The sequence below is a fragment of the Clavelina lepadiformis genome, chromosome 2 (genome assembly GCF_947623445.1).
Source record: "Clavelina lepadiformis chromosome 2, kaClaLepa1.1, whole genome shotgun sequence".
NCBI lineage: Eukaryota > Metazoa > Chordata > Ascidiacea > Aplousobranchia > Clavelinidae > Clavelina > Clavelina lepadiformis.
Genome location: NC_135241.1, coordinates 25,923,750 through 26,168,982, shown reverse-complemented (window position 1 = coordinate 26,168,982; position 245,233 = coordinate 25,923,750). Strand labels below are relative to the sequence as shown.

The window sequence follows — 245,233 nt, the reverse complement described above, 5'->3', positions numbered from 1 at the left end:
GTCCTATCTATGACGTAATGTTCTCTTTGCTTCGCAAAATTGCTGTTTGTTTTATTTGAAAAATGAATTGTGAAATAAGAAACTTTGACCGTTTAACGGTTTATAACTTTATATCATGTTGAGAAGAAAATGCTTTTCTGAAAATAACAAAGTGAAGTTAAAGCAAAAGATCTAAATATTTTGGTATAAATGTTATTTGGACACAACCACTTTAAAGGAAACTCCGATTCTTCTTTTCATCAACTGCAAATGATATTTTTCAAAGCTGCCTGATTGGACTTTGAAATGGTCTTAAAACTTTCTCCTTTAAACGTGAAAAAACTAGAAACAGTTTATCACGTTTTTATCAACCACTTTCGATTAAGAGTGGATGTGACGTCACTTTTACTTTGCTTCCGTCGTGTGCAATAATGCTTTGAACTTGCGCTACGTCATATTTTTATCAGGCCATTGTCCAGCATGTTAGAATAGACACGGCTTTGACCGCCTCTCAAAAATCCCCTTCAAACTGTCATTAGCAGAATATTTGTTCAATTAAACATAAACTCGGATAATTATACCTGATGCCCACACAGAGATTTTCCGCTTCTTAAATTTTTGGTTTCACTTTCTCTTTTAAAACGAACGGAAATTCCAACAAAAGCGATAAAACGTCAGAATGGAATAGAAATAGTCATAGTGACGTAAACATTCCTTGAGAAAATTCAAGCGAAACCAAACTCCGCAAAAATAACTCATTCTGCCCGCCTATAAGGACGGCGCCTTGCAGGTTATTCGAAGAATGGATTGATTGACTCAAATTTATAAAAATAGCTTCATGTCCGAGGTTCAAACCAAACCGATTCGGTCTGAGAGTAAATTTACTGGATATTTTGAACAAGTTTTTAAAGTTGGTGGCGGCTGAACCGTGTAAAACCAGTGCCCAATACAGATAAACGTTATATTATCTTATTATCTGTTATATATTATATAAGCTACAGATAAACGATATTGCCCGGGGTAGGCGAGCTGTGTTGAAAGCAAAGTATTAGCGAGTTTTGACCGAAGCCAAACGAAATGTTGGAATTTATTGGCTCCCTTGCTCGTCTGATATAAATAAGCGGAAATTCTCCCAGTAGCGGTATAACGTCACAATGGAATGGAAATTGACGTAATGACTTACAGATACATGGAGAAAGTTCAACCTAATGCAAATTTGTTGAAAAAATAACTCAGCTTGGACAAATGCGCACTCATCGAAGCTGGCAATTTGCAAGTTGTTTAAGGCTTCGATTGCACAATTCAGGCAACACGCTGTCATCAAAGTTGCTGGTGACTGGAAATCCCAATATGACGTAACAAAGTAAACAAGAAAAAAGCCATTTATTGACTTTTTAACGGGTGTTATGACAGGAGGTTGCTTAAACTACTTCTTTTGAAGTACAGTAGTTACTTTCTTCTTGTGACGTAATAATGGTATTTTTAGTTATAACAATATAGTGATATAATCATTTTTAGTTTTCCTACACAAGCTTTTACAAACATCAACTTGCTTCATTAAGTATGTGAAAGTGTGCTTTGCATGCGTTTTACTGGTAACTATTTTAAGCCATCAGTAAAAACTTTTATTGGTTTGAAAGCTGTAAACGGATTTAAATAAAAGAATTTGTCCTACCGTGGTTTACCGTGATCAATCAAGCATGGAGGTAAATTGAAGCAAGTCTCATTTTTATTTGCTTAGAATACCAATTATGATGTAATAGAGAAACAAGAACAAGGCCGCTTTGTTTGCCTTTTAATGAGGGGATGTTATGACAAGGAGATTTGTGACCTACTTAATTGCGGTGAAGTAACTACTTTCTTCTTGTGATGTAACAATGGTTATCGCATCACACTTATCTCTCCACGATAACGGTGGAAAGGAGAAAATACATGACGTCACTCAAACATCTTTATTAAATTCCGGTAATCGATTCAACATAATTTGATCAATTAGTTCACATAAGTTTAATGAAACAAGAGTAATAGAAAGTTACTATTTTAGAAGTGAAACCAACCAGATGGCGACAAAGAGCAGTTACGTATTCATTTTGCTTGGAATATTTCACCATATGTAGGTCATGCAGCCTGTTGTTTAAAGTAGGCGGTTGGGTTAGAATAAAAATAATGTAAAACATTTATTTTGGTTGTTTAGTGTTGTATTGAACTCAAATAAAGATATTACAGGGAAAATAATATTAAATATTCTTGCATCGATGGACCAAAAAAGACTAAGCAATTGCAACAAAATATGCAGCTCAAGTTTTAGTTTATGTCTCAGTGATTTAAAACAACAGTCATCTTATCAGTCAAAGTTCAGGTCAGGTCAGGTATGTGTACTGACACATTCGACCTCACACAAATAAGTCCCTTGAAAGTTCCATTCATATATGAGCCAGCCAGGCCGTAAGAAATGACTTAAAACTTAGTTTCGGTGAAACATTGACAACTTTTTGTTTTTCTTCTCATGTTGAAGGTTTAAATGTCAACGCAATCTTAGAATTTGTTGTGTTTTCAACATTGAGCTTCTTTCGTTACAGACGACCCTTCGTTTCAGCAACAAGCCAAACTAGGTGATACGATTTGTGTTATACCACCTTAGTGTGTTTTAGTAATAAATTTGGGTTTGCTCCCTTGGGCACTTGTGTTTGCTAATAACGTGTACACGCCTCTAGTAGTAATTAACGTTTTTCTGTTTCGATTTTGTCCATTGCGCAAGGAACGTGTCTGAGTTGTGTGAGTTCGAGATCAGTTTTAGTTTTTGCATGTTGGCGATAACATTGTTTTACAGTGACCAAGCAATTCCATTACACGCGTTGCTTCAAGAAGACAGCTAAATTCAAGTGTTCTGAAGCCTGTGAAATTGCCTTACGACGGCTCAAAGAGGATGTCATAGTTGCGACTAAGCTGAGTCACTATGATGAAAGCAAGCCTCTTATCCTGGCTGCGGATGCCTCGCAATGTGGAATTGGAGCAGCGCTGATGCAAGAACACGACGGTGTAGAACAGGCATGCACAACATACGGCCCGCGAAACCTTTTCATGCGGCCCGCGAGATATTCCGTGATTTCGCTCATTCAGGCATTTTCTCCACGGTTACAGTTACATAATCAACGAATCCGATGCTTTACCGCCGCTAAGCGTTCAAAACAACTAGATACTGTAGTGCGAGAGGCAACCGTCTCTTGACAGTAACCATCTTCTCAACGATATCTCTTATTCAACGGTTAATCGGTCACATTATATAAAGTAGGCTACACGTTAGTTACAACAACGTTAGCACGCGGCCCGCGAAAAATATTTTTTCGCTAAAACGGCCCGTGTACTGTTTTGAGTTGTGCATGCCTGGTGTAGAACAACCGATTGCACACGTTTCCAAAACACTGACTGAAACGCAAAAAAGATATTCGCCGATTAAAAAGGAAGCGCTGTCAATTATTTACGAGGTAAGCAAGTTTCATCAATATCTATATGGTAGAAAATTCATCTTAGTCACAGATCACAAGCCGCTGGTGTCAACATTCTCACCCACAAAGAAGCCTCCTGTGTTGACTGCACATCGATTACAACGGTGGCCGATCACACCGATGGCGTACCAGTTCGAAATTCAGTACAAGCCAACATCAAAACATGGTAACGCAGATGGACTTTCCAGGGTACCAGTCGGTTTCGACCCATCGTTTGATGGAATCGAGCAACAGGAGAATGCCAAAACTTCGCACGCTGTAGAAGAGGCATTCGATGGATTACCGTTAACGTCACAACAAATCCGAGCGCAAACTTCACGAGATACAGCGTTGAAGACGATTACTGCGTACGTTGAGCAGACTGGTTGGCCGAAGAAGCCCACGACAGATGAGCTGGCATATATTGGCACCATATTGGAACCACAGGGACTCATCCTGGATGGAGAAGGGTATTCTGCTACTACAACGTGATGGGTATTGTCGTGTTTTAATACCAAGTGTTTGCAGCCTCGTGGTTTAAAGATATTTCACGAAGCGCACTGGGGAATCACCCGAATGACGTAGATGCTACGAAGATACGTATGGTGGCCTGGCGTCAACAAGGATATCGAAGCTGTTGTCAAATTATGTAAGGCCTGCCGCGAAGAGGCAAAAGCACCTGACCAGAAATACCAGGCCAGGCCGAAAACAACGATACCTTGGCAACGCCTTCATTTAGATTATGCTGGTCCGTTTTTTGGATGAGATGTGGATGATTTGTGCTGATGCACACTCGAAATATCCTCACGTTCCAAAGCAGGGTGTCGATAACACGACTTCCAGTGCAACAATCCTTGCACTGAGGCAGATTTTCGCAATTGAAGGTCTTTCGGACACAACAGTCACAGACAACGGAACCCAGTTAATGTCAAAACAGTTTAAAGAATTCCGAAAGCAGCTAATTATCAGTCACATTACGTCACCCGTGTTACACCCAGCCTCAAACGGAGAAGCTGAGAGATTCGTACAAACCTTTAAACGAGGCATGGAAAAAACTACAGAGGGATCGTGGAAATACAAGAGGCAGTTACCAAATTTTCCCGCATCCATGTTTAGACTGGAAAACACAGGCTGAGATTTTGCATGGGCGTCAACCCGGAAGTTTATTGTCATTATTTTCAACTGGAGTCAAACCTTTACAAGTTCAGAATCCTCACACACCCAAAGGTACGACCTAGGTTGTATGTTCTATGCTCGCAATTACGCATTGGGGCCGAAATGGATTTTATAAAAAGTTACACACAAATTGGGGTCAATGGTGAACCTAATTCGAACTGACCGAGAAATTTGGCGACGACACCAAAATCAACTCCAGCCACGCTTCACAAAGGCACTTAGTGAAGCGAATGACTTTGGGAAGCCAAGCCCCATCAGGCAACCTGACCGCAACGAACTTCTGCGGACTCGAGAAGAACAGGAACAACGTTCATTTCCTGCTACTCACGCGTCGTTTGCTCCACAAAGACGATACCCGGTGCGAAACTGGAGACCGCCCGATTTTTATCAAGCGTAGTGTACTATTGCTAAAACTTAACCTTTGAACTTACCAGGGAAGAGTGATACGATTTGTGTTATACCACCTTAATGTGTTTTCGTAATTTGTGTTGGCTCCCTCGGGCATTTGTGTTTGCTAATAACGTGTACACGCCTCTAGTATAGTGATTCACGTTTTCCTGTTTGGATTTTGTCCATTGCGCAAGGAACTTGTCAGAGTTGTGTGAGTTCGAGATCAGTTTTAGCTTTTCCATGTTGGCGATAACATTGTTTTACAGTCTTCTCTATCAGCAGAAATACAACACTGGGGAACACGTTTCTGTCGGAACGGTCTTATAACGACCTTTGTGTAGCTAGTGCTTGTTTACTTAAGCCGGGCTTGATGCGACACAAAGACACGGTGGAAGCCAACCATGGGCAGCAACAAAAGTTAACAAAAGCTAAACGGACAAAAGGGGGCTTTAAAGGGATCGCTTTCTGCAAAGTCCGATTTGTGGTCATAGCGCAACCTTCGTGAATAAATATCCATAAGAGCAAAGAACATCAATGTTCCTGAAGAACAAACATCACTGCTCCATCAAAAATCCTCTAATTGTGAAGTTTATTATGGATAACAATAATACATTGGTAATAACAAAATAAAATTTGAAGAATATGAACTTAAATAAAATCGCAGCTTGGAACAACAGAAGAAGAACGGAACAACGAAACGATGACGGACGACGCCACTGTGATGTCATTTTTGATGACGTACTAAAAGTACTTGCTAGTATTTAGCCTACAACGCCCTCGATCTGCTGCAGCCAATCTTTCGACGGCATAACAAGCAAAGATCTGAAATAATACAGGTAGAAGATGATTCATAGTTGTCATATGTTAACTATAATTTCATAAAATAAATATAAATTAAAAATATTGATAAAAGATGAACGCAAAGTGGACATTGGTTGCAGATCAAACAAGACAACTGCGCTCAGCGGTAAGCAACAAGCTGGCAAGTCAGCCCTGATACGAATTGACTGACTGGTCTGTGAATTATTGTTTAACCAGCCTCTGCCTCCCAGGCTACATCGCTTGCTTTGATCAGAACAATGTAAAAGATTTTAAAACTTACATTTTTGAAGAAACTTGGAACACGGTATTTGTGTTCTCGATATGACGTCATAGTGACAATAAAGTGACTTGGGGCAGAAGTTTTGGAAATCCTAGAATACAAAAACGGTCCGTTAAATTTTCAACCGTTTTTGTGAGAAGATAAGACGTCATAGGTTAGATACAAGATGGAATAAAATTGAATGTTTTTTTCAAGATCTTACGCAGTTTTCTTTGAACCATTTATTTGAAACTTGTTGAGAAAATATTCCTTGAATAAAATTCATAATTTGTATTCAATTGCACTTTCCTATCTAAAATTTTAAGTCTAACCCCCTTCTACTATTTAGTCATATACTTTTGTCTTTCAGAACAAGTGTCTGTGACTTAATAAAGCTTCTATTGACCTAAATTTTAAGCGTTAAACATTTGACGTACGCTAATTTACCATAAAACTGATTTTTTTTCTTCCGTGACGTAACATCCGTTTCCTTGAAACTCGTCGATCGGAGAAACAAGCACAAGCTAAGAAAGTAGAAAATCTTGTAATGAAATTTACAAATAAATTCATAAACGAGGATAAATTTAGCTAAATTAACAATCTACACTTCTACATCGACGTTATTTTAACTTATTTCCATTCATTTTCCACCAAAACGTAGAAGAAATCAGCAGAAGCACTCACCAAGGCAAGCGAGCAGGACAAGCATTAATACGAGCTTCATTTTTATCCAAAACCTTCTCCAATCTAACACCTTCTAATAGAATCAACTTGTCTGTATGAAGAACTCACCTGGCCACCGTTGCTTATATACAGCCCTGCTCTCTCATAAAGAGAGAAGTCGTAATCTCGTTGACAAAACCACAGGAATTTGTGCATTGTGACGACAGCTTTATGACAGCTACTCCTTGGCCTCACCAAGTGGTCATCTACATGAGTCACCAATTAAATGAATCCGTTTCAATTTCAGTCACAAATCGAAAAGTCTAGAAGTAATTCCATCACCGTCTAGTTTTGAATCTATTATCTGTTATCTATTACTGGCGCTTATCCAAAATTTTGCTGAGGCATCAGGCCTACATCTTAACAAGCAAAAAACGCGTGGCTTAACGATAAACAGCCCCATACCACCCCACCCCCTTACGGAAATAGAATGGAATGTTAAATCACTTGACCTACTGGGCGCAAAAATAGGCAACATAAATGTAACACAATACTGGAAAAATACCGTTGACAGAATTAAAGATGAAATAAAAATCATTAATCAAGCGTATGCCTCCTATGACGCGAAGGAGACCCTCATAAAAGCTAAGCTTCTACCAATAACCAATTTCGCGGCCCAAACCTACCCCGCCTCACGATGTGAAATAAAAATAATCAACGACCAAATAACAAAATATGTTGTTGGCAACAACACTCATATAACGATTAACGAACTGCAGCAACCGAAGCTTGAGGGAGGACATAAAATCCCCAATTTCGAAATATACGCTGATCTTATGTATGTAAGAGTAATAAAGAATTACTGCCGTGCAAGGATATTTAACGAACCTCTCTCTACACATGACTGCTATGTAGAATATCAAATTGGCCTTGCGATGTCAGACATTCTGGGAGTAATAAGATTAAACAATCTGCCACACGCGCAAAAACGTTCTCCGTTTTATGAAAGCATAATAGAAATTATAAAGAAATACCACCTAAAGCCAAACGAGTTGGCTGGTGGTAAAATAAGAAAAGCATATGACCGCATAATAGCAGAAAAGAAGTCAGTTAACAACAACATGATTCATCAATGGAAAAGAGTACACTCGCGTTCTTTGCCCAGCTATTTAAGAACCTTTAATTATGGGTGCGTTCGGAACATCTTACCCTGCCACGTAAACGTGGGAACCTACGCACCTAACACAGATACCAGTTGCCCTTTTTGCAAAATTGGTCCCAATGTACCAGATCACTTTTTCTACAAATGTAAACACATCACGCATCAATGGCGTCAGGTGCAAAATTTTGTTAAAACTGTCTTAAATTGCGACTTATCGCCGTATCCGATAATTGACATAGGAAACCTGAGAATGAATGCAAACCTTAACGAAATACAAGACAAAACTCTAACAGAAATTATAACAACAACTAGACACCAAATATGGAAATTTAGAAACAGCTGCTTATATGAAAAAAAAAATTTTCCCCAGACACCTTGACTAAAAACATAAAAAGAGCATTAGACTATCGACTCAAACAAAACCCAGGCCCCACCCCTGCGCATACTTCCAGTTGAGACACGTCGTGCAATTTGTTTTTGAGCATGTTTCGCAATATGTTATCAATTTTATGACCTTTTCCACCTCGTAGTGTTTGTTATCTTGTTCTCTGGAAACTTGAAAATGACTTGGACGTATTGTAATTCTCTGTCTCAACGCAAAAGACCGCTTTCACATTTTCGATGGAGTTGTCCAATGTATTAAGTTTACATGTTGTTGTCCGCTAATTTTTTGTTTGAATGATGCAGTGATTTTCTTATTGAGAAATACTCTTTTCATCGTGTTCATCGAAGTCAACTTTGGAATTTTCGTACTATCAAAGTGTGTATTTTTTTGGCATTTGCGTTTTTTTTTGGTTTTTTTGTTTTGTTGTTTTTCTTATTTGTATGATTAGCTTCATGCAATAAAAAAATCAAGTCATTAATGTGCCGGATTTCAAATAATTATTCTTCTTCATACTTTAATGGGTTTTTATAATCCAAACACCATCGCAGCCCTATTTCTTTTTACTTTCAACATTTTTGAAAGATGTCGTGTCTCGGTGCGTTGCTTTTGTGGTTTTGAATTAACCTGCGTTTTAGAAGTGTTGTGCTTTGCGTAGACGTTTGAAACAGAATAGCGAAATAAACACTGGACCCACTGTAACGAATTATACGTCATCGCAAGAGAAATTAGCTTTCTTGAAAATAGCAAAGATTAAACCTAAGGAAAACATATAAAGCCTTAGTTGTAATGAAATATAAGCGCTTTGAAAAGTCAATTTCTGTCACGGATTTTAGCATTCAACTGATTTAAGCTTCTGAAAGAGACGACGTCGTGAATTCAGAAGCATTCATCATAGTCTGGGTTTGTCGATGCTGTGTCTAAAGACATATAGAAAAACAATTTTATTGTCTTTCTTTGAACGAGGTTTGTTTTACTTGAGCGGTCTATTGGTCTGTTCAGTTAACCGTGAATCACAAAGGAACTTAAAATTCAGCCGGCTTGGCTGCAAAGCAAACACATGTTTGTGAAGTTTAACGCCGCGACCATGAGCTGGCGCGAGAATGGCGGAATAGCGCGAAGCGGTCGCGAGTGTGCTCTGTTGGAATTCCAGCAACAAATTGACCTGTTGGTTCAAGTGTCGCATCAATCACTTGTAAAGGTCGCACTAACATTCTTGGCTGCACGCAACTGCACAAAATATATAGGCTAGGTTTTATGTGAACGAATAATGCTCAATATTATAGGTGTTGCGCAATATGTAACAACTTGATGATGACGCAGGAAGGTTCAGTTCTAAACGTTTTTCCTTTCCACAACTTTTGTTTCCAGTGAAGACTTATTTCTAATCGAAACAAATGCGCAATATTGATTCAATAAAATATGAAAACGTCAATCCTGGTAAACACAAAAACATGGATACATCTTAACTCGACCATCTACCACAGGTAGACAGGAAGTCACCTGCTACAGTTCCACAGAGAACCGGCAAAGTTATCCAAGCAATGCCAGTAAATAAGAAAATAGTAAAAAGTTGTATGTGACCTTTGTAATATTGTTTTCACTGCACGGGCTCATGCACGGACACGTGTTCGCGTTTGTTCCAAGTTTGATGGTTCAGTGTCATTGTTGCGTCATTGTCATTGTTGCGTCAACCGAACGAACCTGAAAAACATAACGGAGTGTATTTTTTAAGTTTTGAATTTTGCGGTAAGGCAATGACGTCAGAGTTCATTCGCAGCTTAACCGTGCGCGGAAATGACGTCAGGTGGTGATTCTTATTTTTGTTGAGAGAAGGGGTGGAACAGCTCATGCCCGAACATTTCCAACGACGCTGCGTCGACTGCATGAGTTCAGAAATCATCGCCACTTACCGATGCTTTGTGGGTAGGAGCTCATGACCCAAATGACAAATTCTAATAATAACCATGAAACGTCCGGTTGCAGAAGGGGGCAGCAGAAATATGCCGATTTCAACGAGTAGATATTTAGCTTTGTGTGCTATAACTCATCGTTTGCTGCAACTCTGAAATGTTTCAAGTTGGCGATGGTTCAACCATTCCATCGTAGGGTTGGCGCCGACCTTGACCTTTTTCTGACCTTACCAAGGTCATTTTCTAACGCTGCTTCAAACAATAAACCCACTTAAGGATAAAAAAAATGTGATAAAATGTTCAGCAATTTTGCCGTTCAACTTTCATAACTCGGTCCTTGCATAATTGCAAAGAATTCGATTTCATTCTAGATAAATGACTGCGGTAAGTTAAAAAGGTTTTCAATATTCATAAAACGTTTTGCTTTCAAAAGCTTATAACACTGTAACACGTCTGTTACGTCATCTTATTTATGACTTCTAAATGCTGACGCCTAGTCCATTCCCTACTTTAAAGGTTACTCCGACCAGTACTTCTTTTTGGTCCAATTACATTAAACATCTTATAATACTGTAGCATTCAAATTACGTCTTTCGAAAACAACTTTCTCGGATATGGCTAAACCTGGACTCCTTTGCTCCCTCTGACGGCAATAATCACTCATCATATTTATATATTTATGCTTCGATAAGACAAACTGTGGGCTCAGGCTGGAGCTGCCACATTTCGTACATTAGCTCTAATGGAAGTCAACTCCACTCTTGAGTACTGGTGCTGGGCGCCGGCCTGGTGTCACACACCCACGTCATTGGCGGCGTCATAAACGGCGTTTTGTGACTAGATGTCTGCATTCTACTTCCTTACTGTTAATATCGCTACTCTAGTGATATTATTTGTTAATCTAAGTTGATAAGACGTTCGGCAGAATCTCTTGTATTTGAGACAGTCTTGAACATGAACGTAATGCTCCACACATGAATCACAATGCACATCAAGAAAGCACATGGCGATAGCATGGCCAACATAGAAATCTTAACAAGTACTTTATACCTATCAACACTTACAATTGGAAATATATGGGGATAAAAATGTAATGAGCTTTCCGAAATAGTTCCGCTCTCTCTCTCACTCATCGGAGATTCTCTTTCTCTCTCTTTTAAAAGAGAAGATTTCTATGAAAAGTTTAATGTTTTAAACGTTTGCTGGATGGCAACGGAAATAATTATCTGTTGTTAAATGTTATATTGAAAATTATTTTATGATATGTTGCGGTTTTTATTTTAGGTAGTAGCCTACATTTCATTGAAAATCCAGCAGTGGTAGCGAGAGGCTTGTTTACGACTTGGTGTTGACCAGAAGTAGTTGAGGTTTCATTCTACACTGATGACTCATTGCTGTCGTCACAATGCCCATTTCCCGCCATTGTGTGAACGTAATGACGACTTGAGAGAGCAGGGCTGTATATAACCAACGGTGGCCAGGTGTGTTCTTCATACAGACAAGTTGATTCTATTAGAAGGTGTTAGATTGGAGAAGGTTTTGGATAAAAATGAAGCTCGTATTAATGCTTGTCCTGCTCGCTTGCCTTGGTGAGTGCTTCTGCTGATTTCTTCTACGTTTTGGTGGAAAATGAATGGAAATAAGTTAAAATAACGTCGATGTAGAAGTGTGGATTGTTAATTCAGCTAAATTTATCCTCGTTTATGAATTTATTTGTAAATTTCATAACAAGATTTTCTACTTTCTTAGCTTGTGCTTGTTTCTCCGATCGACGAATTTCAAGGAAACGGATGTTACGTTACGGAAGAAAGAAAATCAGTTTTATGGTAAATTAGCTTTCGTCTTAAATTAGATTGCTTAGCACTTAAGTTACTCAGGAGCTTACTTGCGTCACACACACTTGTTCCAAAATAAAATCTTGGGCTGGAGTAGAGGCGACGATAGATTTGAAGTAGTGTACAGGCAAAGTGTAATTGAATTCCACTAATGGATTTCTTTCAGGCAAGTTTGAAATAAGTGGATCAACGAAGACTTTGAAAGATTAAAATAAACTTTAAAGCTTTAATTCTTTTGATTTATTCTAGGATTTCAAGTATTACTGTTCCAAGTCAAAATATTGTCATTATGACGTCAGAACGAGAACACAAAAACCGTGTTCCAAGTTTTCCAGAAAATGTAAGTATTAAAATCTTCCACATTGTTTTGATCAAAGCGAGCGATGTAGGGTGGGAGGCAGACGCTGGTTAAACAATAATTAACAGACCAGTCAGTCAATTCATATCGGGGCTGACTTGCCAGCTTGTTGCTTACCGCTGAGCGCAGTAGTTTTGTTTAATCTGCAGCCACTGTCCATATTGCGTTCATATTTTGTCAATATTTTCAATTTATTTTTATTCTTTGGAATTATATTCAACATTTGACAACTATGAATCATCTTCTACCTGTATTATTTCAGATCTTTGCTTGGTATGTCGTCGAGAGATCGGCTGCAGTGGTAGATCAAAACCGTTTTGAACATGACAAGATGACCACAACGCCAATAACATTAAGCTACCAAGTATTGTGGTTGTATCAGTTGATGGCTGCGGAAAAAGTTTTGCCTTTTACACAAGAAGCTAGATGCGATCGATGGTGTCAATTTTATCGCAGCAAAACATTCTGAATAGAAAACCGATAATGGCGGTCGTTTTCGTCACGCATCAGTTAACGTCGCTCGAATTTTGTCAGTAATATAAAATTTTCGAATCTGAGCGGCATATTTTCTTGTTCAATTGCGCAAAGTTCTATGAACTACATGAAATTACAATGGTAATGTTTTACTTTCAATATTTCACAAATTTATTTGAAAGATTTAATGTTGGAACAGGTTTGCTTTGTATTAACTTATTTTTCACAAATGTGTGTGTTTTTCGCTTATTTTGAAACAGAAACATGAAATGAATAAATTACTACACCCCCATCTCAACCATTTCAACCACGTAAAAGCCGTCGAAAAGAACAGGTTTTTTAGGATATAACAAAGTTTAAGTCATAGCAACAGATTTGAAGGTTTTGGCATAATTATCAATCACTGAGACTAGTTTAAGGCGCTGAATTTTTCACAAATTTCTGTTATGTCAGTATTTATTACCATAACGACTCTTGTAAACATTTAAAATTTTGAGTTGCCGCAGAAGAATTTTTCACTTGATCGTATATATACTTGCAGCCTAAACAAAAATCACTTTGTGCGACAATTATTTTCCGAGTAAAACATTATAACAATCCAGATTTCATCCGGTTGTCGCTGTCTTAAAAAGCACCGTCCATGTTTGATTAATGACGTCATTGTATTGGTATGTTCCTGGCTCACAATCATTCACAAGACCATCTTGAATCAGATGCAACGATGCGGAAAAGCAAACATGTTGTGCGAATGCGCTGGCGTTCCACATTCCAGCTCATTGTTTACACAGAGGCGCGCGTCATTGCAGCTTAAGCCGCCGCAAGTCTCATGTGAACCGCATCAGGCGCTGAGGCACCTAAATTAAATCTTCACGCCATGAAGGGTTGAAAATGGGTTAAAGTTGGATCCTCAACCTGCAGGTCGTGACTTGGGTCAAAGAAACTCGGAAGCAAGATCAGTTTTCACCGCTCTGGGTAATTGATCTGTTAAACTTTACGACGAGGTACGAAGCTGGCAATCCCGTATCACCAACAAGCTTTTAATTTAAATACAAATCTGGAATAAAACGCTTAAACGAACGTGTTTTCAAAGTTATGATGATCAAAGAAATTATTTACAAATATATTTGCATTGCCGAAGGTAAAGAATAAAGCATATAAGCTAAAGAAATAGTTAAACACGCGCTAAGTAACAGCAGATAGGCTAAAGCGACTGGTTGAGTACCAATTGAATTTTTTTCGTAAATTTGGGCCAAACCTCCACAGCAGCTGACATTTTTACCAAACTCAAAATATGAGAGTCTCGCAACAAATCTGAAAAATTTAAAATAAAAAGTTCGGTTGTTCGTGGAACATTTTTTAAAAAAGACATTTTTGTTTTGAGTTAAGAACGCTTGGCAAGAGGTCGCTCTTGTACATAGTTTTCAATCTCTAATATAGCGCCTGTCCCGACGTCATCAAAATTTACATCACTATTTTATGACGACACAATTTTATTAAAATTTATTTTTTTTAACTTTTTTGCTGATTGCCGATATGCTATTGTTGTCCATAATAAACGTCACAAACGATATTATGATGAAAGCACATTTCTAGATTGAGGCAGTTCTCGCAGCGATGTTTGTTCTTCAGCAACAATGAAATCCTCTCGCATGTTGGTTGTAAGGTAGAATCTGACCAGCAATTTATTTAAACAATCTTAAGAAAGAAGGTCGCGGTCTCTTGAAAAAATGTTGAGATTAAATTTCTCTCGTCGTCGATTGATCTTTTACTGGTGGTGGATCCGGTTGTCTTGACTTGACTGAACAAACATTTTGGTTGAACGGTCACCAAAAGTCGCTTCAGCTCCAATATTTTCCATTTTCATACAAGGCGAGTTGATTTTCGTCATTATATAACACAAGTTGAATGTTGTAAATAATAACAATTAGACAACAATTAAAATATTATTGGAAGTTTGCTTTGTTCGTTTCATTGAAAACAATTCATCAATATACGTCAAAAAGAGTAATAGTTTTAACAAATCGAGGATTGTCAAACACACATTAGATCAGTTGTTACGTGCTCGGTCCAGAAAACAATCAATTACTGCAGAGCAAACATTCTCAATTTCAGCTTTAAGTGAAAGTAAGTCTGCACAACATTAGACAATAAATCTCTGTTGCCAACATTGCCATTTCTTTGTGTTTATTTTGCTTTGGAGTTGATTTAAAGCAACTCAACAACTCTGTTTACAAAGAATTTAACCAGCAGCAGAAATTAAGCTTTCCTAAGTCATGACGTCACCATGATTTGTGAATCATTCCCACAGGGTGTATTGTTGGCGCTATGATAGAAGATAGCAAGCTACGTTGCTTGGCTTCAAAGCTATTTCGGCCGAATCTCTGAACCGTGAATTTCAACAGCGAGGAGAAATAGCTGACTGCAAACACAAATTCCTTTCAATGAAAGACGAACAACGCATATCTCAAACTGACCGATAGTTGACGGAAAATAAATTAAAGAATAATTGCTTGAAATTCCAGCAAAATCCTAAACCATTGTTTAAGGTTCATTTTAATCATAATTCAGTGATTTAAAGCCAAGCAACCGCTCAAAATTGCTCAAAAATGACGTGGCCATGCGCGACATCACCCGGATAATGACGGGGGTGGTCGAAGCAAAGTTGAAACTCAACGTTACTGCCAGATAAAAGGGTGCAGACGTTGGGTGGCCGATGAAGTCAGCTGCTGATTTGTCGTGAAGTTAGACAAATCCACCGATGCTGCATCCTTTGCATAACTTCTTGCAATTGCGCGTTACCAACTTCACAAACGAAGTTTAGAACCACCCATTTGTCAAAGATCTTGTGACTTCTAGAAAAAGAAGGCGAAAACTTCTTTGGGGCCACTTTAAAAACAACCCGCCTATTATATGCGCACGGGTTGAGAACAGAGTTTATGACCTTGGGCCCTTCTCTGCCGCACGCCTGAAATTCCTGTGCTCATGACGTAAGGAAGGGTTGGCCACTTCTAATTGGACAGGTGGTTTTGGTAGCATGTAGGTGATAAGGTTTTAGTCTCTGGCAAACGATCTCCATCTCACCATCTCTATTTCACCACGATTATATCTTCATCGTATGTTTCGTTCCACCTCCACGGCTCGCCATCAACTTTATCTCGAAGTCGGATTTTTATCCTAAAACTTTCATAACAACTTTGTATTCGCAATGAAAGCCAAAGTAGCCAAAAGCCTGAAAAAACGCAGGAGACTGAAAGAGTTATCGTTTCACAGCTTTATGAATTTACCATCGACATCTTTGGCGCCTGATTTATGTCCGCGTCGAACGTATAATCAGCTCCCGCCACTTCTATCCGGGCAAGTTGGTTTCCGACGGGAAGTCAACCGTAGACTAAGTGTTATCACTGAGACATCGAAAAGACACAATATACATCGCAAACAATTTCAAGATCAACCAAAATTCCGGCGCTTTGTATTTTTTAAACCTTGCAGCTGTCGGCGACACAGTATATTGCAGCGGCCGAGCTTGCGAGCTCTCAGACAATTGCGCTGGGTTAGAGATGTCAGAGAGATTGTCCGTGACTGGAATTTTACCTTCACCGCCGGTCACGGTCAGCAAAGCAGGCTACAACGCTTTAAAAATGCTTTACAAAAGCAAGTCCTCGTCGTCCACGATTCAACATTTAAAACCATTCAAACCGAACGCGATATAGTTCACGAATGCAGGCGACCATGTACCCGGCAATAAAATGGAAAACAGCGGAGGACGCTCTTTGTCTGGACGTAGCTAGTCTATCGATTTAGCTCCGGAAATAGACGAAGAAACTGAGCAAAAAATAGGCGCTCAACCTTCCACGTCAACAGTAAAACTGTCATTCCTGAGCTTATTTTCGTCATCAATTAGGGGTTTTTCCTTCTTTTCAGCCACTGTGCGCGCTTGTCAGTTTGTGCCATTACACAAAAAAATATTCCGGGTCGCCTTGATAACACGAGCTGGGACGCTTGAATGGCTGGGCCCTTATCTCGCAGCTCTACAGCGCTTGCAGTGACAAAACTACCTATGGGAACATCAACCGGGCAATGGAGCTAGAGGTTATCTACGTCACTAATGCATTTTGTCCCGGAAAATAAGCAAAGGACGACGACTATACAATCTACCAGTTGGTTTCAATCGCCCTGCCATTGTTAGAAGAAAACTCAAAGTGTAAGGGCGACTGTTTACAGCTTTTTATAACCAAAAACATTAAGAAAGGAAAGTTCTGCGAGGTTTTACCATTTCCTCCCCGACATCAGTAAGAGTCAGTAAGAGTCAGTAATAGTCAGTAAGAGTTCAGCTATTTTTGCATATTGTGGTGAATTAACCAAAGCAGAATGTCGTTGATCTTGCGTCGATTTTCCGGTGATTTTAAAAGAAAATTTTAATACGCGTTCTTCGACTCTTTCAAAATGGCGCCGGCTTGCAGGACCAACATCTTCAGTTGATCGCTGAAAATATGATATTTGGAAAAACCATTGTCTGTGGTCGTTTGATGACTGACACCTCACTTACTTTTCTCTAAACTGACCACTTGAAAATATCGAATCTTCAGAAATAAATTTACTGTTTTATTAAAATAATAAAATAAATTTGGTTTTAGTTAAAATTCCATTTCCCGATTTGTGTGAACGTGACTTAAAAGTTTGGTCAATTGTCACCACAAAAATTATCAATACAGATTATCGGAAAATTACCGAACTACTTGTTTTTAAACGTGGAAATTATCGGAACCACGGACACATTTTTTCTAAACGTTACCAAGGTTGCATTCAAATTATTGACCGCCCGATTCGTTTCAAAACAGAAACCAATGCGGCCACCAAAGCACAATAAAATCGATGCTGATGTGTCCAGATGCAGGGGTCCAGACACTGCCCGTTGATACGTCACAATGCTAGTGATAAACAAATCTGGCAGATTGAATCGAACAATCTCAATTATGCTGGAACAATCAAACCCGAATTCAAACACGTCATAGGAATATCAGTACGTAACAGGGTCCTGCTGTGGGGAAGACATCTGCTAACTAATCTAACATGACGGAGAAACCGTGTTTGAATTAAATAGTTCAAATTATTTTACTTCCGTGAAACATGTTGCGCAACATTTCGAATAACTCTCCAGCTAATTATACCTACAATTACAACACTGGGAAGTTTAAACTGTTTGAAACTTGTTCAAGTGAAGTGCTGGCGTCAGTGCTATAATTACAACCTGCTGCTTGTTGTTCTTCCAATTTAGCCCGGAAGGCGACAGTTATTTCTATGGAGTAGCTCGTGCTGCAACTTCAAATGACATCCAGCACCGAGCATGACGTAGGCTCACATGACGTAGGCTCACATGATGAAGTGCAAAAATTACGCTGCTTGTTCATCTGTGGTTGGTGTTCGAAGTATATTTGTTATTCAGTATTTACTTCGTTCAAAGTAGCGAGAAACTCTTCATAAACACTTGACAGGAAATTTGCTGCTGACATTGTCTGTATCTCTTCTTGTTTTCATTTTTTCTTTATTGTTAAAGCTAGAAATTGTTTTTAGAAAATCTAGAAAACTCTTGTATTGGACCAGCTTAAAGTTTATGTTTTCATAAATTAGGAAGTTTTGTTGAAAACTTCTGTTATAAAAATGTCTGCCCAAAGTGTTTACTAATATTTTAATAAAATATATTTTGTAAGAAACAGCAGGAGATTCACGGGAAAAGTATGAAACGCTTTTGTCAGGCCAACTCATAGTTTCCTCTGTGTTACGTGCACAAATGTTTTGATTGTGATGTAACTTGTATCAAATTGTATTACTGCGTATGAACAGATGTTTGCAGTAAACTCCAATCAAATTATTTTCTAAACTGAAAACGGCTACTTTGGTTTTTGCTCGGTTGAAAATAATTTTATATTTACATGATATTTATTTCTGCTTCTGGATAATAATTTAAATAACTTAATACCTTTTCAAGAAAATTATTTTACTGAAAAACCGTTGTTCAACCTTGAAAAACTGAAGTTTGACGAGTTTGCGATGGTTTTAACCAAAACGTTTTAATTTTTTAGCAAACAGACAAAGCAAAGTTTTGATCGACAAGTTTCTTTTACACTGATGTATCATTAACCAATGATGCGGCCACGCGGGTTTCTTTCGCTTTTCTTACTTTTTCTTCTTATTATTTTTTGACGAATCATACATCGCGGTTTTAAGCGCACCTCGCGCACAAATTCGACATCGCCACCAACTTACAAGTAACAATTATTTCATTTTAACGTCCATGACGTAAATATAAGTGGGCGGTGGAAAATTAGAAATACCTGTTAAGTATTAATTTGTCTGCTTGGTGACTGAATAATTCAATTTAACTGCAGGCCAATTATTTCAATTACAACCAGAAAAAAATCTGTGTTTTCTTTAATGTTCCTTCTAATTTTGTCCGCGTCACGTGAACAAATGTTGAGCTTTGTGCGTTAGTTTGCTTTCGTTGTTCTCATCTCAACCTGGCTAAACATGATAGAATTAATCAACTGCAAATATTCCACCTCCCAGGTTGACTCCGTCATGGTCAAACGCACACAAGGATAAAACGGTAACGCTCCATCAAAATTGTTCTGGTGGATTTGGAAGAAGTAATTTACAAAAAATATAAAGTAAAGAACATAGATGTGTCAAAATTATTTTGGTTCTTTCAACTGGAAAATCTTCTGAATGTTTGGAAGCCATTATAAACAACAATTGTTGCAACCGCGGAAACGTAATAGACGAGGCCGCTATTACTTTTGTCTCATGCGGGTTTGGTTTCAGGAAATGTCTATTGCGTCACTTAAGTCATTTTAATCGCAAAAATGTTTCTTTGTTTTTTCTTTATTGCATAACTATAAGATTTAAAACAAGAAAGTTAAAGATGTTTGGAAAAGTTACACGCAATAGGTTAAAAACATTCGCACTTTCGTGGACAACCAAGTTGCAGACATGTAGCAAGCCTATCTATTATTATCAACGGTGAACTCGGCAAGATTATTATTCTTCAAAACTTCTTTTTGTTGCTTCTGTAACATAAAATTCTGAACCATCTAACGCTGCCGGCTGTTTTCCCACATTCGCGGTGAAGCGCGACACCATCAGTTAAATTCAAGAAAGCAATTTATTTTGTTGAACAGCGCATGACCAAAACACAACCGATGTTAAATTATTTACAGCAACGACGGCTTTCATAGCAAAATGTGGTGCAGGTATAGTTATGGGTGTCAAGATATTGACGAGATAAGGAGCGCACAGAACGTGACATAAACAATGATAATTGCAATTAATCAACTAAAACCGAAATGCGGGGAATCAACCATCGCACCAAATAGAAAATTAACGCATTGTAAAACTGGTAGAATATAAGATACTAAGTAGCATGTGACGTATTTTCAACACACTTGGAACAAACGTTTATTCTTTTCGGTTCCAACCCCAGTTCAAACCGACAAGGATAAAATGATAACGCTTCAACAAAATTGTTTTATTCTATTATTTTTATTTTTATTTTAAGTTATAAACGTTATGGATCCTATCTTCATGTTATTAATATTCGGATACTTTATCATCCTCACAAAATAAAAGTACAAGCAAGCTCAGTGATAATCGGGCGACAAATGAAGTAAAAGTGGGGATAATGATGCATGTGAGTACGATGTGTGAGCGATATATAGCACTCGTACACAAGCTTTGTCTAACCATTGGAGAAAGATTAAAGACACAACACATAGAAGCTTTCTTGTAATGATTTATGACCAGTTAATCTAAATGAATCGAGTAATAATGAAAAATGTATTTATCTCTTTTCTCATGTTTTCTATCGCTAATGAAACAACCTCAGCAGCCACATATGATGCGATTCACGACATGCGCGAGCGACCGCAAGAACATGCGCGGGCGAGTACAGGCGCAACACTTATTGGAAGCGCGGGTTTGGTTGTAATTTCTGTTAATACAGCGTTTCATCAGATGCAACGCACAATTATCTTGAAATATTTCGGAACGCCCGATTAATTACTTCTGATGCTCTGCCGCCTTCTACGTTCTAAATCATAATTTAAGTTTAAAATCCATTAACTTGATTAACTTTGGTTCAGGGAACTACTGCCACGAAACCACAGATACTAATATTTTGTATTGAACGCTCTGGTTGAACAAATATTAATAATAAACAAAAGGAAACCAGCAATAGACGGCAATAAACAACTTTCATTTTACTGGAAGTTTCATGGCCGAATTAAACTTGATTGACAGCGCTTGACAAGTTCGAGTCGACAACTTCAAGTTACGCTTCTTCGATGTGAAGTAAATTCACTTGCATCGACATCTTACGTAACCATGGCCATGTAATCATCATTTCAATAAACGTCACAAGGGTGGTTTTCATGGAGATCTAACGGTGTGCTTTTTTGTGTCAATTAACGAGATGACGACTTCTCTCTTTACGAGAGAGCAGAGCCGTATATAAGCAACGGTGGCCAGGTGTGTTCTTCATACAGACAAGTTGATTCTATTAGAAGGTGTTAGATTGGTGAAGGTTTTGGATAAAAATGAAGCTCGTGTTAATACTTGTCCTGCTCGCTTGCCTTGGTGAGTGCTTCTGGTGATTTCTTCAATGTTATGATGGAAAATGAATGGAAATAAGTTAAAATAACGTCGATGTAGAAGTGTGGATTGTTAATTTAGCTAAATTTATCGTCGTTTATGAAAGTATTTGTAAATTTCATAACAAGATTTTCTACTTTCTTAGCTTGTGCTTGTTTCTCCGATCGACGAATTTCAGGGAAACAGATGTTACGTCACGGAAGAAAGAAAATCAGTTTGAAGGTAAGATACGTCATAGAGTGACAGTCACAAAATGTAAGGAACTCCGAGTTATTCAAAGTTGGTCGAATCACAGATAGTCAGGGCTTCTCCGATCTCATTGAAAATGAGTGAAGATTTAACGCAAAACTTTTGCTAAACAGAATGTTATCCTGTTGCGGGTTTTCGGTTTTAGTTTAATTTCAGAATACGGTAAATTTCGAAACTTCGAATCATCTAACCTGTAGCGTATAAAATCTTATCTTTTAACATCATCCGTTAATAACTATGTTCTATTTCATATTGCAGGATTTCAAGTATTACTGTTCTAAGTCAGCTTATTGTCTCTATGACGTCAGAACGAGAACACAAAAACCGTGTTCCAAGTTTTCTGGAAAATGTAAGTATTAAAATTTTCACATTGTTCCGATCAAAGCAAGCGATGTAGCCTGGGAGGCAGACGCTGGTTAAACAATAATTCACAGACCAGTCAGTCAATTCGTATCAGGGCTGACTTGCCAGCTTGTTGCTTACCGCTGAGCACAGTTGTCTTGTTTGATCTGCAACCAATGTCCACTTTTTGTCAATATATTTAATTTATTTTTATTTTGTGAAATTATATTGAACATTTAACAACTATGAATCATCTTCTACCTGTATTATTTCAGATCTTTGCTTATTCTGTCGTCGAGAGATTGGTTGCAACGGCAGATCAAGCGGCCCTTTGTAAACATCAGACCGGCCTCCAGTGTGTTGCAGATTCTTCTCGAGCGTCATCAAAAATTACCTCGCAGTCGCATCGCTCGTCATCGTTTCACTCTTCCATTTATTCTTCTATCACTCCAAGACGCGATTTTATTTAAGTTCATTTCCTGTGAATATTTTTGATTATTGTTGATGTGTTATTGTTGTCGATAATAAACGTTACAAAGGACTTTGTGATGAAAGCACATTTCTAGATTGAGGCAATTCTCGCAGCGATCTTTGGTCTTGAGCAACAATGAAATCCTCTCGCATGTTGATTATTTATTAGACTAGGATATGACCAGAAAGCTGTTTGAAGAATCTTTGATAGAAAGGAGATCGCGATCTTTCTCTCATCGCTGTTTGAGCTTTTAATTTATTTTCCGATCCATCCAGCGACTTCCATTAAATGCCTGACTTTAGCAAACTAAGTCCAGACACACAAAGGTCACCACAGGTCGTTTAGATTTCTGTTTTCGAGTCAATCCGGTTGACAAGAAAGTAAATTATCTTTTAAAACGACTGTGTTACATCTCATAGCTGCAACATATTTTGTGCAAACGGCAAGTTGATGTTCTTCATTTAATGAAACCATTTGAATGTTGTTATAAACACAACAAACTTGACCTCAATCAGTTTTGCTTTGTTCTTATCAATGAAAGCTTTAACATGAGAAGAAAAACAAAATGTTGTCGATGAAACAAAACTTGAAGTCATTTTTTCGTTTATTCATTTTGTTGTAAAAAGTAACCAATGCGATAAATAACAAAAATCAACATTTTAAATATTCTTGTTTCCAGCTTAACAATCTGTCTTCAACAACAGGACATCTGGCCACCTGTCAGATGAAATGAATATGTTATTGCTCCTTTGCGTCATCTTGTGGCTTTAAATTTGAAAAGAAAATTGCTATTCTTCTTGTTTGGTTGAACTTGTAATTTATCTACCTGCATAGAACAAAGTATATTACGATAAACATTGCTGGAATTTTGAACAATGAGCATTTGTTGGGTCATTGTACACAATAAAGCGTAATCATTCTAATAATGCCGGTAGAAACCTTTGCCAGCTGAAACTGATAAAACGAACCAAAAACTTTTCATTGATTTGCTCCGATTACTCAGTGTTATAAAAAATTTGCTTAAAATTTTTTAACACCTTGACCTTAATTTCACTTCTTAAGTTAACAAAAAAGTTTCATCGCTGCGAATTGGATACTTGAGATTTTAATTCTTTTGAAAAAACTTCGACGGACTTTGTTTCAAAATTAAAACAAGTTTTTTATTGTTTAGCAGTTACGTCATATATTAATTGAGTATATAATTGATAATTAATTGAATGAATTTTGCTGAATTTTTGGTCATTCGTTTTCAAAAAGCGCGACAGAATTTTGCATCGAAAAACTGTTTTAAAGCGCAAAGCTGTGTCTGGGCGTGCGTCACGCGCAACGAGACGTAATTCTGCAAATAAGCGATGATCCGCTAAAGTTGACTGTTCGAGCGGCTTTTACGCTTTGTTTGAGCAGCGCGCGCTTATTCACTCGGTTAAGTTGAACAAACATTCCGCTATCGAATACGTCACAATGGGAGATGGAGCTAGGGGGCGCAGAAATATTTAAGGTATGTAGAATATTTAAGGTATCTAGAAGTTTGAATAATAAGTTAATTGAGTGGGAGAAATGGACATTCTTATGTAATAATGCATTGAAAAGGAACAAAGAAAAACAACTTTCCGGGCGTTGATAAATCATAATAAACTCAAGCCCAATGGTATTTAGGGAGGTATTTTACATCAAAATTAAATAAGTTCTGTCGTTATAAGCAAGAGGCGTAGGCAGAAAAATAGACGTGGGCAAAATTCAATGTTTGAATGCAAACTTGCAACCTTCGCAAATGCCTTTCATTTATTCTTCCTGCCAATGCTGCGAAGCAAGATTGCTTCATATTCCAGACATGTGGAAGGATTCCTTGAATTGTATTTTGTATATTCGTGATAAATACTTGACACTGGAATTAACCAAATTGAATCATCCAAACCAGAAATGTTATGGAATATGTACAACCCATGTAGAATGAAGCTAGACATGCAGAAAATGTCGAAAAACCAAACTTATTTTTGATAATAAACAAAACCTCAGACAACACCTGGTTTGCCCAGTTTTTGTAAAGTTAAAATCACAGACGATCGAGAATCGGCCGAATCTACAATTTCCAGACATGATAAAATTTCGAATTAACAACATCACGATTTTCAAAGGATGTGTTATTGACAATGCGTTGGAAACTAAAGGAGAGTTTTTATTGGCAAATATACATGTACTTTATATTCTCAGTGCAAAGTTGTTTAAAAATTAAAAAAACGTTTGCCAGTTTTTTCCTGCAAATTGTATATTTATTAACTTTGCCAACAGAGGAACGCTTAAAAATATGCAAAATACAATCAATTGTAAAAAATGTTACAAAAAACCTTGTTCGTTTAAGCAAAATGTCCCTCCTCTCAATTTTGTGACTAAATATTTTGTGATTAAATGTAGGCATGTTGTGGCGTTCGTGGAAGATCCTGGGAAAAACACTGGATAGCATTTTGGTCATTTATGATAATGACCCATTAACTATTTTATCCGGTCGAAATTTTGATTCTGATGTTTGTGAGCTCGGAATATTGCAGATTTTGGCTTTATGGAAAAAAAGGGATTTCGTTCAAATCAAATTTCTATTCTATCGGGCAAGTATATTTCCGGATTGTGTTTTGCGGAAAGTGGTAGATTTTTGGGAAATGCGAGCGGACATTTTAGGAAAAACCTTACAGATTTCGTAAAGACTTTCTAATACATTTGAAAAATGAAACCCACCATTAGCATCGATACTTTATAGGTGGTGGATTGGATTCAAAAAAGTTCAATTTCTTTGTTTATTTGTTTATGTAGGAAAATTATTATAAATGCAATTACTCGAAAATCGCTCCATGAAATCCCTGAAATTGTGCATGTCAACTATTTTGCTTGCCTGATACTATCTCATACTGGAATATTACAGAAATCACGCATCTTTAGCTCCCTTACATAAGCCTAAAAGCCAAAAGTAGATTTTTATGCTTAACAACACACACAGTTCCTAGTCATGCCAATTACTATCTATGTTCTGCGTACGACCTGGAACTTTGAAACGAGCCAACTGCTAGGGGAACTCCCAGACTGAACAACAACACCAACCATGCTGCCCTTTGGTTGGTTTAAACATTTTTTAAAGCGTTACGTAAGACGTCTAACGAAATCAGAGAAACCTTATTTTTTCTGGCATACACCTTCTTACGGCACCATATTTTTCTCTCTAACATAAGTAGTGACCAAACAAAATGTAATTAAGGTGGTTTATTGGTGACTAACTCGCAGTTGAATAGAAATTGATCAATTAATTAAGGCTAGTTTTCAGATGGATGTGCTGTTTACAACGGGCCACCCGATATGCTGCTGCAACCGATAACTCGACGACATCCAAAGCAAAGATCTGAAATAATACAAGTGGAAGATAATTCATAGTTGTCAGATGTAGACTATGATTTAAAAACACGAAGTTTACGAAATATGGATGCGAAGTGGGCATTGGCTGCAAATAAAACAACCGTCGTTCTTTGGTCATAACGATGTAAAAAAACTTACAAATTCCAGCAAACTTGGAACACGGCACTTGACGTCTTGTTATGACGTCATAATGGCAATAAACAGACTTGGAACAAAAATTTCGGAAACCCTGGAACGCAAAACTGAAAACGTCATTTTGCGTCATTATTACGCTGATATGAGCGTAAAGAGAGAAGATAAAATAAGTTAAATGAAGTTACTTAAAGTTAACCAGTGAAGAAAACTAAATAAAGTTTAAATCTTTAAATGAATTTTTAAGTCTGTCGTCTATCGATTTAATTGAAATAGTTTCTATAATATTTCAGAAAATGGTTTCATCGTTGATATTCAGAAGCACATTTTTATTTCAAATGTATTTTAAAATTTTCTTCGCTTCTAATCTAATGATTGTTTAATATTTCAGAATAGGTGTTTGTGACGGAACAAAGCGCCCATATTTGACCTATTTTATGACGTATCTTACCATTAAATTGATTTTCTTTCTTCCGTAACGTAACATCTGTTTCCTTGAAATTCGTCGATCGGAGAAACAAGCACAAGCTAAAAAAGTAGAATATCTTGTTATGAAATTTACAAATAAACTCATAAACGAGGATAAATTTAGCTAAATTAACAATTCACACTTCTACATCGACGTTATTTTAACTTATTTCCATTCATTTTCCACCAAAACGTAGAAGAAATCAGCAGAAGCACTCACCAAGGCAAGCGAGCAGGACAAGCATTAATACGAGCTTCATTTTTATCCAAAACCTTCACCAATCTAACACCTTCTGATAGAATCAACTTGTCTGTATGAAGAACACACCTGGCCACCGTTGCTTATATACAGCTCTGCTCTCTCGTAAAGAGAGAAGTCGTCATCTCGTTGACACAAAAATTAGGCAAAAAAATAACAACACTGGAGTGTAGTGCAGAGCAGAATGCCCGTTGCTTCCAATGTTTTGTTCACCCTTGCAAGTTAATTTCATCAACGGGTTTTTGTTAAACTGTTTCGTATTACGTCAATCTTTTATATGAGCTTCTGTTACACTGTGCATTTAATTTCCTAGGTTTGAAAATAGATCTTAAACAAAGTTTTTATATAACAACCAAAATATAAGTTGCTTAAATGCAAGACACAAACATATTTTAAATACAGAATTAGTCTATTTTTATGAAGAAACACAAAAGAATAATTTTGAATGCTGTCCAGCAATTTTTATCATGTTACTTTTAAAATGAACGCAGCAAACAAAAACTGTGCACGTCATAAAGGAAAGACGTTCTTAACTTTAAGTTGGCCGAATACGAAAGTTTAGTCGCCAGACTTTGACCCACTCAGAGGTTTCTCATCACAAAATGTTTCGTCTGTTCGAGTTTTTCGCGCTGAATTCCACGCAAAAACGTCACAATAGGAAAAATTACGAGACCAAGAATTATTTAAGCCACATTGAAGTTTGCAAACAACCAAATTGATTGGTAAGAATGAAGAAATAGAACAAAAAAAAGTTTCGAAAGTTGATAGTTGTAATGGACGGACACATTGGCATTTACCCGTGGACTTACAGGAAATAGTTTCTTATCTTATTAGCAGGAGAGTAGAATCGATGGCATTGGACGAATTTTTTAGCAGTTACTGTTCACCACACAGCATGGTTCAACCACTTGATCTTTTTCAATCTTTTTCAGATGTATTTTACATTTGCACTTAAGCGTGGGTGGACAGGTGTCAACTCACTTAACCAAGATCAGACTAACTCGGTCATGGTACAGAACATACCAGTGGTGTACAACGCAGTGTTTATTATTTTCTGTTTCCTAACCTAACCGCTTAAGCGTGACAAAGGGCTTTGTGACGAACTTGCGGTGAAATAATAACTTCTCTATTTTATTGTGATGTAACAACAGACATAAAATAGACATATAATAACGTAAAATAAGTGATACGCAACCGAAGAAAATCATTTACTGACAATAGTCAATCATTTACAGACATATAGTAAATGATTGAACAGAGATTAACTAATTAGCAATTGCAGGTAAAGTGACCGAACAAGGCAAGTTAGAATCCTATTTTAAAATCGAAAACCCACAAGATGGCGCAAATATATCAATAACGTTTGTTCATTATTTTATATATAAATGAAGATTAAATGTGGGCGACTACTACGTCATAATATTTAAGTTTGGCAAATAAAGGAATAGGGAAAGTTCGCTTAAACGCTTCATATATTTTGCAATAGCTGCAGCGATTTCCTTTTTTTGTTTGTTACACAATAATGGATAAGAATAAAGCATACATTGTTCGAATGACATCATTGTTCTATTAATTTATTAATTGCTGTCTTTGCAATTCACAACAATCAAATTCTGTTACAGTATAAAGTGAAGAAAGTAAATATGAAGATCCTTATACGAGCCGCGGTGACTTTTTATCGCTGAAACATATTTGTTCAACTCAACTATTTGTTTAATGAACAAACACTTATTGTGAGTTGGCTAAAGGGACATGAAATACTTCCAAAGCGCTCAAACAAAAAGAGAAAAAGATTTAGGAGCGTTTCTGCCACACTTTCAAAGATGTTTTCCAGACATTTCTCGTCACTTATTAGTAAATAAATACTTAAAGCCTAATAAGATGTCATTGTTACTGAAAGCAAAAAATTGCTGCGAGAGTCACCTTGATATAGAAACGAGATTTCATCACAAATTCTTTTGTGACGTTTGTTTATTTAAAACCAAAACAATGATTATTATCATAAACTATGGCGGAGGCAGAATATAAATAGAAGTAGGCAAATTTAAATGCTTGAAAGCAAATTTGAAACCTCCGCAAATTCATTTTCAAATTATCTGTCAGCAAGCTGGCCAGCAGATTTGCTTTATATTTCAAACGTCTGACAGTTTAGCAAAAGTTGTTTGCAAATTACATCGCATCCCTGTTTCTATGGCGACGGGGCAAGGCTCTGCATTGTACTTTGGCAGCCACAGTTAGAAGCAAAAACAAACAATAAATAACAAAATACCGAACATTGTTTGATATCTTGCTAACTTTTGACGAGAAATGACTTACTGAGACAATCTAACGTCAACATAAGTTTAACGAAAAAAAGAGAATAAAAAATTTTTATAAATTAAAATCCACAAGATGACGCAAAGGAGCAATAATATGGTGAGATATCGTGCTGTTAAACATAGGCTGGCAAAGCCGGAAACAAAATTATACAAATAGTTGATTTTACTTGTTTAAGATTCGACAGGAGTCAGATATGAGTAAGAATAGAGATTTATGTTGGGGTGTTAGTGCATGTTATATCATATAATTAAAAAATAAAATCGAAAATAAATAATAAAAAAATCGATAAAAATCGAAGTGTAAAAAAAAGTTTAATCATACCGGAAATTTTGATCCGGCAAAACATTGACAACAATTTGTTTTCCTTCTCATGTTGAAGCTTTCATTGATAAGAACAAAGTAAAAGCTGATTGAGGTCAAGTTTGTTGAGTTTATAACAACATTCAAATGGTTTCATTAAATGAAGAACATCAACTTGCTGCTTGTACAAAATATTTTGCAGTTATGAGACGTAACACAATCGTTTTAAAAGATAATTTACTTTCTTGTCAAACGGATTGACTCGAAAACAGAAATCTTAACGACCTGTGGTGACCTTTGTGTGTTTGGACTTAGTTTGCTAAAGTCAGGCATTAATGAGACGAACAAACATTTAACGGAAGTCGCTGGATGGATCGGAAAATAAATTAAAAGCTCAAACAGCGATGAGAGAAAGATCGCGATCTCATTTCTACCAAAGATTCTTCAAACAGCTTTCTGGTCATATCCTATTCTAATAAATAACCAACATGCGAGAGGATTTCATTGTTGCTGATGACCAAAGATCGATGTGAGAATTGCCTCAATGTAGAAATGTGCTTCCATCACAAAGTCCTTTGTAACGTTAATTATCGACAACAATAACACATCAACAATAATCAAAAATATTCACAGGAAATGAACTTAAATAAAATCGCGTCTTGGAGCGATAGAAGAACAAGTTGAAGAATAAAACGATTAGTCATATTTGATGACGTCGTTAAAGGTAGCTGCTGCGTCATGGAGCAAGTCGAATCTTTACAAAGGGCCGCCTGATCTGCCGCCGCAACCGACTTCTCCACGACATAATAAGCAAAGATCTGAAATAATACAAGTGAAAAATAATTCATAGTTGTTAAATGTTGATTATGGTTTTGCAAAATAAATGAATTGAAATTATTAATAAAATATGAATACGAAGTGGAAAATGGACAAAGATCTTAAAACTTACATTTTCGAAGAAAATTTGAGCACGGCGTTCGGCGTCTAGTTATGACGTTACGCTGACAATAATGTGACTCGGGACAAAAGTTCTTGAAATCCTGCGACACAAAAAATAACGTCATTTCAAGCTGATGACGCGAGAAAATAATTTGCAACGTAATAAGTCACAGATAAGATGATTTGAAGCGTTGAAGTTCATTTAAATCTTCCAAAGCTTTCTTTGATGAATTTTGTTGGGATTCTTTCAGACATTTGGCAGATAATAAATTTATCACCGACGTTCAATTACACTTTCCCAGCCCAATATTTTAAGTCTATGCTACATTTAAAGATTTTATTTGGGAACAAATGTTTGTGACGCAACAAAGCCTTGGAATAACTTAATTTTTAAGCGTTTTATTTTATGACGTATCTTACCATTAAACTGATTTTCTTTCTTCTGTGACGTAACATCCGTTTTCTTGAAATTCGTCGATCGGAGAAACAAGCACAAGCTAAAAAAGTAGAATATCTTGTTATGAAATTTACAATATTTTTTTAAACGAGGATAAATTTAGCTGAATTAACAATCTACACTTCTACATCGACGTTATTTTAACTTATTTCCATTCATTTTCCACCAAAACGTAGAAGAAATCAGCAGAAGCACTCACCAAGGCAAGCGAGCAGGACAAGCGTTAATACGAGCTTCATTTTTATCCAAAACCAATCTAACACCTTCTAATAGAATCAACTTGTCTGTATGAAGAACTCACCTGGCCACCGTTGCTTATATACAGCCCTGCTCTCTCGTAAAGAGAGAAGTCGTCATCTCGTTGACACAAAAATTAGGCAAAAAAATAACAACACTGGAGTGTAGTGCAGAGCAGAATGCCCGTTGCTTCCAATGTTTTGTTCACCCTTGCAAGTTAATTTCATCAACGGGTTTTTGTTAAACTGTTCCCAATTACGTCAATATTTTATATGAGCTTCTGTTGCAGGACGGAAATAGTTTCTTTTCTTATTAGCAGGAGAGTAGAATCGATGGCATTGAACGAATTTTTTAGCAGTTACTGTTCACCACACAGCATGGTTCAACCACTTGAATATTTTTCAGATGTATTTTACATTTGCACTTAAGCGTGGGTGGACAGACTAACCAAGAACAGACTAACCCGGTCGTGCTAGAGAACATACCGGTGGTATACATCGCAGTGTTTATTATTTTCTGTCTCCTAACCTAACCGCTTAACCGTGACAAAGAGCTTTGTGACCTACTTGCGGTGAAATAATAACTTCCCCATTTTATTGTGATGTAACAATGGACATAGCATCATGCTTTTGACTTCCCCGGTTAATAACATAAAATAAATGATACGCAACCGAAGAAAATCATTTACCGACAATAGTCAATCATTTACCGACATTTAGTAAATGATGGAACAGAGATTCAATAACTAGCAATTGCAGGTAAAGTGACCGAACAAGGCAAGTTAGAATTCTATTTTAAAATCGAAAACCCACAAGATGGCGCAAATATATCGATAAAGTTTGTTCATTATTTTATATATAAATGAAGATTGAATGTGGGCGATTACTACGTCATAATATTTAAGTTTTGCGAAATAAAGGAACAGGGAAAGTCCTCTTAAAGTCTTAAACGCTTCATATATTTTGCAATAGCTGCAGCGATTTCCTTTTTTTGTTTGTTACACAATAATGGATAAGAATAAAGCATACATTGTTCGAATGACGTTCGAAATTTAAATGTTTGAAAGCAAACTTGTAACCTCCGCAAATTCATTTTAAAATTATCTCTCAGCGAGCTTGCCAGCAGATTTGCTTTATATTTCAAACGCCTGACAGTTCAGCAAAAGTTGTTTGCAAATTACATCGCATCACTGTTTCTATGGCGACGAGACAAGGCTCTGTTTTGTGCATTGGCAGCCACAGTTAGTAGCAAAAACAAACAATAAATAGTAAAATACCAATCATTCTTTGATATCTTGCTAACTTTTGACGAGAAATGACTTACTGAGACAATCCAACGTCAGCATAAGTTTAACGAAACAAAGAGAATAAAAAATTTTTTTTAAATTAAAATCCACAAGATGACGCAAAGGAGCAATAATATGGTGAGATATCGTGTTGTCAAACATAGGCTGGCAAAGCTGGAAACAAAATTATACAAATAGTTGATTTTAGTTGTTTAAGATTCGACAGGAGTCAGATATGAGTAAGAATAGAGATTTATGTTGGGGTGTTAGTGCATGTTATATCATATTATTGGGGTAAAAATAAAAATATAAGAAGTGTAAAAAGTAATTTTAATCATACAGGAAGTTTTGTTCCGGTGAAACATTGACAACATTTTGTTTTTCTTCTCATGTTGAAGCTTTCATTGATAAGAACAAAACAAAAACTGATTGAGGTCAAGTTTGTTGTGTTTATGACAACATTCAAATGGTTTCATTAAATGAAGAACATCAACTTGCTGCTTGTACAAAATATTTTGCAGTTATGAGATGTAACACAATCGGTTTAAAAGATAATTTATTTTCTTGTCAACTCGAAACTTGTTGACTCGAAAACAGAAATCTTAACGACCTGTGGTGACCTTTGTGTGTTTGGACTTAGTTTGCTAAAGTCAGGCATTAATGAGACGAACAAACATTTAACGGAAGTCGCTGGATGGATCGGAAAATAAATTAAAAGCTCAAACAGCGATGAGAGAAAGATCGCGATCTCATTTCTACCAAAGATTCTTCAAACAGCTTTCTGGTCATATCCTATTCTAATAAACAACCAATACGCGAGAGGATTTCATTGTTGCTGATGACCAAAGATCGATGTGAGAATTGCCTCAATGTAGAAATGTGCTTCCATCACAAAGTCCTTTGTAACGTTTATTATCGACAACAATAACACATCAACAATAATCAAAAATATTCACAGGAAATGAACTTAAATAAAATCGCGTCTTGGAGCGATAGAAGAACAAGTTGAAGAATAAAACGATTAGTCATTTTTGATGACGTCGTTAAAGGTAGCTGCTGCGTCATGGAGCAAGTCGAGTCTTTACAAAGGGCCGCCTGATCTGCCGCCGCAACCGACTTCTCCACGACATAATAAGCAAAGATCTGAAATAATACAAGTGAAAAATAATTCATAGTTGTTAAATGTTGATTATGGTTTTGCAAAATAAATGAAATGAAATTATTAATAAAATATGAATACGAAGTGGACAATGGACAAAGATCTTAAAACTTACATTTTCGAAGAAAATTTGAGCACGGCGTTCGGCGTCTAGTTATGACGTTACGCTGACAATAAAGTGACACTGGACAAAAGTTCTTGAAATCCTGCGACACAAAAAATAACGTCATTTCAAGCTGATGACGCGAGAAAATAATTTGCAACGTAATAAGTCACAGATAAGATGATTTGAAGCGTTGAAGTTCATTTAAATCTTCCAAAGCTTTCTTTGATGAATTTTGTTGGGATTCTTTCAGACATTTGGCAGATAATAAATTTATCACCGACGTTCAATTACACTTTCCCAGCCCAATATTTTAAGTCTATGCTACATTTAAAGATTTTATTTGGGAACAAATGTTTGTGACGCAACAAAGCTTTGGAATAACTTAATTTTTAAGCGTTTTATTTTATGACGTATCTTACCATTAAATTGATTTTCTTTCTTCCGTGACCTAACATCTGTTTTCTTGAAATTCGTCGATCGGAGAAACAAGCACAAGCTAAGAAAGTAAAATATCTTGTTATGAAATTTACAAATACTTTCATAAACGAGGATAAATTTAGCTGAATTAACAATCCACACTTCTACATCGACGTTATTTTAACTTATTTCCATTCATTTTCCACCAAAACGTAGAAGAAATCAGCAGAAGCACTCACCAAGGCAAGCGAGCAGGACAAGCATTAATACGAGCTTCATTTTTATCCAAAACCTTCACCAATCTAACACCTTCTGATAGAATTAACTTGTCTGTATGAAGAACTCACCTGGCCACCGTTGCTTATATACAGCTCTGCTCTCTCGTAAAGAGAGAAGTCGTCATCTCGTTCACACAAAAAAGCACACCGTTAGATCTCCATGACAACCACATTCGTGACGTTATAATGGAATGGTGGTAACATGGCCATTGTTAAGTAAGATGTCGATGCAAGTAAATTGCTTCACATTGAAGAAGAGTAATCTGACATTAAAAAGATGGATTTGAACTTGTCGGTGACGAGTGAAAGCCCGTGTTCCGTTTTATAATGTTGCGCGATTCACTTATCCCTGATAATTATCTCTGTTAGACGGTGTCGGTTTTGCCGAGTTAAACAATAACAATGGTTAAGATCTTCATATCATCAGACATTCTGAGCATATCTTAAGGTGTTAGTATTCTGTATTATAATACCTGAAGCGGGTTTTTACTGCTCCAGAGACGTCAATACATTAGCGGAATAAAACAATTTTGTTGAAGCGATATCATTTTATCCTTGTCGGTTTGAACTGGGCTTGGAACCGAAAAGAATAAACGTTTGTTCCAAGTGTGACGAAAATACGTCACATGCTATTTAGTATCTTATATTCTACTGTTTTTACAATGCGTTAACTCTCTATTTGGTGCGATGGTTGCTTGCCCGCATTTTGGTTTTAGTTGATTAATTGCAATTATCATTGTTTATGTCCCGTTTTGTGCGCTCCTTATCTCGTCAATATCTTGATACCCATAACTATACCTGCAACAACTTTTGCTATAAAAGCCGTCGTTGCTGTAAGTAGTTTAACATCGGTTGTGTTTTGGTCGTGTGCTGTTTAATAAAATAAATTGCTTTCTTGGATTTAACTGATGGTGTCGCGCTTCACCGCGAATGTGGGAAAACATCCAACAGCGTTAGAAGCTTCAGAATTTTATGTTACAGAAGCAACAAAAAGAAGTTTTGAAAAATAATAATCTTGCCGAGTTCACCGTTGATAATAATAGATAGGCTAATTGCTACATGTCTGCAACTTGGTTGTCCACGAAAGTGCGAATGTTTTTAACCTATTACGTGTAACTTTTCCAAACATCTTTAACTTTCTTGTTTAAAATCTTGTAGTTATGCAATAATACAAGAAACAAAGGAACATTTTTGCGATTAAAATGACTTAAGTGACGTAATAGAAATTTGCTGAAACCAAACCCGCATGAGACAAAAGTAATAGCGGCCTCGTCTATTACGTTTCCGCGGTTGCAACAATTGTCGCCTATAATGGCTTCCGAACATTCAGAAGATTTTTCAGTTGAAAAAACCGAAATAATTTTGACACATCTATGTTCTTTACTTTATATTTTTTGCAAATTACTTCTTCCAAATCCACCAGAACAATTTTGATGGAGCGTTACCGTTTTATCCTTGTGTGCGTTTGACCATGACGGAGTCAACCTGGTTGGTGGAATCTTTGCAGTTGATTGATTCTATCATGTATTGACGACGATTATCGACGTTTGTTCACGTGACGCGGACAAAATTAGAAGGAACATTAAAGAAAACACAGATTTTTTTCTGGTTTTACTTGAAATAATTGGCCTGCAGTTAAATTAAATTATTTAGTCACCGAGCAGACAAATCATCAGTCAAACGCACACACGCTGTTTGAAGGTGTTTTAACTGAAACGGTCTCTTGAAATGAGTCTATAATATAGACTATAGACATATAGACTCTATATGGTCTCTCAAAATATATATTTTTGCAACCGTAGCAGAAATTTAGCAGTTAGTTGTTGTTAAAATTCGCGGTTTCTTGAACTTTGTGAGCGGTCGCAAAAACCAAACTTTAAGAATCCTGCTTGCACGCATTTCTAATTTTCCACCACCCACTTATATTTACGTCATGGACGTTAAAATGAAATAATTCCTACTTGTAAGTTGGTGGCGATGTCGGATTTGTGCGCGAGATGCGCTTAAAACCGCGATGTATGATTCGTCATTTGCTCCCACCAGCGGAGTAGGAGAAGGAAAGAGAATAAGAAGAGAGGCAAGAGAGGAAAAAGTGAAAGAAATTCAGCTCAAATCGGTAATTTTTGATCGTGACTTGATATTTTTTCTTTCATGGAGCTTGGAAAAGTTTTCAAACATCAATGCACTGATGCGAATCAACTTTTCCGAATATCATCTTTTATCCGTCAAATAGCGGCCTTCGTTAATTGTTTTATAACAAACTTGGCTGGAGTTTCTGACAACTTGACTTTAATCTTTTAACTTTGGGCAGAAATTTTTATAACACAAGTTTTCAACAAAACTTCTTAATTTATGAAGACATAAATTTTAAGCTGGTCCAATAAAAGAGTTTTCTAGATTTTCCAAAAAAATTGTAGCTTCGACAATAAAGAAAAAGTGAAAACAAGAAGAGATACAGACAATGTCAGCAGCAAATTTCCTGTCAAAGGTTTATGAAGAGTTTCTCGCTACTTTGAACGAAGTAAATACGTCATGTTCGGTGCTGGATGTCATTTGAAGCTGCAGCACGAGATACTCTGTAGAAATAACGGTCGCCTTCCGGGCTAAATTGGAAGAACAACAAGCAGCAGGTTGTAATTATAGCACGGTCGCCAGCACTTCACTTAAACAGGTTTCAACCAGTTTAAACTTCCCAGTGTTGTAATTATAGGTATAATTAGCTGGAGAGTTATTTGAAATGTTGCGCAACATGATTCACGAAAGCACACATTAATTTGAACTATTTAATTCAAAAACAGTTTCTTCATCATGTTAGAAGATGTCTTCCCCACAGCAGGACCCTGTCACGTGGTATTCCGGGTTCGATTGTTCCAGCATAACTGAGATTGTTCGATTCAATCTGCCAGAATTGTTTATCACTAGACTTGTGACGTATCATTAGCCAGCGGCTAGACTGGCCAGGCAGTGACCTTGTTGTGACAAAACACACGACTGACGTCCATCTGTGGTCCAAGCTTTGATGTCAAGTGGACAGCAACGACCGATTATGACTCACGCCAAGGTCATTGTCATCAATAATCTCCGTGCTCGTCGCCGTCTTGCAGCTCAAGATAAATCACGTGAACGATTGTTTTGTTTGTATCTTGCTAGGAAGGTTTCGGCGCTATTTGGGGGGCAATATACGAACTTGATATTTATGGCGTCACAACAAACCTAGCCGTAGTTCGTGAGAAAATCGACGAATTAATTAATCCAGATTGTCCATCGCTTCCGCAATGAGCTGAATGGATTTTAATTTCAACGCAGTCTGACCTAATTTGAGCGAATCCCGCTAAAAAGCGCCCCCGCTTCGACCTTCCATCATTTCGACTCTGGTCCAGCAGGAAGTTGCTTGCCAGTCAGATTTATCAACCTGAGTGGAAATTTAGTTTAAAAACTGTTCAAAAACGAAGCATACATAGACTGAAGTTGAATCCTTCAGCGCCATGGGAGGAAGATTCTTTCGCTTCATCTTTGTCGTCCACATTTTGATCCAAGGTGAGTTCTTGCTTTTATCTTTGTTGCTCTCCTCCCAGACAACATTGGTCACAAGTTACGTCACGCATCAGTGGCTCAGGTTGCGTTTAACAAAGTAAACAATCTATGGAAAGGATTTTATTAAAAATTTAATCGAAAGTTCATCGACCATGAATTTAAATTAAATTTATTAATTAAAAATTTTTCGACCGTGAGATAAATCTTTAGAGGAAATTCCCGAAACCCTGTGTCCTATGACGTAACTACATTCTTCAGTTCACGAGATTTCCATCGAATAAAATAAAACAAAATCTTCACACGATGTGGCAATGTGATTTTTCATCAATTTTGTTCATAAATTCCAGCATTTTGCGGTGAAAATTGACCAAACTTTTAAGTCACGTTCACACAAATCGAGAAATGGAATTTTAACTAAAACCAAGTGTGCTTTATTATTTTATTCAAACAGTAAATTTATTTTTGCAGATTCGATATTTTCAAGTGGTCAGCTTGGAGAAAAGTAAGTGAGGTGTCAGTCATCAAACGACCACAGACAATGGTTTTTCCAAATATCATATTTTTAGCGATCAACTGAAGATGTTGGTCCTGCAAGCCGGCGCCATTTTGAAAGAGTCGAAGAACGCCAGCGACGAACTGAGCGATTTTGTCCAATCAACTCAACTCGAAGAATTAAGCGGGAAAAGAGGCGAGTTTTGTTTATAAGATGTTTATCGCTAATTAGCTAAACGTCACAACAATGCGATTATGATCTCACAAACACGAGGCTATCTCGCCGAGTTTTATCGAATGAGGATCTGAGCAGCTTGTACGGTTGCAGCCTTGTGTAGGTCGCCCTGCAAGAACGGCGGGAGATGTGTGAGCCCGGATACCTGCCTCTGCCTCAACGACTGGTTCGGCGTCGACTGCTCTCAGTGTGAGTTGGCATTGAGGCGTGTGTGGGCACTAACACGTCATTACTAATCTTATATTTCGTCATAATTGCAGTTGTCTGCGCCGACCCTTGCCTGCACGGGAAATGCACGGGTCCAAACACTTGCTATTGTGACGTAGGATGGAAGGGGCCGCGATGCCAATCACGTGAGCATGCTTGTGCATATTGTAGCTGTGTTATCACGTGATTGTACGTTTGTCTGTTTGCGTCGACGTAAACCCGATCATTGCCTGTCAGTCAAAAGCACTCTTCAACTCTTGAAAGAAAAATTCCCCCAAATCGAAACTAATCATTTGACAGGAGACGTGATTGGTTGGAACCGACATAACAATTATATAACAAAGACCTTGTTTACCGCCCAAAATATTTCCTTCTTGGTTATGTAAAGCCAAGTTTAATAAAATCAGCATAAACTGGTGTTGGGCAGAAGAATTGGGCTGCAAAAAGACCAACCGCTCACTTTATTGTCGCGTTCGAGTCGATTTGGCGTCTGTGGTTCCGCCAATCGCCCGATGATGTGTGAATTGCGCGCGTGGTTTCCTGAGCCTCCCCCCCAGCTTGTAAACTAATTGATTTGATTTTTCGCCAGCTATTTGCAATCCTGCCTGTATGAATGGCGGCGTGTGCACTCAGCCGAATCGATGCCACTGCCAGGATGGCTTCACCGGTGACAAGTGCCAGACAGGTTAGACGCCGCGTCACATATTCCTGCACAACTTGGTGTTATGATCTGATCACAGCATGACATTGATTGATTGATTGATTGATCGTAACAGGACGTTTGTTCATTCATCGATTTCACCGATGTATTTTCAATATTATTTCTAGCATTGTGCGATCCGCCATGTGTAAATGGCATCTGCGCCAGACGTGATGAGTGCCAGTGCATGTCAGGATGGAGTGGCGCCGTATGTGACACACGTAAGTCAAGCCACGTGTTGTCATATTTCCATAAATGAACAATACTTTCTCTTCACAAAACCCTCTTCTGAACAGAGATTCCAGAAATAGTTTTGTCGAATTAAGTCCGATTGTGTAAACAAGGTTCACCTAATCGCGTTCCATAACTGATGTTCCAATAAGCTGCAAAGCGCGAAAATATTCCTCAGATCGTCGAAATGAGGTCACGCGATATCGCGACCCAAATCTCGAAATATTTCTGTCAAAGCGATCGAAAAGTGGCGCAAGCCCAAAGTCAACATGAAACTAAGCAAGGGAATTATTTTTGCTTTTAAAGTCTCCTTCGATTTATGAAAGTCAAATACTCGAATCTTAGTGATCTTAAGCTCAGATCGTTTGTCTTTGTCCGCGATCTTGCTTTTAAATGCGCATGCGCCAATTAATCAACGTCAGTGAAAACTGTTTTATTAAACAGCAATTCTACAGCAATGTTGGGTGTAAGATTGATGCAAACCACAAAACTTTGGAATATATAAACTGCACAATAAAGTGTTGGATTCCACCATTTCGTGCGTCTACTGTTATTCATTGCTTTGACGACTTCATTGTTTGCTTTCAGTAGCTCATAAATCTTACGCTAAATGATGCCATAGACTGACAATAATCATTGTCTCTCGCATTGTGTTGTCCATGGCACGCTTGTAGCATAATTACTCGTGTTGTTTCTCTGCCCGGATTATTGTGTCACAATACTTAGATTTAAATCAGATTACCAGAACTAACTGTTTAATTCGCTTTGATAAAGAAGAAATGTTGTTGAAAGTGGGTCGCATTCTTATTTAACAAAATATTGCAGCTGCATTTGCGGCAGTCATGAAAAGTAGTCGTTATGTAAACCGCAGCTCAAACCGGTCAAAGGTTAAAATTTCGTTGTCACCAAATACAGCGGCCTGGGGTCGTGTTTTACCCGACCATAGTTTTCAGACAAAAACAAAAAACAAACATTTTTCGGTTCTGGTCCGATGTTGAGAGATTGTCGCAAAGTATTGTAGCGTCATAAGTCATACCTTTCTACGTCACAAAGGTGTGCGAGGCAACTATTCTGTTTTGTGTAAACGTCTTGATCCGGGTGGACTTTGTCACCTTCATATTATATCTTGGGTACGAGCGGTTGTGGCCGCATCGCTTATGTTTGTGACGACAACTTCGTGACAAATCATGTCGCGAAACAGGCCGCTCGATCCATCGCGCTTAATATGGAGATTAGACTATTCGTGCCGGAATTTTTCGTGTTTATTGTCAATTTATCAACTTTCCAAGTGACATTTTTTCCTCTACAGCGATTTGTGTGCCTCCCTGTCAACATGGCGGCTTATGTTCACAACCATTCGTGTGCTCGTGCCAGGGGTCATGGGGAGGTCATTTGTGCGAATCACGTGAGTAGGTTTGATATTTTTGTTTTTATTGAACCTGACACGTTGTTAATGAACGAGGTTAAATGCACTGCGGCTGCCACCAGGCGTAATAATCGTCAAATATAAGGCACAGCAGGTGAATACAGAACTTTATAGTCTGCCGACGTTTCATTGACCCATTCGAGTTAACTTCATCAGGGTGAATGTATTCTCCAGTTGTGCCTGATATTTGTTGATGAACGAAGTTGGTAAAGTAAAGTAAAAAATTCTTCAACTTTCCGTAATGAAAGCGGGAAATCACTTCAAAGCAAATTGAATTTGACCGAATTACACGAGATTCTTGATGTCTGTTTTACCGTTATATGATTGGTAAATAGATTTATGAATTATGCCACCAGAAACTAACACGAAAGCTCACCATACCTATGTGCTACGTGTCGTTGTTGACATTTGTTTGTGTTTTGCAGCGGTGTGCACCAAGCGTTGTCAAAATGGCGGAAAATGTGTGGCGCCTGACACTTGTTCTTGTGCGCCAGGCTACGAAGGGCCTCAATGCCAGTTTGGTGAGTGCGACCTTCATGAAAATAACTTATGAGTCTATTAACAGCGGCGCGCCATCATGATCGTGTTGGCGCTATCTCAAAGTGAAGGGAAGGTCCAAAAACAAGTTGGTCTTAAAACCAATATGCTTGATCACTAGGATTTGACTTAGGCATATTGTAGTAGTCTCGGTACAGGGTAGGCCACCCAACGCGTTTTGAATAAACTGCTTCCCCGTAAATGGATGATTGTGAGCAGGCAATGTTCATTCTCAGCATAGGAATGTCGCAAATGGCAGCACATAAATTGGTAAATCATTCTTATTTTTACCGCAGTTACCGGTATCGGACTAGGCTAAAGCCTGCAGCCAAGACGGAGCTGCAATTTAACATTTTGCCTGCTTGGCAGTGTAGTGGTTCGAGAGCTGGCCTCGCAACAAATAAGGATCGTGTTCCACAATCGATACCCAGTGATGCCGCCATGTTGTTATGACCCACTCGCTCCTGTGCAACGGACGTGTTGGTCAGTTCCAAATTTGGGCAAGACGATAAAAAAATAAAATAAAAAATAAATAATGTAATGTGTAAGAATCGGAATTTGCACGAAGCCAAACTTGGTAACCGGGACTCAAGCGATGAGGAATCGTCGGCGTGGTTAAGTCATGTTAAGCCCGACGAAAAAGATTATGTCATATTATACGTTCACCAGTAGGCTAAAATACATCGACAGCAAGCTAAACTAGGCTTATTAACGCAAAATAGTCCTATTATACCCTTTAGCTTTAGCACCTTCTTGCCGGCAACAGGAAATATTCTATTCATACTAGATCCAATTAAATGAGTCATCGTTTTTACATGGTGACCTCATAATGGCCGCTATATCCGTCATACTCAAGCGATTAATTTGCACTTTCTGCTTATTTATTGGCAAAAACTGTTTAACTACTACATATCATTTAAAATCCTACTCCAGTTTACTTTCCAACAAATACTTTGTTTATTTAAAAACAACTTGTTTTTAGACTTGCCCCTCACTTGAAGTAAACTAAGTAATGACGTAACGTTAAATTCAGCAAAAACTTGCAACCCATGATGTCGACTGTTTACGATAAATCTCAATCGATGAAGTTTATAAATTGCTGTAAACAGCAAAAAACATTCTTAGTCACTTTCGCCGATTTAAACTCGGTTGAACGCAAACAGGCGGCGATTGAACTTGTCACCGCAAATGTATGTGAATGCTTTTTAATTGACTTTGCTGCATTTCTTCAGCCGTGACCGCACACTGACGAAGTCCGAAGCATCTAAACAAAGTAAAATACTTTCACCCGCATTTGTGGTAATTAAGCTCAACTGCAGCGTTTTAAAACCAACTTGTCCTCAATTTATAATACTCGGTTCACTCGTTAACGTCATCTAGTGTATGGCTTGATATGTAATTGAATGAAACCAGTACAACATCGATGTCTTATGCGAGCAGCAGAGCCTCTTAAATTAGGCTCCAAGGTGTGCTCAAACCAGTCGAATTATTAGATTTGGTGCAAAATTTGTTCCAACTTTTTTTTGTTCAATCTTACCTTGTAAGTGCAAACTTCCAGCGGTACATCGTCCAACCCCGGGCAGCACATGCACAATCTGGAGCTCCCGACACTTCCGGACTTTCGATGGAACGGCGTTCGACTTCCCTGGTAAATGTCGCTACACTCTACTCAGCGATTGTGACGTCCACACTTTTGCACTGGAGCTCGTCAAAGACCCCAATGACATCATCACTCGTCATGTGACGAAGGAAAGCTCATCCAATCAGACAGCTTTTAATACGGTGATCTCTTAAACTCATTTCATTTGAAAAAAAAAAAATTTATATAAACATCTCATATTTCTTACTCTCGATCAGTTACGTCAAAAAATCGAGTCGTTTGCGAACACGACGCGCGACTTCTTCGCTTTGGTTTTCACCATCCACGGAGAAGAGAAGTTGATTCTGCTTCCGGATCAAATCATTTTTTCAGAAGGAAAAATGTAAGATTTTCAAAATAAGGTTGAGTTGAAAGGTCTAAATCTAATCTCCATTCCATCCATAGACTAAGCAATCGCCCCTTGTCCAATCACCTTCTCTCTACGAGTCACGTGGGTCGGTACCTACGTGTAGCCACAAAGGTAGGGATCGGTGTTCTATGGGATGGCGGCGGATTCGCCGAAATTGAGATCGACCGGGAAGTTTTAAGCGGCTCAGTGTGCGGACTGTGCGGAAATGCGGACGGAGATTCATCAAACGACTTGCTGCTCCCAGACAGTGAGTTGAAGCGGATCTTGACGATAACAGCCGCTGCTTGGACGCTCGCGGTTTGAACTTTCACGTCATTTTCTTGTTTTAGGAACAACAGCTTCCAGCACTCTCTGGCTCGCTCGTGGTTGGCGCGTGTTTGAGCTTCATGAAAGTTGCCAGGAAGTGACGTCGGTTCCGGTCGACTGCGCTGGAGTCTCGGCCGATGTAGTAGAAGTGAGTTGTTGTGACTTTGTTTGACCAAACACCTGGAACTCTCAACTAACTAACTGATGCTGGATCTATCCAGACCATGCGAGCAGTTTGTCAAGTTTTCATCACAAACAACGACGCGTTCTCCGGATGCGTATCGGCCGGGGTCGACCCGGTTCCAATGGTGGACAGCTGCGTATCCGATCTTTGCTACTGTCAAGTAAGTTCTCTATCATAACCAAATATGGCAAGAAAAGTGGGGTAGCTTCAGTTAAAATTACAATTTTCTGCCGAAGACAATCGCTATTTATTCATCACAAAGGGAATTTTTCAGAACAAACATCAGCCAGATTGTCACTGTAGCTCGGTGGCCCAATACGCGAGCATGTGCAATAGACAGACCGACATAACAGCCCACTGGAGAAAAGGAAACTTCTGTGGTGGGTAAACCGCATCGTTATCACACAATGAGCATTCTATTGAGTAACAATGAGACTGTACTCATCCTCAGAGCTGCGTTGCCCTGGTAACATGGTCTTCGCGGAATGTGCTTCTTCTTGCCCAAAGACCTGCCATAGCCTCATCACGACAGACTCAGAGTGTCGGGAGGGATGCATAGACGGATGCGCATGCCCCGAAGGCACCTTGCTGCATGACGGGAACTGTGTGGACGAAAGTTCCTGCCCCTGTCTCCACAACGGAGTCGAGTACCCTCCCGGTCACGTGCTCACTCAAGAGTGCAGCAAGTGGTGAGTTTAACAAGTTCTAGAATTTCCTAAAGATGCTGTAGGAATATTTCAAGCTCCCTCTCTGCGTGCGTTGATGTGTTGAACGAGCTGATGTCCTTGTATAATGAGGCCTTGTGCTTTGATGCCAGCGTGTGCACGAGCGCGGTGTGGAACTGCACAGAGCAGCAATGCGCATCGGAATGCTCGGTTACGGGGGATCCCCACTACAAGACATTCGACAACCTGATGTACAGGATGCAGGGAGAGTGCGAGTACATGCTGACCAAGGACTGCAGCGGGACCAACCTATTCAGGTAAATCCATCTCACCCAAATATACTGGACGGTGCTGTTTGGTGTCTAGATAGAATTTACCTGATTCCGACTTGAAATTAGAGTCGTCGTCGACAACTCTCTATGCGGGAGCGATTCAACTGCAAGCTGCACCAAAGACGTCACAATAGGACTTCGAATTTCCCCAACTATGACCAGCAGATACGGCACTAACGCAACGAGAAGGGGTGTGGTGACGATCAGGCTCAGTCAAGATGACGTCATTACCATCAATGGGAAAACCGTCATTCCGCCGTTTATAAGACGTAAGAAATATTTAGATCAAAATCAGCTCTTAGCTCTTTCTGCTTTTAAATAAACCATTTCGCTTGAAACCCAAATTATACTTCAAAACATTTGTTGATATTTGTAGAAAGATTCCAAATACAGAAGCTATCGTCGACCTTCATCCGGTTGCAAACTGACATCGGGATCACAGCGGACTGGGACGGAAGTTCGCGGCTCTACGTCAAAGCTGAGGCCAGGTGGGCGGCTGCACGTCTTTAGATTATGACGAAATAACGCTCACTAGGTTAATAACAACCCAGACCCGCTTGCAATGGCAAGTATTTGTCAGTGCCCTAATGCTCTTAAGTTTAATCTCCATTTTGTAAGAAATCGCGTCGCCACATTTTAGTTGAGCAGAATGCGGTCAATCAACCTGGCAACAAATTTGATGTAAAGACAACATACCAGCCATAACAATTCAGGCAACAGCGCAATGAAAGGCGACAAATTCACAAGAGAGGAAACGACGTGCTCTGGAGGCTGTTAATGCAATCAGTATTCTTTCTATAAAGCGCATAAAAACAACCATTGCGGAACGATTATTACATCATAAGAGGAAGCAACTTTTCGTTCAAGTCCAACTTAGAAACATGATCTGACATGTCGGAGCGTCCCGTCCCCACAAATAGTTGAAAACTTCCAGTTTTTAAGGTCAGATTGTCAATTAAGTGGTCCATAGAGCGGATGCAATAATCGCCTATTAAGTGAATTAGAGTTCAGAGGCAGGCCAAATAACGTGTAAGCGCCTCATCAGATTTCGTTTCAACCCTTGGCTTCGATTACGTCATAAGAACAGCGTGGTGGTTTTGTCGGCAGACATGTTTTCACAAATATATTTATTTTTGCCTGCAGCGCATCGCTATGTAATGTTATTGTTGTTTATTGTAGTGCTTAGCATCTAATTCTAATGCATTGTGACAACACCGTAGCTTTACTTAAACAAACACATGTTAGTAATGGATGGAATTCACACGATCTGGCATGTTATCGTCTGTTGTTTATGATTCAAGTTGCAAAGTTTATGCCACAGCACCTATGTTTATGGATGGTGCATTTTATAATTTTATGCGGCAGATGGAAGGGAAAGTTATGCGGGATGTGCGGAAATTACAACGGAAACCAGAGAGACGACTTGAAGAACAACAATGGTTATTATTCTTTATATTGTTCTTAATAATTAAATTTCGTCACAATGGGGTCGTTTTTGCTCAGGTTTGGTCGAACATAACCCAGTCTCGTTCGGCAACTCTTGGAGAGTGGATGCAAGTTGCGTGGATGCAGGTTCCGAGCAATCCGCGCAGTCACCGTGTGAGATCAATCAACAGCGAGGTATGGATTGTGATGTCGTGATATTCTCATTATGACGTATCAAAAACGATGTTGTAAGATTGCAAAGATAAATGAGATTGACCAATCACTTTATGTTGAAGCTGGTTTCGCCGAGACAGAGTGTTTTTTCATAATGGGCGAAACCTTTCGAGAATGCCACAAGGAGGTTGACCCTTCTCCCTATTATGACAATTGCCTTTATGACGTATGCAAGTGCGAGGACGGCCAGAAGTGCCTCTGTGGCGCCATCGCCGATTACGCGCGGACATGTGCCGCTGCCGGTCACGTGACTGAATGGCGATCGGAAAACTTTTGCGGTGGGTTTCACTTGTATTACGTCATAATTAAATAAATAAATAACAATGGTCGCGTTCTGAGACATGATTGGCAGAGAGCAGAATACGTTCAACCATGAATAACAAAGATATATCCTTGCATCCAGGGGTGTCGTGCGCAGGAGGGCAGGTGTACAGGGAATGTGCGAGCTCCTGCAACCGCACGTGCAGGTCCATCTCTGACCAGTCTGTGAGATGCGAGGAGAGATGTGTCCAAGGGTGCAACTGCCCGGATGGGAAGTTCCTCGACGAGCAGGGAAGCTGCGTCGAGAAGCCTCAGTGCCATTGTCATCACCGTGGACGCGTTTACCGACCTTTTGAAATGCTCCACCGGGAAACGACCACCTGGTGGGTTAAGATCTTGTTATTCTTTTAGTGAAAATGCCAAGTTGCTTTTGTTAAAGGTGATCAATTATTAATAACTGAGATTTTTGTTTTCATGCAGTCACTGTCTGGGGGGGAGGTTTACTTGCGTCAACATCAACGAAAAGCTCGAAGTTCTATCAAGTTCATTGCGATCTTACAGTGAGTGAACGGGTAGGCCAATATCGACATATAACGTCGACTGCTGGTAAAAAAATTTTAAAACTATTTCAGGGTCAACGGTATGTCCACGTGGTCAGATCTACAAGAGTTGTAACTCGAGCGAAGCGGACCCGGTTGGAATCGAATGCCAGGAGACTTGCCGGAACCTCGGCGAAGATTGTTACGCGAGTGAGTATTTGAACAAGCGCATCAGTCTCAGTTAAATAGCCGGTAAGCTGCAGTGGAAGCAAGACACGTGATAGAAATGTGTTCCAGACGAGTGCATAGAAGGTTGTGGCTGCCCTGATGGCCAGATCTATGACCCTGAGAGAACAGTTTGCATCCAAGCTTCTGACTGCCCTTGCTACTACAGCGGGATGGCCTACCTGCCTGGGGACAGCTTGAATGTGGACTGCAATACTTGGTGGGCATCGACATCTTCTATATTATATTTATCAAACAAAACATAGAAACAACAGGTCTAATTATAACTGCAATCTTGTTAAAGCGAGTGCGCCAACCGGGAATGGGTTTGCACAAACAAACCATGCATCGGGTCCTGCCTGACTTACGGTGATGGACATCACATGACCTTTGACGGATATACTTATGATTTTGTCGGCTCCTGCTCCTATATACTGGCTCAGGTATGTTGTCAGGGTCACTGCTTTAAACTCAAAGTTGTCCTCCATCACAGCAACGCTTGTCATTTCATTGATCTTCCAGGATTACTGTGACAACCAACACGGCTCTTTCCGCATTAACATTGAGAACAAGTTGTGTGAGGTTGACGTCACTGCCTGCACTAAGTCTGTCACCATTTACCTGGAAGATAAACTCGCCATCACCCTGGAACACGAGGCGTTTGGATACGGTATGGTCGCTAGTCATGCTTTTGTCAGTGTGTCGTCACAAACGAGATGACGCGTTTCGTCAGGACCTAAACTGTTCACTTAACCTTCAGAAACAAAACCACTTGTGACGTGGCGTCCGGCGCCAGGTTCTGAAACAAACGTGACCAGTGCCGTGTGGAATTACCACGAGGTGGGGCTGTATGTCGTGGTCACCATCGATATTGGGCTCACCGTGGTGTGGGACAAGAAAACGACGGTCATCGTGAAACTGGAGCCGAAGTACAAGGTAAATTCCGCATTTGCTGATGATTTTCTTTGGTGGTTGCAACCACCAGAGTGTAACGCGCCACACCAGGTCAATTCAGCAAAATATTTTACATTTAACCAGGGTCAAGTTTGCGGATTGTGCGGCAATTTTGATGACAATCAAAATAATGACGTAATAAAAAGTGACAAAATCCAGGCTGTGACACCATCGGAGTTCGGCAACAGCTGGAAGGTGAGAGGTTGCAACTGCCTTGTTGTGCCGTTTACATGAGACGCTAAAACTTCTCTGACTCTCTGACCTTCTCGGTTTTGTTGTTAGCTGCAAATTCTGGTCCTGATCATCTTCTTTTGATGAATTGTGAAGAAGAGATAAACTTCCCTGCTCCTTCAAGATTTTAATTTTAAAAATGTTCGATTTCTTTCTGCAGACTTCATCGACGTGCGAAGACGCCTCTGGATCGGGGAACTCCTGCAATCTGCATCCGAGCAGGAAGCCGTGGGCTCAGCGAAGTTGCCGCATCCTGTACAGCTCTGTGTTCGAGCCTTGTCATTCATTGGTGGGAATTCATCTTTATTTTTCTGAACTTTTGCGACGACGCGTATTAAACATGCGCAGGGCGTTGGCATCTTGTCCTCACCGCAGTCCGCCTGAACAGAGCTTCGATGCTTTGCGTGGAGTTCATTTTAGTTTTTCTTCCACCATCCAGACGTGAGCGCCTCACAATAATGCAAGTTTCTTGTTCCAAGTCCCGAATTCGATACTCAGTGGCGTTATACCATCGTAATGCTCTTGAGCAAGCCTGTACCGACACCAGCTCCTTTTCAGTGGACCTGGTGGACAGTTCTAAATTCTGGCAAATATATACAAAAAAAACAATAAAAAAAATATAAAATGATCGAAAATCGGAACTTGCACAAGAAACAAGTTCAAGGTAAACGGACTCGAGCGATGAGAAATCATCGTCGGCTTTAAGTCGAGCAAAGACTTTCCTCAGCCAGAGTATAAGCACCATCATACCTTACTTAACTGGAAAGTTTTTACAAATTTGCTTGTCGAATACTTGTTTCGTCTTCTTTATTACGTGTGTTTAAGGTTTTTACAACTTACAATATTGTTGAATCATTTTACGACTTTACTTAAACCAAAAAGTCACATGTGTTGTAATTCCGGCTCGCAATTTAGGTCGATGTCACCTGGTATCATCACAATTGCATCTATGACGCTTGTGCTTGCGACACTGGCGGTGATTGTGAATGCTTCTGCACAGCGATAGCAGCTTACGCGAGGCAGTGCGCCGAAGCTGGAATGCCCATCAAGTGGAGAACGCCGACAATTTGCCGTAAGCTATTTGAGGATAATCTTGCCCGCTTGCTAATTTTATCCTAACTCGAAACTCTTTCTTTTTCTAGCGCTGATGTGTGAGGCGTTTGACACCGCCACAGGCGAGTGCACCTGGCACTACAATGAATGCAGCTCGCCCTGTCCCAACACGTGTCGACATAGATATCTTATAAATGGTTCAGACTGCACTCTGCCATTCCAGTGCGCAGAAGGTTGCTTTCCGAACTGCCCTGAAGGTATGGACAAACGTTATCTGTAGAAATTGAATCATTTTTTACGGTAATGCCAAGAGTTCTTGTCTCTCGTTTAAATATTTCGCTTTGTTATCACAGGAATGTTTTTCGACGAAGATTTAAAGCAATGCGTGATTGAATGCATGGAAGTTTGCAACGCTCATGGTCGTATTTACTCCAGCGGTGACGTTGTTAGCACTGACACCTGCAACGTGTGGTATGTCAGAAGAACTTTGCTAATCGCGACTTGAAATAATCTACTTTATAATCTAAGACATCGACTTACTGATTTCAATTTACTGATACTCACAGTTGATTTAATGTTGAATCTTTACATCTTACTTGAAAATTCTAAACTTATTTGTGTTGATACAAACAATGACACAAATATTTTATAAAACTTGAAATATTTATGTTTTCTTTCCACAGCAAGTGCTTGGAGGGTGGCAACTTGGGATGCGAGACTCCTCCTGAATGTGTCCAACTGTCTTCCACTCCTCTTACGCCGTCCATTCCACCTGGTGCATCCACAACCAGATCTACCACAACCACGACTCCTTTTGAGCACGCCCTGGATCTCACTGGAGTCCAGAGGTTCTGTGAAGGTCAAGTCAACCTTCTTTTCCTCGTGCACAGCGCCAACTTGCTCACTCCCCGCAACTTCCAGGACTTGAAGAAGATCATCCACACTTACGTGCTCGCCATCGCTCCCGAAGACTACGGAAGAAACACTTCTGAATTCCATGTCGGCATCAAGCAGTTCGGAGACAGCGTCGAAGACGATTTGTCGCTCCTGGGGGAGCAGGACTTCTCGATTGTAACAAACACGATTCAAAACCTGGAGTTGCAGAGAAGCAAGAGCGCTCGTCTCACCGACGCCTTGTTGTCTGCGAGCCAAGTCTTCAATAGGAGCGAATCCACAACTAAAGGGAACGTTTTGTTTGTCATTCTCTTCTCCGAGCCGGAAGATGATGTCGGGGAAACTTTGAGAATGCTGGAAAAACGCAACATCAAGACGCTGATGCTGACGATATGGGATCACGAAGATAACGACAATTTTCATCATCTCAATTACAGCGCTCCCATCCAGCGGTATCATCTTCAACACATCGATGATATCTTCTCTTCAACAACTGTGTCGATGGGTATCCTGGAGCAGCTCTGCGAGGGTGAGACAAAGCCAAAAGCGACAACAACTGTCCTCTACCCCACAACACCGGTGCCCACCACCGCGACATACACCACTGTGGAACCAACTGGCGATCTGTGCACAATGAAGTCCGACTTGGTGGTGCTTGTGGATTTGCAGCTGCTGAGGTCAGAAGATGGAGGCGCGGCCAGGCAGAAGCGCGAGAGAGTTTTATCCTACTTGGGTTCGATTTTAAGGAACATCACCATATCTGAGCCTCGAACCAGAGTAGCGATGGCCCTGGTCGACCATAGAGTGTGGAGAGTGACGAGTTTTGTCCATTCTAAGGATGATTTGCTGAGAAATCTTGAATCGTTAACAGACAGCGCCTTAAGCAGAACGGGAACTTCAACCCCAGACAACTTCGATCTCAATTTCGCATTGAACGAAATTCTTGTCGATTACTTCGAATCACGTGATAAAGGGGCTAGAACCGATGATTTGAGCGTGCATAAGAGCGTCCTAATCTTGCAAGAAAGGCAGCCAATGGAAAGCCAACACGCTTCACTGCACACAACTATCGCTGAATTGAAAAGTAATGACGTCGTATTGACCTTTATCACCAATCCGAGCTCGTACTCTAACCGCGTTGACAAGACCACCTGGCAACGGTTAACTGGCGTAGAAAACATCAATTTCGTTGACGTCATGAGTGTTGACGCGGTTGCAGAAGTTGACAGAGTAATCGCGAAAGTTTGTCGGACGCCCCCCTCACTTCCGTTAACTCCCATCTACTGCGATCATGCGACTGATGTTTATTTTCTATGGGATGAAACTTTTCGCACTTCCGTTGAAGATCTGATCAACATGGCCGAAGCGACCAGAAAGATTTCCAGCGCTCTCAGCCCCCTCAACTTCAAGCTGGGAGAGGACAACATGAACAGGGTCCGGGTCTCTTTGATTCAGTTCAGCGATTCCTTTGATTACATCATAACACCGGAAGATGATGACGCTCTTCAGGCGTTCCTCCGGAATCCGTCTCCTGACACTCTCTACTGGAGCTCAGGAAATGTTTCCGATCTGAACACAGTGCTGCAAGAGATAAACGACGTTTATGATATCTTCATCCATCCGCGTAACATCTCTGTCGTCATCTTCACCGCATCTCCTCCAAAGCAGTCAGATGAAAACTGGGTTTTGAGTGAGATCCGAGAGAAAGGAATCCGACTTGTTCCGGTCAACTTTGGTGCAGAAGCATCCCCTGAACTTTTGGGGAAGATCGCCGGACCAGGAGGATTTTATCGCAAACTTGCTTCCTCCAGGGAGTTGCGGGATAATGACATCGGTGTGGCGATTGCGGAGCGGTTATGCGCACGCGCAGTGATACCCGTGGAAGGCACAACTCCTCGACCGACCACATCAACTACCACGGTTGCTACAACACAGACAACGCCGGGAGTAACCTTTGTTCCATCCTGCCTGCGTGCCATGGATATCCACGTCATAGTCGACAGCTTAATTGCAAGCGAACCTTCCAGAAGAGATGAAGTGGCCGACATTTTGTATCACACGTTGAGCGATTTTGAGATTGACAATGGCGACAACTACTCAAGAGTTTCACTTGTGATGACCGGATCTTCTACTAACACTAAGATCCGCTTCACTGGGGACGGGAGCAGCAAAATGAAGTTACTGAGGAGATTCACTCCTGATGCAAGCAAACCTGCGATAACGAAAGTGCGTCATAATGTTCCGTTTAACTTGGGTAGGGCTCTCACCAGTGGAGAGCTATTGCTCTTTGAACCGAACTTGCGTTTATCCTCGGAATACCTCAAGACCTATCTCCTCATCCTGACAAGACTTCCTCCGGCAAACAGCGAACTCCCGGTCGGGGACAGGGTCCTAGAAACCATAAAGCAGCTTCAGCGTCGCGGGTACGGCTTCATGCTGGTTTACTACAGCACCGCGTTTCTTGGTGTTCCGCCTGAACGAAGGGATGCTTGGATGAAGGTATTTGAGGGATCCTCTCTCCTCATCACGCCGGATAGCAATCCAGCGGATTTGGGAAGAGAAATAGCAGATTTACTTTGTTATGTAAACGTACCAACCACTCCGGTGTTATCCACCACAACGGCTGTCCTCTCAAGCACGGAACCTATCGAAACATATTGTAAGAGGATTTATATTACTATTAACTAACAAACTAATGTAATGTCATCAGTACAATGAAAGCTGATTTCTGTTCAGTTTGCGATGGTGAACACATCGATATTGTTTTCATGCTCGAGAACTCGGTGTCCGTTGGAAGATCGAGCAATAACTTTGCAGCGATGAAGAAGTTCGTTGAGGAAGTTATCAGCACTTTCCAACTCTCACAAGATGCAGTCAGGGTAGCTCTCAGGTGGAAGTATCAAGCACTTAACAGATAAAAAGGTCAAATCTTTCTGCTTGTTAGGTTGCGGTCGTCCAGTACGGCAGCAGGGAGCATGCGCAGAAGCCATACGGGTTTCTCATGGGCGACCACAGCGATCGTGAATCGTTGATCAAGGCTGTGCAGGATCTGGAAGAAGCCGCAGACCAACCTTATAAACCTGCCCTGGCACCAGCTCTTGAGATTGTGACCAACTATCTATTTACCAGTGAGACGCTCTTAGTAGATATCGCGGAGAAAAGCGCGATTTGCTTTCACAGTCAAATTATAAACGCGAGTTTGTTGACAGGACAAGCAACCGAAGCATCGAGGGTTGTCGTCATCGTTTCGTCAACTCGCGATGACGTGTCATCAACACAGCTTCCTGAAGTCATTCGCCATTCCATAGCTTCACACATATCGGTTGTCATGGTAACCGCTCCCGTCGTCTTCAACCATATATCATCCGCCTCTCCTGATGCGAGGTTCCAGAATTACACCGCCTACCTCAGGGACTGGCCTGGTGGTGCTCTAAGTGACGACCGCTTGCTCTCGGTACCACAAGGTCCAACGTACCTACATGAACACGTTGAAGACGTTAAAAATCTCATCTGCAGTGGTGAGTACAACTAGGAACAAGTTTAGCGAATCAGAGCCTTTTCTCGGATATGGAGGAAAGTATTTGCAAGATCGGTTGAAGAACTTGTAAAGTGTGATGCTCTGTAAAGTTGTTATGGCTCGGACGTTCTTAACCTGAATATGTGCAGTTGACTTTCTCCACCCGCGGATCCCAATTTTGCCGAAACCAAGCACAACACCATCCAGCACATCCATAATTGTTGAGACAACTACAACGCAATCCGCAACAAATTCTACCACTCTGGCAGGTGCTTGCTTCGTTCCACTCTTCGCGGTTCTCACTTTAAAGTCCAGTTTACGATTTATTACATTTGTTCATGCGCTCTATACGTGGTTCACATTCATTTTAAGTGTTTTGTATTTTAAAAAGCTGAAGAATGCAGGATTGATCTGATGTTGGTCGTTGATTCATCATACAGCATCAGCCCATCCGACTACATCGCCCTGAAGGAATTTCTCTCCCAACACATCGGACACTTTGACGTTAACAAAGACACGGCCAGGGTGAGCAACAGTGGAAATTGATCGGATAAATTATTGAGCCAAAAATGCTGCTCTTTCTACGTCATGATTTACATGAACCTGATTATTTTCTGCGTACAGGTGAGTCTGATCCAGTATGCTGGCACCTCTGAGATTGCCTGGAAGATGTCGGATCACATCGGGGACCTCCCCGGGATGTTGGAGAAAATCAATCGTATGAGGAAGATTCAGGGAATCACAAACACCTACTCGGTCATGATCAGAGCTCTGGACATTGAACTGAAAGAGGAGGATGCTGGGAGGAGGGAAGATGTTCCTCTTGTTATCCTGCTCATCACCGATGGAAGAACAAAGGTGTCTGTTGTGTTTTTCTGGGAAGTGACATTTACCAAAAATTACAATTGTAATGCAATTTCTTTTAGCTCCAAGGGAACATTCTACAATTACCTACTTGTAGAAATCAAATAAATAAACAAGATATTTCCTTTCCAGGATATTCACAAGTTTGAGGAAATGAAGCGAAAAATATCTCTGGCTTCGAACAAGGCGAGCAGAGCTGGTTATTCGTTCCGCATTGTGACCATGGGCATTGGATCGGTTGACAGACATGAGCTTGACAAGATAGCGACCAGGGATGAGAACATTTACGTCGTTCATGCAATGAGTGAGCTCCATGAGATCGGAGACATGGTGCTGGAGAGGGCTTGCTCGTCCGAAGGTGACTCACTGATGGTCGACTTATGAGAATATAGACAATTAGACATCTTATATCAATGCTGGTGATTAATTTTTTTTTTATTTTTCAGCTCCTCCGCCGTTGATTCCATTGAAAGAACCAGGTGAACAGATATTTACTTCCCATCTTATGCTAAATATTTCATTATGAATCTTAATTCCAATACCTGTGTTTTAGAATGCGCCTTCATGCCACCCACTGACTTACTTTTCATCTTGGACGGGTCAGAAACCTTTTCCGGCCCGAGCCCGATCGAACACTGTAAAGAACTACTTGACACATTAGTCAGAAAGCTGAAGATCAGTCCGCGAGATACCCAAGTAAATAAATCGAGAATGCGTCGAGCAACTTGCTTTTGAGCACCAGCAACAAGCATAAGACTAAGATTTAATCCTGTAACATGCTCAATAGTGCATTGAAGGTGGCTTAAGCCAAAGCATTTATTTCGCTCATTATCTACAGGTTGGCGCCTATTTCTACGACGACTCACTTCACGAAAACTTCCCAAGCGGTTTCTCACTGGATGCTTACAGAGATGAGGAGGATCTCCTAGATGCGATCTCTCATCTCCAGTCTTCCAACCAAATGAAGATAAGAGGAGCACCAGCCATACAGGAGGCAATCAGTCAGAAGTTTGCCGGTGAGTAGAATAACAAAAACTAATTTGCTTCTTGGATAGACACATTTCTTGATTCCATTTTTCCATAACTGTTTTTCACTTACAGCAAATAATGGCGGACGCTCACATGCGCGCAAAGTCGCCGTTGTCTTTATTACGTCAGAAGATTTTCCGCCTACCGACAAGAGTGTTCCCACTGTGGAAGAAGTGATAACCCACGCCATCGACAACGGCACTGAAGTCATAATTATGGTTGTTCCGTCAGTTCCGGATTTACCAGGCGTTAGAGAAAGTCTCGTCGGTTCTGTAGGTTCAAGGATACCTTCATCGAATGTAGTCTGGGTAGGCGGGAGTTTCATCGAAATGAATGACCACGTCGATGAACTGCGCCAATTAATTTGCGGTGGTGAGTGGAATTCACTTCGCAAGAGCACTAAGTTGCTCATACTTAGCACACTTAGCTGTGAAGCATTTCCTGCTTTTGCAGCAATTTCTGGCGTGGTCTCATCACAAAAAATTGATTGAAGTCGTTTAATCTTAGCTTTGACTCGATATTTATCAACAGATGTTACCATAACTGTGACGTGTTATGACCGTTTATTGCTGATAATTGTTTTCGATTTTTAGTTCCTCCAACAACTACGACTGGCGAAACAACCATTCTCATTACAACGTCTACAAGTCAATATCCTGGTATATAAAAAATTTAAATAAGGCCAGCATTTAGTTGTGTGTCTTTTACTGTGGCGTTGTTCTTGTCTAGAAGGAGCCCAACCACCCACAACTTCGCCGACCTTCACCGGTTCAAGTACAGAAGCCACAACAAGCGCTTTTGCCGGTCAGCTTATTAAGAATTTTATAGTAAGAACCATCGTTGGTTGATTGGTTTCAAGTTTTAGTCTTGCATAAAGTTGAAGAATGTCGGATTGATCTGATGTTGGTCGTCGATTCATCATACAGCATCAGCCCATCCGACTACATCGCCCTGAAGGAATTTCTCTCCGAGCACATCGAGCACTTGGACGTAAACAACGACATGGATAGGGTAAGACAGATGAGACATAAACAAGTCAATGAGGAAATAAAATCAGCCGATTGTGGACAAAGTGTCGTGAAAGTGTAATAATGTCGATCAAAGTTAGAACGGTAACACCTGATTATCTTCTGCGTACAGGTGAGTCTGATCCAGTATGCTGGCACCTCTGAGATTGCCTGGAAGATGTCGGATCACATCGGGGACCTCCCCGGGATGTTGGAGAAAATCAATGGTATGAGGAAGATTCAGGGAATCACAAACACCTACTCGGTCATGATCAGAGCTCTGGACATTGAACTGAAAGAGGAGGATGCTGGGAGGAGGGAAGATGTTCCTCTTGTTATCCTGCTCATCACCGATGGAAGAACAAAGGTGTCTTTTTGTGACGTACTTTATCTTGGACGTTGCAAAAGCTTAAAACCCGACAACTTTTCCGCATTGTTTTTAAAATGATTCTACTGCAGGTCGGTCGTAATACTTAGATTTATCTCAAGTTTAAATTTGATTTTTAGGACGATTACAAGTTTGAGGAAATGAAGCGAAAAATATCTCTGGCTTCAAACAAGGCGAGCAGAGCTGGTTATTCGTTCCGCATTGTGACCATGGGCATTGGATCGGTTGACAGACATGAGCTTGACAGGATAGCGACCAGGGATGAGAACACTTACATCGTTCATGCAATGAGTGAACTCCATGGGATTAGGGACATGCTGATGAGGAGTATCTGCTTGCCCGAAGGTAGGTTGGTTAGGATTTGTCTTGAAAAGATATCTTTTGGTTAAGTTGCATATTTTTCAATTCTTTGTTATTTTTCTCCAGCTCCGCCTCCACCAATTCCTTTGGACCAGCCGGGTTAGTTAATGTTCTGATCTATCGTTTGCAGCCGAAGAAAGCAATAAAATACAGACACAAAACAGCTGTCTTTGTAGTAATATATGTGATCTGTGATTACAGAATCAAAAAACTTAATTTTAAGAATATCTTACTCGTCGTTTTTAGAGTGTTCTTTTATGTCACCCACTGACTTACTTTTTATCTTGGACGGGTCACAAACATTTTCCGGACCAAATTCCACCGAACACTACAGAAACTTACTTGATTCCATGGCCAGAAAGTTGAAAATCGGAGTCAATGATACTCAGGTAAGGGGTCAGCAAAGTCTGTACAACTTGTACTTCATGACGTCTGTCTTTCCTTAAGTTCATTTGGATGGCAGGTTGGCGCCTACTTCTACGACGACTCACTTCATGAAAACTTCCCAAACGGTTTCTCACTGGATGTTTACAGAGATGAGGAGGATCTCCTAGATGCGATCTCTCATCTTCAGTCTTCCAACCAAATGAAGATGAGAGGAGCCCCAGCCATACAGGAGGCAATCAGTCAGAAATTTGCAGGTACCGGGATTGACAGAGGTGGTGTGAGATATGTTCAGGAGATGTGAAACCATCACAAGGACCATACAAAACTTTACTATCTTCCTCTTTTTTTTAGCTGACTTTGGAGGAAGACCGGGCGCTAGAAAAGTCGCTGTAGTGGTAGTGACGTCACTTGATGTCCCTTCGTTTGAAGGCAATATTCCTTCCGTCTCAGACGCCATCAGTACTGGCGTAATCGGCGGTATTGACGTAATAGTCATGATTGTTCCCTTATTGCCAGACAGTTCAGGTATAAAGGAGGAGCTTATAAGCTCGGTTGGTGGAGCAATATCCCCAAGCAAGGTGATTTGGGTTCCAGGCAGCTTCCCTCAAATGAGTAGTAATACGGAACATTTGAAGGATTTGGTTTGTGGAGGTGAGTATGGTTTGTGTGGTTTATTGTGTGTCTATTGTGTGTTTATAGTGTTAAATTGTTGAAATAGAACCTCCATCAACCACTCCAGCCACACCTCAATTTGCAACAGAAATAAGAACAACTCAGATTGCGACAACTAACGGTAAGTGAAGAACAATTTATTTTTAGGAAAGCAAAAAAACGAAAATAAAGCGAGTTATGCGAAGGAAAAAGACGAAAGAACCAAAGAAGATGCAGAAACTATAACTGCGCCTATTTTCATTTCTTACCATTTTCATTCTCAGTCTCATCTTGCTCTGAGAATTAACAGATTTTCTTCCCGAAACGTTAAAAGGAGGAATATGAAGCAAATAAATGTTTGCGTCCACTCTTGCTCCTGCTTCATATTCCTCCTTCACACCTCCTCCTCCTTCACCTCTTTTTAACGTTTTTCTCCTACATTTTATTTTTGTTACTCCAACAAAATACTTTTCACACATATTACTCACCTCGGTTAAACCTTGCTGTAAGTCTTAGCTTTGGCAGTTGTTGCTTTTACAGAATACACCTTCTGTGATTACATTTCCAACGATTTGGTCGTTCTCACTGATGGATCGCTTGATATTGGAATGAAGACGAATGACGAAGTTGAAAAGTTGAATGAGTTTATTCTGGAATTTTCTTCTAAGTTCCAATTATCTCAAAACAAAACCAGAGTAACTGAATTTTTTCCATCTTTGAAATGAGTGGAACGTATATTTCAAAACTCTGTCAAAGCAATCCAACCTTTTGCTTTACTTGATGTTTCTCAGGTGAGCGTTTTAGCTTATGACGATGTTGTTTACGCTTCCGCTCCCTACCACATGTCCCCCGATCAATATGATGGCAGCTACGAATCTCTTCATCAGGCCATAAGCTTTTTGGCTATACCTGGAAACAAACTTCGAAATGCGGGACGGGCCTTGGATGATTTCGTTTCCAAATACCAAGGTAAGTTACCTGCGAAAAACTGGTGGCGTCAAATTGATATGGCACTGGCCAAAACTCAAAAAAAAGAACTTGTTATTGTTGTTGCGTTTGTTACTATTATATATGGTCGTGAATAATGGTTTCTCAACTGCAACTGCTCTAGTTATTCCCGACAATTGATTAGTGAAATTGGTCTTCGGTCGAAGTCGAAATCGGTCAAAAGTCTTCCAACTTGATCCATTGCGTGTGATAATTTACAGTGATGATGATTTTCAGATCAAAGCATCCCCGGCTTGAAGAGGAATTCTAACGCGAGTATAGTGATGCTGCTGGACGTGGACGAAGCGGACAGGCTGAAGTCGCTACAGGATGGACTCGGAAGACTTGCCGCATCTAATTTCCATTCTTACGTCATAATTATTAATTCGGAAGGTGAGGAAGAACACGAAGCGAGTGTAAATGGATTCTACAACAACAAAGTAAACGGAAAGTCGTCCTTAAATGGGATAAATGGACACGGCGGAGAGAGGCTTAACGGTTTAAACGGACACGGAACCGGCATTGGTTTAAACGGACACGGAATCGGAACTGGTTTAAACGGACACGGAACCGGCACAGGTTTAAACGGACACGGAACCGGCACAGGTTTAAACGGACACGGAGCAGATGCTAATCATGAGAAAAGCAACATCCAACCTCCCAATAAAAACCTGGAACGTTTAAAAGAAACTGTGGACGCTTTCCCTTCAGTGCATTATTATGAGGTTGCCGGGTACGGAGGCTTAGTAAACGACGACTTTCAGGATCAGTTACGGAAAGCAGTATGTGATGGTGAGTAGGAACTTGGATGTAAAACTCAGTTCTACAACAAGTATTATATTATAAAGAAATATTTTGTTAACAAACCAATAACCAGGACTAAGAACTGGTGTTCCGAAATTTTCTTCATCGACCGCTGAAACGGCATCAAGTTCAACAAAACCTACGTCCAGTTCTTATGCTACGTCGCCAGGTGGGATGGTAAAGCAAGTGGTAGAAATATTTAAGTAAAAAAGATACGGTATGAAACTTGGCTTCGTTCTTAACAGGGATATCGGGAATTTATCCATCTGCAACCACACCCTTGCCCATAGATATCACATGCCAACCAAATGACGTCATCTTCGTAATCGATGCCTCCTTACTGACGTCTAGCGATCGACGAAACGTGATCAGATTTATGCAAAGTATGGTCGATCTGGTCGGATTTGCTTCGTCTTCTGCGAATTCCACAAGATTTGCAGCGATGAGTTATGGAGAAAATCCCCAACTCCTCTTCAACTTATCTGCACATCCAAGCTCGTCCGGAGTGAAAGAAGCGCTTCAAAGCAGGCGTCATGAAGGAAGAAGTGATGTGGCCAACGTTGGGAAAGCTCTTTGGTTCGCTTATGACGAACTGGCATCAAATGAAAGAGAATCCGATGAAGATTCTGCTCATCGTCAGATCCTTCTACTGATGGGAAGATCAAGTGATGACGACATCTTACTTCCGGTTGATAGAGCTCGCGATGAATCCATAGACATCATAACATTCATGATAGGTGATCTTCAGATGGAGAACAGCGATCGACTCACCACCATCCCTCACGGTGATGTCGATGTCCAAGAAACAAGTGATTTAGAAAATTTACGATACGAGATCTTAGAACTGATTTGTACTGTCTACCCGACACCGACAACAAAAATTCCTCCAACGACAACCACACTTCGTGTACCTTCAGTTCCCTGTAAAGTTGACGTCATAATCATGATCGATGACGCGCTCACATCAAACGAGAAATCGATTTATGCGATTCGGAAATACCTTGATGTGGTTGCAAGCAATCTGGTGTTTGGTGAAGACCATTTTATGCTTGGAGTTTATCGAGTTGGTTCAACAGCAGATGGTGTTGTTTCTGGACTTAGTCATAATCGACATGAGTTTGATGAAGAGATAGATCATCACTTGACTTCATCGCCATCATCCGGACCTCTTTCGATGCTTGAGGGAGTCAATGAAGGTGTAAAAGTGTTGGAACGATTCGGAAGACAAGACGATGAAGACTCGAAGCAAATGATTGTTTTCATCCTGAGTCGACAACCTGATCAATTTATTCCAAGTTCAAAGATGAGAGAACTGGATTCGAATAATATTTTGGTTGTATCGGTTGTGATGGACGATGCTGTAAATGCACCAAAGAACCTGCTCACTAATCGAGATGCTTATGTCAACGCTTACAAGTAAGTGGAATTTATCCAAACATCAAACAAACAAACAACAATATATTTTCAAAATTACATGTAGAGTTTACTTATTGTTGTAAGTAGACAAATTTGATGTCGCAAAGGTCGTACTTAAATCAAAGTGTTTCACATTGTTAAACAAGTCTTTTTAACTATATGTTGATGGTAATATGCAGAACGCAAATTGTTGGATTATTGTTGGATTATTGTTGGCTAATTTTCTTTATTGTTCAAGATGTTTTGTAATTTTATATTTCCTTGTTACACAAATGAACTTTAAAACTTATTTGTTTTATATTTGTAATTTAATTGTTATCATATCTGGCTGTTTTGCGGGATTTCTTAAACTTTATTAACTTGATTAACTTCATTTTGCTGGACGTTTCTTAGTGAAATGATCAAATCAATTATATTTACTTTCATTAACTTTACTTGTTTTCCAGATCAAAGTTCCTTCATTACTTTGCAATGCCAGTTGTTTACATGATGTGGGACAACCAATGCACGGGACTATATCGACCTCTGCCCACGACAACGACGACAACGACAACAACGGCGACGACACAACAATCACCTGTCACTGCCCTCCCCACTACTCGTCTTCCAATCGACATCACATGCCAACAAAATGACGTCATCTTTGTAATCGATGCCTTCCTACTGACGTCTAGCGACCGACGAAACGTGATCAGATTTATGCAAAGTATCGTCGATCTGGTCGGATTTGCTTCGTCTTCTGCGAATTCCACAAGATTTGCAGCGATGAGTTATGGAGAAAATCCCCAACTCCTCTTCAACTTATCTGCACATCCAAGCTCGTCTGGAGTGAAAGAAGCGATTCAAAGCAGGCGTCATTATGGAAGAAGTGATGTGGCCAATGTTGGGAAAGCTCTTTGGTTCGCATTTGACGAAATGGAATCAAATGAACGAGGATTCGATGAAGATTCTGCTCATCGTCAGATCCTTCTACTGATGGGAAGATCAAGTGATGACGACATCTTACTTCCGGTTGATAGAGCTCGCGATGAATCCATAGACATCATAACATTCATGATAGGTGATCTTCAGATGGAGAACAGCGATCGACTCACCACCATCCCTCACGGTGATGTCGATGTCCAAGAAACAAGTGATCTGGAAAATTTGAGATACGAGATTTTAGAACTGATTTGTACTGTCTATCCGACACCGACAACAATAATTCCTCCAACGACAACCACACTTCGTGTACCTTCAGTTCCCTGTAAAGTTGACGTCATAATCATGATCGATGACGCGCTCACATCGAACGAGAAATCGATTCATTCGATTCGGAAATACCTTGATGTGGTTGCAAGCAATCTGGTGTTTGGTGAAGACCATTTTATGCTTGGAGTTTATCGAGTTGGTTCAACAGCAGATGGTGTTGTTTCTGGACTTATTCATAATCGACATGAGTTTGATGAAGAGATAGATCATCACTTGACTTCATCGCCATCATCCGGACCTCTTTCGATGCTTGAGGGAGTCAATGAAGGTGTAAAAGTGTTGGAACGATTCGGAAGACAAGACGATGAAGACTCGAAGCAAATGATTGTTTTCATCCTGAGTCGACAACCTGATCAATTTATTCCAAGTTCAAAGATGAGAGAACTGGATTCGAATAATATTTTGGTTGTATCGGTTGTGATGGACGATGCTGTAAATGCACCAAAGAACCTGCTCACTAATCGAGATGCTTATGTCAATGCTTACAAGTAAGTGGAATTTATCCAAACATCAAACAAACAAACAACAATATATTTTCAAAAAAACTACAAAAAGAATTGACTACTGCATATAGACTAATTGGATGTTGCAAAGAACATGTACATAGATAAAAGCCATTTCACGATTTTTATACATGTATTTTTCCGTTGAAATGTTTAATGATGAAATACAGAAACTAAGTGTTAGATTGTTGTTTGCTAATTTTCTTTTCTGTTTAAGAAATTTTGTAACTTTTTTTATTTTTTTTACAACACTGCACTTAAAAACTTACAATATTCATTTGTAATAATTTAGTTGAATTTTTTTCATTTACAAATGTTTGGATCTTCTGAACTCTAAGTATTTAAATTTGTTGAGCTTTTAAGTTAAATGATAAAATTACTTTAATTTAGTTGTTTATTTTCCTGTGATTTGTTTTCCAGATCAAATTTTCTTCATTACTTTGCCATGCCAGTTGTTTACATGATGTGGGACAACCAATGCACGGGACTATATCGACCTCTGCCCACGACAACGACAACGACAACAACGACGACGACGACACAAGCACCTGTCACTGCCCTCCCCACTACTCGTCTTCCAATCGACATCACATGCCAACAAAATGACGTCATCTTTGTTATCGACGCCTCCTTACTGACTTCTAGCGATCGACGAAACGTGATCAGATTTATGCAAAGTATCGTCGATCTGGTCGGATTTGCTTCGTCTTCTGCGAATTCCACAAGATTTGCAGCGATGAGTTATGGAGAAAATCCCCAACTCCTCTTCAACTTATCTGCACATCCGAGCTCGTCTGGAGTGAAAGAAGCGCTTCAAAGCAGGCGTCATTATGGAAGAAGTGATGTGGCCAAAGTTGGGAAAGCTCTTTGGTTCGCTTTTGACGAACTGGCATCAAATGAACGAGGATCCGATGAAGATTCTGCTCATCGTCAGATCCTTCTACTGATGGGAAGATCAAGTGATGACGACATCTTACTTCCGGTTGATAGAGCTCGCCATGAATCCATAGACATCATAACATTCTTGATAGGTGATCTTCAGATGGAGAACAGCGATCGACTCACCACCATCCCTCACGGTGATGTCGATGTCCAAGAAACAAGTGATCTGGAAAATTTACGATACGAGATCTTAGAACTGATTTGTACTGTCTATCCGACACCGACAACAATAATTCCTCCAACTACAACCACACTTCGTGTACCTTCAGTTCCCTGTAAAGTTGACGTCATAATCATGATCGATGACGCGCTCACATCGAACGAGAAATCGATTCATTCGATTCGGAAATACCTTGATGTGGTTGCAAGCAATCTGGTGTTTGGTGAAGACCATTTTATGCTTGGAGTTTATCGAGTTGGTTCAACAGCAGATGGTGTTGTTTCTGGACTTAGTCATAATCGACATGAGTTTGATGAAGAGATAGATCATCACTTGACTTCATCGCCATCATCCGGACCTCTTTCGATGCTTGAGGGAGTCAATGAAGGTGTAAAAGTGTTGGAACGATTCGGAAGACAAGACGATGAAGACTCGAAGCAAATGATTGTTTTCATCCTGAGTCGACAACCTGATCAATTTATTCCAAGTTCAAAGATGAGAGAACTGGAGTCGAATAATATTTTGGTTGTATCGGTTGTGATGGATGATGCTGTAAATGCACCAAAGGATCTGCTCACTAATAGAGATGCTTATGTCAATGCTTACAAGTAAGTGGAATTTATTCAAACATCAAACAAACAAACAACAATATATTTTCAAAAAAACTACAAAAAGAATAGACTACTGCATGTAGACTAATTGGATGTTGCAAAGAACATGTACATAGATAAAAGCCATTTCACGATTTTTATACATGTGTTTTTCCGTTGAAATGTTTAATGATGGAATAAAGAAACTAAGTGTTAGATTGTTGTTTGCTAATTTTCTTTTCTGTTTAAGAAATTTTGTAACTTTTTTTATTTTTTTTACAAAACTGCACTTAAAAACTTACAATATTCATTTGTAATAATTTAGTTGAATTTTTTTCATTAACAAATGTTTGGATCTTCTGAACTCTAAGTATTTAAATTTGTTGAGCTTTTAAGTTAAATGATAAAATTACTTTAATTTAGTTGTTTATTTTCCTGTGATTTGTTTTCCAGATCAAATTTTCTTCATTACTTTGCCATGCCAGTTGTTTACATGATGTGGGACAACCAATGCACGGGACTATATCGACCTCTGCCCACGACAACGACAACAACGACGACGACGACACAAGCACCTGTCACTGCCCTCCCCACTACTCGTCTTCCAATCGACATCACATGCCAACAAAATGACGTCATCTTTGTAATCGACGCCTCCTTACTGACTTCTAGCGACCGACGAAACGTGATCAGATTTATGCAAAGTATCGTCGATCTGGTCGGATTTGCTTCGTCTTCTGCGAATTCCACAAGATTTGCAGCGATGAGTTATGGAGAAAATGCCCAACTCCTCTTCAATTTATCTGCACATCCGAGCTCGTCTGGAGTGAAAGAAGCGCTTCAAAGCAGCCGTCATGATGGAAGAAGTGATGTGGCCAACGTTGGGAAAGCTCTTTGGTTCGCTTTTGACGAAATGGAATCAAATGAACGAGGGTCCGATGAAGATTCTGCTCATCGTCAGATCCTTCTACTGATGGGAAGATCAAGTGATGACGACATCTTACTTCCGGTTGATAGAGCTCGCCATGAATCCATAGACATCATAACATTCATGATAGGTGATCTTCAGATGGAGAACAGCGGTCGACTCACCACCATCCCTCACGGTGATGTCGATGTCCAAGAAACAAGTGATCTGGAAAGTTTACGATACGAAATCTTAGAACTGATTTGTACTGTTTATCCGACACCGACAACAATAATTCCTCCAACTACAACCACACCTCCTGTACCTGCAGTTCCCTGTAAAGTTGACGTCATAATCATGATCGATGACGCGCTCACATCGAACGAGAAATCGATTTATGCGATTCGGAAATACCTTGATGTGGTTGCAAGCAATCTGGTGTTTGGTGAAGATCATTTTATGCTTGGAGTTTATCGAGTTGGTTCAACAGCAGATGGTGTTGTTTCTGGACTTAGTCATAATCGACATGAGTTTGGTGAAGAGATAGATCATCACTTGACTTCATCGCCATCATCCGGACCTCTTTCGATGCTTGAGGGAGTCAATGAAGGTGTAAAAGTGTTGGAACGATTCGGAAGACAAGACGATGAAGATTCGAAGCAAATGATTGTTTTCATCCTGAGTCGACAACCTGATCAATTTATTCCAAGTTCAAAGATGAGAGAACTGGAGTCGAATAATATTTTGGTTGTATCGGTTGTGATGGACGATGCTGTAAATGCACCAAAGAACCTGCTCACTAATAGAGATGCTTATGTCAATGCTTACAAGTAAGTGGAATTTATCCAAACATCAAACAAACAAACAACAATATATTTTCAAAAATACATGTAGAGTTTACTTACTGTTGTAAGTAGACAAATTTGATGTCGCAAAGGTCGTATTTAGATCAAAACGTTTCACATTTTTAAACAAGTCTTTTTCACTAATATGTTATTGGTAATATACAGAACGCAAATTGTTAGATTGTTGTCGCCTAATTTTCTTTATTGTTTAAAATGATTTGTAACTTTATGTTTCCTTGCTACACAACTACACTTTAAAACTTATTTGTTTTAATTTTGGATTTGAATTGTTTTCATATCTGGCTGTTTTGCGGGATTTTTTAAACTTTTATATGTTTATTTTGTTGGACGTTTCTTAGTGAAATGATCAAATTAATTATATTTACTTTCATTAACTTTACTTCTTTTCCAGATCAAATTTTCTTCATTACTTTGCAATGCCAGTTGTTTACATGATGTGGGACAACCAATGCACGGGACTATATCGACCTCTGCCCACGACAACGACAACAACGACGACGACGACGACGACACAACAATCACCTGTCACTGCCCTCCCCACTACTCGTCTTCCAATCTCCGCACCGCCTTACGCACCACCTCCCACTTTCACAACAGCTGGTATCGTTACTCGGATGGAAAGAATTGCAGATATCATAAATATATCAGACTTTATGGTGACCTCACCTCACCTCTTTTACTTGTTTTGCAGAGTTCACTTCAACTTCTCCCACCTCCACCAAAGCAACCTCCGGCTTCAAGTGTGACATAGATGACGTCATCTTTTTATTAGACTCTGCGCTCTTGATTCCTGCTCGAAACGCGAGAAGAGTGATCGGTTTCATGCGGAATGTTGCGGAGTTGGCCGAAGCCTCCGTAACCGAGCATCAACCAAGATATTCCGTGGTTAGCTACGGTGTCAAACCCGAGGAGCAGTTTGACTTGAATCGATACAAGAACGTGAACGAAGTTAAGGAAGCGATCGATGAGATTGGTTATAGGGGCATCGCCACCCCAGCCAATGTTGGAAACGCGTTGAGGTTTGTATTAAATTCTTCGACCAATAACGTCGCTGGCAATGGCCACGTGTCTCGTCGCCAGGTACTTTTGCTCATGAGAAGGAAAAGTGACGATGACGTCATTTCCGCTATTACTGAAGCGCGTCAGAAAGACGTTGAAGTGATAACGTTCATGGTTGGTCTCCACATGATCAACTCATCCCAACTGTCGACCCTCACTTATGGCAACATCGACGTAGACGACATCAATGACCTGGAAATGTTGAACTATGAAGCACTCGAGTTTCTCTGCACTGCCCGCCCTGTCCCAAGCACCACTGCGCCGGCCGCCACAACGACTAAGCCAACTAAAATCGCACCATGTAGAGTTGACGCCATATTCATTATTGACGACGCTTTGATATCGTCGGAAAAATCCCTAATCCCACTCCGCACATTCTTCACCTTGATCGGGGAAAACCTTTACTTTGGTGACGATTACTTCGAGGTCGGCGTCTATAAAGCTGGTGACACTCTCGAAGCGATCAGTGCTGGACTCGCAGATAGCAAGAGTGCTTACGATGAAGCAATCGACAACCATCTTGTGGTCTCCCAGGCCAGTGGTGCAATGTCTATGAGCTCTGCCGCATCTAAAGCTGAGAAAGTGTTCCAGGAGTCAGGTAGACCGGATTCTCCTGATCTGAAGAGGATGATTGTCTTTGTTCTCAGCAGAAGACCAAGTGAGCTTATCTCCTCTGAGGAGATGATGCTGTTATCCAGACAAGACGTTGTTGTGATGACCATCGTATCAGATGAAGCGACTGATCTGTCGAAGGATTCCGTCACAAACCGCGATGCTTTCGTCAATGCACTGAGGTAATAATTGCTTGCAATTGAGCAAACTTGATCAAAATCAGCCTATTTTGTTGCATTCACTTGTAAATTTTCTTTAAGTTATTGTTGATGTTGATGTTATTGTTGCATGCACCAAGTCTGTGAGTATGTCTTATCGATACAAACATGCCTGTGTTCTGATACGATACCTTCCCAAATTACGCAGGTCCGAGTACCTATATTACTTCTCCAAACACGTCGTGTATGAAATGTTCGACGCTCAATGCAGTGGCATCTACAGAACTCTTCCCGCTCAGTCAACTGCATTTACCACGTCACCGGTTACGTCATTACCAGGTTAGTTGTCTTAGTCGATAATTCGATCTTTACTTCTAAGTCTATTACAGATATCACTCACATAACGGCTTTTGTTTCACCAGGAAAGTGCGTTTATCAGCAAGATCTTGTGGTTCTGGTTGATACTTCAGCAATAACGACATCAAAGTTGAACCAGTTGAAGGAGTTCTTGCGAGCCACCTTCCTCAAGTTTGATGTTGGAGGAGACAACACGAGAATAGCATTTGTCACCTTCGGTTCTGTTCCTAACATTCTATCCTATCTCGGACGACAAACAATTGACGAGGTCTTGTTGCAAATGCAAAGCATTCGACCTTCCGAGGCTTCTTTGACCAGGACTGGATTCGCTTTATCAAAAGTTCTGGATGAAGTGCTAACCACCAGAGCAGGCGCGAGGGAAAATGTGACTTGGAACATTCTCGTGATCACTGACGGACGATCTAAGGTACCTCTGGCTCCTGCAACGTCATACTGATGACGTATGAAGTGTCCTCATAGAGCTATTTAATTCTTGGCATCCTTACAGGATGATCTGAGTGCTCCTCTCTCACGGATATACGATCTCGATCATTTCCACGACGGTGGTGTCCACGTGGTGGTGCTAGGTCTACAATCAGCTGACATGAACCAGCTTGAAGTGATGACGTCAGAACAGTCGATTACGTATGTGCAAAACTACGACCAACTGAATCAACCCACTCCGCTGAAGTCTTTGTATGACCATTTATGCGCTTACCCAGCTGTGGAAAGTAAGTTGAGAATAGGAAAGAATAACGGCAACGTAGTAACTAGAGCAAAGTTACAAGGAATTACCTAGAACGCCCAGAAAAGAGATTATTTTGCATCATTAGGACCCACGACATCCAGGATAACCACGGTGTTTCCATCGGCAGTCGGCACTTCTGGGGTTTGCGAATGCAAGTGGTCCGGTTAGTTGAACTCATAGTACAAATGATGTATCTTTCGATCTCGTATCTTTGCATAATTTAATAGCAAGTCTTTTACAGAATTTATCAGTCGAAGCGAACCAAGCCATGATAGTTTGGGCGATATCGAGTACTGGGCAAATTCCAAGACCAACTTCGATGGAGTTTGTGGCGAGGACACTCAAGGGTTTGAAGTCAGATGCAAGGTTTGAGTTGGATCTTTATTCTATAAAACATAGGTTGTCCTTCAGTATAGATAGATTACTTAGCAGACCATCGCTTTAGTGCATGTGCTCATATTCAAATGCAAGATGTAACTTGTTTCTAGAGCGATGAAGGCAAGATGCAGTCAAACGTGTTGTGCGGTCTCCATGCCCCAATGAGGTGCCTTCATCTCTTGGTCCCATACGACGAAGGTCCCTGGTGCTATAACTACAGCGTCAGCGTCAAATGCTGCACCAGCTCGTGCGGGCAACCACCCTCCCCACCTGAGAGTAAGAAACCGAGAAATGTTTGACCACTTTGTGTCTTGTTGTGCGACGTCACGATTTTTATCGTCGGTCTCTTCGTGGCAGCTCCACAACGAGAAAGATGCTTGGATCGATATGACATCATCTTCGTCGTCGATTGTTCAACCTCCTCCGACGATTACCTTCTTCATGTCAAGTCTTTTCTTTATGACGTCACAAGCAGGTTCCACATTTCGAGTGAAGGGAGTAGGGTGGCTGTGCTAGGATATGGTCCAGATGGAAGCCAGGTTTGTGCACGTGATCTGAGCTTAATTTCTTGAGATTAATCCAACTTCTGCGACAGGAGGTGTCAGGGTTTCAAGACAATTATCTGCAAATCGCGACAAGCATCCAGTCACTAACTCCGGCACTACAAGGTTCCAGTGACGTCGGTGACGCTTTGCAGCATATTTTTGACAACATGGCGAGCTCCACTCGAAACACGAACACAAACGGAGACCTGGTGCAGAAAGTGAGCAACGTTTTTCTATTCCAGTTCCTGAACTTCCAATGCCCCTCAACCCTCCTATCTTCAGGTTATTATCGTGGTTGCGAATACGAACACAGTTGGTGCGGTGGAAGGTGTCATGGGCGCTCTTTTTAACGACTTCGAGTTCAACTTTCTCGCGATTGGAATGAATGGTGTCAGTCGTAATTTACTGGAGAGACTTACTACGTACGAGGAGAAAGGAATCATTCAACCAACCAGCTTGGAGATGTTGAGGAACGAAAGTGCACGATATGTTGTTGATGATGTGCTTTGTTCAGGCGAGGGTAAGACAAACTTATTTTCTTGCTGGAGTTTTAACGCCTCGCATTCGTAAAGGATTTCAACGATATATCAATGCCTTTGTTTGCAGAGTATAAATATGAATACGATTATTACGGACCCTACGAATATGGACCTGAACCACCTGAAGTGCCTGGAACCGTTCCACCAAGCACTGAACAACCTGAGACGGAAGAACCGGAGCCACCCGTGGAACCGGAAGAACCCGGACCTCCAGAGGAACCTAAACCGCCTACAGAAACAGTTGAACCGGGACCACCAGAAGAGCCGGAAGAACCGGTTTCTCCAGTGGCCCCTGTGGGTGCTGTAACCACCACTCCAACAACAACAACTGATACGAGGAGCAAAGTTCAATGCGTGTATTTCAACGACACATCGCACCAGACCACTGTACGATCATGGCTTTGACAATGTCCGTCCTCGTCTAATGTGACATTAAACATTCCTTGATTTTGCCTTTTAGCAATTGGAGGTGCATCAAGTGGTCTACCCTGAGCCGACGGACATTTGTAGATACTACCAATGCAAAGAGGACGGCACACTCGCTCTACGTAACAAACGATTATTATGCAACAATGTAAAGAAACCGGTGTGTGAGAATGGCCTTGAACCAGTACTTTATTACGACAACACCTGCAACTGTCAATGGGAATGTCAATGTAAGTGAAGTTTTGGAGAAAAAGTATGTAAATGATGTCACAAAAGTGCTTATGAGCTACTTTAAGGCTAATTATGCAAGTGGGAAGTAAAACAAAAGTTTGCAATTGGCATTTGCTGTAGAATTTGTGATCAGCTATGAACGTCTCACTTCCAACGCTCGCCATAAAAATGTATTTTATATTTTCATTTCAGGTTATTGCAATGTCGCTGGTGGTCCTAAATACCAGACCTTTGACGGCCTCTTCCTCTCATATCCCGGCCAATCGAGCTGCAGCTACGTCTTCAGTCAGTCGGCCAGATCACTGCGACTGGACGCTCAGTTTCAGGTTCTTCTCACCACTGGAAGCTGCAACGCTTTGTACCCGGAAGCTACGTCATGCGTGGTGGAGGTCACGGTGATGCTGGGTGAAAGGTCATACGTACTCAACGAGGATTTCTCGGTGAGTAAACCTCTTTGAAGAATGCTGCGTGAAAAATCAGTGTCAATAAATATCTTCTTCCTCCAGGCAACTTTGGATGACTTCCCCCTCACCCTTCCATACACCGATGACGTCACCATGGTTAACGTTATTGTGGTAGGGAAGCGGAAATTCGTCGTCACTTCAAGTGATATCGGGCTTGAGGTAAAATTCGAGCCCCTTACTCACGTGGTCACTCTTTCACTTCCTGCGTATCTGTGGGACAGCAGGACCGAGGGAATGTGCGGTCAGTGGCAGCTTGCTTGAGTGACTTGTGTTTCAAAACCATCTATTGTTAAATTTTCTTCTTTTTGTTGTTATATTTTTTACGATCTTGGCTTTCTATGAAATCTCAATCCACTGCAGGGAATTGCAATCGAAGAAAGACAGACGACTTACTTCTAAGGAGCGGTTTAATCACCACTGATGTAATGGAATTTGGATATAACTGGACCCATGTTTCGGTAACTTCTATTGAACGACTTGTACAGCGCTTAGCGTGTTAAAGCATTATGACATGATATCAAATATAGTAATTATCCACAATATTATACAACGCTGTTCTGCATAGCATTCATATAGGACTTAAGAGGGTTGAATGTGTCTGCAGATGATTTTACTTTTATTCTTATGCGCAGGACGTGGAAAGATGTTCGAAGCCAGATACGAACGACACCTGCGTAAAAGATTTTGATCCAATTTGTTTGATGATCAGTGAAAGTGACTTGTTTGCTTCCTGCAGGGATTTGATTGATTTTGGTGAACTTTGTTTGAAAATTTCCTACTCAGTGTTGTGCGAATGACAAAATAATTGGATAATTTCCAAAATCACCTATCACTGTATCTTCTGAGAACCAGTATTAAGCAAAGCTTCGTTAATAATTCCATAAATGTCACACATTTCTAAAGATTTGGTTAAATTTTTGAGATCTTAGTAATTACAAACAAAGAATAATCGTGTTAGAGCAACTACTGCAAGGTTGGCGTAGCTGGAAATTTTTGTAGGAAACTAACCTTGATAATGTGAGTAAGAAGGCATTGGAGTACTTTGAATTGAAGTACTTTGGAATTCATGAAGCATATTATTTTGTTGTAGGGCGCTACTTCATCGCCTGCACCAAGGATACTTGCACCAAGAACTACACAGCTTGTGATTCCGTGGCGGCATTTGCTGAGGCTTGCCGCCACGCTGGCCAATGCGTGCCATGGAGAAATGAAACCATCTGTCGTAAGTTTGTTATATGCTGGAGGGCTTCGAATGCTGGCAATGATCGTTTTTAACTTGGAATATTTCAACTCTACGTGGAATTCCAGTTGAATCCTGTCCGCCTGGTACTGCTTTTGATCCTTGCCGGAAATTTCCTTTCGAACGAAGCTGTGAGACGAAGGATGAGATTGACGAGCACGAACATCACCATTCGGAGAGGTCAGAAGGTTGCTTTGTTAATTGCAAGGACACGGAAGTTGTGGTGGACGGTTTGTGCAAACCGGTAGAAGTATGCAGCATGTGCTATGATGCGGAGAGAGAACAATACGTGAATGTAAGTTGCCTGGGGTATGGATGAGACAAGTGTCCTCGGACTATTTCGCTCACTTCATTTTGTTGCATCAAGGCAAGTTCCACCTGGGTCTCCCCATCCAATCCATGCTCCGTGTGCACCTGTGACTCCAACACGCTGGAGATTATCTGCTCCAACCGCTCCTGCGCCCACCTGCCTGAGCCACCTGTGTGCGGAGAATGCGAAGGCCTCCGAGTCAAACCGGGATCCGACCCTTGTTGCCCCGAGCATATCTGTGGTACGTGCTGTTTACAATTGATTGCCACTGATATGATGAAAGCAAACTGTTTTGGCGCGTGTTTAAACTCGGTTTGATTCGCGCTGATGTTGATCAAATCCAAATCCATTTACCCAAAGATAGATAAGTCGCCAGTTAACAGTGGTTCGCAACCTGATGTCTATGTATGACCCACTGATGTTCACTGTGTGGGAACTAATGACTATATTTGTCTCAGCGTATCAAATATCGCCTTAAAACTTGTTGGGCCACGTCAAGTATTCTCTGTGCTCAGTAATTGGGCAGCAGTTTTAAAAAAGTTGAAAAGCAGCGCCATAGAAGATCTTAGAAACTCTTCATTTTTATATTATTTAGAATGCGATTACAGCAACTGTAGCGCGATTAGACCAACAACAAGCTGTCGGCACGGCGAAGTGGAACGACGCAACACGAGCATACCCGGATGTAGAGCGGTCTACGAATGCCAATGTCATCGCGATATGTGCAAACCGAGGAAGGTGTCATGCAATCCAGCACAGGAGGTCGGATTGGTGACTACGTCATGCTGTGATGAGTTTGAATGCAGATGCCCCGAGTGCGAGTCAACACCAATAAAGTGCCCACTGGTGAGTTTTCTTTACATTAATGTTGCGGCTTCGTAATCTACCAATGGACTGACAGCTGTTGCTGTGTTGAAGGGATTCGCTAAACGTGAACAGACCGATATCTGTAATTGCACCACCGAGAGATGTGGTGAGTCAAGATCTATTTAATATCACAGTGTACTTAGTAGCCGACCTAGTTAAAATATTTACGTCATCACGACAGAACCCCTCCCATTCTGTATTACGTCACTGAGGGGTAGAGTGGTTAGAAAAGACCCTCACGACACGTGGCGATCTGAAGCAAACCCATGCTTGAAATGTCAATGTGCACCGAGGAATGTATCCGGTGTGGTTGTGTACCGGGAGAAGTGCAGAGATTCACGCAGGAAGTGCAGCTGCCCGGAGGTGCTCAAGGAAAGTTAAATGGATCCTGTTGAAAGTTAATTTAATTGTTTTATCTCTTACCTGGCAGGGTTATCGGGGCGAGCGGGATTCAAAAAGATGTTGCCCGAGATGTGTTCGCAGCAAATGCATCGAAGAATCCGCTGGAAATAGAACCTACCACGACGTACGTCAAATTTATCTGAGCACCGTGTCTCGTTGCTACTTTTCATCTTCCTTCATTTTAGGTCGGGGAGACCTGGTCGCTGGATGAATGCAACGGAGCAACTTGTGAGAGCGTGGATAGAGTCCCAGTGACGAGGAATATTCCTCCCAATTGTCCTCCTCCAACGGATCTTACCTGCTCCTCCGGATTCGCCTCTCGATGTGGGAAGGTCGGATGTTGTTTGGAGTGCTCCTGTGGTACGTCTTCACTCAGCTCTTCCCTCAAAGAGATTCTAACTTGGGTTACAATTTTATTTTTGAATTTTGCAGAACCGGATGAAATTTGTTTGCTAAACAACACGATACCGCAGGTACTGGGTTCGTTTTAAATAAGAACACGCAGAGAATTTGAAACGTTTTAGAGTGGAAGTTTTTTGCCGATAAAATTGAGCTAATGTTTTAATTTTAAAAGATTTTATTTCTTTGCAGGCTCCTGGTGCGACTTGGTCTGAGGATAAATGTATAAGTTGTGTTTGTACTGACCAGAAGGGCGACGATGGTTTCTACATCGCCACCTGTAACACAACCACGTGTCCGCCATGCCCAGCTGTGAGTGGGTGTCCCTTTGCATTGAACTTGAACTTGTAACACTGTTGTCTCAATCGTGTTTAATACTTCAGGACCATGAAAGATCTTCCTTCTCCGAATCCTGCTGCGGTGAATGCATGGCGAAGGTTTGTTACGTCACAACACCCGGATCTACAGGAAATGAAACACGACTTTTGCAAGTATGACGTCAAACGCATGATTTGTGACTCCATTGAGGTCAAGTTTAGTTTTTTTCTGACAGCAACAGAGCAGAAAAATTTTAACAGACAGACAAATTCCATCAACCGCTGCTGCCAATAAAATTACAGCAACATAATCTTTAATAGATTGGCGCCACCTACCGGGAACGCTGCAATGTTTTTAACTGTGTTGAAGTCACCGGAGGGTTTGCACTTAGTGTGATGTCTGAGCAATCTTGCAACTATGTTAACCACACCGATTGTTTGCAAAGAGGGGTTAGTAATTTCCTTTGCGTGTGTCGTCATACTTGTCTTTCATCACTTAATCAGGATTTTTACGTCTTTGCAGGGTGTTGTCGTCTATGATGAGTTTGGATGCTGCTCTGAATGTGAGTTCAACTTCTGTCTTATTGCTACGACTTACCATTGTTTAGTCATAATCTGCATTCTTAATTTTGCTCTTTGTGCAGGTCAATTGGCTCGGGGTGCGTGCCAGGCGATGAATTCCGACTCGAAAGTCTACACCATAAAAGGATGCACGACCAACCAGCCAATAGAGCTCTCCTACTGCGAGGGCCAGTGCAATAGCGGCTCTCACTATCATGAGGTCACAGGCGACTTTGTTCGTCTCTGCTCGTGCTGCTCAGCTACGTCATACTTCAACAGGACAGTAGAAGCGACTTGTGTCGATGGCAGCGAGGTTCGGGCGGTTGGTTACTTTGGATTCAAACTTTGCTATCGGCTTCCCAGAGCGATTATGACAATATACTGCGTTTATTACCAGTGAAGTCCAACTCACGTTGTAAACATTTAGATTTCTCTCGTATTCCGAATTATTACGTCATGTTCATGCGCGCAAACCAACGAATGCGGTGCCTGGACGCGGTTGGCGGATTTCCAAAGCTTGGCTGTGATTGGTGGACAAACAGCGCCCACTGACGACAAACCCTTACCCAACAATGAAGATGGATCACGTGATCCAACGGTAAGTCATGAATACAACATGATGTCGAAAGAAGATCAAAACCGATTCATCTTTCACAGCCGCATAGTGACGTCACCGTGGTTTCATCGTGGAAGACCGCGACCAACTATGAAGTCAGAGTTGTACAAGTTAGTGACGTCACGTCCAGTGAAAGCGATCGAGTGTACGAAAGTGTCGCAAAGGCCTTGAGTAATTTCGGACTCGATGACGTCAACATCAAGGTTTGTAGACTTTAAATAAAAGGAGTATGAGAAGGAGATGATCCTGCTCCGAGATAAACACTTCTCAACCTCCTTGCAGGTGGTGAAAGTCGCTGCCACCGAGTCCGGGATCGAAAATGCCTTCGCTAAAGGAATTGATTCCGCCTTCTCTACAGCGGATAGCGGAAGCAACTTCATGGATGCTGAGGAGACAGAGGAAGATGCAAGCCCGCAGGAGGAAGAAGAATCTCATCATCATCATCATCATCATGAAGATGAGTGAACCTAATCTCGATAAAGATCCTTCATGACGATGATGCCGCCGGCGCTTTCTGACGGAAGATGTTCAAGAAATTTCTAACGTTCTCCGTTGCATCCATTTGTGCCCTGTCGGGGACAGATGTCAATCAAAGCTGCACCGGAGTCCGACATAGTTCTTCTTAATTTGATGTCTGTATTTTATTTCATGTTTTTAGAGTTTTATGTAATCACGTGCGTCTTGTCGTTGTGATTTCGCGCGTTTGTTTTGTTTTGTGTTTCGCGAGTTTTACTTCAAGTGATTCGCTGATGATGATATTGTTCGAACCTGACCACGATCTAGCCTGAGCACGTTTTGTTTTAAATTTAAATCGTTGTTGCAATAAAGCGCAGAACTGCCACAAATATTGCAGAAGTGGAAAAGCTTTAAAAGGATCAGATTTATTAGTCATCTTAGAAGCAAGCAATAAGCAAGCAAGCAGGAGCAATATTTTTATGCTGTTCAGATCGTTTTGACAGGTCGACCTGGCTCAGGAAAGCATGATTATGACGTAATAGCAAGCATGTTCTGAAGCAAAGGTCCCTTTTGGCTTGATTCAGAAATCAGTCAGTAGGTAAACACGACTTACGTAAACTGTGCAGCTGGTTAATCATCAACAAAAATAAACGAGCGGAGAGTCGTAAAATTAATTGGCTGAAACAAAACCATGAGCAATTTACTGTTTAAACGAAGACAGTGTGCAGTGGATGAAAGCTTCCAGTAGATTGAGTAGAGTCATCAACGTAATTCTCCATGCAGTGGAATATTTTGTTTCATTGAGCGTAGTTCGCTACACTGCGAGAATGTGTTGAACTTAAGTTGCTCGACTTATGATAAGTTGTCTTGTAACTATTTATATTATTATCGCATTCTTGCAGTTGTTGGTAGAAAGAAATGTCGTACAAGGCGGCCTCTGCACTGCTGGTTGCCTCGTTACTTGTTGTTGGCGCAATTTGTGCTCTTCTGGTCGTATTTCTCCCAGATCAACAGACTGAAGGTCAGATCGATCAGAAACAAACTTATTAAATTAAGTACTTTTCAATCTAAAACTATTCATAGGATAACTATAAAACTATACCTGTCTAACTTTTACGTTTTATTTCCCTGATGATAAATCTCATCAAGCTACGTTACAGTATAAAATGTTTGGCGAAATGCCTATTTCAGAAAAAGAACCTGAACCGAGAAAGTGCTCTCCGAAATATTTTACATATAGTTCGAACGTGTGCGTGTGTAACTCCACCTACTGCGATGTAGTACCCACCATTCCAACACTGAACAGTGGAGAAGCTGTTTCTTATACGAGCAGCAAGGCGGGAAAGAGATTTGAAAAAATGGAACATTCCTTCCAAACAGAATCGAACACGTCACCAGGTGAATGTGATAAGACCGAGTTGAAGCATTTTTTCATCAAAACCGATTTTAATTTTTACAAAAATTTGACGCAAGTTTTGTAAAAACTCTTTTTCTAGAAGTTTCGTTTTCAATCAACTCCTCCACGCGGTATCAGACATTAAAAGGGTTCGGAGGAGCGTTTACTGATGCTGCTGGGATCAACATCTTCAGCCTTCCAACCGCCGCACAGGAGCATCTCATGAGATCTTACTTCTCTTCCGATGGTTTGCCTCACAGCTTATCTCAGGGCAAGTGACCGCGTCCGACTCACCTTTGTGATCTTTCCAGGCATCGAGTACAACGTGGGGAGGATTCCGATGGGAGGATGCGACTTCTCGACGCGACCTTACACCTACAACGACGACTCGCCCGGAGATTTCGAGATGAAGAACTTCTCCTTGACCTTGGAAGATTTCGTTTATAAAGTTGGCCATGACATTCCCATAACACAGCGTTAACTGAAAATACTTTGCTAAATACAAACCTATTATGACGTAGATTCCGCTTATTCACCGCGCGGTTGCGATGAACGCGCGAAAAATGTCATTCTTCGCGAGTCCCTGGAGCGCCCCATCATGGATGAAAAAGAACAACGCGCTGTGGGGAGGAAACGGTTTTTTGAAGGGTGTGGCCGGTGACGAGAACCACAAGGCGTGGGCTTTATACTTTTCCAGGTAATTTTGTCACTTTCCTGTTCAGCTGATTCGTGTTTGGTCTCCCGGCTAATTATTGATTAACACCGAAATAATCTAATGTCAGTCGGTTGCAGATTTATTGAAGAATACGAGCGAAATGGAGTTCAGTTATGGGCCGTGACGGCACAAAACGAACCGATCGACGGTTTCGCCAAAAACTTCTCTTTCAACTGCATGGGCTTCACTCCCGAACAACAGAGAGATTTTATAAAGATGGACCTGGTACTTAGAACAAAAAACTTTTTTCTTCTTTTACTTCGTTCGGTTTCATACACAAAAGAAAAATAGACAGTATATAGGCTATGACGTGTTCTACTCCGTACATCCGAAATTAATGATTAATTATTGACGAGGTTGGGAACTTATTTCCTGCTACAACTCTGTGTCGAACATTTGCAGGGCCCAGGCTTGCACTCAAGAGGACACGATGACGTCATACTGATGATAGGAGATGACCAGAGGTTAGTCTTACCGTCGTGGCCTCAAGTCGTGCTCAGTGACCCGGATGCCGCCAAATACATCTCCGGAATCGGAGTTCACTGGTACTCCTTCTCCTTCTCTACCCCTCCTTCCATGCATTGCCGCTGCGCATTAAACTGACTGTGGTTGCTGCCTGAAATAGTTGAGCTTCGATATTCCGCTGAAGTTATGGTTTATCTACCAGGTACATGGACTGGATCACCGATCCGAACAGACTTACTAAAACGCATGAGAATTTCACCGACTACTTCATCTTCGGCACCGAGGCGTGCGCCAGCGCCATGCCCTGGGTGGACCCGAAAGTTCGACTCGGGCACTGGGAATCGGGGCAAAGATACAGCGAGGATATTCTTGAGGTGAGTTGGCAAAAGCAGAGACGAGTTGACAAAAGTGAATGCAATTTTTGCGTCATCAGGATTTAAACCACTGGGTGACCGGATGGACGGACTGGAACCTGGCTCTCGATATGGGGGGAGGCCCCAACTGGGCGAATAATTTTGTCGATTCTCCGATTATTGTGAACAAGGAAAAAGGTGAATTCTACAAACAGCCCATGTTCTACCATATGGGACACTTCAGGTACATTTGCGGTCGTTTATTATTGCGGACTTTGTTGACCTTAGTACGACGTCACAATAACGTTTTCGCAGCAAATTTCTTGGAGAAGGTTCGATTAGAATCGAGGTTGTAGGTTCACCGCAAGATGGCGATCTCAAGTACGCGGCGTTCATGGACGGGAATTCCATCATTTTTGTCGTCTTGAACAAGTCGGACTCGATCATAGAAGCTAAAATAACGGACAAGACACTCGGCTTCTTGGATATAACGATTGGTCGATACTCAATTCAAACTTACACCTGGTCTCGATAAAAATGCTGCTTTGTATTAAAATGATGTCGTAAGTTATTTACCGTGACTGTATGTGCTCATGAGATTGAACAGGGCAGAACTGGCGGGAAGGAATCTCCTGAGCGAGGCAAGATAGTTGCGGTGGAAATTATATTAAGATAGACGGCTTCCAGGTTCCCGCTTCATTACATAGGACGAGAGCATACAAATATATGAGGGAGTATAGCACAGTAAAAAGAATATTGCACGAAAACATGACCATATATGGAAATGCGAGAAGTTACAGAAATCTATTGAACATACACTTTAAGAAAGAAGTGGGAAATGACGAATCAATGGCAAGGCGTCATCATATCGCTGGCAAGCTTATATTGCACTGGTCTGGAAAGTTTATGGTTGCTTTGCAAGTTGATGCAATCTAAGTCATCCGTTTAGTTAATCCATTTATGACGTAATAATCACTAAAATCATCTCTATGATGAAAACATAGGAGAGCACAGAAAAATGCTGATGGGTCAATCTTCGTCGCTGTCGAACTCCCGCCTCGCTTCCCTCCTGATCGTGGTGAATCCGCTCCGGATGTTGTCCAGCTCCCTCAGCTCCGCCCGCACCTTCTCCATGTGGATCTGACGGAGTCGAGTAATCTTCCTCATCGGGAACGGATTCATTCCGCTAAACGCCGTCTGCGCCAGTACCCTGCGTTATTACGTCACAGATATATCATAAAGAATGATAAGGTCGTGTTGGCAGCATGAGACGGCACTTACTTGACGTCATACATCCGGAAGGAGAGGTTCCTGAGGAAGTTGAAGATGGCCATGTAGTCACCAAGCTGCAGGATCTCATCCTCAACATATTTGAAGAACGCCAGTCCAAACCGGAAGAGCACCTAGACAAGATTGTGACGTCATAAAGGATGAAGGAATGTGGATGGTTGCATCACAAACCTTGGATCCTTCATAGAGCAAGCAATCCCATATATGGAGCATGGTGTCGGGAGGTACGTTGTCGCAGTAGATGCACAACAACCAGTTAAAAGTGATCAACGACGAATCAACACCAGCAGTTTCAAGATGTCTATGGAGACGAGGAAGTTTCTCGGCCATCAAGTCTCGAAAAACTCTTTGATCCGCCTGAAAGGTGTAAATTATGTTGAAATTTGAAGGAAATTATCTTTTTCTTCACCAGGATAGCAGGAAGTACGACCTGGGAAGCGGTGAGGGTCGTGCTGTAGTAGTCCGGTGGCATAATGCATTCCACGATCGCCACCAGGCACCAGAATGCTTCCTCCTCGCACAGATAAAGCAACGAGACCGCAACTATCCTGTTCAGCCCCTGGCAGTACCTGTATGGTCGGCCGTGTTATTGAGCTTTGTCTCTACGACTAAAGAACTATCAGTCACTACTTAGAAGCTGGCATAGACCTACCCTATGCTTGGGTTGTGGATGCTGTAAGCTCTCAAAACTCTCCTCAGTTGATCTATGCCTGATGAGGACAAGGATGAGAAATGTCGATTATTGGGAAGCGTTCGCAATAAATCGAGTTCAATCTGCTTGGACGGGAGTTGAGCTTCCTTGCTGTGGACCAGGTCCTTGTAATACGACCGATCCAGCTCCAGCTTCTGCCTGGCAAGCAATAAGCACACAATCTCATTCGCACAACTTCTCATTGGGTACCACCACTGCAAGAATCTTACCTAATGTGGGAGGTCCGGATGTTGACCATCCAGCTCCACACCTGGGGTCGAAGTTCATGCGGGACACCGAGTCTCACCAGCGCTTTAAGATCCTCTCCTCTCTGAAGCTCCCTGATGAGGAAAATACTTCAGTGTTTTCTCCAGTGCGGTAATATTTATATCACGAGTGATCTCTACTGCCTTCTACTTGTTTATGGTGAGGAAGTTTTGCCACTTCACAGCAATCGACGTCTTGTACTGACTCAGCGATTGAAGAATGTCCGACGAACGTTTCTCCAATCGACTTGCTGCAGTAAGCAATGATGACTCAGCATCATCTTCAACAACTTGCGAGAAGCCATATTGGTCGTACTTTCGCTTTCTGTGATGCAACAATGCAAAATGAAGTCATGCGTAGAGATAACAACCCACAGACGAGATGTCAATCACCCACAACCGAGATGTCAATCACCTGAGGTCATCGCTGTCCTCGATGTGTTTCAGCTCTGAGTCTGTGAGAGCTTCCTTGATGAGGATCTTCACCATCTCGCGCCGATCACTGTCGGACGTCTCAATCTTTGTCCCGGCCACAGCTAGTCCGACGCTTTCCGTCCTCGGTTTGTTCATCTCGGAGAGGAGGACGAGGTACTTGCTGTGCAGCTGGCAATGTTCTGCTTCCTGCTGATGGACCTGGGTGGAAAGATGAAAAATGCTACTTTATGAAGTCAGAGTAATTTCCTAGAAAATCGAATATGTCACTCGAACCTTATCTTGGAGACTTTGAAGCCTTTTAGCATCGACCTGTCTCAGATTTGAAAGTTCCAAAATCTCATTGTTTAGAAATTTGTTTTGCATTGTATATCCATCCACCTTTGTCTACAACAAATTGTTACAGTGAGCCAAGCAACTTTATTATGATGATATACACAAAACCTACTTTGAGCTCATCAATGTGTTCGCTCGCATCCGCTGGAGTAAGGATCACAAATTCTTCATTCTTCTCCTTCTTTAACTTCCGGTGATCACTCGTTAGAGACTTGTTTGATGATTCAAGCTGAAACACCTGGTGTCAACAGTTTCGTCAAATATGGGACTAATCTTAGACTCGTCAATGTCACGATCTTTCACCTCATTGCTCAGTTGTACGACCACATCATCCTTGATCTTCAACATCTCCTCCAACATCCCGACACGCTCCTTGAGCTCTTCTTCCCTCTTCGCTGCATCCTGCTTATCCTGCTCGAGTCCTTCGTTGCTCAATTTCAAGCCGATCACCTCTGATCGAAGTTTGTAGTCTGTTTCCGAGAATCCGTCGAACTTTGACAATTGAGCTAAAACAATGGCGAATAAACAAATTATGACATAGAGCTTGTTTATCTGGGGGTGAGCTGCATCCAAAGTCTGGAACTGGATCCAAGGATGCAGATTACTGTCACCATCATCCGGCACCAACCTTGTAAATTCTCATACTTTTGTAATTCGAGCTTCAGCATTTCTATGGCCTCCTATGATGCGAAAATTAATTTAAAAAAAGAAAACGAAGCAACATCTTCTTCTGTTAAACCACCTCCTTTGTGTCGAGTTTATTCTTCAGTAAAATTATCTCCTCCCTCATATGCTGGATAGTCTCTTTCAAATTTGATACGAAGGCCTGGTAATTAATTTCCTTCCCCATCGTGCTCAAGTTGCTCGCGGACGATGAAGCTGCAGCAAAGAGAGATGCATTTTCTCATCAACAACTAGCAACCAATTTTAATATCACCATTTAACATCCACATTGGTACGACTAAACGTTTAATTAAGTCGACTGAAATTCAATATCTTATGCAATGAAATAGCTACGACACAGACCATAGCAAAGCATTATGACGAAAGCAAGCAGTTAACTAACTGCTACTTCATGTCAAACACTACCCTGAAGGCATGTCACATGCACGGCTAACTACAGCCAATGTCAACTACATCTGGTTTCTTTATTGCTCTATATTTATGGCTGATTTCTTCCATAATTTAAAAAATGCTTAACAGCATTTACTGCTGGCAATCAACTTCCAAATTGTTGTTCACAAATGCAGTTGATGCCAATTCCGGGAACAATTTATATAACAATTTGCATCAGTGAAAGAAATGTAAATAAGAGCATGAATGGAACGGCATTGTTTTAACTGCCTTGTATGGCACAACAAATAATAATCTATTCAACGCTTTAAATAGCAGAGCGCCGATTAGTTACAATCAGCCCATATTGGTTCTTCATTCCTTGCATGAAACTGCAGCATGCCAATTTATATCATACATCATTTATACATCATATCATATGCATGAAACTACAGCACGCCAATTTATATCGTACAACTCACCTGATAACGACTTCTGAATTGTTCCGCCATCAACGTTCGTCTCTGACAATCGCCTGTCAAGCGACGGCGGTCGCAACTTCTGTGCTTGTGACCGCAAACCTTTCATTGCAGCCTCACCTGTGATGTAATATTGAACTCATTTTCACTCCAAATACAAGTCCCATAGCTGATACTGCACATTGTGATAATGGGCATCATCACCTACCAACATTCGAGAAAGCTGTGTTCAGAGTTCCCAGGTTGGGTATCTTGTTGCTTAATGAAGAGAGAGCTGATTGCGAGAGTAAAGTTGCCGATCTTGGTTTGTGCAAAGTTGCCGCTTGTTCACCCACTGTGTCTGGTGGCGCCTCCAAATGGGGAACGATGTTAAACTCCAACTTTTCATTCTCTGCAGCTAGAAATTACACAAATTGTCTGGAAATAAACTCTTCAAAACATAAAAAGCATCAACTATACCTGGAGACTTGGACCCAGGTCTGACATCAAGAAGACCCAGGCTGGTGTTGTTCACATTCGGGACCCAGAATAAACTTGAGCCCAGTATGGTTCCGTGCCATTCCTCCTGCTCCTTTGTTTCGTCACTTTGCTTCAAGTTAAACGATCTTCTTCCAGCTTGAAGTTCCTGAAGCCACCACAACAGGGTTTTTCTGTCACAAGCCTGCGCAAAGCACAAGAATATACACAGCAGGTTATATAAAGAAGGGCTAGCTCTTAAGGAAGTGGCATAAATCTCCAAAACTCAACCAATGGTGTCGATCCCTGTTATTAGTGGATGCCAATTAATCTAAAATAAAACTAAACCTTCCGTGAAAGTGTCCCACAAGGCAGGACTTCATACGTTAGAGACCCGCCATTACTATTGACCCTGCGATGTTGTCCATGAATTGTAATTATTACTATTACAATCATATAATTATTATTGTTGGACACAAAATATGTTATCTGATTGTGGACTTCAGTTACAGATTTTATTCTATTGTAAACATGTTTGGTGGGGTTGCTCTATCACAGGCAACACTTGGACCAAGTGGACAACTTGGAATAGAAATAAATGTACCGAGTTTTGACACAAAACTGCCTCCACCAACAAAAACACAAAATAACAATTGCTGAGCAAATATTTATTGCCTGTAATGTGTGGGTGGTCCCATCTGATGTTACAGTGAATATATTATCACTCAAGTCACTGGCACTGAAGTTGAATGAAGCTCTTCTAAGTGGGATTTTCCCCACTGGGACGTTGCCCCCATCTGACCCTGAGGATCGATAATAAATCATCTCGCATGAATCTGGGTTGTACGTGAACCAACGCGTGCGTGAACCTGGTAATGAAAATGGTCAGTTGTTCATCTGACATCAAACGCTGAACATACATATATATGATTTCTTTCTACATAAGCAGATAACATATTTCATTAAATTTTTCACTTTTGATCGGGCCATTGTAAGAAATCTTTGACAAATATCCACAAAGTTGAACTTTTTCTTTTACATCTGATAAAGTTGAGTCAGTTTTGTTGGATTGATCGAGGTGAAGTGGAGTTAGGCCAAGTTTTTTGTTGACATTTCCCTGCAAGTAAGGTTCATCGTATTGAAGAAATTTATCAGTTGTACATTAAGGCACAGTCGGATAGGAAATGTCACACTTGAGTTCTTTCACCTTCCTCTCCTGTGAGTTTTCTCTCACCAAATTTGACGAAGATCCTTCCTCATCATTAAGATTGATCAACGTTCCTGTTGGGCAATCCATGATTTAAGCAAACACTTGCAAAAACTTAGAAAATCTCTCGCGCATTCTTTGTTTGCTGATGGCTGACAAACTTCTTTCAAATTAGACCTGGCATAATTACTTCTGCAGTGAATCAATACCCTAACAAGAAGCCTAAAATATGTTAGAAATAGTTCTCAAAATTTAGAACCGGTGCAATTCTCTCCGATATTTTAAATTGCAACTAGCCATGTTTTTACACAACTGCGACAAGGATTATTCAAATAACTTATACCAAGCCCAGCAATCTTTCCCTGCAGTACCATTTTCCCCTTAAAACTCGCCAAATTTCGCGTTTTGTCATTTAGATCAAGTTCATGAGTGAGTATAACCAAACACTCCCTCGACTCCATATTCATCACTCACTAACCACCCAGGTATGAACAGAATGTTTAGGCCATAACAGGAACATTTTGCGTTCAGCTAAACTTGCTTTACTGTTCGTATATTTTTACTCTTTATACCGGTTATACTCCATACTTAACGCGGTGTCGGGTATATTATACGTTTATTTTCAATGCAACAGTAAACAATTACAAAGTTGATAACCGGATGAGTTACTAAATGGACGGATAAGTTACTGACTACTTGAGCATTGTCGGTTCGGTAGCCTAGTGCAGGGCTACTCAACTGGCGGACCGCGGTCCGAATGCGGACCTTTTCAGTGTTGAATCCGCACTTTGTCTGTCTCAGTGTGTACGAAAATGAAATCGTTCATCATTGGCTTTGTTATTCCTGCTTATTCAATTAATCAGCGAGTATGTAAGTGGTAAATTAATACCTATCCAAAGAATTATTATATTACATACCGTATTTTAATACATTTGTATGACTGTAAGTTATTTCATGAGAGTTATAACGGAACTAAGCAAATTTTGAACTTTTGTAACTGGACATTTGCTAAGATAGTACCAATAGAATAGAATAGTAGAATAGAATAGTAACCCTGGCCTAGTGGTTCGAAAGCTGGCCTCACCATGAAAAGCTTCAGGTTTTGTTCAAGTTCACTTTTGTTTTATATTAAATGTGTTTAAATTACGTGTTTTTGTGTTAAAGTATGTTTCAATAATGTGTTTATAATTTGGATTTGGTTGCCGTGCTGACGCTAATATGTCTTTTTACACTCTCTGATTGGTCCGTAATGCACGTTTTTACCCTCAAGGCCTTGTCACATTTTCCCGTCCAATTTGTGGAAATTATTGTCGATAACTACTAAAATGTTTGCGACCACCTGCGTCAGCACAATTTTTTCGTTCCCCACATTGACGACGAAAAATAAAATAAACGAACGAATGAAAGATTCCTTGTTCAATATGCAGTGGCGCCATACTTTTGTGATGCCCTTGTGCAAGGAATTTATGACATTTGCTCATGTTAAGTGAACCTGTTGGACAGTTCTAAATTCGGGCAATACTATAAAATAATCAAAACACCAAAATAAAAAAAGATGTGACAATCGGAACTTGCACAAAGTCTAGCTCCGTAACAGGGGCTCAAGGGATGACGAATCATCGCCGGGTTTAAGTCGTGCAAAGACTTTCCTCAGTCCGAGGATAAACATTATTATACCATACCATCAATCAATCATTTTATTTTTCGTCTTAAGCGCGGTGGGGACGAAAAATCAAGCCAGTTGTTACTAACACGCGCTGTTGAACAGGAAAAAGTAAAACAGCCGAAAGGGCTTAAAACCTATTGCGCAAAGTAGGCCTACTTTATTTATACGCCACGCTGACTCAAAGGCAAAAATAAGTCATTGAGCGAATTGTCACAATTGCATATTAAACACCGATATCAGCGGAATGTTAGTGTTAGAAAACTACAAAAAATAGGTGCAACCAAGCGTAATAACTGACAAGTTTTCTGTCCAAAAAGAAACAAATATTTGTAATTTTTTTGTGTTTTTATTTTTCTGTGGTATTAAAGTATTGTAGGCCTATATAGACTCAAGGGTTGCCATACCGTCCGGAAAATTCCGGACATGTCCGGAATGTAGGGTTAAATTTTGCGTCCGGGAGGAATTTTAAAAAATGCTCAAATGTCCGGAATTTTATGATGGGCGTTTTGGGGGAATTAGAATTGCAGGAATAATCCTGTAAATCAGGGGTGTCCAACACGTGGCACGCGACGTGTCTGACCTAGACCCTAGCCTAGAGATCACCAGAGGTCAAATCAGAAACAGCCCAATAGCCTAGTGAATTCACGACACTATGTTCAAAAATCCACTCCGGTATACAATGGATAGGCAAAGCATTGCTAGTGTGACGTCATATTGACAGACATTGTGTTCATACCTCATTTTTAAAAACCGCTAGTGGGCACTAAAAAGTGTCCGGATTTTAGGCCACGAAAATATGGTAACCCTAATATAGAGACAATTACCGCTGTTACCGAATGCTGTGAACACTGAAGATATTCGAAAGGAGCAGGTAAAAACCTCAGAAATATTTTTCTAAGAAAAGAAAAAGTTTATTTATTTTATTACGAAACATGTTATCGGTAAAACAAAACAATGTTTGGATGCTGTGACTTAATGAAAAATTTTAATTAAAAAAATTGGTATGTAGAAACGATTTTTTTAAATCTCGAAAAGGGCGCAAACATGTAAATAGCTATTGCACTGTAAATGATACAGTATTTACTCTTAATTGTCTTTTCTGCGACATTTAGCGGTGATTTTTAAACATATATACCAATCACGTGGTGGCCTTAAAAGACTGCAATGGAAAAAACATTTGTGGCAAGGCCGCCTCCGGGTACCTTAGGGCGATTACTTTGTAGACAGCCGTCAATGAAATTTAAACCTGTAAAACCAGGTTACCGGTATCCAGGATATTTTAACACAGAATCAATCGAATTGAGCTGAGCAGTGCAGTCTTACTTCTGATTTCCTACTGCAAGTGGCATTTCTTCCGTTGTTGGTTTAACAAACCAGGTGACATGTCAGGTGGGCTTGGGCTATAAATTTTCGGGTCTGCGCAAGGGCGCATGCTTAAAAAACATGGTGTTGGTCAGTCTATGTCTTTACACTACAGTCTTGCGTGAAATACCGGTTGGCATATTTGGACATTTCATGAATCAGGTGTCGTGTGGATTGATAGATTTTTTAGCCCAGTTGAAGCTATATTATAGGCCGCATCCAAAGCTGCATTATTCTGAAACTTACATTGGCCTATAAGGTCCGTATATAGGCTATAATGTCAGAAGGCAACCTAGTAAAACACCACAGTGGAAAGTGTGGCACCTGAACGCTCAAGGCTCATAAATTTGCGTGCATGTTTACTTTATTGGTTACCACCAATAAAATTGTTTGCAAAACACGACACGTTTTCAAAAAAAAAAAGTATGCCTATGTGGGCAGTATTGACTGGCCAGTCGTTCTAAATTCAAACATGAAAACAAATAAAAATTCAAATAAAAGAACTTTCAGATGGAAAATGCCCCATGACAAGCTCAATCATTGGTGCTCGGGTCTCGAAGGATGTCATAGATCAGCTTATATACTGTGCAAAGACTTTCTCAGTCCAGAGATAAAGATTTCAGTGGTATGTGGTCAAAACTGTCGTGCTTTTCAATTGTCATAAGCTCAAGTTTCTAAGCTGTGTAAAGTTTGTTACCGGTATCAAATTTTTGTCAAATTACTGTCCCGGTTGGTTGGACCATACTCATAGTTTATTTTGGTAACACAATGAAAGCAGGTGATAGTAATGAAGTTGATCAAACATGATTGACCAAACTCCTGAGTTTTTAAAGGCTTTGAAAGCTTGCCGCAGGTCTGATGGATTGCTTGAGAAGAAATCGTTGCTGCTTCGGAACAAATTCACACCACAAACTCAGTTCGGAAAGCTGTCTGCTGACATGGTTTCGAATATCACTAAACTTCGGGATTTTTTGTTGGAAAACAGTAAAAATTATCTTAGTCATGCCACGAATGACAATTCTTGTGGAATCGGTGATCAAGAAAGAGCTGAACTTGATCTTCACGCTGAAAGTTTTATAAAAACCTGCACGGAATCGCTTTCGAATTTAAAACAAAAAGAAATTCCTTCGAAGTGCAACGATCAGACGAAAGCACACAAGTTGCATGCCATAGAAATCATAGAAGACTATCTCAAGTCGGTATCTCAGATCCAGAAGAGGCAACATGCTCTTCGAAGCAAGCATTTGATGGAGAAGAGACGACTTGCATCCTCACTCCATGGAGCTGCTTTGAAAGCTCCAGCATCTGAAAGTCCTCCCGAGGAGGAAGTTTCAAAAATGAAGAGTGATCTTTACGCATCGAAAAGCTTCTTGTATGAAGATAGTGATGATGAGGTGTCTTCTGATGATGAAGCTGTTTTTCGAGAAGAAAATGCCCAACTTTTCTCGGACATGAACAAAATGATGGAGGAAGTGAAAGTGATCGAAGGAAAAGTTGTCGAGATTGCTCGTCTTCACGAAATGTTCAGTGATCAAGTGCAACTGCAGGAGGGTGAAATTAATTTGGTTGCGGAAAAAATTGTGGAAAGTTCGGAGAACGTCAAAGGCGGGAATGAAGAAGTAAGAGAAGCGATTAAGAACAACGCTGGCTTCAGAGTCTGGATTTTGTTTTTCCTCATTATGTGCTCATTTTCTTTGTTATTCCTGGAATGGTACAGTTAGTTCAAGTGAATTGTAGAGCGTTTATTTACATTGGTGCAATATGGTTGGTGGCTACAAATCAGTACTCACAGTAAGAATTTTTGTTCTAAAATTTAAAGTTTCACGCTTATATTGTGATGTTTAAAGACTGCGGCACAATTGGTTATGGCGCTACTTTTTGTAGGTTGTGTAATTTTGCCGAATTTAGAATATTTTTGCATTAATGCTCGCCATAGTTAAGTTATACACTTAACTCTGTATTTCAATGTGGTATTTCTTATCTGAAGATTACTATTGCTATTACAGCTTCTACATGGTTTGTCAATCTAATACAGGAATTACAACATCATAATCACAACAATATTAATTGATGTTATTGAACTTGATATTGCCTCGATGCTGCTGAGTAAATTTAAATTTATGGCTTCTGTTTGAGTTATAAGATTTTAATGGATTTCTTGAAACTTTGTGCAGGGTGTTGGGTAACGTAAGATCTGTTGTCATGGTTCCTACTGAGAAGGATGCAGCTCCCTCTGATCCGCAGGAAGAAGTTCCTCCTGTGACGGATGATGACGAGAAGGACAAAGCGCTTCATATCAAAGTAGAAGCTGAGGAGAGATTTGAGAAGAAGTTGTCTCTACGAGCAACCAATCAGAACGCGACATCCAATTACCCCGATGATAGCTTCTTTCGCCGACTCGATTCAAACTTGAAAAAAAACACCGCATTTGTAAAGAAACTCGGTAAATTAAACGAGCAACAACGGACTCAACTCAGTAACGAATTCAAGCTGCTCAATTTGTCAAGGTATATTCAAGAAGTTGTGGCGACTCTCGCTGAGACAAAGATGAAGATGAACGACATCCCCTGCGCCGTGCATCTCTCCTCCCTCATGCATCAGCGGTATCAGGACTTTACTCCGTGCCTGTTCAAAGCGCTGAAGCGTATATTTCAGACGAGGGCAGACGACAAAGCAAGCCTCGCCAACTCGATGAGCAAAGTTCGAACCGACCTTCGCTTTGTAGCTGAGCTCACTGTAGCCGGCATATTTACGGACAAAGAGGGACTGACCCTAATCCACAACCAGCTTTGCGCCATATCATCGACTGATCGTGACAAACATGATTTGCTTCCTGTCATCATCAGCTTGTGCAAGTATAATGGAGAAGACTTAGCTGGCTTGCTCTCAAGGAAATCGAGAACGCTGATAGAGAAATACGACCTCGATTTGCCTCGCAGTCAGATATTTGCAGCTGACAAGCAGAAGATATTCTACAACGTACTCCTTGAATACTGGAACTCTGTCAAGGATCATCTGGTGTCGATGCACAAAGACATGAAGGCTCTTGAGCAGCGCAACCGACACATCCTCCAGAGCAAAGGTGAACTCCATGAGGATAAGAGCAAGGAGTTTTCAGATAAGCAGGAAGCTTATCAGAAACTCCTCTTCAACGCAAATAGTCTTGCAGATCTTCTTGATGTAGATGCGCCAGATCTTCCTGAGAGTGATCCAACTGTGCGTGAAGAGGAATCCAGCATCAACATCTTTGATCCATCGTTCCCAAGTGTCGAGGCGTTTGGAGAACAATCAATCTGGGAAGATGAAGATCAGTGCTCATTTTATTCCAATCTCCTCGACCTTCAAGCAATCATCCCAGCCATTTTATTCAAAGCAAGCGGAGGAAAAAGTTCGAAGAAGCAATCGGATGGAAAACCTCAGAAAAAAGATCATTCCAATGAAGCGAAACCTTCAGCAGGGAAGCAAAGTGGAAAAGGAGAGCTCTCTTACGATGAGATAGAGATCTCAAACCTCGAGGAGTTGGAAGAAGTCGACAGACTCATCGTGGAGGAGGGAGGTCTTGTGGGAAACTCTCCAAGTGGATACTTTGAAAAGATTGAAGCATCTGGTGACACTGAGAAGGATCTAAGTCCGGATGAAGATGCAGATGAAGAAGAAGTGAGCATAGGAGCAAGCATTAAGGTCCTCATGGACAACTTCATCACTTCGTTGAAGGATTGCATCAATCGTGATCTGGTTGACAAAGCAGCGCAAGATTTTTGCATGACTCTTAATACCAGGGTGAATAGGAAGAAACTTGCTCGAGCTTTGTTCAACGTCCATCGATCTCGCCTCGATCTGCTCCCGTTTTATTCACGATTGGCAGCCACTTTGCATCTGTGCGTGCCAGATGTCTCTGACCATCTGATATTGATGTTATTTCGTGACTTCAGGTTTCACATTCGCAAAAAAGATCAAATCCATATCGAAAGCAAAGTGAAGACAGTGAGGTTCATCGGAGAAATGACAAAATTTGGCTTGGTGCCAGTTTCAGACACATTACATTGTTTAAAAGTTCTCATTTTAGAATTTTCCCCCCACACAATAGAGATGGCCTGCGCTCTGCTTGAGACCTGCGGACGATATTTGTTGCGTTCTGCTCCATCGCATCTTCGCGCTCGAGTGCTTCTCGACCAGCTTGTAAGGAAACGGACTGCCAAGGCTCTGGACCAACGGTATTGCACGATGATCGACAATGCCAGGTATACCTGCGACCCACCAAAAGTTGAAACCGTGACATATAAGCCACGTCCGCCTCTCCACGAATACTTGAGGAAGCTGCTGTTTCGAGATCTCAGCAAAAACACTGTCGAGAAAGTTTTAAGACAGATGCGAAAATTTCCGTGGAATGCGTTGGACGTTTACGCTTATATGGTGAAATGCCTCTCCCAGTCTTGGAATGTGAAATACAACAATGTTCATTGCCTGGCAAGTTTGGTGGCCGGGCTGGTGGCGTATCGGGATGACATTGGTTACAATGTGGTGGATGATGTCTTGGAGGAAATTCGAGTTGGGATGGAAATAAACCATCCACGATATAATCAGCGCAGAGTGAGTAGCGTCAAGTTCCTTGGTGAGTTATACAACTATCGGATGCTCGAGTCTGTCGTGATATTTAATGTTTTGTATTCCTTCATCACATTCGGTGTCACATACAACTCCGATCAATCGGCTCCTCTTGATCCTCCTGAGAATTTATTTCGAATCCGACTCGTCTGTGTCCTGCTTGAAACTTGCGGGCAATATTTTGATCGTGGATCAAGCAAGAAGAAACTTGACTACTTCATATCCTACTTTCAACGATACATTTGGCACAAGAAATCGCTTCCCTACTGGAGTGAATCGGATAAAAATTTAAGTGTGGATCCTGCTGAAGAGACGATGACATCAGTTTCAAGATTCCCTGTTGAGGTCGACTACCTGGTGCAAGACACAATTGAAGCGCTCCGACCTAAGATTCATCTTGCCACCTCTCTTCAAACTGCTATAGATGCAGTATCTGATGTTGAAAAGGAAGTTTTTGTGAAGTTGAGCAAGCTCGTTTCCCAGGAGCAAATCCATGGGTTGGGAAGTTGGCCGAATCTCATCGACCATCGGGGACTGACCTCGATCCCGGAAGGTCACGAGATGGATGGAACAGATGGGGAGGACGATTACGACGAATCGACGACAGATTACAATAGTCAGACAGAGGACAGTGACACTGAGAGAGAGTGGGAACCTTCAACTAATGATGAAAACTCAGTAGCAGACACGCAAGGCCAAGTTGAGAATCTGGTTGAAGATTCCAGCCTGTCAGGAGTAAGCAAAATGAGACACGTCACTTCCGCTGAAGATGACGACTTCAAGAAAGCGTTCGACTCGATCATGGTGGAGAGCATGCAGATGAGGAAGCAAAGTGTTGTGCAGCAGGACATGACCGTTCCGGTCAATGTGCATCGAACCCTCCTCCAGGAACAATCAGCGAGCAAGGACCAGACCATCCGGTTTGCTCTTCTTACCAAGAAAGGCAACAAACCGACGTTGAAGCCTCTGCGAATTCCCGTGTCAGAGGAGCTTGCCACTGGTCTTCGAGATCGTACGGAGGCAGAGGAGAAGAGAAAGAGGGAGCTGAAACAGATCACGCTCTCAATAAATGAAAGGCAGGTTGAGGAAGAGCAGCATCAGATGGAGATGTCAAATTCTAGAATTCCTCCTGCTAATTTAAATCGGGAGCGACGGCCAAAGTATCAACCTCCTAAAGGTGCTCCGAATGCAGATCTTATTTTTAATACTGGAGGAAGGAGACGATGATGGAAAAGTAGACAATTTACTGTCCCTCAGCATCCATGTTGATCAAATTAAAGAGCAGGTAAGATGCTCTTCATGATCCAAGAAACTGAAATGTTTTCTTGGCCACTGCGATTCAATGAATTTATTGACACCAGTGTGTCATCTGTTGCCATGTGTGGCAGTTTCTTTCCGTCTTGATTTTCTACTGATTAAATCACATTCCTAGTTCTGTGTGTACTACTATGAAGGTTTTATGATATCTATGTGCTATGTTATGATTGAATCTTACTTTACGCTGCATTAAGACGATTTTATTCCTTTGCAATGCTGTGTTTTAAATTGATTTGATTCTATCAAGACAGGTGCTTTTATATTCTTTGTTATGTAACAATGCCGTATCTCCACTTGGCATCTGCATCAAAACTACTTTGATTATTATAAGAACTAAGAAGTGTAACTGCTGTACCAGTTATTAGTTCCAACTCAACATTATCACTTGTTTATTGAGTTAAATTTATGGACAATGTAAATCAATTTTATTCATTTCAATGTAAACTTAGTCAACGCCTGGTGCCTTGAATGAGCTGGTAGAGTGGTTTTCATTGCTGTCATGCTTCTGTCATTAGAACGATGATTATATTAAGAAACTTGCCCTCAAGGCTGGAAGTGATTTATTTAGTTGACAGCTGTTAATGTTGTTGTGTGGATGTGACTTTTTGTGGCTTGAGTTCTGTTTTATTTCATAATATTTGGCATTTTGATGTGAAAACCTACGATTAGATTCACAATAATAATTGATGCTGTTTTATTCATGTATGAGCTTGTTGAACGGCTTCACACTGAATATTTCTTAGTTTTTAATTTGTTATTTTTTTCAACTTGGCAGTAAGTTAGATTGGTGATTATTGATTAATATATGGCTGAGCCACCTTCGATATTGATGTCAGGTTTTTATAAGGATTAAACCAGCTTGTGTGGAGATGTATCGTGTTCAACAACAGCACATTGGTGAGTTATATTTGGAGTGAAATTTTTTTATAAATGTGACATATCCAGAGCCTGAGCACCTGGCTTATTAATATGTTTAGTGCTTTAACTGTGACAAACTTTAAATGATCATAGCGGGCAAGTTGGGTTTATATCAGTAGAGATTCTTGTTTATAAAAGTTTAACTATAAAAGTTTATGTTTGCTGTCAACACTACACAGACACTTGAGCAAGGTGAGCCTTCATTCCAATATTGATATTAATAAGTGATGGCTCTTTTTGGCTCATCTGTGCTGGCTCAAATTCTTTCATTTTTTTTCTACTTGAAGATTAAGATGAAGTTACATCAGATAATTTGTTCTCTTCAATAGAATTGTCCATTTGTGGCTGTAATCATGTAAATTGAGATTTCAGTGCGAAGGGTGTTGTTTTACGGTTGGCTGCACACGGCTGGACCACTTACCTTCACTGCCTTTTGTTTTCTTCAAGTGGCCCGGCCTAGAATCATCTGGCACCTTCGCCACTATTGTCCAGCATTAAGGAGAAAAGCAGCCAATGGTTCTGCTTTGTACAATGCTGTGTCAATGCTAAGGTCTGGACGCTGTCATCTGCATGTGAGACTGCATTGCTTCAGTCTCGTTCATTGCATTTCTCATTTTGTGGCCATGATCAACTGAAAATACTGTTTTGTTGGAATGTTTCTGTTCTTGCACATTTCAGACAATATTTATAAGATTCAGCTCAAAGTCTCAGCTGCAATTGCTGTTTCTGGCATGACCTTTGACATTTGCTGTTAATGTCAGCTTATCATCACCACATACTATATATATATGTTTTTTTTGCTTCTAAGGTCATAATTTTTTGTTTTTTGTCGACCTCATTTTTTAAGAATTCCTGTGTCACTGCATTCATTGCATTTATTTTATCATAAATTTACTTCCAGATTCAACACGAATGGAATTGCTCCCAACATCGGCCCCTGTCTATGTGAGTTTTGCATCTTATGCTTTCATTCTTTTAAAATCTTAATAAATTTAGACGCCTGTGCATAAAGTACTAAAGATAAGATGTTCTTTGAATTATATCCGTTTAATCCCGTCTTGTGTCAGGGAGGGGGCTTGATCGTCACCTTTCTTCCCGAGGATTATCTTCTCCCTGATCGCATCCGAGCGTTCCTCGTCTTCCAAGGAGCCCAGCAGCGTCAGGTGACAGAAGCAAAATTATCTTTAGAGGACAACGCGTTCCACGCAGTGATACCAGGTGAGTCCGGTGATTGGTCATTGAAATTTTTGTTTAACTCCAATTTTCCCTTCAATTCACTTGTGAAAGTGGATGCTCTTGGTGGTTTGTGTCAAACATTTTCATGGTGTTTGGTTGTGATTTATGAATGAGATGGAGAATCTGCTAAAAAATCTATGGTTCTGTCAAGCTCGTATCAAATATAGTTTGTACGGAAATATTTTGAACCCCCTTAAGTGCTGAGTCATGCCAGAAAGTAACGCCTGTTGTATGTTTGTTTTGCAATTATTTCTATGATGTCATACAGTGCATTTTCTACTCCCAGTCATGTTTGTTGCAATTTGCAATTTTTCCCAACCAGACAACTTTAGGTAGAAATCTTTTTGTAACAACTTGTTTCATGTTTTAAATTCAATTGGAACTCATAGTCTAGCTTTAACAAAGCTCTTAGCAATGCTGAACTCATTGGGTTGGACCATAATGGAGAGTTGTTTATTTATAAACAGTCCATTGTCTTCATCTTTTATCATCTATTTATAGTATGGTTACTTTCAACTGAAAAAGGAATAACGGGAACTTGTTCACATGTTGTGTATTGGAACAGCAGTTGGAGTTGTGTCAAGTGGTTGTTACTTGTCATTGAAAGTGCTAAGTTGATTCCTGGCATGTACAGCAAGCTCGTTTGCTTTGCTCATGGTGACATGTTTCAAAGCATTTTAATGAGAAGGAGAAGTTTTGAAATGAGCAATTTATCTTATTTGTGCAATAGAACATTTGTTGCTGAATGTTCATTGCAAACGATATAAATGTCAGACTTTGCACGATGGTGACAGTACAAGCAGTAATGAACAATCCAGACATGTCTGTCATCAGAGTTAACATTTGATTATTTGTTCTACATTAAGGCAGGTTTCATTAGCTGCAGGATTGCATGCAAGGTTGGTTCACGACCACATTTTCTTTCTCACGGCACCGAATAGTTCTCTCTCTCTCTCTCTCTCTCTCCATTGTCTTCTCTTTTCGACTTGTAACTGAGCCCCCTTGCTTCAGCAATCATTTGTTTTCAAGGCAAATAAAGTCTAAACAATCACACAAAACTGCCCCTGGTTTCACTTACATGCTATTTGCTTCAAGCTGCGTCTAGGCAAATAGTGATAGGATGTGACAACGGCTTTTATTGCCAGCCTAATGGCCATTAAAGCATTCAACTGGAAACTTTATTGTTTCATTTACTCAAAGTGATTTTAAAATATTTCAAGTTATTTTAATAATTTCAAGGAACGTGATGGTTTGACAGATTTTTTGAAAATGATCTGGTTGAGTTTTTGGTTTAAGTTTTGCAGACAGCAGCAGAAGTTTTTCAACAGCAGAGAGATTTTATTGTGGTTGAAATTATGTTTGTTTATGTTACGAGGTTGCTTTATGAGGAGTGGCACACAGTGTATTACAAGATGTTTATGTTGAATAGAGTTGATTATATTTTTATGATTTATCTTCACTTAATCTATTTTTAGACCACGAGCCCCCAGAGCACGTAGCGCTGTCGGCTTATGTAAGGTTGCCCAATGATGAGTGCAGGTGCATTGCCACGGAGGAGTTCACTTACTATCTTGACCAAACCTGCTATCTTGCTAGATACCTGGCTGACAGGTGATGCTTTTATGTGTATTCGTCGTTAAGATATCAATCTGAAATGAAACTTCACTTGATGTAAATATTTTGATTGCTTTGTCAGTGTGAATAACTTGGACAATCTGGAAGATTGGGACAAAATCCAGGGACCTAATTTTTCACTGGAAAAAGAAGATTTCTCAACGCTCGATGAGAGATTGACGAGTGCTTTTCAACATCTCATTCTTCCACCAAACTGGAGTCTCTCTGGTGACCCCGGCACAGGTTATTGACTTTTTTATTGCTTTCATGTCATCGGGCTCGTGTAATCTTGAACCATATTTCATTCATCAGACAGATTGTAAATATTGGACTTACTACGCGTTTCGTTGTATAGACATCATATATGTAGATACAAGTGTCTACATTTCTGCAGAGCACATCCCTCGTGAGACTCTGTTTCATTTTGCGAGTCGACTCGGTCTTTCTTCATTTGTGACCCTCCTTCTTGAGAAGAACGGCGCGTGGGGCTGCATCAAGTTGAAGAATAGACACGACGAGCTGGCCAAGGACATTGCGAGAGAACGAGGGTTTGATGGGTTGGCCGACCTCCTCACCGAGTAAGTTGATGTCTATGTTTCATAACGTAAACTGTGGAGAAGTATTTAACGATTTAAGCAAGGAGGCGTGTTGGTCAATTCAGACCTCAGAGCTTTATTTGGTTGTGTTTTGGTTATTGCTAAATGTTTACCATTGATGAAGCTAACTTGTTTGTTGCATGTAGACAATAACTGATTTGAGTTGAATAATATGATATGAGTTTCTTACGTGGCTACTTATGCTGCTGGCCTCAATAACATGATGATATCGTGTAACGCTGATCTGTATTTGAATATTGCACGAATCATGTTTGATTTTTCTATGGACTCTTGTCTTTCCACGCCCTCCTCGTTACACAAGATCTTTGTGATCAAACAGTTGAAGGATTTATTTGTCAATGAGCTCATACTGCTCTCTTCAAGTCATTGTTTGAATTAGTTTTTAATAAGGTCGAACGATAAGATTAAAGAGGTTGCCGCTACGACGTAGTTTAACAAGTTGATGTGATTTCAATGTTTGTTCAATCCTACCCCTATTTCAACAGAGTAAAATATTAAAATTATAAATAGCTTGTTTAACCACTGGTTGATTGTAACCAGGTGAAACTCAGACCGTCTGCTTCACAAATAAGTTTGTGATTAATCACTTGAGCCACAACCTTAAACCCAGCTTCATATTTTCTTTAAATTGTGAATGTTGTAACATCTTATTTGGTGCGTCACTTGCAACTTTAATTAAGCAAAGGACGATAATTAACATCAAATGTTGTATAATTAAATGCCCTTAATCACTTATATTCCTTCTTGTCATCTTGATGCTTGTATAATACCAATGAATGAACTTTGTGACACAATGATGTCTTATTGACCTTTAAAATGTCTGTCAATGATATTTGGTATATTAGATATATTAGACAAACTTCTTATGAAGCACTGCATGGTAAAAGTCAATTAATCTCCTAATCATCATACTTTCATTATTCAATATGTGTGAGATACACAACAGATAATCGCATAAGAGACAAACATTTCTAACAAAATTCTTCTCACCTAGTCTTGATATGAATTATAAATTTCCAGTCCTCATGCTCATGGAGTCATTAAATGGGAGATAAAGGAGAGAATAGGACAGGCAGTCATCCTGAAACGACACAGTTTCGGAACCGTGTCGACTTCATCGGAGCTCTGCAACGGAGTCTGGCCTCCACTAGGTGAGCATCGTCAGAATTATTGTATAGGAAAAATGCCCAAGAAATAAAATGCAATTTAGGAAGGGTTAAAACAGCTGCACCAGCTGGACGCAGATGTGTCTGTTCTATTGATTCCCACAGTTGGAAAATAAAATATGTGAATTTACTGTATCTATACATACATATATAAAGAGAAAGTAGGCTATTTTATCCTTGAAATGTTTCTTTACCACCAATATCTGTGTTCAACGATACGTAACTAATGTTTGATTTCTATGGCAAACCAGTCGACGAGATCGATGCTCTGAGCAAAACGTCGATCCCGCAAGTCACTCCTATCCCGTACAAGATGGACAGTTCCTGGGATGAGCTGGAGGAGTCTGGAAGAAGTTACTATGACGATGATTATCTTGCCGATGTGTACTCCCAACATTATCCTGGGGCTCAAACGGTTCCAAGAAATCTTCGGGATGAGGAAAAAGATTCAAATCTCTTCCTGAGTAGGTCCTCATCTGTTCATTGATCTTCGTGAAGAAATTTTAATCTAATGTTTTCTGTGATTTAGCGGACAACCTGAAACATCTTCAAGATATCAGCGACGGAATCCACTATCTCAGGCATAAAGATGTTGAGAACCTGAAGGAGGTGATGTAGTTCACTTTTTTCGAATTTGTTTTTATGAAATAACATTTTTAAAGCTCTGTTGCACAACAAACACCATATTGCCGCGTTTTCCACATGAAATGAAATTAATGACATCATTTTCAACAGGCTGAGTCTGATGAGTCACCACGACTCAGCACGTCCTGCCCTGACCTTGCCCAACAAAACATATCAAGATTTTCCGATGGTGAGTTCTTTGTCATAACTCACCAGCTGTGAAGTGTACAATGATGCTGTGTGAGGGTTTGCTCTGCTCGGCATAAATAGAACTGAACGATGTTATACAAGTTCTTGGGTAAACATAAGGCTTTGAAATAATGTCATTAACCCCAGATCGTGTGGTTGAGCGTGAAAGCACCAATTGTATTGTCAATTGTAGGCGGCGGTTTATGTATTTCAACTTGTCTTCATAGTTTCGTTTGGTATCAGGGCTTGTTGCATCACTTTTATGTGTTGTTGATGTATCTTTTTAACTCACCCGACCCACTGTTAAGCAACAAACTCAAATATGTTTCAAGATCCTAGAATTTATCTTCACTTTTTTATGGATTTTTACCGGCAAGCTGACACTGACTTAGCAGGACACGACCATCAATTGTAATGAGATTAAAGCAAGTCATGGCTGAGACAAATATTTTGAAGTGGACATTAAAAATCAATCAGTGGTTGGCGACATTAACTTGTTTTTCTCCTCAGACCCCTCAGTGTAAACATGTCATAGCAGAAATGACTTTCTGCCGCAAATTAGTTGCCTGCAGTCAATCTAGACACCTAGGCAAGGTTACAGAGTATGCTGTGTAATTTTGCACCGAGTCTGATAGTAGTGGTCAGTTGTTCTGGTTTGAAATTAAGTTTTTAGGATTTTTGTGTAAGCTGCTCTGTCTTCAAAGAATGCTGTTATGTGTTTATTTTAAGTAAAGTGATGAGTTAAGTGATGTCATTAAAGTAATAGGAAATGCGAGTTTTTTGTCATCACTGAAATGAAAGGTATTGTCTGTTTATGCATTTCTTTAAACTGTTGCTTTCTTCATTTTCATTGGATACTTCAAGGTTGAAAGAAATTCATTTTTTTCTTCAACTTTTGAAATCTCAGCAAAATGAAATGACCTTGACATTGACCAGTTTTGTTCTTTTGTCAGATGCTCTTGACTGCGATACGCCAGGTACCACGGTGGCCCCCAGGAACAGGAGAGCACTCCCCCCTGGGTTCAATGAGGAACAATTGGAAGCGAAGGTAGGGTGATGACATCATAATCATGCATCAAACTCGACAAAATCATTTGAAGTTTCCCTTCAAGTGCGTTCGTGTTAAAATTATTTTGCACTCAGATGTTGGATGCAGATGTTGGATCGGGATATCCTCGACGAGAGAGATCCAGCAACATCCATCAACATCAGGATGTCTGGCCTGTTCGTCAGGAGGTGTGACATTATCACTACATAGACATCATGTTGCTTGTGTGTAATTTTGGGTTATGACCTCGACCATGCATTTAACACATAGTATACATAATACATTCTGAAGCAAAATCAAGTCAGGCTCAGAAAATTGTGCACCGCCATCAATTTGTTAACGACCGATTTCTTTCTTCATTTCAGGATCAACGAGATTCTTACCCCAGTGGAGAGCCGTCGCCGACATCGCTACAGCGAAGACACAGCTGGCACTCGTCGGAGAGTCTGACTGAAGCGGTTTCCTCACCCAACCAGAAGCGAAGGTGAGGGAACAAACTCCTTCTCACTTGACCAGATCTCATTAAAATTATCTTCCTCCAGGTTCAGTTTCCAGAATTTGGTCGACGATGAACAAGAAGAAGGGGGATCCCCTGCGACACAGGTTGCCATGGCAATTAAAAAATCTTCCCACAATATTGCAAACGACCGACCAGAACTTTTCTTCTTTTTATCTTCAGGAAACTTCAGTGGTTTCGCCGACCGTGATTCGACGAGCGGAACGAAACAACATGGCGATGTTCTCGGTCGTCTCGCCTAACCCTGGCGCCAGTGAGTTGCATTAAAACAACCTCCGTATAATACCAGTGGCCGAGCTTGCTTAGTACTGTGAAGGTAGCTGTGGTATGGTGCTATAGCACTTGCTTATTGTAGCGTGCCTTAATCATATCTACTCTCTGTTGCAGATGATAAACCAGCTGATGAAGATGTAAGTATGCGCGCGTTTCGTTGCGTTTGTGTCGTCATAATGCAACTGTTGACCGTATACCTCAGCAAGGTTATAAAACATTTGGTGACTTCATTATATTGATGCGTTTTATATATTCAGGCGACCCAGGATTCACGGAGGTCGTCCAGTGTCATATCAGGCTACAACAAGCCAACTGCAACTCGCAACACGGAGCCAGGTAGCTTGTGTATGACGTCATAAGCTTGATTGTTGTTTGAGTTATTACATAAACAACAATCCTCACATTTTGAATTACAAACTTTCCTCAGACCGCCGATTCACGATCAGTGAAGGACTCATGCCCGGGTAAGTTACGTCACAGCAAGCATTATTTGCTCATAATAGGCATGGGTGGCAATGGTGGCCTGCTGCCTTACTAACCAGACATCCTTAGCTATAGCTGGACTGAATCTATGTAAACTGACCGCCCTGTTGTAAATTGTCATCACAAAGAATCCATCACGAGTGAAGAACGATTAATTGGGCAGTTTCTTTTATCCTGCGAGGATTTCACATAACATGCGCTTTGCAGTGGTCTTCGTTTTATTTTGTTTGTTTGTAAACAAAAGTTGCCAATTGCACATTTGAAGCGATTGTTACGTAATAATTGGCCATTTCTTTGCTACAGCGATCACCGCAGTTCTATATTCGCACTGCAGCGACTCATCAAACATCAGGAGTACGTATCCCAATGACACAAATTTGCATGAAAATTTCACTTTCAACAGTTTTCTTAAAACCTGATGTAATTTTTTTCAAAAATCGTTTAATTTCTTAAATATGACTAATCATATAATTTTCTGGTTTTGCATGGACGTAGAATAAGAGAAGTTTCGATTCCAACTTCAAAGAGTTTATACAAACACACACCGCATGTGTGCTTGGGATTACATTCTCTGTGTGTTGTGATATCTCAAAACTTTGATCATGTTTATTTCAAGAATCCGTGCATAAGGGTTGTTGTGAAATGAGGAGCTTATAATTATAGATGTACGGTTGGTGAAATAAACGAACCGGTTCATAAAATGCTCGATAATTGAGCTCTGTAATATGTTCAGTTCTTGGTGGTTTGCGCGATTGTGACGACTTTTGAGCTCTCTGGGTTTCGAATTTTACTCTCGTGGATTTTCCTTGATTTCATATTTTAATTTCACTTCAACCATCGCTAACAAATGTTTCCATCACAAACATCTAACTAACACTTCTGCTTTGTTCCTTGCATGCGCTTAGCACTGACAGCATTGAAAATGAAACAAATCCAACTAAATCAGACAATTCCTCGATTCCTTCAAAGGAGCTTTCACTTTCCGAGTTCTTGTCTGAGTGAGTTGCACTGTGCATGGAAACTTTTTATTATCAAATTCACCATCCTATTAACTTTCCACTGATTAATTCATTGTTTAGTATCGTCATAGTGACGTAATCGGCGTCAACGTAGAGCATTTAGTTCTATAAACTTCTGTTAATGTGCTGGTTGGTGCAAAACCTCCCACTTATATCCCGTCAACCTGTCGTGCTCGAATCTCATCGTTCATCCTTCCAACTCTCAGCCCTTCAAATTTCAACTCTGGCCCTCCACCTGTCCCCCCCAAGCCGAGCAGGTCGGAGGCTGCTCCTGCGAAGAATATCGTCACCAGGAAGTTGAGCTTCCTCGGAAAGATGAGGAGTAGCGGGCGGACCAAACCGAAAGAAAAGGTCAGTCGAGTTCAATTAAGATAATAATCCAAGTTTTTCATTGAAATTTTGTCAAATAATAATTTTTTCTCACCGCATGTCGCAACTTCTTCCAGAGCAAGAAGACTTGGGCGGAACTTAAGCTTGGAAGCAGCGGCAAACTCCAGGAGGAAGAAGAAGGTAAGATATCAATATACGGGCAACTAGAACAACCGCGATAGATATTAGTAATGACTTGTTTATGTGACTGACCGCTTGTTTACTGACAACCGCCCGCAAATGAACCACAGATCGCAAAGATTCCTGGTTGTAATATGCGTCATCATTAATGAGAATGAATGAGTGGCGGCCGAAATATTCGATGTCGGCAGCTTTGTTGCACTTTACTTCGAGTTCACTTAGAAGGCGAGGCGCGATATTAGGCCGGTTCTTGTGACAAGTTCTGCTCAATTCCATTCAACCTGATGCATCGAGTCGTCATGTTTAGCGCAGATCAGTGACTCGGGTTTGTCGCCGGTTGCTTGGATTTAGATGAAAAAGATCGATTTATCATTTCCCCCAATGTCAAGTCTTCTTTTGTTCTCTTTTCTATCTGCGCCAACTGAGTCGTAGCACGTCATCATGACGTTATTCGACTTACCTCTTGTATTGACTTTCAGTTGTAAAGATATGACGTCACATTCCCTGTTACGACATTGCTCGTCACTTGATACAGTGGTTTTACCTTCACCGATCCAAGCTGATAACAACGTCATAATACTCCTCTATGATGTCACTTGAGAACCCGCTAGCGTCAAGGAAAGTTGTTTGGTTGTAACGATATTGTTGTCATGAAAAGATTTCAAACCAGCGCAACAAATGACGTCATAATTGTCATCAGGTTATTCCCGTAAAGGCAGTTTTTTTTTATTCCGCTAGGGTGCGCTCGTGCCGCGGATGCATATATTTGCGCTAACACCTGACTCACATGGGATTTCCCATCTGTGGTGTCGTACGTGATAATGATGTCACGGTCGTGCTGACGTATGTCTCGCTTTGTCTTCAGGGGATAAAATTTTAGCGTGTTGCAGCAATCGCTGTTAGTTTATTACGTCACAATGCTCTGTTGTGGTAGGCAATATGTTATTTTGACAGAATCTGATAAATTTGATAGAATTCGAGATCAAAGTCGGTGTAGGAAGTTGTTATTGTATTTGTTCTGTGATGTCACAATAGCCTTGTTCATTTTGCTTCTTCGCGGTTTTCTGTTTTTTAGTCGCGTCTGTTCCAAGAAGCTTGATGTGGTCGCTATTCTAGAACTTTAATTGAGCAATCGCGACCTTAGGACGATCGCCATTTTTTGAATTCTTTTTCCTGATTTTTTTTGCATCGGAAGGAAGTTGTCAGCTGAGAACAATCCACTGACCGTGTCATGCGTGAAAACTAGCGACTGTGAAATATTGCGATCTTTTTTGCGTTGCCACCGCTCAATTTCTCGCGGAATTTCCCGGTCCGGCAACAAGCACTGCGCAGCCGAGCAGACTAATCATAAAAAATTGCGACAGTCGCGTCATGTCTTAAAAATCTGGCTGCAAGTTGCGGACGAGTTCAGAGTAAAGCTGAGATGTGTTCCCACAACACAGAGTTCATAATTAATAACGGGCTAGTTGTAGGTGGTAGATAAGTTTCCTAAACAGGAACGCACTTAATTATTCTTCGCAGACAGGCGGGATGCGGTTTGCTGATATTTAGCTCGAACTTTTGTACAGAAACGATCGTTGTGATTTGTGTTTGATTGAGCTCTTTACAGAGAGATGATATTTTAGTTTCTTCGATTACTCTAAATGACTCTGCTCGTAAACTCGGGTCAAATTTCGTATCTTTTTATATAAGTATGACGTCATAATTGGACATGTAGCATCAGCAACTTGAAGAATTATTCTGTTGATAATTGTCGAGCTTAGAGGATTTTTATTGAAATTCGCGGTTTGAAGCATTTGGTCGAAGTCGTCTGTTTGGTTTCGCCTACATTGCGTGTTATGCCCTCCAGACCTGTACATGGTTATTTCAACATGGAGCAGTTGGTCGGCCACATCTCCTTTCTAGCCAGTCTTGTTGCTGAAACTATAATGTTCCAGTGAAATGTTTAGTTTTGTTATGAAAAACGTCATATATTAATACGTCACAATCTCGCTTTGTTACGTTCAGAATAGAAAGTAGCAAGGCAGGATGGACGCGTTGAAGACTTTCTACGTCGTTTCCTGTCTCATTATTATTAGAAATCATTTCAATATCACATAGAAATCAGTCGGTGAGTCTTCTACCACAGACGCGAAACCGCCAGCGCTGTGTTAAAGCGACGTGGACGGTTCTCGTAGTTTTGACGCGATTTATGCGAACACACGCAGCTCTGTCGCTTTCTCGCGCGCACAGTTGAGCTAGATATGGTAGAATGTTAAGGAAGGTCGCTGTGTAGGATGTTGATGTCAACAGGAAGTAGCCCGGCACCGGTGTTTGCTTACATCAGGCCGCCTCATATAAGCACTTGTGGAATGATATTGTGCTGTGGCGTGGCTTTCATCAAGTTATTCGACAGAAATGTGGTTCAAATTGTGTGGAATGCATGTCGACGGACTCAGCAGAGCTTGTGCCGAATTACGTTTCAGTTCATTTGCTGCGTTGACGCAATATCTTTATAAGACCCGATAACTATGAAGTGTTGTAGTTTGCAAAGCTGCCGTTCAGCGTAAGGTCATCTGTGAGGGAGCCACGCCAGAAAACTGTTTTTCATGTGATCAAAACAGATGACGTCACAATAGTAATTGTGAATTGTTTCCGATTGTTAATGACGCGCAACCAAAAAGGGAAAGAATCGAGATGGTTGGAGGTTTTCCGGTTATTATTAGGTCACAATCGGGTCTCTATGACCATTCAAAGAATTAATTTCCTTGGCAAGGTGTCTGTGTCGACATTGGGCTCATTGTTCGCTTAAAACCGAGAGCGACTGATCCACGAAGCGACTCGTATAATCTTTAAATTTGCTTCCAGTGAAAGTGCGAGTTATGCGCCTGGCAGCTTTGAATGCTGCTTGAAGTGAAAATGCAAGTTGTGGCTTGTGCGTATTCACGTGATCGCCCATGTTGTTTGCGTATCTTTGAAACAAGCGGCAGTTTGTGGAGCCACAATTACACTATTCTTATTTTCACAAATCGATGTTTAAAAATAACCTCAATCTTGGAAAGCTTCCAACACTTTATCGCGCTGTTATTGTTCTTCATTGTTTCGTCATAATAAAATAACAAAGAAAGTCTCAGATGGGCCTGCGCCCTATTATTGAGACAAAAAGGCGCACCCTGTACTCGTCACAAGCCTACCATGTCCCGCCATTATCACGTCACAAAAATCATTATGTCTTGTACAACATGAATCGTGACGTAGCACGTTGGAAAGTTGTTGCCTGAGTTTCGTCTTCCTCATAACTTGCTCATTGAAGGCTGCTGGTCGTATTTCGTCAAAAGTCATGTAAAAACGCTTAACTTGCTTGTATCAGAGTTTAAGAGGGATTTTTTGCGTAAATATAAGCCGAGTGCATTACGTCACAATGGCATTTTAGAAGGTGTTATGACACGATTTGTGGAATGTTGCCGACACCGCGTCATAGGTAGTTAGTGCAAGCAGATGTTCAGAGATTTTCATTAATCTCGCGCGATGTTGAATTTTGCCGCTTAATCGCTGATATTTGCTATGAATCTACGAGAATAGATTTTGTCGTTCCAGTTCCCAGATTGAGTGTCTTCGCAGTGAGCATTCTAATGATTAATTCATCACTGCGAGCATGTTCCATATGTTCTGGTCAGTGACAGCAGGTCACGTGGTGCTAGTCTGAGAGAATGGGCAAGAATTACTTGCTCGAGTTTCTTAATTTCAACTGGTCTGGTTTGTGTTGGGTTCAGTTGAAGGGAGTTGGATTGTTTTAACTTTGTCTGTGACGTCCACTTAAAAACAATCGATTTGTCGTCGATTGAAATTGGATTTTATTTCAGCGACAGATGTTTCGAAATTTTATTCGTATTTGCTCGAAGCGGGGCGAGATAAGCAAGCGCCAGGGCATATATCACGTCATAAGGCCAGCCTCGCCGCACAGGATAATCTGCTGCCTTGTGCGCCAATTCCTTGGTTCTTGTCCGTCTTATGTTGCCTTGATAAGAAACAGCTCCACTTGTTAGCAAATAAACCGGCTTTGTGACGTCACATTGACGCTGTTTTGGGCTAAACAAACTCTGCAGACTTCGTAGGAAGTCGAAGCGGGCTCGAGGCACGCGCGGTTGTAATTACAGGCGGTTCAGCGTTCGATTCATGAATCAATCAAATTTGACTCGATGCGATTTGCACTTAACATCGCCGCCAGTGACGTTTACTTGAGCCGTTGTGAGTGTAAGCTTCCACCCGCTAATCATCTTTAAATCCTTCCACTCAATTATGATGTCACGTTTTCAAGTGCCTGGGTTAAAATATTTGAAGATTAATATCCACGTCTGTTTGCGCATTCTATTGATTGGGCATGTGCATGAGGTTATGTGTTGATTGGTAGTTGAGGAAGGAGTGTGTTATATAACCTACCTGTGGTGATCTGCATAAAAAGCTCCATGCAACTTTCCGGTCGTGCATAGGGAGGTATTTTCATCAGTTTGCCGGAACCCGGGAATTTCTTCCTTAAATAGGTTAGAGACAGGTGCATTATGACGTCACATAACAGCTGGTATCGAGGTAACAGGAATCAGGTCATTCTAAGAACGGTGTGGTCTGTTGAAATCGATTATTTAATTTCTTGAGATTATTTAAGTTTGTGAGGCTGGTCCTGTTCCATGTACAACTCCTTCCATATAAGTTTTTTGTTGAGAAATTTAATAATTTTATATTTTCCGTCCTTTGAAAGTCACTGGTGCGTGAAACATTCCTTTTGTGATTTCATTATACGCTTCGACGGGTCCGTGTTGCGTATTGTGTTTGATAAAAGGGTTTTTATAGACCTGCTGGGCCTGATAATGGCCAAGTTCGGTTGGAAAATGTTGCAAAGTATTCGTGGATGAGTTGATTTGTTTGCCAGTTCCCCGCCTTCACCTTAAACCCCATCAACAAAACAAAACTTCTGAGTTAATTTCAATTTCTGATATTCAAATTAATTTGCAGCTTTTTTCAATGATTGTTCTACAATTGACATTAAACTCTCTCTCACTTCTCTCTCTCTCTTACTTCTCTCTCTATTGCTCTCTCTCGGAATTATCCAGCGTGTTTGAAGGTGGCCGCTAATTCCTGTACATGTTTATCCTCATACCGCTTCAAGGCTCGGAATTCTGAAGAGAATCTCGGTATAAGCGCGGTTCAATCATCGCTGTGGGCTAATTAACGACATAAAACTTGAATATTTCTCGAGAAATCGCCGCCAAACTTGTTGATGCTTCCAATCAACATCATAGCACAGATGTAGATGGTCGTTTCGCGATGTGTGGGTCGAGCATCGTACCAGGCTTGTCAGTCATTCATAAGACGGGGGTTAGGCGCTTAAGTGGATCTTGTTATGTTCAATTTTTCAGATTCAGTAAAATTCTAGTTCTATTCGTCAAGATTGTGTTGATTTACAGTCGCATTGTGACGTAGTCATGACTGTAGCATTTGATTGGTTGAGCAAACCACGAGACGTACAAGGCGGAATACTCGACTATTCTAGAATAATTTTACAATTCATTTCTCGTTTTTTTTTCACTATAGTATGTGCCATTGACGTTGCTATTCGATTGTTTGAGCAAGCACAGAGATAGACCTACCAAGTCGTTTATGGTTCAAATGTAAGACGTAACATGCCAACTTGACGTGGTGCAGTTTATTTCTTGACGATCAACACAACCAGCAGCGCTTGGCTTTGTGATGTAAATCAGAATTAACCGCGTGTACCATGAAAAGATTTACTTATACGAGAAATCCGGTTCGAAGGGAACAAAAAATTCCTGAACTGGATTTGAATCTTTTGATATTTCGTTGTTACAGACTCCTTATTCAGACCTACGTGTTCTTAACCGGTGAAAATTGTTCTTAAAGTTTCCCTAACAACTTGTCACTTTTTGCTCGATCCAGTGAATAACCCCTTTGTATGACATCATTGTCACGAGGACATCTACGCATTTTGCGTTATTATTACGTCACACTGCAACGAGCACATTTTGCTTGTTTTTTATTGTGACGTACCGGTAGTGTTCGTTTCTGCAAAATTTTGTAATAAATGTTTCTAGTTGTTGACATATTGAGCAGAATATGTGAGGCTGCTGTCAGTATATCGCTTGTGGTTAAAGCAGCAGATAGCTCAGTGCGTTGGCATTTTGCCTTCTACAGATTAAATTTTAAACTCACGTTTTATCAAAGGTCGTTTTATTTGCCAGCTTATTATTTAGTAGCTTCCAGCTATGCACCACGTGCTCAACTTAATTGCCAACTTTTATCCAGACTGATGTTAGTGGGCTATTTACCTTTAATATCACGTGACAACAATGACTGATAGTGACGTACAGTTGTCACCTCGCTTGCCACGTGGTGGCGTGAACGGGATAATCGAGAACAACTTTGCTCGGAAGAAGAAGTCTGGAGTCTCCATCCTCCAGGTCTTCAGCAGGAAGTCGGAGGAGGATTTGCTCTCTGGAGCAGATCGAAGATCGAGCATTGTGGATTTTATAAAGGGGAAGGAGAAGAAATCGATGAAACACGCCCGAACCAACAGTGAGGGGCTTCTTTCCCCCACCTGGGGCCTCGACGACACCCCCGTGATCCCGGAACCAAAACCTGTGAAGAAAAAGAGGAATTTTCACACTTGGAGTTGGAGAAGGAATCCTCCAGAGATGTCTCCACTGGAGGAGAGTCGAAAGGAAAGGAAATCCCCTAAATTAGGAACTAATTTTTCTTCAATTGGCAAGGGCAGGAAGGGCAAGCGTGCTGGTCTCAACACCATGACCTTTGCTGCTCCCGAGTCTGCCCCAAACTCACCAAGTGCCCTGGAACAAAATCATGCCCCGTCCTCATTGTCCGGACTGTTCGGCGAGGGATCGGAAAGTTCGGAGTACATTGAGATCCGCTGCGATCCCCCCACCCGGCACCGGAACTCAATCGCTTCAGAGAACGACGATTCAGGGGATTTTGACGTCATAAGCACAGGTAGTCCAGACGAAGGCCGTCTGTCTCGTAACTCAAGCATCACTTCGCGATCTTCGATGTCGGCGATGCCAGTAAGCCCCAACCGGCCCCCGATTACCCCCAGCAGGGAACGGGGATCCCCCCGCATGTTCCGTCGTATCAACTCGAACTTGTCCCCGCGCCAGAAGCGTCGCGCGCGCCACCTAATGGAGAGATTCGAGAAGGAGAGAAGCAGCTCGGTGACGTCAGAGGGCGATCGCGGTGCCCTTTGTGACGTCAATGAGGAGGTATTTGACACGTGGGACGGACGTAACGCGATGACGCTGCCCCGGCCGAACAAGAAAGGTAAGGCGCGATATAGGGTCATATTTTCTATGATGAGCTCACACATGCGTGTATTTGTTGTCGGGAAATCACCGCCTCAAATAGTTTCGCTCCGTGCGCTCAGTTCCAGTATCGGATGCCTCCCTTTGTTGATGGACTGGTTAGAGTGGCCGGAAATTTGCGTCATTAGGGGATCTTGTAGCGTTCTATGACTTGTAACTACGTCATAATTGTAACAGCATGTCACGTGCTTGTTTCCTCGGGGCACAGAAGCGAGGAGAAGTTTATTTGCGGTCGCTCGTGTCAAACTTTTGCTCAACAATCGCCACATTATTTTTAACATCGACCGCGATTGGGGTCAGACAAGTTCAACTGTTTATCAAGTTTTGAAAGTTGTTCGCCTTACTCGTGTACTCAAGGTCAAAGTTCATTGTAAGTTGAAAGTTCAGGATAGACCGCGCCTTTCAGAACCCATCTATAACCAATGCTGTCATCAATATGGTTTTGTGACGTCATAGACCGGTTCGTTGGGATTGAATGGAAAGGGTTTTGCCCCTTTTAGATCGGGGTAGGATAAATGGGTCTGCCTTTTGCCGGTTGTTTTTACGGGGAGCGCTTTCAGGAAGTACGGGGGTCATGATCTCAAGGTGGAGTACCACCCTGGTAGTGGAGGTTATTATCGACTCACTACGGATATTATGACGTCACTGTATCTGGCATTGGTTGAGCGCAACCTTGCAATAATATCTTTAGTGACGTCATAATCGCATAGTTTTTCGCTGTTTTATTTTTTATAATTGAGGGGAGGTGCAGAAAGAAGCGGGCGCAGTGTTCCCAAAAGGTGACGTCATTAAAATGAAGCACATGACTCGATATTGTTGATGCAGCCTTCTTTCAAGTTGGTTATGGCAACACTGAGGTGTAGTGAGGTGACAATGGCACGATAATGACGTAATTAATATTATTGTTAGCGTGGGCGGCAATTATAGGACACGGCGTCTATATTTAGCGAGTGTGAAGCATCGCCAATACGGCGCAAATGATCCGTAAACCGCAACTTCTGCTTCTCTGTCCGACCTCGCACTGCTGGAGTCGCACCATCTATGACAGCTGCTCTGCTTAAGCCTGTATGTAGCTGTGTCAAGATTTTGCTGCCAGCCGTCACATTACGTAGAAATTCAACCCAATAACGACCTGATGACGTCACAACGAAGGTTACAGTGAATAGGGGTCATAGGTCATAACATTGACATCGCGACCGAAGATATAGTTCAAAGAATCTCGACGTATTTAAGTTCAGATTTCTAGATTGTATTTTGACCGAGGTTATACCAGGTTAATAGCGGGCCATGTAACATCGTTATGTAAGTTCATATCTCTATGACATCACAATTGCCAGTTCATATGTAACAATGTTAAGGTTTCAGGAGCCAGCCATAGCGAGGGTTGTTATTTGGATGCTGATTGCACGTTGTAGTTTGTCAGGATAAGACGAAGTTTTTGTCCGCACTGTGAACCTCGTCCTCATGTCGCCCTCCTTCCTGGACCAACTTGCCACTTGTCAAACTTTCCGCTGTGGTTTTAGAACCTTGCCGTCAATTACGTCACACGGGTTTTGATGACTTTATGACGTTGAGTGCAGCTGGCAGTGGCAGATATTTGTAGAATGAAGTGGTCGCGTTGCATCGAAGTTAAGTGATGTAATGCAACCTGCTACCTACTCAGCTTCTCTTGTATCATGAGGCAGTTGCTATCTTAGAGATCCCGTTGTTGTTCAAAACTTTACCTTTGTGACATAATTACCTAAAAATTATGACGTAATAAGGCCATTATGAAGTTGTTAGCACACGCAGTGTGTCGATTAGAGACACTGCTATCAGTCAAAAGTGGAGCGAAGAAATAATTATGCATTTTCGGTGCCGCTGAGTGTAAAATATTCATGCAGGTTAGATGCTCAGTTCTATGCCTTGCTCGACTTCATTGATCTCGGTTTGATCTTTTTAAACAACTCCCTTTGACGCACTTGGCTTGTAAATTGGATCACTGTGTTTGTGCAAATCTTCCTTCATCACGTGTAATGCAGTTGTTACGTCACACACTGCCCTCCCAATTAGGCAGCGCCTATGTTTTCAATGACGTCATAATAGCATTTATGATGTTTATTTACACCTGATAGCGAAGTGAGTCGATGTTGTGGAAGAAGTTGAGACGATGCGATGGCCGCAAACATACTTAGTTGTTGACCGCTCCTACCTCTATCTCGTGTTAACTTGTCGCAGTAAGCGCCGCTCTTCATCTAATTGACGTCACACTCGAGTAGATTATGTTGTCATAACACCTGTTTGTGACGTGGCCATAATTAGAACAGCCACGATGAAGTTGTAGCCACAAACTTCTGGCTCATCATCTGCTATGTTGTGTTGGTTGGATTTTGTTTATGATGTCACACATGTCCCTTTGTGATGTCACTGCAGCATGAACATGATGAACTAGGACTTCCGTGCGTCAGTTGATTAGATGTCGATGGATTTTAGTGTTTTATGCCGCCTGTTATGACATAGAAGGTGATTATGAAGTTTATAGCAAAGAGGTTGTGCAGAAGTTCCTTCCCAGCTTGAGAGAGCCATGTATTCTCATATCTTGCACCTCAACTTTGACGCAAATGTTGTTGGATTATCTTGAGATGTAGCAACACGTCATGTGGAAAGTGGATGATTGTAGTGTGATGGTATTGTTACAATTATTGCGACGTCATAATCGCTAAAGTTCCAAGCAATCCCTTCTCCAAATATTTACCTTGTGCTATGCGCATTTTTGTATTCCGGGCGTTGGAATTCGCTCTATTGATCTATGACGTCACACTTAAAGGTTATAATCAGCGCTGAGTTCCAGGCCGATATTTTACTTTGCGACGTCATATTAGTTGAGGGAAGGTCGCTTGTGATAGGATCAGTTCGAACTTAATTGATAGGGACACGCATCAAGGCAAAATCGGTTTGTTTACATCACAATAGATTAATTATTCCGTCAGATTTTAAGAGAATTAGCGAGCTAGGTGCTAGATGACTTGTATTTATAGCAAGTTGCCAGGAAGCGACCTATCACACCGGGCTTGAACGAGCAAACTCGCAGCAGTTTGTGAGTTGGTTGGTTGTGAGTTTCCCACGGACCATGAGACCGTTGTCCTTCAATCCTAGCTCGCTATTGGACCCGAACCAACTCAGAATGACCGAGTATTGGAGCAATCAGAGCAATTATTGTCCATAATTCGATGCCACCGTCCCTTGCCTGAGTCTCCACAGACCAACTCTAAGTTCTCTTCATAATTTATTCGACGTCATAATTTCACTTTGAACTTCCACCAATGTCGTAATAATGGACCGCAATTGAGCGTCATAGAAAGTTAATAGAAGATGGCAGAAGGTTTGAAGAAGCTTGAATGCGAAATATTTGCCGAGCACATTTCTAAGTCAGCTGACATGTGGTGAGGTCGAAAGTTGATCGATTGAATTCCGCGATAGCTCGATATTAAATTAATATTTAACCTTGCGAAGTCAGCCTCACTCATTGTGAGGTCATAGACGGCACTGTCAAACATATAATGAAAGGGACAATGCTCATAGTTGCGTGGTCGGGTCATCGCGGAATAGGCAGCAAAGTGGATGCGTGAGTTAGTTAAAGTCGGGTCCGTCTTCGAAGCGTGAGAGTAGAGACGTGCATAGCAGTGACATGCGTTGGGCAGAAGTTGCAGACTCTTCAAGCTGACATCGTACAAGACCCGGGCGTCCACCTGCGGTTTGGCAGCAATGGCCACGTCCGTCTCATCGTTGCTTTTAATCAAATGTTAATGTGAAGTCGAAACTTCTATTTATTCCCAAACATTTCTATTTTAAGGCCGCGCATGTGTCACCACCGATTAGTCATCGCTTGTTCATGTCAACGATCAATTTCAACGAAAAGAAAACATTTGGCTTCGGATTCGTTCAAAGTAACCGGCATCAAAGTTGCTCGCACAGTTGACATTTGACGTGTCCGAGCTTATATTTCACCGCATTAATCAAAGCGACTTGAAATTCGGTCCGAGCACTCTACGTGGTGGGTAGTAGAAGTGGGTTTCGTTTCATTCAACTTGTCAGTTCTTGTTCAAATTTTCAACTTCTCACAAAACCGCCTCCGCGTTGGTCGCACACAAGCGCCACTCGAATAAGATTAACTTTCAACCGAATTTCCCCGTGTTGTAGAGAAAAGTGTTTTAAAATCGAAAAACGAGCGTCTTGTGGTTTAATATCTGGTCGTTGGGCGCGCGAGCAGGTTAGTCTTGAAAGACATGATGGGTGGCGAAGGATTTATCGTCAAATACAGCCGCTTGTGTAAGTGAGGAATTTCTAAAATCTTTTATATTTGTTTACTGAAGCGGTCCCAGCAACACGGCGTACGTGCCAGCCATGAAGCTTTGTTTAAACAAGGCCTGCGCCATCCTGGAGTGCCATCGACCATTTGTATCGAGCGACCGATATTAAAGCTGGCCACGTGTGGTCGGTATCTTGGTGGGGCGGCGTCTCGTGCATAGTTCCATGTAGTTGTGCTCATTGTGCAGGGAGATTGTGGACGATTTAATTGAGTGCAAATCGTGCCTATGGCTGATGTTTACATGAGAGTGAGTCAACAGGCTGGGTTAGTTGCGCATGGAGCAGTGTACACGTCACACAGGGTGGGTTGACGACCGCAGTAAATCAAGGCGGTCAACTCTAAGTCGATCGCTTTCGTTTTAACCCAGTTCGAGTTAAAATTCTATGCGCTTTCGTGATATTGTCATTCAGTTATAACTGTAACATGACCGGTTTGGGCGAATTCCGCCCGCGCCTCTAACTTCGAAGATGATCTTTTCTGGCACTGCGGCCATACTATCATGACGTAACTTTACGTAATCAAGGTGTTGTCGTTTCCATGAATTACTATTCCCCAGGGAGTCGTTGTAGAAATGTAGAAGGAGAAAGCGATCTTAAAATTGTCGTCATCAGCAATTGGTACGCGCCCCCATGAGATGGTGCCCTGTCAGCTCAGTGTGGGACTTGTTTATATTAGAGGCCGGTTATGTCAGGAGTAGCTCGCATTATAAACACATAGATCGCTTGTTATTGCGAAATATGTGTCAGCACCAAGCACTCGCCGTCTGATTATTCTTAAACGTTGCGCAAATATTGAATTTTCCCATATTAACGACATGTGAATAGGCAGTGGCTACATGTGTAAGTTAGACAAAGGTCGTCTTGAGCATGTGGTAGCTGATAAAGTTTGGAGAAATATCTTCGTTCATTTGTTGTGTTCATAGGACCGCCTTTTACGTCATGACACATGTATATTGATTATGACATCATACTCAGCATTATGTTTGTCCCCGGACAAGATAAGAAATAGATGATCTAGGAAGGGATTAAGCTCGTTTTATTCTTACAAACTATCGGGTCCATCTGCGGTTGTTTCTAGAAAGTCAGTTGAGATATTTGCAAAATACGCCGTAATTCTAGTGGCGGTTGGTCAGATAAATCGTTTCTTGCAATCTTGGCGTTGTTCAACAGCACAACATACGAGTGCCAGCCGATGCCTTGCTTGTAGGACATATGCTTATGAATGATTCCTATATATCAGTGTTGGCTTGCTTTTTAAAACATGACGTCACCTGCAGATCGGGTTTTGAATAAACTAAGTTTAAAAATAATTTATCAATAACTTCTGCTTTGGAATATTATCAACAGAGGTAATAAATATAACTCTGCCTGTCTCCCCTCTCGTTTATTAAAAATTTAATGTTTATTTGATTTCTATTGCAGATACGCTTGAGGGATCTGATGTGAGCAAAGATCAAAATAAAAAGGTGAATCTTATTTAAAATATAAAGCTGTGTCTTTCTTATATGCCCAGTAAGTACATGGTAATAATGATCATCTGAACTATTCCGACCGACAGTAAATAAATATTTAACTTCTTGTCTAAACCAGTCACACTCAAGTTGATGTTTCGAGCAAACAAGGTTCGCAAATTTCTGTTTCGTTTTTATCATATTTATCATTCCACTTACTTCCGTTAGATGGCGTTGATGAGGTGTATTTTATGAGTTTACATCACAAGTTTTCTAGGCTTACTAGCCTTTGCTGCATCATTTAATGCTTTATGACGTCAGGTGTATTTTCTTCCGGCCACATTGGCGTAAATATTTTTAGTCGGTTTCACATGACGTAGTTGGTTCCGGTTTGTATTGTGCGCTAATAGAAGTCGCTCATGTCATGAGTTTTATGTTAATTAGTGTGGGGGGGCGGGCGGATCACAATCTTGCTTTGATCTTTTTTGCATCAAATGTTAATTTTTCCCGAACAATGCATCACTTTATCGTCCAAGCTACTTTCCCTGGCTTAGCTCTATCCCACCCCGGCCATCATACACTGAGCTCTAAAGTGGGTTGAGGTTGGTCTTGTATGAATTATAAATGATAGCTTGTTCGCTCGATAAACACCTCTGTGACGTCACTGGAGCAATTGCATCGATTGTGTTGGAGCGTTTTGAAATTAATCCAAGCAAAAGTGGACTTGAAGGATAATATTTTAATCATTCTTCTCGATGGCGTGGCCCATGTATTGGTTGTAGGGTCAGTGCGTATAAGGTGGCCTGGTGTACTGTCAGTAGCGTGGCAAGATAGTTGGTTGTCAGCAGATTTGAGCTGTTTTCCCTAATCAAACAGATATAGGTTTCACCATTGGCCTTATGATTATTGCGCAGTGTTTTCTGACGTCAATTTAATCAGTTCAGTTCAATGCAGATGCAGTCCTATACTTGCTATGTTGGTTATAAATGGACATTATGACATCACAATTAACATCGACTGTTTCGAAGGTTGTATTTCGCAATTTCTCTGACTCAGGTGCAATTGTTGCGTAATAAGCCGTCTTCTATTCGATATGCGATTGATATGAGCACAGAGATAGTTTGCGTGAGAAATAGTTCAATTTTTTGAATGGCTTGATGTTGTCTGTTTTCATATACGGTGATGACGTCAGTGGTAGGTAACAAGACACGAGTTACATTTTCACAAATCACTTGCGTCCGGTGATGCCCTAATAATAAACACCACCATTGTCTACTGCGTTTTTCGATTTCGTCTCCTAGCAACCGGCCGAGAAGTTTAGCATGACAGTGTGTGACGTCACCGTTTCCTGAGAGTGTTAGCTGCGATGGCAAGCCTGTGCGCTGTGAGCTTCCTATAAACAATACAGCGCTTATTACATCGCTCCTCTGTGATTGCAAGTGCTTTGATATTGTGTAAGACGAACAAGCGAATTCTGGAATTTAGCCAAGTTGTGGAGAGGTTTGCAGGAAAGACGGAAGTGTCACACGCGATGATTTGCTCCGTGCGTCGCGCTTAGAACCTAGAAAGCTGAAAAGACAATTTGCTTTATGTTTGTGCTGGGAATGGAATATTAACGCTGAAGATTTTGCGAATATTCTGGAATAAATGGATTCGAAAAAGCGAAACAACTCGCATTTCTATGTGCTCTCCAAAAGCCCCCCATCCTCCGATTATGACGTGGGTCGTTCTAGAACCGCCAGTATTTGGAATTTTACCCCAGTACCGTACAAAGAGCCAGTCACCATTCGTCGCAGGAAGGGAGAAGTAAGTGGAACCATATCAACCAGCAGATGGTTGTTAGGACTAGCATGAACCATCTTAATATTAAAGCAGTATAGGAAGGCCCGATATGGTAGATGGCACTTCTATGATATTCCACTTTGTGTCATATTTGGATGTATTTGGTTAACTTTTTGGGACTAATTATCTGTCCACTTGTCTGTCGTTGTGTCACGTGCACCCCATTGTGACGCCTTGTTGTGGGGTGACGTCATAAGCGTACAGTGAGGCCCATCACCCACTCTGCATCGAAGAACTTATTTCAAGCGCACAACTTGCATGCGGAATGACGTCAGAGCCATGTAGATGGGGCAGGTTTCAGGACATCTGTGTAGGTAGATTAGGTTCAACTGTCTATGTCTTCATAATGCATCCGCAAGGTCTTGGTTATTTTGATTAGTTATGACGTCATATGGTAGCAAGCGTAATCATATTCCAGTCGAGCTTAACCGTTAAATAACGTCATAATTTCTTTTGCGTGTAGTGACGTCATAATGTTTGTATGTAGTGACATTCGAATTAGTTTCTGTGTTAATTTCACGTCTTGGTATTGACTTAAAACTGCAGGCGAGACAGGGGCGCGGGTACGATTCGCATTTCGCCCTGGTCTGGTTGCCCTGGTCGTTTGAATGCGGCTCAGTGACACGACTTGTGTGTTATTCTCACCGAGATACGAGGCGCGTCCATGTTGTCACCCGGCATGGTGGTGCCAGTCTATTGTGAAGAAACTTCCGCTTACACAGCACACCTGGCGATGTGTGGCCTTTTAATGAACGCTTATTATCAACTAAATGCATTGTTTACATTCGCTGCGTATGGCGCAATATAACGGAGTTTGCTGTAAATAGTTGTTTAGGGATATTTGACTCCGAATAAAAGGTAGATTATATCAATGCATTGGTTCATTTCATTATATCTTAAACGAAGAGCTTCTAATTGAAAGTTTTAATTCCAAGCACGACCACACTACACCAAAGCATCCTCTTCATCCATATAAGGAAGTCAGCACTGGTTCGCTGCTGCCTCGCATGGCGTATTATTTGGTGACGTAATTACCTAAATTTTAGCACAACTTTGGCTCGGCTCCAAAACTTTTTCTGCGATCTCATTTCCATAACCGACCAGATCAACCTGCGAAATTTATTGGTTTTTATGTAATTGTGATGTCATAAGAAGTAGATTGTCACGTTACAATAAATTAGTACGCGCGTGCAGAATCTTCAAATCGTTCTTTGTAGTTGAGAGTTCATCGATGAACGTCGGTCACGCTCGGATTATGATCACGTGATATGTCGTCAGATGATTAATCTGACATAATTACAACTTCCTTGGCTTGAGCTTCATATTCTCTATACTTGTCCCACCCAGTTATGGACTTTATGTTGTGTAGAGTTGCAGTTACTTGCAGAAAGTACTGGCCAGGCCACCTGCCAGTTGTGTGACCTGGTAAACTTGCTACGATCGTGGCGTTGCTCAAGGTCATGGTCACGGCCCACGGGAGTTAGGCTAAGCAGACGATTATAATATGATAATAAATGACCAGGTTATTGTCCGGCAACCTATGAGCTCACTGACGCCCACTGTTACGTCATAACACCAACGCTAGTGACGTGGTGAGGAAGCGCTCATCTGACAAGCCAGTGTTGATGGTGTGGTGCTCTGTGTGCGAGATACTTCCGCGGTGAGCTTGAGGCCGCACCAGTGCACGAGAGCTGAAGTTATTGTAGGAAGTTCGTTTGAGTGCTGGGCGCTGGCAATTTTCTATGAAACTTAGTGGAATTGTTGTTCTAGTAATATGACTAGTTTTGGTTGTGATTGGTCTGCTCTTGCTTATTTAGTGACGTCGTTGTTGCTTAGAGTAAGTCATGCGATGGACTGACAGAGTTTTGACCGATTTAATAAGAAATCTGGTCCTAGTTGTATGACTGCTTTCAAACAATGGAGATGTATAGCCACAGTAACGAGTCGTTCGAGATCTGTATGAGCTCACCGCGGCGAGATTCGCGAGTTAAACTCCGCAAGAAGGTACAAGTTTGTCGAGCTTGTCTCCTAACAACTTAAGTTTCGTGGAAACGGAATAGTTCGGAATAAATTTATGGAATAATTAAACCAAGATCATGTGATGTTGCTTATTGTTATTATTCAAGCTTCCGTTTCGTCCACAGCGTCCATCCATTATTCGGCCACAGAGTATGATGATATCCAGACCACCTCAGTACGCAGGTGAGCTTCATTATTACGTCATCATCGCGTTCTGGACTTCCATTAATAATTTGGAATTTCATTTTATTCAGTGGGGAATCCCGCAACTGGATACCCCGCAGCAAGTCAAGCGAATCAGCGTTCCACGTCAAGACCTATCTCGGTACGACCTTGAACTTGGCTTGCTAGATAGGTCATAATGAACCTCCATTGAGTAGCTAGTGATGTCATCGATTTCTTTTTGATGTAGGTTGTAGGCGCCAACTCGATGTACGGGAATTCGCTTCAGGAATTTCCACAAAACCACAACAACCGTAGCAACAGGTTAGTTGAGCTCCATACAATCCCCTGCGTCATAACATCCACTTGTCCCATTTTATTCAATCTCTCTCGTCATGTCCAGGTCGAGTTATTATGAAGAAGAAGATGGGGGTTCCCCTGTCACGTACAGGTGAGTTTGATATTTTTATCAATGAAAGTTCTCACCTTGTTCTTGTCATTCACTTCACTTCTTCATTGCAGCATGAAAGACATGATTTCTGGCTCCATTGAGTCCCTCGATGAAGGTATGTGTGTGTTTATGACGTAACAATCCATCGGTGACGTTAGTAATCAATAAATTTTCATCTCAGCCTCCCTGGACACAGCGGAGTTGGAGAAAGATCCAGATCTCAGTTTGAAGGTGGATGAGCCAGAGACGTGGAGCACAACGATAGATAGGAAGACGCTCAAGAAGATGGAGAAGAAGGACATTAAGCGACAGGAGAACATCTTCGGTGAGTCAGGAGACCTCATTATCACTGCTGCTGCAGCGATTTGTCGACTCTGATGATCTTCTCATTCGTTGAATTTGTCGACAGAATTCATCCAAACTGAACGCAACTACCTCACCATCCTCAAGATTATGCAAAAAATCTACGCGCAAGGTCTCCTCCGGGAGGCGCACATGAGTCCGCGAGTCGTGGATCAGCTCTTCCCCCTCATCGACGAGCATGTCGACTTTGTGACGCAATTCGTCCATAAACTCAGAGACAGACAGAACGACAGCAAGGTCATTACCGAGATTTTAAATGAACCAATCAAGTTACGTTACCTTTCAATATGTGTGACGTCACAATGATGTTTTGATCAGGTGGTTGACCGTATCGGTGATCTCTTGGTGGCGCAATGGAGGAACGAAAGCGGCGCCACCATGAAAAGACTGCTCGGAGACTTCTGCAGTCACCAGAACGAGATTACGTCATTATACAAAGAACTGGTGAAAACGGATAAAAAGGTTCTGGCTTTCATGAAGGTACTTCCCCCATCCTGATCTTGTTTGCTGGCGCTGTGGAAACATTTAACCTTTCCTGATCTCTTTCTGCCCAGAAATGCGATAAAAATCCTCTGACCCGGCGACAGGACGTGCCGGCTTGTGCATTGCTGGTTACTCAGAGGATCACCAAGTACCCCATCATGTTGCAAACCTTGCTTGAGAACACGATCAAGAAGGGTAAGTTGTTGTCGTACCACAAATAACAAGTTTATTTTCTTTAACAAACCAGTCGATCATTGTGTTTTATCTGTGCTCTATGAGGAGAACTATCCTTGCGCTCATAGCATTGTTACGTTGTTTCACGTCACAATGTGAAGACACTAGGGGGCCCACGCGGTCACCTTGGTCGGTGGTTGCGTGGGTCTGAGAGCAGGTCATTGTGACGTGTGCAAAGGCTGAATATTTCACAATACTGACGAGTAGTAGCTGTATCAAACATTTATGCTAATATTATTGGATCATCTTTTACCTCATCACAATGACACCATTGTTATGCAACAAAGCAAGCATATGTGTAGATATTGTTGAACTGGAAATTGCTTCAATCTTCAAATTTTTAGGTCACAAAGAAGATCACGAAAATCTTGAGAGGGCGTTGGAGTTATCGCGGGAGATCGCGAAAGACGTCGATGATCAGGTCCGGGCGCATGAGAAGCAGCAGCTGCTCAAAGAGATCCACGAGAAGACAGAATCGAAGAGCGCAACGACCTTCAAAGGTCAGTGAGCTCAGAACAAATCACGTGATTGCGTTCTATAGCAAGGTGGACTAAAGCGCGCGATGTTTTGCTGACGTAGGTAACCGGAAGTTCGATCGACGCGATTTTAAGCGCAAAAACCGGAAGCTGGTTTATAGTTCCAGCACCGTGCAGTGGAATATCATCAATAGCAAGAAACCAACTGGTGAGTTTTAATCAGTGTTGTGTTGTGACGTTGTATGACGTCATAATATCGCGTTTGTCTTCTCCAGATGTCCTCTTCCTGGTGTTGTCAGACTGCATCGTCTTCCTGCAGGAGAACAACGGGAAATATTCCTTCCCCTCTGGGCAGGTTTGTCTCATTTTTCCCGAGTTGTGCTTTTGTGTCTGTGCAAATTCCATCAATCATCGCTTTCTAAAACTCATGACGTCGTCATGCAGCCTGCCGCTGTTTCCCTGCACAAGTTGATAGTCCGGGAGGTTGCGTACGACGAGAGAGGACTCCTCCTGATGAGCATGAGCAGTCAGCAGATGTACAAACTTAAGCTGACGTCAATCAATGATTGCAAGACCATCGCCCAGGTGCTCAACGTCGCCATACCCAACTGCCCCGATGACGGTATGTTGGTTACTATAGCTACGATGACGTAATAGTGACGTCATTCTCACGAAACGCGTGTTGTTACAAAGACGAGGGAGTGTCGTCGGAGGACGAAGAGGAAAAGAGATTGCATGAGAGGTTGAACGAGGTCCAGACCAGGATCGCCCAACTGGAGGAGAAGGATGAAAAGATAAATCGACTCCTCATTGAGAAGATGATCCTCTTCAAATCCCTGGCTGAGTCCGTTGATCAGGGAAGCGCAGTCGGTAAGTTTCCTTTAGTGGAGCCAGAGCAGATACATTTTCCTTGCATCTACTAAATGTTGCATCTACTCTGGCATTAGATTAATTTGAATTAATAAAAGATTAATTTCACTTGATTCTTCATCGATCAAATTCGTAGTTTCTCATTAAACGTTCCATCCACAGCCAACATCCACTCCCACATCCCGATGTTCTCCTTCTCAGATGGAGACGAATCCGGGAACAACAACAAGAACCTGCTCCCTTCTGGAAAACCGATCCTGGTTAGAGCAATTGAACAAGGTGAGATGTCAAGTGATGCCACGAAGACTTCGTCTTTTTGCTTCTCTCTTCTTTTCATTCGTGCAAATAACTGGGGTTTTGCTAAATTGCTATTTTGACGTTTCAGTTTCGAAGTTATCTCAGGCGTGTTATGATGCGGAGGGCTTATCACGCCACTCATCCAATGTGGGTGAGCAGGAAAGTGGCCCCCATTTGACCCCAGGGGCGCCCAAACGCTCCGACACGTTTGGGGGGTTAGATAACGGGAAAGAACCCCCGTCACCAAGAAGTAAGTTAAAATTTTATGATAAAATTTTGATTCAAATTTTTTCGCTATTTTTGCAATTTTATAGACAGTGCCGATAATAATCTGTCAATCAATGTATTGGACTTGTCAATCATTTTAAACTTTCCCTTATCTCAGGCAAATGGCTCATCTCATCTCAGAGTGAGGGGAAGTTGAGTGACTTTGAAGCAAACCAATCCTCATCTGACTCAAATCGCGACTCTGGGTTAATCGAGTCAGAGATATCAGTGCGACAGTCTGACTCAGAAGGCAGCATCGTTAAGGCCTGGGTAAGTTAAATATCATTGACGCAAAATCCGAAGTTGAAGATCTTCATGACTTAAACTCCGGACTTGATTGACAGGAGCCAGGCTCAGAGGAGGTGGCATCCACGGATGGTGCAGATCCAAATGAAGGCTATCTTCCTCCAACATCCGATCAAGTATCAACTCTCACCTCTCTTGCTCAACTCCTTAACCAATATCTCTCCATTTCGTGCCAGCAAGACACTCTCCTAGAAAAGTGAGACCTCTAGTGGTATACTGCTTCTTCATCTGCAGACGACACTTTGATTTATTTGTCGTGTTTTTTAATTTATTAATCGCGGACGTTTTTCTGCTCAAGTTTTAAATCGTTTTGTTTCTATGGAAAGGCAATTAACTTACCAATGATTTTGTTCCAGATTAAAGTTTCAACTCACGCTGGATCGCCCCTCTAGCAAGAGGAGGAGCAACCTCCAGGAAGCCGAGTTGAAGAGGAATCAACTCAAGCATCAGGAGCAAATGGACGATCTCCGCAAGCAACAGGTGCGAAGATTTTTTCAGTTTGGATAAATCTGGAATTTGTCGAAGTGATGGAAATTTGTTCGATTTCCAGCAACAACTGAAGTCGGAGCAGGATTCGTTCCTGAGGACGAGGGAACGATTCGAGAAGTCGATGAACGCGGAGAAGTCTGAGATCGAATCAGAGAAGGCCAGAATCGTGAGAGAGAGGCAGGATGCGGAGAAATTCAAGGAGGAAATGATAAAGTCCAAGGAGTATTATCAACACGAGACGAAGAGACTGAAAGACATCCAGAGGAAGACGCACGGTGAGATGCACTCCTCTGCGTCCACATCTGCTCTATCCTCTGCACAGAACAGGAACAATAGCAACAACAGCTTGTCCGATGCTCTGGATGCACCCGACTCCAGGGTGTCATCGAGCAAATCCCAATCCAGTCTTCACTCTTCTGAGTCTGCCAGGCGCGCTCCTTCCTCCCCAACGTACACCACAGCAGCCGAGTATCCTCGGACCTTCCCCTTTCCGAAGAGGGACTCAGTGCTTCCACCAGGTGCCGCTGCTGTCCCCGAAATCCCGCTTCACTTGAAGTACAGCGCAACGAACCAGATGACGACCATGCAGGTATGACTCCCCTCAATCGCACAAATTTCTTTTGACCTTATTTGGAACTCACGTTACGCTTCACAGGTTCCCAAGCACCAGGAGTTGTCGAAGGGATTATCGAAACTGGCATCGACATCAAAGCACTCGAGCAAGGGCAGCGCAGATAAGGTCGGCGTCCACCAAATGATTCCAAGCAAGCTGTCGAAACTTGGCAGCCAGCACCACAATTCGTCCAGTAAGAGGCCACATAATGTGTAGAAGTAAGTGTAGTAAGCGTGCGTGCCCCTTCTCCATAAACATCTCCTATCACCCTCCGGTTGCGCATGGTGGCACTTTTGTGTGGCTTCAAGAAGTGCATCTTTTCTTACCTGAGTTTTGTTTTGTGATGTCACAATATGTCAGTGTCATCATGTTTGTGTTGTCATTGTTTGCACGGAAGCCAGGGAGGAATTTTGTTGCGTTTGATGCTTCCTCCTCATTTCATCTTCCTTTCAATCTTGTTTGCCTGAGTTGGCTGCATGCGATCATTAACTAACATTCATCCTGTTTCTCCACCTCTCTAACCTCTCCTCTCATCCGCAGCATCTCTTGATAGTCTGAAGAACCACATCCCATTCTCTCATCCGAAGAGGAAGCACGCCCACACCGACCCTCCTCCCCCCAGCTCCACTCTCCATGTTCCTGCATCCAAACACTCCGGGAGATTATCTCCATCCTTCTCCCCTCTTCCCCCCAGAACTAACTTCGTTGATCGGACAAGTTCAAGCTCCTCCTCATCTTCGAAGGAAGGCGAGAGGAAGCATCGAGCCCACACCATGGCGACACCTAGTGAGAGTGTCGAAGTGACAGCGGACAAGGATCGCATCGAAGTCTTTTTATAAAATGATCCTTCTACATGAACTTATTTCCTTAATTATTATATTTAGGCAGAATAACGCTCCTCATCGTCATGTGAAGGATTGTGTTGGTAGCTACGTCACTTCTTTATAATCTCTGATGTCTTGGAAGCTACGAGAGCTTTTTAGCAAAATAAATGTTCTTTTCGCTATTTGGTAAATTCTTTAACCCGGCTTTATTTTGTTCGTTTTACTCTTTATGGAACCACTGCTTTTAGCTTAATTGTGTTTGTGCACCCCTATTACCTTGTTACGTCACAATCATGAGTTTTATCGAACAGACGTGTTTTTTTGACTCCAATGAAATAAGTGTCGGTTTGCGGAAGTAACTTCGTGCAGTTTTCACGTTTTTGGTGCGCAGTGAACCAGAACATCATCTGAGGAAAATCAGCTTGCCTGACACACCAATCGACATCTTATATTGTTGAATTCTTGCAATATTCTTTATAATTTTTTTCATCCTAATGAGCTGTTTGCATTTTTCGCCTGGCTGTTAAAAATCGGTTACGAAAACTGTTACGTCATACATTGCGTTGTCAAGTGGGAAAGTCGTCGAAGAAAGTAGGTGGGTCAAGAATCCTCGAAATATGTGCATGGGCGTGATTGGGAAACCGGATGTGATGTAATCATTTAATGAAAGGGAATCATTCGCGGTTGAAGCAAAGTTTGAAGAAAGATTGTTTCAAACAATTCCGAGTGATGGTGTTTTACATCGACAACCGACGTCATAACTAGTCAAGTGCTTGGCGCAAAACTCGCCGATATTTCAGGCTCATACATTATATGACCTATATCGCCATATGACCTATAGGTTGCATGACATGTGGCAAACGATCGTATAAAAGATGAGCAGCTGATGTGAAAAGTAAAAAGAAGTTTTGGGTTCTGAATGTTTGAGCTAAAGCAGCTACTTCACATGCTCCTGAAAGCGTCAAGATATGCAATCTGAAGAAATATGCGTCATCGTTATTACATCACATTATTGTTAAGTGCAATTGCATCCCGCCGTGCTTGAAAAAATCGTTTCAGTTACGCACACTAACAAAGAAAAATCTTATTGGCGACAACTTCAACGGTTTGATTTAACTAAGATTTACATGACGTAATGCACCAAAGCCCAACTTTGGTGGAGTCCTTTTATTATTATTAAAGCTATTCTAGAATTGATTTGCAACGAAAATATTTAAAAAATACGTCAAGCACACCCCGACTGGTGACATCAAAAAAAATCCAATGCTTAGGCCTATTTGATCACTTACAATTTAAAAAAAAACCGTCTCAACAAAAAATAATACAACATGCAGTGTTTTACAATATAATTCAAATAAGGTACCTGTGCCTAATAAGGCCCATTGCTCATATTTCACAAACCCGTGCAAATAAATGAAAAATTTTAACCCTATATAAAAACTAATATAAATTCATGATGGTTTACCAGATTTCATCCTTGTCACTTGACCAACCGATTCGCTAGAGCACAACAGAAATTTGATATTTGCAGTTAAGGTGGTTTTGTTAATTTAGAAAAAAAGTAAGTGAGAATTTGGCCTGTTAAATGAACTGTAGTCAGCCGGCTGAAGTTTTCATGTAACAACCAACTTAGTATTGAAAAGGTTAATGCACTTTTTTTTGCTAAAATTTTTCTGATAATAAAAATGTGAAATTTTTTTCGTGGATGCCACATGCGCCTAATAAGGCCCATACAAGATGCTTGGCTAATTGATTTCCAGACTTCAAGAGTGGTTCCAGTCATCAGTTGGAAAGTTGTTGCAGTTACTTTTTTTTTTTCAACCCACGTTTGTTGGTCGTTGCCTTACACAAATTGGTGGTTGCTGTCTTGTTTTATTTGCTTAATACGATTTTTCAGCTATGTTTTGAATGAAAATACTCACAAAATTGGTGGGCCTTATTAGGAGCCTATGCTCCTAAAAAGGCCCATTTTTTGGAATTTTTCATTTCTTTATAAAAATTGTTTGGGGGGTTGTCAGGTATTGTGGTTTTAATATGTTGTAGTCATATACCCTTACTAATAGAATACGGTTTTTCAGTCTATTCTCATTTGTGGTTCTTGAGTTATTTTCAAAAAAGTGTTAGGTGGGCCTTAATTGGTACAGGTACACCTACAATTGGTATACCTACATATTTTTTTAATAACAGTTAGGCGATTACATTAGTTAAGCTACAATTAATTAAGTTAGAGTTAGTTTTTCTGAGCCATCGACGATCGCAGCCGGTTTTCAATTAGTTTTTGTTTAGAAAAATAACCTTTCAATGAATTTAAAAAACCAGTAACACGAAATAAATATTCGAACTTCAATTCCAATGTCAGCAAAATTAAAGTATAAATAAAGTTAAGGCAAAAAGTTAAACTTTTGATAAACCTTTTCTGATTTTTGAAAATGATTTCCTTTTCATTCATTTGTGCTACAGTGGCTGAAAAGAAATGGTGGAGCTCTGGTGCCAGCGGCCAGGTGATGTTGAAGCTGAAGTTGTTTTGTAAAAACTGTAAAACCAAAATTTTGTTTTGTGTTTCACAATTCTTTTCGCATAACTTTTTAAAAAGTTGGTTTAGTGAATAGGCTAAGTTCTACAAAATACGTAATCGCTACCGTAATTCAGCGTTTGTTCTCTGATCGCTTGGTAACGGTAGGCCGGCACACGATTTTATATTAATAACAAAATTATACCATTACAAGAATAAATTAAAAATCGCCTGGATAATTCTATCACAGAAAAATGTTTTTCTATATTTCCCAAACTTAACTAAATATGAAGGTCGTCCATTCTGTTCGGTGATGATCTTTTTAAACATTTTTAATATTTTTTATTTTTGAAAGTCATCCAAAAAACTCCTTGAAAAAAAAGCCACGACAAGGCAGTAATCCTCAGGGTAACATTTTTCTATTTTGTTTGGTAAAGTTTTAGTAGAACGTATCGGGGCGCTCTAAGGGTCCCGATTATTCTCACTCAACACAAGTCCTCCGATCATTCTTTAGTTTAGAATGTAATGTTTAGATTATGTAAAATTATAAACAGCATTGAGAAGGGCCGCTTGTCAACTCGACAAAAATTGAACTTTCTTACCCAAAGTGTTAAATATTCTTATCGTATTGTTATTTTTCGTTGTTTGTTGTAAACAAAATACATTCGCAAACAAAAGCTGAACTTATATTCACTTTCACTTTATTTTTTATTTTTGACAATTATTAAATGAAAGATTATTTAAATATTAAAACCTTTAGTAACCTTTGATTGAACGTCGAGATCTGTGTTGATTTTAACAATTACTGCTTCCCGACGAAATTTAAAATAATTGTGTCCCACAATGCAATGTTTTGTGCCTTTCAACATCCGGGACACAAAGGGTGTTAACCAATCAGAAGAAAGACATAATGAAAAGACAGTTGGTCACTTCAAGATTGAGCCGAGATTAAATCTAGATAAATCAGGAAAGTTTTTGTCTAATTGTTGCCCTTGCTGAAGAAATTGGTTGGTTTATGTTGGAACTGTTGTCGAGTGATAAAGATTTTGAGGTAAGTACGGTTGTGTAGTAATATTTTTAGTGTATTAGTATGGACTTTGACCAGGACCTTCAGCGAAGCACAAACCTTAAATTTCTTGCATCATCTTGTGAAATTTTGATGATTTATCCGTATTTCGCGGTGATCCTAGTTCAGTAAAGAACATAGTTGTAAAGAAAAGAATCGTTCGTAGGTTAACTTGAACGGTCTACGGGAAATGACTGTTAATAAAATGGGCAAGACGACGAGGAGATACAGGAGCAGAGAAAATGACGACGATTACAAACCGGGTCACAAAAGAAGAAGAATTGGAAAGTACGACGAAGGTTTTGAAGAAGAGAATCAATATTCCAGTAGTCGTTACGATTCACGCTCTTATGGAAAACATAGTGAAAGGTAATTTACCCATGCTAGGTCCGTAGGATTAAGTGCAAAGTTGTGCGGTTAGGTTAAAAGCAATGCCCTGACTTCACTGTAAAAGTACATTCTTTTTGAGTCGATGTCTTAGTAACAAGATTTTTGTTATCACTGATACATTACAACGGAAATTACCAGCTCCAATGGAAAGTGTGGCACCTGCATGAACAAGACTTACCAACTGTCAAACACTTTTTGTACCATTTTACTGCCACTCATTGTATTAGGTGGCAAGATTTTTTCAATCGGCTATAATTAAAAATCCTTCATAAGAAGTCCTTCACATGATAAAAATGATAAAAAGAAAATTTTAAAAATGTGTTGCCTAGTTCAGTAGTGTTTATTTTACAATGAATCCTAATTCCTACACATTGGGCTCGTTCAATGTCAAGAAGCATGCGACGTAAATTGCGCTAGATTGCCCACTGGGCATCCATTCAGGTCAATGCTGGATACCCAGTTCAAAATTTGGTTGCCATGGCAGCAAAGCACCCACCATAATCCGACACTATTTGCAGTAAGGATATAAAATGAATTGGTGTGTTAAAACGCCAACTAATTTTTAATTAAGTTAAAGTAGTTAAAGCTTCATTGCACATCTACATGTCTATCCACGCATGATTTCTCATTGGAAACTGACAGTTTTCTGTCATATTGGATTGTAAAGGTTTCAATTTACCTACTTTTATCCCACCCAATTTGTTCAGTTTAAAACTTTGAATTTTCTCCTATTCCGAGGCTTGCTATAACATGTGCACATAAGTTGTTATGTTTTGTCTGTGTTATGTATTGTATGTTATGTTATGCTGTGTATTTGGTTGAAAGCTTGTATTGGGCTTAGTTTCAACCCTGCTATACATAGCCCATTGATTTTATTAATGTTTTATTTTCTAGTGCTAAGTCTTACCACAAACATTACAACGATGGATATTATAGTCGGGATTCCAGTAGAGTGATAAATTGCCCTGCATCCCATCCCAGAAATGAGAGTAGCTTTGACAGGAAAGAACCTTCCGAGAGCAGTAGATATCACCGTAGTAACAGGCACCGCAGAAATCAGAAGTCTACAAGTGAATCTGAATCGGTGAGGAAATTAATTTCAAAAAGTTCTTTTTTATTAAACTATTTGCAGGTTTAAATTCTGAAATTATCTCTCTCTGGCCATGCTATTTAAATGCACACATTTGGTTTGATTAAACTGGTCACCTTTGTGGTTAAGGAAATGGTCGTTAATAATGCCATACATATGTGTGATGTAAATGATTTTTTCATACAAAACCCTAACAGGTAAGTTGTATTCATGCGAATTATGCGCTTAAAATAATATCTGAAATATATTTGGGGTTCCTAGGAATATGTTTTAGATATCTCGGTGTGTGCTGTTTATTTTTTGCGTCGTTAACACCTCGCTACAACATTGCTGTGGTTATTGTTCCACATATGCTACGAATTGCCAAATGCTGGGCTTGCAATGAAACCTTACTGCAATCATTCCCGTGTCGACGGAATATTCTGTCCTTATCACACATTCGCGCTTGTTGCTGTTGTCATGACAAACAGAGAGATCGTCATAGAAACAAGAACGTCAGGGCAAAGAGTGTGGAAGATGACGAGGAGGGTCATCTCATTTATCGCCATGGCGACTGGCTCCAAGCGAGATGTACTTGAAGATTTTGCTCTCGTAGTTCTGCAGTAAAACCAATGCCAGGTTTATCAGGGACGATTCACTTAATACCATGTCAGATTTTCCACTTAAACTACATGCACTTTGACCTTGTGCCAAAATTTTGTTATCTGAATTTTAAAGTGAATCGTTCTTGATAACTTATTAGTAGGTTAAGGCCATTCATTGAATGCTTCAATTTGTAATGTTCAAGCAACTCTTTTTCCACATTAAGTCTCTTTGGTCTATGTTTTGTCTTTTGCACTTGCATGCAAGGCCATAACAAAGTATTTTGTGTTGAAAGTACAGATTTGCCGCTTAAAAATTATAAGGTGGAAACTTTGCAATACTCATTACTCATTTTGTGATGTGTTTTTGTGCAGATGAAATAGTGAATACACTCGGTGAGGGAACGTTTGGGAAAGTTCTGCATTGTGTAGACCACCAGAGGTAATATTTTTCCACTCGTATGTCACCTTTCAAATGTGCTCATGTTTACCACTTCAGTTTATCTGTTTAAGCAGGGAAGGACAGTACGTTGCATTGAAAGTGATAAAAAACATTGAGAAGTACCGGGATGCTGCATTTCTCGAGATCAACGTCCTTAAGAAGATTCAAGAGAAAGACACTGATGGGAAATAGTAAGAGACTAAGTTGTTGTATTTAAATACATTGCATTCCTAGCATGATTGTTACTGATGTATTTTTGTTACTGTTTTGCAGCTTGTGCGTGACTATGGTGGATTGGTTCAATTACCACGGTCATATTTGCATCGCTTTTGAGCTTCTCGGACTGAGCACCTTCGATTACCAGGTTAGTTGCATCTGTCTTTACTATCATCATCAGTTATTTCTGTAACAAATTGCTTGTTACATGCAGAAAGACAATCATTATTTGCCATACCCATTGGAGCAAGTGAGACATATGGCCTTTCAACTGATATGGGCAGTCAAGTGTAAGTCTACATGGCCTGGCCACTTATTTGGGGCCGTCACAACACGTGAGATTGTATGTTGATTAGATTGAAATTGTTTTAGTTCTGCACGATAACCACATCACTCACACCGACCTCAAACCCGAGAATGTTCTCCTGGTTGACTCAACGTGCGAGATTCGTTACAACCCTTCGAAGAGGAGAGATGAGCGACTCCTCCTCAACCCCGATATTCGGTTGATCGATTTTGGATCTGCGACGTTTGATAATGAGCACCACAGCACTGTCGTCTCAACTCGCCACTACAGGGCTCCTGAAGTTGTGTTAGGTGACTTGCTGCCGTGTTACGTCTGCTTGCAATGACCATGTTAGCATTGTGTCAATCTTCATTGTGTCTTTGTTGCAGAGCTGGGCTGGAATCAGTCGTGTGATGTGTGGTCGATCGGTTGCATCATATTCGAGTTCTATATGGGCATCACCATGTTTCAAACTCACGACAACAGGGAGCACCTGGCTATGATGGAACGCATCCTTGGTCCTATCCCTAGTCGAATGATTAAGAAGTCGAGAAAGCAGAAATATTTCTATCATGGCCGATTGGACTGGGATGAACAATCTTCTGCCGGCAAATATGTCAGAGATAACTGCAAGCCACTGATGGTAAGCACTCACACATGTACAGAGTCCACCACAGCTGAATGGTTTTGTTGTGGAGAAAGAAAAATTTTTTGAGCAGCTGATGTTGGTGATTTTATTGCCATTCGTGTTTTTATTGTGTTGTTTATTTTTTGTCGTTGACTGTGGCGAGCGAGAAAGAACTGCGGTAATCTTGTTACAGTATGCTAAAGAATGATACACTTACGAACAATTTCTTTTCACGTTCTGTTGATTTCTAACTATTGATTTGTTTCTACAGCGATATATTCAACGTAAAGATCATCCGGAACATATGAAGTTGATTGATTTGATCGCTCGTATGCTGGTGTACGACCCCGCCAAACGTGCTTCTCTCGCTGAGCTCATAAACCACCCGTTCTTTGATGCGCTTCCAGCAGAAAAACGCTTTCTTGCTCCAATAAAGAACTCATACGTTCAACCATCACAGTATAACGGAGTTCAAGAACAACGTACCACACGTTCCGTTCATGGCCTCAGATGAGGTGATTGCATTAGCTGCCTGCCCTTATCCGAAGTTGGCTTGGTGTGGAAGTGCCATTACTCTAATTGATGGGAGAAGTTTGCGGATTCGTTACTGCCTATGTATGCTGCTCAAGGCGCGCTATTTTATACCTTCCGTTTATTTTACTAGAGTTCACTTCCATTAATTGTCTTGATATATCGCGTGTTTCGTTTATTAAATTTAGTTTGCATCCTGTGTCTGGTTCATATTTATTGTGTCACTGACATAACGTCATTACATACATGCGCAAAGGAGCTGATTTTGCTTCAAAATCGCACTAAACGCAATACAGTATGTCCACCTCTCCTGGCGTCTTGATTTGCTGAACAAGGTCCTATGCTCTCGATATCGCAATTAGTTCGACCGTTGTCTACTTGACGAGCTGTATAGAGTAGCTAGCTACCATGTCAGATCGACCTGTTCATTGGGTTACTCGAGTAATCTATTTAGTGCATTGTTTGTAAGGAGCATAAAGTATATCGTCGTTGTTGACGGTGATACAAGAACATTAAGGTAAGCTTTATGCTATATATAACAGTTTACAACTGACAACATGAAGTTTAATGCGACACAACAACATTTCCCCATGCTAGGTCACCATCCCTTAATTACTAATATTACAATCCCATATGAGTCCAATGGCAGTGTATTCATTTTTATGGCGCTATAGTGTATTGGCGTTATTGCGCAGCAGGTATTAATACGTTGCCCCAATTCGTCACTGTGATTGTTTCTGGTCAGCCCTTGTCACGTGTTCATAAAGTGACCTGCTCAGTCAAGGAAAACGTTTTCATAGGACATAATAAAAATATGTAGGTCACACAACCGTTGCTCTGAAACGAAAACAAAGGATTCTTAAAAGACATCTGCCAGTTGTGAAGAAGCCCATTTCTAAAGCTTCCAAAGTGCGTAAAAATTTATGGTTTGACGTGAGAGTAAACTGGAATTGTTTTGAAGTGATTCTGTTCGGTGTTTACGACATAGACAGGTATCGCGCATTTATTTGAACATGGCTTTTCACACCGCAGTGGCGCTGGGTACGAAATTAGCAGAAGTAAGTCGAGTTATTGTAACTATTATGACGCACGATGCTATACCATTGTTTACTGCAAGTATTTGCTTTCCACGTCACGTGTTTGCCGCTTCTGGACTTAACATGTTGCGCTGGTCCATGTAACGGTCAACGAGGGAAAATATTTTGAAAAATGGCGGCCACCATTTACTTTAAGGCAGGAAAGCAACCACATGAATGACCCAGTTCCTCAGTGACGTGTGAATCGTAATCTCTGTAGATCAATAAACGCCTCAAGCTAAATGAGGCAAGCAGCTTTGTGCCATCTGTCTCTTTTGGTGCAAATCCCCAGATATTTCGAATGCAGTAAATCAAAGGATTCTTTGTGTGCATGTGCATGCTTTTGTAGTAAATAATATCGCTTAAATTTAAAATAAAAAGGAACAGTCGTCAACGATAGAGAGTTACTTATATTCGGTGAGAATTAAAACTATTACTCCAGCCAGTATTTCTTTACGACTAGAACGCAAGTGCAGTATAACGTCATTTTGTTTGTGTGCACAAGAAAGCAAAGTTACCTGGTAGAAAGAAAATAACACGCGTGTACGTTGCTTTGGAAAGCGACTTCTAATTGAAGTGTTTCAGAAAAGTAGTTCACTGCTTGTTAAGGGTTGTTACATAAAATGATGCAATACTTCGTAGTTTGTTTAATGACGTCATAATACCGCGTCTATTTTCATACGGGAAATAGAAATTTGTTAAGTTCACCAGAAAAAATTGTTTTGGAACTTGTTTCGAAAAGCAATATCATGCATCATCATAATCACATCAAAATAGTAGTAGCAAGTTATAGCAGGACTCCAAAGCAAGTCACATTGCAAATCAGGGTGGCATTCTGGGCCATGATTGCGAGCCGCCTGCCCAGCAACGCGATCAGCTGAGAGAAGCGTGATTTCTTTGTTGTGCTCGAACTCAGTGAAGCGTGTCCAGCACTATATATAGGCGAGCTCGAAAAGAATAATAATGAACAATTGAACATGGCTGGTGCTGGAGAATGGTTGCTGGTGTCAAAAATAAAATTTTTTGTTTTTGATAGAGTATTTGTTGAACATTAGGTTATACAGGTCGATTAAAATTAGTTTTGTGCTTTTCACCGTAATTATTTCTTTTCGGATATTATGTCATCCTTATATATACAGATTTAGGCCTAAAAGCTGAAGCTAGCATTTCATTTTACGCTTTGCACTAGGCTTAGCAATGACGAAATAAACAATACGGGTTTATCTTAACTGTGCGTTTTGCTCTTCTATCGATAAAAGCTAGGCTATTCGATGTTGGCCTGTAGCCTATAAAATCACACCACCGGTACAATTAGACCTATACGGCTGTACGCGAGGCCAATAGGCCTAGTGTTAATAAAATTTATTTTTCATTGTTATTTAAAGCAAAATTCCACGTCATGACATATGTATATACTACAGTATGTGCAGTTCATTCCAAATTCAATTAGACCTGTTAAACCACCATGCAGCCATGCCAGCGTAGCGTACTGTTGCTAACTGTTTCACCGAAAATAGGTCATTCACTGTCAGGTTGGGAGAATGGATGCAAACATTGAATTACCTGGGTTTAGTTAAATATGGATCTAAATCTGAAGGAAGAGTTAGATTTAAGCTACCAGTATTAAGCCTATGTTATAATATTTCAGTTAAGTTACAAGAAACTGAAGAAATAGCTTTGAATGTACAATTGTTTTCGGTGAAATAGTCGCAGTCAAATTAAACTAGGGGTCTAGTGCAGAAGTGCACAACCAGATGACGTCACAGTTCGATCTGCTGAGGTCTAGTGTAGAAATGCGTCTTGTGGTTTTGCACTTGACCCAAACTAGGTCACACATGTTGGCATGTCATTAGCCGAGCGCTTGAATTATGAATGGAAAGCATGTAAGTGATAATTTAATCCAGTTGTAAAAACAGGAAAGGCTGTCACCATTTCACCAGAAAAATCATTTCATAACCTCACAACAACACTGTAACCTTTGAAGCAGACCTAACCTAAATGCTTAATGTAGCCTATCTTATAATTTAAATATAACTTTATTTAAACCGTACATCCGTACATAGTTAAACTCCAACTTTTTAATTTTTGCCCAGTCTACTAACCACCTATATTTGACTGCAGTTTACACGACTTAGTTTTGGTGAATAAAGAGTCACTTTCATTGTAAACTCTCGCTTGTAATTATGTTTTAATTTGCATTTTGTGTTTTTGTTTTGAAATGTGATACCGACCAATAATTTTTAGTATGTTTGAGTTTGCGCTCCCATATGAAGGTTGAGTAAAAATGTCACCTCAACACTCCTACCCATCCAAGCCTTCATGTGGGAATGCAAAAGTTTAACAGACTCAGATTAATTTGTTTTTATGATTGTGGTCGACTATAAAGACCATCTCCTTCAGCAATTCATCAGTTTTGTGTATCTGTCTGATTTATAGCTAATTGATTGTGTTGGTCGTGTAGTTCTAGTTGTCGTTGTAGCAGATTGTCCGTAATATTATCCATAAATATATGTAGATGTGTTTTTTGAGCAACTAGTAAAATTTTTGAAACCGTTTATTTTGTAGAATGACCGGACAATGTTGCAAACAGCAATGTAAATATTTAAATTATTTATAAGTTAATAATCTTTACCTGCAAACATGACGTACAGAGACCTGAATGTGGGAAGTGTGGGAGATTTTCAGTACTCCATGTCTGATCTGCTTGGCCATGGAGCTTATGGCCTTGTCTATAAAGGTCATCATAAACGGGTAAGTCAATTTGTTCTGACATTCTCACTGTATTGATAAAGATCACATTAAGCTTTATAAGTGGTGACATTTAAACCGTACCTTGATTGACATAATTGATTGACATAATAATAATGTTCATAAAATACAAAATATTTGCACACACAACAAATCCCTTGCAAAGTCTATTTTGTATCAGAAAAAAGAGCAAATTGTGGCGATCAAATGCATCGACAAGAAGAAAGTGGGAAGAGCTCAAACACTCTTGGACAAGGAAATCAAAATTTTAAAAGTACGACTTGTCATTATTTTGTTGTCAATATTTAGCGCTAGTAAATGGGTTGTATGCTTCATAGCCAGTTGTCAGTGCAGTCCACATTGGCAAATACTTAAAACAATTTGCATTGTAATTTTCCATGACCCCATTTGTTGACATTATCATGTCAAATCACAGGTGATGTAGTCACGCATAATGATGCATACACTCTATATAAGCTTGTTAACTGTTTACAGGAACTACAACACAGGAACATAGTCCAACTATATGAATGCAAGGTGAGGTTTTATATGAAGACACATATACATGTGCTTAAAGTTCCATTTTACATCTCCATAAACATTTACACTTGGTTTTGTAAAATGCTCAATAACAATTGTTTTATGTTTTGTTCAGGAAACTGCAAAAACGGTCTTCCTTGTGTTAGAGGTATAATGTAATTACGTAATGTTGACATAGCGTTATATCTAATTATAGTAATTACCAAATACCACCGGCTGTATATGTTGTGCTGTGTATTTAAATATTGGTAGACATTGTTGCAATATAACATTTGATTTATTGGTGTCGTCGCCCTCATATGAATGACATCTGTTGTGACACGTCGAACATATTTGTCATAATGAAATATTTATTGTCTTTCAGTATTGCAATGGAGGCGATTTTGCTGACTATCTCCAGTGTAAGTTATTTGAATATTTACAAAACATGATTTCTCACCGGTTTCGCCGTAAATGACAAATTGGCTTTTGCAGCTGTGGCACCAGCTACTGAATGAGTGATCTTCTTGTTTACATGCATTGCAGCAAAGGGCACACTCAGTGAAGACACAATTCGAATTTTTCTTCGGCAAATTGCAGCAGCCATGAAAGTGCTCCATTCAAAAGGAATCGTTCATCGAGATCTGAAACCTCAGAATCTTTTGCTCTCACACAAAACAGCAAACCCAAAACCACAAGAAATAACTGTCAAAATAGGTAACTTTGCTCATCCTGGTCCAGCATCACGCCGAGGTTTGCAAGCGAGTTTATCTGAGTTCACTTTGAAACTTTTTATTTCAGCTGATTTTGGTTTTGCACGATATCTTCAAGGCAACATGATGGCCGCGACGTTATGTGGTTCGCCGATGTACATGGTAATTAAACTGACAACTTGCTGTCATGAATACTTGTCATAATGAGAGTACATTGAGTAATTGCTGGCGCAGATGTGTAAACTGCCTTGTTTACGTGACTATGCAGCTGTACTGTGTGCAAACACATGCTGTGAATAATTACTTTTCATTTCCTTCATATTTGCTCGTTTTCTGATCCATTTCCTGTTCTACTTTCTCTTTGTTGTGTCCTTTATGTTGTAATAACAGCAATTTGCTTTGATCTTGCAGGCGCCTGAAGTGATTATGTCACAGCATTATGACGCAAAAGCAGATTTATGGAGCATAGGAGTCTTTTTGTATCAGTGCTTAGTGGGCAGAGCTCCTTTCCAGGTGATTGTGATTTTATTCTAACAAGCTGCTTGACATTAATATGATTACAATGTAGAGTATGCGCAATGTACATGCTTCGATTTAGAATCTTTTGCCAACATGTTGTCAATTTTTCCTTTTCTCTGAACTTGCAGTTACTAATATAATCGAACGATAAAGTGCATTTTTCTCTTTTTTTGAAACGCTGTAAATATTTAAAATTTATTTTGGTATCATCTCATTCTGACCTGGTTGTTTTTATAAATTTTGTTACAGGCAAAGACTCCTCATGAATTGCGACATTTTTATGAAAGGAATCGAAAAATTTCTCCAAAGTGAGTAAAAGTTTCTTAAATTTGACTATTTTGCAAGATATCGCTTCGAGCTATCATTTGTTTATTTTCATAACAAACCTTGTCCAACGTGTCTTTTCCAGTGATCAACTTGTTCAATTTATCATTTGCTCAGTTTTCAACTTACTTTAAAGCAGAGTCACCATCGACTAAGTACAACCATTTGCAACATGAAAAACATTAAGCTTTGCTTAGTTGATAAAATGAGTGATAAAAGGTTTTTTAAATTACTTCGGTGGTTTGCAATAGTTAAAATAATTAATCAGTCTAATACACTACGGTTTGGTCGCTTTCAGCAAACATTCACTTTAATTGATTGCTTCCTACATATTATTGCATCATGTGCATGTCATAATTGAAAGTTCCACCTACAGGGGATTTGTTCGATGATATTTTTGCCTCTGTCCTACTCAGTTACTTCAAACTGATCATTCTACTGGCGGCAGCAAGTTTAGTTTTTATCTTGTGGTCAACGTAGAAACCCAGAAAAGGTCGAGATGGCAATTCTGTTTAATAGAAATTATCAAATTTTTTTTTACAGAATTAAATTTTTACTTTTTAAACAATTTTAAAAGCTCACGTTGCGTTGTACTTCGACAAGCAAGTTAAAGGAGTTATTCACTTGCTATGTAAGCTTAAGATATACTCTCGTATAGATTAGGATGGGTGGCTACTTCCGTTTGGAAGCTTCCAGTTCCAACTTTTAAGTTTTGCAATTAAACTTGAAATATACATCACAACAACTGCTATGATGTCAAAATACTAGATGTTGTAATCATTAACTTTTTGGCAGAATTCCGCATGGTACTTCCCCTGACTTAGTAGACTTGTTGCTCAAGTTGTTGATACAGAATTGCAAGGACAGAATAACCTTCAAAGGATTCTTCAACCATAAATTCCTGGCAGCAGGAGCCATGTGTAAGATAATTAATTACTTATTTTAATTATTGGTTAAGCTTGGTACCAGTTGTGTCCGTCATGAACATGACTTGTACCTGGCTTAATAGTGAATGCTTGTGTTATATTGTCTATTATTATTACTGCTGCTTGTAAGTTTGTTTATAAAGCAGTTAATACTTAATCGCTTCTGTTTACCTGTGATTATGACATCACTATGTGTGTTTATTTCCTGTCATGCACCAAGTCATTCTTTGTCTATTACGTCACTAGTGATTGGATGATGTCACAATAGAATTTTGTTGTTTCAGCTTCGCCGGTCCCAGTGCCCAGACACCATTTTGACTATGACACAACAAGTCCATTGTCAAGCAACAACTCCGACCCTCGCTTCGTCATCCCACCAAAGGTCGGCATCATACGAGTCAATAGAAATGCTCAGGCAAATGACAGATTGTTCAAACATGTTTTGTAAAAAAGAAAATTATTAACAGCCTTGGAAACAGTTAATAAAAATATCTCAGCACAATGTTTGTTCTGAAATAGGCGCCTGCTGTTCTTATTTTTATAACTGCATCTATCAAAGTTGCAATTAACTTTAAGGCAAGCAACCCTGCCAAGTATTGACATTACAACAGTACAGTGGTACAATTTATTCATCACCAGTATTATATTTTCCTTCCACTGTTTGTGATAATATGCAGCTACGTTTGTTTATTTAACGACATTTATTCAGGACACAGCATCAGAAGGCTCACCCCTCACGATGTCGCTAGCGAGCTCTCCAGAATTGAGTAAAGATTCCGAAGAATTCGTCTTTGTGTCACATCCAAGCTCATCACGTAAGATATTCCGCGCTGAGTAATAATTTGTGGGGAAAAGCTCAAACTTTTGTTGCTTTTTAAATCTGTTCAGTTGTTTTTCTCTTTGTTGTTCATGAAAGTAGTGGCTTCAGTTTTATGACTGTACCAATACTTCAGCTGGAATATTGAATGAACATCTGCTGCTGGTAAATGCCATTAACCCAGTAAAGTGCGTTGGGTCAACAATGGCGTCAGCGGCAGACCAGCTGATTTCATTGTTGCATTGTTACATAACTATCGCTGAAAGGTCGAGTAATTTGATACCCACTCACCTCTCTGGCTGAAGTTCTTTGTTTGAAATGAACTCGTTCAACAACTTTTGTGGAAACTCCAAGCTGAGAGCACTTCTGTCCTGGACAGTTGTTATTCTGCGGCATTTTGAATCTACTTATTTGCCACAACCTTTTAAATTCACTACGCACACAAATTTGTAGATGGGATTGTGACTTGTAGAAATGATTGAGAAATAGGAAATAATTGTTTTAAGCTTTTCGTGAAAATTTAAACCAACTATTTTTATTCCAGAGACGAATTAATTAATTTGACATTTTTCTACTTTTTTTTTATCAGCCTGTTTTGATTATTGGTTGTTGGCTTTCAAGATCAATTTTTTAGCTGTAGAAATCGTCATCACTATTCACCTTGGATATAATGATGTTATTCTGCCAAACTTTGCTCCTATGTCTGTTCATGTTTGCTTGTTAACAACCTGCCATTGTGGTGGCATTGCAGTTGGTCGTAAACACGGAGCTTCAATTCAACTTTTATTTTTCAGCCGACAACTTACATCAACAGGAGCAGAAAAAAAGCTCGAACAAGCAACATAGAAATCATAATCCCCGTAGTCCCAAGAACCACAACAATAATTCGGGCCGCAACAGCTCTCATGGTGCCACCAAGAGGTCAAGTTCGCCAGTGTTGTCGTACACACGAAAGAGCAGCCACAGATCTCGAAGTCGGAAGCCTTCTCACAACGGGGGATCCCCCGTTGTTCTCTACTCATTCTCGTCACAAGGTGGCTCTCCTAAGCCAACCCAACCTTCCCCCTCGCCCATCCCAGTTCCCACTCAGGTACGTGTGGCTTGTGACATCACAATGCTAATTGTTACATCTCTAATCAATCACATGGCTTCGATTTCAGATTGAAAATTATGTAAAAATGGAACGGCAACACTCCTTGTCAAGTTGTGGGACTCCGTCTCCTAGCAACAGTGAAGCCAGATCGAAAAACTCCACCTCAACTGACGGGGGTTCCCCTGTGTATTCAGGGACTTTACCAAGTACCCCGTCACCCCGTCAGGATTGTTCACCCCACACAATGCGAAGAACTCGGAAGATGTCCGGGGTTCTGAAAGCGGCCGAGTTTGATGCGATACCTGAGGACCCCAAAAATGGTCAGTTTTTCCTGTCACTCATGTCAAATTAAACGAAGCTGCCATGGAAATGAAATTTTTAGCGTCAAGCGAATATGAACTTTTCATGTTTTGTAGGAACAGTTGGGAAAGTGACGGCTTCTCGTCGCAGCAGAACATCGGAGTCTTCAGCGATGAGCAAAGCACAAACTGTCCCGGATCTTGTCCGGCATGGAAGGCAACATGACACGATCAACAGGTGATGTGGCTCCCTCGTTTCTTCATTCAGTGTCACTTGCCTGTCTATTTTCATGATTATGTCATAGGTTGATGCATTATTGCATCACACAAGGTTTATTTTTCATAATTGTTAGATGCCAGAGCTACAGCAAACTTTCCGAGCAAGTTGTTCGGATGCTTTTCCAGAACAAGCAGCAGAACTTGATGGCAGCAGCTTCCACAGAATTTAGAACCGAGTAATTAAAACAGCAAATTGTGTGCTCTGTTGTAAATGAATTTCAACTTGATTATTTTCCAATGATAGAATTGTTCAAACATTATTCATGAACATTTTTTAGCCTAACAACTGCCCTGGCACAAGATTTGTGTAAACCAGCTCCCACGAAAGGTCAGTCATTTGTTTGGTGCAAGACGGAGTAGATTGATTTCTTTTTCGTGTGACTCAACTTCACGTTTCCATGACAACCTCATTGTTTAATCATCAGACTCGCTGTCGACTCCTCCCAACTCTCCGATGGATAGGAAGGATCTTCTGAGGTACAACGACCGCAAGAACCTCCTGTGGACTCCCCCCTCCTTCCAACCCAGCCTCACCCAGCAAGCCAAGCAATTTATTGTCAATTCACCCTCCGGTGAGAATTTTTCTACATCTATGAGTTGTGTTGTCATTCTATCAGTCACGTGTCACTCTCTCTTGCGTTTTTATGGAGCACGTTTTACGTTTTGTAGTGGTTTGCATAAATTTGCTAAAACTGATGTGAAATTATACAAACAGACGCACACTGATACATTGTCAAGTGTATGCGAGTATTTGCAGTTTGTTTGAACTAAACCACATGAACGTGTGTGCTTTGTGCAGGTGGAAGGACTATGGACGGCTTCAGGATTGGTTTTGAGGACAAATCTTCGAGCGTTGATCGTCCATCTCATCAATTTCAGAGATATGTCTCCCCCCTGGTCAGTTCAAGTTGATTTGTCTGACCTTGAACCTCAACTTGTAGCAGCATTTTTTGGATTGTTTAGCTCCATTGGGTTGAAATGTCCTGAGCTTAATTGTCTGACCCCTGAATTGTTCGTGCGATGCAAATCGTTATGCAAAAATGTGTTTTATGTCAATGTTTCTTCAAAGATTGCATTTTTTCAGATGACGTCTTCCGAGGAGTCCTTGGTTGGATCGATGGAGGTCACCGAACAAATCCTCCGCTTCCACATCCAGTTCTCGGATGCGATAGACGAGATCGCCAAAGAGCACGTTCTTCCTCTCGGCTCCGAGCTGATGTCAAGAACGTTCCTCTCTCAATCGATGGCGCAACATCAGCAAGACACCTTCGCATCCGATCCGCTCCACAACGTCACGAGCAAGCAGAGGTTGGTGTCTTATTTCACTTATAAGATGTCGTTGTGATGACGTTTTAATGAGCTCGGACTGCGCAGGCAAGTGGAGCAAGTCCTCCTCTACCTCCGATCTCTCCAGCTCCTCGCAACCCTCCTCCACACCATCCGCAACAAAGTGAGGACCGCACAAATCCTCCTCAATCAGGATGCGAAGAATTGTGAGTTGACGCGCAATTATAACGACACCTCGTGGTGGCAACATTATTTATAAGATGTCTATTGCCAGTGGTACTCGAAGTGAACAAGAGGTACAAAGCCCATTGCGAGAGATGCCAGGAAGCGAGGTCAAAATGCGACATCGAGTCACTCAAAGAGAAGAGTTTCAAGTCCGCCGATCGACTCATCTATTATTACGCAGTACATGACGTAAGCGCGCTTTTTTCTTGTATTGCCGTGATTGTGACGTCACTATGCAACATTGTGTTTAGTGTCGGACGGCGGCGTTGGACGAGATGGTCGAGGGCACTGTGCAGCATTGCATGAAGCGATATCACCGATCGATGATTCTCCTCGAAGGAATCTCCATGGTTGCCATTGACAACCACGACAAGACGCGATTGGACAAATGTGAGTCTGCCTACAGGTTCAAATAAGTTTATGTCATTTTCATCGTTCGTTGATCGACGTTTAAATTATCGTTCGTGCTTGACCCGCGCAGACAAAGCCAGCATCGAAAACCGCCTCGAGCATCTGCAGAAGATATGGAATCCCGCCAAAAGATCACCGCCAAAGACGTCATTGTGAACTCGTCTGACCTTGAATTGCACTATTTTTTAAACTTGCGCAGATTGTTTATTTTCCTGGGAAAGCTTGCCTCCTATTTTGTACCAAATCTTGTCGGTCTCTGTTGTTCTTCGTGAACTGTGCTTGGTTGGTTGTTTCTTCATAATCGTTTCTTGTTTTGTCCCATCGTCTACCTGACGTAGCTCGTCTGTTTATAGAATTCGGCTTCGTCATCAATTATGACGTATTTCATGTGATATTGTCACTTGTTGTCTCTTTTCCTTACATGGTCGTTTTCACTTTTTCTTCGCAATACACCATCAGCGACCTTATATTTGTGCTTCGGATGTCGCCGACCTTGCAAAGCAGGAAGTTCGCTTCAGAACGTGGTCAAGGGATGCTCACAAGTATCTAGACGCGCGTAATTGCGTCTGCTTTGAGCTCGGTGTCGAAGCTGTAAGTGAATCGGACTCGACACGATGCCCACCGTGTTCGATACCCGGTGACGCCACCGTCTTGACCTGAGCATCCACGCAAAGATGATTTGAAACCTTCTGTGGCAAGATCGAAGTTGGGCCAGAAATAATGCTCTGGTAGGTGTAACCATGGCAGCAGCAAAACACACTTAAACCAAATTCATCCTGGGAAAGAAATCAGAATTGCTTACAACTTGTGCAATAGCCCGTGTCATAAATATTTTTTCCTTGGTTTCGTACCATTAATTGTATCCAAAGCTGTGAAACTGCAACTATTGAGTCATTTCAGTCAATTGCAAATCGTCAATTTTCTTTTTATAGCAATAATGTTACATTTTGTGTGACGTCAAACGGCAACGCCAGCACACAAAAGCACTTACTGCTATATTAGATTGTGACGTTGTTTGTGATTTTTGCAATAAATCGCTCTCTCAGATCTTTCTGTAACATTAAATCTACCTCGAATAGAAACATTTGCATACAAGAATGCGATTGCCAATATTAAACTCGTCAAGCACGTTGTTTGCTCAAGGTTTAGTCATTCTACTTACATTCTGTTCATCGTTGTTGTACATATTTGCTACACACATTTGTATCTTTGTTATTTTCACTTTACTGCTTTGCACTGGTCGAGACGATAAAAATGTGGCAAATAAGACATTCCTTGTCAACAATTTGATACGATTCACGTGATCCCCTTTCATAAAGAGTTTATTTCATAAACATTTACAAAATTGTTTAATATTACATTTTATTAATCACGAAAGTGTCTCTCAATCGAATATTTTTGGGCGTAGGCTAATCAATGAAATCAACAGCATTAAGGGCAACAATATATACAAATTTATAACCAGAAATATACAAATTTAAAGACAATCTTCTGTATTCATCATCAGTAAAATCATTGAGTTAAACAATTGGTTTCAATTCTGTAGCATAATAGACAAGTCAATGAAATCAAATTGAGGGAATCTTTCAGCAAAGTAAATCATTTATTTATGGCATTTTATTGTATAGTATTCACTGCAACCAATTATCCCCAACCGCCTTATTAAGCACAAATTTGCAAGTGTATGAAAAAGTTTTAAGCTATTCTCCAAGAATAAAGAGTTGCAGCACTTAACCTTCGCTCACTGGTGGGGAATCATTTAAGAGTTATGAGACAAATTTTACAAAAACAATGCGATTTTTTATCTTCGTTAAATCAACACGAAACATTGCAGTTTGCTGTTTCAAATAATTAATAATTATCAATACGTTCTTGCAACCAATAAACCCATTCTTTCCTCAAAGACTCACTCATATCTTGGGCAACCTTAAAGATGTTTATGGCATTTGTTTCGTATTTTCTTGGGTCTTGTTTAAGTTCACGTTTGACGTCACTCATCAAGTTATTCAACCAACCAGCTACGCGAAAATGTTTAGCGTCATACTTTTCCAAATGATTTAAAGCTTGTGAACACGTTGTATTTACCTCGTCGACATCATTGATATTGTAAAAGTTCCAAGCGATGTAATACATCCCCCACGCCTCCATCACAGCTTTTATCTGAGTATTTGCTGTTGCCACTGCCCTTATTTGTTGCAACAGGTCGCGTAATTTTGGTATAACATATTCTTTTATCTTTTTCTCGGTGTACAATTTTGGCTCCTTAAGTTTTATCGCGTTTCCTATTTCACTGGCAAGCACAGCGCATTTTTCTAGTTTCCTCAGCTGATCAAGAGGATTTTCAAAATTTGTGCAAAATTTAGCGGCCCAAGAAATAATTTTCAGAGCAGCTTGGTATTCAGATTTAGAAGTGAAAGCGCCAATGATTAGAACCAAAAGATCAAAGATCAAAGACACCTCTGAGCTGGGAACGTCACAACCAACCACAGCATCCACATCAGCAAGACGCTCAGCGCAGATCAACGCTTTCTCGATCTCATGATTGTCCAAATGCGACTTCAAACCCAACACTTTTTCTTTCATGTCTGCTGTAGTGTAAGATAACAACAAACTTTCATGTTGGTTTTTACAAAAGTTATGAATTTTTTTAGTTAGAGTAGAAATGCTTTTAAATTTTGCACGAACCGATTTTGAAGTTGGATGTTTCTGTTACTGAGGGGGATTCCACAGCATCAAAAATACTGAAAAATAGTTTTTCTCAGTATGTGCAGTTTACCTTGAATTAATGTCTATCGGATTCGGTGATAAACAGTTAAATTCGGGTTAATTTCCAATAAATCATCTGCGTTAAAGTGCACCAACAAGCTTTTGTCATGGAACATATTTAACTATTCCCGGTGAAAAGAGTCATAAAAATGATCACTAGAACGAATATAAGCGCTTTATACAAGAACTCTTTCATCATTCCAGCACTTTGTAAATAATTCTATGACGCAACAGATATTATTTGTTCCAATTCCAAACATTACAGTAGAGAGTCATATAACAAGATTTAACCTGGCCAATGTAGCAACGACGTCATGTTCAATTTCCCTGGAGATCTTGAAACTATTTTTTCTTGCAGAACCATCAGGAATCTGGAAATTGGTGAAACGTAACGGCAGCTGCAAAGCAACAGATATATTACATAATATTTCATGATATTTAACACTATTCAAAGCAGATTTTAACTTGATCTTGGCTCGAGATTATCTCAATCCACGAAATAACAATTTTATCGGCGTTCTACTTCAGTTTATTCAACTTATTCAATAAATTCTGGAAAACTAATTCAATTTTTCAAACAAACACAAAAATGTCGCAATAATTTTGAAAATAAAGTTTTGCGTTTACTTTTGTAAATTTGTGCTCTATTGCTATTATTGTTGTATTTATGTGCGCTGTGATTATTTCAGCGCACTTTGAATTATATGGAGGCAGTCACTGTCGTAGCAAGAATGTCAAGATTTACCTCTGCTGACTCGTCAAGATTTTCAACAACTTGTTGTGATTCTGTTGAAATTTGAGAAAATTCTTCGTCAGAGATCGTGATTACTCCGAACTCGCTTAAGCGAAGCGAATCCACTGACGAAATCTTTCCTTGAAGTCGGCGTAGAAGCACTCCTGACAATATATCTTCCAAAAACCTTTTGTTTTCTTCCTCACCTTTCACCAGCATTTCAAAACGAAGGCAATGGTTGAAGGCACGAAACAAGCTAAGGCCAGAATATGCCGCAAAAGAACAAGCTGCGACGAAAACCAATCCACGTAAACCATCGACCGGCCCTTCGTAGTTTACTTCAACGCCATAAAACTTAACATTGAGCTTAGCCTGTTCTGGAAGGCCAGTGCCCGGCTGTTGCCGTGGATTGTCCCGAGGTGCTCGATCCATGTCGACTTCAACTCTTCGTGCGCTGATATATTGAAAGCAGCAGCCGCAGACTGAGGTGGGATGAAGCCGTCGCTGGTTAAAGTGAAATGTAATGCGTGGTTAATCATTAGCTGTAGGCAAGCATTGTTATCATTTGAATAAACTCGTCACCATGTTATTTTCAATGTGCAACTTTACAACGAGACATTTAACTCATGCACATAACAACGTCAATAGCTTGCGGCTGCTAACAGTGGCTGAATATACGAAACATTTCAAGTATAAGAGATATTGTTCACACAAAGCTTAGCATTATATCATAATGACTAATATTTAAGAAATAAACCTGTTACCAAAAAGTATCACCAGGATTACCAACTTTTTTCTACACATTCAGGTATAAAATGGGACTACTGCGTGCGGGAATAACGTGTGCCACTTATTGTAGAACTTTTTACGTAATGTAAGCCAGTTTCTGTCATAATATATTAAAGTGGCTTCTCATCAGAACGGAAGCAATTTTAGCAGAAAGATATTTAGACTTTGGTTAAACAAAACCAAGCTTGACGTCATCCAAGTACATCACGTCATTATCTTAAAACGATGCTTGAAGCCTTTAATTTAGTGATTTCTCATCAAGCTTAATGAAGACTAGAAATGTGTTTCATGCTCTGTTGTAAACTTAATGCTTCACCTGCTGTGTAATCTTCTATATTTTGATAATTTGGTTCCCTGCTGGTTAAGCTTCAATTATGTTTTACGCATAAAAGTAATAAACTGACCACTTCTATATCTGAATATTTAATGTCTACTTATGAATAATGGGCAAAAGGTATTCAATCAGCTTTAATATGGGAGACAAACAATTGCTACAATTGAAGGCAATCGCCGTTTATCGAGTCAAGATGATTGATTCTTGCGCAATATTTTCATGTCTCTTGCCTTAAACATAGTTGTACAAAATCATATTCATTTTCGCCACAAATAATAAATATCTTCTTATCAACGCTGTGATTGACAGAAGGTACCCGGGAGGTTTCTTTTAAATTTATCTCCTCGTAAACTTTTTCATTTGACAAATCACAAACGTACAAAACTATTTTTCAGCTAAATGGAAAATGGAGGCAAACAGGTTCAACTCATTGCTTTAATATCTATGACTCTTGTCATCAAACAACATCATCTTTGCACATCAATTCAACATCGCTCATTGCGCTCAAACAGCTGAGATTAACTCTCCCATGTAGCTTGGATTTGTGCTCAAGCATTATTGCAATTCTATAAAATAAAATAGATTTCATGTCAATAATAATGTGTTTAAGGGATAGAAGATGAAACTTCTTGTCTGTGTTGTAAGAAAATAAGATATCCTGACCTTCTCTGTACTATTTCCGGTAGCTCTTAAATATCAGCTTTCATCTGTGCAAAATATTTTTTCAAAAGTCAAAACACCTAGATTTTATCAATAATTATGTTTACTTGTAAAATCATATTCGATGTCACCAAAATGTATCGGAAGGAAGACGAATCTTTCACCTACTGCTGAATCAATGGCTTGGTTTTGTTTGCTGACCATCGTGTCGTAGGCCTGAAAATATAAATGTGTTATAAATGTTAATGTTTGAAGTGTTTTTCTGTAGTTGTTACAACTTGTTACTTGTTATTTCCAGTGCGTGTGATCAATCAACGTGCAGGGGACTTCCCGCAGCGTACCTCAAGTCATCAGCTCAATTAGGTGTTCACCGTTTTTTGCTTCAGTATAATGAGCTTACTACTGGAGCTGTTGAACTGTTAAGAGCTCAGCGTGGCAGCGTATTATCCTCATTCTCAGTTGAATTAAGCTCATGTTAGCTCTTAGTGACTATGTATAGTTCACAACAAACTGAAAGTAGGTAGACAGTTGAGTAATTAAAAGTAAGAACGAACGAACTATTTGGACCATTGTGATAAGATCTTTTTTGCCCTCCACAGATCCAGCAATGTCGCTTGCAGAGCAAGACACTTCAGCGGATGCAGTAGGAGCAAAGCTTGTTGTGCAACTGTTGTCAACAGAAATAACAACAGAACAAACATCGGAACACAACGTCCACATGCACGGTGGCTGCTGATGGCATCGATTGTCACATTTTTACAAGAATTTATTGTTTCTGAAAACGAATCAATCTGATTCAATCTAAAATATACTCTGCTTCTTATTAAACCCTCATCATAAACTATGAATATTTTAAATAAATCGCCTAGATTTAATGGAGCTCTGACAGCATTACAACTTCTGTAGAGTCATGTCTGGTTTACGCACGTGTTTGATATACCAGCTCCTGAATACGAGTGAACTGCAATGCACTTCCTTGTTATGAATAAGGTGATCTATCTTCGCTTATTACAGACTACAACAACTTAAAACGAGTGTACCGATGTTGATTTATTTGTCTTTTTTTGATTATTAGAACTAGCTTTATATAGAGCATAATTAATAGATTATACATTCAATCAATTTATTTGTCTTCACTGAGAAATGATTTCTCATATCAACACGACGTCATATTACGTCAAGCTGGTTGCGTAAATGTTGTTGTCACATAACTGATGGTTAAACAAATGGTCGGTTCTCTCTTAAATCAAGCTCCTGATGATTTCATGGGAGCACAGTATCATAAAGTATCTCAGTCAACTGCAACAGATGTTGCGTGTTGCAACACAACCAGGTCAAGTGATATGGCAACTTTGAAAACGTTCAATCATTAAGGACAACAGTTAAGTTCTGCTCATCAATTCGAGAACAGACGTGTAAAGTTAGTTGTAATTGCTTACGACTGTTCTTATAAGCCATAAGGCATCAACCAAAGTCAATGTTTGGTTCTATTTTTTCTGGGAATAATGACTTAATGGAGAACAAAAGCTACACAATACACAAATTTGGACAGTTTTCAAATTCAATAACATTAAAATAGAAAATCATCAGGTTTTCTACACCAAGTTCCAATGAATACTTCGAGAACACGGCGATACAAGTCCTTGGCTTTATTACATCACAGGCACATACATTGACTTCACGTTTTCCTGCTTTTTTGTAACTCGCATGTCCACGTATTGTTGAGACTGAAACAAAAACTACATTGAACGAAAAGGTTTTTGAAACAATGACAAAACTGCAGCAACAATGGACGACTCCGTTTGAAATACGGTCGTTCATGATTAATTGGTGCAATTATTTAAACTTATTTCAGAGTAGAATCCGTTCAACAAACTTGCTTCAGAAAAAAGCAATTTTCTTTTGATTAAGCGACGGATTCATAAAGGGTTTAAACTTTAAATCGATGTATTTCTTATCTACAAGCTTTGCTCCCAGACGCAATAAGCGACTGGATTTATAATCCGTGAACATATTAAACGGATTCTACTCAAACAAAGTAATGTGTATTTTAAACTAAGAAAATAAACACAAAAAACTTTTTTCACAGTCACTATACAAATTATACCTCATTTTTTAAAGTGCTGACATTTTCATAGATTGAACAGGTGGAACCTGAAATACAGCACTCAACTTAAATAAGCCTACATGTTATCAGCTGTTTCTGGACCTATTTTAGCTTCAATCACGCGAATACTTACCAGCACTTGCGTCATATCTTGGTCCTTGGTTGGCTTTTGGTCTCGCAGTAATATTCTAGAAAATATTTCTTACTCGGAAAATATTCACAAATCATTCAAGTTGACAAAAGAGACTCACCGCACAAATTGAAGGAGCTTGTCTGTTGAAATCGACATATTCGGGTATTTCTGTATCACAAGAAGTCGTTATAATACCACAAGAGCTTACAATTTTCCTTGTACCAGGAATGGTAATATACAAGTAGCCGGTAATCGCATAAAGTATTTAATCCCAACCATACCTCGTGCTTGTATTGGACTTGTGGGTTGGGCTAAAAATGAAAAATCGAGAATTAAAAACAACATTCAGTGCGTCACAAAACTACTTTCAAGACGTCACTGGACAAGTTTTATGACAACAACAAAATTCACCTTCTTGCCTAACTGATGGTTTCTGTTCCGGACTCTTTGTTTGTTTACCACGTGACGTGATCATGTGACATACAACCGCGACAGCGATTGCCAAAAAAATTACGACACCAAATATAGCTGCAAGTATGTCACCAACAGGCATTGCAACGTCACTGTTAACAAGGATCGTAAAATTGACGGAGTGCTGGTATGGAGGAATTGATGAGTTGACGATAATCGTGTAATCTCCTTGATCAGATGACGAAACCTAAAGAAGGAATAAGATTAAGTAAAAGTTTAACTGCACTCGCATTATTTAAATTTTTGTTCCTTAGACGCGATCGGAAATTATTTCGCATACAGTAGATGTATTATTTCAAAGACTTATAAAAGACGTCATGTCTTAATTACCTGTGGTTTGGTGTATACATAAATGTACTCATTCTCGTTAGAGTACAGATGATTATTGAATCCATCATTTATAGCAGGAAGTCCTTTACAAAAAGTTAAAATAACAAATACAATGTTTGCCAACAAAGCTAAAGCTTAACAAAATCGATTGAAATTTATCGCTAGCTACCGACACGACTGTCCACGTAGCTCACCACCATCTCTATGCACCGACATATATTCAAGCAGATCGTTTGAATAGAATTTTACCAAACATTCTTCAGCTTCGTCCACATTCCAAACACATAACGTAGAATTTTTTTGATAAGGTTCATCTGGAATTAACTCTTGTAGTATAAATATAATTACAGCATGCACATTAGTGCGTGGGTGTTTAGTAATAAAGTATAATTAGATAACATCGAGAATTGCATTCTGTTTAACATGCATCTAGTTCTATTTGTCAAACATGCCAACAGAATTGCCTTAAAATATTTGAGATTGATAGCAAACTACCGCATGTTTTTCTCACACAAAGCTTTTAAAATATATGTTGGAGACCGTCCAGTGTTGTTGTATGTTTCTGTATATGGAGTCACGGCCTGACATGATATCGGCTTCATATCATCTTCTTTATGAAGTGTAAATTTGAAAATATTTTCCTAAAATAAAACCAACAATTTTACTTTTGTTTCAAAACGGGAAAAAAATTCGACATATTCGAGATTTGGAAAAATCAAAGTTTACGTTGGTAAATTTTAGCAAACAGTTTCACACTTTCAGCAAACAAATGCGAAACAAACAATATAACGTAACGTTTATTTAACTTAGGTGCATCTAGGTCTAGTTACTTTACAGTAGTTTTCATTTCTTACTCAACGATTGACGTTATTTTAGGTTAGCAGAGGTAATTAAAACGTGGGTAACCTTTGCTGTTTTATATCCAGTCCCATTAAGATAAAAGATTGAATGCTCTCCAGTGGGCTTGATTGATTGATCATAATCACAAGACAATGTAACACTGCCCCCTTCAAAAGTAGTTAGCTTGCCTGATATGTCCACAGAAGGTGCTGAAAATATAAGAGTTGCATCAAGATAAAACATGAAAGGAGCAAAATAAGTACAGTACAAGGTTTAAAGAAACTTTCCATTTGTCAGAATTATAAAGCCAGAAATATGATATCAGTGCACATAGTTTTAAAACTAATACATATCAAACGAAACATGTTATCATCACATTAGAATCAAAATTTGAACTGTGAGGGTTTAGAAATGTAATTAAGTTCACAAAATGTGAATCTGCAACAAACTCAGAAATCTATTTCCTGCTGACCTGTTCCACACCGCAAGTTTTCTTCACCACTCCACTGTGTATTGGCCGAGCAGGAAGTATGAGCGGATGGAACAGAGATTCCATTCGAGTAAAATAAATCTCCTGTCGGGCAACTGAACATTCCAGCGACTTGGTATGTTTGAGATGATGACGTAATCACAACACCATAGGGAAGAGATGATGGACAATCTGTAATCGAAAGATAAAAAATATAGGAAACAGCATAAATTTTAATGCGGGCATTTTACGGTATAATACACAATACACACAAATACTGTTCATGCACCTTTCACTGCTCTTGTAATAGAACCAGGTGTGGTTGCTATTGAGCATCTCACTTCAATGTTTAAATTCCCAACAACAAGTGGTTGAGTGATTTTCAATGTTGTTATTGTGTGATTTGTTCCATCAATTGTTTGTTCAGTGCAAGTGATGCTGTCATATGTGCCTGGAGCTGGAGGCTCACATCCACCAAATACCGCATTGTAAAAAGAAGCACCACTTCCACTGTCCAGTTCTCCTCCATAATACCAAAAACATGAAGCAAAAGACCTAGTTGGTGTTGGAAACTGAGCGGTTACAATGAGGTTGTTGAAACCAGTTGCCAATGGATTGTTTGGAGGATCAGTGCTGATTGTTGTGATTGCTGATATGCCTGAAGAATAAATATCATAGGTCACATGTGAGGATATAATTTGCAAGCTTTTGAGAGTGAAATATAATGAAATGAGGTAAACTTGGTGTCTCTGCAATAAAAAAGTTGAATATCTTCAAAGTTAAAAACCATATTTTTCATTTGTTTACCTGGAACTATCCTGGAATCCCAGCAAAGAATCATCCAAAATACCTCAAGCAAACCACGTCGACGCCTCATCTTTTGGAATTCTTATGTGAAATGTTTTACGTTGTATGCGGTTATCTACATAACATATCCTACAGCAAGGCTCACTTTCGTCATCTAAATACATTTATACCTAAGATGTAACTTAACAACTAACTAGGTTATGCTTCGGTATTTATCTATCTTTCAATGAAAACTTAAAAATTTTAAAGGCATTAGTTTGATAAAGTACTGCTATACCAGGAACTGCAAGATGCAGAAACGCTGAAGTTATTTCCTTGTCAGTGTGTCAAGATAAATATAAACACGACTTCCCGTTGAGTCAGGTGCTCATGTGCAGGCGGTGAATTTCATGCGGTAGCTTTGCAAATATAAAATCAATGCAACTTCTTTTAAACTGAAACTGTAAACTATTTCTGGACTATTTCTCAAAATTATTTCCGAACTCATCACAATCTTGGAAGTAGCATCAAAAGATACCGAACAATCATGCTTTCAACTTGCAAAGAAAAGATACAGAATAAAGCACATAGAGCGCTTTCAACTGTTGGTGTCTGGCATTACTAAAATTATTTGGTGGGATGAAGCTCGTTCAACATGTTGGCCGTGACTGCTCCATTGAGCAACCTTCTACATTAACCTTCTATCTCCTACAACCTAACTACATCACTAGTGGTCTTCAAGATCTCAACAACTATGTCGATCCCTTGACCTCTGACTAACCAACCCGGGGAAGGTTTGTTTCTGCTGTGACGTCAACTTTGAAAATCCCGCCATGAGAATCGATGCCGTCGGCCTCGTTCCACAAATGTGTTTTGATTGGACGCAGCGTGATTTTTAACGAAGTAAGTAATTTATTTTTTATTCTTACTATAATCTTTCATTTTTGTTTAATGACGCAGATTATTTATAATGCAATATTTAACTCACCTGGACCTTCTTGGGTTTAAACGACTGCAATGTGTTGCACACGAACGACGAAAACAAGTTTTCATCTGAAGATCAGTAAAATTTGAAAAACTTACAAAGGATATCAGAGTCAGTGAAAAACAATCTAGATTCCAGAAGCTTAATATCAACTGCTCATACGAAACAACACAGCGGCTCGTCTATCAGAGACCATCGATTGAGCTCTAAGCAAAGTAGAATCATTTACACAATAAAGTGCATCTATTTTGTATACCATGATCTAAAATTTATAACAAAAACAATTTTAAGAGTATCATTACAACAATATTTTGGTTTTGAAGTTGAAATTTGAATGCACACAACGATAACAGCTTTATTTTAGGCAACACCGCGTTTCAAGACCTATATATTTAGAACGTTCCAGTTCATTGATGCAGCACCTTGGTGTCATGAGCAACGGTGAGCTTTTAACATTGGCAAATGAAGCGCAACAGTCAGTTTATCTGCTGCAAATAATATGAATATCAGTTTATGATATTCCTATATAGAGCAGTTTATGCTGCGCAGTAGTGAAAATTAACAGATGAACAGCTGGTGAGATGCCAGCACTATCAGCAAATGACAGCAAATAACTTTTCGCATTACGTGTAAAAGGTTATGATAAGTTCATGATAATATTACGCGAGGTTGCTGCAGACCTGCAGGTGGAAATATTGTAACCATATGAGTACGATATGATAATTATATCCTAGATCAATGATTCAACTGTAACTATTTCCCTTCGTCGATTTGAATAATGGGTAAATATTAGTCATCAGCAAACGAGAAGACAATAGACGCTGTAGTTGTAGTGTGTAGATACTTCGCCATAACACTTGCAAATGCCACCGCGGTTGTTTTCTTCAAGAAGTAAACGATAGGAGTCGAGCAATTGTTGAAAATATGTTAGTGTACACGTCATAAATCTTATGACTAGGTTCTCATGATATTTGGAATGTATAGTTAAAGAGAGGGATGCCGTCATAGAAAAAGAAGAGAGTAGGCTTTATTTTGAGGGTTCTGCTGCGGCATATTTTCTGCAGTTGAGAGAAATCTGAGGCTCTTGCCTTGAGGAAACTTTTGAAATTTTAAAAGTAAATGGCTGTCACTGCTTCACCGGAAAGCTAAAAAGTCATGAATAGCAAGTTTTTTCTTGACGGTTTAGGGTCATTCAGGTCTCTTTGTCAAAGGTCAGAAAATGCCAAGTGGACACTTCTAGCCGTAAACTGGTTCCTTCACCTCTCACTTAAGTTTTATTTTAAATTGGCCTAAACACCTTTAAGGCCTAACCGTGTATGCGGCCAGATTCATTTAATCGTGACGTAGTTTCGTTATCGTTTCTTTGCCGCGAATCTCTGTTCAGTCGGCAAGCTACTGGCCGTGGAACAATCATGACCACTTCTGTTGTTGTGTTGGGCTCGCACCTTCTGGTTTAAGAAATTCTGACCATTTAAAAGGTTGTCCTATTGAGACTTAGTTAGGGGCCAACGCACATTGTAATTTCCTTGCAATGCCTAATTGTTGTAAAACTGGGCCTGCGTAGACAGCCGACACTGGACACGGGCGGTTTTTATACCAAGGTTACTTGGTAGAAGGTGAAAGTAGGTAGCTGGAAGATATTTGAAAATTGTAAATATTTACTTCAAAATAAAGTTTTACTTTTAAAATTTGATTCTGTTACAATATTTGATTCTGTTCGTAATACTTTCGCATTCCTTTCTCTTTCCCGTGCATTAGAGAAGCTTTCTTTTTAATTTTTTTTTCAATTTTAATTGTGACGTATCACCATGCGTAAACCCAGCAAACAACTTTCTTTTGTAAGTATAAATCCTGAGTTGATTCCATTTTCAGCCATTCAAGCTACCTAAGCCTATGCAGTGATAGTATTTGTGGATATGTTTCAAACAAATCCAGTATTACAAGTAAAGCTTTTTAACAATAAATCACTTTCGGCCATCTGCTTCACTTAAGCTTCAGCATAACGCGAATTCACGACGAATCGTGAAACTTTTATTCAGGCCACGCAAGCATGAAGTATATCTAAGACACATATTACTGAGCTAAACCAAGCTTATCCTGGTACTTTACCTTGCCCTTGACGGCAACCCCGGCTGCAACTTTGCTGAAATCCCATTTGCGAAATATTTTCCATGAAACTACATCTGGCAGTTTGCACGTTTTTTAAACAGGTTTTGATTAAAAGCGTTTTCATAAATTCCTGAGGATTCATATTATAGGGAGCATTGTTTAAAAAAGTGCAATCCCGTCGTGAATAAAATTTAACGAGATCTCGAAATTGGAGAAAGAAAAAAGGTCCAAAACTGAAATTGTGCTGAATATACGTTATATGCGACAAAAAAATTCTAATTTTGGAACTTTCCGAAGTTTAAAAAATATTATCTTTAAACTTGAAAAAGCTAGGTTTTTCACAATTAGTCACTTTGCATAAATTATAAATTGAACTTTTCACTATTTGTAGTTGGTTTTACTTAAATTTGCCTTTATTGCTTTTCTACTAACTCATCACTTTCAACATAACATTATGTACGTAACGGTACCGGCCTTTCGTTGGAAGTTTTAGCAATTACGAGACATTAATTGAAGACAAAAAGCTTTTTATGGTTGCTAAGCCAATTCATACTTGTTAAAATATTTTGCCAGTCGATAAATGACCCATTGTGCATACAAGGCGGCAAGTGCGCTTTCCAGCTGTTATAAACGACTGGATCGTTGGATCGTGAACAATGAAAAACATCGCAGTACGATTATCAGGTAAAATTCTCTTTATTTTATTGTTAACCATTGACATGCATGTCTAAAAAATGTTACAAATTCCACAATTTGTATTTTTTATAAACTTCAACAGACAGATCTATGGCTAAGGATGATTGATAGGAAACTTTAGTTTAAATATTTTTCTTGTGATTTTTATCATAATATTATCAACTTGATTTTTCATCAGTTTATTTGATTGGTCATCAGATTGAAATACAGTGAAAGAAAAACCAGACCTAAAGCGCTGAGTCATCGAAAATCAGGGTTGTGAAAAAATAAAAAGTCCAATAAAAATAATAAAATAAAAAAAATAAAAATAAATATCACGTCATAATAAAACAAACAATGAAATTGATTTGTGAAGTCATAAACGACTTTATTGGGTTAAGCTACTTTCAAAGCCTATGTCCTCTAGATATCTATGTTTTAGTTGATGTAATAAAAAACAACAAAAAAAAAGAAAAAAACACAGTAGAATAGAATGTCACCGTCTGTATATGCGTGACGTATTATGCACCATTTTTAAAAATTACGACGGGGGCAGCAAGATTGAAAACTTTCCCGGCAGTAAAGATTGGAAAATGTTTATGCTTTGGTCTTTGTATTTACAGTGATTATGCTGAGTGTAGTGCTTATATATGGACAAAGCATATCACCTCTCACTACACCACACCCTGTACAAGCAACCGACTCCACTGTAGTTATCACTGCTACAGTTTCACCGCCATCATCGGTGATCTCATCAGGAGGAAACACCACCTGGATTGTTGCCTGGAAATTTAATGGGGCATGTATTCATTCATAACAGGATGATGTCTACCAATTACTGTGGTTTTATTCTTGTTTATTCAATGTTAATTATTATAAGCTCAAACAAGGTTTTCTTAATTAAAGTAACATATTTAATGCAAGTACTTTTACAGGTCAGGGTTGCCCATGCAGGATATGGCCCATACCCCACCGTTGCTACTGCTCTGGATTTTTCCATCTACTCTGGTCGAATAAATGTCAGGCGAGTAAATGGAATGAAGCTTTGCACATGTCGTTGAGTATTTAATATAAAATGACTTCAAATGAATTGCGGTGCCTGGATGATGTTAATTATGTACATTATTTATATCCACCAGTGCGACTTCATCATCAGCATCAATCTTCACCACACAGCTCACAATTGCACGACTTAGAGCTGAAGAAGATGGGTATCAGGTTGAACTTGGTGATCTTAATGTTACAAGACAATCTATTGCACTGACTATAAGAGGTAAATTGATCTCAGTAGTATATAGACTAAATGCAGTATGTGTTATAAATCTTGCAGTAAATCATAAATCTTGCGGTTTGATAAAATTTTCTCGTTATAAAGTTTTATTTTAACTACGTTGTTACAAATTAGTTAGTTGTTATAGCAAAATAAATCATCACGTTTACCACAATTATCATTAGGCCTATATTAAAATATGGCAAGTAAATATTAAACAAAATTTAACGTGGATATAAATATTTCAAAACAACAAATATGGAGATAGGCAAAAAACTTTTAGCATCACAAAACATAATAATCAAATCTAATTCATAAATAACTTGGGTTGTCGTGAACCCGAAAGTTTTTGATACTTTCACTTTCCTAAATTAAATAAAAGAAATTTAAGCTGTTTATGTTTCTATATGTTGGTTTATTTCACCACGGAACATCACGCAGCTGCCGTCATAATCAGCACTGATCCTCCGTACAACCCACTGGCAACTGGTTTCAACAATCTCCTTGTAACTGCGCAATTTCCTGGATCAATGGACAGCCCTTGTTCATGGTTCTATGGGGGAGAGCTGGACGGAGGAAGTGGAGCTCGGTTTTACGTCGCACAAAGATGTGAAGCTCCAGCTCCTGGCACTTACGACAGAATCACTTGCAATGAACAAACAATCAATGGCACAAACCACGTAACAACCACATTGAAAATAACTCAACCGTTAGTAGCGGGGAGATTAAATATCACAATGCTTTGCATAGATGTTACAACTCCCGGTACCGTCGTTCGTAGTGTACAGGGCAAGTATAACATTGACATAATTAAGCCTACGTTGAAAATATGACGAATTTCTAAGATATCAGTAATGCGCCTTCATACTGTAATTTATCAACTTAATGATAACATATGTAATTTATCTATAAATGTAAAAGTTTAACAATAAATACTTTTGTCAACAAAATATTACATGCATCGAATTTTAACAACTCTCATTGTTTTGTAATTGTGGCTGCTTTTGTACCAATATCTTTATGGAAACTAAAAATGTTGGTTTTTATACAAATTGCAACTCCTCTTTGCCATTTGATGTTTTTGTGAATACAACTTTCAAAACGTTTAACGCATCGGGGAATTTTGTCTGTCCGAACCAAAGAGAATTGTTTTACTCAAACGGTACAATGCCGACAACTAATGCTACCACTTGTCGAGCTTCAGCAGAATGGAGTGGTCAGAATGATTTGCAATGTTGGTCAGGTTCGTAAAAAAATTTTATAACGTTTAAAATCACTTTTTTTCGAAAATTCAAACGAGCAACATAAACTAATCTATATTTTTAGCCAAATTCTACTTTCTTCTCTTAACTAATTTACAACAAGATAAAATTTCAACAAGAATCCCGTTTTAACCAAGTTCTTGAACATCGATCGTCAATACCTCTGCTCACTTGCTAAGTTTTGAAAGCTTTCAACATCCTCTGTCTGTTGTCTTGATCTTGCTATTGCTAATATTGGAATATGCTACAACTTATCCAAAAATGAAAATTAATCATTAAAAGATCCAACATTTGTTTAAAAAATTGTATCTATGAATCAAAACTAACAGCTTTGAATATATTACTAATTTTTATCCAGCACCGAACGTTACCCTGGTAAGCATTTTAACTGAAGACGGTAACTTGACTGTAATTGAAGGCAATGATGTGAATCTGACTTGTCAATACAATGATGTCATTCCTGCAGGAAATAATTCGAAATTCTATGTTGGCGACGACCACTATTTTACCACAAAGGCAAGTTTGAAACTGAAATTTATGTAATGCAATGTCATCCGCCGTTTTAATAGCCAAGCAAAAAAAGTTACAACATAAATTTTGAAATTGCTTAAAACGTGTGCCCGAGGTGCATTAATGAAAATGATTTCTACTTAAAAAGGGAGAATCATATATGCTCTCATCAATACAAAGAAGTGACAACAACAAAGTAGTCTCATGTCAGGCTGTCACTCCTTATACTGATGTCTATCCTGCAAGTGGAAGATCGTCAGGATATAAACTTTATGTGTTATGTGAGTCATGGATTTTAAGCTTAAAATATATTTTCATTTCATGTTCATCAGTCAACGTTGTGTGCTTGCTAATATTTTACAGGTGTTTTCAGTGCAACTGTAATTTGTAGCTTTGCGTGGTAAAAAGAAATTTGTTTTAATGTTATGTAAATTTATTTTTCATATTTTCAATTTTTATTTTGATTTTTATCGCTTATATTTCGCTTGCATACTCTGTTTTATTATAAGCCGACAACATACATTTAAATTTAATAAAAATGTCATTTTAAAAATTTGTTATTTTCAGTTGCTCCTCAACAGAATTTAGTTCAAGTTTGCAATTGGAATGTCACTCAAAATGGAACTTGCGCAGTGAAGTTTTTCTCAAATCCAAGATCTCGGTTCATATCACTCGCCCGAAATGGTACAGGGTCGTCTTTAACACCTCAATTTATACTTTTACAATTTGTACAATTTATACAATACAATTTGTTGCCATACACGGTGCTAATAGACATTGTAAAAATAAAGTCTAGGCACAAACCGCCCACCACAAGGTCCATTGTTTCAAATAGATTAACTGGACGTGTACGTTTGCACATGTATCTTATTTTCCCAGGAGTCTTGGTTATAGAAGCATCACTTGGAAACATTTTGTTGTCTCCGATATTTTTGTGATAATAGCTATATACAAAATATATACACACAAAATAAATAAAAAATATATTAAGTCATTGATGAGATAAAATTGCCTTTCCCCTCCAAAATGAACAGGATTTGATTTTTCTGTTCTTTATTTCTCAGGTCAAACGGTGACAAGCGATGGTTCCATGGCTATAACTGCCTTTGGTCAAATGCAGACCTTTGAATTCTACAGAACACAAGTAGTAAAAGTTTATGTACAAAAATAAAAAGACAAAGCACGTTCTATTTTATGTTATTTTCCAGGTAACTAGTTTGGATCATGGAGCATACGTCCTTATCGTACAATCCTCAAACACCTTTTATTTCCCTAATACTGTTTCAATCTCGTTTGAAATCAAAGTCAGTGGAATTTCACCTGACAATCCTGCAGCATCAGGGCTTTCCACCGGTGCAATTGTTGGGATTAGTTGTGGTGCTGCAGCCCTTATTTTAAGTGTAGCAGCTGCCTATGCCTATTTCAAATGGAGACAGGCACCTAACAAGAAAAATAACAGTAAGTAAATCTGAACTACCTTATGGATTCTTAAACCAACACAGAAACGAAAATGCTACGCAAACGTTTTCCATATAAAGTATCTCTACATTCTTTGCCTTTTTATAAAATAAGATAACCTGAGCAAGTGGAATTCCTGCAAGAAAAATAATATTTAAACCCTGAACATGAGTGTTGCTTTAATTTAACACCTTTGCGAACAATTTGTCGCAGGTGCAACCACGAACACTAACATGACAAGCAGCCAAGCCATCCAGGGTGAGTATAGACAACATAAATAGAATTATTAGACTTGGAAAAGTTTTCAGAAACGTCAATTAAAAATTGTTTTTTGAATTGTGTGTTTTATTACTTATTTTTATTCACTTTTTGAATGTTTTGTTGATAGATGAAAGTGATTATATTGAACCGAACAAAATTGAAAACATCCCGGTAGGCTTTTTGCATAAATATAGTTTTTATACTTCTTATATTTTTGGAGCACGTATTATAGGTGAAGTTAATTGCTTAGTTATTCAAGTGATTGATTGTATTCTCTTATACTCAACCAGGAATCTCAAGAACAATATGCCGAAGTCGGTCCTTCAGTTGGTAAGATTGTTGAATTGAGTTCAATTTTGAAGCATTTTGAGCTATTCAACAAACAGAAAGCAATTAAAAGTAGAATTCTCGAGCACGATCATTATAATCACATTCATTTGAAATAAAACAAAAATAATGAAAACTGCATAAAAGCTATGTATTGCTGTGACCACTTGTCAATCTGTTTAGACAATGCTGGATATATTGATTTGAATAAGGAGTTCAACACTGGGGTAAGTACAATGATACACAGCATGAAGACACGAGTTCAAATTACAGTTAACCCAAGAATACCCTAAACTTTAAACTGACAAGAATGCTTCGCAGGGATCGAAGCAAAGTAAATCTCTTGAAGGTCCTTACGAAGAAGTAAAAAACTTGTAATTTATTGAAACTCATCATGTTCTCTCCAAACACATTTTCCATCAGAGGTGAATTGAAGGGAATTGCCAATAGCAGGCAACACAGATGCAATATGACAAGTTTTTTTAAAACAACTTATATTGCAAATTCTAACTAAACTTATTGAAATTTAACCTTGTAAGTTTGAAAATCGAAGCATTTCAATAATCCTATTTGATTCATGTTTTAAATGTTCTTTTAATACAATCTGTATATATTCTGTTAAACTAGTAAGACCACTTATAATAATGAAATTGTTTTAAAAATATTATTATTCGTTATTACCTTTCTATAAATGGCATAACATGACGTAATTTGTCGTCATTGTGCATCGCTTGGAAACAAGAGGAAATGTTTGTTTTCATGAAGTAAATAATGTTTGCATTTAGCGCTTTCATATATTGCTATATTGCTTTCATCTCTGGAAAAAAACATAAGGACCTTGCACAGTTTAAAACAATGTTTCGGATATCGGTCTTTGTAACTATTTTAACACCTCATGGGGTAGATAATAGTCGGCGGAAAATACACTGAATGGGCAAAGTGCTGGCGCGAAAGGCACCGTCTGTGATGAATATCATGAGAAAGTTTAGAAGTTTAAGCGAATAAAAATGTATTGATTTTATTTATTCTTTGATTCGATACTTTTTTTCGGTCATAGTGGCCTGTATGAAGTTAGTCAAGGATTTAAGTTGATTATTATTGAACCAATTGATTGATAACGTAAACGTCATAAAACAATGTTTTATTGCGTTTCTACAATGCCCAAAAGAATTTTATTGTTGCCAAGCACACAAGAAGCCTATCCTACTTTTGGTAATTATTTAAAAGAAATGAAACATTACCAATGACCGGGAAACATTCAGGAAATGCATCATTATTTCAAACTTGCCGTTAAGTTTATCAACAACCAACAACGGTTTTACCATAAAAAATTTTTTTAAGGTTTTTTTTCAAAGCTGAGAACAACGTTGAATAATTATATAAAGAATATTTCTTGTGCAAGTTATGGTTCCGTTTTCCTTTTCTGTCGTCTAAATTCGAGCTGTGCATTTCACAAATGAGATAAAAACTATGTTTTATTCCAACAAAAATATTTTGAGGAAGCGTCTATGTTATACTCATTTATAACCTACACAACAATGCTGCCAACTCTCCCATCGAAGTGTGGAAGCCCAGCACGGCCAGGGTCACGGGGTTACGTCATATTTGTACAATCACCTGCAAGTGGGTGACATTCGGTCACGACCAACTCTGTACAAACCGGAAATAGCAAGCTCTGCGGCTTGTGAGGATAAAAGCGCAGACCAACTTATCCGACTGCTCCATCTATCATGACCCCTACATGACTTACGCCCAGGGAGCTTTGGGTGACAGCACAGCCTATAGTGGCTGCTCTACTCATGCCCCAATATCTACAGTATAGTCCGGGTGGCTGAATAACATCCGGCTCACACGATGAACAAATTCGTTTTTGTGTATCTGTGTCATGCAACAGGATTTAAGTGACATAAGGTTGACAGGATTTCTTTACCGTCTTCGCGTCAGCTCGATGCATTGCTTGAAAAATAGACACGAAACGGTTGAGTTAATATTGCTGACTCAGAGTCACGACCAATCTGCTGATTAAGCTCGTATCCTGTTTACGATTATTACATCACAGCAAGTTTAACCACGAAACGTCATTTGCGGCAATCATTTGAAAGGAAATGACGTTTGGTGATGAGTTGATGTTTGTTGATCAGGTTTGCAATAATCACTCAATGTTTCCATTTTAAACTTATGCCGATTTTACTTCTAATGGTTTGTCACGTACAGACATATACGTTAAGTTAAGAATAGAAACAGGTGCTGTTTGGTAAACTGTATTGGTACAAGTATTAACTCTCCTCTGGTCTAGTAGGCCTATACAAGTAGCTTTGAGTAGCTTAGGTTTAGTATACGAAGGTATCATGTGGTTGTACACTTGTATATTAGACCCGTTATGTGGGTAGGACGTAATGTATAAGTAAGAGAAATTCAAGCATTGTCTGAAACAACTTAGCCTAATATCAAGGCATTTTCAGTTTTTAGGTTACATCGTTGCTGGTATTGGAATCTACGTTGTTTTCTAGCGATTTGATTTTTAATAATTTTGACATTAACAGTGCTTGTGACCACTAAAGGAAATGTTCAGCCCGATTTTGTTTGTGTCAGGTAACAACAAGAAGTAATTTGCGACTTTTACTAATTTCTGCAAATTTCTTAATTCGCTAATATTTCTATCTCTAACATACTCTACGCTTTAAACTTTCGACATAAGTTCGTATTATTGGTACAAATTTTTAATGCATTCCACGGTAGCAGAAACATGAATAGCGGTTGCATATTGCAAAATGTTCATTGTTGCAAATTTCTTATGAGTAAGTTGTGTGTTAAATGTTGTAACGTTCATTTTACAGCACTGCTACAATTTACACTGCTAATACAAGCACAAAGCATATCCCCACTCACTACACCACACTCTGTACAAGCGACCAACTCCACTGTGGTTATCACTGCTACAGCTTTTCCAGAGTCGATTGTTCCACCATCAGCTCTGGGGCTCTTTAACTGGGAATTTAACGGGGTATGAAATTAACAAGAAACATTCAGCAAAAGACAAAAGGAGTTGAGCAGAGATTAAAAAAATGTTTTGTAGACCAGAATTGCAGTGGCAGGTTATTGGCCATTTCCTGTGACTAATGAGCGTGTGTCCGCGTCTATTTACTCTGACCGAGTTCAAATCAGGTAAAATAAACCGTTAATACACAAATTTTAAGTGTAATGTTTCATAAAATATTTTCAGTGATTATACTTAAGTTTTATATATAATTATATTTTTATTTTACTTTAAGTGTCGTTACACAACAAAACGTATAAATTGAAATGAACGAAACTGCATTTTGATTTTTCAAGCACGTCCTCTTCGTATTCATCAAACTTCACTTCAAGGCTCGTCATCTCACAACTTAAGGCTGAAGAAGACGGATTTCTGGTCAGATATTTCGGACTTGGTGTTGCGCAATCCCTGATACTGAAAATACAAGGTTATTAAATTTGTTTAATTATTAAAATCATATTCAACAATAATAACAATCTGGAAAAATATTTTGACAAAAACTACGAAATGTTCATTGCAAATTTTACAATCTTGTCATAAAATTTGTATTAAAGTATTTGGAATAAATAAAATCAATCAGTATGTTGCTACATTATCTAGGTAATGGACTTAGCTCTTTTCAAATAAATGGATGTAGTCAGTAACTGTCGTCGCTTCTTTACCACACAGATTGCAATTCATCATTTAATGATGGTGTCACTGTTGAAACAACTTCTAGAATATTCAATTCATCAGGAAAGTTTGTTTGTTCTAACGAAGGCGACTTGTTTTACTCAAATGGCACAATGCTGACATCTAGTGACACCACTTGTCTGGCGTCAGCAGAATGGGAAGGCCCGGAACATCTGCTGTGTTGGAAAGGTTTGTTGTGCGTTGTGATAATTGTTTTACTTCTATTCAAGAAAATCTTCTTTCATAGTAAGTGATGTGAAAGATAATTGCTATTGTTGAAGAAACATTATTAGAATGAAAACTAGAATTTAATCATTATCATCTCCCACCTCACACGCATTGTACAAACCCTTTGAGTTATCCCTTTTTCGTACTCAGCACCCAGTGTGTCTCTTGCAAGTAGCTCAATTGATGGCAATAAACTGACTGTGATTGAAGGAAATGATTTGAATCTCACTTGCCATTATGATGATGTCATTCCTGCTGGAAATACTTCGACATTTTATATTGGGACTAATAGCTATGACATCACAATAGTAAGGCCGCCACTGAATTTTGTATAATTTTATTGGTTCTAGTAAATGATTATTATCGTTACAATTTTAAATTTAAAAGGGGGAACCATTTATAAAATAAAATAATAGAACTGTGTAATTGCTTTTGTTTAAATGAATGTATTTCACTCACCAAGGGGCAACCATTCACATTGACTTCATTGCAAAGAAGTGACAACAACAAAGTAGTCTCATGTCAGGCTGTCACTCCGTATACTGATGCTTATCCTGGAAGTGGAAGGTCGTTGGAATATACACTGGATGTCTTATGTGAGTATTTTAACTGTTTTGTATTCATTCTTTATGGCAATGACGCAAAAAAATGCTGCATTTATCAAGAATAAAAAACATAATGAAACAATATTTTCCTCAAGTTACTCCCAACCAACTTACCAACACATCATGCATTTGGACAATTGACCAACCTGGAGTTTGTGAAGTAATGTTCGTCTCAAATCCACAAACCGAATTTATTTCTTTGACATTGAACGGTTTGTTTGAAGTTTTCTAGAGTCAGATAAATGAATTTTATTTATAAACATCACAAATTTTATGTTTCTTTGTACATAGAATATTCAACGTCTATGTTCACGTTGTTGTTGCTTACTACAAATAAAACTACCCTTTTCGTCAAAATATTTCCTATGATAAAGGTTATAAATGTATACTGACTTATACAGAAAAATCAGCCAGAAATGATGATAAAAATTTGGTACTAAGCCATGGCATCGAACAACGTTACTTTTTCAAGAAAGTCGACGTAAGTGAAGACGAATTAAAAGCGACTATCTGGTCTCGTGCATTACCTATTGAACATACGTATTACACTACTTGGCTCATAGATCAACATAACAATGTGACAAGAACATTTTGATATCAAAATGTGCAGGTAACATCCAATGATGAAGGAGCCTATGCTCTTGTATTGAGTCATGCTCTTCCGCCGTACAACTACTCAATCGCGTTTAACATCGCTGTCATCAACGATCAACAACTAAATGTTCCTGCAATTCTTGTAGGAACTATTGCGGCTGTCATTCTTGTCTGCTTGATAGCTGTGATCTTAATATGTCTTTCTAGAAGAAAGCCACCACCTGGTAACGATCAAGTTTATTACCTTATGCTGTGTTGTGTAGTTCTTGAGCGTAACAATTCATATTTTAAGCGTTGACATTTTCCACAGCAACATGTTGTCTTTTTAAGATACCAGTGCTTCAGATACTTTACCTCAAAACCACTTCAAACTAGGTACGATTAAAATAATTTTGCCTAAAAACTTAAAATTAATGATTGGACGGAACATTTGTTGTTATTGGTCTTGATTAATTAACAATAAAAGAGAAGAACTCTGACAATTCATGCAAACAAGCTACATCGCTTGCACAATACTTTTCAACAATATTTTGAAAATAATCTGTTCCTGTTTAGATTCCACATCATGAATGTGAAGACGTGAAATATATATGAGGTCTACTTGATGTCAAAGTTGTCGATAAGAAGATTCTACTTTATTATTTTTGGAAATAACTGTGCATTTTATGAAGGTGTTCAAAAATTATAATAAATTACTAAAATGTCTTTACGTATATTTACTGCCTATAAGTCTACGTATATTTACTGCCTATAAGTCTACGTATATTTACTGCCTATAAGTCTACGTATATTTACTGCCACGAATCTATACCAATATACAGTTTCTTTATGTGTTTATACGTATATAAACAACTAGGTCTATCTTTGTGGTCAGTTTATTTCAATGGTTTTTGCTTGTGTTATAGCGAACAATTATATTCTTATTGCTGGCGATAACAATTCAAGTTTTTGGTTTAATTATTTTGGACTTTTAAAATAGAAATGAATAATGAAATAGCATAAATGCTGCAATTTTGCTTTTAACCAATTTCCGACTAATATTTCATATAATTTGTAATCAAATTTATCACCTCCTTTACGAGTATATTGCTTATCGTGTGTTTATATAAAAAATCTCATGTAAACATGTACAGAGTATTTCATGGATATTTCATATTTAATCGACATTATTCGAGTGAATCTACGTCGACAACCTCACCATCTTGTGATGGACACAGGAAAGAAAATGGACTATTTGAAAAGACATGACTATATTTTTATCATGCGATGTGTCTTACGCTTTAAGACTGGATGGATATCACTGGCGAGATTGCAACTCTTAGATGACGTATGTGTGAGGGTGACTAATGTATCTGTAATATTAACCGCGTAGGTAGAAGACAAAGGATATATTACACGGAAGTTTTCAAATCGATTCTCTCATAACTTAAACGTTTACTAGATAAATGGCGCAGCTTGCCATGTCACAAACCGGTTGAGAAAGAAAAGGAAGATTACTTGGTTAAAAGTTTGATTTAAAACTTATGATCTGTAAGAGACAATATTGTTCTATTATTATCAATCTAATTTAACTATCTATTGAATTGGATCAATAAACACATTTGGATATTAAAAGCAGCGGTCTGACGATTTATAATAGGCGCTGTAGACAATAAATCGGAGTCTCTCGAAAGCTTCGGGCTAAAAAAAATAGCTCTTTGTTCAAGTTAATCGATAACACAATTTACAATAACCTGCCAACCTCAGATCGTTCAACTCGACATAAGTGGGGAGTGACAAACTCTACGACCAAACCGCGAACCATGTCATGTCTGAGTCACTGAGTGCAACATGTATCATGCCAAGTCCACTGCCTGCACGTTTCATACCGCACAGGACAAACTAATTACAAGATTACTGCCCAGACATTTAATACAAGTTGCGAAAGACATTTGGCTCAAACAATAACGGTCGCACTATAGTTATAAAATGACATATTCAAACTGGTTAGAAAATAGTTTATGACCTGGTTAAACACGAAACCTAGCAACCCTTCAAACACTTTCTTTTTTAACACTTTGGAAAATGACTTCATTAAGATTTGTTGGCAATCTTTGTTGTTGATTATGGGGAAATGAAAGTTTTTCAAATAGTGCTCAATTGCTTGTAGCAAATACTTAGATGCCGTAGAAGTGTAAAACGGATTTCAGTTAGTATTTTAATCAATCAAATAATAATAATTAATCTTTTAGTTTTCCAATATTTCAACAGATTTTGTTGTAAAACATCGAATAGTAGCCTAGTTTTCATCGATGTGTGATGTATTGTAGGCCTATATGACTGATATTGGCTCGACACCTGAATGCTGAGGCCTTGTTTGCACAAGAAGATAGAACATATTCAAAATACTTAGATGTCTGTAAGTTTGATCAGCATACAAAAACGGCATTTAAAATGAAAGTGGCTTGCAGTAAGTTGTTTGCTTCTATATATGTGGACACTGTTGAGGTTACATAGCGACTGAAAATAAAGAATTGTGACACAGTTGCACTCGGTTCTGCAGTAGATGGCTGAGTGTTTAGAGACCTAAGCTTGGCTTTTCAGGTCTTTACGATATTTAGTAGTGATGGAGCGATCGCTGTAATGCTGGTATTTAACAAGACACAAACTACTCTTGCTCCTGTCCAGTGGTTCTGGTGAACAGTTAAACTTTCAGGCAATAGCACAGTATATGTAAAGTTAACGAAGAAAAATAAAAGATGCGATTTGTCATTTTACCTTGTAAGGAAAACGTCTGTCACTTTGGGCAAACAAAGATCAATCGAAATATCTGAACGTTCAAGCATAAACTTCAATTATTCAATTTTAATTGTTACAAGTGTATTAGATATAAATTTATATCTATTTTGTATCTTTAATCTTTAATTATTACTTTAATTAAATCTTTAACTCACTTCTCAGAATGTTAAAGAGTGGGTCTCTTCCACCAATCTGTGTAAAATAGCCTTTAGATTTAAAATTACTCGAGCAAAACCATTTTCTCTTTCATATTCTGAATGGTGAGTAAAAAATCTCTAGCCCATCTACACTTGTATAGACTTGCTACTTGGTCACATTTAAAAAGTTACGTTGTATAAACTAAACCCAATACGCATCAACCAAAACTATGTTTGCAAACAACATTGAACTTTTTACCTATTTAAGAGCCATTAAACTTCCACATAAAAAAATGAAAACATTTGGGAATTTTCCCCAAGCCAAAACTATTGAAAAGCTTCGATTCATAACGCGATGAAACAATCGAAATATTTTGTCCTTAACGTATTTTTAAGTACGACATAGCCAAACAACGTTAAAAGCGTTTTTAAGTCGTAATTTTTAAAGTTGGTTAAGTCATCTTTAAAAAGAGTGGTACAGTTTATAGCCCGTATTAGATTTGATTTCATCCATAGCAAATAATTTTCATAATAATTTTTAGATTAAATTCCAATTAGGCTATATCAGTTTATTTTTGAATGAATTTTGTGTATTTCAAGTTTCAAGAACCAATGAAAAATTACGAACTTAATATCTGCTTATACTGAGCAAATATTTTATTTTAAGGAAGCTGCCAACCAAGCTAAGATATCATATATACGTTTGGTTTTTAATTGCTTGCTGATTTTTTATGATTTGTGCATTTGTTTGCATGTTTGTTAAAATTATTTTTCTTGTCAAGGAAGTTTTGTTTTCATGAGCATTTGTTTGTCCCTTTGCAATGTTGATTAAAAAACCAGTTGTACAATTATGGTAAAATTTTAAGGATAGTTAAGCTTTGATACAAGAAGTGCTGATTTAGTTTATGGGTCGAAACCCTTGGATTATGGTCTCGAATTTCGAAGTATGTTTTTAATACAAACATAAAATGTAAAATTTAGTGATACTTTGCCATTGGAAAAAAAGTGGGACAATGCATAGAAACTTGGTTGATATGCTGGCAATTGTATGAAAAATTGCATGAATTTGCACTACAAGCACGTTATGTGTGATGAAAGAAAGCGTAGTTGATAAACAGTCCTGGTGACTTGTTGAAATAATATGCTCACGTTCGGTGCATTTCTAGAAAATTTTGGCCAGCAGCTTGCTACAACTTACATTATCAAATATGGTGATGAATTGTGATTGGTTGTTTGGCATATTTGGTTGTTTGTACATAACACAAATGATGGTATGTGGAATAAATGCCATGAAATGCCATTTCATTTCAAGCAGGTTTAAATTGAATCAATCACGAAGTTAAATATTACGCAAAAATATAAACCAGTTTTGTGATTTCCTCATCGAAACCTTGCGTGCAGATTCCCGTTGTATCTTGTATTTTACAAAAATTGTTGTTTAAAGACTTGCTAGCTTTGATTAACTATTGTTTGTGTAATGGTATTTGTCAGCCAATGCCAAACTTCCCTCAAATTAACAGCTAATACGTTTATTTTAAAGATAAAGCATTTGAGAATGGAAGCAGTACAAAGATATTTATACCATATTATACCTACATTATACCTAAAATTTATCACTCATGCTTACAACTGTGTATATTTGTCTCAACACTAATGTGTGTTAGATTACACTTGATGTCAAGTTTCTTATAGAAATAAACAATTAAATATTTCAACTGAGAGCCAAAGTACACCATTGGATGATAAAATATGCAAAAATATATACCATTAAGCTTTTCAGGTAAAATACATTTAACACTTTTTGAACTATCGTTGTTAATTGCTTTAGTTTTAAATACAACGCATTGACAAAACACTTTATACTTTATGATTTATTTGCTAATTTGTAGTATTTTAAATTGTTGATTAACAACAATCACCAATATAGAAAAGGCGTATGAAACAGCTCTGAAAGATGAAAGAACAGGAAATATTTTTCATCAATTCATTTTAAGTAGTTTTCTGTACTCACTCTCATAAGAATTTTCTTTCGTGATATTTAACAAAGCAAAGTAACTGCCACCACAGCACATAAAATTAATGTCATTGTTTATACTTTACACTTGCAGTTATTCTACAAACAGCTGTGATAATACAAGGACAAAGCATATCACCTCTCACTACACCACACCCTACACAAGCAGTCAACTCCACTGTAGTTATCACTGCTTCAGTTACACCACCACCATGGGTGATCTCATTAGAAGGAAACTGGATTGCTAACTGGACATTTGGTGGGGTATGTGCTCATCTATTACCAAACTGTGACAACAAATTACTATGGTTTTGTTTGTACTTGGTTAATTTGGTTGTTTGGTTGTAATTATAAACTTAATAAGATTCTTTTAATTAAGATGAAATGTCAAATGAAAGTACTTCAAAGATACATCTTTTATAGGAATTTTTATGAGTACTTCAAACACTATTTTTTGCATCAAATAATAAACTGTCAGTAACATAAAACTTGAATCGATAAACATGAAATTTCAATTTCATTTCATTTTACAGATCCTCCTTGCCCAAGCAGGATATGCTCCATACCCTGATCTTGTTAGCGCTGTCGACTCTTCCATCTACTCCAGTCAAATAAATGTCAGGTGACTATATGGGTTGATATTTAGATGGACGGGTGATGAACTCTTTGAAATTCTTTTTCAACTTGATTTTTGTTATGAATATGTTTTTCTTTCAAATGCATTTTAATAATTTTTTGCTTTTCTACAGCAGAGTAGTAGTCAGCTTGTCGTTGACAGCTTAATATACGTTGCATAAAAATTCATAAAAGTTTATCTCAAAACATTTCCAGTCTTATGTTATTTCATTCATTTTATCCGCAATATGCAAATTCATTATTTTTTAATATTTCTTTACACAGACTTGCACATGTAGAAATTGTTGAATAAACCTTGAATAATTGATGTTGATGTAATGATTATATCATTTATTATAAGATTATTTATTATAAAATGGCTTCGAATGAACTGTGGTTCCTCAGTGATGTAACGTGTCACTTATCTCCAACAGTGCAGTTGCTATGTCAGCATCAAACTTCACCACACAACTTACCATTGCACAAATTAGAGCTGACGAAGATGCATATTTGATCGAACTCTCAGATGGTAGCTCCCATTCACAAGCCGTTGTTATGATAAGATGTGAGGCTAGTTCCAGAATTATATATTTATATTGTTTTATATTATTTAATATCATCTGTCCATCGTTTGATTTTACTTGCAGAATTCCTTTCATAAGTAACAATTCTTCCTATTTAACCTGACGTTAATAAGCAGTTCAGATGGAATGCAATAACATTACAATGTTTTAGACCACTATCTTATTTGGATATTACCAATATTCTTGAAATTATTTAAAAGCTAATTTATGCCAACATCAAACAAGCAAAGTATTCCGCCATGTTAGGAGGAAGTTGTAGATGTCAATTGAACCAACAATGCTCCTATTCATAGATAAAAACATGATGAAGTTTTCACACGGCATCGAGGTTGCAATATTCTGTGACTACGCTGGTTATCTGTTAAAAGCATTGTTAAATTAAATATATTTTTTGGTAAAAAAGGTTAAAGGTTAAAGGTCTTAGTTAAAGCATTCACCGTGCAATATCCACTGTCTAAGTTTTAAGCTCTTTGCTCAATTGTATTGTTTGTATTTTGCCATTAACTGTGTGGAGCTAAAGTTACAATGCCAACTGTTGTAGCTATAAGCCTATAACACAATAAAACACATGTTCATAAACCCAATTAATTTTTATTGAAGAGGAAGAAGTGGCAATAGTCCAAGGGCTTAAAAAATGCAAGATAGCAACAATGTAATTGTGCTATGAGTTGGTTGGTTAGCTTTTTCAGCTTACAATTTTTTTGTAAACGCGTTATTAATAATTAATTAATGTGGGTGAAATAAGTTGGTGAGATTTTGTTTTCAAATAATTAACATTTAACTGCTATTACATCCAGGAACAGTAGAATTTTTAAATCCACAAACAAGCATTATTCAACAGATGTAGTTTATATGAGACCCAATACTTTAAGAAGCTACATGTTATTCCTTTGTTATTATTATTATTATTATTTTTTAAATTAAACATAATAATTGCTGGTAACCAGGTACACTTAAAACATGGCCAAGCTTAACCTATAAGCTGTTTGATTCTTTGCTTGGAAAGTAAGTAGAAGTACAAAGATAAATTTTTTCATTCATGAAATATCATACCATAAATAAATATAATACATATCATATCATAAATCATACCATGGATTTTGGTACTAGAGTGCTTGAAATATTTTGTACGAAATTTATATGCACGACTACAAGATGATGTAATTTTTGCATAAAAACTTTGATTTTCTCCCATTTTTTTAAATTCAATACAATTTATAATATATTGTAATATCTTTTGCTTTTTAACAAAAACATCATTTTTATGTCGCTTGGGCCAAACAATTTGCACTAACATGGTAATGTAAAGCAGGCCTCTATGCCACTTTATATATTTGATAATGTGATCATTTATCAATTATGCCACTTTATATATTTGATAATGTGATCATTTAATGGATGTGTAATTTGCCACAGATTGCCAGTCTTCACTTCCATATGATGTTATTGTGGATGCAACTTCCAGGATATTCAACTCACCAGGAAAGTTTGCTTGTTCTAACGGAGGAGACTTGTTTTATTCAAATGGTACAATGATGACATCTACTGACACGACTTGTCTAATTTCAGCAGAATGGAGTGGTCAATATAATCTGCAATGTTGGACAGGTTTCTAATTATTTTTGTTGTCAAAAACGTTCAAATGATAAGATAGCCATAAGTAATAAAAGCAGTTTACAGTCATCGCTCAATGTAGCATTGTTTTTTATCCAGCACCCAATGTATCCATTTCAAGTAGTTCGATTGAAGACAATAAACTGACCGTGATTGAAGGCAATGATTTGAATCTGACTTGTAATTACAATGATGTCATTCCTCCAGGAAATATTTCTCGATTCTATATTGACGGAAATAGCTATGCTAGAACACAGGTAAATAAATTTTTTAACCTTGTATTTACTTGTCTACTTTTGTAACATGACACCAATTTTAATTTGAATGGAATTGCTTCAATTTAAATTTACGCATTTCACTCACCAAGGGAGAACCATTCACATTGTCTTCATCGCAAAAAAGTGACAACAACAAAGTAGTCTCATGTCAGGCTGTCACTCCTTATACTGATGTCCATCCTACAAGTGGAAGATCGTCAGAATATGCACTGGATGTTTTATGTGAGTTAAAGATGTATCAGGATAAAAATGATATTATTTAATTTTACATTAGATTGTACCAACTATAAATATAATGCTGTAAACGGATAAGAAATGAGCAGAATGAAACAAAATTGATAACATGACAGAAATAATTTTCCCCAAAATCAAAACATGCTGAAAATTCTAAAAATGTTTGTATAAGCAACTTAAACATATTTGCTTTTGGCAGTTGTTGTTTCCATCAGGTTCATTTCATATTTCTGTGTTATTTATTATTTGCTGACGCAAGTAAGTGTTGTAGCCTTGCTTTAGTTTTTAATGTTACTATTATATTATTTGTATAAATGTAAACCCAAAAAATTATATGCGAAAGAAGTTCCATTTTTTAATTGAAATCGTTTTATATTTATAGATGTTTCTTCATCAGTGACTAACAAGATAGAAACATCCCAGTTTGTGATTGAATCATCAGAAAGCAACTACCTGCTAAGATCAGATCAACAACTCACAATGAATTGCTCTCCAAGTGATGCAAACCCACCAGCAAATTGTAGTTGGCAATTGTGCTCAGATTCAAGATGCCAGACACTCATCTCAGATGGTGGTTGTCTTATCACTGTTGATCACAGTGTATCAATCAATGTGACTTGTACTGCTGAGAATGTAGTTGGCAGTATAACAAGTGCCGAGAAAATTGTTGATGTGATTCCAGCTGAGAGTAAGTGCAACGAAAAGCGTTCCGCTGTGTTGTGTGTACTGTGCTGTGCTGTGTTGTGTGTTATGCTGGTTATTGATCTTGCCTAAATGCTGTTAATTTTTTTTTCAGGACAACCTCAGGTCGATGTCACTGGCAGCAATGTTACAAATGATGGCAGCATCAACTCAACAACTTATCTTGGAGAAAGCATCATGATCTCTTGCAGTGTTTCATATGAAAATGAAATGAGCACCACATACCTCATAAAATTACCAAACAACACAATGATATCTCAGTCTTTAAAGATGTTTTCCTCTGTAACACGTGATGACTCTGGAGATTATATCTGTATCACAAGCGATCAATTTGGAAGCTTTAGTGCAGCTATTTACCTGAATGTTATATGTAAGTTCTGATGAAGTGTTATAATGTTTGTCAAAAGATGTTGCTGTAATGTTTGAATTGCTTCTTGTTCATTAATTGGAAGTTTACTTGAGTGTGATCTGTTTCTTTCCCTGTGTAATGTAGATATATGATTTTGGAATCTGCATGTGTAACAGTTGTAGCGAAACTAATGGAATCGTTTCTTTAAAGACTTTAAACAGAACAAAATAAATTGAATTTGTTTTTTGTGCAACTTTTTATGCTTAACAATTTGAAAATTTCACTTTAATAGCTTGCAAAAAATAGATATTTAACCTGTCTTACATATCTAACTTTGATGATCTTGCACTAAAACTACTGTTTGTATTTCCAGATGCTGCAACACAGGATGATAAAATTCCAACTTGTAATTGGAATTTGAATGAAATTGGATTCTGCTCTGTTGTGTTTTTCTCAAATCCTAACTCCCTGTTCATATCATTGAACAAAAATGGTGAGGTTTGGCTTAAGTAAGTTTAAAACTTAAAGACGATAAATTTAAATTATAGGTATGTGGTGAACTTAGCAAAAGCTATTGGCGGTGTTTATTTATAATACTTTGATGTGCTTGAACAGATCTTTATTATAAAGCTATCCTGAGTTTAAAGATTATGCTTTTTAGGACCTCACAATATAGAATGGCTCAAAATAAAGGACTTTTTTTAATTTACTCTTAAACCACTAAGCAAAAAAATTATTGCTTAACCTTTTTTACAGAAAACCAAAAAACAAATTTTTTAAAAATTAGTTAAATAGTTATAAAGACAGTATTGAAAGTTTTTATTTATGCTTTGCTGTAATAATCTACATTTTGAGTCTGGAGGTGACATCACCAAAGCAACTTCTAAGTAGTTTAGCGCTATGCCGTTAGTACTGGTTTCATGTTATTAGTTAATTTGACCGATTTATTTACCAGGATCATCAGTGGCAAGTGACGGTGCAATGACTATAGAATCAACTGGTGACCAAGACCAACAGACTTTCACATTCACTCGAACACAAGTAAGTAATGACATAAGTTTTGTGCAATCTTGTAAACCAACGACCATGTACAGATACAGTTGAATTAATTTATTAAAACTTACAGCCAAATTAGTAAACTAATTAAAAATTTCTACTTTTATTAAATCTGATTACTGCTGGTCGTCACGTTACTGACATGACAATAAAAATATTATAATTGCTACAGGTAATAAATTCGGACAATGGAAGTTACGAGCTCACTGTGAAATCTTCAAGCAGCGGTTTATTGCTGAATAGTGTTTTACTTTTTAACATTGAAGTTGTGGACAATATGAATGACAATGGGGAACCACCTGGCACTCCTGGTCTCTCCACTGGTGCAATTGCTGGGATTATTGCTGGTTTTGTGGTGGTCATTTTATGTGCAGCTGGTTATGGTGTTTATAGATGGAGACGTGGATCTCAGAAGAAAGGTTGTTTTATCGGCTTTGATTTGTTTCATTATTTTGTTGAAACTGACTTACTTGGAACTTAGGTTCTTAAATTTATATTCTAGTATTGTTTTTATTTTATCTCCATGTGTAGTTTGCGTTTATCTTAATTGTATCCTACTGGCAGTGACAACCGCGCATCACCTGGTGCCATTATTCTTTAGGCCAAAACTGATGCTTCAAATAACTCTGGATATGTTTTTATAAAATGGTGTCAAAAATGATCATTATTTTTCAAAGCTATTTAATAACAATTTGCTAATTTGTTCATGTTTTTATTTCTATTATAGTCTAGTTAACGTTAGTAGTTATATTTTTATTTGCTTTTATATGTGCATATGCTCATGTTGCATTTAAACATTGTTTATTTTTCCAGATCAACCCAGTTACATTGATGTTGATGGAAATGATTCAATCCAAGTAAACAAACTTTTTGTATATATTATAATGGAAATGTTTCTAGTTACAATTTATTATACAGTAAATGATTTACATTTTCTCTGAAATTTAATTACAATTATAAATGATCGCAGAAAAACTCGGATTACCAAACGAATTATGAAGTGGCTGGTCCAGCTGAAGGTATGAATTCATAATATTTGCTCTGACTGATTGTTCCCCAGAATTATTAAGTAACAGAAAACTTTTCGATTGATAATTTTCAAATGAACAATTGTCATCTCGTCAAATCAGAAGAGTAGACAGTAACGTTGCATAGATTTATGAGTTTCAAAATCTCATGACTGTTTTTGTAAGAATTATAAACTATTTTTTTTCGTTTATAAATCTGCAGATGAAAATGGATATCTTGCAGTTAATGGAAGCACAACTGGTCACTTGGTAATTCCTGTTTTATTTTAAATGTAACGCATCAGCATTGATTGCAGCTGCTTGAATCTTACTTTGTTTCAATTTTGCAGAGAAACAGAGCTTCAAATTCTCAGCTGGAAATTGGTAAATTAACTTATTTACAATTTTTATGTGTTATACAAATAACAGCCTAATACCACAGTATGATGTTTATTCTGTGGGTAGATGGCCATGTTGCAGACAGCGCAGGTTACCTTGTCTTGAATGGGGAGGAATCAAATGCTGATTTGAACAATCAAGGACATGAATCAAGTAGCTCCAAAAGATTTGACAATACTGATGGTGATTATGATGACAACATCACTGCTCCACGTGCTCATACTGAAGTGAGAAAAGTTAAACTAAAGTCGTTAAGCTAATTCATAAAAATTAAAGTTGAAGTAAAAATATGGTTTCATAATTATATTTCTATTATATTTAGGTTCACAATCATGGTCAACAGAACGGCTCAAGAAGATATGAAAATGCTGAAGGGCCTTATGATGAAATCATCAACGTATAGAAACTCACTTTCAAGAGCTTATATATTTCTATTATTTCTCCACCTTGTTTGATATGTCATATATAGCTTGTATAATATAAACCACGTTGATAATTTTTATTTTTAAAATCGGTAGTTTTTGTTACATAAATTCTTGGAAATATTTTTCGATAAATGCTGCATTGATTTTTATGTCTTGTACCCCATTATCTGTCATTGTTTGTTTTTTAAATTGCAACAGTGCAGTTGTGGAATATGAAGTTCATCCTGTGAACTGTTTCTAATTTATTCCAAATGTTTTCCATCAGCGACTACTTTTATGTTCCACATAATTTGTATTCGCGTTATGCGGAATACTTTATGTATTTTTAATGAAATGAAACATGAAAATTTTATTTTGCTGAAACAAATCATAGAAATTTTTTAACAGCGATTCTTTCTATTTTTGACATCTTTCCGAAACCACCCATAAAACGCCAGGTCGTAAACCGCTATCTTACTTGGCCTGATGCCATCAGTGTAATGTGATGAAACAGATAAATAGTGCATAAATACGTTTGTAAACTTAACATTCCAACATACATAAAAATTTGCCATAACCAGCCAAAGTGAAAATCCTTCACTGTTCAGCATCTCAACCTTTTGCATGCAGCTGTAGTTGCTCAATGTTATATGACTGCGTATATAGTTTATAATAAGGAGATAGCAATTACATTGTATTTTGGACGTGTTTTTACTGGTATTGTGAAGTCTTGCGCCACAATTGAGGCAGCTTATTCATTTTATCGTTTCCGTGTTTGCAGCGGTCGCATTCATCGCTGTAGCGTCATTGTACTTGACAACTTTTGCCATTTTTTCGTCTATTAATTAGTAATTAACAGTTTGTGTTTTATATTGTGATGTAACAGCGTTTAGCATAATGATTTTGTTTATGCTCTCTACGATTAATATCGAAATAATGGGCGATACAGTTATCATTAACATAATTTCATTTTATTATTCAAGTATTACGTGTTTTGTAATTATTACGTGCAATCATGTTATGAAGAGATTAATTTTTATGAATTAAAGCAATAAATCACTTTCTAATTAAACTTAGTTTGATTGCTTTCATGTCAGTAGGTTCATTCGTTAGTGATTGCTTTAAGGTGGCGTCAAACACCAAAAAATGCCATAAAATCTTTGTTTGTTTTATTACAGAGTGAATTTACTAAAAAGACCGATTACTCGAAAATCCTCCATGGGGCTCTCTGAAATTTTGCATGTCAATTTAGTATGCTTTGGACTACCCTTTCATAAAATGCCATCAAAAAGCCATAATTTAAACTTTTTTACAGAGGCGCAAAATAAACACTAAAATGCTTGGCCAAAAAAATCCAATTTTAACTACTTTCATGCTAATTTTTAGACAAATTCTGCACGCGACTTGGGACATTGAAGCACGCCAACTGCTAGGGAATTGCCAGGCTAGAAAACAACACAAACCATGCTGCCTTCTGATTATTCTAAACATGTTTTTTGAAGCCCTACGTAGGACTTTCGAAGTATGAGTCGACCACATCCTTCTGCTATAACCAGCCAGCGGCAGAAAGGCCACATAACCATGAACTAGCTATTACTACAATATTCATTGAAAAATTACCCCATGACGAAATTTTCAACTCACAATTTTCTTACAAAACACGCGGAAATATTTCAAAATATGCTGTACCATTAGTGTTGCTCAAAACCTTGTCATTGACCAGTTCGGTAGCGAAGCAAACCAAGAAAGACGAACTTGGTAACCGGGGCTCAAGCGATGCCGAGTTGTGCCAAAGAGTTTCATTTTTTGCTCGTTGGCGTCACATCTTACAACTTTCAAAATTCATTTTCAAAACCAGGGAAATTTTAATCATGGCATAAACAATTAACACTGTCTATCTATCAAATCATATTGTGACAACCGAACCATAACCATGTGATTCTATGCTACGTCATAAGCCTACGTTTGGAAAACTTCTGCATTGGAAACGGTAATGTGAAGACCTCGTGATCAAAAACAAAGAAAAGACCTTACCTTGAACTGGTACAACAATTTGAAAACACATATCTCAGAATTGAGAGGCCAAAATTAGCCAAGATGGTGCGACTTTTCGAAGTCAACAACGAAACGAACAGAAGAATGATTTATGCATAACAAAGAAGTTACGTAACCATATAAATAAGCGAGGCATTCCATTTTCAAAAGAAGAGAAAAAACCAACAACAAAAATAAAGAACTGGAAGAGAAACGCGAAAACTAATTTAAGTAATCAGAGAGACGATTTATGCTGAAAGGAATCAATTAATTATTATTTGCGAGTCTGCAAAGTTAATTTTTATACAGTGAACTGAGTGCATTCAAGGCAAACGTGATTACCTCGATTATATTATCGGGCGACTGGAAGCTGTAAATAAAAGTGTATTCTGTTTGCTGCTGTGGTGTTCATTTCTTTGCAGACAATCTAATCCAGTGGTTCCCAACCTTTTTTGGTGTCGGGGCCGAATTTCAAACTTCATAGTACGTATGGAGCCGCATGAAAACACTCAAGTAATTAGAACGAAAATTTTAAAGCATGAAAGCATGTAGGCCTACCAACGAAAAGCAACACTAACAAGAAAAATAACACAAATCAATTTAATGTCCGACTTGGCATTGGCTTTCAGCTTTAACAACTTTGTCAAAGCGAGGCGCAATTGTGGTTTAGGATTCAGGAGGCCGTTTATGATTCACAATAAGTAGACAATGGGCCATTCACAACAGTATAAAGTAGGCTACAAGGTGTAACTGTATGATGTAAAATGAAAAATTTGTAAACAATTTTGACCTAACGCTATAAATTTAGACCAATTTTTGACTTTTTTTGACAAGTCAAAAAATAATCGCCCTAATTATTATAAATAGATTTTTTATTTTTTTGTTGGATTTTCAGGGCTCATTGAGAGCCGCAAGAAGGCTAGCTTGGAGCCGCGGTTGGGAACCACTGATCTAATCGATAAGTAAGTGTGCGTTAAATTGCATTTACATATTGGTATAAAGTTATAAACGGAGCAATAAAATCACGGATCACGTCGGGGTCACCATAAATGTGGGGTGGCGGTGTGGATTTTTTATGGATTGGCCTAAAGCCAAAGGCCTTAGTCTTTCTTTATTGACTCCTTGACTATTTTATCTTTGACTCCGTTGATCTATCTATCTCTGATTGTCTCTTTAAACCAGTGGTTCTTAAACTGGGGGAGCGCGCCCCCCTTGGGGGGCGCGAGATATGACAAGCTGTCTATTATATGAGCTATGTCTAAACATGCTTTCTTGACTTTCGCTATAGGTTCATTTTTACTAAAATTTTAAAGTGTGTCACGATGGCAATTGTATTTTTGAAATTTGGATTCTGAAATACGTCAATTGTTACGTCATAATATTTGGTGTCTCTCCGCATTGAAGCGTATTGTTTTCGTTTACTCATTCACGCACTCCTAGCTCGATTAACTGTTCTCTTTTTGCGGTGACCTGATTTTTCTCACGTAACAAGAAAAACTTTTACAAATGTATCACTTGTAGAAATACTTAATTTACACTAAATGCATTTTCTTTAGTTTTACAATTATGATGTATACAGGAAGCCAGATGTTTTTGCTACTAACCTGTAAATATCCGATCGATTTACGACGTATAATTTTCGAGTCATTAACGATTGAAAATTTGTGTGCAATGTCGGCCACACATAATAAAAATAGTAATGTCGCTCACCCGGTTTAAATAGGGTAAAACCAACGTCAGCCAATATTAAAACCGTAAAGTGAAGTAAAACTTAAATTTAGTATTGATTTAATAACCAGGTATTTTAGTAATTAAATTAATTGTATTGACACAAAATGAGTGGAAAAAGAGAAAGTATGACCAAAATTATCTGAATTATGGCTTTATAGATACCACAGTGAACGGAAAAGTCGTACCGCAATGCGTGATATGCTTAGAAAAGCTAAGCAACGACGCTTTGAGACCAAGTCGTTTGCAGCGTCATCTTCATGAATATAAAGACAAAACCTAGGAGCAAACTTGACTGTGAAGCCGACCTAAGATGTGCATTATCTTCTACAAAGCCTCGAATTAAACGTTTTGGTTTCCTTCACATTAATGAAAGTTAATTGAAAATAAATTGTTGTTTTGTTTAATGCTTTTTTATTTTGCAATGAGGTGGGGCGCGAAATTTTTAGGTACCGTCAAGGGGGTCGTGTGCCAAAAAGTTTAAGAACTCCTGCTTTAAACCATCACAACGTTCATAAGATCTAAATTGTTATATTGTCCGAAATCTTGTTGATTCAAATCAGAAACATTTCCATTATCTTTGCACATTTAAAATAAAGCCATAACTTCAATTCAGTATTAACAGTCCAGGAGGTTAAAACTGATAAAACCGGAATGTACAGAAATAGAGGGGGGGGGGGGGGGGGGGGGTTTGAACCAAGCCTAAGTTTTTATATCATACACATCGACCAATCAGAAAACGCCATGTTATTTTTGCATTGCTACGTACAACATATGACATCTAACACTATTCATTTTGTCATCGAAGCTCTTACCAAAGCACCATCAAACGTTACACACGCTACTTGACATACTTCACTACGTCATACATCGGTTTGGCTACAGTATGTTTAAATAATGGTTTAAACTACGAAAAACACTTCAATGAATCTAACTGGATAGCACAAAAGCTTATGCAAAATGCCAATTATAAAAATTAATTATTATTGCAATTAAATATCACGACCACCACAAACACATGCTATTTCAATTCAACTAAGGATGTATCAAATCAACCACAAACCTAAATATTACGCATGAATATCAACCAGTTTTGTTATTCCCTCAATTAAAGTCTTATATGCAGATTCGTGTTGCATCTTGTATTTTAGAAAAAGCAAGAAAGCAAGAAAACAAGAATGAAACAATAAAACCTCTGGTTATTTGGTTGGCTTTAACATGTTACATAGTTTGTTATACAAACAAAACAGCTTATGTGTTAGTTATTTTGGTAAGTGAAGATGACAACATACAGTAATAATAGCACGAAATAAACTGCTATTTAGAAATGAAGTTCAAAATAAAAATTTTAAGAGTGATCAAAGAAAACTTGAATTATATAAAGGTTTTGCATAATTTACAATCATTGTCAGTTTGTAACTAATTGAAAAAGAATATTTTTTTATATGTGTAGTTGTTATAAAATATACAGTTAGAAAAAACATTTACTTGCAGGATATAGGTTTAGTTGTGGTCATAGCCAACTTATTTGTTTATTTATGTGGCTTCAAGATTATAGATCAGGGGTGGGCAACCTTTTTGAACCCGAGAGCCACTTTGGTTGTTAAATTTTTACTGACGAGCCAAGTCATAAGAAATTATGACGTCATAAATAGTTTATGTCGTTTAATTGTTCCATATCTGCATTCCTCGATCGAAAAATATCATTAAATTTGGATAATTAACAACTTGTCATCAATGCTGGCCTAAATAAGGAAAAGAAAAAGAGAGAAACGTTCATAAACGGTACTCTTGGTAGTCTTTACAATTTTTTTGAAATTTTACGATTCGACTAAAAGAGCCACAAAAAACATGCCGGAGAGCCGCATGCGGCTCGCGAGCCGCAGTTTGCCCACGTCTGTTATAGATAGTAAAGAGCTTGTTTTGGTAAAAGCAATAGTAAAGCCACACAGCAAACTTAATTTACTAATGATGTACCTCCAGATTATATGATCTAAATTAGTTGTGAAAAATATGTGCAATGCAGCAATAAGTTAAGGTCGTTTCGGTTTCGGTGAAATAACCTGGACCAAAGTTAATAGGCTAGAGAACACTCTTTCCTTGTCTTTTCTATTACCTTTGGCAAAACCTATGTGCTTCTGGTAAAGGTCATTAACCATGTGCTGGTTTAGGTTCCGTACCGATAACTAGAACTAGATGTATAGTAATTAATTACTGACTTTGTATTCTTGTGTGTTAGTGTTACCGTATTGCCTTGTAAGGCTTTGCGTTACTGGCTGACTAACCGGACTGCAGAGTATGGCCGTTTTCGTTTTCCGCCAAAAAAACAAAAATGCTCAGACGTACGGTAATGGAAGTGCGCAATTCTGCAACTACACACTACCATAATGTACACAGTTTGACTTATAATTCAATCTTTAAATCAATTGAAAATTAAGTGCGCAGAAGTTCTTTCCAAGTCATTAAGTGCAAAATAATGCATTGAAGCTTATGAATGCGCCTATGCCTTAACTCTGCACTTAATCAATGTTATCACTCCAATTTATAATAAATAAACAAAAAATTGTGGCTTCAGTGCACGCCATCATGCCAAAAGTTGTGCGTTTTTACACACCATTTCTCGTGGAAAACTGCTGTACTTTCTAGTCCAGCGCAAATGGCACACCTGTGAGTTTTTGTCTAAACGGCAGAACAGTACGAACACCGAAAACCTGCACCAGTAGGTTAAGACCAGTTAACTAGCCTGTTTCTGGGCGAAGAAAGTGTGTCGTTTTAAACTCTTGTTTCTAAAAACTAAGACGTGTTTTTCAATCTCCCATTTGTTCTAAAATAGTTGAAGAACAAAAGTCAATCTTTTCTGTTAGAAGCAAAGAAACGCCACACTTTCCCCCACCCCAAATCATGATGCACTATGGTATTTCAGTGCATGAAAACTTGTCTGCTGCCATACTTTGCAGTTTGGTGAATATGTCTGTATATTATAGAAAGATTTTTAGCATTGATGTCGAATCAAATTGAGCCACATTGAAGCATTTGATATTAATTATAAGTTGGTTGGTTACAATTAATTGGTTTAAAAAAGGCTGTCCCTATTTCCCTGTAAAAAGTCATACATTCGAAGTTATTTGAATCTTAATTGTTTGTTAACTTGACTTTTAAGTTACTTTGTCAACAAAATCTAAAACGTTTCAACTTGAACGCGTCCAAACCCTATGTTATTTCCTGTGCATAATTTGGTTTATACACAGGTTTGTTTTACCTAATTTTTGCTGCTTTGTTTGAACTGTAAGTAGTCAATGATCAATGACTGTAGACATGGAAATAATGTTAAACCTGAACTTGTACGTTTGTGTCCTGCTGTGCATGATGCTTGGTAAGACTTCTATTGTTTAGTATTCTAAGTTAGTTGAACTTGTAAAAGTAAAACTTGTCCCCTACGATTACACTGTATATCTATGACACTCTTATTATTTTGATGATGCTTTTTAAGATTTGAGCTGGTTTGCTGGTTCTCATTTGCATGCATGTTTTTCCATCTTTGTCAATAAAAAGGATGAGCAGAGTAGACATCTTTTACCACAACAATGTTTTAATTTTTTCTCCTTGACACACAGTGGTTGCCAAACTCAAGATCGCCAAGGACATTTTATTTGATCATAAAGGCATCCAAATACAAATTTCAAAGCGTAATTCTTTTCAGTTTACTCAAAATCAAATTACTCAGCAAAACAAGATTAACAGATGGCAATTTCATAAACTTATATCTGGGGTCCAGGTACAGCTACTGTAACTAGTAGTGTCAGCTGCAAAGCTTGCAGCAAGACAAGGAAGATATCATAATTAAGTCGACAAATCGCAAATATTTGTTTTAATATTAGTTATTACAAAAGTCGTGTTTGATCTTTGTTGCATCATAATTTCTGCTTGAAACCACGACTGGCTAACTGAATTGTCACTTCTTTTTCGTGGAGAACGACACAAAGCAAGCACATGTGGAAATAACCCATTGAACACATTTCAGTAGAGTACCAAATGTACCCATCATAGAGTGAGTTATCGAAAATGGCCATCAAATTGCTTTGTCACAACTATCCATTTGTCTCTGTGAGCAGACATTCTCTGCAGTGGTTGTTATGAAACAAAATACAGAAATAGATGAAACGTGGACAGCGACGTGATAATTGTGGTTTGTCCAACGCAGAACCATGTATTAAACTACTTGCGGACAATATACAAGCCTATTTTTCCCATCAATTTGCTATGAAATTTGAATATCAAGCAAAAGTGAAGAATTTACAAATTAAATGGTTTCACAGCAACATACTTCCTTTTTTGTTAAATACAGCCTGTTTGATCAAGATGGGCTCTAATTTCACCTCTCAAAGTGAAGTTGAGTCGTGAATGAAAATGTGAAAATTTTATTAAAAACATGTTCTTGTTAAATACAGTGTGTGTGATCGAGATAGGTTGTGATTTCATATCTAAAAGGGAAGTTAGGTCGTAGGCTTTAAAAGTTTGAAAACCACTGTCTTAGCATGACCCACTGGTGGCGAGAAATCAAAATGATTATTTTCTGTTCGGTAACAAGTTTTTTTTTCTTCATAAAACTTTTAGCTTTTGAAGTTGCTGATTAAACGCATTTGCATACGCCAAATTTTTAATATTTAATAATATTTTAAAATATGGTCAAACGTCCTAATTAGGCGCACTTATTCGGAAACTTTCCAATTACAAGTTTGCTTGTGTATCAACTTGCAATAAGTCACACTTTGGTGGACGATGGTACCTACCTACACTTAATAATAATAAAAGTTTTAAATAACAGCAACTACTTTTTGTTTAATTTGCAGTACGATTTTATTACGGGCCAAACACATGAAATTAGCTGCACTGTTCCACAAACAGACGCGGTGAGTATAGATGTTAACAAAAACGATTCACTCGATTTGCTTCATTAGGCATGTGCCAAATAAACAGAACAGACAATGTACAACTAAATACGATAGCGTGCAACTGTACTTTATTATTTTTCTTGGTACCTAATTAGCTCAGAAATTAATTACTCACTCTGGTAATTACGGTTTTGTTTGCTACTTTGTGGTAATTAAAAACAATATGCTTGATGACTTTGGTTTCTATTAGGTATGGTAGTAGTGTATTAAATACAATTGTACAAATACAATATTACTTATGATTTTTTGACTTTGGTAAGAAAATGTGATCTATTTTCCTGCCTAGAATCTAAACTAGAATCAATCTTTTTTAAACGTCAATTACGTAAGCATTTTACTTTTCTAATCACCATTTGGTCATAAATTGTTAGCAATTAAGTCACATTACAAACAAGGTTTAGTAACTTTTTTATAAAACTTTGTCATTTGGTGCAGATATGAATAGATTTGATCTTTATGCTATTCGGATTCGCACGAACCTGGATAATTGTTCTCATGACATATCCCTAATGATTAGTGGCAGGTAATGTGTTTATTTTCAGGACAAGAATGTCAAAGAAGACAGTACATAAATTGGTTAAACATTTTTGTTTTCATCACAGTTATCGGTACATGACTAGACTAGAACCAACAGCCAAAAATGTATTCCACTGTCGCATCTACATTAACCAGCATAAATACATCAACTATAAGTTAGGTAGGACAGTACCGGTTTAAACGCCTTGTTTCGGCTTTGCGGTCGGTAAACCTAAAACGCCCGGTTTTATGATTTTTTTTGTGTGTCAGTTTCCTGACAAAAGCGTCGTACTGATCTACTTTTTAAAAAGTGTTTTTCTACTGTTTTATGACACCATAATGTTATGCTGCATTGTTACATAATATTGTTCTTTGACGTTGGCCAATTAATTACAAGTGTTTCGTATGAACATATGTAGATATTTGTACTTATGTTTTTGTAAGAAGAGAATTGCAGTTTAAAGTTTTAAAATGTTAATCATTATAGAAGAAGCCTTAATCAAGTTGTGCACAGCTGCAACATTATCTCACAATTTGATTTGTAAAAGTAAGCATTGCAGAAATAGAAGTATCATGTATCATACGTGACATGCACTGATATGTTACGCGAAGTGTAATTATAAGCCAGAATTTGCAGGAGACATTGTCTCCCCGGCTGGCTTGGCCACTGACCTATAGACTATTAGAAGGTCTAGGCTTGACTCCATTGTATTTCGTATTGTTTTGATCAATTTTGAGATTTGAAAGTATACTGCCAAGTTCGTAACAATCAAGGATGTTTTTGGACATAGGCCCAGTTACAAACGAGGCGGTTTGGTAGCCGAGTTGTTCGAGTGCTGGTCGTAGTGTAAAGTATGCTGCATGGGATCTGCAACTTCGAGTTTTTAAGACTGTACTTGCTCCGCCTCAACGTTTCACATTTATCTCTAACAGCGCCCACATGCTTTGCGTTTTACCTAACACATTGCAAAATGCCTATAATGCGATTGGACTTGGTTAAAAAATGATGATCTAGTTTCCGTTTCTGCAAAGCTAAACTAGAGTCAACAGTACTTACAATGAAGACCATTTTTCTAAATGATTTTGCTTTATCGAGCGCTTTTTAAAGGTTATTTTTGGAACAAAGCAATTTGTTCAGAGATTTTATCAAGCAAGATTTGGCAACTTTTGAGTTGCCAAACGTATTACTTGATATTTTCTTTCTAGGTATTCTCTGTTATAAGTTTGTTTAAGCTTACATAAAATTCAATGTTTTAATACATATCAGTGCCCAACACCATTTATTGTAGTAAAAATTGTTTTTGGCCCAAACGATTTTTTTTGCAGTAAGATCCACTTCACCTTAATATTGGCCATTGATTGTTATTGCAATTGAAGGTATCACTATGATTGGCGTCTCGCTTTTAATTTAAAATAAGCAACCATATAATTTGCAAGGTAAAATTTTAAGCTAGTAAGTTACATAAATCTAAACCAGTTGTATGATGTTGACGTAATAAGCAATTAAGAAAAGGTATACAAAAAAGAGAGGTGTGTTGTGTTATACCATCGTGGTGTATAATATTTATAACCCCATGAAACGTATTTTAAATCTTACATTTTGTATTTAACAGGTGTTCTACGTCTAGGAAGCTAATTTTGTAAATATATTCATACCTATTACATGTGTTATGGAAGTCAATCTTATTTCTTTGTTCTTGCTTGGTACGTATTTTGTTTATATTTGTATAACTTTAGTGAGTTTTCAAGATTGTTATAAATTTGTAATACAAGCAATAGAAGAATGTGGCAGTAGAAACTGCTTCATAGGACCATGGCAAATATGTCTAACCACTTTTTTAATTGTTGTGAATTCTTTAATATAATAGTGAATGTTTGGCTTCATTTTATTATAATCGAAACAAATTTCAGTTCTGTCATGGAACATTCATTTCTGCAACGCTCAAACTTTTTCATCACTTGCACCATCTAATGCAATGCAAGCAATTGGGTCTGATGTTGACGTCACTACAACCGTGACCACATCACCTCCTTTCACAGCAACATGGAGAATTAATGGTGTAAGCAATAATTAACGATAATTATGTTTAGTTTGCTGTCGTAGTTCAAATGCACTCCAGTTTACCATTTAAGATATGTTTTTAATGTTTGTTTAAGATTGATGTTGGAACTGCATCTGTTAACTCTGCTGGAACCCTTACTGCTGGAGCTGTTACGACTGGAACTATTTATGAGAGTAGAGTTGATATAAGGTCTGTGTGTTGATTGATTGATTTTGCCCTTTAGCATAGGTCATTGTTTCTCAACTTATTTGAACTCCAGACGCACTAATCTACCCAAAGCAATGAAATGACACACATCATAGCCCTAGCTGTAGCTATTCGAAACTTGTTTAGCCGGTACCCAGTCATGGCCAATCTCTTTATTAAGTGTATCGTTGTAGTTATAATGTCATATAGACCTAAGTAACACGTAACAATGTCCGTGCTTTCAAGACTGAATTGCGCATGATGTGTAGATCAATGTATAGTACAAAAAAAATTTGTGACAATTTTGTTTACCGATAGTGGAGGTAAGTGGTTGCGAGTTTAGGACGCGATTGTAATTTAAAAACGACGCACCTGGGAGTCAAGACATACCATTTGGCAACCTCTTGCATGGGTCATTTTGTGTGGCGTGCAGTGGCATATCTAGAACATTTAAGGGGATGTTCTAGCAAAATTTGATAACTTTGGATTCTTCATATTTTAAAATTATTGCTGCTTCACCCATAAGATCGTGTGTTTTTGGGTCTTATAAAGGTGTTGTCTTCTTTATGGCTTCTTATGGCATTGCACGTAATTCATGTCACAATTTATTACTTTTTTAAGATTTTACAAATGTGTCACCTAGAATAGAATTGCTGTTGTATTATGCTGCCCCTTGTGCTAACGCATTTGGAAAATAAAAATAAAAAACAACGTTTTAGGAGTTTGTATTAAATGAAAATATTTGTATAGTGCCGGATCATATACTTCAAACCAATACACAACTGTTCTTACCATACAAGCATTGCTTGCCAGTGAAGATGGTATAACTGTTGATGTTGGAACTCCTGGTATTTACGACACTTCACTCAACTTAACTATACAAGGTAAGATTTAATTTGCAACAAAACAGTAAATATTCTTCACTTAGACACAATACCAATATATGTCACTAATCATTGAGATGATGATTAGACTCAATGAGACACAATACCAATATATGTCACTAAGCATTATCTGACTGGGTGCAATCTATTAAGCGTATGTATTGGGAGATGCCCTGCACTATACACATCACAATGCAACATAATTTTCATGCAACGTTTTCAGAAATTTTGATCCCAATTTGTAGTAACATTATCTGAAAAAGAATTGCAAACGTAAGAATTAAGAATTTAACTGATCTCAAACCTTAACACCAAACCTATTCTTTAGTTGTCTGTCTTATCTATTCAGAAAGCAGTGCAATATTGGGTACAAATATTTCTTTCATCGATGTTATTTTATTTAATAGTATTTGGTATTTATCTTAGATATTTAACATGCAGTCTCCATTATTGCAGAATGCAGTTTAAACACAACAGCTTACCCCAGTCTCAACTTCACATGCGATGATTCTTCATGCGAGTTCAACTCTGCTGGAACACTCTCGTGTGCTGAAGGTTACACAACAAGTGATGTAAGCACAACTTCAACCACTTGCCAGGCTGATGCAACGTTGACCAATTTAGATGTCCTGTCATGTGAAGCAAGTAAGTGAAATCCAGGAATACTTCAGCATTTTGTCGTGACACATGCTTACTATCTTCGTTTTATGCAATTGTCATTTATCATTTATAAATTTTGTTTCTATAATCTTATGTGTTTTACTATGATACTATTATTGGTTAGTTATCATGGTACTACAGTTTGGTTATTACCAACTACTGATAATGTTTAATGGTATATTCTAATGTGCAGCTACACCTGCGCACCATCAACACCTGTGTTTTTGGTGTAGTGCCAATGCTCACAAACAAAGCTGCAGCAACAAAGACTTTTTTAAATCCTAATAGTGGTCAAGTACACGTAGTTTTAACTGAAGATGCACTCTTAAATTTTCCGAGCAAATCTTTTTAAAATTTTCTTGCAATGTAATAGTGAAAGAAAATGCAGATTTGCCTATGATCAGACTTCTATGATCAAAGCGTTATATAAATGTCAGTGATGATGCTGCTCGTGGAATAAAGCAATTAAGCTGTGTTGTATAACCTAAGGGAATGTGGATTGGTTTGATGTTGAAAGTGCTATAAAGTTATGGAATTAGAATGCATTTGGCAGACATCTGGCTTTTGTTATTTACGTATATATGTGTTGAGGTGTGGATATAACCTAGTTAATAATGGACTTGGGATGTTTTAATTATATATATAATTATAATTACGTAACTACCATTGACCATCTTTTCCTTATTTGATATAGTTGCATGATGCGTCTCTTGCTTGATATTGCTTGTTACTATATAAATTAATTTTTTTGAAATGTTGATAGTATTTAACTAATTGCTCAATGTTTCAAATTACCATGAAAATACAATTTTAAGTTTTTAAATCTGACATTGTACTTGTCTGCCAGGTGGGCCTGTATGTTAGTTTTTATGTACTTGGGTTGGGTACTACTGTTGAAAATATTGCATGGATTTATCTACTGCTATTTTGATAGGTATGTCAGCAACCACAACAATCAGCACTGCTCCTCCCTACAACGCATTGGCAACTGGTTTCAACAATCTCATTGTAACTGCTCAGTTTCCAACACCAACTGATACTACTGATTCATGTTCTTGGTTCTATGGAGGAGAGCTGGGCAATGGAAGTGGTGCTTTTTACGCAACACTTGGTGGCTGTAACCCTTCACCTTCAAATGTAAATCGCAGCGTCACTTGCATAATTGATGCAACATTTCACATAATAACAACATTGACCATCACTCAACCACTTGTTGCTGGGAATATAAATATTGAAGTGAGATGCTCAATAGCAACCACACCTGGTCCTATCACAAGAACTGTGCAAGGTAACTACTTGAGACAACTTAGATATTGATGTAAAAGAGGGTTCTCAAATGAACCGCATGCCATGAGAGCATTTATTGCGCCCTTCGATGTATTTTGTAATTAGCAGATAAGAAACAATTAACCTTCAACCGCAACAAATCGGTTAATAAATTGAAAAAGTCATAAATACGAATTTGTATTAAGCATTTGTAAAGCATTTGTGTTCTTATTGTGCTATCTTTGTAACTTTTTAGAATGTAATATTCAATTTTACTTGGCAATTCATTTTTTGGCCACATCTGCAAATAGCATACATTTGTATGCATTTTTATTCTCGGTAATACTGTTCATAGGTGCCGATTCGTTACTTATGAGCAGCAAGCTGGGCAGGGTTTTACACCTTGAAAATGTCAATAGCCTAATGTTCATAAAATTTTATGACAAATGCATCTTTTGCGTTTTAAATTTATAGTTTATTGTGTCTATTATGAAGTCTTTGGACATTCTTTGCACTTAAATTTGTTGTAACTTTTGACCTAATGTATAAGCCCCCTCAAATTTTTTAACTTTACAATGAAAGTTTTGTGTCATTGAAGGCAATTGTTTTTCACTACACTATATGATACATAAGCGTTTTAAGCCTTTTCGGCTTTCACACTTTTTCCTGTTCATTGGCGCGTGTTAGTAACAACTGGCTCGATTTTTCATCCCCACCGCGCTTTTGATGTAAAATGAAATGATTGATTGATGATGTCTGCCCTGGCACATATAAATAGTATCATATTTAAGCTGATACCCACTAAGTAAATAAATATGTGGTAAAATACGATATGACTTTTAACATTGCGTCCATGCACTTGCCTTTTAATGATGAGGTAATTTGGCACAATTGCAAATATTTATGTTGCCCAATGTTGTCACCAAGTCTTAGACATAAATAGACTGCGAATGCTATGATGTAAGTATGTCAAGTGCTTTGCAATGATTTTCAGCATCTTTTCAAACAGCTTTTAACAATTACTTGCGAAACAATTGTTGCTTTAATGATAATGAAATGCATCAATTAACGTTAATTTGGCTGATGAGACGGCTTTTTGAGCAGACTCTAAGGTTTGGCGAATAAGCTCTTTTCCTGTTTTTCGACCCGATATTTTTGTTTTAAAAGGTATTTTACAACTTTAAAGCAAATTGCTAAAGAAACTATGTAAACTACTTTCTTGTGCGTTGTTGCATGAAATTCCTTATAAGTTCACAACACCTCATAACCATGTATGTGGGTGCCTATTCAGCTGGAGAAAGTTGTCTTATTCAGATAGTGATAGTACAGATATTCTGAAAATGTTTTATTCAGTTTGAGAAAGTTTTTTTTTTATTTCCCATGCAGAAAAGGGTAGGCCAATCTGGCCTGTGACTAACAAAACGAACAAATATTTATAAAAACATAAACTTCTTGGTGGCGGTATAGAAATGTAACTATTAACTTGTTTGTTGGAAGCAAACGTGAAAACTCAGTTGACAATATTTCAAAAGAATTAATTAGTTAATAATTTTCTTTTTTTTGTCACTTGATCCAGGATCACTTTTCTCACATAGTATATATCAAAGGTGGTCAAACTGCAACTGCGTACATATCATAAATAGAGCGATTTTTTTAAATATTCACACCTTGGCAAATGACAGGTTAGACAAGGAAAGCCAAAAGTAATTATTGTATTAAATTAGCAACATTTATTCATTTGACAAAGAAACCGTTTGAAAAATACAACTGCATAATCTGGAATGTTTTTATTGCTTAAATCTGAATTAGCTGCCAAAATTGTATAAAACATACATGATTTTAGAATATAGTTTTACACTGTTTTTTTATTCATAGATTGTCCATCATCTTTGCCTCATGACGTCATTATTTCCTCATCACCTGGAACATACCAAGCCAATGCGACGTTCAGTTGCCCACCAGGAAGAGAGTTGTATTATCCGAATAGCACTGCACTGCCATCTGGTGACACAACATGCTTAGCAAATGCCGAGTGGAGTGGTCAGGATAATTTACAATGTTGGTCAGGTAAGTTGGCAGCTAACTATGATTGTCTGGACCTTGTGTATGTTTTACATGAACTTGCCAATTTGCAGCCACTGGTATCATTTGGCATGGTAGCCATTGTTAGCTAATGCTGCTCATGTTTTTCTTCAATTGTAATTGCCAATTTCATATATAGTTCATTTATGAGCTGCAACATGTAACATTTATTTTTAGCTCCTGATGTGACTTTAAATGGTGATCTGAACATTTTTGAGAATGATGACATCACACTGACTTGTGATTATGATGTCACTGTCATACCCAGTGGGACATCTTCAATATTTTATTTTGATAATGTGGGATACACATTGAACAAGGTAATGAACTGCTATGGAAACCTTTTCAAAACATAGAATGATTTGAAATATAATGATAGTTTGATTTTCTTCAGCAATTTTTTTAACAAAACCCATGTCATTAGGCTTATGTATGTCCTTGGATGCAACTAACTACAGTATTCAATTTTAAGCAGCCACATATACTATAAATTAACAATGTAGAATAAAATTGACAAACCACGATATGTTTTTAACTTGTCACTTAAAGTTAGGTTAATTGCTCATCACAATTAAAATAATGTTTGTGTTGTTAGAATTAATCAGTTGATAAGTTGTCACTTAAATTAAAGGATGATGCATTTTCACGAACATTGCAAAGAGAAGATAACATGAAGCTAATATCATGCCAAGCTATAACTCCGTATACAGAAGTGAACAACAGCACTGGACGATCTTTGACTGAAACTGTGAATGTGATGTGTAAGTGACATGGTGACAACGTAACATTATTTATCATACCAAGTTTAAAATAGTGCAGTAGTCGCTGCTTTATAAGCCCAGCCACCTTTTAAGCCCAAGTCAGCAGGGTCTCGATTTACTTCATTTGTTCCTGTAGTAAAATGCTCCAATTTATAAGCCTAAAACTCTGTTTATTAAACCCATTTTCGGAGCTATTTCGCATGATTTGAGCGTGACTACATGGTTGATCATGGTTTTGCAGCGGTAGTGTACTACGTTACATTCCATTTTGCAGTAGTGTACTACGTTAAGACATTCCTACATTTTTATGTAGTGATTTACTAACGTACTACTGTAAAGTAGTGTACCATGGTAGGCTATACATTGAATGCAACCAAGCAGCTTATTGTTTCTGCACACCTTCCATATGGGCGGCAAACTATTTGCAGTATCAGTGACAATTTGCATTTTTGATATAACTGTCGTTTTTTTTTAATTTGGAAGTCGTTTGATACAAAAACAGAAGTTTGAGTTGCTTTAGGTTAGTGGAAAAGCTATCTGATACCAACAAAGTGGGAAATGACTGCTGATTTTTGAACTTGTTTCCTGCTTTGTCATAATATGCAGATTTGGCCATTTCCTGGGCAGACTCTTTATGTTGGACTTATTGTTGCAATGGTAGAAATACTTCTGTAGCAGGTTGGTGTGATAAATTTCCTTAATTCAGAAGCAAGTTGTGTAGTTACAATTCTCATATTCTCTCAGTGTTTTCAAAACATTTCAACCTTCATTGCATCAGTGACTTTTTGTGTCAACCAGTGTTGTGTGATGTTCGCCAGCACCAGCGTCTGTTCCTTTAATTGGAAAACTCCTTACTTGGTTCCTTTATCGTACAACCTCTTGTAGTTTGACTTTTCTTTAATTTGTCGAAGCTACGACTGACCCTCCTAGAATGCCATGTGATTTTCTCATAGAGAGGTACAAGAGTTGACTGGATTTTCTTCTTTTGAGCAGTTGTACGAGATGAACCATCAAAAAACTCTGAATTTTTTAAAACCAAATGTGGCAGAAGCATAAATTGTCAAAACGAGCAGCCAAATTGTCTTAAAACGCAGGAAGCAACTCCAAGTTACAATGTTGAAAATACGAGGGCCAGTCAAAAATTAACGAGCCCATGAGCTCAACTTTGCACGAATGCGAGTGTCTTAACCTATGTTGTTTGGGAGTGTTGCACGAAGCAGCAACTCACAAATCACATGGTATTCCACTGCATCATTTATGGTAGCGGACTACACAGTCCACACACTCCTGGTGACAACTTGTGTGCTTGACTCCTGCTTGAATGTAAGCGACAACACCTATAACCAGGGTTGCCATCGGTCTGGACTCGAATATAAGGACGAACAGGAAACAAAAGGAAACAGCCTAGAACAAGCCTAGACAAGTTTTAAGGGTTTAGGGCAACCGCAGTAATTAAGTCAAAGCATTTAGAGCAGTCAAGTGACTTCAGAATGTTTGAGATATTTTATGACAATCTTAGGCAGCCAAGACAAGATTTACGGGTTTTATGCCTAAATGGCTGCTGTAGTTAGACATTTATTGCCATTATAACACTGCATAGGATGGACTGCTTTTGGATTGAATAAGTTTCAGTCCTTCTTTTAGAAGTGTTTACAAGAAAAACTTACATTACCTTATGAATTCTTTTACAGTGGATACTGTTTGTAGTAAGTGCTATTATTCTCCAGCAACTTATCGTATTTTATTTATCACCAGACCTTTATTGTTGTTTTCATATCTTCACTGCAGTTCCAGCACAACGTGAGTACTTTATTATATTAGTTAGACCACATTACAGCAAGGTAAGACATTACAGCCAATTAAAACAGATACTTATAGTAGTTGTAACTTGTGCAACTGCTGCAGGTACACTTAAGTTCAATGTGACCGGGAGTAACATCACAAGCACTGAAGCAAATGTGACGTCATATCTTGGAGAAAATGTTACTTTTTCCTGCAGCATTGACTTTAGTGACCAACTTATTACAACGTACAAGTTGGAGCTTCCTTATAAAAGCGATTACCCTGAATATTCTTTTGACCTGATTTTAAAAGCTTCTGATACTGGGAATTATTCCTGCACAACCAATGACAGCTTTGGAACTTATAGCTCATTAATATATTTTGACGTTTTATGTGAGTATGAAGATACTGTGGCATATGTAGCTTGGCTATATAATCTGCCGCAAGTTGTTTAATTTTTCCAATTTGGCAAAAAACATTTTGTTTTCAGAAAATTTTGGTTTTGTTTACTTTATTATTATGTGCTCATTGTACCATCTCACTAAGTTATCAAGGCAAAATTAAATAATTAACATTATTTGTTTCGTTGTATTATTTGTAAGGCTTTTCCGATGTTTTACCCATTGTGGTGTATGTACATTGCACAATGTAGCCTATTTGCTTGTGCTGTCCAGTGAAACGTGCAATAGCTATTAATTAACTTTCAGTTTTTTATTAAATTTTATCTGATCAAAGGTTGTTTTGTTCACACACAAATAAAATGTAATTGATTTTATTTATAAGTGATTTATTTTTGTAAGGAATTACCAAAGTTATGCAAAAATATAAAGTTCGGTTCATTTTGCAAAACTTTAAACACAACACAATGTGGAAAACACAAGACGCTGAGTAAATTTTAGTTTTGTGTTTAACGCTTTTATAATTGTTATGCGAGATGCATGTTGTTAGTTATTTAAACAAGAATGGAATAAATTCTTATTACACCAAAATCTGGCTGCTGTTAACATTTTGGGTTTGCTTGTTTAGTTTGTTGCGGATGTGTAAGTGTGAGGTTATTGTTTTTAAAGAATTTCACGAATTTTTAAACTTCAATGCACTAATAGTTTTTACAATCAAAAATGTAACTTTTCCTTATTTGTCAAATGGAAATTACTTTTAGAACATTATGTATTTTAACCAGACATCTCATCATCAGTCAGTAACAAGATAGAAACATCACAGTATGTGATTGAAGCATCAGAAAGCAACTACTTGCTGAGATCAGATCAACAACTCACAATGAATTGCATTCCAAGTGATGCAAACCCACCAGCAACTTGTAGCTGGCAACTGTGCTCAGATTCAAGATGCCAGACACTCACCTCAGATGGTGGTTGTCTTATCACTGTTGATCTCAATGCATCAAGCACCGTCACTTGTGCTGCTGAGAATGTAGTCGGCAATGTATCAAGTACAGAGCAAACTGTTGATGTGATTCCCGTTGAAAGTAAGTGATATTGCTAAATAATAGAGAATGCGTATAACGAAGTAAAGAATTAAAAATTTATTTTTTGCAGAATATTTATCATTGAACTAAGAAATTGTTTTAATCACAGGACAAGTTCAGTTCAATGTCAGTGGCAGCAATATTACAAATGACGGCAGCATCAACTCAACAACTTATCTTGGAGAAAGCATCATGATCTCTTGCAGTGTTTCATATGAAAATGAAATGAGCACCACATACCTCATAAAACTACCACACAGCTCAATGATATCTCAGTCTTCAAAGATGTTTTCCTCTGTAACACGTGATGACACTGGAGATTATATTTGTATCACAAATGATCAATTTGGAAGCTTTAATGCAGCTATTTACCTGAATGTTATATGTAAGTTCTGTAAAGTGTTGTGATATTTGTGAAATGATGTTGCTGTAATAATCGTATTTTTTTGGGGATTTGTTAACTGATTTGATTCACTAAACTGCTCCAGTTCAAATTTTAATTTAGTGTTTTCCTATGGATTGTAGAATGGAATAAGTTTGGAAATTGCATGCATGCAGTTGCAGCAGTACAACTGGAATCATTTATGTAGAGAACGTATTTAAACAGAACAAATTTCGTGCAGGTTAATATTTTGCATATTTCAATCATTGCGATTTTTGATAATTATTGCTGATTTTGCACTCAGTTTTGCTTTTAGTAAGCAATGAAAATTTAGCGTTTCACGTGCATGCTTTCTTGCTTTTAAGTAGTTATTTCAAACTTTGTATTGCAAAACATTTCACCTTAAACGGTATGGTTTTGCAAATTTTAATGTTGTTTAAAAATAACATAAATGCTTTGAAAAAAAGCTTTTAAACATAAAACCTCTCTTAAGTATCTAAAGTTTGATGATCTTACACAATAAAACTAATGTTTGTATTTCCAGACGCTGCAACACAGGATGATAAAATTCCAACTTGTGACTGGAATTTGAATGAAACTGAAATCTGCTCTGTTGTGTTTTTCTCAAATCCAAACTCCCAATTTGTATCATTGAGCAAAAATGGTAAGTTTTGACTTGATTTCTATGGTCATTTAAATACAACCGTGTGGTGAATTTCACAAAAGCTATTTGCTGTATGTAGTTAAACTGAAGTACTTTTAAATATTTGTCTTATAAAATTATCTTGAAGTTAAGAATTTGGTTTTAGGATATTAGCTCAAAAATGATAGTTCATAGTCTTCAACATTCTACTTCTTGCGTTATGCGTGGAATAGTATTATATTGAAATTTGATTAACATTTATCTTAGATAATGTTTAAGTTTAAACACAGGAGAAATCAGTTAATTCCATACCCTTTTAAGCATAAAGCAACCTAATTTCTAGCAGCTCTAACTTTAGGAGATATTGGGACAAAAACCACAAGCTCCTAAGTAGTTTAACACTATGTTGGTGCCATTAGTACTGGTTTCATGTTATTAGTTAATTTGACTGATTTATTCACCAGGATCATTGGTAGCAAGTGATGGTTCAATGACTATAGAATCAACTGGTGATCAAGGTCAACAGACTTTCACATTCACTCGAACACAAGTAAGTAATTGACGTAACATTACAGATAAGAAATTCTGGGATTTGTGTTGATTGCCTTAAATTTTACACTAAGATATTTTACGACTGGGTTATTGAAATTTGAGAAAGACTCGATTGTTATGCGGCCGTCTATTTTGAGACCATTTCTTTGATCTTTAGCAACCAATAGCTAGACTCAGAGTTTGCATTATTGGTGTATATAGAAATTTCTTAAACATACTGTTTTCGCTGTGTTTCTCATGTAAGATACAAAAAATGTTCCGAAATTTTCAAAATAGACCTTATTTAAATCCTTCACATGGCCTCAAACCTTTGGAGCAATTTATGTTTAAGTACATTATTAATATTTACTTTATTATTATGTTGCTTTATGCAATATATTTATTTTAGATTTGATAATAGTGTTTCGTATTATAATAAAAATTGCCATGATTATTATGTTGATAATATTTAATTGCCATGCATAATAAAAATTTTCATTAAATAAAAATAATAATTAATTAATTTGCCTAAGTAGTCTGACCTCTAAAAATTTCTACAGGTAACAAATTCAGACAATGGAAGATACGAGCTCATCGTGAAATCTTCAAGCAGCAGTTTATTCTCGAATAGTGTTTTATATTTTGACATTGAAGTTGTGGACAATACAGATGGCAATGGGGAACCACCTGGCACTCCTGGTCTCTCCACTGGTGCAATTGCTGGAATTATTGCTGGTGTTGTGGTGGTCATTTTATGTGCAGCTGGTTATGGTGTTTACAAATGGAGAAGTGGATCTCAGAAGAAAGGTTGGTTTATTTTTTATATTTGTGTGATTATTTTCATAAATTATTTTGAAACTGACTTAATGAGAGCTTAGGTTTTATATTTATATTCTAGTATTGTTTTTATTTTGTCTCCATCTGTAGTTTGTGGCTATCTGAAATATAAGATATTACTTGGTAAAGGTTTTGAAAAACTTCTTGAAGTCTTGTAATTTATTTTTGATATCTTTTGTATTGTTTTTTGTCTCAATGTTCAGTTTGTTACTATCTTTAATGTTACGTGTTTTATATAAAATCTTTTGTAAACTTGTCGGCATAAAATTACAAACTCTTATCACTGTATTATTGTTGTGCAGAAGGAAGTCAGCCCAATGAATTGTATCCCACTGGCAGCAGAGATCACGTCGTAACAGGTGAAATAATGCTTCATGTGTTTGATTTGATTCTTTGAAAGCAGACTGCACAATAGACTAATAGAGTTTGTGAATGGAATTTTGAATTTAATGCCAGAAATCTAAGTAACTTTCTTTAATTAATGTTGCTGAAATAAAACTTAATATCCAGTTTGTTTTGATACATTGGATTATTTATGGTATGCATTGATTTCAGAATTTAGAACAAGGCAATAAAGTTTTTTATGTGTAGCAAGTTGTTCGTGCAAGTTGTTCTTGCAAGTTGTTCGTGCAGTTTTTATGTGTTTTTTGTTTATATTCTAGTGTTAGTTGGATGAGAATGTTACACTTAAAAGCATTATAACACATCACACTGGCCTGTTATTTGCAATTTATGTTTGAATGATATTCTTGCCCTGTTTAAGAGCATTGACATAGCAGTATTTTTGCGATAAGAGTTCGCGCTAAATTTTGTATTTTGTATTTTTTTAAATACAAAACAACTGACATTGTTTATTTTTCCAGATCAACCCGGTTACATTGATGTTACTGCAAATGATTCAACCCAAGTAAGCAAGACTTGCAATGTGACAATGACCATTGAAATCTTATCAATTCATTATATGGAAAATAGCTTGTGTGTAGTCTGAAGTCAAATTAAAGTTGTAATATTTATTCATCGCAGATGAACTCAGACAACCAAAGAAAATACGAAGTAGTTGGTCCAGTTGAAGGTACATTTCTAAATATATTTGCATGGATTGAATGTTGTCCAGAATTTGCAACCATTTTCATCTTTCCTTCATTTATTCAAAAGCAGGAGAAAATATTTCATTTTGAATTGAATTGTAACATGATAAAGGTTAATGATTTTCAAATTTTTTGACTGTTTTGAATAAATATAACTTATGTTTTCGTGTTTATAAATCTGCAGATGTAAATGGATACCTTGCAGCTAATGGAAGCACAACTGGTCGCTTGGTAATTCCTGTTTTATTACAAATATTACTCAGCAGCATTGATTGCAGCTGCTTGAATCTTACTTTGTTTCAATTTTGCAGAGAAACAAAGCTTCAAATTGTCAGCTGGAAACTGGTAAATCATCTTATTTACAATTTGTCTGTTTTATACAAAGAACAGCTTAATACCACAGCAGTATAAAGTACAGTATGTAATAGGTTTAATGTGCGCATACCAAATAACATGCTAACATCTGCACCTTTTCAAAGCAGCGACAATTGTACACTTTGTGTTTAGTCAGCTCCTTTTCCACCTCCTTAATTGTATGAGAGCATGTTTTTATTGTGCTATATCTAGAATAACGTCGTAATTTTTTCTCCATAAGGTTGATGGCGAAAAATAAACAAGACTATAATATTGATAATATATAATACCTGAATGTGTTTTTATTTTATGCTTTTTGGCTTTTACAAATAACAGCCTAACACCACAGTATGATGTTTATTGTGGAGGTAACAAATACTGTAACATAGAAATATCATCAAACTAAAGTAAAATTTGACCAATTGAACACTTTATTATGCAGACAACGCAGGTTACATTGTCTTGAATGGGGAGGAACCCAATGCTCAGTCGAACAATCAAGGAAATGCATCAAGTAGTTCCAGAAGATATGAGAACATTGAAGGTGCTTATGATGACGTCATCACTGCTCCACGTGCTCATACTGAGGTGAGAAAAACTAAACTGAAGTCGTTGAACTAATTTATAAAAATCAAAGCTGAAGTAAAAATATGACTTCAAAAGTATATTTCTATTATATTTAGGTTCACAATCATGGACAACAGAACGGATCAAGAAGATATGAAAATGTTGAAGGGCCTTATGATGAAATCAGCAACTTATAGAAATTGATTTACATATTTCTGCATCTTGTTTGTTGTGTCATAGATAGCTTATGTGATATAAACCACGTTAAGATTTTTTATTGTTAGAATCGGTGGTTTTCGTAACATAAATTCTTGAAAATATTTTCCGATAAATGCTGCATTGATTGTTTTGTCTTTTACCACATTATCTATCATTGTTTGTTTTTTAAATTACTACAGTGCAGCTCTAAACTATGAAGTTCATCCTGTGAACTGTTTCTACCTTATCATGAATGTTTTCAATCAGCGAGTACTTTTGTGTTCCACTTAGTTCCACCACCCATAAACGCCAAGTGCTAAACCGCTATCTCACTTGCCCTGGTGCCATCAATGTATTGTGATGTAATAGATAAAGAATTTAGAAATACGTTTGTAAACTTAACATTCCAACGTACATGTAATGATTGCCGTAACCAGCCAAAGTGAAAATCCTTCACTGTTCAGCATCTCAACCTTTTGCATGCCGCTGTAGTGCTCAATGTTGTATGACTGCGTATATCGTTTATAATAAGGAGATAGCACTTGCATTGTTTTTTGGACGTGTTTTTACTGAAATTATGACATCACCACTATTGCGGCAGCTTATTTAATTTTATCGTTTCCGTGTTAGTAGCGGTCGCGCTCATTGCTATAGCGTCATTGTGCTTGACGACTTTTTGCCATTTTTCCGTCAATTAATCAATTAGTAATTAATAATGTGTTTTCTATTGTGATGTAACAGCGTTTAGCATTATGCTTTTGTTTATGCTCTCTACAATTAATATCGAAATAATGGGGGATACAGTTTTCATCAACATAATTTCATTTTAATATTCAAGTATTACGTGTTTTATAACTATTACGTGCAATCATTGTATAAAGAGATCAATTTTTATGAATTAAAGCAATAAATCACTTTCTAATTAAACTTAGTTTCATTGCTTTCATGTCAGTAGGTTCATTCGTTATTGATTGATTTAAGTGACTACCTCATTTAAATAACACATACAGAAGGGTTCGTCAAGTTATTTGAATAGTGCAAGTCCTTTGTAATGAAATCTTTGAGAGTTTTTTCTAAATATTGCATTTGGTTTATTTCATTTGCTCGTGTTCGCTGATAGAAAGTTAAGTGATCAGTAAATGTACGGCTTTTCACAACCTCGGAAGTATGAGGCAAACACATCCTTACTTTGTAACCAGCCAGCGGCAGAAAAGGCCACATAACCGTGAACTGACTATTACTATAATATTCATTGAAAAAAATATCCTGTGACGAACTTTTCAACCCACAATTTCTTGCAAAACATGTGGAAATATTTCAAAACATGCTGCACCATTAGTGTTGTTCAAAACCTTGTCATTGACCCGCTCGGTAGCGAAGCAAAACAAGCAGAGACAAACTTGGTAACCGGGGCTCAAGTGATGACGAATCATTGCTGAGTTATGACAAAGTGTTTTATTTTTTGCTCGTTGTTGCTACATCTTCTTACAGCTTTCCAAAATTCATTTTCAAAACCAGGGAAATTTCAATGACGGCATAATAAGTTTGCATTTATCTATTTATCATATCATCTGTTCTTTTCCGCCATATGCCGAGTTTAAGTTGTGTCGAAGATTTTTCTCAGACCAAGGTTAATAATTGTGTCACTAAGCCATTTCTTTTTATTTGATATTTTTGCTCTGAGGCGCCACATCTTCATATAGCTTTTAAAATTCATTCTCAAAATCGGGAATTTTTACGGACGGCAAGATCAGTTGCACCTAGGGATGGGCCGATACGAACCCAAACCCGAATGGGATGGGCTGGGCTAGGGATGGGCTCGCACGAACCCGAATTATCTTCCTCGCGGCACATCCCTAGTTTGCACCGGTTCTTGGTTTCAATCCCTGCACAATGGCACTCCCAGCATTTTACGAAACTGCGGTTATAGAACGAGTGCAGTTAAAATACCAAGTGCCTATTCCACCCTATGTGGGTAACGCAGCCTGTTGTTGAAGATAGGCGGTTAGGTTAGGAGAATGGGTACGCAAAAAGTTGATTTTAATTATTTAAGGTTTTATTTGAGTTAAGTTTATATTAGAACAGTGGTTCTTAAACTGGGGGGCGTGTAACATGCATAAGGGGGGCGCGAGAGATGACAAACTGTCTATTATATGAGCTATGTCTAAACATGCTTTCTTGACTTTCGCTATAGGTTCATTTTTACTAAAATTTTAAAGTGTGTCATGATGGCAATTGTAATTTTGAAATTTGGATTCTGAAATATGTTGTAATGAATGATTGGTTTTGGTTGTTGAGCTTGACTGTCCAGCCACTCCACTACAATGTTTGTTTGTCTGATTGTTAATTGCACTCGATGTCAATGAGTCTCAAGGTCGTTGTCATGCCTTATCAACCCTGTACTTGTTATAGATATTACATCACTGTATGGTTCATAATTGCCAAAAGACAAAAGGCGTAGTTCGGTCGGTATTTTGGATCATTTATGTCTTGTTCAACCTTTGATCGTTCAAGTGCTTTATGCGACACTAAAGTACATAAAGTACTTCACTACTGTCATTGTTATCTTAGATGTAGCAGTAAAAGTGCACCTGAAAAATGCAGCATGCTTGAACAGTAACATCAGTGCTGTATCAGTACTAGTGAGGATTGAATTAAAGTGACAATGAAATGTAAAAGTTTATTAAGTTTTAGTGTGACGAGTGACGAGTGACTAAAAGCTTAATATCGGCTAATTTTGAAAAAAATCTACTTTAGAGAAGTTGTCAATCAAAATAAGACGCCATGAGGTTTGGCTTGGGTGTTCATTGTCTGCTGATATTTTATGGTATTTTATGATTAATAAATTACTATTTTACTAATTGTGATAATATAGGGTCAATGGTACAATATAAGTGCCTTAGATTTTATCCATCAACTTATCTCTATTTACCAAGTACCATTGCACTCTCAAAGTGGTGTTTAATTGCACTATCGTATATACGTGGGAAGGTAGAAAAAGTTTTGGCGTCACACTTCACACAACATCACACAACACAAAACTGCATACTGGCGAGTTAAACTTAAACAGTGATGTATTTATTGATAGTAAAAAAATGATTAAAAAACTAGAAATATTCAATCTATTGCGATTATTTATTTTATTTACTTTTACATTTGCTAGTATTTTTCTTAAATAATTGTAATGAATTTGAATTTGCTTTTCAGTGCAGGAGGAATATGTTGAATTCGACGACCACGTACAAAGCAATGCAAAGCTGACTTTAATATTGGCATTATTTTGCATTTATTGCTAAAGATTTAATTTGAAATTGGGAACGTTGCAATACTAAAATAAAAAATTAGATTCGTACAGAGGAAAATATTCAGAAGCATGAATAAGCGAAATATATTTTCTTAAATACTCTCTCACTGTTCGATTTATCGTATTTTTCAATCGTGGTTTATATAAAATAAACAAAAAGCGTGATCACATATATTCAAATAAAATCATGACTTGCAGACATAAGAAACAAACGCAGCTTATGAAAACCTGGAGAAGCTTGAGGAAGGTATCTCAGAGCATTGTGTTAAGATAAACGTGAAGGTTTTCGAACAACTACAAAGTATAAGTTATAAGTTCATTGCAAAATTAGTTCACGCTGTTGCAATAATATATGATGTCTATTAATAAAGACGTAAAACAACAATTTCTAGTTTCAATCATAAAAATTTAATTGTAGAATATTTCATAAAGATACTGACTCAGGCCATTCTCCTAACAATCAGGTTTATGTTAACAGACAAAAATGGCCACTTGGAAGTGAACGTTGGTGATCGACAAACTACGGTTCGTTTCTAAAATTGTTAATTTTTTTCTGTTTGTATTTTGTCTGTGTTGTAATTTAGAAAATATACAGGTAAAGTCTGAACTTATTTTATTAACTTTGACAAATAAAAAATTACAATATTTTTGAAATTATTTGTAACTTATAACATTATTGTGTTGTTGAGTATAACATCATCATCGTCAAACTAATATCATCATAACATTGTGTTGGTATGTAGCATCATTCTTGTACATTATTGAGGTTGCAATATTAAACGTCAATCAAACATTAGGTTATAAGACAAGTAGTAATGACGTCAGCATTATCATCAGTCATCTGATTAATAATGATTCAACTTCTTGTTTTAGGCACCAAATTATGAAAACACCAGAGGAGAACAAAATACCAATATGCTCTGGTGATCTCATCTTACTCTAGTTAGTCTTATCTTTTGCTACTGCGTGGGTTTGGAAGCTGACATAGAAAGAATCATTCATCACAATTTTGAATCCGGTTATAAGCGGATATTTTCTTTTGACTCCGTGATTGAAAGCATTTTGAGAAGCCCACATGCTCTGATTTGAAACAATATTAATCTAGTATCAATGTAATTTAACTATCTATTGTATTGGACCAATAAACATATTTTGATATTCAAAGCAGCTCTCTAACGATATGTAATAAGCTCTGTAGATAATAAATCGGAGTTTCTCGAAGGCTTCAGGTCGTTAAACTATTATTGTTAAAGACGCCAGTATAAGTACAGACGTGTAGTTTAACCGTAGGTGGTGTAGGCGGAAACAAACAGAGATATTATACAAGGAAGTGATTAAGAGATAAGTGACGATTGTCTCTGAGCTAATAGTTACAAATTATTCAAAAAGCAAAACAAATGAAGGTAGCATGGTGAATGACTTCATTAAGATTTGTTGGAAGTCTTTCTTGCTGAATGTTGAGAAATGAAGGATTTTCAAATAGTTCTCAACTGCTTGTAGCAAATACTTAGTTGCCGTAGAAATGTAGAACGGATTTCAGTTAATATTTTAGCCAATGTTTTTTTGTTTAGTCTTTCAGTTTTCCAATATTTCAACACATTTCGTTGTGAAACAACGAATGTTCAAGATATAATTATATAAGTTTGGTCAGCATACATAAACGGCATTTAAAATGAAAGTGGTTTGCAGTAAGTTGTTCGCTTCTATGTATGTGGAGACAGTTGACGTTTCATAGTGACTGAAAATAAAGCTTTGTCAACTTTGTAGCTGAAAGAACTTATAAGGCTGGCTTCGTAACTGACTAATCTCAAAATAGTTCGTCTGTCGCTTTGGCAAAAAAGGTCAAACGGAAAAGCTGAACTTTCTGCAACAGTCATAAAGTACGTCTTATTTTTCACTGGTTGGTGCCCTCAAGTTACTTCCATGTTTGGTGTAAAATCGTGATTTTTCTATTCCATGTTCGTTTGCCTTTCTCTTTGCTACTTATTTAACGTATGAGCGAGGATAGCTTATTAGTTATTACTGTAGCAACAGCCTTTTGGAGTCAGGAGTCAGATCTACTTTCCAGAGCAACCTGACAACTTGCCTCGCCATATTTTAATCACAAACCTCAATTAATCAAGTTTAATTATTACAAATGTGTTAAATATAAATTAGCATGTGTCTATGTTGAACCTATCTAAAATGGTAGATCTTTAACTCACCATCCAGAACATAAAAGTCTCCCCTTCCAAATTGTGGAAAAAATCTCATAAGATTTGGTGGCTTATAGGATCAAAATCACTCGAGCATAACAATTTTCATTTTGATATTCTGGATGGTGATTGGTGAGTAGAAAGGCTTTAACTTATCTAAATTTGTATAATATGCTCATTGCTCCTTTATTTTACATAAACTAAACACATTTCGTATCACTCAAAACTAATTTGGCAAAACTTTGTTTTTGAACATTTTACGTCCTTACCACGTTCAAAAGCTTAAAACTCCACTTAACAAACAAAAACACTATATTAGGGGATTTTACCTAAGCCAAAACCTTAGATTTATAGTGCAGTTTAACAATAGAAATGTGTTTTGTTTGATTTTCTTGTAAGTAAAACGTCAGCAAACGTTTTTTTAAACAATTTTCCAGTTGTATTGTTATGAAAAGTTGTTCTTTCTTTTCTTCAGAAATAGTTTCACACTTTATAGCCTGTAGTGTTTGACCATACTTGGTTAGGTTGTTGGGTTTTCAACTTTTTCCGCTTTAAGGGAATCCCCAAGTTAAATTTGTTTTTCCAGGTAAAAACATTGGGCTCAATGCTCAGTGGAAAATGGTCAGAATGTTAAAATTTGAGGTGGGGCAGGTTATAATTAGATAGTACGGAAATTTTGAACGAGAACTCGTTCGTGCAAAGACATGATGGCGTGCACTAAAACTTTAATTCTTAGTTTTATTTAATTATAATTTGAACGTTCAAACAAACAGTTTTTCTTTGCTTATTTATAATAATTAGGCAAAGAGATGAAAAAGTTTGGCGCACACTTTGATGAATCTCATGCGTGCAGGTGCCACAGTTTGCACTATGGGGCAAGGCTAACACTTTCGATGCATATTACAATATGACAATTTTTTTCAGTTACTGTATTATTTGTGTGAAGTATTACACAACAAACACATCTGTCATAATGACCGCGTATGCTGGCGGTTATTGTTACAAAATGAGCGAGGACGATTGATGGTTGATAATTTGTTTTACTTCTGCTTCCATGATATGAGTTCTCATCTCTCAAACGTTGTGGCTATGCTGTTAGTTGCTTAATTCCGTCTATACAAACTACTAAATTATAAAGTTCCATTTTTATTTATTATCAGACACAAAGGCTTTCACTTTCAGGCAAAACTTACTGAGTGTTACATTGCGCAGTAGTAACCAGTGAAATCGATCACGTAAAAAGGGCTGATGGCAACACAAGAGTATATATAGAGCACACCAGCGAGGTAATTTATCTGACGTCATTGCGCAGTCTTAACAAGTGAGTAAGAAAAGTAACAACTCATGACTCGTGACGTAACCGTCACAACAACAAACACCCAATTTTTCAGATGTCAACTTGTTGGCTGTTGTCATTTTTGTTACAGAGCAGGATGTGGAATGAGGTTGAAGATTGTTTTTTCTAAAGACTCACCTCATAGCTAATGTATCACCCCTATAGGACTGGTTAGTAAACTTGAATTTTGCCATATAAGCATACATTAGTCTTCCAGTTGCTTTATTAGCCAAGGTGGGCCATACAGCTGTACTATAGCACCGAGTTACTGTACTGCAATACTTTTTCAGTACCAATATCGGTACTGTTGGTACTTTTAGAAAAAAGCACCGAATTCATTTTTTCAAGAAATATAAGTCAGTCCCGATGCTCGTTACTTTTAAATTGATTACTTCAAGGTTTTGAGAGATACGATTTTTAAAGTTTATTTGCATTATTTTACAATTTTAATTACACTTTTTTCCAACACCAGTATCGTTACCGACGGTACTTTTAAAGTACCGACTGCCCACCTCTGTTTATTACTTAGTTCGTTCTAGAACTTTGAATAAATGAAAGAGTCTAGAAAGGTACAAATTATTTTCTTTATAAGCCACATTGACAAAATAATTAATAGCAAGAATGTTTCCAGGAAGTGCTAAGCATGAGTCAGCATGACCTGCTCTAAGGCTTAATGTTAAAATAATATAACAATTGATCATCACGGCTTTATGATCATTGATCTCATTGAACTTAATTTTATGGTCGTTTGAGAAACAACTCATCATCAAATAAACACAAGCACATCCTTCACAATAGCCCAAATTCAACATGCACTGATATTTGTTCAAATGAAAATTATTTCAGCAATCAAAATCTTCCACATAATTAACAACTTGATTGTGTATTGAAAATTTTTATTGCAAATGTATTTCACATTTTTCCTCATAATCAACAAGATCTATTGAGATTTAGTAAATGGTTGCCATTCAGTATTTTTGTAGACAGTAGGCCTACTATTTAAGAAAATAATATTTTGTTTCCAATCAAGATATTTTCAGTTTGGCGTTTTTATTTAGTGTACCACATTATTTTTAGTAGTTTCCATAATGCACTTTTTTAGATTAAATTATGTATATAAGCTTATATATTGTTATTAGAGCACTTCATTTTTGAATAATGTTTGTGTATTTTAAGTTTTAAGAACCACTGAAAATCAACAACTTAATATCTGCTTATAACAAAGTTGTCCATCTGAAGGAGAAACCATGAAATTGGAATTGGATCGTCATTGTCTGCTGATAATATATGGTTTGTACATTTGTTTGCATGTTTGTGTAAATTATTGCGTTGTCTAGGAGGTTTCTATTTTATGAGAATCTGCTTGTTTGCAACATCGCTAAAGAGCATCTTATACAATTAATCGTTCAACGTTGCTAAAAAGCCTGTTATATACTGTAATCATGGTAAATTTTAAGGATAGTTTGGTTGTGATACACGGGAGTATTGGAGTTAAACCTTTGAAGTGAGGGAAAGTCCACAAATATGTTGGCTTTAATTTCAAAAATAGTTATCAGAAATACGAAAATAAAAATAACAAAAAATACTGTAAATATAAAAATAGTTTTTATAACGTCACAATTAGACAAGCAATAGGTATGATTTGGGTGTTTTGATCAAGTAAGTATAGATTGTTTTCTGTTGCCGACAAATAAACAGTAATAGGTGTAATTATAGCATACTTAAGTGTATAGCAGGAATATTTTGCATTGAATAAGCCTCATGCTGCGTACTGTTGATGTATTTGTACTGGTTAATACAAATACCTGTTGTACTGGTTAATGTAAAAGCTATCCTTCACTTCCGTGCTGCTGACTTTATCATACTCCGGTACTGGAAACTGCAGTAAAAACAAAATGCTTTACAAATTTATGTACTGTCGTCTGTGACATTCTTACAATGAAAATAAACATTACTTGTTACTAATCACCTATCTATGGAAATGTATTCTATCCCAAACGAGTTAGATACCCTATCATACCTAATACAATCTGCAGTCATCAAGCATATTGTTTTTACATTGTGATGTCATAATCATTCTCCACCATAATAGGAAGCCAAATTGGCCACACAATTTTGGCAATAATTGTTTAACCACTACACGTACATTATTAAAATTCCTTTCATCAGCATATTTACTAGAAACTGCTTTTTGATTTAAAGCCAATTTGTTTTTGGACTTGCCTCTCCCTTTAAACCCACCCTTGGCCGGAGCCATTCAAGGCAGGAAATCACCTTTATCTTTTGAATTGAGCTACTCCTGACTGTTTGAGACGGGGGTTAATTGCACCCTCCACTAAGTCCTATCCTGCTTCGTAAAGTAAATTACTAAAGTAAACCAGCAGCTAAAATGAAGTTTTAAATGAAATTCGGTTAAAATCTTGTCAAGAGATCAAGAAGCGAGAAATCCAAATTTTGCGAAATAATTTTAACCAGGTGTTTTAAGAGCAGCAGCAATCACAACAATCAGCATTGATCCTCCAAACAATCCATTGGCAACTGGTTTCAACAATCTCATTGTAACTGCTCAGTTTCCAATACCAACTGATTTAGGTGATTCGTGTTATTGGCTCTATGGAGGAGAGCTGGACAGTAGAGATGGTTATATTTACTCCACTAATGACTGTGACCCTTCACCTTCAAATCTAAATCGCAGCATCACTTGCACTGAACAAACATTAGATGGAACAAGTCACATAATAACAACACTGACAATCACTCAACCACTTGTTGCTGGGAATATAACTTTTCAAGTGAGATGCTATCATGCAACCAACATACCAACTCCTGTCAATAGAACTGTGCAAGGTAAGTTTTATGATTTATCTATAAATATAAAATTTAAGTACTTAGACTGCATTTGAGTCAAACTGCAGCCATAATGGACACATCATGCATGATTGTTGTCATAATTCGTTATCTTACCTATTTTGAAAGTGTTAATGTTGTTTTATATTAAACCATTAGAATGGCAAAAAAATAGTTCAAAATTGGTTTCAAGTGTTTCAAATTGTATCACTTGAAACTGCTAAGTGCATAAAACTGTTGGTCAATTAATCAGTTGGAAAATTAATCTGACAACAAAATGCTGCAGTGTTAGTTGGAAAATTATGTTTACTTGAATCATTGCATGCATTTATTTGGAGTAGAATGTAGTTATTTAAAGTGAGTTTGGTATTAAAATAAAGAAAACATATATATATGATATAATAGTAAACAGTAAAATACAGGCTATAGTATATATCTATACGGTATATTCCATATACAGTACAGTATTCAGTTTATAATTCCATTTATGTGGTGCAACATACTGTAAGTGCATACAGTACTACAAAATACAGTTGTTGTTATATTTATATGGTGAATTATACTGTATGTGCAGTAAATTTGAAGTTATTTTGGTATTCTCAGATTGTCCATCTTCTTTTCCTTATGGTGTTGTGATTACGTCATCATCTCAAACATACCCAGCCAGTGGAATGTTCAGTTGTCCGTCAGGAGATTTGTTTTACTCAAATGGAACTGCACCGCCATCTGGTGACACAGTATGTCTAGTCAATGCAGAATGGAAGGGACAAGAAAATTTACAATGTTGGAAAGGTTATTATTTCTGTTTGATATGCTAAATCTTTTTCACTAGCTAAAAACTTGTAAAATGAGTTTTTTCGTTCCAAAACGTATTTTTGTTTAGCTTTCGACGCTTCAATAACTGGAAATTTGATCGTTCCTGAAGGAGACTCTATAAGCCTGACATGCAATTATGATGATACCATTATTCCTAAAGCAACATCTTCGATTATTTATTTTGATAAAATTGGATATTTAATAACAAAAGTAAATTATATGAAAACTTACTCTGTTCGTATATAGCATGAAATTTTAGTTTGAATAATTTTAGTAACTTTAGTTAAACTAACTAAGGAAAATATGTTTGCCTCTCCCGAATTAGACATTTATATTTAACTGGAAGAGTAAATTCCGGATTGCTGCAACGAATTGATGCTTGAGCAGTTTTCGTAACTTTTGCTTTTTGATGTAATTATGTAGGATGAAATATTTCGCATGGAATTAAAGAAGGAAGACAACATGAAACCAGTTTCATGTCAAGTGGTGACTCCATATACGCAGATTTACAATGACACCGGTCGATCCAGGGTAGAGTATGTTAACGTACAATGTAAGATATAGATTTTACGCAAAACGTTATGTGGTTGTGGTTATTAGTGTGGTGTGATGTGGTGTGGTTATTGTTGTTCAAAATATGAAATAACATGTTTCATATTTTAAAAGTTAAAAAATAAATTGCAAAATTGTTAATAAAATAGTTCCAAATTTTTATTCTCAAATATTAAAGACAGATTCAAAAATTATTCCTTCTTAGATGGTCCTTACAAAGTTGTGAACACTTCTTGTAGTTGGACAATTGACAAAACAGAAGTTTGTGACATTTCGCTTTTTTCAAACCCAGAAATGAAGTTTATTTCTTTGTCTTTAAATGGTTGGTTTTAGGCTGTTAATTTTATTTATGTTACTATTCGAAACAACTTTAAATATTATCGTTAAATTTAAAGGACCCATGACAACATTATTGTGCATTTAATAATTTAGGGTGTTTATGTGATATTTGGTTATTTATTTTTGTGTTAAGTTGGAAGCATCTGCCACAAATGACATTTCAATTATGCAGATGAAGCGGTCTCTAATGATGGAAAAGATATTGTTTTCAGCAACGGCTATGAGCAACACTATTTGTATACAAGAAATCAGGTAAGAGTAATACGTTAAAGTAAAGCCATTGCATTTGACAATATACTGCACATCATGCAATATTACACTACGCAATATATAGCAAACTATTTATCATCCGGGTTGAAATATTTGAAATGGCCCAAAGGATAAAGCGATGCACGAAACTAAGTTAAAGATAAAGTAACTTCACAGGTGACATCCAGAGACGAAGGAACTTACAATCTTACTTTGAGCCATCTCCTTCCGCCATACAATTACTCAATAGAGTTTGACGTCACTGTTGTCAACATCGATCAACTTCCAACTCCAGATAACACAGGAGCAATTGTTGGAGGAACCGTTGCCGCTGTTGCTCTCATCTGTATTACAGTTGTGCTCGCACTTTATATTACAAGGAGGCAACCAACGCCAAATGGAAAAGGTAACACACGTTGCCTCAAAGTAATAATCATGGTTGTACTTTTGCGTTATATTTAATTGAATAACACTTGATATGTTTTATTCAACTCAATCTGACATGTATAGGGCGCAGTTGTGGCAAATTACAATTCTAAATTTTTTAGTTCAAGTTAAAACTTTGTTTCATTCTTTTAAGGCACATCGAGGATGTCACCTGTCACAGCACCCGAAATGTGTGAGTCGGATAATTTTAACACTATGATAAAATGACAAAGTCATATTTTCAACAAATAGCAATCACGGAGACACTTTTACTTTATTGCATACATTGTATGATCTTCGTAAAACAGTGAACTGATTGATTGAAATTGAATTGATTTATAAAATTGAACTTTCTTTGAATTTTTCTGCTTTAGCAAATGAGGCGTACGTTGAGTTTGACCATACAACACAAAGCAATGCAAAGGTAACTATGGGATTAAGATTGGGATTGAAATTATCTTTTACATTTGTTGTTCTTAGTTAAGCGCCAAACTTGAATGTGAGCTTCCCTCAGTGATAATTATTTGTACAAAGTCAAAGAACAAACGAAGCTTATGTATGTAAATGTATATAAATATATCATATTCCATTATAAGACCGAATAATTTCATTGTCAGTAATATCAAGTGTCATTTATTTCTGAACTTTTTAGACATCGAATTATGAAAACCCAAGTGGAGGACAAAACTATGAAACTATCCAAGGCCCGTATAGAAGGGAAATCTAAACCTTCAATGGTAAAATATTTTAAGAATTCTTGTCTTTATGACGTGACACAAACGTCGTTCAAAAGGAAAGAAACAAATCTCTTATTGTTAGAACTGACGTAACGTATTTGGACATGAACTACATCAACACAGTATATATCTATTTAACCGTATATTTGTCACGTTTTCGAGCTATGATCCGTTCTAAAGGCATTTTACCATTCGGATTAAAGGCAAATGTTTGCTTGTTTTTTCATTATCATTCATTTCAACTATTTTTCTACTTACTAGTTATTATGATTCATCTCTCGGTTTCTTTAATCACATATTAAAAGTTTAATTATTTGACTTGTATGATAAAAATAAAAGTTATATACCATAAAGCCAAGGAAGTTGCTGTTGAAAATGTTAAGACTTTTTTTTGACCAAACTGCGCTTGGAATGAGCTTAAATATTGAATCTTGAACAATGTGAGCATTAACTTCCAGCATTTTGTTAACTAAAGAAACAAGTTTTTATTAATAAACGAGTTTAAGGCAATTTATTTACGAGTTATTGGTAATTTACTTAACAAACCATGAGTAACATTCCCTGATAAAACGCTATAACTACACTACCCTTCTTCAACATGAATCGAAACTCGAAACAGTAGAACTATAAAACCCCTCAAATAAGTTATTTACGGTTTATTGCAGAACTTAGCTAATATATTGTCCACAATTGATTCGGTCATTGAATTACTGTTGTCGGCCAGAACAGACTAGAACATGGACCGCAAATTCATTTCATTCTGCCTCACGGTAAAGCTGGTTACAAGTTTTATTTTTGTACAAACAGATTAAAAATTGTCAAAATAAAGTGAGCAATCTCAATCTTGTATGTATCGATATAAAACTGGAACAATTCGAAACCACGGACACTAGATTCTTGGCATCAAATAGGTTCAGTAAATTAGTTTTATAAATTTCCGAAGTTCGTGAACGCAAAACTAATTAATTGAAAGCATTACATAACAAAATTGCATTCATTTTCACCGTAATGCATTGTAGCGGTCTGTCGAGTTCTTACTGTGAGTCGAACTATATTTAGCCAGGAAGTCAGTTGACTACAGATTTCTTCATAATAACCTTTAAGAGTTGTGGTGTATTTGCCTCATGAGACCGGCGATGGACCAAAGGAAAATGCGACTGACTTAAGGTTTAATGCGAAAGGTTCGTCAATTGAAGCCAGACATCACATTCGAATAACTACTCAATAAGCTTGCCGCAAACTATTTAACTTTAAATTACATTTGCTTGTATTTCCAGCTCAAAAGGAAGAAGCATGGTGAGCTCCTTAGAATTTCTGTTAAACTTTACCTGTATTTAAATTTAACCTTCTGCAAAGCTTACATGTCAAATTGCATCGATTTGTTGAAGTTAACAGTAACATTTGATACATTTAAAAGAAGCTTAAAAACAAAACATATATAAAACGATTTACAATTTATTTTATAAATACCTCTTCAAGTAGCTCGTGGATTAAAGTGAACCCTATATATTCAAGCTATGATTAGATAAACAAAGTATAGCTTTCGGGATTTAAGCATTCTTTAGCATTGCCGTAAGAAAGAGGGTCTTTACTATCTTTGTAACGTTTCATTTAATGAAACTAAAACTTTTGCTCTTGTGACGTCATTACTAAAACGTGGCAATAAACCAATTAGAAAACCTGACACGTTGTAAAGATGAACCGCTCTGATAGTATTGAAAATGAAGTCTGAAGGCGATGAGATGAAGTAATTGTTTTTGGTATCGCGATAAATCATTTGTTAAAACAAAATTAACTAAACAGTAGTGTTAAATTAAGAATTTCATATCTTTTATTCATATAACAATATAATCATGATGTGCCTCTATTTTCCATCTACAGTACGCTAGACTTAAAGAGCGCGTACCACAAGATACAATTAGCGCCTAACGATAAGATTTTTACCGCATTTGAAGATGGTGGTAAATTGCACCAGTTTCGTCGAATGCCGTTCAGCCTAACTAACAGCAGTACGATGTTTTCAAAGAATAATGAACGAGCTTATATCAACCAACAATCGCCGCGGGACTTTTGTTTAACTCGACAATATTAGCATCAGCGATAATACGCAGCAAGAACATGACATTAATTTACGCAGGTTCCTAGAGGTGGCTGAAGAAGCCCACTTAACTTTTAATGAAGACAAATGTGTTTTTTCTACTGATTCCATTGACTTGTTGAGCTACCGAATCAACAAGGGCGTCTTCAACCAGATCCAAATCGTGTTGAGCCTGTAATGCAACTTCCTCTTCCCAACGACTTGAAGGCTTTGAGGAAAGCTTTGGACATGTTTGTTATTATGCTCAATGAGTCTCAAAATATTCTGATAAGGTGCAGCCCTTGGTCCAGGCCACTAGCTTTCCTTTAAGCAAAGTATCAAGAAACGCGTATTTCGAACTAAACCACTACCTGGCGCAAACGGCCTTGCAAAACATTGAGGAAAATGCTCCGATTATTATCGAAACAGATGCTTCGGATGTGGCATTTTCGGGAAATCTTAAGCAAAAAAATAAACCAGCTTCATTTTACTCTAGAACACTTCGTCAACACGAGCGGCACCAACCAGCCATAGAGAAAGAAGCCACCGCCATCATCATCACTTCTAGCTGGGTCGGTAATTCACTTTGTTTACGGATCAAAGGCCAGTTGCTTTCATGTGCGACACCAATAAATATAAAATGTGGCCTGACATAAGCTTTCTTTGCCAATGAGCAATTATCCTAAACCAATTCGTTGTACTGTCGTGTGAAGTTATCCCAATGATTACGTCATTCAAGTTTACGTCATCAACCCTCCTCTGCTCTTTGCAACTGGTACAATTATCCGACTCATGGTGTCTTTTACGATGGGAGGGATCATGATATTCATATATATGAGGTTCCTATGTGCAACGTTTCCGCCGAGACGAGATGTGGAACATGCGGATCAGGTATTTTACATGTGAGGAATTTTTTTCATCCATGAAAGTAAACATGTCTGTGCTCAGACCACGGTTCATTGATGAACATTTGCGAGCTACACTGAGATTGGTTTCATCTGATGATTTCAAACCAACTATCGAGGACCTTGTTGTTGCTAAACGCTGCCAGCTAAGTGGCCAGAACAAAAAATGAATACAACACCGATTACATTCAATTATTTTTGTTTAATGTGTTTGGTGCTTAATGTTTATTGACTTTCTACTGTGTATTGCGGCCCTCGGGATGATTTGCAATTTTTCATCTGGCCCCCAGATTAATTTGAATTTCAAATCCTTGGCTTAGAACTAAACAACTTAACAAAGTTTTCATTAAACTTTTGTAAACACAAACATATTTACTTTACTTGAAAATTTGTCATACATTTCATTTAAAATCAACCTCCGGATCCAGACAACACTAAATGCAATCGTGTACAGGAGCATTTCTTCTTTTTATAATAAATCAACATTGTTTAGAAGAAAATGCTTAATGAGTGCTTGTACGGACCCGACCTTTTTACAAGAATATACAGGATCTTAAGAAAAAGTGAAATACCTAGATAGGACATAAAATATTTGGTCTTTTATATTGCGAAATTAAATTTTAAATCTTAAATTTTGCTCATCATTTTGACATGTTCTAGGGCAGTGTTTCTCAACCCCGACTCCACGAAATCATTTGAGTCCGCGTAAGATTTTTGTGAGTCCGCAAGCCCATTATTTTACCGTATATAATTAAATTAGGCAAAGGTCATAATTTTCGCGACAGCTTTTCCCCTCAAAAAGTAGGGGTCGCAAGATATACTTTTTTCTCTTTTTAAAAAGAGTTCGCAAGTGTCAGCGCCTTTTTTCTTTCTTTCCTTCTCTCGCAATGCGATTTCACCTGCGCACGTCACACATGTTATGCTCGCAAATGTCTGTGCATAGGAAGCCAGATTAGCTATTGTTGGTGGCGTAAAGTTAAAATATTTTAAAACTTATTGTAATATGTAGTCATAGCAAAACGAAAGCAGGTGTTTGCATATAATGATGATTAATTGACGCTTGGATTTACTTCGGTCGAGGTAAATGGTGAAGTTAGGCCACAGTGTGTGTTGTGCTTAAAAGTCTTAGCACACAGCTGAAGCAAAACTTCGTGGACACCTAGAACCAAACCATGAAAAATTCGTCAACAAGCCCCTGGATGTGTTTAAAGAAAAAGAATATCAGGTAAAGAGAAGTCGCTTTGATCACCCAACCGCTTGGGAAGATTAGTTTACTCTCACAACAAAGCAGTGCGTGCTTCTTTCTCTGCTACTTGGATAAATGCTCGAGAAGTCGACAAGCGCTTCCGTGCGAAGGCAGACAAACTGCATGCAAATGCAAATCAAGCGTAAAACAACGTAACATGTACTTACGTGAAGCTGGATTTTCAGCATTTGCTTTGGTTAAAATCAAGTACCGGAATGAACTTTAACCAGAAGACGATATCAGATGTGCGTTGACGACCATAATTCCTGATTCCGACAAACTTTTGAAACAAGTTCAGGGACGAGGTTCTCACTGAGACAGGTTGAGCAAAGGTCGTAATTTTCAAGGTTCTCATTGAGATTTAGCATACATTGCAAATGTGCCCAATAAAAAAACTGCTTCTGCTTTTTGTGTGTGTTGTGTTACTGTTTAAGTGTTGAACTAACTTATTTTTTATTCCTATTACCTGAGTCCGCAAATACTTATGCTAATGGAAAATAGTCTGTGGGCCAAAAAGGTTGAGAAACACTGATCTAGTATATTGGACAAATAAATACATTTGGATATTAAAAGCAGCGATCTGACCATACGTAATAGGCGCTGTAGACAATAAATCGGCGTCTCTTGAAAGTCGCTCGGGCTAAAGCAAATAGCTCTTTGTTCAAGTTAATCGATAACACAATATACAATAACCTGCCAACCTCAGATTGTTCAACTCGACATAAGTGGGGAGTGACAAATTCTGCGACCAAACCGCGAACCAAGTCGTGTCTGAGTCACTGAGTGCAACATGTATCATGCCAAGTTCACTGCCTGCACGTTTCACACCGCACATATAAAATAGTTCATGACCTTGTTAAATACGAAACCTAGCAATTCATCAAAAAATTTCGTTTGGTAGTGCTTTTAAAATTTTGCTTTTGCGTATATTTTACATTTTTAAACTATTATTGATAAAGACACCTATTATTGTAAGTGCAGTCGTGTAGTTTAATCGTGGGTTGTGTAGGCGAAAAAAAACAAAGATATTATACAAGGAAGTGATCAAACATAAGCTGCAATTGTCTCAGAGCTGAAACGCGTATAAGCTATCTGGCTGAACTGATCATGTTACAAATTAGTCAAAAAGCAAAACAAACGAAGGTAGCTTGGTGAATGTTGGAAGATTTGTTGGATGTGTTTGTTGGTGATTGTTGATAAATGAAGGATTTTCAAATAGTTCTCAACTGCTTGTAGCAAATACTTAGATGCCGTTGGAATGTAAAACGGATTTCAGTTAGTATTTTAATCAATCAAATAATCATTAATATTTTAGTTTTCCAATATTTCAACGTAGTGAAATTGTTCAACGTTGTGAGTTTGTTGTGAAACATCGTATAATAGTTTTCATCGAGTTTTCATGTATTGCATATGACTGATATTGGCTCGACACCTGAATGCTGAGGCCTTGTTTGTACAAGAAGGTAGATTCTATTCAAAATATAAGTCTGCAAATCTGGTCAACATACTTAAACGGCATTTAAAATGAAAGTGGTTTGCAGTAAGCCGTACACTTCTATGTTTATAAAGACTGTTGACGTTACATAATGACTGAAACTAAAGAATTGAAACAGAGGTGTTCGATTCTGTAGTAAGTACGAGAGTGTTTCGAGAGCTAAGGTTAGGCCCATACGATTTATGTTCGCTACTTATTGTCCGTGGGACGATCGTTGTAATGCTGGTATTTGCCATTCACGATACTTGCTCCTGTTCAGTAATTCTGGTGAACAGTTAATCTTTCAGGCAATGTTAATATTTAGCTAAACTTTCAGTTTGTAAACAGTCAATGACGAGAAATAAAAAGTTTTATTTGTCATTTGCTTTTGCAAGACCAACGTCAACTTTGTAGGTAGAATAACTTATTAGCCTAGCTTCATAACTGACTAAGCTCAACACAGTTCGTCTGTCGCTTCGGCAAAAAAGGTTAAACAGAATAGCTGAACTTTCTGTAACGGCCATTAAGTACCTCTTAGTTTATCGCTGGCTGGCGCCCTCAAGCTACTTCCCGTGTAAAATCGTAATTTTTTTTCACTGCGTGTTCGTTTGCAATTCTCTTTGCTACTGTACCTGCAATTCTACTTTGAAGCCATTAAAGTGTTGAGCTCAGACGGTTATTACTTATTAAATATATGAGGGAAGATGACGTATTACTGTAGCAGCAACCTTTTGGAGTCAGGAGTCAGTCACGTCAACTTTGTAGCTAGAACAACTTATTAGCCTAGCTTCGTAACTGACTAAGCTCAACGCAGTTCAAAAGGTCAAACGGAAAAGCTGAAGTTTCTGTAACGGCCATTTAGTACTTCTTACTTTGTCGCTGGTTGGCGCCCTCAAGCTACTTCCCGTGTAAAACCGATAAATTTGTTCTCACTGCATGTTCGTTTGCTCTTTTCTACTGTTTCTGCGATTCGACTGTGATGCTATTAAAGTGTTGAGCTCAGAAGGTTATAACTTATTTAATATATGAGTGAGGATGACGTATTACTGTAGCAGCAACCTTTTGGAGTCAGGAGTCAGATCTACTCACCAGAGCAACCTGACAACTTACCTCGTCATATTTTAAGCACAAACCTCAATTAATCAAGTTTAATTATTACAAATGTGTTAAATATAAATTAGCATGTGTCTATGTTGGACCTATCCAAAATGGTAGATCTTTAACTCATCATTCAGAATATGAGAGAGTGGGTCTCCCCTTCCAAATTGTGGAAAAAAGCTCATCAGGCTTGGTGGCCTATAGGATCAAAATCACTCGAGCATAACAATTTTCATTTTCTTATTCTGAATGGTGATTGGTGAGTAGAAAAGCTTTAAATTATCTAAATTTGCATAAATATGCTCATTGCTCCTGTTTAAGAAGTTTGCTTTACATAAACTAAACAAATTCTGTATCACCCAAAACTAATTAGGCAAAAATTTGTTTTTGAACATTTTCCTTACCACGTTCAAAAGCTTAAAACTCAACTTCACAAAAATTTGTTTTATATTAGGGAATTTTACCCAAGCCAAAACCTTCGATTGATAGCGCTGTGAAACAATGAAATGTGTTTTGTTTGATTTTCTTGTAAGTAAGACATGAGAAAACATTTTTAAAGAATTTTCCAGTTGTATTTTTTTGAAAAGTTGTTTATCTTTTCTTCAGAAATAGTTGCACACTTTATAGCCTGTAGTGTACGACCATACTTGGTTAGGTTGTTGTGTTTTCATCGAAAATTTCATCGTGCACTGAAACTTCAATTCTTAGTTTTATTTAATTATAGTTTCACCTTCAAACAAACTGTTTTTCTTTGTTTGTTTGTAATAAATTGGCGTAAAAATGAAAAAGTTTGGCGCACACTTTGATGAATCTCATGCGTGCAGGTACCACAGTTTCCACTGTGGGGCAAGGCTAACACTTTCGACGCATATTACAACAAACACCCAATTTTTCAGATGCCAACTTGTTGGCTGTTGTCATTTTTGTTACAGAGCAGGATGTGGAATGAGGTTGAAGATTGTTTTTTCTAAAGACTGACCTCATAGCTAATGTATCACCCCTATAGGACTGGTTATGAAACTTGCGTTTTTGTCGTACAAGCATACGTTAGTCTTCCAGCTGCTTTATTAGCAGATTTGTGTCATACAGCTGTACTATAGTACCAAATTACTGTACTACAATACTTTTTCAGTACCAATATCGATACTGTTGGTACTTTTAGAATAAAAGCATCAAATTTCTTATTTCATCGAATAAAATTCAGTCCCAGTACTTGTTACTCTTATTGATTACTTTAAGTTTTTAATTTTAGATTACTTTAGGGGTTTTGGGAAGATGTATTGAAATTTAGTAAATGGCTGCCATTCAGGAGTTTTGCAGACAGTAGGCCTACTATTTAAGAGAATAATATTTTGATTCCAAGCAAGACGTTTTCATTTCATTCAGAGTTTAGCATTTTTTGTTTAGTGTACCACATTATTTTCAGTAGTTTCCATCATGCATTTTTTAGATTAAATTTTATATATAGGCAATAGCAGTTCATTATTGAATAACTTTTGCGTATTTTAAGTTTTATTAACCACTGAAAATCAAGAACTTAATATCTGCTCATAACAAAGTTGTCCATCTAAAGGAGAAGCCATGAGGTTGGGCTTGGATCTTAATTGTCTGCTGATAATTATATATGGTTTGTACATTTGTTTGCATGTTTGTTGAAATTGTTGCCTTGTCAAGTAGGTTTCTTTTTTATGAGAATTTGTTTGTTTGCAACATCGCAAAAGCATCATCGCAACATTATTTACATCGCATCTTATATAATCGTTCAATGTTGCTAAAGATCCTGTTATATGCTGTAATCATTGTAAATTTTAAGGATAGTTTGGTTTTGATACAAGGTGGGTAATCGATAGTTCCAAGTTAAGTCTTTAATGGCAATAAATAAGTTGGCCTAAATTCAAAGAGTAAATATCGGGAAATATATTGGATAATGGATTGTTAATAATATGTAGTGGTTAAGTAGTTATTATCATAAATAAATGGCAAAAAACACGAATTCACCACTTAATTATGATGAAGATGGCAGTTCTTGTTAAGCCACAGTTAAAGAAACAATTGGTATGATTTGGGTGTTTGGATCAAATATGGATAGAATTTTTCCTGTGGCCGACAAGTAAACGGAAATAGGTGTAATTATAGCATACTTAAGTGTACAACAGGAATATTTTGCATTGAATAAGCCTAATGTAGCTTACTGTTGATTTATTTGTACTGGTTAATGTAAAAGCTATCCTACATTTCTGTGCTGCTGACTTTATCATAGTCTGGTACTGGTAACTGTAGTAAAACAAAATGCTTTACAAATTTATGTACCGTCGCCGGTGACATTCTTACAATGAAAATAAACACTACTTGCTACTAATCACCTATCTATGGAAACGTATTCTATCCCAAACGAGTTAGCTAGCCTATCATACCTAATACAATCTGCAGTCATCAAGCATATTGTTTTTACATTGTAATTTCATAATCACCTCTTCATCATCTTCCATTCGCCTGTTGTTCAGGCCTGGTCTTCATCCCGAAACAAAAGTCAGTGTCAACCAGTTGTCTGTTATAATGACAATCATAGTTCATAATCACCATAATAGGAAACCAAATTTGCAACACAATTTTCACAATAATTGTCTAAGCACTACACATTATTAAAAACTTTTTCACCAGTATATTTACTGGAAACCGCTCTTTGATTTAAAGCCAACTTGTTTTTGGACCTGCCCTCCCTTTAAACCCATCCTTGCCCCAGAGCCATTCAGGGCCGGTAATCACCTTTATCCTTTGAACTGACTGACTGTTTGAGACGAGTGTTAATCGCACCCTCCACTAAGTCCCTGCTTCGTAAAGTAAAATGCCTAAGTAAACCAGCAGCTAAAATGAATTTTAAATGAAGTACGGTTAAAACCATGTAAAGAAATCAAGAAGCGAGAAATCCTAATTTTGCGAAATAATTTTAACCAGGTGTTTTGAAGGCAGCAGCAATCACAACAATCAGCACTGATCCTCCGTACAATCCATTGGCAACTGCTTTCAACAATCTCATTGTAACCGCTCAGTTTCCAATACCAACATCAAAAATTGAAGCATGTTTTTGGTTCTATGGAGGAGAGCTGGACAGTGGAAGTGGTGCTCAGTTTTACTCAGCATTATTTGGTGGATGTGTTGCTCCATCACAAGGCACATATGACAGCATCACTTGCACTGAACAAACAATTGATGGAACAAATTACACAATAACAACACTGACAATCACTCAACCACTTGTTGCTGGGGATATAAATATTGAAATGAGATGTTCGACTGCAACCACACCTGGTCCTATCAATAGAACTGTGCAAGGTATGTGTTTAAAATTTATGTAAATGACTGAATTTTAAACGCAACTCAGAGTTTTCTAGAAACTGGCATAATACGAGGTCAAACAGTAGCCATGATGAATATATCATGCATGCATGGCCAAAAAAATTGCACTAACATTGTAATATAAAGTAGGCTTAATTAATTACGCTACTTTATACAGTTAATACTAATAGATGTGCAATTTGCCGCAGATTGCAAGTCCTCACTTCCATATGATGTTATTGTGGATGCAACTTCCAGGATATTCAACTCATCAGGAACATTTGCTTGTCCTAACGGAGGAGACTTGTTTTACTCAAATGGTACAATGCTGACATCTAGTGACACCACTTGTCTGGCTTCAGCAGAATGGAGTGGTCAAGATACTCTGCAATGTTGGACAGGTTTGTAATTATTTTTGTTGTCAAAAACGTTCAAATAATAAGCTAGCCCTAAGTAATGAAAGCTGTTTACAGTCATTGCTCAACGTGGCATTGTTTTTTATCCAGCACCCAATGTATCCCTTGCAAGCAGTTTAATTGATGGCAATAAACTGACTGTGGTTAAAGGAGATGATTTGAATCTGACTTGTAATTACAATGATGTCATTCCTGAAGGAAATACTTCTCGATTCTATATTGGAGGAAAGAGCTACAATAGGACACAGGTGAATCAATTTTTTGACCTTGAATTTACATGTCTATTTTTGTAATATGACAACAACTTTACAAAGGGAGAACCATTCATATTGTCTTCATTGCAAAGAACTGACAACAACAAAGTAGTCTCATGTCAGGCTGTCACTCCTTATATTGATGTCTATCTAGCAAGCGGAAGATCATCAGAATATACACTGGACGTATTATGTGAGTAAAAGATGTTTCAGGATAAAAATGATATTATTTAATTTTACATTAGATTTTACCAACTATAAATACAATGCTGTAAACGGACAAGAAATGAGCAGAACAAAATTGATAGCATGGCAGTAATAATTTTGCCAACTGTAGACAAATATATGCACAAAATTCATAACTTGTTGAAAATTCTAAAATTGGTTTAACAAGCCAAACAGAAATTATTGGTTTAGGTAATAATCTACATTAAATGTTTAACTGGCTAATTAAATGTGAAACATTAACTTTTTTATGTATCTAACTAACTCTGTCTAACTTTCTAACTCCGTCTAACTTTGTCTAACATTAACTGTTCTTTCTTGGTAATCTTTCAAAGTGTACTTGGGCTTAGGGCCTCCTTTACCAGTTGGACAATAATTTGACAAGTTTCCTCTATCACCCACAACATTTTGCAGTTCTTTTGCAATTAGTCCAGCTGATTTTGTTGTCCATCCATCTGTTTGTTTAGTTACCATGGCCAGTTAATCTTTGGTAGACTGATCTTTCACTTTTCACCAAATAGCATCCAAGTTATTGCTATAGTTATAGGGTGTTACTCATGTAAGCAAAATATGTGACCATTTTGGCGTAATCGGCACTTCGTGATAATGTCTTCAAGTTTTATGACTTCGCTATTCTTAAAATCTATTTGTTCTTGATCTAATCATGCCAGGAGAATTTTACCTGCCTGCCATTAAGTACTTAATTAAGTTCATATGAATACCTATTCCACATAACGACAAGGCGGGTTAGAAATAGGCATTTTTTTTTATGAATTTTCTTTAAGTGCTAACCTATATCAGATGTCTTCAATATTGCCAGTGCTGTACCAAGATAAGTCTACAAGTCAACTTCTTCCAGTAGTTCTTGACCTCATTTGATTGATTATTCCAACACATATTTCAAATTATTACAAGAAACAGCGGTCATGTTAGATGTTTATGAGGAGAATTTTTGCACCCGTGACTCACCAACATGTGCACCAACTTCCGTAAAGTCTTTGTTAAATTCTATGCAACTTTGGAGTAAGATGCATTTAAACAAAGATGAAAAACTCATTTAAAAAAGATAACTTAGTTCCTATGGTGCTATGTTTTAAGATGAACGGAACTTTTTGTGAAAAGTTGCCATCTTCTACTTCTTCCCGTAATTCTTGTTGATTAGCCTTGACCTCAGTTGTTGGATTACTGTAGTTGCCTATCTTCAATATCTTGATCTTCTTGTTACTGATCCTCGACCCAGTCTTTCCTGCATTTTGCTGAGGATAAATGGATAAGAATTTTACAACAACTGTAATTAATATCACATTGACAGCTGCACTGGAAGCATGGGAGCAGCCTGCCTTTGCCTTAAGAAAAAGACAGTTGGTAGCAACATAGATGGTGATTGTTCCAAGTTCCAACACATTTTTCAATTTATTACAAGAAATATCGGTCATGTTAGATGTTTATGAGGAGAATTCTTGCACCTGTGAATCACCAACATGTGCAGCAACTTCCGAAAAGTGTTCGTTAAATTTAAACAAAGATTCATTTAAAAAGATAACTTAGTTTCACTATGGTGCTATGTTTTAAGAGGACTGGAACTTTTGGCTCGGGTTCCAAACAGCGACTGTCAGAACAACGACTATCAATAGAGCGACCACACGACAGCGATTCATTTAAAACAGCGACTGTCAATAGAGCGACTACACGACAGCGATTCATTTAAAACAGCGACTGCCACAACAGCGACCTCACTTCTTTTATTAAATCCAAGGCTTACGCGCACACGCACTTCCATCCCCCACACCTCTCTACACACGTATGCACGCAGAAACAGGCAAATACTGCGTAGTGAAAGATTGAAACCAAAAGGGACTTTAAAACAACATTTTATTTGGACTATCCATAGTCACATGAAGTCACATGATTTAAAAAGCAATAAAATAAAATAAAAATGCAATAAAAATCAAGACACGTTTATTTCTAAATTGCGAGCAAGGGCTCGAAGGAACTGCCGCAGATCATACTGGCCTCGATTTTGCTGTACAACAGTGATTCGTGTATTCATTGTCACGTATCTTTTCATTCGCTGAGTCAGGTCTCTGCCTTGTAGTAGCTGGGTTCGGTTTGCCCGTTGAAGGGCTTCCTCCCGTCTTAAAGCTTCGATGAATCGAAAGATGGAAGGATGATGAGTTTCCGTTGATCCCTGAAACGCATTGTGCCAACTCTCTAGCTGGTTGTTGGTTCGTGGCAGTCCCGCATCTTGTCTGGCTTTCACACTCCACATATGTACGGGAAACAATGGCTGTCGCCTGTTAAGTCGCTATCATAACAGTCGCTGTTTTAATGCGGTCGGCATTTAGACAATCGCTGTTTGGAATGTCGCTCACTTGATTACGTCGCTATTATGAAGTCACCATTATGACAGTTGCTGTTTTGACAGTCGCTATCCTGCCTGGATGCCGGAACTTTTTGTGAAAAGTGTTTGTTAAATTTAAACAAAGATAACTTCATTCAAAAAAGATACCTTAGTTTCACTATGGTGCTAAGTTTTAAGATGACTGGAACTTTTTGTGAAAAGCTGCCCTTGCATAGGAAAAAACCTCTATTTGTGTTCTATTTTTGTGCTCTGCAAAATTTTGACATGACTCATTCAAAAACAGTCAGCTGAGTTAGTGGTTGCAATAAAATTTATGATCTTGCTCAATCAAGTCTGGTCTCTTGCACTGCAGGAAATGTAATTGGTTGCAAGTCAAGCAATGATGAAACCATCACTTTGGTTCTTTGTTGTTTTAGTTTTGTTTTTGCATCCCTTGGATACATGCAATTTTTTCCCCGTTCATTTGCGAATACGTTAAAGAAGATGGTAGGCAACAACATACTTTTTGTTTTTTTTGCAAAATTTCAGTTTTTTTGATACTTTGTAAAGCGTTCAAGGCCTTGTTTTCGGTAGCACACTTTTCTATATAAGAATAGGTAATGGGCAATTAGAGATTTATGACAAAGTCATTTTTTCTCAGTGTTGCTTCTGAATTGTCACAAATATGTTGAGTTAAAAAATTTTTTGCAAAAGCAGTGACAGCCAATATTTGAGGGTACCAGAGGCTTCAGGTACAGGAGGTAAGATATCAAGATCTTCAGACTTAAACAATTCAGTCAAAATACAAGACTGTTGTGGCTTGCTTAGACCAACATAAATACGGGAGAAAATAAATCAGGTTTTATTTTCATAGGGCTGTGCTTTTAACAAATTAATAAGATTCATAAATTTGGATGATTACAAACAGAGTGTATAGTTATTGAGTACAAAATAGTCACTGCGTACCCAGCTCAAACATAAACTATAAAGTTGTCACGCACTACAAGTCAGAGCCATTTTACTTGATGTGCTGACCATCTCCAGCTAAAGGCTTAGTATGACTGGTGACTATATCAGATACACAGAAGCGACAATACAGTATAATTCGATGACATTATAGTATTTATCACTGTTGAAAATAAACTTCATGTGGACTTGTTGATAAGTTTATAAGTTTGTGACAGACAATTAAGCTTTCATGAAAGATTTTGCAACTTGGTTCTACCATTTTTTAAATTTTTCCTTTTTTTATCATAAAAAGGGCAAATGTTTAGAGTACGATGAATATGATTACTCGTTGCCTTGATTGCAACTGTGTAAAGTTTAACATAAATTTTTTCTCTTTCTACATTGCAGGTTCTCCAAATTAGGAAAAAAAAACATGAAAAATTGAAGACAATTAAAAACTTCTCAGAAAGACATTGATTTTATTGTTTTTTATGTTTGTTTTGAATTAATTATAATGCATCATTTTTCAAATTGACAGATGAACCTGACACAGTTGTCAGCAAAGTTGAGCTTTCTCAATACACAATAGTTGCAAAAGAAGGATATCTTTTGAGATCAGATGAAAATCTCACCATGCAGTGCATATATGGTGAAGCAAATCCACCTGCAAACTGTAACTTCACATTTCATATGACTCAGTCAAACATAGTCAGCACAGTCAGCGGTTGCAGCATAAGTTATGAAATTGACCAATCAAGTCTGGTCTCCTGCACTGCTGGAAATGAAGTTGGTTCCAGGTCAAGTAATAATGAAACCATCACTGTGGTCCCAGCACAAAGTGAGTAATTTCTCGTAGTGATCAGTTCTACAGTTGAAAAAGACTTTGTGATATCAATATATGGCAAAACGTTTAGGAAGTTGATGTTCTACTGTTTCAGGGAATTTTGAATTCAATGTGACTGGTAGCAACATCACAAACACTGGAGAAGGAGTAGCTTCATATTCTGGAGAAAATGTTACTTTTAGTTGCAACATTGCTTTCAGTGATCAGCTTAACACAACATACGAGTTAAAAGTTTCTGATAAGAAGCTCAATAGTGAACAGTCCTTTGATTTGAAACCTGTAAAACCTTCCAATACTGGGAATTATTCCTGCACAACCGTGGATAGCTTTGGAAGTTATAGCTCATCAATATATCTTGATGTATTGTGTGAGTAAGCAGTTGTTGATTGCATGTGTTTGCTATGATCATTTTGTGAATGATTTAATTTGTCAATTGATGTTTGAGAATTTCGTCTGATTATTATCAAATTCAAACCGGATAATCCAATGAACTATTTAATCAACTATCATGATAATGAAACTCACTTTTGCATAAAAAGTGGTAGTTAACTTGTTGTCCGCTTTTAATGAATTCGTTCTGTGCTTCTTACACTGTGGTTATTTATTATATCTGTGGCTAAACATATACCAATATTTTGTTTTTGTTGTTATACCTTATTAAATCACATATGCACAGTTTGTGGCACATATTGTGTTTTGAGTGACTTTGTATTTAATTATGGAAGGACTATTTCAAGACTGCCTATGTAAGTGTGCAAGATTTATCAACCAGAAATTTAAAAAAATAAGTTTGATTTGAAAATACATACTATGTATGTTTGTCACAGTTATGTTTGTGCTGTCTGTTATGCAAGCTACAAATGTCACATCAAAATAAAACTTAACATTAAATTGTTGTGATTATTACTTTGGTAGTTCTCAGATTAGCAGCATGTGTTTGTCAGTTGCTTTTTAGCAAGTTATGCTAATATTTTTGCTTTTGTTGTTGTTGTTTGCATCAGGTAAATTTCATAATTCTGCTTTCGTTATTAATTGCTAATTCACATTCAGTTGTTGCTTTGCTTTATTTGTTAAATTTTAATATTATTTAATTTGTTATACGTGAAAAATGTTATGCCAAGAAAGTTCATTTTTTATAAAAATCGTTTTACATCTTTAGATCTCTCTTCATCAGTCGTTAACACAATAGAGATATCGCAGTACGTGATTGAATCATCAGAAAGCAACTACCTGCTAAGATCAGATCAAAACCTCACAATGAATTGCATTCCAAGTGATGCAAACCCACCAGCAACTTGTAGTTGGCAACTGTGCTCAGATTCAAGATGCCAGACACTCACCTCAGATGGTGGTTGTCTTATCAGTGTTGATCTCAATGCATCAAGCAATGTGACTTGTGCTGCTGAGAATGTAGTTGGCAATATATCAAGTGCAGAGCAAACTGTTGATGTGATTCCAGCTGAGAGTGAGTGCAACGAAAGGTGTTTCGCTGTGTTGTGTTTGCTGTGCTGTGCTGAGTTTTGTGTTATGCTGGTTTTTGATCTTGCCTAAAGTTGTTAATTTTTTTTCAGGACAAGTTCAGTTCAATGTCACTGGCAGCAATATTACAAATGACGGCAGCATCAACTCAACAACTTATCTTGGAGAAAGCATCATGATCTCTTGCAGTGTTTCATATGAAAATGAATTGAGCACCGCATACCTCATAAAGCTACCAGACAACACAATGATATCTCAGTCTTCAAAGTTGTTTTCCTCTGTAACACATGATGACTCTGGAGATTATATCTGTATCACAAGCGATCAATTTGGAAGCTTTAATGCAGCTATTTACCTCAATGTAATATGTGAGTTCTGATGAAGTTTTATAATGTTTGTCAAAAGATGTTGCTGTAACGTTTGAATTGTTCACTGTTCATTAATTGGAAGTTTAATTGAGTATGATATATTTCTTTCCCTGTTGTATGAACTTGGAATTTACATGCATAACAGTTGTAGCGATACAACTGGAATCATTTCTTTAAAGACTATTTAAATAGAACAAAATAAATTGAAGTTGTTTTTTGTACATTTTGATTATTAAAGCTTTTTGATAATTATTGCTGATGTTTCACTGGCATTTGCTTTTATTAAACCTGTACATTTTCTATCCATGGGTTGCTTTGTAATTGGTTTGAATGAGTGATGTTTAGAAAATCAAATTAGATGCATATTTACCTTTACATTAATTATATCAATGTGTAGCATATGCAATGAACATTTAATTTTACATGTGCATGCTTTTATACAATGAAGTAGATGTTTTAAACTTTTTATTAAAAAAGATTTTAACTTTTTAATGGGCTAATTTCACTGTAATAGCTTGCAAAAGTAACTATGTTTTATAAACCAGATTTTTAACATAAACCTGTTTTACATATCTAAATTTTGATGATCTTGCCCAATAAAACTAATGTTTGTATTTCCAGACGCTGCAACACAGGATGATAAAATTCCAACATGTAACTGGAATTTGAATGAAACTGGAATTTGCTCTGTTGTGTTTTTCTCAAATCCAAACTCCCAATTTGTATCATTGAGCAAAAATGGTAAATTTTGACTTGATTTCTATGGTCATTTATTTATCAGTATGTGGTGAACTCAACAAGAGCTATTTGCGACCTGTACTTACAGTACTTTGATGTGTTGAACAGGTCTTTATTATAAAGTTATCTTGAGTTTAAAGATTATGCTTTTTAGGATCTCACAGGTTGAAATACCTCAAAATCAAGGGCTTTTTTAATTTACTCTTAAACCACTAAGCAAAAAAGTTATTGCTTAACTTGAAACCTTTTTTACAGAAAAACCAAAATACAAATTTTCTAAAAATTAGTCAAATAGTTATGAAGACAGTATTGAAAGTTTTGATTTACGCTTTGCTGTAATAATCAACATTTTGAGTCTGGAGGCGACATCACCAAAGCAACTTCTAAGTAGTTTAGCACTATGCCGTTAGTACTGGTCTCATGTTATTAGTTAATTTGACCGATTTATTCACCAGGATCATTGGTGGCAGGTGACGGTTCAATGACTATAGAATCAACTGGTGATCAACAAACTTTCACATTCATTAGAGCACAAGTAAGCAATGACATAACTTTTGCAAAATCTTGTAAACCAACGAATATGTACGAATACAGTTGAATTAATTTATTAAAACTTATGAAATAAAATTTTGTTGTTCTTATGGACTACGTTTGCTAGGAAACTCGGGGTAAAATTCTGGGGTAGCCATAGGAAATAAGTCTACTCTGTAAGTTTATTGTTGACGTAACAAAGGAATTACAAATTTAACTTACATTGCAGGGTTATTGGCTTAGAGCTAAATTAATTATTAAATTCATTACAAATTTCTACTTTTATTAAATTTACTGCATCAGTTTAACAATACTGTAATCAGTCTTTTCATGAAAAAAAGTGTGCATTGATAATTTAATTAATAATTGGTAACTAACTGACTTGAGCTGTGCACTAATAAATATATAGCCTTTCCTAACAGTAGTTAACGAAAGGCTTTGACCTGAAGCAAGCTATCATCTGCAGCACTTACAATTCCAACTCATAGATTACTGCTGGTCGTCACGTTAATGACATCAAAATAAAAATACTATAATCGCTACAGGTAACAAATTCAGACAATGGAAGATACGAGCTCACCGTGAAATCTTCAAGTGGAAGTTTATTCTCGAATAGTGTTTTACTCTTTCACATTGAAGTTGTCGACAATACAGATGGCAATGGGGAACCACCAGGTACTCCTGGTCTCTCCACTGGTGCAATTGCTGGGATTATTGCTGGTGTTGTGGTGGTCATCTTATGTGCAGCTGGTTATGGTGTTTATAGATGGAGAAGTGGACCTCAGAAGAAAAGTTGGTTTATTTTTTTGGATTTGTTTGAATATTTTGTTGAAACTGACATTTTTTGAACTTAGGTTTTTATATTTATATTCAAAAATTGTTTTTATTTTATCTCCATTTGCAGTTTGTGACTATCTTAAATGTACGTTGTTTTTGGTCAATGTTTTAAAAAACTTTTTTTCGTTAGTTTATAAATTCCTTTCACTGTATTCTTGGTATTTACACAGATGGAAGTCAGTCTAATGAAATGTATCCTACTGTCAGTGGCAACCACGTATTGACAGGTGCCATTATTCTTTAGGCCAAAACTGATGCTTCAAATAACTTTGGATATGTTTTCATGAAATGGTGTCAAAAATATTCATTTGTTTTCAAAGCTATTTAATCAAGATTTGCTCAATTTGTTCGTGTTTTTATTTGTATTTCAGTCTAGTTAATGTTGGAAGTTACGTTTTATATATGCATATGCTCATGTTACTTATAAACATTGTTCATTTTTCTAGATCAACCTGGTTACATTGATGTTGATGCAAATAATTCAACCCAAGTAATCAAAATTTTTGTACATATTATAATGGAAATGTTTATTGTAACAATTTATTATACATTGAATGGCTTCATTTGTTTTGAAATCTAATTAAAGTTATAAATGATCGCAGATTAACTCAGATAACCAAAGGAATTATGAAGTAGTTGGTCCAGCTGAAGGTATGACCTCATAATATTTGCTCTGACTGATTGTTCTATAGAAATATTAAGTAACACGAAATTTTTCCATGAAGAATTTTCAAGTGAATTATTGTCATCTATTCAAATCAGGAAAGTAAACAGTTACGTTGCATAGATTTATGAGTTTCAAAATCTTCATGATTGTTTTTGCAGGAATTGCAAATTTGAATTGCGAATTGCAAATTGCAATTTTGCAACCTTTCTCATATTTGCGTCATTTATTCAAAAGCTGGAGTAAATTTTTCATTTTGAATTGAATAGTAACATGACAAAGGTTAACGAGTTTCGTAATCTTCATGACTGTTTTTGTAAGAATTATAAACTATTTTTTATGTTTATAAATCTGCAGATGAAAATGGATATCTTGCGGTTAATGGAAGCACAACTGGTCACTTGGTAATTCCTGTTTTATTTTAAATATTACTCAGCAGCATTGATTGCAACTGCTTGAATCTTACTTTGTTTGATTTTGCAGAGAAACAGAGCTTCTAATTCTCAGCTGGAAACTGGTAAATTACCTTATTTACAATTTTTATGAGTTATACAAATAACAGCTTAATACCACAGTATGATGTTTATTGTGGAGGTAACAAATACTGTCTCATAGAAATAACATCAAACTAAAGTAAAGTTTGACCAACTGAAAACTTTATTATGCAGACAATGCAGGTTACGTTGTCTTGAATGGGGAAGAATCCAGTGCTCAGTCGAACAATCAAGGAAATGCATCAAGTAGTTCCAAAAGATATGAGAACATTGAAGGTGCTTATGATGACGTCATCACTACTCCAAGTGCTCATACTGAGGTGAGGAAAATTAAACTGAAGTCGTTGAACTAATTCAAAAAAATCAAACCTGAAGTAAAAATATGATTTCAAAATTATACTTCTATTAAACTTTGTTTCACAATCATGAACAACAGAACGGCTCAAGAAGATATGAAAATGTTGAAGGGCCTTATGATGAAATCAGCAACTCATAGAAATTGATTTGCAAAAACTTACATACTTCTATTATTTCTGTATCTTGTTTGTTGTGTCATAGATAGCTTGTATAATATAAACCACGTTGAGATTTTAATTTTAAAGTCGGTAGTTTTCGTTACAAAATTCTTGGAAATATTTTCCGATAAATGCTGCATTGATTGTTTTGTCTAATACCCCTTTATCTGTCCTTGTTTGTTTTTTAAATTGCTACATTGCAGTTGTGGACTATGAAGTTCATCCTGTGAACTGTTTCCATTTTATCCCAAATGTTTTCAATCAGCGACTACTTTTGTGTTTCATATAGTTTGTATTCGCGTTACGCGGAATACTTCATGCATTTCATCTCATGCATTTTTACTTAAACATTTTTGTCAAAACATTAAAATTTTATTTTGCTGAAACAAACCATAGAAACTTTTAATAGCGATTCTTTATATTTTTGGCATCTTTCCGAAACCACCCATAAACGCCAGATAGTAAACCGCTATCTTACTTGGCCTGGTACCATCAATGTATTGTGATGTAATAGATAAATAGTGCAGAAATACCTTTTTAAACCTAACATTCCAACGTGCATACAATGATTGCCATAACCAGCCAAAGTGAAAATCCTTCACTGTTCAGCATCTCAACCTTTTGCATGCCACTGTAGTTGCTGAAAGTTATATGACTGCGTATATCGTTTATAACAGGGGTTCCCAACTAATGGTACTCGTACCCCTTGGGGGTACGAAGATCCTTGAGCCACAAATTATGATTTTTGTGTGAAATACCGGTTTAACGTTTAATTGAGCTATAAAAGGAATTTAATTTAGCAATATATAAAGAAAAATTCCATCAGAATCTTTTTGGTGGTACAATGAATGTTCTGACCTAACTAAGGGGTACGAGCTGCAAAAAAGGTTGGGAACCGCTGGTTTATAATAAGGAAATAGCACTTACATTGTTTTTTGGACGTGTTTTTACTGGTCTTGTGCCACTATTGCGGCAGGTTATTTCATTTTATCGCTGTGTTTGTAGTGGTCGTGTTCATTGCTACAGGGCCATTGTACTTCACAACTTTTTCTATTTTCCGTCTATTAATTAATTAGTAATTAATATTGTGTGTTTTCTATTGTGATCTAACAGCGTTTAGCATTATGCTTTTGTTTATGCTCTCTATGAATAATATCGAAATAATGAATTAAGTTTTTATCAACATAATTTCATTTTAATATTCAAGTATTAAGTTTTTTATAAGTATTACGTGCAATCATTGCATAAAGATATTAATTTTTATGAATTAAAGCTATAAATAACTTTTAATTGAACTTAGTTTGATTGCTTTTATGTCAGTAAGTTCATTCATTCCGTAAGTCTTTTCATTGTTGATTGTTTAAATTGCTGCGAAATTATCTTCTGAAGAATTTAAGTTGTGACGCAATAAGGTTTTGCAAAAATAAAGCTAGTCCTAGATCTAAGTGGCGACCTTGTTTAAATAACGTATACCGAAGAGTTCGTCCACTTTGTCAAGTTTTTGATAAGTGTAAGTCTTATGTAATAATAAAGCATTTAAGAGTTTTTTTCTAAATGGTTGAATCTAAATGCCG

At 38.1% G+C, this 245,233-nt stretch overlaps 17 protein-coding genes and 6 long non-coding RNA genes across 41 annotated transcripts; 16 read left to right on the top strand and 7 right to left on the bottom strand.

Moving 5' to 3' along the window:
• Nucleotides 1-5,602: 5,602 nt before the first annotated feature.
• Nucleotides 5,603-11,247, bottom strand: LOC143447036 (uncharacterized). Of its 3 annotated transcripts, none has more exons than XR_013114018.1 (5): nt 9,903-11,247; nt 6,796-9,702; nt 6,559-6,635; nt 6,133-6,223; nt 5,603-5,852 (listed from the first exon to the last, which is right to left on the bottom strand). It is a non-coding gene; the product is annotated as an uncharacterized LOC143447036 (long non-coding RNA). The 3 variants fall into 3 exon arrangements; XR_013114019.1 differs by having other exon boundaries at nt 6,796-7,040; XR_013114017.1 differs by having other exon boundaries at nt 6,796-11,247.
• Nucleotides 11,248-11,663: 416 nt separating this feature from the next.
• LOC143447144 (uncharacterized) lies at nt 11,664-22,673 on the top strand. 3 transcript variants are annotated; one of them, XR_013114043.1, is made up of 4 exons: nt 11,664-11,820; nt 11,981-12,057; nt 12,316-12,406; nt 12,687-13,192. It is a non-coding gene; the product is annotated as an uncharacterized LOC143447144 (long non-coding RNA). The 3 variants fall into 3 exon arrangements; XR_013114042.1 differs by lacking the exons at nt 11,981-12,057; nt 12,316-12,406; nt 12,687-13,192 and adding exons at nt 21,687-21,763; nt 22,049-22,139; nt 22,408-22,673 and having other exon boundaries at nt 11,766-11,820; XR_013114041.1 differs by lacking the exons at nt 11,664-11,820; nt 11,981-12,057; nt 12,316-12,406; nt 12,687-13,192 and adding exons at nt 21,323-21,526; nt 21,687-21,763; nt 22,049-22,139; nt 22,408-22,673.
• A 3,176-nt stretch (nt 22,674-25,849) lies between these two features.
• On the bottom strand, nt 25,850-26,994 carry LOC143446562 (uncharacterized). Of its 2 annotated transcripts, none has more exons than XR_013113953.1 (4): nt 26,824-26,994; nt 26,587-26,663; nt 26,142-26,232; nt 25,850-26,035 (listed from the first exon to the last, which is right to left on the bottom strand). It is a non-coding gene; the product is annotated as an uncharacterized LOC143446562 (long non-coding RNA). The 2 variants fall into 2 exon arrangements; XR_013113952.1 differs by having other exon boundaries at nt 25,850-25,989.
• Nucleotides 26,995-30,058: 3,064 nt separating this feature from the next.
• On the bottom strand, nt 30,059-31,130 carry LOC143446329 (uncharacterized). The gene is made up of 3 exons (XR_013113915.1): nt 31,077-31,130; nt 30,431-30,917; nt 30,059-30,299 (listed from the first exon to the last, which is right to left on the bottom strand). It is a non-coding gene; the product is annotated as an uncharacterized LOC143446329 (long non-coding RNA).
• A 2,165-nt stretch (nt 31,131-33,295) lies between these two features.
• Nucleotides 33,296-34,459, bottom strand: LOC143446154 (uncharacterized). The gene is made up of 4 exons (XR_013113898.1): nt 34,321-34,459; nt 34,084-34,160; nt 33,674-33,764; nt 33,296-33,542 (listed from the first exon to the last, which is right to left on the bottom strand). It is a non-coding gene; the product is annotated as an uncharacterized LOC143446154 (long non-coding RNA).
• Nucleotides 34,460-37,514: 3,055 nt separating this feature from the next.
• LOC143447181 (uncharacterized) lies at nt 37,515-78,763 on the top strand. 4 transcript variants are annotated; one of them, XM_076947146.1, is made up of 98 exons: nt 37,515-37,896; nt 38,362-38,395; nt 38,460-38,581; nt 38,714-38,809; nt 38,881-38,973; nt 39,417-39,512; nt 39,656-39,748; nt 41,068-41,163; nt 41,610-41,705; nt 43,280-43,503; nt 43,579-43,703; nt 43,772-43,977; nt 44,060-44,184; nt 44,258-44,380; nt 44,495-44,600; nt 44,672-44,909; nt 45,038-45,202; nt 45,284-45,486; nt 45,594-45,705; nt 46,583-46,656; nt 46,721-46,837; nt 46,939-47,154; nt 47,280-47,520; nt 47,618-47,697; nt 47,770-47,886; nt 47,974-48,121; nt 48,206-48,344; nt 48,424-48,571; nt 48,662-48,837; nt 48,940-49,050; nt 49,247-49,375; nt 50,002-50,158; nt 50,229-50,396; nt 50,493-50,610; nt 50,823-53,692; nt 53,770-53,912; nt 53,978-54,161; nt 54,243-54,551; nt 54,700-54,819; nt 54,942-55,075; nt 55,175-55,408; nt 55,547-55,772; nt 55,861-55,893; nt 55,968-56,110; nt 56,253-56,430; nt 56,516-56,815; nt 57,037-57,102; nt 57,173-57,247; nt 57,321-57,454; nt 57,584-57,817; nt 57,958-58,183; nt 58,265-58,297; nt 58,445-58,587; nt 58,662-58,839; nt 58,937-59,236; nt 59,304-59,378; nt 59,777-59,931; nt 60,028-60,205; nt 60,461-61,015; nt 61,101-61,196; nt 61,273-62,443; nt 62,890-64,182; nt 64,618-65,907; nt 66,343-67,626; nt 68,054-68,262; nt 68,354-69,515; nt 69,700-69,830; nt 69,914-70,275; nt 70,357-70,579; nt 70,682-70,759; nt 70,838-70,962; nt 71,085-71,250; nt 71,332-71,513; nt 71,570-71,737; nt 71,802-72,039; nt 72,126-72,445; nt 72,519-72,714; nt 72,908-73,155; nt 73,222-73,420; nt 73,540-73,637; nt 73,812-73,932; nt 74,270-74,401; nt 74,488-74,714; nt 74,787-74,970; nt 75,325-75,575; nt 75,648-75,702; nt 75,778-75,959; nt 76,027-76,122; nt 76,184-76,358; nt 76,431-76,471; nt 76,590-76,709; nt 76,781-76,888; nt 77,036-77,164; nt 77,238-77,277; nt 77,359-77,588; nt 77,703-77,873; nt 77,933-78,094; nt 78,174-78,763. In XM_076947146.1, exons 1-98 carry the CDS (start codon nt 37,845-37,847, stop codon nt 78,354-78,356), a joined length of 23,616 nt encoding a protein of 7,871 aa, XP_076803261.1. In that variant the 5' UTR covers nt 37,515-37,844; the 3' UTR covers nt 78,357-78,763. The 4 variants fall into 4 exon arrangements, with proteins under 4 accessions (XP_076803261.1, XP_076803260.1, XP_076803262.1 ...); XM_076947145.1 differs by having other exon boundaries at nt 43,766-43,977; nt 57,176-57,247; XM_076947147.1 differs by having other exon boundaries at nt 37,516-37,896; nt 43,766-43,977; nt 62,890-62,997; nt 64,717-65,907.
• A 324-nt stretch (nt 78,764-79,087) lies between these two features.
• LOC143446162 (lysosomal acid glucosylceramidase-like) lies at nt 79,088-81,847 on the top strand. Its single transcript, XM_076945683.1, has 10 exons — nt 79,088-79,368; nt 79,539-79,745; nt 79,844-79,990; nt 80,055-80,191; nt 80,265-80,440; nt 80,536-80,683; nt 80,861-81,003; nt 81,126-81,297; nt 81,357-81,520; nt 81,592-81,847. Exons 1-10 carry the CDS (start codon nt 79,266-79,268, stop codon nt 81,809-81,811), a joined length of 1,617 nt encoding a protein of 538 aa, XP_076801798.1. The 5' UTR covers nt 79,088-79,265; the 3' UTR covers nt 81,812-81,847.
• Nucleotides 81,803-87,725, bottom strand: LOC143446161 (TBC1 domain family member 2B-like). Of its 2 annotated transcripts, none has more exons than XM_076945681.1 (19): nt 87,487-87,725; nt 87,255-87,396; nt 86,955-87,148; nt 86,283-86,484; nt 86,032-86,220; nt 85,827-85,943; nt 85,034-85,170; nt 84,920-84,971; nt 84,595-84,797; nt 84,404-84,529; nt 84,232-84,342; nt 83,939-84,156; nt 83,675-83,848; nt 83,488-83,598; nt 83,219-83,416; nt 82,997-83,135; nt 82,738-82,923; nt 82,558-82,679; nt 81,803-82,486 (listed from the first exon to the last, which is right to left on the bottom strand). In XM_076945681.1, exons 1-19 carry the CDS (start codon nt 87,574-87,576, stop codon nt 82,306-82,308), a joined length of 2,892 nt encoding a protein of 963 aa, XP_076801796.1. In that variant the 5' UTR covers nt 87,577-87,725; the 3' UTR covers nt 81,803-82,305. The 2 variants fall into 2 exon arrangements, with proteins under 2 accessions (XP_076801796.1, XP_076801797.1); XM_076945682.1 differs by having other exon boundaries at nt 84,404-84,520.
• A 2,624-nt stretch (nt 87,726-90,349) lies between these two features.
• Nucleotides 90,350-92,688, top strand: LOC143445189 (syntaxin-18-like). Its single transcript, XM_076944108.1, has one exon. The coding sequence runs from the start codon at nt 91,318-91,320 to the stop codon at nt 92,233-92,235; it is 918 nt and encodes a 305-aa protein (XP_076800223.1). The 5' UTR covers nt 90,350-91,317; the 3' UTR covers nt 92,236-92,688.
• Nucleotides 92,689-92,697: 9 nt separating this feature from the next.
• On the top strand, nt 92,698-97,214 carry LOC143445187 (regulator of nonsense transcripts 2-like). The gene has a single exon (XM_076944106.1). The coding sequence runs from the start codon at nt 92,717-92,719 to the stop codon at nt 96,344-96,346; it is 3,630 nt and encodes a 1,209-aa protein (XP_076800221.1). The 5' UTR covers nt 92,698-92,716; the 3' UTR covers nt 96,347-97,214.
• On the top strand, nt 97,187-130,064 carry LOC143445185 (rho guanine nucleotide exchange factor 28-like). 6 transcript variants are annotated; one of them, XM_076944101.1, is made up of 46 exons: nt 97,210-97,333; nt 97,802-97,904; nt 98,256-98,299; nt 98,422-98,572; nt 100,066-100,201; nt 100,287-100,447; nt 100,599-100,782; nt 101,842-101,972; nt 102,239-102,451; nt 102,517-102,596; nt 102,723-102,801; nt 103,754-103,848; nt 103,944-104,036; nt 104,214-104,332; nt 104,391-104,451; nt 104,528-104,618; nt 104,753-104,775; nt 104,896-104,974; nt 105,066-105,102; nt 105,425-105,475; nt 106,027-106,119; nt 106,347-106,491; nt 106,587-106,650; nt 119,784-119,827; nt 123,799-123,856; nt 123,928-123,998; nt 124,086-124,159; nt 124,239-124,286; nt 124,358-124,401; nt 124,468-124,611; nt 124,696-124,886; nt 124,968-125,129; nt 125,204-125,327; nt 125,711-125,866; nt 125,946-126,050; nt 126,118-126,197; nt 126,287-126,464; nt 126,536-126,712; nt 126,875-126,991; nt 127,098-127,259; nt 127,395-127,546; nt 127,621-127,778; nt 127,939-128,062; nt 128,133-128,660; nt 128,727-128,877; nt 129,225-130,064. In XM_076944101.1, exons 3-46 carry the CDS (start codon nt 98,267-98,269, stop codon nt 129,521-129,523), a joined length of 5,466 nt encoding a protein of 1,821 aa, XP_076800216.1. In that variant the 5' UTR covers nt 97,210-97,333; nt 97,802-97,904; nt 98,256-98,266; the 3' UTR covers nt 129,524-130,064. The 6 variants fall into 6 exon arrangements, with proteins under 6 accessions (XP_076800215.1, XP_076800220.1, XP_076800217.1 ...); XM_076944100.1 differs by lacking the exon at nt 97,802-97,904 and having other exon boundaries at nt 97,187-97,333; XM_076944105.1 differs by lacking the exon at nt 97,802-97,904 and having other exon boundaries at nt 97,187-97,333; nt 128,727-128,902; nt 129,225-129,367.
• Nucleotides 130,065-132,926: 2,862 nt separating this feature from the next.
• LOC143445188 (dual specificity protein kinase CLK2-like) lies at nt 132,927-137,559 on the top strand. Its single transcript, XM_076944107.1, has 11 exons — nt 132,927-133,071; nt 133,253-133,455; nt 134,371-134,560; nt 135,037-135,136; nt 135,523-135,589; nt 135,664-135,780; nt 135,863-135,953; nt 136,020-136,095; nt 136,178-136,402; nt 136,481-136,734; nt 136,991-137,559. The coding sequence occupies exons 1-11, from the start codon at nt 133,036-133,038 to the stop codon at nt 137,231-137,233; spliced, it is 1,602 nt and encodes a 533-aa protein (XP_076800222.1). The 5' UTR covers nt 132,927-133,035; the 3' UTR covers nt 137,234-137,559.
• A 3,336-nt stretch (nt 137,560-140,895) lies between these two features.
• On the top strand, nt 140,896-148,953 carry LOC143446051 (uncharacterized). Its single transcript, XM_076945505.1, has 24 exons — nt 140,896-141,077; nt 141,256-141,348; nt 141,570-141,611; nt 141,730-141,762; nt 141,979-142,015; nt 142,140-142,310; nt 142,395-142,468; nt 142,718-142,819; nt 143,075-143,133; nt 143,945-144,069; nt 144,360-144,457; nt 144,785-144,890; nt 145,687-145,982; nt 146,053-146,305; nt 146,402-146,522; nt 146,638-146,739; nt 146,842-146,891; nt 146,989-147,135; nt 147,363-147,460; nt 147,648-147,871; nt 147,938-148,056; nt 148,125-148,264; nt 148,327-148,465; nt 148,557-148,953. Exons 1-24 carry the CDS (start codon nt 140,967-140,969, stop codon nt 148,640-148,642), a joined length of 2,826 nt encoding a protein of 941 aa, XP_076801620.1. The 5' UTR covers nt 140,896-140,966; the 3' UTR covers nt 148,643-148,953.
• Nucleotides 148,954-149,831: 878 nt separating this feature from the next.
• LOC143446052 (uncharacterized) lies at nt 149,832-152,711 on the bottom strand. Of its 2 annotated transcripts, none has more exons than XM_076945507.1 (3): nt 151,998-152,711; nt 151,544-151,650; nt 149,832-151,227 (listed from the first exon to the last, which is right to left on the bottom strand). In XM_076945507.1, exon 3 carries the CDS (start codon nt 151,067-151,069, stop codon nt 150,338-150,340), a length of 732 nt encoding a protein of 243 aa, XP_076801622.1. In that variant the 5' UTR covers nt 151,070-151,227; nt 151,544-151,650; nt 151,998-152,711; the 3' UTR covers nt 149,832-150,337. The 2 variants fall into 2 exon arrangements, with proteins under 2 accessions (XP_076801622.1, XP_076801623.1); XM_076945508.1 differs by having other exon boundaries at nt 151,998-152,688.
• A 2,158-nt stretch (nt 152,712-154,869) lies between these two features.
• On the bottom strand, nt 154,870-159,598 carry LOC143446023 (uncharacterized). 2 transcript variants are annotated; one of them, XM_076945466.1, is made up of 13 exons: nt 158,926-159,598; nt 158,408-158,776; nt 158,122-158,310; nt 157,716-157,858; nt 157,321-157,450; nt 157,004-157,123; nt 156,810-156,892; nt 156,420-156,666; nt 156,290-156,319; nt 156,127-156,176; nt 156,009-156,063; nt 155,876-155,922; nt 154,870-155,495 (listed from the first exon to the last, which is right to left on the bottom strand). In XM_076945466.1, the coding sequence occupies exons 1-13, from the start codon at nt 158,993-158,995 to the stop codon at nt 155,421-155,423; spliced, it is 1,608 nt and encodes a 535-aa protein (XP_076801581.1). In that variant the 5' UTR covers nt 158,996-159,598; the 3' UTR covers nt 154,870-155,420. The 2 variants fall into 2 exon arrangements, with proteins under 2 accessions (XP_076801581.1, XP_076801582.1); XM_076945467.1 differs by having other exon boundaries at nt 154,872-155,495; nt 157,007-157,123.
• A 1,426-nt stretch (nt 159,599-161,024) lies between these two features.
• On the top strand, nt 161,025-165,716 carry LOC143446144 (uncharacterized). Of its 2 annotated transcripts, XM_076945655.1 has the most exons (7): nt 161,025-161,511; nt 162,572-162,682; nt 163,297-163,472; nt 163,609-163,697; nt 163,813-163,946; nt 164,385-165,186; nt 165,564-165,716. In XM_076945655.1, the coding sequence occupies exons 2-6, from the start codon at nt 162,655-162,657 to the stop codon at nt 164,774-164,776; spliced, it is 819 nt and encodes a 272-aa protein (XP_076801770.1). In that variant the 5' UTR covers nt 161,025-161,511; nt 162,572-162,654; the 3' UTR covers nt 164,777-165,186; nt 165,564-165,716. The 2 variants fall into 2 exon arrangements, with proteins under 2 accessions (XP_076801770.1, XP_076801769.1); XM_076945654.1 differs by lacking the exon at nt 161,025-161,511 and having other exon boundaries at nt 161,918-162,682.
• Nucleotides 165,717-165,865: 149 nt separating this feature from the next.
• On the top strand, nt 165,866-168,612 carry LOC143446241 (uncharacterized). 2 transcript variants are annotated; one of them, XM_076945793.1, is made up of 9 exons: nt 165,866-165,996; nt 166,283-166,399; nt 166,780-166,859; nt 166,924-167,173; nt 167,387-167,431; nt 167,562-167,605; nt 167,725-167,764; nt 167,945-167,988; nt 168,083-168,612. In XM_076945793.1, exons 1-9 carry the CDS (start codon nt 165,876-165,878, stop codon nt 168,137-168,139), a joined length of 798 nt encoding a protein of 265 aa, XP_076801908.1. In that variant the 5' UTR covers nt 165,866-165,875; the 3' UTR covers nt 168,140-168,612. The 2 variants fall into 2 exon arrangements, with proteins under 2 accessions (XP_076801908.1, XP_076801909.1); XM_076945794.1 differs by having other exon boundaries at nt 165,870-165,996; nt 166,297-166,399.
• A 1,713-nt stretch (nt 168,613-170,325) lies between these two features.
• Nucleotides 170,326-173,920, top strand: LOC143445018 (uncharacterized). The gene is made up of 12 exons (XM_076943810.1): nt 170,326-170,353; nt 170,599-170,765; nt 170,838-170,926; nt 171,095-171,225; nt 171,468-171,659; nt 171,849-172,006; nt 172,162-172,294; nt 172,399-172,515; nt 172,705-172,784; nt 172,914-173,121; nt 173,228-173,272; nt 173,453-173,920. The coding sequence occupies exons 1-12, from the start codon at nt 170,326-170,328 to the stop codon at nt 173,464-173,466; spliced, it is 1,362 nt and encodes a 453-aa protein (XP_076799925.1). The 3' UTR covers nt 173,467-173,920.
• A 3,471-nt stretch (nt 173,921-177,391) lies between these two features.
• LOC143445017 (uncharacterized) lies at nt 177,392-184,699 on the top strand. The gene is made up of 16 exons (XM_076943808.1): nt 177,392-177,592; nt 177,921-178,090; nt 178,360-178,448; nt 178,876-179,006; nt 180,442-180,633; nt 180,739-180,896; nt 181,007-181,139; nt 181,534-181,839; nt 181,948-182,223; nt 182,576-182,695; nt 183,158-183,243; nt 183,431-183,677; nt 184,072-184,115; nt 184,229-184,277; nt 184,489-184,535; nt 184,616-184,699. The coding sequence occupies exons 1-16, from the start codon at nt 177,562-177,564 to the stop codon at nt 184,697-184,699; spliced, it is 2,163 nt and encodes a 720-aa protein (XP_076799923.1). The 5' UTR covers nt 177,392-177,561.
• A 36-nt stretch (nt 184,700-184,735) lies between these two features.
• LOC143446912 (uncharacterized) lies at nt 184,736-186,140 on the top strand. Its single transcript, XR_013113989.1, has 2 exons — nt 184,736-184,891; nt 184,987-186,140. It is a non-coding gene; the product is annotated as an uncharacterized LOC143446912 (long non-coding RNA).
• Nucleotides 186,141-192,085: 5,945 nt separating this feature from the next.
• On the top strand, nt 192,086-210,989 carry LOC143446907 (uncharacterized). Its single transcript, XM_076946766.1, has 22 exons — nt 192,086-192,203; nt 195,912-196,002; nt 196,210-196,358; nt 196,456-196,550; nt 197,298-197,431; nt 197,888-198,076; nt 199,026-199,379; nt 201,233-201,424; nt 201,617-201,759; nt 202,071-202,200; nt 205,163-205,468; nt 205,578-205,853; nt 206,395-206,514; nt 206,958-207,043; nt 207,585-207,831; nt 208,164-208,220; nt 208,725-208,768; nt 208,885-208,933; nt 209,134-209,180; nt 209,261-209,294; nt 209,746-209,891; nt 209,987-210,989. The coding sequence occupies exons 2-22, from the start codon at nt 195,969-195,971 to the stop codon at nt 210,065-210,067; spliced, it is 2,913 nt and encodes a 970-aa protein (XP_076802881.1). The 5' UTR covers nt 192,086-192,203; nt 195,912-195,968; the 3' UTR covers nt 210,068-210,989.
• Nucleotides 210,990-219,304: 8,315 nt separating this feature from the next.
• On the top strand, nt 219,305-223,187 carry LOC143445016 (uncharacterized). Its single transcript, XM_076943807.1, has 11 exons — nt 219,305-219,314; nt 219,379-219,750; nt 220,354-220,542; nt 220,634-220,776; nt 220,990-221,119; nt 221,324-221,440; nt 221,630-221,709; nt 221,884-222,112; nt 222,287-222,325; nt 222,507-222,556; nt 222,785-223,187. The coding sequence occupies exons 1-11, from the start codon at nt 219,305-219,307 to the stop codon at nt 222,857-222,859; spliced, it is 1,434 nt and encodes a 477-aa protein (XP_076799922.1). The 3' UTR covers nt 222,860-223,187.
• Nucleotides 223,188-231,130: 7,943 nt separating this feature from the next.
• LOC143446906 (uncharacterized) lies at nt 231,131-244,751 on the top strand. Its single transcript, XM_076946765.1, has 19 exons — nt 231,131-231,296; nt 232,625-233,002; nt 233,215-233,406; nt 233,512-233,669; nt 233,736-233,868; nt 237,728-238,027; nt 238,128-238,400; nt 239,193-239,498; nt 239,605-239,880; nt 240,502-240,621; nt 241,074-241,153; nt 241,695-241,941; nt 242,157-242,213; nt 242,433-242,476; nt 242,589-242,637; nt 243,008-243,054; nt 243,134-243,167; nt 243,319-243,464; nt 243,581-244,751. The coding sequence occupies exons 1-19, from the start codon at nt 231,251-231,253 to the stop codon at nt 243,638-243,640; spliced, it is 2,946 nt and encodes a 981-aa protein (XP_076802880.1). The 5' UTR covers nt 231,131-231,250; the 3' UTR covers nt 243,641-244,751.
• Nucleotides 244,752-245,233: the final 482 nt, after the last annotated feature.

Excerpts from the sequence above, each read along its gene's own strand:
- LOC143445017 (XM_076943808.1), top strand. The coding sequence starts at position 177,562 with ATGCAAAAATATATACCATTAAGCTTTTCAG. Across the intron at positions 180,897-181,006 it reads ATAGCTATGCTAGAACACAG|GGAGAACCATTCACATTGTC; the intron begins GTAAATAAATTT and ends TCACTCACCAAG. Across the intron at positions 183,678-184,071 it reads ACGTGGATCTCAGAAGAAAG|ATCAACCCAGTTACATTGAT; the intron begins GTTGTTTTATCG and ends TTATTTTTCCAG.
- LOC143446023 (XM_076945466.1), bottom strand. The coding sequence starts at position 158,995 with ATGAGGCGTCGACGTGGTTTGCTTGAGGTATTTTGGATGATTCTTTGC. Across the intron at positions 158,777-158,925 it reads GGATTCCAGGATAGTTCCAG|GCATATCAGCAATCACAACA; the intron begins GTAAACAAATGA and ends TTTATTCTTCAG. Across the intron at positions 157,859-158,121 it reads AAACTTGCGGTGTGGAACAG|CACCTTCTGTGGACATATCA; the intron begins GTCAGCAGGAAA and ends TTATATTTTCAG.
- LOC143446144 (XM_076945655.1), top strand. The coding sequence starts at position 162,655 with ATGAAAAACATCGCAGTACGATTATCAG. Across the intron at positions 162,683-163,296 it reads CATCGCAGTACGATTATCAG|TGATTATGCTGAGTGTAGTG; the intron begins GTAAAATTCTCT and ends TTGTATTTACAG. Across the intron at positions 163,947-164,384 it reads TATTGCACTGACTATAAGAG|CTGCCGTCATAATCAGCACT; the intron begins GTAAATTGATCT and ends AACATCACGCAG.
- LOC143446052 (XM_076945507.1), bottom strand. The coding sequence starts at position 151,069 with ATGAAAGAAAAAGTGTTGGGTTTGAAGTCGCATTTGGACAATCATGAG.
- LOC143446907 (XM_076946766.1), top strand. The coding sequence starts at position 195,969 with ATGGAAGTCAATCTTATTTCTTTGTTCTTGCTTG. Across the intron at positions 197,432-197,887 it reads ACTCAACTTAACTATACAAG|AATGCAGTTTAAACACAACA; the intron begins GTAAGATTTAAT and ends CCATTATTGCAG. Across the intron at positions 209,181-209,260 it reads GAAGCACAACTGGTCGCTTG|AGAAACAAAGCTTCAAATTG; the intron begins GTAATTCCTGTT and ends TCAATTTTGCAG.
- LOC143445018 (XM_076943810.1), top strand. The coding sequence starts at position 170,326 with ATGTTCAGCCCGATTTTGTTTGTGTCAG. Across the intron at positions 170,927-171,094 it reads TCTGACCGAGTTCAAATCAG|CACGTCCTCTTCGTATTCAT; the intron begins GTAAAATAAACC and ends TGATTTTTCAAG. Across the intron at positions 173,122-173,227 it reads TAGAAGAAAGCCACCACCTG|ATACCAGTGCTTCAGATACT; the intron begins GTAACGATCAAG and ends TGTCTTTTTAAG.
- LOC143445188 (XM_076944107.1), top strand. The coding sequence starts at position 133,036 with ATGTTGGAACTGTTGTCGAGTGATAAAGATTTTGAG. Across the intron at positions 133,072-133,252 it reads CGAGTGATAAAGATTTTGAG|GTTAACTTGAACGGTCTACG; the intron begins GTAAGTACGGTT and ends AATCGTTCGTAG. Across the intron at positions 135,137-135,522 it reads CGACTGGCTCCAAGCGAGAT|ATGAAATAGTGAATACACTC; the intron begins GTACTTGAAGAT and ends GTTTTTGTGCAG.
- LOC143445189 (XM_076944108.1), top strand. The coding sequence starts at position 91,318 with ATGATTGACCAAACTCCTGAGTTTTTAAAGGCTTTGAAAGCTTGCCGC.
- LOC143446162 (XM_076945683.1), top strand. The coding sequence starts at position 79,266 with ATGTCGTACAAGGCGGCCTCTGCACTGCTGGTTGCCTCGTTACTTGTT. Across the intron at positions 79,991-80,054 it reads ATCTTACTTCTCTTCCGATG|GCATCGAGTACAACGTGGGG; the intron begins GTTTGCCTCACA and ends TGATCTTTCCAG. Across the intron at positions 81,521-81,591 it reads TACCATATGGGACACTTCAG|CAAATTTCTTGGAGAAGGTT; the intron begins GTACATTTGCGG and ends ACGTTTTCGCAG.
- LOC143447181 (XM_076947144.1), top strand. The coding sequence starts at position 37,845 with ATGGGAGGAAGATTCTTTCGCTTCATCTTTGTCGTCCACATTTTGATC. Across the intron at positions 41,164-41,609 it reads AGGTCATTTGTGCGAATCAC|CGGTGTGCACCAAGCGTTGT; the intron begins GTGAGTAGGTTT and ends TGTGTTTTGCAG. Across the intron at positions 74,715-74,786 it reads AGAGAGAACAATACGTGAAT|GCAAGTTCCACCTGGGTCTC; the intron begins GTAAGTTGCCTG and ends TGTTGCATCAAG.
- LOC143445187 (XM_076944106.1), top strand. The coding sequence starts at position 92,717 with ATGGTTCCTACTGAGAAGGATGCAGCTCCCTCTGATCCGCAGGAAGAA.
- LOC143445016 (XM_076943807.1), top strand. Across the intron at positions 221,120-221,323 it reads AGAGTATGTTAACGTACAAT|ATGGTCCTTACAAAGTTGTG; the intron begins GTAAGATATAGA and ends ATTCCTTCTTAG. Across the intron at positions 222,326-222,506 it reads TGTCACAGCACCCGAAATGT|CAAATGAGGCGTACGTTGAG; the intron begins GTGAGTCGGATA and ends TTTCTGCTTTAG.
- LOC143445185 (XM_076944100.1), top strand. The coding sequence starts at position 97,306 with ATGTATCGTGTTCAACAACAGCACATTG. Across the intron at positions 98,300-98,421 it reads CAACATCGGCCCCTGTCTAT|GGAGGGGGCTTGATCGTCAC; the intron begins GTGAGTTTTGCA and ends GTCTTGTGTCAG. Across the intron at positions 124,160-124,238 it reads CACAACAACCGTAGCAACAG|GTCGAGTTATTATGAAGAAG; the intron begins GTTAGTTGAGCT and ends CGTCATGTCCAG.
- LOC143446241 (XM_076945793.1), top strand. The coding sequence starts at position 165,876 with ATGCTCTCATCAATACAAAGAAGTGACAACAACAAAGTAGTCTCATGT. Across the intron at positions 166,400-166,779 it reads CATATCACTCGCCCGAAATG|GTCAAACGGTGACAAGCGAT; the intron begins GTACAGGGTCGT and ends TTTATTTCTCAG. Across the intron at positions 167,174-167,386 it reads ACCTAACAAGAAAAATAACA|GTGCAACCACGAACACTAAC; the intron begins GTAAGTAAATCT and ends AATTTGTCGCAG.
- LOC143446161 (XM_076945681.1), bottom strand. The coding sequence starts at position 87,576 with ATGGATTGCCCAACAGGAACGTTGATCAATCTTAATGATGAGGAAGGA. Across the intron at positions 84,530-84,594 it reads TCGTACAACTGAGCAATGAG|GTGTTTCAGCTTGAATCATC; the intron begins GTGAAAGATCGT and ends TGTTGACACCAG. Across the intron at positions 83,417-83,487 it reads ATCCGGACCTCCCACATTAG|GCAGAAGCTGGAGCTGGATC; the intron begins GTAAGATTCTTG and ends ATTGCTTGCCAG.
- LOC143446906 (XM_076946765.1), top strand. The coding sequence starts at position 231,251 with ATGAGGTTGGGCTTGGATCTTAATTGTCTGCTGATAATTATATATG. Across the intron at positions 231,297-232,624 it reads TCTGCTGATAATTATATATG|GTGTTTTGAAGGCAGCAGCA; the intron begins GTTTGTACATTT and ends AATTTTAACCAG. Across the intron at positions 238,401-239,192 it reads AATATATCTTGATGTATTGT|ATCTCTCTTCATCAGTCGTT; the intron begins GTGAGTAAGCAG and ends TTACATCTTTAG.
- LOC143446051 (XM_076945505.1), top strand. The coding sequence starts at position 140,967 with ATGACGTACAGAGACCTGAATGTGGGAAGTGTGGGAGATTTTCAGTAC. Across the intron at positions 141,078-141,255 it reads ATAAAGGTCATCATAAACGG|AAAAAAGAGCAAATTGTGGC; the intron begins GTAAGTCAATTT and ends ATTTTGTATCAG. Across the intron at positions 147,461-147,647 it reads AGAGATATGTCTCCCCCCTG|ATGACGTCTTCCGAGGAGTC; the intron begins GTCAGTTCAAGT and ends GCATTTTTTCAG.